Source organism: Grampus griseus (genome assembly GCF_964374135.1).
Source record: "Grampus griseus genome assembly, chromosome: 12".
In the NCBI taxonomy this organism is placed as follows: domain Eukaryota; kingdom Metazoa; phylum Chordata; class Mammalia; order Artiodactyla; family Delphinidae; genus Grampus; species Grampus griseus.
The window spans coordinates 23,142,166-23,429,456 of NC_139006.1; the positions used below are offsets into that span (position 1 = coordinate 23,142,166).

Consider the following 287,291-nt stretch of genomic DNA (forward strand, 5'->3'; position numbering starts at 1 on the left):
TTTGTTTTTTTTTCTCATATAGTCCTGTCCCCGGGCAAGCCTCATACTGAAGTTGAAACTGGGCAGCAGAAGTAGCAGTAGCAGTGGAAGCTGGGAAAGCACCTAAAACTCGGAGGGGAATCCTTTTGTCTGACCAAAAGAACTGTGGCTTGAAAGGTGTGTGTGCTGGGGAGGAATCCCCTTGCTTTTTTCTCTCTGTTCGTCCTGTCACCTGGTCCTAAAGCAGAACCGGTCACAGAATGTATGCAGGAGAGCAGGGAGACTAAAAGCCCTGATTTCTAGCTGGAGGACCAGGGAAAGGGTGGTCTTGAAAACTGGGATGTGTGGGAGAAACTGTGGAGAGGAGGAAGCTTGAGAAATGGATCCCATAGGCTCACGTGTATGGATCTGACCCTAAACATTACTCCAATGACTTTGAGAATGAAACTACTATGCAGACCACCCAGATTTCAGACTGGGACCTGGGTGGCACAAGCTTAGGGCAGATTTGACTTACGTTGCAAAAGTTTTGAAAACTGATAATTGAACTATGGCCCTGTTAAAAAAAACAAAATTCAACTGCGTAAATTTAAAAAATCTTATTGGCTTTATTCAGTGATTCATGAATTGAGAAGTATCCAATCTAGCAAACATAAAGAGCTCTGAGGAGCTGTACAAAGTGAAAGACTTTTATAGGCAAAAGGGAGCAGAAACAAGGAAGTTATTCTAGGCAGAAAATAGCATTGGTTATTGCAAGGTTACTTTCCTTTAGGGGATGGCAGGGGTCTATCAGGCAGATTACCTAACTAGTGCTGATCAGGTGATTCCTGTTTGACTGGTTTAATATTCCATTTCTGGGTTAGCTGAAACTAGTTAAGTCTCAGTTTGGTGATGTGGGGCTTAGCATAAGTGACTCCATTTGGGGCCTGTTGTCTTGTTTTTAACAGACCACAGGAGGCGGACCAGAGCTGATCCTAAATGGATCAAATGCCTCCTAAAACAAAGACTCAACATTTTCCATAGGATTTAACCAAGACCTAGAGTCTCACAATATAATATTCAAAATGCCCAGGATACAATCCAAAATTACTCTGCATACAAAGAACCAAGAAAGTCTAAACACTGAGATGACCCAAATGTTGGACTTATCAGAAAAAGACCTTAGAAATGAAAAGATAGAAAGTCTCAACAGAGAAATAGAAGATATAGAAAATAACCAAATTAAAAATTTTAAACTAAGAAAATACATTAATCAAAATTTGAAAATATATTGGATGGCCTTAGTAGCAGAATGGCAGAGGAAATTCAGCGAACTTGGAGTCAGATCCGTAGAAATTATCTGTAGTGAGCAGAACGTCCACCTCTGCCAAATGCCCTGTTCCCTGGAACATGTGACCGTTACTTTACATGATAAAAGAGAGTTTGCAGATGTAACTGAGGTTATGGACTTTAAAATCCGGACTATCTAGATTATTGGGTGGGCCTAGTCTAATCACATGAATCCTTAAAAGCAGAGATTTTTCTCTGGCTGGATTCGGAGGTGCAGCAGAAGGAAAAGTCAGAGGTATTCAAAGCTTGAGAGGGACTCAACCCACTTTTTTTGGAGGGGCCACATGGAAAGCATTAAAAGGAATGTGGGCAGAACAGAGCAGACCCCAGCTGATAGTTAGTAAGGAAGTGAGGTCTTTTTCAACTACAAGGAACTGAATTCAGTCAACGATCTCAATAAGCTTGGAAGCAGAATCTTCCCCAGAGCCTCCAGTAAAAAACACATGATTTCAGCCTTAGGAAGTGCCTTGATTTTGGCCTTGTGTGACCCTAAGCAGAAGACTCAGTCAAGCCCAGCCAGACTTCTGACCTATAGAAATTGTGAAGTAACAAATAGGTGCTGTTTTAAGCCACTAAGTTTGTGGTAATTTGTCATAGCAGCAAGAGAAAACTAATACATTTCCCAATATGAATAGCAGTGAGAAGTAGTAAGATATTAATTTAAGTGGATTATGAAAAGTTATATGTATATTATAATCTCTAGTGCAACCTCTAACAAAAACTATACAGAATTAAAGTGGAATACTTAAAAATATTAATAATTCAAAAGAAGGCAGGAAAAGGGAAATAAAGGAATGAAAAACAGAAAGGACCAATAGAAAACAATAAAATGGTAGACTTAAATCCAAATATCAATATTTTGGGCATAAACATACCAATTAAGAGACAAATTGGATGTATTAAAAAAGACCCAACTACATGCTGTCTACAGGAAACACACTTTAGGTTAAAAACAAATGGATAGGGCTTCCCTGGTGGCGCAGTGGTTGAGAGACCGCCTGCCGATGCAGGGGACACGGGTTCGTGTCCTGGTCCGGGAGGATCCCACATGCCGCGGAGCGGCTGGACCCGTGAGCCATGGCCGCTGAGCCTGCGCGTCCGGAGCCTGTGCTCCGCAACGGGAGAGGCCACAACGGTGAGAGGCCCGCGTACCGCAAAAAAAACCAAAAAAACAAACAAAAAAAATGGATATAAAAAGATGTATCACGCAAACACTACTTAAAACAAAGCTGGAGTGGTTATATTAATGTCAGACAAAATAGACTTCAAAAAATTAAGAAGGATAAAGAGACAGTGCATATTGATAAAAGGGTCAATTCACCATGAAGACATAACAATCCTAGGTATGTATGCACCTAAAAACAAAGCTTCAAAATACATGAAACAAAAATAATAGAATTGAAAGGAGATGTACACAAATCCACAATTTTCGTTGGATACTTCAACATTCCTCTCTTAGTAATCAATAGAACAAGGAAAAAGAAAACCAGGAAGAGTGTAAAAGAATTGAAACCACCATCAATCAACTGGTCCTAATTGACATTTATTGAACACTCTATCCAAAATAACCTTTTTTCCCCCAAGTGCATATGAAACATTCACCAAGACAGACCATATCCTACGTCATTAAGTAAACATTAACAAATTTAGAAGAAATGAAATCATATAACATATGTTCTCTGACCTTGATGGAATTAAACTAGAAACCAATAACAGAGAGATGGTTGTAAAATTTCCAAATACTTAGAAGTTAAACTACACATTTCTAAATAATACATGGATTAAGGAGGACATTACAAGGGAAATTAGAAAATGTTTTGAAATGGACAAAAATGAAAATGCAGTATATAAAAATTTGTGGGATGCAGGTCTCAAATCAATAATCTAAGTTTCCACCTTAGGAAATTAGAAAAAAGAGCAAAATAAACTCAAAGCAAGCAGAACTATGGAAATAATAAAGAGCAGAAATCAATGAAATAGAAAAGGGAAGAACAATAGAGAAAATTAAAGACACAAGGTAGGTAATTCTTTAAAAAGATTTTTTAAATTGATAAACCTCTAGCCAGACTAACAAAGAAATAGAGAAGACAAATAATCAGTGTGGAGAATGGAAATGTGATGTCCTATAGACCCTGAAGTTAATAAGGATATTAAGGGAATACTATAAACAATTCCACATGCATAAATTTGACAATTAGATGAAATGGACCTATTCCTCGAAAATCACAAACTACCAAAACTCACCAAAGATGAAATAGATAATTTGATTAATCCTTTAACTATGAATGGAATTGAATTCTTTGTTAAATCCTTCTGAAAAAGAAATCTCCAGGCCCAAATAGTTTCACTGCTGAAGTCCAGCAAACATTCAAAGAAGAAATAACACCAATTCACATATCTCTTCCAGAAAATAGAAGAGAGAATACTTTCCAACTCTTCCTTAACCTAATAAAGGGCAACTACAAAAAGGCCTATAGCTAACATCATAGTTAATGGTAAAAGACTGAACACCTTCTAAGATTAGATATAAGGTAAGACTTACTATAAAAGCTACAGTAATCAAGATAGTGTGGTATCGGTAAAGAGACAGACACGTATCAAACAGAATGAAGAGTATGCAAAGGCAGCTCAATGCACAAAGGACAGCCTTCAACAAATGGAGTTGAAACCATTAGACATCCACATGAAAAAATATGAACCTCAAACTAAACCTCACACCTTATACAAAAGGATCATGGAAATAAGTGAAAATTTTAAACTCTCAAACATTAGAGAAAATCTTTGTGATATTAGGTTAGGCAAAGTGTTCTCAGACGTGACACCAAAACAACAATCCATAAAAGGAAAAACTGGTAAGTAGCACTTCATCAAAATTTAAAACTTTTGCTCTGAAAAATACACTTTTAAGAGAAATGAAAAGACAAGCTAGACTGGGGAAAAATATTTACAAATCCATATCTAATAAAGGACTTGTATCCAGAATATACAAAGAATTCTCAATATTCAATAGTGAGAAAACAACTCAATTTAAAAACGGGTAAAAAAGTTGAATAGACACTTCACCAAAGAGGGAATGTGGAAGGCAATTAAACACACAAAAAGATGCTTAGGGCTTCCCTGGTGGCGCAGTGGTTGAGAGTCCACCTGCTGATGCAGGGGACACGGGTTCGTGCCCCGGTCCGGGAAGATCCCACATGTCGCGGAGCGGCTGGGCCCGTGAGCCATGGCCGCTGAGCCTGCGCGTCCGGAGCCTGTGCTCCGCAACGGGAGAGGCCACAACAGTGAGAGGGCCGCGTACCGCAAAAAAAAAAAAAAAAAAAAAAAAAAGATGCTTAACATCATTACAGAAATGCAAATTAAAACTGCAATAAGCTAATACCACACACCTATCAGAATGGCTGAAATAAAAAATATTGGCAGTTCCAAATACTGGCGAGAAATTGGATCTCTCATAGTGGAAGGCAAAATGGTATTGCCACTCTGGAAATCTGGTAGTTTCTAAAAGTTAAACATAACCTTTACCATACGACTGAGCAATCCCACTCATAAACTTATGTTCACATAAAAACCTATACACAAATATTTGTAGCAGTTTTATTCAAAATCGCCCAAAACTGGAAACAACCCAGATATCCTTCAACGGGTGAAGGTAAAACAAACTGTAGCGCATCCAACAATGGAATACCACTTAGCCATAAAAAGCAACGTGTGTGAATCTCAAAGACAGACAGAAAGTAGCCAGTCTCTAGATGTGACATCCTCTATGATTCTATGTATGTGGCAATGTGGAAAAGGCAAATCTATAGGGAATGGAGAAGAGATAGGTGTTTGCCAGAGGTTGGTGTGGGGCAAAGGTGTGACTGCCAAGGGGCAGCGTAAGGGAATTCTTTGGTTGATGGAACTGCCCTGTGTCCTGATTGTGGAGGTAGTTACACGAATGTGTTAAAACACAGAGAACTTTACACAGGAGAAAGTTAATTTTATGGTATGTTAATTAAAAATTTTTAAAAACTGAAAAAAAAGATATTCAAATAAATTTCTCTTTAAAAATGTTTTCAAAGAAATTTTCCACCTGGGTTTCTTCCTGATGGGTTTCTTCTGCTTTGGGGGGGGCTCTGCCATACCAGCCCTGGTGTTTGTGGTTCTGTTTATTCATCTGTAAAATGAGATCAGTCTTGAGTAGCGATTTTCCTTCTCCCCTGACCCTAAAATTACACCCCTGGGCAGGCCCTTTGTGGAAGTGAGGGTGGGGCAGGTTTGGAGAAAAGGAGCATTTGGCCTCCAGTGGGCTCTGACCCACGAGCAGTTGTGCTCTTGACTGGCCCATGTACTGTTTGTCTGAAAATCTCTAGATTAGAATAGCTGCTCTTGACCCAGATCCACACACACCTCGGGGGTTTGAACAATCCTGGATTTCAGGGCCTACTGGTAGGGCCCACTCATTTATCCCTTTGGCACATACCCCACTGGACCCCAGCGGTCAGCCAGACCAGGGCACTGGCTCTAATGATCAGCAATCTAAACAAGGCCCTTTGGGGGAAGCTGGAAGTGTGCTCCTTGTTCTAGGAGTCCCAGATTGCACATGGATTAAACATTGTGCTTAATCCAATGGGAAGTCTGAAAAGGCTTCGCGGTCTAGGCCTCCTTAAAGGCAGGGTCTGAAAGGACCGAAACCATTTTTCTCCCACACAGGATGACTTCTTGGAAGAGCACTTTCTAAGCAATAAAGGGCTGTGCGCAGGCGGGGAGCTGCTGTTGTGAAGACGACTTGCTGACCCGGGGCAGCAGGGCCAGAGTATCATTCGTGATGAGAGCTGCCAGTTACACCAAGCACCGAGCACCTACCATGTGCCAGGCACCGTGCTAAGGAAGCACTGAATCTTCACGACAACCTTGTGAGGAAAGGGCTGTCATCGCCTGGACGAGGAAACTGAGGCTCCAAGAGGCCCCACATCACACAGGCAGGAGGTGACAAGGCTGGGTTCCGGTCCACAGCTCCAGCCTTCTGAGCTGAGGCCTGTGAGAGAAACCTCTGAGCCTGATGTCAGGCCTGCTCTCCACACGTGCCCCGAGATGGAGACTAATACCACCTTTCATCAAAGGCTGGTAGGGGATCTTGCCACGTACAACAGCACTCAAAAAGAAATGTTTTTAAAGAAATTTTATACAATGGAATGCTTCCTTTGAAAACTATCTTATGCGTAAGTCCAATCTAGAAGACCAGGGTTGAAGGTGGAAGCAGGGTTGGCTTGGGGCCCCCAGGGCTCCTGGAGTACCACTTGAAGGCTACTCATCCAGTAGGTTGGCACTTACTGTGACAAGCATGGGAGGTGCCATGATGCTTAAGGCCGGCTTCGTGTTCAAAAGAATGAGGCGGGATTGTGGCAGACCCATTCCTGGGTTGGTTGGTCGTGGGGAGGGCTGCAGAATACCAAACTTGCCATATGCGCAGGGTGCTGGTCCATTTGGTTCACTCTTCCCTCTGGTCAGCAGCCATGAGCTGTCACTCACAGGGTAGGAAACTTATCTTCACCATCTTACATTTAATAAGCTGAATCTTTAAAGTTATGAATTATAAGATTAAGAGCTGCAGTACCCTTCCTTTTTACTTGCCCTTAAAAAAGGCATCATCTGGTTTTTCTGTATCAGTGAAAGTAGAATGTTTTAAGTACAGATCTTGGTGTAGGATAAATGGCAGATCTGTACCTCTGACCCTGGGGCAGGGGCTGGTGGAATGGCTCACAGTGGAATCATCAGACGGACCTCCTTCTCATAGATGTCGGGGATCACTCCCATGGGGGAGCTGACCATGTGCACAGTGTTCTTGCCAAACAGCTGGAACTCATAGTGGATGAGCTGCTCCCAAAAGCCATTGTTGGGCCGGATGATGGGCCGGCATGACTTGGTCCATGTGTGGGCATCCAGCAGAGACATGGTGTGGTATTTCATGAGATAGGCAAGGCAGAGGGCGGCCGAGCGGCTCACGCCGGCGGCACAGTGCAACAGGGTGCGGCCCTGCTTCACCTCCACGCTGTGGATGTGGTCTGCAATGGGGTCGAAGAAGTCACAGAGACGCGACATGGGTGAGTCAGCCACAGGCACCTGCACGTAGTGGATGTCCTCATATAAGGTGTTCACCACCTCCACTGAGACGTTGATGACTGTGGTGATGTGGTTGCTGGAGAGCAAGAGCTTGTTGTTGGCTGCTACCCCGTTGCTGATATACAGGCTGCTGGTGATCTTTGAGAGGCCGCTGACCGAGGGCTGCCGGAACTGAACCGGGAAGGCACACGGAGATGCTGTCATCGGGCTGGTGGGTCAGCGGCCAGTGAGACATAGATGCTGCATCTTCCTGCTAGTCTGTGTCCGTAGAAAACTGCAAGGAGGGAGAAGGGACAAATGAGGAGCCAAAGTTCTGTCCCCTCCCACTTAACATAATTCAGTGGCTGCCCACTGTCACGATGAGATGGAGCCCCTAAGCTTGGCTGTCAAGGCCATTTGTGGCCCAGCTCCTGCCCATCTCTTCAGCCTCCTGTTAACCTTTCCCGCGTTCTGAAGGGCCTTGGCTGGGCTGAGCCACTTACAGTTCCATATGGAGGGTGGTCCTCTCTGGCCCAGGGCCTTTCCTGCTCTCATCCTAGAACCCCCTTTCCTTACAAGCCTGTCAGGTCCTAATCTGTTCCATTCAGCAGAGGACTGTTGAGCATTGGGATCGTAGCCAAGGGTCACTTCCTCAGGGAAACCTTCCAGAACGACACCCCTCCCCCATATTTGATCAAGTCCCAGCTCCAGGCAGGCCCTATGTGCCCTGCTTCCTAACATTTCCTGAAGAAGTGCTTTTGCCATGATCTGTCTGTGAGTTCTCTTGAGATATCACTGTATCTATCTTCACGCCTACTATATCACCAGTGCCCAGTTGCGTGTCCCCACAAGTAGGTACTTAAAAATATTTGCTGAGTGAAGAAATGACTCCAACAACCACAACTCTGCCTCCTGAGAGGTTTTCTGGAAAAGATGAGGTCTCTGGCCATGTTTCTCTAGAACTTTGGGGAGGAGCTGGGTGGAGGTGAGGGTGGTTCTTAGGCTGCTGGAGAGGAAGGCCAAAGGCTGCATCGACATATCCTACCTGCCAGTACCCCAGAGTCCAATGCAATAGGCTCACCCCAGGTAGGGCAGATGGGGTTGGTTTGTTCTAGAAGTCTTGTGAGGGTAGGGGAAAAGACCCACCCCCAACTTCACCCAGTTGGAAGCCTAAATGCTAAGGAATGTTCCAGATCCTCATCATCTGAAAACCCAGAGAGAAGTGGACTGAGGGCCCCCAAAACTAGTACCTAGTGGGCAACAGGAATAGGGGAGACTGTTGTTCATCACAGGGACAAAAACTGTGCAGAGGAGATACTGCTCTGCAAGGTGAGGGTAGTAATGAGAGGAAAGTCATTTTCATGCTAGTCAAGAAATATTTATCAGGCACTGTAGTAGGTGCTGGGGATACTGAAATGTACAAGTCAGCCATGCCCCCCCCCTCAGAGCTCAAAGTCTAGTGGGAGAGACAGACATTAAATAGGCAATTATGGGTGCAACAGAGTTGGAAAATAGGGATAACAGTACCTACCTTATAAGAATCTTCTGAGGATTAAATGAGGTAGCCTGGGTAAAGTGTTTAACAACAGGGCCTGGCACATTTATCTACAAATGATAACTACTGTTGCTGTTGTTAGGGAAGTTAAAATGCAGGGCATTATGGGAATGAAGAATAATGGTATTTATTTCAGGCTGGGGCTACGGAGTTGCGAAGATCGCCTGAAGAAATGTCACAAAGATCTGAAGAACGTTTAGCGTGAGGGAGAGGGAGAGGGAGAAAGAGCGACTCGGCAGCATCTCAGTTTCACCATTTTATAGCGTACAAAGCCTTTGGTTCGATCTCCAAAACAGCATAACGAGCCGGTGTCTGGAGTTAATATCTCCATTTTACACACGGGGAAGGTGAGGCGGAGTGGGGAAAAGGACCTGTCTAGGGTCACAAAGCAAGGTTCAAAAGCCGGTCTTTCTGGTCCCATTATGTGTGGGAAAAGTGGGTAAAAACCGCGGAGTTTTCGTTAATACTGGGTTATAAACGTGGAACAAAGTCCAAGGGTTGACGGGAGAAAGGGGCCGCTTCCAGGGGTGAGTCAGGTAGGTTTCCTGGGGAGTTGGCGTTGGAATGGGCTTCTTCGCCCGCTCAGTGTCAAGACCTCGGTGTCTTACCTCTCTCTCGAGGGCGGGAGGGCAGGTTAGTTCAGGAAACAACCTTGGGCGAGGGTCCCCAGGTGAGAGAAGACCGGTCACGACCCAGGAGCCACAATCCCCGCCGGCCCGGTGCTCCAGTTTCCATAGCAGTGGTCCCTCGTCGCGGGGAGGAATGGGCCGTGCTGGGTCTCCGCAGAAACCCAGGCCTCGTCTCCCCGTCCCGGAGATGCCCCGCCCAGATTCACCCGGTTACCCGCCCTGCGATCACGCGGGGACTACAGCAGTCCCAGTCAAGAAGTAGGGTCCGCTCTGCGCGCTGCAACCGGCAGCATGTCCCCAGCCAGTTTCCATGGCAACGCTCCGGGCCGCACCACGGCAGCCGCCGAGGGACAATCCTGCCGCGTCCGCAGCCTTCGGGGCTTTGCTCACAAGGCCCGCCCCCACCCCCCCACCCCGGTCCCGCCTTCCTCTCGCGTCTCCCGGGCAACGCGCGGTGTTCAGCGCCTCGCGTCTGCACAGAGGTTCGCTCCGCGTCTACGCCCCTCACAGATCTTGGTTATCGACCGGGCTCCCGTTCCCGAGTCGCTCTCTAAGGTGGAAGGAGAGAATCCTGCAGTTAGCCAGCAGCCCAGGCCCTCCGTCACATGGAACCTAGGCTCGCCCATTGCTTGTGCGGTAGCCCCCCAGGCGACCACCAGTTCTGGCACCAGCCCGGCCTCGGCCTTCTTCCCGCAGAGCCGGAAGGCTCGGCAGCCGCCCCGACAGATCTGCTTCCTGCGGCCGCGGACCGCTCAGTCGCCGGTGCTCTTCAGGTGCGGCCCGGGGGCCCAGAGCGTTCGTCAGAGCCCGGGCCCCCGGGGGGAGCCGAACTCCCTCAGACCCCTGCTCCCTAAGCCGGCCGCGGGGACCTTGGCCCTGGCTCTTCAGAGCCTCGGGCCCCTCAGAGCCCAGCCCTTTCTTAGACCCCAGGAGAGTCTGAATTTCCCAGCCCAGCGCCTCGCCCGCCGTGGAGCCCGAACGCCCTCAGTCCAGACTCCAAGGGAGTCTGGAATTCCCACCTCCAACCCACATATCCTCCGAATCGCCGCGGACCCGGCTTTCTAGTGTCCCAGGTTTGACGTCGTGTATCCCGAGGGTCCCTAGCGCCCTCTGGGCCGAGCCTTGAACTTCATTAGAGCCTGATGAGGCGCAGGTCCCCTCAGGCCTGACACTCCCCTCCTCAGCCGCTACTTTCCGCAGTGGCCCAGGGAAAGCCCCCAGTTCCCTCAGCCGGGCCCCAAACCCCACAGACCCCAGTTTCTCCTCCCCTCCTCCATTTCACAGCCCCCTCACAGCATCCTCCAGGCTCCCACAGAGACCTTGCTTTGGAAAGCAATTTGGTTCAAAATGATCATTATTTATTACTTGAAAGGGAATATTTCCATAAAACTGCCTTTTCCCCCCTTCCCAGGAATTAATGGCAAATTTGGTGCACCACTGAGTGGGTGAAGACTGTTGCATATGTCTTTAAGTATTTTAGGTCTTTTTTGTTTGTTTTTCTAACGGAATTTGGGAGACTTTTGTGAGCATCTTGATCTCTAAACTAACCTTTTCCAACACCTCATGTCTTTGCTTTCAGAAAAAACGTAAATGGGAGATAAGGGGTGTTTGTTTCTACTAGTTTGTAAATGTAAAAACATTCATAAAACCACAGTTCCAAACTGGCTGAAAATGAATTAGGAAAAATTTTAATCCTTCGAAATGTTTTATCCTTAAAAATTGTCCTATCAAAATAATATACACTTATCATAGAAAAATCAGGCAAGCAAAATGAATGGCTAGAGACAATCACTATTACCATGTTGGTGTATATTGTTCCAGATCTATTCATATATATGTACTGCAACATGCTTACACATTTTTTTTGCGGGGGCTTGGGGGGGTATATGTCACAAAACAGTTTACTATTTTGTAATCTTTTTTCCCCCACCCAATACACTTTGGATGTCTGTTTTATTCACAACTGCATAATATTTTATTGTATGACCTAACCACAATTTATTCATTTGCTTCCCTATTGTATATATAGGTAGTTTCCAAATTTTAGAAAGAAAATATTATGAATAATTATTTTTAAGTGGGAAAAGATATGTAGTTGCAAAACCACTTCACAGTGTCACCAAATTATCAAAAAGTGAAAATTCAAGGCCTGGTATTATCCATTTTTGACCAATTCCTCATTTTGACCAAATTGTTATCTCTAGTTTGGCCTGGAGCACCTGGCTCCATTCCATCACACCCCATCCCATACCTCTCACCCTCCAGAGTCTCCTCAAGTCCTTGTCCACCCCAAACTTCCTTCACTTTTCCAGACTTTTCCCAAACCTTTTTCCCTTAGAATTCCCCCATCAACCAACCTAACCTCTGTCCAAACACTTTATTCTCTTTTTTCCTGTTTCCTCTGACCTCCGCCACCCAGATCCCCCTTATACCTAGGCTTGAGCAGTGCCCCCCCACCTCAACCCCCCTCAGATTCATCCCTCTGACTTTGCTTCTTTCATCTAAGATCCTCGCCTCCCATTTCAAACTGTGTTTTCTTAAGATGACTGCTCCTGTGAACAGTTCTGAATCCCTGTTGACACTTCTCTTGTGGATTACTTTGACCTTTCTGCATCCTTCTCAGGATGGTTTTCCCTCTCAGCATCCAAGAAACACCCATTTAGCGCACATTTCCTACAAGAAGAAACCTAGGCCTACTCCCTTGCTCCTCTGACAACTATGACAGGGTGGTGCCTCTCCCAAGAAACTTGGGGAAGCCTCAGCCACTACCCCAGGATCCCATCAGATCAGGTCCTGTCCTAGCCCTGGCCTAGCCATCAAGCCTGTACCACCTTGTCCTCCCTCTCCAGCTTAATGAATTCCAGTGAAGCAGCAGTGAAAAAATTTTTGCCCAAGAGCCACTTTTCTCGGGTGATTATTCGTGACAACCTCAGTGCACAACGAATCTATGAGATGGAGGTAAAGTTGTCACAAGCTTTTGCATTAGAGGGTGTTAGTGGCTTGATCCATGTTCATTTCACTCTCCCCAAAACCTTGTGGGGAGATCACAGATCTTAGAGGTGATAGGAAGCCATCGAAGTACTCTAATACAAGCCCGTTTTACAGAGGAGGCAGTTGAGACTCAGGGTTACTGATTTGCCCAAGGTGTCACAGCTGTTCCTGAGCTGAGGGAACCAAGGAGGACTCCATGTCTCTTGGCTCTGGTGGCATTTTTTTTCCTCAAAGTACATTAGCTTTCTGTTTAGGGACTCCCTGAATGGATTCCTACTATCTCCCATAAAAAGAAGTCTTGGCTCTTAGAGCTTGAAGTGGCATTGACAGCATTTGGTCATTTTTTTCCTTCAGGGATTATCCCCCACTTTCCACATGAGAACTGAGGCTCTTTTTTTTTGTTTATGGACAAGAAGGGTTTGACCTGCTTACCCAGAAGCCCTCGGAAGAAGAGGGGAACCGCAGCAGCATCATCCCACAGACCCTGATTAATTCATTAAATACATCTTTGGGGCCTGCTTGGGACAGGCACTGTTTTGGGCACTAGGAAGAGGCTAGTGAACATGATGGACTCTGAGAATGTACTCGTTTCTTCCAGCGGAGCAGGCAGCCCAGAGTTGAACCGCTGTCCCCTTCTTGACTCTGTTGAACCTCCCTCCATGTTCCAGGACCAAATCTGGATGGCGCATGGGATTCTGACATTGAAAACAGTGGGAAAGATGTAAGAGATAGTGTCAGATCCTCTTAAGGGTCACAGAGACCAAAAGAAGACTGGAGGCCTGGGTGTTTCTCCCTCTGCTAAATTTCCAGTGGCGTGGTGTAGTGGAAATAGGGTGGACTTGGACATGGGCAGGCCAGCTTTGTGTGAACTTGGGGAGTCACTTTTCCTCCAGGACTCTTTTCTCATTTGTAAAACAGGATCTATTGGGATCCTCTCAGTTGCAGGTGACACAAACTGAACTTGAACTCGTTCAAGCAAAATAGAGAATGATGAGTTTACATAATCAAGGGTAGATAGGGCAGGGTCACCAATGTTTGGGATGAGTGATGTCAGGGGCTCCAATGCCTTTGGATGTGTCTTTCACTCTCCCTATCAACTCCCCTTCTGCTTCTTTCTGCATGTTGGCATCGTTATCAGGCTGGCTGTCCCTGGGGAGCATGGCCACAGGAAACCCTGGCCTGTAGCCCAGAAAGGAAATGGAGTGCTTCCATTGTTGGTCAAGTTAGACAAATCCTGGAGAAGGACTCCAGTTGGCTCAAGTTGGGTCACGGGCCCATCCATGCCCCAGTTAACTGTGGTCAGGTAGTGTAGGCTACTCTGACTGGCCCAGGATGGGTTGGGGGCCAACCCCTATAACCAGTGGGTTTGGAGATATTGCACCTCTGGTAAGTGGGGTGAGGATCTGTGAGATATAACTGGAAACTCTCTTGAGTTGGCTTTATATGTGCCATCCTCCAGCCATCCAGAAGGTCTCCTTTTGAAGCCGTATTGAACCCTTACATGTTTTGGGTACACAATGTCCATTATGTATTATTACCCCATTTAATAGTTCAGCAAACCGAGGCTCAGAGATGGAGTAACTTCACTAAGGGGTATCGTGGACTTGCAAACCCAGGTCTGACTGACCATGGTGCAGGATGTTCTCCCTAAGGACAGGGACTGTCTTCTCTGTAGACCCAGTGACTTGCTGCAGGCCCAGCTTGTAGGAACTCAGTAGATTTGAGAGGCTTGAGTGGCAGCATGGGAGTCTTTCTCTCTCCCCCGCAAAGCGCTCCCAGCTTTGGCTAGCCACTGGCTTCTCAGGGCCTCCAGGAGGGCAGCTAAGATCTAGTGTCTTGGGAATCCTCTGAGCAACGCTCTGAGAACAGTGGATGATGGCCGGTATCCCTTTATCTATGGCCACAGTTCTCAACCAGGACGGCTTTGCTCCTCAGGGACTCTGGCGCTGTCTGGAGGCCTTTTTGGTAGCACAAGTGAGAGTGGGATGGTGCTACTGGCATTTAGTAGGTGGAGGCCAGGGATGCTAATGCTGCTAAATATCTTACAATGCACAGGCCAGCCCCCTGCCACAAAGAATTACCTGGCCCCATGTCAGTAGTACCAAGGTCAAGAGACCCTGATCCATAGTAAAAGTGCTATCACTCTGTGCCTTGCTTAGAAATATCTGGGCATGTGTCCCACCTTCCTGACTAATGTTGTAGTTGCTGTGAAGACCTGCAGCTGATTTTTCATAGTATCCTCTCCACAGCTAACTCATTGGAATAAGTAAATGAATAAGACAAAGGATATGCCTTCCCAAAGCTAGCAGTCTTCTTGGGGACAGGATAGAAATGGTAGAATAGAATAAATAATTAGAGTTCAGTGTGACATAGGGGGTGTCACCAACAATATGTGGGGGGCACCAAGTGAGTAATAGGGACTGGGTGATAGGAGTTAAGGAAGGGGGTTTACAAGATGCACCCTTTCTCCTCCTCCCCTCCTCTCTCTTTCTCACCACTCTTCAAATAGAGATGTTAGGTCAAAATCAGGCTCTGAGGCTGCAGACTGTCAGAAGGTACCATAGGAGTTACCTAGCTCAATGCCCTCACTTTAAAATAGGGAAACAGAGGCTCCCTGTGAGCCAAGTTATTGATGAAATATTGGGTCCAGCTGGCTCCTTTTCCACCCTCATATCAGGAGCACAGATGCCTCTCTTACTGTGAAGTAGCTTCTTCATCCTAAACTCACCTCTGTTTTTTGTAAGACAAGAGCCTCAGAGAAGACCAAGAACAAGATAGGCCACTTGTATGACCACCTGAAAAAAAAATTCATGACAGACCAGCTCAGAAAGCTGGGGCACTGGCGACGGGAATCCATGAACGTCCAGCAGTACCTGGATAGCATCCGAGTGTACAAGGAGCCTAACAAGAAAGACCAACCACCCTAGTCAAGGCAGAGTGATCTGCCCTGGGGCCACGACGACACTAGGCTGACAGGAGAAGAGCTGGAAGGGAGCCAGTCTACACCACTGTAGAACAACAATAAATGAGACTAGTGGACAGTGGAGCACAAAACCCCTCAGCAATTCTAATATTTCTTGCCCTGTCCCATCCCCTCTTTTCTGGTGAAGGTGATTCTGATAGTCCTGTAGCTGCCCAAGTGGAAACGGCTGAATCGAACCAGCTTCCAAGGTTAAGGTATGACCTTTGGTACCCACATGTCTGGTACAATGCCAGGCCAGGTGCACTGGGACAGTGGTACCTTGGATGGGAAGGGCTCGGTAATGCCACTGCCTGGCATTCCAGTGGTAAGGAGTCAGGGTGGGGCATCAGGCAGACCTGGGTTAAGGGCTATTTCTGCCATCCATCAGCTGTGTGACTTTGTAACCTCTCTGAGCCTCTGTTTCCTTATCCTAAAGAGTGGGGAAGTAGTGCGGGAACCTACCTCCAAGAACTGGCATGAGGATGTGGAGCGCCTGGCCCGGGGCCTGTCATTCTCAGTGGCTCTCATCACGATGCCTGCAGTTAGGTTCCAGCCTTGTCAGTCCCCACTTCCTGGCCTGCCTGCTGTCCCAGCTATGCCCCGACAGCCCACGACATGCCTTTACTTGCTCAGGCTCCTCATCTAGAATGCCTCTTCAGCCCCTCAGGGCTCTCAGGAAGCTCTGCATCCTTCAAGCCTTATCTCAATGCCATCCCCCCCACCCCACAAGCTTCTCTGACCGTCTTCTGCCTCCTGCCTGCCCCTCCCCCACCCTGCCCAAGCCACGTGGGTTCCCCTCCACTCTGAACTTGGCTTACCTGTGGTGGCTTCACTCTGCCTTCCATGGTAGATGTTGGATATTTGTCCCAGCCCTTGATTAGACTGTACAGTCTTTGACAGTGGGGGCCAAGGATCCCCCAAGATTTAGTTCAGGCCTCTTCCGTGCCATTTCCCCCACCCAGCCCCACCAGAAAAGGCTGCTCCTTCCTGTGCCAACACATCTGTCTGCACTGAGCATGCAGTTGGCCATTTCTTGTTGCTCCCTGTCTCCCTGACCACATTGTGAATGTCTCGATGGCTAGGATGCTGACTCGTTCATCTCTGCAACCACAATGCCCAGTAACATTGAGTAGTTACTCTATGTTTTTTGAATAAATGTTCATTCCTTTGTTTAATTACAGCTTCAGCACAGTGCACAGAGTAAGGGCCTGGTACATATTTTTTAAAGTTAACCAAGTCCTCTCACTTTACAGATGAGGAAACTGAGGCCCAGAGAGGTGACCTGACTTGCCTAAGGTCATGCAGCAAGTCAGTGGCAGAGAACTAGAAGCAGGTTTCCCGACTGCCGTGGAGTGGTCATTCTGCATCACCACAGTTGCTAGGTAAGGACCTCAGTCCTCTTGGTGGCTTTCAGAAGCCCTCTTCATTCGTCCTCATCCTCATCCAGGTGTGGGGAACCGGATGTCAATGATGCTTTTATTTTCCCTTTTTTTTTTTTGGTCCACTGCTTGGCATGTGGGATCTTATTAGTTCCCCAACCAGGGATCAAACCCACACCCCCCTGCACTGGAAGTGCCAGATTCTTAACCACTGGACCGCCAGGGAAGTCCCCTATTTTCTCTTTTAATGGTCTTCTTTTGAAAACATGATACTTTTCAGTGGGAGCCCAAATAGTCTTTTTCTAGGTTTTTGTCTGTTTTCTTGGCTAAACACAAACTGATTAGAATAATTGACTTTAAATATTTAAATTTTATTATACAAGCAATATGACCACATTTGCCCAAAACAAAAATTCTTCTATTAGATCAACCATTGCTAGCATTTTGATGTGTTTCTTATATTTTGTGTATTCGTTTCATTTCAACAACAGTCTTTTTCCTTGGCACTGTACCTAGAGAAGGGGAAAGGAAGGCTTTGGGGATCCTGGTGTCTTCAGAAGGCCCACAGAGCAGCCCCAGCCCCTCTTTTCTCCAGAATGTCCCCAGGAATTCTCCACCTACTAGATCTTCCCTAATGCAGCCTCTCTGAGACTCACCCCAGTCTAGCCTCTGGCCACATGCACCCTTCTTCCCTAGACGGCTGGCCTTGGCAGAGGGTCTTTGCATCCTCATGCTGTGGCCCAACGGACTGGGGGACCCCTGGGAGTGGGGCAGGTGGGGGAGTTGGCATGTCAACCTAATAAGTCACTTTATAAGCCACTAACTCATCTCAGACTGTGTGGACTTAGTCTTCCCACTTTTGCATGAAAAAACCAGAGGATGTTGTATTTAAGTAAGAAACAAGAAGTGATGAAATTCTGGAGAAGCCGCCTAATTGTTGAGAGAAAAAAAAAATAAAAGGGAAGGAAAATCAGTGAAGGAAGAATGGAGGAGTGTTGGATGGGAAGATATTATTTGAGAAATAGAATCCTGAAGCTAAGGAGGGCCTTAGGGATTCTTTAGTCCAGAGGACACACACACACACACACACACACACACACACACACACACACACACAAACAGAACTCTTAGTTCAAATGAAGTCTCACCTGGAAGCCCATTCCAGTAAAACCACTGACATATTCACATTTATTGAGCACTCATATTCCAGGCACAAGGCTCAGCTCTTTTCAGACATGAGTCATTGATTCCTCCCAACAACAAAGTAAGTAATTTTCTTAGCCCCGTTTTATAGATGAGAAACTGAGGCTCAGAGAGCAAGAATCCCACCTAAGATTGGGCAGCTAGTAAGTGACAAAGCCCACCCGAAGCCTGTCTCATCCAAAGACCATCTCCTAAGTGCCATGTGATAAGCTCCCAATCTCTATCACTCTAGTTGGAAGTGGAGGCTAGGGACCCTGAGCCCTCGGGAGCATGAGTTCACAGACGGTGATGTGGAGCCTCAGCTGTGTTGTCAGCTACCTGAGGTTAGGTGTTTCACAGAGAGCTGGACTAAACTCCAGGTCCCCCTTCTACCGGGTAGCTAAGGGGAACTTGTCACCCATTCTGGGATGGACAGACTGTTAGGGAGAGTTAGGCTGCGTTAGCTGTGGATGAGGCACATGCCCACCCAGGAAGTGGAAGAACAGAACACAGGAGTCCTGACCATTGCCCATTAGCTATGTAAAGATGTTTTCAGTTTTGTCCTCAGGAAACCTTTGTGGAATACCCTTTGTGTCTGAAGAACCGTGCTGATGGCAGGGGGCAGATGAATGATGTTCTTTTAATGGGATTGAGTGTTTTGGGTGTACCTTTAATTCTTGCTGCAGACACATTTCCTTCCCTCCTCCCCTTTCACCACATGCACGTCACTCCTTTAGGGTACTTGAAAAGCCTTCCCAGTTTAAAAATCTTGCTAGGTGCACAGTGGACCTAGTTCCTTCTCCAGAGTTCTCCATGACCTGGAACAAAGTGAGGGAACTTCTGTTTACCGAGTACCTGTTACACGCAAGGCATTTTATATCCTACCTCATTCAGTCCTCACAACTGTACTCTTCAGGTATCACACCCACTTTTAAGGTGAGGAACCCGAGGCACAGAGAGGCTAATGAACTTACTTGGAGTCGCTAGGTTTGAACCAGGGTGTGAGATGCATAAGGCGTACTCTTTCCACGCCACCCGGCTGCCCCAGTGATGCTCGGCTTCATTGCAAGCACCGCCCTCAGTTTCAGCCATTGTCGGCTGCAGGAACTGCTCTGTGAGGGATGCCCATTCATGGCCCTGGGCCCTGACTTTCCTCCTAGGCTACCACTCTTGGCCATGTGGTCAGTGACATGACAGGGAGGAATTCTTGGGTGAGGACTCGTTCCCCTCATGGCACGTCCCAGCTCCAGGCTGTCAGGCAGGGGCAGTGGCTTCAGATCCCAGCAGGTGGATGTGGAGCAGCCTACCAAGGGGCTAGGCAGCTAGAATTATAGGGGCAGTTAGTCAGGGAGCAGGGGAGGCAGTTGCAGCTAAGAGTGATCCCAAAGTTCTTACGTATCCACCCCATCCATCTATCCACATACCCATCCACCCATCCACTCACTTATCCATCTGTCCATGTGGCACTTCACCCCACAATCAGAACACAAAGGTGGAGAAACTGATTTTCTTGTTTGCTGTGACACCTCTCACTTCTCCCAATCATTGTGGGGAAATGGGGTGACCTGCCGACTGGGAGTGCCTCTGCCCTGATTCACTCCAACCTTGGGCAAGTCACATCTCCGCGCTGAGAGTTTGGGGAGCTGGAAAAACCTCAGAGCTACCTCACGCAGGCCCTTTCTCTTATTTCACCAACGGGTGACAGAGGCAGAGAGTGGGGAACTGTCTTGCCAAGGTCAGATAAGGAATTAGTGTTGGATTTGGGACTGGATGCCAGGGCGCTGCCACGCATTTGTAAAGTGGGAATGGGAATCCTGGCTCTCCTCACTTCCTGGGATTGTAGGGAGGACCCCACGAGATAAGTGGTGGCAAAGTGCTTTGAGAAGTGAGGTCACCAGGGCAGAAAGTCCCAGAGGTGCAACCAAGGCCCCAACTGCTGGGCCAGCACAGATCCCACAATGACCACAAGGGGTCGGCAGACGCACATGCACTCAGCTGGGATCTGCTGGAAGGCGCATACCTGTGAGCCAGGGCCTGGCAGGGAGACCAAATCATTTAATTCCTGGAGACCCCTAGCACAAACAAGAGGATGGATGCATCCCAGCCCAGCCCATTGTTGAATCGGGAAGTGTTATTCGGGTATTACAATTCAGAGCCTGGTCCAGCCGCTGACTCGGGAACTCTGCAGGGCTTTGAGGGCTCAGGGGGCTGGGCCAGGAGCAGGCCTTGACTGGGACCCCCTGTCTCCCCCAGTAACCTTTCTCTGGGCTTCAGCTCTCTAACCTGCAACTGTTCCAAGGAGGGTGGTGCTGGTGGCTGATGTCTGCACTTCCTTCTGTTCTCAAGCCTGGGATGTGGCACAGAGCTTTGCACACATAATGCTCCATAAATGTCTGCTGAGTAAATGGGAGCAACTCCTGCCCCGAGCAAAGCCAGAAAAATCCAGGTCAGCTTGTGGCCACAGATACAAATGTAGATGCTGGTTTTTGTCTCCTTTACCCAGGAAAAGAGATGCACAAACTAAGAGGGAGGCAGGGCAGCATGTAGCTAAGAGCACAAATTTGGAAGGAAGGCCTCAGTTCAAATCCCAGGTCAGCTGCTTTCCAGCTCTATGCCCCTTAGCAAGTGCCCTGTAAAATAAGCCGGTGTAGATTTCCTCTGCTGTTATGCAATTAGATCTGGCTTACCTCTTGTCCCTTTGCCGAATGAGAATATCTGGCTGGAAGCTCTGCGTAGGGCAGAATGAGACATAGCAGAGTCAGGAGGGCTGTGTTCTGTGGTGCCAACGTCCACTATGCAAGCCCTTGCTGACCTCAGGTGTTTCATTCAGTTTCTTTAGAGAAGAGACATGTTTTCTGCCTGGGAGAAATGTTACCTGCACTTTGCAAACTTCAGTGTAGAGAGGGGTAGGGCAGTGGGTTGGAGCAGTTATCCTCCCACCTCCCCCCCACCCCCTGCCCCCACCGTCCGTGCTCCAGGTTGTATGTGAGTCTGTTTATTATGCACTGAGCAGATATGAAAGGATATTGGAAAATATGTGTACGGCATACAAATAATACCCATGGGCTCACAAACCTGTTTGAGGAATAAAATCCCCCATTTTAGTTCCCTGTTCTCACTCCTACCCTCTGCCATAACCTGTTGACTTTGAGCCCAAAGCTTCCCTGGATTCTCTCAAGCCAGCTGGCTCCTACCTCCTCTTTAGCTGGCTTAGACAATGTTCTCAGCTGCTGCTTCCACCTGTTTTGCTCATAAGAGTTCTCATCCTCTTTCCATATTCTAAGCACTTGTTGAAATCTCTCATTCATCAGTGATCCGTCTTTCTTTCTTTCTTTTTTTGGCCATGCTGCACAGCGTGCGGGATCTTAGTTCCCCGATCAGGAATCAAACCCGTGCTCCCTGCAGTGGAAGCTCGGAGTCCTAACCACTGGGATGCCAGGGAATTCCCTCAGTGATCCATCTTTATTTAAAATTGAAACACTCCCAACATGGCCTTCCCAAGCCCTCTTAACTGTTCTCTTTTTCTCCATGGCATGTCACCTTCTAAATGATTTATTTGGTATATTTCTGTCTTTTCTTACTAGAATGTAAGCTCCAGGATGGCAGGAATTTTTGTCAGATTTCTTTCACTGCTCAATCATCAGGGCCTAGAAGAAGACTTGGCATATGATATGAATTCAATGAACATTTGTTAAATAAAGTCTTCTTTCTATTTCTATTGCTGTTGAATGCTTAGTACTTCTGGAATTTTTTATACTTTTGTTTCAGTGGGGTCTCTTTGGGTCTCAAGAAAGATGGAAGGCAAACATGGGTTCTTGTCAGATACCCTGAGCTAAAAGTCTCAGTGTCAGTGGTCCTTAATGTGGAGGGATCATGGACCCCTTTAAGATTATGATGAAACCTACCACAAATCGGCACTTACACTTAAAATTTACATATAATTTATGAAAACCATACACTTCATCTTAAGGACCTGTTCTCTTAGAACATTTCTGGAAAGATGTGTAGAAACTATCAACACACTAGCCCCAGAGAGGAGGAAGAGGGGAGCTCTTCTTTCATTATATATCCTGTATAGTTCAGTTCTATATAGTGCAAGCATTACAATTTCAAAGTTTTAGAAACCAGTTAAATATTTTAAAGAAACCTATGTTCTAACCCCTTGGAGTGATCACAAGCTCACATGTGTTCAGGGGCTAGGGAGGTCAGTGCACGTGGCTTTAGGACAATAGGCAGAGGTGGCTAAACAGAGCTTGCACACTCCACCCCAAGATGCTTAAATGCAAATGGCATGAAAAACATGGTGTTGATCAAACTTTTCTGGACTGTTTTTTTTTAATATATTTATTTATATTTATTTTTGCCTGCATTGGGTCTTCATTGCTGCCCGCGGGCTTTCTCTAGTTGCGGAGAGCGGGGGCTACTCTTTGTTGCGGTGCACGGGCTTCTTATTGAGGTGGCTTCTCTTGTTGCAGAGCACCGGCTCTAGGCGCGCGGGCTTCAGTAGTTGTGGCACAAAGGCTCCAGAGTAGTTGTGGCGCACAGGCTTAGTTGCTCTGCAACATGTGGGATCTTCCCACACCAGGGCTCTAACCCGTGTTCCCTGCATTGGCAGGCGGATTCTTAACCACTGCGCCACCAGGGAAGCCCGGGATAGATTCTTTAAAATCAGTGATGTTTAACCTTTCTGGGATCACAGACTCCTTTGGGAATCCCATGGAAACTAGGGACCTTCCCCCAGGAAAATGCACAGACAGGTAAAACTCCACAGGCTACTGCAGCATCTTCACAGACCGCCAGCTAAGGTTACCCAGGCATGTCCAGGAGCTCCAAGAACTTCGCTTTTGGATGCGTTCCTTGTACTAAAACGCTCGGCTTACTAAACTCTTTCTCTATTCCTTTAGAGAGCCTGAACTATGTTGCCACTTGCGGCGAAGTGCCCTGGCCAAAGCAGAGGCCAGCTGGCCCAGGTGGTGGGGCGGTGGCTTCGGGCCCCTGAGCCTGGTGGCAGCGGGAGGGACCCATAGACAGGTAATGGCTGCCATGGGGGGCGGTGGGCGTCCTCCTCAGCTTTTAGCGTCATCCGGCTGGGCCCCTGCGCTTCGGGCGCATGTTCTGGGTTTTGGGGAGCGAACCTGCCCGGGTCAGAGGCGGGGAGCTCCGGCGCGGGGCTCGCGAACAGAGCTGCGCTGGGAGCCGGCGGGCTCCGCATTCATCATTGTTCCCACAGCGCCTGGCACGGGTTGGGGCGCAGGCAGGGATGGTGGTTCAAAGCGCGCCGTCCCTTCCGCGTCGCCCGCTCGCCGAGCTCTCGCCCCACAAGCGTTTCCTGGGCGCCTTCCAAGGGCCAGCCCCGGAGCCGGGAGCTGGCGACGCAAGGGAGGGACGAGGGTCCAAGTCCAGCCCGCTGCACGCCTGGGTGCAGGACCATGCTGGCGAAGGCGGCGCGGGGCGCACTGGCAGCGGGGAGACCCGCGCGCGCCCCTGCCGCGCGCTCGTGACGGTGCCCCCGGCCCCGCCCCAGGCCTCCGCCTCTCGCTTCCCCCCTCCCCCCGGCTCGGCCGCGCTCCGGTCGACGGGCTCCATGGGGAAAGCGGCCGCTCTGTGCCGAGGCGGTGGCTGTGGCGGCCGGTCCCGCGGGCTCTCGTCGTTCTTCACGGTTGTCCCCTGCCTGTCCTGCCACACGGCGGCGCCGAGCATGAGCGCTTCCACGCCCGGCTCCGAGCCGGAGCCCAAGCCTCAGCACCAGGCGGTGCCCCAGCCCAAACGGGATCTGGTGTCAGAACAGGTGTCGGAGCCAGTTTCTGAGCCGGTGCCAGGATCGGAGCCTGAGTCCAGGAAGATGTCTGAGCCAAGGCCAGGGTTCAAACAGGAATTGGAACTGCTGCAGGGGTTGGGGACCGGATCAGTTCACCGGGAAGAGTTGGGCTCAAGCCTGGGGGCTGGGCCCTTCACCAAGGCCCCATCCGAGCAGGTGCTGGCGCTGGGGCCAGTAGTGGGGAGCGTGCCCTTGACCAAACTCGAGTCTGGGTTGTTGCCGGCATCAAAGGCTCCGCGACCAGGGCAGGTGAAGACACATCTTGGGGCTCCAGTGCCAGGGAGTGGCTCGCCCTCCGCTCTCCCGATGGTCTCACTTCCTCTGGACAGCTTCAAGGGCTGGCTTCTCAAGTGGACCAACTACCTGAAGGGCTACCAGCGCCGCTGGTTCGTGCTCAGCAACGGCCTCCTGTCTTACTACAGGTATGGAAGTGTCAGGGTGGGTTGGCTGAGCTTGGAGGGTGGTGATGCTGCAGCCATGGTGACAGAGGGCATCCAGAGTTGGAGGGCACTGCCACTGGCCTGGAGATGTTTGGGAACTCGCACTCCAGCAGGAGAAATAATGCCTCTGGCCAACCTTCAAGGGCTGGGGCCCTGACCTCAGGCAGGGGAGCCCCTGTGGACATGACCTCTGGCAAGCTTGGGTCTAGGGAGTGAGCAGTGACGTTGGAGCGAGGGAGTGATTTGGGACCTCGGGACCCCTCTGGTCCTGGTAGTTGTGGGACCTGGAGCAGCCAGCCAGAGTCAGCCCCCAAAGTCCTTGATTCAGGAGCTTTCTGGTTCAGGAGCTAAGATCACTGTATAAGGACTGAGGGGGACAGTAACCTTGTTCAGTCCTTGGGACGCACTCATGGGAAGGGCTCCTGCTCCCTCCTCAGTTGCTCAGACTATTTCCCACTTTTCCTGGTGCCTGCTGGTTGCTGGGCCTTGGCCTGGGGGCACAGCAGGCTCACAGACGCATCAGACATGGCTTCTGCCCTTCAGGAGCCCATCTTGGCATTCCGTGGAGAACCAGGAAGCATCCCACCGTGGCCTTTCTTATTCTAGAAGCAGTGTGGGATTCAACAGTGAAGTCCAGTGGTGTGATAGCTAACACTGTGTTCCATTGAAATGGATTGAAAGGGGGAAAGATCCTGAAGGCTGTCTAGGTATGTTTCCTGGGGATGGTTTAAACTTTGAGATCTCTGATCACTCTATACTATCAATTCTCAAACCTGAGTGAGCACTGGAATTCCCTGAAGGGCTTATTGAAACATCAAGTGCTCAGCCCCCCTGCTGAGTTTCTGCTGCAGTGGGTGTAGGAGGGGTCTGAGATTCAGCTTTTCTAACGAGTTCCCAGGTGATGCTGCTCTGGACCACAGTTTGAGAAGCACAGCTCCATTGTCATTGCAAACAGGAGGGCCCTGCCATTCTGTTTGCTGAAGCTCGGGTCACTTTGCTCACTTCACTCTGCTGGGCAGTATCTCTTCAGGTCAACCACCAGCGCATTTATATGGTCCTTCCTCACCTTTTTGGAGCACAGCTTCTAGAGGATAGTTGAATCTGTGATGCCACTGAGAATTTGGGAGCTCCACTGAACTTAAGTGATGGTTCCCACTCAAAGTGGGGATCACTGTCTTTAATTCCTGGCAGGGGAGAAAGCTGACCTGTGTTTCTATAAATTTATTTATTTTATTTTTGTGTTGGGTCTTCATTGCTGCGCGCAGGCTTTCCCTAGTTGCGGTGAGCGGGGGCAACTCTTTGTTGTAGTGTGCGGGTTTCTCACTGCGGTGGCTTCTCTTGTTTCGGAGCACAGACTCTAGGCGCGAGGACTTTAGTAGTTGCAGCACGAGGGCTCAGTAGTTGTGGCTCGCAGACTGTAGAGCACAGGCTCAGTAGTTGTGGCACACGGGCTTAGTTGCTCCGCGGCATGTGGGATCTTCCCGGACCAGGGCTCGAACCCGTGTCTGGTGGATTCCTAACCACTGCACCACCAGGGAAGCCCTGACCTGTGTTTCTAATGTGTTCATCTCATGTGGTGTCGTTGGTGCCCCACGACCCACTTGGCTGCAGCATACAGCTCACAGGACAGAGTGTTCTTAGAATTTGGCAACTGAGCAAAAAGAGATCCTTTTCCAAATGGTGTTTTTATCCCACTTCCCATACTCCGTCAGGTGTGTAAACATTTCACCAAGGCATACAATGATAGGGATCATCATCATGATTTGCTATAAATAAGTGTCACTCTGTCTCATAGGCAAGGGACATAACACATAGGGCATGTCGACTGTGGACCACACTCTCTGCTTTATGTTATGTTCATTTCATCCTTGAAATCACACCATGAGGTGGGTTCCAGGATTGTACAAATGAGGAGTTCTGAGCTTTGCCAGAAGGATGTGGCTTGTCCAAAGTCACTGGGCAGGGTAGGCAGTAGAGAGAGATTCTCACCTAGGCCCTTTGCACTCCAAAGTCTGTGCCTGTCCCAGATGTGTGTCCTAATGCCTGTTCATCCTTGAGTTCAGCATTTCTGAGTTATCTGCATTTTACCAGGTACTACTAGGGGTCAGTAGTTGAGGTCAAGGTAATGTTTATGAGTCTAGGGTCCCACAGTGGCAGGAAGGCCTAGTTCTAGTGGAAGTAAAATCTGACCTTATGTATTTTTGTTTTATTTTAATTGGAAGAGCAAAAAAGTCCCTCTTTTTTTCTTAAGATAACTATGTATAGACAGCTAGCTTTTCAAGATTATCTCAAAAGTACAGATTCTCTGGGTAATTAAGAAAAATTCTTCTTGCTTGCTGATAAGGTTGTGGGGACAAATACTGGTTTTGGGGGGAGAAGGGGCTGGGGACAAGTTTTCTTGTTGTGTGCTTTCACAGTCCAGCGCTATAGTTTCATTTGTGGACATTTCTAGATTCCAGGGTGGGCAGAATTGTTGCTCGACTCACTTGGGTAGGACGAATGATCCCTGACATTTGTACAGCCCTCTCCCTCCTTTAGCCCCACGTGAGGCCGGCCACGAAGATGTCTTCATTCCCATTTTAGAGGAAGGGAAACTGAGGCCGAAGGAGCAAACTTTAGTGGTGTATCCTGAGGCACCCAGCTTGCGGACTGGGCCTCCAGTGCCACAGGAGATGAGTCAGTCTCCAAGTGCAGAAAAAGCCCTTCCGAGGTGGAGCTGGAATCACCACGTCTCCCTGCACTCCAGTTCTGCCTTCTAGAAGACGGCTTTGGTCTGCTCTTCCTCAGGCCTCACAGCACTTCAGATGTTTGACACCACTCTCCTGTCCCTGCTTCTGGTCTGAATCCTGCCTTCCAGACCAGGCCTGGCTGTCCTGCCTGCTGGGCTCAAGGACTGAGCTCCCTTTGGGCCTGCCGCTCCCAGTCCTGACAGCGCAGGTTATCCTGGGTTCCATTTACACCCAGTGCCGGGCATGGGTCACCTCCTCCAACCTGCCCCAGACCCCCAGTTCTCAGTAGTTCTCCAAGTGTGTGTGCTTGGAATAGAGGCAAATTCAGGTGCTCAGAGCTGCAAACAGAATGAGAGAACTTTTATTCATGATCTCCTTTCCTTAGGGGTCAGGTAGAGTCAGCTTTAGTCCTGGGATGACAGCTGGGGAAGGAATCAGAGCTGCTTCTCTTGCTAGCTTCCCTTTTGGAAAGACCACTGTCTAATTTTTTTCTTTTAATTAAGCGAAGTCTGGTGTTTGGAGAAAATGCGGGCACGTGTCTTGTCCTCTCTCCCTGATCCCATCTTCCAGCCTTCCCCGCTCCTAGATAACCATCATCCCAAATCCTGGTCACTGTCCACTTTCTTTTCTTTTTATTTAGTTTTAGCTAACCTATATGCAATTTTTTAAAAAAAACACATTGTTCATTTCAACCATTTGAAACTTTATAAAAAAGCATATTGTACAGCATACGATTTGGGGGGACTAATTTTGACTGCTTTATAACAGCCCAGGACGTGAGCGCAGTTTTTACTTATTCATGCTCCTCTTGATGGGTCACTACAAAAATGCTTGTACACGTGCGGGCGTTCCTCTTGGGTGAAATCACTGGGTTGTGGAGAATGTGAAGGCCAAACTCTTTTCCAAGGCAGTTGTGTCAATTTATAGTCCCACTGGCAAGAAATAAAGAGATTTTTGTGGATCTCTATCCTTTGCAGAACTTGGTATTGTCAGCATTGATTTTGCCAATTAAATGGTTATTGCACTGTAGTCTTGAGCTGCATTTCAATCCCCATTATTTTTACTTTGATAGATAATCAGTGGGGGTTTGGATTAGAATTTCTCCATTAAGTATCGCTTCCTCGAGTGCTTCTGCCCTAGATTTTGCTGGAAAAGCTCATTCGATTGCTCAAGTTTATTCTAAGGGAGAAAGTACATAGTGCCAACAGCTGGGCTTAGTAAATTTATATTATCAAGAATAAAAAGATGCTCTTTGTAAATACTGTCACATATAGAAAGTATTTCTGGGAGGTATGGGTAATTGTTGGTAGGTTTTTACTTCTTTCCAACAATGTGCTAGGAATATAAATACAGGAGACGAGGTTCTTATTCCATTGCCTGGTACTCTTAATCCCATATCTATTTGAATATTTGAATACCAATAAGGGGAATATGGTTTTGCGGGAATATGGTCTTTTTTTTTTTTCTTTTTTGGTTGTTAGTTCCCATTTAAAAAATTTAATCCCCAGTTCTCATCTCCCAGGGAACATGGAAGAATTCATAAATGATGCAGAATTTTCAAAGGTATTAGCCCCAGCAAGTCCTTAAGGAAAGAGTGTTTCAAACATAAGTTTTATCCACATTAATGAGAAGATTGATTTGATGAAACTAAATTCTGTTTTGTTGTATACAAGTTGCCTGTTTGGCGACATTATAAATGACATCTATTTCCCAGGAAATGATTTCAAACAAAATATGAAACAAAAATGTTTTGTTTTAATTTATTATTGTTCAGACTGATATACGGGTAGGAATGGCAAAGCCAGTTAGCAAGGAAGGGCTCAAAGAAATTAGTCTGGGTCTGTAAGAAAGAAGGCTACAGTCAAGTGAAAGTAAGTTTTGAAAGTCCTCTGGCTGAGGAAGCCCACTGAACATATGGTGAGCTGGGCCCACTTTGGGGTGGTGGCCAAGACATCTTTGCCTCTAGAATGGATCAAGTACTCCTTCCTCCAGTGGGGCCAACTGTCAAAGGCAAACTCTCATGGAGACAGTATTTTTTTTTTAAATAAAGTTTTATTGGAACACAGTCATGCCCATTCATTTTGTCTGTGGCTGCTTTTTTTTTTTTTTGCCGCATGGCTTGTGGGATCTTAGTTCCCTGACCAGGTATCGAACCTGGACCCCCAGCAGTGAAAGCACAGTGTCTTAACCAGTGGACCACCAGGGAGTATTTTTAATATCAGTTTAGGTGATGCTTGAAGGATGGAGATGGAAAAGACTATCCAGTTGCAAAGTGTCCCTGAAAACATGAAGTTGAAGGTGCACATCTTCAGGTTAAGCCACTGGGGTTTCCACCTCAGAAGGCGGCCTTATTATATTGGATTCAGCTTTAATTTGAAACATCATCCAGTGTTTCATACTATGAGGCCAGATAGGAGGCTGAAAAGGAATGCCCAAGTTGATAATGTGTAAACATTGGTTTGAAGTCCGTTTCTTCAACGTTTAACACAAGGGTGTTGCAAAGAGCCTGTGAGTGGACTGGCAGAGTGTTTTGGAGAAGCACAGTGCATTCTTAGCAAGGTCTAGTGACATGAATTATGATTTCCTCCCACAACCCGCTCCTCTTCCTGACCTTCTTCTTTCTATGAATAGCTGAAAACCTCTGAGTCATGCTTGCTGCCTCCTACCTGCTTCACCCCACATCAGGTGGAACTGCTGAGCCCTGCCTGTCTCCTTCCTATCATCCATCCTTCCTCCCCATTCCTAGCGCCACATCCTGGCTCAGGTCTGCCTTCTGCTGAGCTGGTGCCCCAGCCTTCAGCTGTTGCCCTGGACAGGGTCCCCGGTGTGGTGCCACCTCCCGCCCTGAGGGCCCTGGATTTGCCTGTCTTCTCCAGGAATCTCTTTCAACAGTTCCATCCCCTGTGTTAGCAGTCCCCCACTTTGGGTTTTTCCCATTTGAAATATCTATAGTAGCCCCAGACTGACCTAAGGACCACATCTTCCTCCTTTGGGAGTTTACAGGGTTTGTGTATGGGCATCTCTGCAGACAGCTTTGTGCCAAAGGGGCACCGTGGCCAAGTTTGGTATCTTCTTCGTGTTCTACATGAAGTCTAGCACGGTGCTTTGCCACTGATATGCCCTCAGTAGCTTGGTTAGTCTGAATGGATGAGTGAGTGAATGAATGAGAATTGCTTGCAATTTTATGGGGTTTCAGAAAGCAAGTATGTTAGTGCCAAACTCGGACTTTTCTTAATTTGTTTTCAATTTTGAAAACTTGTTTGCTGAAATAAGATTGGGAAGATGAACTGGAGGTTGCCGGCTTAGCCAGGAGTGCTGGAAAAGTGATAGTTATGAAATGCAGATTATTTGGATATGTTATGTTGACAGATTTGAATGTGTTGAAATAGGCTCCTCCATGAACCAACAGCCTTGTATCTGTGGTCCTCATTTGTACTTCCATAGGGTTACAAGGGTTTGTGCATGTTGTCTCTGTGTTCCTAGGATGATTTGTCACTTCATAAAGTGTGGCAGTGACTGGATGAGTGGGGAGTAAAGATAAAGCTTTTAAAAGGGCTTTTCACAATCCCAGAGCTCTTTAAACTAGTTTCATGTGCACCCGACGGTTTGCTTTGCATGTGTTATATGTGCAGGACCCTGTGGGAAGCAGGCTGTGTGTCAGAGGTGAGGCCTCTGCCCTAAAATGTTAGATCTAACTGGATAACAGGCCCTCACAAACATGGGGTTCTCTGTGATGTCAGAGCGATTTCCAGTTCACGCTTGCGGTGAGGAGTGCAGCCTCTTCCTTATTGTCCTATTATATGGGGGAAGAAGTGGGAACTCGTGGGCAGCATCAACCTGCTGACTCAGCAGGTGCTAAGGTGCCCACCCACCTCACATTGGGGAGACTCCTTGCTGGAGTGCCATGTTGGGGTCTCCAAGACTAACCCAGATTCAATGACCCCCTGGGAGGACTCCCAGCACTCGGCTCGATGTGCGCTTGCAGCCTGCTTTATTACAGTGAAGGGAAGCAAAGCACAAGCAGAAAGGGAAGAGGGGCAATGGATGAAATCTGGGGAAGCGAGGCACAGGCTTCCAGGGCTCCTTTCCCAGTGGAGTCATGCAGGACATGCTAATTCCTCCAGCAGCTTGTTGTGACACATGTGTGAAAGGTTGCCAAGCAGGGATGTTTGGTAGAGACTCACACTCAGGGATTTTATTGGGGGTCTTGTCACGTGGGTACCCTCTGCCTGGCACGGTCCCAGAGTCCAGGCTCCCAGAAGGAAAGCAGGTGTGCAGCATGGACCATACATTGTTTGCACAAGCAGTTTGGGTGTAGTCAGTCGCGCTTACCAGTTAGGGGAACCCCGGGGTGTTGCAGGAGCTTGCCAAATCCAGACTCTTAGGGCCAGCTTTGGATGCAGGCCTTTCAAAGGATGAGCAATCTCCGGCTCACCTCCTTCCTCCCTGCAGACTTCAGTGACGTCAGTCAGGTCAGGGCGGGCACTCACTCTGGTTCAAGGAGAGCAAGTGCTTACACTTGGCTCTGAGTGGAGAGGGGCTTCTTGTTTCCTGCCAGGCTTGCAGGGCGTCTCACACAGCTCGTGGTCCACTGCTCTGTGTGCTGAGGGCCTTCTCTTTGGGGCCTCCGCCCACGTGGTTGGCCCTTGATTGCTTCTCAGGCACTTTTCTTACCTAGACCTCCCCTAAGGCCCTTTGGTGGCCCAGGTTTGCTAGTGACAAGGGTACACTCGCCACATGGACCTCCTTCCTCCGCAGGACCTTCCCTTTTGTGCCTTTGGTAGAGTGTCTGGTGTGAGTTTTTCAACTCCTGCTGACCCTTTTACCTTCTTCAGGGAGGGTCTGTTATTCTAAGATTGGGGCCGGCGAGCAGTCTAGCACATTGTGACAGCAAGCGTACAGCAGCTTTGGTTGTATCAGTCATTGAGGGCCAACAATGTACAAGGCAGCTTGGGAGACAAGCACATGTACTGTCATCAGCCCACTGGGTGGAGGAGGAGGAGGAGGAGGGAGGCCTGCATCCATCTTGGCCCGTCAGTAAGAGCCAGCGGGTTCAGGCGCAGTGCCGTGGGGCCTCCCAGGGGCTGGGTATTCAAGCCTGTGGCTTTTACACCTCCTGTAATCTTCTGGGATGCAGTTGGCAAATGATGTCAATAAAGAAAGACAGGCCTGTGAAAAGGATGTGAGGTTCCTTAAACCAAAATCAATATCTCCTTATCCCAGGGGGAAAGAGATACGGAGGAAATGGGCCTGTTTCCTGGAAGACTACTCTGGATACTGACACGTGGAGAGGAGGAGATGGTAGGAAACATCCCTGAACTAATTTGAAATTGGCAGCTTCATGTGTGGTGAGTCATGTGCCAGGTGTCACCCACAGATGTGGCTTTAGGAGGCTCATCACACACACGAAGCAAACTGTCAGTGAGTTTTAGGGTCATGCTGGGTGCTGTATGCTTTTCTTCTTTTACGAACAACTCTTCCCCACGTATGTTTCCGTTTTTAAGTGTTCTCGGAGTCCTGATCACTTAGCTTCACTCCTCTTAGCGCCTCGTCATGTGCTCAGCCACAGCTCTGCACCTCAAATGCTGATTTAACAATCTCGACTCACACCATTTGGTCTGCATTGCTGGGCCGTTGCCTAAACCAAGAAGAGGGCAGGTGGCATTGCTGTGCTTGCATCGGAACCTGCCAGATTGTGTGGTCCTTTGAAGCAGCAGTAGGTGCTGTCTTCCTAAAGTATAAATTATAGTTTGTGGCTTCCCTGGGCTCACCACTCACTGCCCTTCCCAGTCGGATCTCCCCACCCTCCTTCCTCTAGCCTTGACTCTTCTTCTGCCCAACTCGCCTTATTCCCCCTCTGCAAACCACATGCCTTTCACTCTCTCCTCCAGATCCCTGCACCTGCCACCCCCTGCAGCAAGGAGAACCCTCCTCATTGCTGCAGACATCCTAGCCGAGCAGTCTAATTCCAGGTCATCTCAGCCTAGACCTGCCTGGATTCCCCTGCCATGAGCTGGGCTGGAAGAACCATCCTTCCTCTGATGCCCCTTTGTGTGTTGTGTCATTTGGCCGTGTACCCCTGTTAGCTGGATGTTGGTCTGTCTCCTCCCCACCAGAGCATGGGGCTGTGTCTTCCCACTGTAGTGTCCCCTGAGGGGCTGGGCATAGCACCTTGTACTTGTAGATTCTCAAATTTCAGTGAGGTTTTTTTTTTTCCCCATGGAAGACACTTTGTAATTTTAATCTTTCTGCATGTTTTAAAGACCATGAACATGCAGCCTGGACTATAGCAGTAGCTCAGGGGGAGTCACTGAATTGCCAGGAAAATGGAGTGACCACGGTGGGCTACACATGGCCCAGCTTTTCAGCTCCTTTTCTGAGGCTTATCCTGATGTGATGACATTGAGAGCTCACTGTTTTCATTTACCTTTAAAACTCTGTGTTATAAAGAATTTAAAACATATATAAGAGTAGCCAATAGTATAATGAGCCCCCATGCACCCGTTATCCAGTTTCAACAGTTATTAACTTCCTGGCCAATCTTGCTTCATCTCAGTGCCCCCACCCCACACCATTTTGAAATGAACCACAAATATCACACATCACCTGTAAATATTTCAATATGTATCTCTAAAGGATGAGGATTTTAAAAAACACATCCACAACACCATTGTTACAACTAAAACAAATTAGCAATAATTCCTTGTTATCATCAAATATCCAGTTAGTGTTCAAAGTTTCAATGGTCTCAAATGTCATAAATTTTAAAAAAATGTTTTATTTTATATTGGAGTACAGTTGATTAACAATGTTATGTTAGTTTCAGGTGTACAGCAAAGTGATTCAGTTATACATATACAAGTATCTATTCTTTTTCAGATTCTTTTCCCATTTAGGTTATTACAGAATATTGAGCAGAGTTCCCTATGCTATACAGTAGGTCCTTGTTGGTTATCTATTTTAGATATAGCAGTGTGTACAGTACATGTCAATCTCAAACTCCCAATCTATCCCTCCCTCCACCATAAATGGTTTTTTGATACATTTGTTTGTATCAGGACCTAAATAAGGTCTACCTATCGAATGTCCCACAGTCTAGGTTTTGCTGATTGCATCCTCCTGGTGTAGGTTAACATGTTCCTGTGTCCTCTGTAGTTCCTTATTTTGGTAGATAGATCTAGAAACTTGATCAGGTGGTGATGTATTCTTCCATCAGGAGCTCATAATGTCTGGTGACTTCTAGGTCTATGACATTGGCAGGTGGTAACAATCAGTCTTAGATTAACCTAATTCTATCATTCTTCCTCATTTATTAGAAGGAATACTTCTATAAAGAGAAACTTACCCTCATCTACTACTCATTGGTCACTCAGGGATACAGTTCACACAGGAAAGGCAGGATAAATGCCATGTAGCCCTTAACGATGCTCATATCATCCTGCCTTAACTTTGCTTAGTGGAGGCATCTTCAGTTGGCTCTGGAGTCCTCTGGAAAGGACCCTGATGGTATTGATAGCTTCCCACGTCCCGCTTGAAAAGATGTTCTAGGCTCTTCTTGAACTTGTCTTGGCTCAGCCCTGGAGTCAGCCATTTCTGACTATACTCTGACTGGGAGGCTGCCTGGTGCTAGGATGAAGCATATGGAAACAGGAATTGGCCTTGACACCAGCCTACTTTGACTTGCAGGAATCTTTGAAAAGAAGGGAGACAGAGGTATGAAACCTCGCTGTTCTATTTGCCACATGTCCTCTTGAGCTGGGCAGAGGCTGTCCTATCTATATTTAAGGTCTTTGGTTCATCAAAGAAAAATTCAATGCATGAGATGAAAATGGTGATGGAGACCATACCCTGTATTTTTTCTCTGTTCTATCTCAGATTCTAATAATGACCACATTTGAACAGTGCTTAATGGTGTATAAGGTGCTTACACGTGTGTCATCCCACTTGATGACCACCCAGGGAGAAAGGTAGTTATTATGTCCTGATGACAATTGAGAAAGCCAGGGTTTGTCCCACTGCAGTGGCATCGCTTAGTGGGTGGCCTAGCTGAGATCTGAATCCAGCACTTTCTGGAGTTCCACACAACCGGAGCCTGTCCTCTTAGTGTCAGAAGCTCTGACTGTCTTCCCACCCAAACAGGCCATCCCTCCAGCTCTCCCTGGGGTAGATATGTCCCTGGTCCACTTGGAGACCTGTGAGTGGGCAGCCTCCCTCAAGAAGGGATGGTTGGGGGGCCTTTGCCCCCTCTTGATTCCCCACCTGTTACCTTCATTCAGGAGATACCCTGTCTGGCTCGCCTGTCTTCAGGATTGGGCCCTGCATGTGACCACACAGCAGGATTGCTGGCTCTGGAGGCCTCATGAGAAGCTAGTCTTATCCCATTGTGATCAGGTACTTGCTAAACAGTGAAACTGTTGGCAAGGACAGCTACCCCTGTGCACTAGGCTTATCCGTTATCTATTGCTGCATAACTTGGAGGCTTAAAACAACAACAATGGTTTTATCATCACTCACAGTTTCTCTCAGTTGGGAATTCAGAAAGGGCTTGGCTGTACAATTCTGGCTTGGGCCCTCTCATGGGGCTGCAGTCAGCTGGTGGCTGGGGTCGGAATGGCAGGTTCTGGAGCATCTGGAGACTGGCCGGGCTTCTCTCTCAATCCACAGAGTCTCAGGGCTTCTCCTTGTGCTCTGTCCACATGGCTGGTTTGGGCTTCCTTACTGCATGGTGACTTCAGAGCAGCCAGACTGCTTCCCTGGAGGCTGGCTTGCCTCAGAGGGAGTGTCCCAAGGAAACGGGGCAGACATGCACAGACCTGACCTTATCCAGAGACTACATTTTCAGCAGTACCGCTTTGATCACTGGACCCACAATTGAGGTCAAAGTGGCTTCCTAGTAATTTTTACCCTTCAAATCAATAACATGGGACATATTGAGCCCAGGAATTAAGTCTACAATTGTCTTGATTTCTTAGGCTTTTTGATTGCAAGTAGCAAAAGCTTTCCAGAGCAACTAGAGCGATGTGTGTGTGTGTCTAAAAAAGGCTTTCTTGTGAGACCACAGAATGGTTTTACAAAGCCTGCCTGGCAGTTTGCACACTTTTCTCACTTTCATCACTTCTGATGTCTGCTTTACTTCTTTTTTTTTTTTTTTTTTTTTTGCGGTACGCGGGCCTCTCACTGTTGTGGCCTCTCCCGTTGCGGAGCACAGGCTCCGGATGCGCAGGCTCCGGATGTGCAGGCTCAGCGGCCATGGCTCACGGGCCCAGCCGCTCTGCGGCATGTGGGATCTTCCCAGACCTGGGCACGAACCCGTGTCCCCTGCATCGGCAGGCGGACTCTCAACCGCTGTGCCACCAGGGAAGCCCTGCTTTACTTCTTATTTTCCTCCCTGTAGTCCAGTCTGTTTTGTTTTTTTGCTCCTTGGGCCATGTGGCAGAAGATGGCTGCTGCCTACAGCTCCTGAGTTCATGAGTTACAGGTATAACCATCAATACAGCAGAGGCTGTCAAACTACCTTAACCCGATTTCTATGAAGGAAAACTGGATTGGTTCCATTTTGGTCAAGTTTAACCAACTGGAGTCTGGGAACAGGTCTGGGTCAAAAATGACTGCTCAGGCCACCTGGGAGTGGGGCTGGGGCAAAGTTCCAAGTAGGTTTGTCAGATTTAGCAAATAAAAATATAGAATACCCAGTTAAATATGAATTTCAGATAAATATCAAATTTCAGAATAAATAAATAAAATTTCAGTATAGGTATATCCCATGCAATATTTGGGGTATACTAAAAATTATTTGTTGTTTATTTAAAATTCAATTTTAACTAGGCTTCCCATGGTTTTGTTTTTTTTTTAAATAAATTTATTTATTTTATTTATTTATTTTTGGCTGTGTTGGGTCTTCGTTGCTGGGCGTGGGCTTTCTCTAGTTGTGGCGAGCGGGGGCTACTCTGTTGCGGTGCACGGGCTTCTCATTGCGGTGGCTTCTCTTGTTGCGGAGCACAGGCTCTAGGCGCACGGGCTTCAGTAGTTGTGGCACGCAGGCTCTAGAGTGCAGGCTCAGTAGTTGTGGCGCACAGGTTTAGTTGCTCCGCGGCATGTGGGATCTTCCCAGAGCAGGACTCGAACCCGTGTCCCCTGCATTGGCAGGCGGATTCTTAACCACTGCGCCACCAAGGAAGCCCCTCCCATGTTTTTTTAATTGTACTATGTATTTTAGCTTAGGACTTTGTTTTTTTCATCCTGTATTTTATCTGGCAACCCTATTCTTTCTTTTTTTTTAAATTAATTTATTTATTTTTGGCTACGTTGGATCTTCGTTGCTCCGTGTGGGCTCTCTCTAGTTGCGGCGAGCGGGGGCTACTCTTCGTTGCAGTGTGCGGGTTTCTCAGTGCAGTGGCTTCTCTTGTTGCAGAGCATGGACTCTAGGCGCCTGGGCTTCAGTAGTTGTGGCGCACAGGCTTAGTTGCTCCGCGGCATGTGGGATCTTCATGGACGAGGGCTCGAACCGATGTCCCCTGCATTGGCAGGCGAGTTCTTACCCACAGCGCCACCAGGGAAGTCCCTGGCAACCCTATTCTAAGAAGAGGACAAGGGAAATGCCACATAGTGTCTGCTACAGCCCTTCCTTGCCTGTTCAGAAGCTGTCAACAGTGTAATCTTAAATATGTATCCTTAGAGGGCTTTATTTCTCATAATAACATTTGTCATATTTAATATGTGTCAGGCCCTGTGCAAAGCACTCTGTATGGATTATTTCATTTTATCCTTTGAACGAGCCTAGGGGTTGTTGGTTCTATTATTATTGTCCCTGTTTTACAGATGGAGAAATGGGTCTAGAGATGTTGAAAAGACTTGAAGATTTCACGACTAGTAAGTTGCATAGCCAGATTCAAGTCCAGGCCAGGCTAAGTCCAGAGCAATTGTTCTTAGTTACTTCACTGTCCTGATCCCCTTTTTCCCCAAAAGTTTTGAAAATAGATGTGTTTGAATTAGAGGTCCATGTAGTTTACCCTTTGTCTGTTCTAAGGATCCAGTTGTCTAGCTGCTGGATAGAAAGTGAGAGGAAACACATGAAAGTATCTACTAGGACTCCTCCTGGGTCCCAGGAGTTTTCTCAGTCCCAAATTGTCCAATTCTTAAGTATTAAAATATTTCCATCAGATCATGTATGGAACCACATCTTTCATAATCAGGGTCTAGCTATTGTTAGATTTGATAATCTATAGGCTGTAAAGACAGTGGGAAATCAAGCTCACCCCCAGCCCTGCTGCCTTTTTTGGTCATTAATTAGCAGTGTAATTTTTTAAATTATGGTAAAAACACATAACATAAAATTTACTATCTTCACCAATTTTAAGTATACAGTTCAATAGTGTTAAGTATATTCACATTGTTGTGAAACAGATCATCAGAGCTTTTTCATCTTGTAAAAATGAAACTCTTTACCTGTTAAACAACTCTCCTTTCCCCTTCTCCCCAGCCCCTGGTAACCACTATTCTACTTTCTGTTTCTATGAATTTGACTACTTTAGATTCCTCATAAAAGTGGAATAATCACAGTATTTGTCGTTTTGTGACTGGCTTAATTCACTTAGCATAATTTCCTCAAGGTTCATCTATGCTGTAGTATGTGACAGGATTTCCTTGCTTTTTAAGGCTGAATAATGTTCCGTTGTATGTATAGACCACATTTTGCTTATCCATTCATCTGTCAATGGACATTTGGGTTGCTTCTACCTCTTGGCTATTGTGAATGGAACATGGGTGTGTATCTCTTTGAGACCCTGCTTTCAAGTCTTTTGGATATATCCCCAGAAGTGGGATTGCTGGATCATATGGCAGTTCTATTTTTAATTTTTGAGGAACCTCCATACTGTTTTCCATCATGGTTGCACCATTTTACAGTCCTACCAACAATGCACAAAAGTTCCAGTGTCTTCATATCCTTGCCAACACTTTGTGTTTTCTTAATATTTATTTTATTTATTTATTTATTTATTTTATTTCTTGGCTGCATTGGGTCTTCATTGCGGTGCACGGGCTTTTCTCTAGTTGTGGCGTGCAGGCTCCAGAGCGCGTGGGCTGTCTCGTTGAGGCACTGGAGCTCAGTAGTTGGGGCATGTGGGCTTAATTGCCCCGTAGCATGTGGGATCTTAGTTCCCCAACCAAGGATCGAGCCCAGGTCCCCTGCATTAGAAGGCGGATTCTTTACCACTGGACTACCAGGGAAGTCCCTGTTTTTCGTTTTTGTTTGTTTGTTTGTTTTTTTAATAATGACCATCGTAATGGATGTGAAATGATATCTCCTTGTGGTTTTGATTTGCATTTCTATGATGATTAGTGATGTTGAGCGCATTTTCATGTGCTTGTTGGCCATTTGTATATTATCTTTGGAGAAATGTCTAGTCAAGTCATTTGTCCATTTTTTAATCTACTTGATTTTTTTGTTGTTGATTGTAGGAGTTCTCCATATATTCTCATTATTAATCCTTTATCAAATATATGATTTAGAAATATTTTTCTCTTATTCCATAGGTTGCCTTTATACTCTTTTGATTGTGTCATTTTATGTACAAACATTTAAAATTTGACGTAGTCCCAATTGCCAAGTCCAGGGTCATGAAGATTTTCCCCAGTTTTCTTCTAGGAGTTGTATACTTTTAGGTCTTAACATTGAGGTCTTTAATCTATTTTGAGTTAATTTTTGTATACAGTGTAAGTTAAGGGTCCGATTTCATTCATTTGCACGCAGATATCGAGTTTTCCCAGCACCATTTGTTGAAGAGAACTGTCCTTTCCCCATTGAGTGGTCTTGGCACCCCTCTCAAAGATCATTTGACCATATATGTGAAGGTGAAAACCAAACCCTTTTGAAAAACACGGACACTCATTGAATATGACAGCGTGTCATCTTCAAGGTCCAGCTACAACTCTGTCATCTGGGACCATGGGAAGTTAAATCTAAGAAGGCAGACCGCTAAGGCCCCTTCTCACATCTCTAGGCTTCTGTGACTAGCTACAGAGACCTCTACTCACAGAAAGAGTGTTTGCCATAGCCTAAGAGGAGGTGGGTGGAGATCAAGAGCAGACACTTAGGTTGCCAACAAGACTGCTGACAGCCCTCTGCGTTTCGACACTGGAGCCTCCTTTTCCACCTTCCCTTCATCTCATACCTGTACAACCCACCCACCCTCAGGACCAGCCTTATCTCTGCCTCTCCAGGATCATCTCACCTCTTCCTCCACGGTCACACTCTGATGACAGTGGGCTCTGTGACCATCCTGACAGGAGAGGGAGTTAGAACTGGGTCCTCAGCTCACTCTCCTCCTGGATCAGGCAGCTCCAAAACAAATCACCCCCAAACCCAGAGGGTTAAAGCAAAGGAGGATTTATTCTTGCTTGCATATCCGCAGGTGGCCGGGACAGCTCTGCCTCAGGCAGCGGCACCTGGGACCCTCTTCCACCTTGAACAAGTGGGCTGAGTGATATGTCATCTGTGGGCATGTGCAGCTGCTTGAGGGCAGGACCAGTAGATCATATTTCAGTTGTTTCCTCCTAGAAGGCCCACTGCATGTTAGATCAGTGTTCAGTAACTCTTAGCTGGCCACACACTGGACAGACCTGTCATTGGTACCTGGGAAGCTAGTGGTGGGAGAATGTCTAGGTAGGAATGGAACTTAAAGGTCATCTGGTCCAACCATCTGTCTGTTCATTGACTTCTTCCTATAGCATTTCTGGCCCCTCAGCAGGAGCCTTGGGCAAACCTCTCAGGTGACAGAGAATAAAGCTTTATCTCCAAGACAAAATGGTATTCCTGAGATAATTCTGAAAGTTAGAAAATTCTTCCTCTGTTGAGCTGAGATGGGTTTCCAGGCAGCATTTGTCCTGATTAGGGTGTTTTTCTGTCCTGCACAGCTGGACTTATCCCTTCCATGTGACCATACTTTTCATCTTCAGAGAGGCTGGCTCGGTGTCCCTGTGTATTATCTATTGCTGCATGACAAATCACCCAACATTTAGTGGCGTTAAGAATTCATGAGTGAGGGACTTCCCTGGTGGTCCAGTGGTTATGACTCCACGCTCCCAATGCAGGGGGCCCAGGTTCGTTCCCTGGTCAGGAAACTAGGTCCGCGTGCTGCAACTAAAGATCCCGCATGTTGCAACAAAGGTCCTGTGTGCCGCAACTAGACCCAGCACAGCCAAATAAATAAATAAATAAATATTAATTTAAAAAAAAAGAATTCTTGAGCAGGAGTTGGAGGGATTCTGGCTGGGGATGATTTCATGAGGGTGACACTCATCTGAAGGCTTGACTGGGCCTGGAGGCTCCACTTCTAAGGCAGCTCCCTCACTTGCCTGGCCAAGTGGTGCTGGCTGTTGACAGGAGGGCTCCGTTCCTAGCTCTGTGGACCAGTCCAAAGTGTCCTCACAATATGGCAGCTGGCTTTCCCCAGGGGGAGTGATCCAAGAGAGAGCACGCAGGAACCACAATGCCTTTTCTGACCTACCCTCGAAGTCACACTGTCATTTCCACTGTGTCCTCTTAGTTATACAAGTCAGCCCTGCCCGGTGGGGGAGGGAGGCTCCAAACCTTTGTGACCTTCACTTTCCTCATCTGTAAACGGACCTACTTGGCTGTCTGAAATAAACCGTGAAGAAGCATTTGGTAAACTCTTTCGTAAGTGAAGGGGATGTTCTGAATGTCAGGGTTTTTCTAACAGTGAATGCGTAACGAGTGAAAACCTCCTGTTGAACCCCACACTCCTGTTTAACCAGTCCAGTCAAGGAAAGCAGGGCTGGATTTGCCAGAGGATGAAGAAGACATACTTGAGGTCTCTTTCAGGGATAGTCACTCCGGGAACTATCTTTCTAGAGTTGAGGAACCGTGTCGGGGGGAGACCCCTCTCTGCTGACAGGGCCCTTCCCTTGTTCAGTCCAAATGTTGGAGGGGAGACAGAAGGCACACTCTTGCTGGATGCTGTGAGGGCCCAGGAGATAAGACTATGCCACAGAGGCCCCGACCTCATCTGTCTTGCTCACTGATCTGACTCCAAGGCCTGCCCTGCCACGTTGACTGAACGAAAGAATGAACGTGCCCCGCAGAGGTGATGGTTGTTTCAAACTCAGCCTCCGTTTGGGAGTCTATGACTGTGCTGTGGGGACTTTGGTTTTGCAGGCTGCTGTCACGGTTTGACAGGAGCTGAGCTGCTGTTTCTGCTTCCGTTGAAGCTTGGTGGGAGTCACTTTTACGTAAGATTATTTCATCTGATATTAACATCAGTGCTTATAATACCGGAGCCCATGAAGGGAAGTAGAATTCCTGAATAAATTATGTCTCACCATCAGCTCTGTAAACTCGTATAGTAATATGTGCATTTAAATTTGTAATTGTCCTTAGTGTGTTAAATTTTGACTTCAGTGTCTCCGTAATTGACCTCTAATCCCTGGCATTTCAGTCTTTCTTTTGTCTTGGTAACTGATTTTCTTTTTTAGAGCCTCCTTTGCTAGGTGTAACATTTTTAGGGGGTATGTTTTAGTGCTGCTGAACATTTAAGCTCACAGATCACTTGTAAAAGGAAGAATCTAGGTTGCTGGGACACCCTGTAGATTGTGGCTGCAGCTACAGAGATTGTGTGCTGATTTAAAAAAATCAAATCCGTTCAAGTATCCTGAATATGTAGGCGCAGGACTGTGCTCAAAATAGATCCCCCCCTGTGCCCTAGGGACCCGTCATCTCGTTTCTTGATTCCCGAGACACTCAGCACATAGCCTTGTGCGCTGGCTCACAGGGGCTCGTCACCAAAGTCCTTCATCACTGCTGTTGGCTGTCGCTGTACACAGGGAAGAATTTAAAATGCGATAGATTTTAAATGGATTTTATTTTTTACTGTGGAAAATTTCAAACGCATAAAAGTAGATGATGGCCCATCACCCAGTGTTAGCAAGTCTCACTGTAAGGTCAGTCTATTGCCTCCCCACCCTCAGTTAACTTGAAGTAAGTCGCAGACATCTTTTACTTAATTCTAAGAATTAAGTTAAAAAATAAGTTAGGGCTTCCCTGGTGGCGCAGTGGTTGAGAGTCTGCCTGCTGATGCAGGAGACATGGGTTCATGCCCCGGTCCGGGAGGATCCCACATGCCGCAGAGCGGCTGGGCCCGTGAGCCATGGCCGCTGAGCCTGCGCGTCCAGAGCCTGTTCTCTGCAACGAGAGAGGCCACAACGGTGAGAGGCCCATGTACTGCAAAAAAAAAAAAAAGTTAAAAAATAATTTTAATAATAATGAATATTTGTAAATATTTCATTATGTATCTCTTTAGAGATGAAAGTTTCTTAAATATTAACCTAAATGGCATTAAAATGCCTAAAAATTTAACAATAATTCCTTAATATTATCAAATATCCAGTCAATATTAAAATTTCTCCATTGAGTTCTCTTTAATAAAAAAAATTTTGTAGGCATTCAATAGATATTTATTGAATGAAAGTTTCTTTAAATTCTATAGTGCTTTACAATTTTCAAAATTTTTACATGCATGATTTCATATAATTCCGTAATAAAATTTCCCCATTAGTTTAAAATTTTTTTAGAGTTTCCAGAAATCAGGATCCAAATAGAGTCCATTCATTGCAATTGTTGATATTTCTCCTCAGTTTTTTTTTTTTTTTTTGGTACGCTGTAAACACTGATAAAAAGCTACCATCCAATCCGTGGACCCTGTTCATATTTTGCCAGTTGTCCCAATAACGTCCTCTCGAGGTAGAAGATCCACTCCAGGATCATAGATTGCATTTGGTTGTTGTGTCTTGTCACTTTAGTTTCAGTCTGGAACAGTCTTCCATTTTCCCTTGTCTTTCATGACCTAAACGTTTTTGATAAATTCAGGCCAGTTACTTTGTAGAATCTGCCTCAATTTGGGATTGCCTGGTGTTCCCTTATGTTTAGATTCAAGTCCTGCATTTGTGGCAGAAATACCACAGGATGCATACTCTGTCCTTCACAGTATGTGTCCTGATATGTGCATCATATCAGGAGGCACATGATGTTGATTTGTCCTACCACTAGTGATCATCATTTGGTTAAGATGGTGTTTGCCAGGTTTCGCCACTGTAAAGTTAATTACTAATTAATGACTAATTAGAAAGTATTTTTATGGGGAGACACCTTAAGGCTATGTAAAACCCTGTTCGTCAACAAATCTCCCCACTGATTTTTAAAAAAATATTTATTTATTTATTTGCTTGCACTGGGTCTTAGTTGTGGTAGGCAGGCTCCTTAGTTGTGGCATGCATGTGGGATCTAGTTCCCTGACCAGGGATCAAACCTGGGCCCCCTGCATTGGGAGCTCAGAGTCTTATCTACTGCACCACCAGGGAAGTCCCTTCCAACTGATTTTTACCACCCTTTGGTGATTCTTGCCTGAATCTATTATTACTTTGATGGTTGCCAATTGGTGATTTTCTAATAACATCATTCCTTCTATATTTATTAATAGGCATTGTATTATAAAGAAGAGCTTTTAATTTATCCATTTATTTATATCAGTGTGAACCCATGGATTTCTAGATTATCCAATGGGTTGTTATCTGTAATTATCATTTATTTTGACACTCAAATTGTCCTGGTTTTGGGTAAGAGGAGTCCTTTTAAACTGGCTCCTGTGTCCTTTTGACATTCCATATTTGAACCCTCCTTCCTTTTTTTGTACAACGGAATGATCCTGGTTCTTCTGTACTGGAATCTGCCATTTCTCCAATAAGCCCTGGTTCCTTTTAGTGGAAAATGGTATCTAGAAGCCAAACACTGAGTGCTAGGTGGGCTCATTGTCATTGGGACGTTATTGCTTCTAGGCTCTCTTTGTGGATAGAGGTAGTTTTTTCTTGCCTTTCTCTTCCATGTTTCCAACTTCAGACTCTGACAGTAAGAGATCTGGCTCCCATTATCCTCAATATATTTACTTATTTGCTCAGTCCCTTGTATGAAAACACCCTCCTGGTCACACTGGCCAAATCTCCTCTGTTCCTGTGCAACCAGTCGTGCTGGCTGAGTTATCTCGACGTTGGTATTGCTGATCTTGGTGGCGATCTTGGCCAAACCCCTCTGCCACAGGGCCTCGCTGCACTGTCTGAATCCCCACAGCTTAGTTTCTCCTGGGAAAGGGGAAGGGGCTCCCCAGTCTCTCTTGATTTATGGGTTCTTCTTCTCTCTTTCTCTTTTTCCCCTTGCAATTTATTTGTTGAAGAAACGGGGTCATTTGTTCTGTAGTTTCACACAAACTGGATTTTGCTGATTGCATCTCCATAATGTTATTTATCATACTCTTCTATCTTCTTTATTTCCTGTAAACTGATAGCTAGGGATTCCATCAGAGTAAGATTAAATTATACTGGCAGGATGGTTCATGGATATGTTGAAGAGGGGCATGTGTTGGCTGGTTCTTTCTTTCCCCCTTCCTTCCTTCCTTCCTTCCTTCCTTCCTTCCTTCCTTCCTTCCTTCCTTCCTTCCTTCCTTCCTTCTTTCCTTCCTTCCTTCCTTCCTTCCTTCCTTCCTTCCCCCCTCCCGCCTCCCTCCCTCCCTTCCTTCATTTCTTTCCCTCCCCTTCCCCCTCTCCCTCCTTCTCTCTCTGTCTCTTTCACACACACATATGAGCACAAATATCAGAGGCCATTGTTGACAATTTTCTAGACCCATTAGTTTATTACAGTTTGCAAAATGCTGATATTCTATTACTGCCTTTTTCAGTTATTAGAGGGAATAATTCTATAAAGAGAAACTTCCCCTCATCAACCATTAGGTTACCCAATGGTTTAGTTAATATGGAAATGGTAGGAAAATGCCCCATGCTTTCTTTTTTTTTTTCTTTGCGGTACACAGGCCTGTCACTGCTGTGGCCTCTCCCGTTGCGGAGCACAGGCTCCGGATGCACAGGCTCAGCGGCCATGGCTCACAGGCCCAGCTGCTCCGTGCCATGTGGGATCTTCCCGGACCGGGGCACGAACCCGTGTCCCCTGCATCGGCAGGCGGACTCTCAACCACTGCGCCACCAGGGAAGCCCCCCCATGCTTTCTTTTATTCACCAATTATCAAACAAATAAATGGGTCCCTAGCATCCCTCCAAGGTTACTGATGACTTACTTTTTCAGCTTTATTATGAACTCCTTGACTTGATGTCTTTTAATGTATTATAGCTGTTATTCTTGTTCTAATCTTTGAGAGATAATTCACATACCATGCAAATAATCCATTTAAAGTGTACAACTTAATGGTTTTTAATATATTCACAGATATGTACAACCATCACTAAAGTCAATTTTAGAACGTCTTCATCATCTTCAAAAGAAACCCCATACCCTTTAGCTACTACTCCCGTGCGCCCCCAGCCGTGTGTTCCCAGTCCTAAACAACCACTCCAATCCTTTCTGTCTCTCTGTATTTCCCTATTCTGGACATTAATATGGATGGAATTATACAATATTTGGAATTTTGTGCCTGGCTTCTTTCACTTAGCATAATGTTCAAGGTTCAACCATGTTGAACCCCATTGTATGAATCTTTTTTTGTCCATTCATTCATTGATGGTATTGTTTCTACCTTTTAGCTGTTATGCATAATGCTATTATAAATGTTTGTGTACAAGTTTTTGTGTGGGCATATGTTTTCACTTCTCTTGGGTGTATACCTCAGAGTGGAATTGTTGGGTCATGTGGTCACCCTATGTTTAATCATTCTTTAGTGTTTTTGAGTATGTCTCTTTGGATAACTTTTTTAGTGGTTCTTCTAAATATTACATTACATATACATGACTTATCACAGTCTGCTGATGTCATTTTACCAGTTTTAGTGAAGTATAGAAACCCTACCTCCTTGTAAGTTCCTTTACACTCCCCCATTTACAGCATAATTGTCTTAAATATTTCCTCTACACACATGTAGAACCACATCAGACAGTGTTTTAATTTTTGCTTCAGCCATTAAAACATTCATCCATTTTCTACTTGACAAGACCTTTTTAGTCTAAATTTGAGATCTAAAGCATTTGCGCAATATTCCGTGACAGGCTTTCCACTTAATAATCTGAAGAACCACCTTAGGTGTCACTGAGTAGTTCATGATATTCTGATACTTTGATGGAACCGCAAAAGGCGTCTAACGGATTTTCAGTCAGTGATGTTGATGGAGTGAGGTGGTGCTACTCCCATTACTCCACCTTTAGCATGTGAGGTTGGCAGAACTTCCGGTGTGGGCCGAGCCTGGATCATCTCCCTGGGTTTGTTCCTCTGCATGTAACACGCATGCATTAATTCACTCTGCCAGCCCAACATCTCTGAGCTCCCACCGTATGTCACGTGTGTGGGGACAAGACAGGCCAGGTCTGTGGCTCACGGAACTTATGTTCTAGCTTGTAAGCGGCAAATACAAACAATGACCGGGTAAAGCAGAACATTTTTTCTGGATGGAAGCCCCAGTTTTCTCCTTGAGAAGAGCCCTGTGCTGGTGGCAGAGAGACTGAGTTCTGGTGCTGGCTTTGTTGTTTACCAGCTCTATGGATGGGGGCACATGATTTACCTTTTTCTGGCCTCCTCTCTTTTCTTGGATATAAAATGAGGCTAATTTCCTCCTACAGGTGACTGCCATATAGAATATACTTGCTAAATATTTGCTGAACAAATCAATGTCTGCTTTGCCCACTTTCTGGACCCTTGCAAGGATCAGAAGACTCATGTTTGTGACAGACTCTTACAGAAAGTGAGGTACTATCTGGATATAAGTTGTCTTGATAAGTGTGCTGTCTTTTATAAATTACTGTCATCCTCCATTTGTGTAAAAATGTAGCCTCGTGAATTTCAGTAACTGGAGGATGGATCCTGAGTCTCCTTTTTAGTTTTTATTCTAAAAATTACACTAGAAATATCCTTCCTGTAGAACTTGTAGCAGCATTTATTTAACATTTCTCAAGGGAAACTCTAAATGGCGAAGAATGAGGCCAGAAGCAAAATGAAATGGGGTCAGGTCTCGTAGTGATAGTCTTATCTCTGGAAGCAAACACTGCACTGTAGATGCTTCTGTTTGATGGGCCACGTCTGACACTTGCCATGTCGAGCATTTTCTAAATAGAGCCACCAGCTTTGGTGACTTTTGAGAGCACACGTGAAGCCTGGCGGACAAGTCTGTGCGGCCCTGTGGGTAAGAGGCAGGGCTGTGGGTGGGTGGCCTCGCTCTAGTGGCGCGGTCCCCTTTGGGAGCTCCACTGAGCTGCCCACATCTCCGAGGTTCACCCTCTGCGTCTGGAACAGAGAGGTGACATTCCTGCCTTTCTTGTCACATCTTAAATGGCTAACCTGTGTGAGACACTTCTAAGGTAAACCCTCGGGATGGGGTAGTTAGAACAAACAGCTGAGCTTCATTACTTAGACCTGAAAGGGTCCTAACAGCATCCCCTTGGCCCAAGAGACAAAAGAACCGAACTCTGTTGTTTTCTCCTGCCCACATCTCTTACAACCTTCCTCACTGCCCTCCCCACCTTCCGACATCCCTTCTGTGGCTGCTGCTCACGTGTACCAGCAAGTTCTTAGTTGAGAATAACAGTAAACCAGCTCTGGATATGTTAAACCAAAAAAAAAAAAAAAAAGGTATTTACTGGAAGGATCTTCATTTGCTCACAGAATCCCTGGAAAGGCAGAACAGAGATCTCAGAGGAGAGGTGAGAAGAAGGCAGACTGGGCAGCCGGATCCAGGCTCAAAGTTGTGTCACAGAACCATCCCGGCAAGGACATTGCCACCGGGGCCCTGCTACCTCTACTGCCGCTGAGAAACAATTGTTGCTGCTGCCACCACTGCCAGCAAAGAATTCTCCCCATTCCTTTTCTTTTCTTTTGGCCACAAGACTTGCGGGATCTTAGTTCCCAGACCACAGACTGAACCCGGGCCTTCGGCAGTGAGAGCACGGAGTCCTAACCACTGGACTGCCAGGGAATTCCCCCCATTCCTGTACTTTTAAATGTAAACTTTTAATAAAGTACAATATACAGAGAGGAAAGTGGGCAAATCACAAAATGAACACACTGAATAAGCTCTGCCCCGCTGAAGAAATAAAACATGACCAGCCCTCCAGGAGTCCCCCCCATGTCCCCTTCCAGTCACTGCTCCCCCAAGGGTAACTGCTGTCTGGACTTTTCACCCCAGAGCTTTCTTTTGCCTGTTACTGTACTTTTTATCAGTGGAATCACACAATACGTCCTCTTGGTGTCTGACTTCTGCTCAACATTATGCTTGTGAGGTTATTGCAGGTTGTTATGTGCAGTTCTAATGCTTTTATTCTCATTGCTGTATAATAATACATCACCATTGGACAAACCACCAAACAAATATACCACCATTTGTTTATCCGGTCTAGTGTGGACAGATGTGTGTGTTGTTTTCAGTTCTCAGTTATTAGGAAGATGCTGTGGAAGTTCTGGAACATGTACACGTGTGCACATCCCGAGTGGGGAGCTCTGTAGGAGCAGAATTGCTGGATTGTGGGGCATGTGTATGTTTACTGATAACTGATGACATTGAGCACTGCTTTGTACGTTCGTGAGCCATTTGGATATCCTCTTTTGGGAAGTGCCTGCTTAAATCTTTTGCCCATTTTTAAATTGGGTTGCTGGCCTCTTTATTACTGATTTTAGGAGTTCTTTGTATTTTCTTGACACAGGTTCTTTGTTGGGTACATTTATTGCGAATAACTCTCCCAATCAGTGGCTTGCATTTTCCGAGTGTATGTTTTGCATCTCTAGATCCAGATTTTAAAACCTCTGCAAACACACAGGATTTGCCTGGTTGCTAGGGATCCCAGACAGCAAACATCACACCTTGTTTGCAGTCACAGGATGGCATTCCAAGATGATGTAGCCTCTGAGGAGGTGCCTGGGTCAGGACTCAGCCACGCACAGCAGACATGACTCTGGCTAGTGTGAGCAGAAGGCTGTGCGGCCAGGGGTGGGGTCATTTCCCACTCGCTGGAAGGGCTGGAGGAGCGGGCTGGAAGGAGTCAGGAGCAGTCTGGGCCCCCAGACTCTCACCACCTCTGCTGTGATGGGGTGAACCGCTGATACCACTGCAGGGAGCCCTGGAATCGGGGGCTGCCAGAGCACAAGCCCTCTGTCGCAGTTCCTGCCACCACGATGGGTGCCTTTCCTCTTGCTCACTTCCACATTTAGGTTTTGTGTGAATGCATGTCGTCGGTGGAAACTGATTCCTTGGAATCTTTGATGCAGGTTGTTTTTGGCTGTCTAGCCACTATGGTGTCGGAAGAGGGGAAACCTCCGAGCAGGACGGGCAGCTTTGGGGCAGGGCTGCTCCAGTAAGGAGAGGAGCCGTGCGGGTGCCGTGGTGCTGAGTATTCTAGGCGGGAACTGTGTGGAGGGCAAGGTGCAGCCCTGTGGTTGGTGTGCTCAGCTGATGAACAGGCTCAGCTGCATGTGAGGTTCCAGAAGGTCATTCCTCCACCCATCTGTTCAGCCATTGTGTTTAGGTCCTAGGCTGCTGTGATAAAGCACGAAAAAGTGGGTGGCTTAAAACAAAGGAAATGTATAGTCTCATACTTGTGGAGGCCAGAAGTCTAAAGTGAAGGTGTCAGCAGGGCTGTACTCTCTCTGAAGGCCCTGGAGGAGAGTCTCTCCCAGGCCTGCCTGGCCTCTGATGTTGGCTGGTGATCCTTGGCATTCCCTGGCTTGTAGATGCATCACTCCCATCTCTGCCTCCCTCCTGTTTCTGTGTCTGTTCCTCTTCTTATAAGGACACCAGTCTTATTGGACTACGGCCCACCCTAATGACCTCATCTTAACTTGATTATATCTTCAAAAACCATATTTCCAAATAAGGCCACATTCACAGGTGCTGGGGGTTAGGACTTCAATAAATCTCCCTGGGGGACACAATTTAGTTCACTTTTATGCCCATCATCAACCCAGGCCTTGGCTGGACCCTCTCCTTTGGCTGCTCCGGATCCCTGGGCTTTCCCAGAGCCACAGCCCCCATGCCGCTGCTCTGGGTTAGCCTGACCCTCCTCCTAGTCTGTGCTTGGGCAGAGTCCCTCACTGTTTGAGACACTGCTCCAGTGTACGCCTTGACCCCTCTAGAACAAGAAAGGGTCATTCTGTTTCCTGAGATCTAACCACCGGCAGCTTATCCTTTCATTTTGATTTTAAAGCCAACTTTTAACTGACAACCGATATGTATGTAGCATACTATATATTGTATGTGTGTAACAGACACATAGAAAAATAGGTAAATTACAAGAGTGTAACAATGAATTTTTATAAAGCGAACACCCCTTTGTTTTGAATTTATTTCCCTCTGCTTATTAAACAGTACCTTGCAATTTATGGGCCTGCCTCTTTCACAAAGTGGAATGTTCTCTGAGGCCAGAAAATGTGTCTTATTTACCTTTATATCTACCACCTCTCCAGTTTCTAGCACAATTCCTGTATATGGTAACCCATAGGAAGTACTTGCCAAATTATAATTTAGAAGATCAGAGAGGAATTTACCAAGTGAATCAGAGTCAGCTTGAGCAAGCATTGAACAGAAGTCTCATACAAGGCTGAGTGCTTTGCTCCAAATTAGTAGCCTTTGTCTTTCTATGTGTCTGAGTTAAAACTTGTTGCCTGTCAATTTTTTTTCTTGCCCGTGGACATTTTTTTGTGTGTGAGAAGGTCCTCCAGAACGCATAGCCCAAGGCAAGGATTAAAGAGTTGACACTTTCCATCGACAGATGAATGGATAAAGAAGATGTGGCACATATATACAATGAAATATTACTCAGCCATAAAAAGAAATGAAATTGAGTTATTTGTAGTGAGGTGGTTGGACCTAGAGTCTGTCATACAGAGTGAAGTAAGTCAGAAAGAGAAAAACAAATACCGTATGCTAACACATATATATGGAATCTAAAAAAAAAAAAAAGTGGTTCTGAAGAACCTAGGGGCAGGACAGGAATAAGGACGCAGATGTAGAGAATGGACTTGAGGACACGGGGAGGGGGAAGGGTAAGCTGGGACGAAGTGAGAGCGTGGCATGGACATATATACACTACCAAATGTAAAATAGATAGCTCGTGGGAAGCAGCCGCGTAGCATAGGGAGATCAGCTTGGTGCTTTGTGACCACCTAGAGGGGTGGGATAGGGAGGGTGTGAGGGAGACGAAAGAGGGAGGAGATATGGGGATATATGTATATGTATAGCGGATTCACTTTGTTATAAAGCAGAAACTAACACACCATTGTAAAGCAATTATACTCCAATAAAGATGTTAAAAAAAAAAGAGAGTTGACACTTTGAGAGATGCAGTCGAAGGGCAGTGAAGCAGAAATGGGGAGTGGGAAGATGGAAGTGACAATGATGCAGTGCGTTTCCTTTGCTGGATGTCGCTTCACAGCGAGCGGCAGAGACACAGTGGGCCTGGCGCACATACTCCTCCAGAAGACACACGAGGAGAAAACACACCACTCAGCAGTCCACAGAGGCGCAAGTGGAGGGAGGATGTATCTGCCCCATTCACTCCCATCTCCTGTTTCCCACTGTCATTTTATGAGAGTCCAGAAGTGGAGGGACAGTTGGGCAAGGAGGAGGCACCGACTGACAGAGAAGGTGGTCGAGGGAATCTGGGGAGGTGCACAAGGTTTGTATCCAGCACGCTCCACACCTTGCGCTACTCAGGTCCGCGCATGCCTTCATTGGTATCTGCTCTCCCACTGCAATGGGGGGACCACCACCCTCTGAGAGAACAAAGACACGTTGACCCGTTCCCTGGGAGAGGACATGGCGAGTCTAGTCAGCGACAGGGTCCCCTTCCTGGTGGCCAGCTGGGGTCGCCTGGAAGACTGAAGCAAGAAGGTTGTGAAACAGGCTCCTTCGGTGCTGCTGTGGCTGGTCCTGATGCTGTGATCGACATTCATCCTCTTCTTCCTCCACCACCCCTTCTGAACCCTCTTCACTCTCTGCTAGCACCATGCATATTTTCAACTGCACAGGGGGTTGGGTGCTTCTAACCCCTGACGTTGTTCAAGGGTCAACTGCATATCATCTTCCCTAAGGAATGTAAACAAAGCAGGAGAGAATCAGAAACAGTAGTTCAAATGAAAGATAAATGTCTTCCTGACTGTCAAGTCATCTGACTTTGGAACTGGTAGAAGAGTCAAGGAAGTAATAACAGATGATGAACAGCCAGGGAGTGTAAGTGAGCATTAAAGAGCAGCAGAAGTGCCAAATGAGCTCCGGCACTGGCAGGGTTATGTGCTGACCAGTTGCTCTTCCTTTTCCCACATCCTCTGTGGAAAGAGCTTTGGTACGTCGTGGGGGAGGGTGGGGGAAGAGTGGTGTCTGAATTTCCTTTGAGTGTCTAAAGGAGTGAGTTAAGTAGATCCAGTCATGATAGTTGGATCTCACTTTTCAGACACTGGTCACAGTTGGAAATGGCCCACACTTTAGTCACCTCCGCTTCCCCTTACCTTGGTACCATTAGCTCCATGACCTTGTAACCAGCCAAGGGTCAGTTCCTTGTCGCAAGGGGTACTGTGTCAGCCCAGCCATTGCCTTCATCTCCTGGGGCCAGAGGAGAATGGTGGCATCCTCTGCCACTCTCCCCACTGAGACCCGCCCCCCCAACAAGCCAAGCCCCTACCAGTCAATCCCGAGAGGCCTTATTTCCCATCTCCTGTGCCAGCTCCAAGCGTCTGAGATTCCAAGGATGTGCCTTGAGGCTTTTATTCAGTCTAGAACTATTGAGTTTGGGAGCCTCACCCCATCCCTTCTCTTGCATCCCACAGAAATCAGGGTGAAATGGCCCACACCTGCCGTGGCACCATCAACCTGTTCACTGCGCACTTTGACACGGAGGACTCTTGCGGTATCGTGCTGACCAGTGGGGGCAGGACCTACCACCTCAAGGCCGGTTCAGAGGTGGAGCGGCAGCAGTGGATCACCGCCCTGGAGCTGGCCAAGGCCAAGGCTGTCCGCTTGATGAGCAGCCAGTCAGGTAGCGAGTGCTTGGTGCAGCGGGAGTACGTGCAGGGTCGTGGGTCTGGAGAGAGTGGGAACTGAAAGTGTTTGGAGGCCAGTGGTGACCAGGCTAGTTCAGACCAACCTCGGAAGGTCAGGGTGCGTGTTTGCCCTTCCCACTCAGCTCCGTGCGTCCTCAAAAGTGGGATGTTAGGTGGTCAGGGTGGCTGGCAGTTCTCGGGATGGAAATGTTGAGGTGGGCAGGGCTGTGTGTGTCTTTCTTTGGACAAGTCTGGTTCCTGGGCTTCAGCAGAACTTTCGGTTGCTGCAGTGAGTCAGTTCCAGAAGCAGAGTCAAGGTGGGAGGCCAGGATGGTGCACTTGTGCCTCAGGCCAGACTTTTTTCGAGGTCCATTTGGAGATTGAAAACCATTTAGCCAGAGATGCTGTCTTTGCCAAGATGGAGGGTCAGCTCAGAAGTCCTGAGCAAGACATTTTATTTTTTACTTTAATACATTTTTAAAAATATGTATTGTCTTTATAAGATTCATAAACCAATGGTTTCAAAGCATATGCAGTGAAGTCTGCCCTTGACTCTTATCCCCAGCTACCCACCCTGTTCTCCCACCCAGGGGCAACCAGAGCTACCAGTATCTTATGTGATTACATGTGTATTCAAATAAGTACTTATAGGAAATTCAGTCCCCCACCTTACTTTTTTTCCATTTGGCAATAGTATATCTTGGAATTTTTTCCTATAAATACATAAAAAGCTTCCTCCTTGTTTTTACAACAGTACAGTACTTCATTGTACGAATGTACCCTAGTTTATGTAACCTATAGCCTGTTGATGAACATTTAGGTTGTTTCTTTAATTTGCTATGACCTGCCACGCTGCAGTGAGTAACCTTGCATTTCATTTCAGGTGTGTACAAGAATAAATGAAACATACGTCCCAGGAAGGGGGGTTGCTAGGTCGGTGGGACTGTGCATTTCTAATTCTGAGACACTGTCACTCTGCCTCCCACCTGGGTCGTACCAGTAGATGCCTGCGGCCCTGTGTAAGAATGCTGGCCTCCTTAGAGCCTTGCCCGCCCAGAGCAATAGCAGGTTTCTGATGGGTGAAAACTGGGTCCACACATACAGAGGGGAGGACTGGGAAGCTGTGATCCTTTTGAAGTTATAAGCACAAGGTGTGTGTTTATATAGACCTGTGTGGGTTTTTTTTTAATATAAATTAATTTATTTTACTTATTTATTTTAGGCTGTGTTAGGTCTTCATTGCGCGCGGGCTTTCTCTAGTTGCAGTGAGCGGGAGCTACTCTTTGTTACAGTGTGCGGGCTTCTCATTGTGGCGGTTTCTCTCGTTGTGGAGCACGGGCTCTAGGCGCGTGGTCTTCAGTAGTTGCGGCACACGGGATCAGTAGTTGTGGCACATGGGCTCTAGAGCACAGGCTCAGTAGTTGTGGCGCATGGGCTTAGTTGCTCCGCAGCATGTGGGATCTTCCCGGACCAGGGCTCGAACCCATATCCCCTGCATTGGCAGGTGGATTCTCAACCACTGTGCCACCAGGGAATCCTAGACCTGTGTGTTTTTTAAAGAGGCAGGGCCCCAGGTGAGAAGGAGTCACAGCCCCTGTTCTCCAGGATTGTCTCCAAGGCTGGTCCAGGAGATAGTGAGTCCTGTGGAAGGAACTCTAGCACAAAGCAGGTGGAGGGGCTAGTGACATCAGTCATTGTGCCCCATACTCAGTCTCCCTGCATTGGGGTCTCTCCCCCAGCACTAGCTTCTCAGTGCACATGGAAGGTCATTGACTATCAGTCTGACCTTCTCTTTTAGTCTCACCCATTTGGAGCATGGGTTCCTCCATGATGACTCTTTTTCTTGGGGTCAGCACTCTGTGGCTTGGGTGTGTCAGCAGTGATGCTGAGCTTGGCCAGGGGTCCCCAGGGTACCACTCCATTTCCCAGTGAAGGAGGGTGTTTGGGGGCATCTCAGGTATGGGCTGCATTGAGACCCCCAGCAGGACCTGTGGTCTCAGTTTGGATGCTTGTAGCAAATGATGTAGCTGGTGTTGTGGCTGGACTCGGGACAACCCCATTGGCCAAGTGCAGGGACATTGCTGGTTGTGGAAGAACTAGCTTCCTCTTAGTAGCTTCTAAGTAAAATCAATCAATCAATCAATCATTGCCTCATTTTTAGGAACTTCTTGAAAATAATGTAGCAGGTAGCACCTACTGGATTCATCATTCTGGAACAATTTTCCTGGGACAGCCAGCAGCAGGGGTTTCTTTTGCAGCTGGTACGGAAGTACTGTTAACTCAGCTGACAGTGCTAGGGATTGCTAGCCTGCACTTCCTCTAGGAGAGTCTGGGACCCCTGAGGGAGCAGCCTCAGGCACACATTCCTTCATTTCATGTCCTTTAGGCGTGGTCAGAGGCTAGAGATGCACCACATGTCTTGTGTTCCCAAGAGGTTAGCCGCCTGGGTAAGGTCACAGAACAGACATTCAGGTACAACTCAAAGTAACACATGCTACGTGTCAGTGAGACTTGGTAGGATTCCTCTCCTTTTGGTGTCATGAAGCACAAATAATTTCACTGAAGAGAAGACACAGATGGCAAATAAGCACATGAAAAGGTGTTCATTATCATTAGCTGTTAGAGAAATACAAATTAAGATCACTGTGAGATATCACTACACATTATTAGAACAGCTAAAATTAAAAATAGCGATAATACTAAATGCTGGTGAGGATCCATCATAAGTTACTGGTGGGAACGTAAAATGGTACAGCCACTCTGGAAAACATTTTGGCAGTTTCTTAAAAAACTAAACATACAATTACTATATGACCCAGGAACTACACCCTTGCATATTTATCCTAGAGAAATGGAAACTTATGTTCACACAAAAACCTGTACACAAATGTTCATAGCAGCATTATTTTTAATTAATTAATTAATTATTGTCTGTGTTGGGTCTTCGTTGCTGTGCTCAGGCTTTCTTTAGTTGCGGCGAGTGGGGGCTACTTTTCGTTGCGGTGCACAGACTTCTCATTGCGGTGGCTTCTCTTGTTGCAGAGCAAGGGCTCTAGGCCCTCGGGCTTCAGCAGTTGTGGCACGTGGGCTCAGTAGTTGTGGCACATAGGCTTAGTTGCTCCTTGGCATGTGGGATCTTCCTGGACCAGGGATTGAACCCATGTTCCCTGCATTGGCAGGCAGACTCTTAACCACTGTGCCACCAGGGAAGTCCCATAGCAGCATTATTTTTAATAGCAAAGTACTGGAAACTTCTCAGATGTCCTTCAGTGGATTGAACAAACCCTGGTACATCCATTGAATGGAACGCTATTCGGCAGTCACAATGAATGAACTATTGATGCGTACAATAACTTGGATGGATCTCAGAGGCATTATGCTGAGTGAAAGAAGCCATTCTCAAAAAGTTGTATGATTCCATTTATATGACACTCTGGAAAAGGCAGAAACTAGAGATGTAGAGCAGGTCAGTGGTTGCCAAGGGTGAGGGGTGAAGGGAGGGAGTGATACAAAGTTGTAGTATGAGGAAGTGTTTTGGGGGTGATGGAATTGTTCTGTGTCCTATGGTGAAGCTGTGTCATGAATCTATACATGCGTTAAAATGCATAGAACTGGCGAATTCCCTAGTGGTCCAGTGGTTTGGACTCGGCCTGCCCTGGCCTGAGTTCAGTCCCTGGTCGGAAAACTAAGATCCCACAAGACGAGGAAAAAAAAAAAAAAAAGTATAGAACTGTGCAGCAACAAAAGAATTGCTGTGTGTTCATTTGAAAGTAAAATGCAGTTTTGACTTCTGTCTCTTCTTGGTTCTCCCCGCCCTACAGACCTGTCCAGCTTTCCCTCTCCTCATTGGCACACCGTCTTGCTGTCAGGCTGGCTTGGAAGCTGAGCCTCCTGCTTGCAAACCCTCTTCGTTAGCACCCAGCCCCTTCCCACACCCTGCTTCCCCTTAGGTCTGCTTCCCCTTCAAGGAGAGGCCATTATGGAAACCCTCCCTGAGCTGGCCCCCTGCCTGGGCTAGATGCTTGCTCTCTGCCACCGGGCTCAGCCCCTCATGCGCATGCACAGTGGTGTGCTAGTTAGTGTGAGCATGAGTTCCTGGAGCCTCAGATTCCCTGTCCGTCAGTCCACCAGAGGCTTTGACTGTGTGCCTCCCAACGTCCTTCCAATTCAAAGATTTCTAAGTCAGTGGGAGCCACGTTTCCTGGGTTCAAACCATGGCTTAGTAACTGTGTGACCTTGGGTGAGGTGCTTGCTGTCTGTTGCCTCTTTCTCTCCTCTGTAAAGCAGGCTTAATCATAGAACCACCCCTTAGAGGTGCTGTGAGGACTATCTTAGACAGTGCATGAAACGAACTTAGCACATGACTTGTCAAATGCTCAAGAAAAGTCAGCAGTAGTTATTGATAATAGTCACCTTGGCAACTTTAAAATAATACAGGTTCCCAGGTCTCCCTGCAGGGATAAATCTGAATGAATGAGAGCATTGGGGATGGGGGGGCGGTGGGGAGCGGGGGGCGGGCACCTGCATTAAAAAAAAATCTTCCTGGATAGGATTGCCAGATTTAGTAAATAAAAGGTCAGGTCACCAACTTTCATTTGCACTTCAAACATACACAGATATTTTAGTGTAAATGTGTCCCATGCAATAGTTGGGACATACTTACACTGAAATTTGTTTATTGTAATTCAGTGTAAAGGGCGTCCTACATTTCATCTACCTGCATTTAGCCGTATCCTGGGGGACTTTGATGCTCAGCCCACTTGGGTGGGTGTGGTCCAAAGTGGAACTTCTGTCAGAAAATAGAGAGTATCCTTTCACTTGACACAGGGGGGAGCTAGAGGGTGGTTTGTTTGCTTTCCTTGCTCCTAAATCAGTGAGTAAGGAAGCACCAGAAGTTCGGCTGGCATGCAACCTACCTCTCAGAATCATTTTCATATCTTCAGGTCCGCCTCCCAGTGGGGGCTCCAGGAGGCTGTGAGCAGTGAACCCAGAGCCGGACACCTCTCTCTCTTGGGCCTTACCTCCAGGGGGGCTAATCCAGCTCCTCAGGGGCTCTCTCTCTCTCCTGCCCTGCTCCCCCAGGCTGACCTGCCCCCACCTTGAGGTCATAGCCCTATTCTGATATCACAGCCCAGCACTTGGAATTATCCCAGGCAGCCCAGATTCTGCCCTTAGGGCAACCAAGGCGGCGTTTGAGCAGGGGGTGAGGGGGCTGTTTGTGGCTGGTGGCCCTAGGGGCTGACCCTAAAGACCATCTGGGCACCCTGCCATCCTATTGCTTCAAGATGAAAATCCTCTAAAAGTTAGGACTTGGAAGGCTTTCCTGCTGTCCCTATTGGCCATGGTCCCCCAAGGTAGAAATAAGTCCCTGGGGAGTGATGGGGGGTAATCTAGCTCTGGATCAGCTCCTGGAAAACCTGCTGCCTTTGTGCCTCAGCAGGCAAGTGGCCTGGAGAAATGGTGGTCTTGCCTTGGTCCACTCAGCACTCTTCCCATTCGAAGGAATGGCTACCTAAACTGGGGGTTTCTGACTTGTTGGGGAGAACTGTTCCTTAGTGCTCAGAAAATCCCTGCAAGCACTGAGCCATGACTTCTCCCGTGGTCACCCCCAGAGGCTGGGTGGGGACAGGGGTGTGCTTGTCTCAGGACAAAGGGAAAACATAGCCACATTCAAGCTATTAACCCTTGGACCCCTTAGTCCCAAGGAGGAGGAACCCCATCCACTTAGCTGGTCAGAAGGTATAATGAGGTCTCTTGTAAGCTCATTAAGTTAGTAAAATATTGAGTGGCATGGATTAAACAACACACACACACATGCACACACAAACCCTGAAAAACTTCTCTCTAACTTTGGTGGGCACAAAGGCTGCTGGGGTGAGTGCATTAAAATTCTTAGGGGAGGACCACCAAGATTCTGATGAGATGATCAGATGGTGCCCATTAAAAATGGTCCCGGGCTTCCCTGGTGGCGCAGTGGTTGAGAGTCCGCCTGCCGATGCAGGGGACGTGGGTTCGTGCCCCGGTCTGGGAAGATCCCACATGCCGCGGAGCAGCTGGGCCCGTCAGCCATGGCTGCTGAGGCTGCGCGTCCGGAGCCTGTGCTCCGCAACAGGAGAGGCCACAACAGTGAGAGGCCCGCGTACCGCAAAAAAAAAAAAAAAAAAGGTCCCCATTTTTAATATGCATTTCATACAGCGCTCCTGCTGGCCCCCCATGGATCTCATTTTGAGAAACATGGTCTGCTCAGACTCCTGGATGGCTTGCTGCAGCTGCCTTGCTTCCCCCATTTCCAAATTCTGTGTTTTCCATGGAATGGGTTTAAAAAATTTTTTTTATTGAAATATAGTTGACATTTACAATGTTGTTTTAGTTGGAATGGGGGTTTAATTCTGTTTTACTACCATGTATTTTTTTGGCTGCTTTGGGTCTTCGTTGCTGCACGTGGGCTTTTTCTCTAGTTGCGGCAAGCGGGAGCTACTCTGTTACAATGTGTGAGCTTCTCATTGTGGTGGCTTCTCTTGTTGCGGAGCATGGGCTCTAGGCACGTAGGCTTCAGTAGTTGTGGCTCGCGGGGTCTAGAGCACAGGCTCAGTAGTTGTGGCACATGGGCTTAGTTGCTCCCCGGCATGTGGGATCTTCCCGGACCAGGGATCGAACCCGTGTCCCCTGCCTTGGCAGGCGGATTCTTAACCACTGTGCCACCAAGGAAGTCCCTACCACGTATATTTTTTTAAATTCACTGGAACCACAGAGACAAAAGGGATGGTGTGGGGCGTTCACCAGGTGCACTTCTATCTGAATTCTTGTCCCCTTTCTTCTAGGTATAGGTGCAGCCTTTTTCTCCACCTAAGAAGAGGGATTATGTCCGTATTGGGAGTGCTATACCCTTCACTCATCAGAGACTCTCTCTTCATCGTCCTCACCTTGACTGAGAGAGTGGGACAGTGGGTGTGAACTGTTGGTCATTGAAACTGATAGTGGTGAAGGGTGTTGCTGACCAGAGGGGTTGGCTTTTGTTTCTGTGGTGGCCCCGGGATGAACATTTAACGGTACCCCAGGAGGGGAGCCATTGCTCTTTGATGGGTCAGCAGCTCAAGGTGGGAATTCCCTGCTTGCTTTGGCTGTGAATTCGGGGCTCCAAGAGCATGAATGCCACACAGCCCTCTGAACAGATAAACAGATCTATGTCTAGTTTGGAGGAGAAGTCGGTTTCTGGTTTTGAGTCCTTTGGATTAGGCAGTGTCCAGCCTTCAGGTGTTCAGGCCTGGAGCCCTTTGTGATCTCAGCAGTTCCCTCCAAGCTTCTGGCCCAGGTGGGAGGCATGACGTGTCCTGGCCCTTGGTCCTTGGCTCTCAGGTTGCAGGACAGGGGGGTTGACCTCACCCTACCCCTCCAAAACATGGATGGGTCAGCCTCCCTTCCCCTCAGACTCTCCTCTGCCTTGACTCACACCTGGGCCACCTCATCCAGACCAAGGGAGGAATGAGGGGCAGTTAAGATTTCCCCTCAGCGATGCCAGGACAGGGAGCTGAGCTCACTCCATTCCACGTGCCCACCTTGGTGTTTGGAGAGAGAAAAACCCGTGCCCAATTTGAGAAATGAGGCCTTGAGGATTTTGTCAAAATAGAGGACCAGGCTCTGCATCCCGAGAGCTTGTTGCACGCAGGCCAGTGGCTTCTACTTTGCAGCTTCAGCAGTACCTTGTGTGGAGTTGTTGCTCACTAAATGTGTCAGTTGAAAGAGGTCCAGGTAGAATCCTCAGGTAGGACAGTTGGACTCAGGGATGCTACAGAACCCCAAGGATGGGATTTTTTAAAATCCTTTTGTTGTTATGGAAAATTTATGACATAAACAGAAGCGGACAGAAGTCTCAGGAGCCGGCACATACTTGTCACCAGCTATCAGCTCAGTCTTGTTTCTGTGCCTCTACCCTCTTCCCTAATCCTGTGTCATTTTGAATATTCGTCAATATTTCAGGATGCATCTTTAAAAGATAAGGATTCCTTTTTTAAACATTTAATATTTAGTTCAAGGTACTGTTATCACATCTGCAAAATTAACAGTGCAGTGGACTGAAGTTTGTTTAAAGGAAACTTTACTCTCCCTGGTGACTTCGAGGGTGTGAGGGAACTAGAAAAGGGGGTGCAGTGCCTGAGAAAGGGGGACACACATGTGCTTCCAGTAGAGAAGACTGGGCTTTATTCAGAGTCTGAAGGAACCCAGGGGAAAGTTAGCGTCCCTCAGCTGGGAGAGAATTTTGGCCCTTCCTGAAGAAGCGGGGCTTGGCACAGAGCAGGAGGTCCTGGAAGGCTGGAGACCTCTGATGGCTCGGCCTTGCCAGGGAGCCTGCAGGGTGGGGTGGGGGGGTATGAGTTGGAGTCAATTTTTAAGAGTCCACATTAGCAAAGGCAAGAGCCACCAGAAAGGAACTTAGCAAAAGGATGGTATTTTGTTGTGCAAGAGGTGTTGACAGTTTGGACTTAGATGTGATCCTGTGACCCATACAGATGGCAGAGGCTACCCCTGAGGGACTCGTGTAAATCGGTGCTAGTTGAAGAGGCTCAGGGTAACTGGGTCACCAGCGAGTTCAAATGTATGTGCACAGTTTGAGCAGACTGACGCTCAGTTCTCAGAGAAACTGAGTTGGATTTTTGCAGCGAGGGCAGTGTTTGTTCTGACCTCGCCTCTTCCCACAGGGCCCTCTGCCAGCCATTCCAGAGGTGGCCCCCCTATTTCAGTAGAAAAATAAGCATTCTGAAATGTTTGTATTGGAGGTGGTCTTCTTACGAGGATTAGTAGGTCAGAGTCATTTGACCAAAAAAGTAGACAAAAAAGTCACTTGTCTACATTTGGTACATTCTTACCATTAAGATGCTTTAAGCAAGAGGGAGGAGATATGGGGATATATGTATATGTATAGCTGATTCACTTTGTTATAAAGCAGAAACTAACATACCATTGTAAAGGAATTATACTCCAATAAAGATGTTAAAAAAAAAATGCTTTAAGCATCATTTTCCTGCCAGGGCAATTACCCTGCTTCCTTTGTAACTAACCTTTGTAACTATAGCACTTACCTTTGTAATTACCAGATTCAGAAGGCTTATGCTTTGTTGCCATTTAGATGTTAACATGCTCGAGGATCTGTGGGCATGAGTGCCAAGCCTCTGATGCAGGTGGGGCTGGCAGCTCATTGTGTCACTGGTTCCAAAATACAGCATGTGTCCTGAACCCAAGGTGAGCAGGGCTAGAATATCTTCCTGGGATCCTCCTGCACTTAACTTCGCCAGCTTGAACTTTGATTTGGAGGTAAACTTTGAAAGGTCAAGGCTAGGTATTCTGGGCTGTGGAACTGGAAGGTGGGGCTCTGTTCCCCTCCCCCCCACAACCCTGCCGCCCTGGGCAGTTGCTGAATCTCATTTGCATGATGGTGTGAAGGGGCGTGGCTTAGTAAAAGCAGTGCAAAATTTGGGATCCTGGCTTTGCTTTGAGTCATTGTGTAACTTTTTAAAACAATGTTTTTATTGAAGTATAGTTGATTTACAATGTTGTGTTAGTTTCAGGTGTACAGCAAACTGATGCAGTTATATATATGTATCTATCTATATATATCTGTATATATATAGACATATATGTTCTATTTCAGATTCTTTTCCAGTATATATTATTACAAGATATTGAATGTAGTTCCCTGTCCTGTACAGTAGGCCCTTATTATTTATCTATTTTATATATAGTAGTGTGTATCCGCTAATCCCAAACTCCTAATTTATCCCTCTCCCCCCCATTTGCCCTTTGGTAACCATAACATTGTTTTCTATGTCTGTTTCTGTTTTGTAAATAAATTCATTTATATCTTTTTTTTAGATTACACGAATAAGTGATATCATATGATATTTGCCTTTTTCCATCTGACTTACTTCACTTAGTATGATAATCTCTAGGTCCATGCATGTTGCTGCAAATGGCATTATTTTACTTCTTCATGGCTGAGTAATATTCCATTGCATATGTATTCCACATCTTCTTTATCCATTCCTCTGTCAGTGGACACTTAGATTGCTTCCATGTCTTGGCTATTGTAAATAGTGCTGCTGTGAACATTGGGGTGCATGCATCTTTTTGAATTAGAGTTTTTGTCTTTTCCATTGTGTGACTTCGGACGAGGCCCTCAACCGCTCTAAGCCTTAATTTTTTTGCTCCTCAAAGGGAGGAATAATGCCTATATCCTGAGATGGTGGTAAGGGTAAATAATAACAGCAACAACAACAATAATAAAAAAACCTCAGACCCTGTCCCCACCCCCCACCCACACCTGAAGGGACCAGGGCAGGGCTGGCTATCTGCTCCAAGCTGCCCTGGGAGAGGGACTGTGTGGCACAGCTGAGCAATACCAGTCGTTATTACCACCCACCAACCCTGGCTCTTCAGCTGGCTCCTTAGTCCAGTACTGGTCCGTGGCCTGTTAGGAACCGGGCAGTGAGCAGTGGGCGGGTGAGCGAGAGAAGCTTCATCTGTATTTATAGGGCTCCCCATCGCTCGCATTACTGCCTGAGCTCTGCCTCCTGTCAGATCAGCGGCGGCCTTAGATTCTAATAGGAGCACAAACCCTACTGTGAACTATGCATGCGGGGGATCTAGCTTGCGTGCTCCTTGTGAGAATCTAATGCCTGATGACCTGAGGTGGAGCTGAGGCGGTGATGCTAGCGCTGGGGAGTGGCTGCAGATACAGATTATCATTAGCAGAGAGGTTTCACTGCACAGAGACCATAATAAATCAACTGCTTGCAGACTCGTCTCAAAACCCTATCAGTGAGTGGCAAGTGAAAACAAGCTCAGGGCTCCTAGTGATTCTGCATTATGGTGAGTTGTATGATTATTTCATTATATATTACAATGTAATAATAATGGAAATAAAGTGCACAATAAATGTAATGCACTTGAATCATCCCCAAACCATCCCCCCACCCCCACCCCGGTCCGTGGAAATATTGTCTTCCGTGAAACCGGTCCCTGGTGCCAAAAAGGTTGGGGACTGCTGACTTAGTTGACAGTAGGTCTGCCTGCAGTGGTATCATGCCTGTGGGGATGTCTCCTCACTGCACTGGAAACGCCTTTATAGACAGGGACCTGTTTTCTAATTCTTTTCTTTTTTTCATGGTCTTCTATTCAGGGTCAGTTGGTGGCAGGGAACAAAAACCCACTCAGAGTGTCCTCAGTAAAAGTAGAGCTTATGCAGCACCCTACAGGGACTCTCCCATGTCCCCTCTGTTACCGTTCCTTCTATGGACTGGCTTCTTTGTTCCTCTATATCTTCATTCTCCCAGGGGCTCTGACCTGCCCTGGCTGGCTCGGCCTCGTGGCTGCTGTCTCTGTGCCCCAGATTCAAATTCTTGGGCAAGGGAACCCGGAGCGGCTTGGAGCAGGTCTCCAGCCCTGCTCACATCAGGTGCAGCTCGGGGTGGGGGTCATGGCCACACCTGAGGGGCGACCTGAACGTGTTTAATGAGGGAGTGTGAAATCCTGCCCACTCTTCTGGGTCTCCCTGAGATGTGACCTCTTCTCTGAGCACCTCTAACCTCCGTGGAGTGGTCCCTCACTGCCACCCACAGGAGTTGGCTCAGGAAAGAGAAGGTGAGGGCAAGCAGCAGCTGGATGGGCTGTTCGTGCTCCGCATGCTCTGTGGCTGCTCTCTCCTGTGCCCAGGCCAGGCCAGGGAACTGTGGAGAGCCAGGACCCAGCTCTGAGGGAGGCGAGGTGGGCAGGCTGGTGTAACAACCACAGATTGTGGAAGGGAATCCTTGGGGGATAAGACACGTCCCCTGGAGGCAGGGGCAGGAAGCACAGAAGCTTCAGAGGCCCCTCACAGGTAGGTGGGGTTGCCAGGGAGGCCCTGTGAGCATAGGAAGAGCTGGGCCCAATGGAGGCTGATGCCCCGTCCACACACTGGGCACAGAGCACCAGCGACGCAGGGCCTCGGTGTGATGCCTGCACCTGGGGCCAGGTGAGCTGCCACCCTGCTCAGGAGAGGGTGCCGGTGGGTGGGGCTCTGGGCTGGCCTCCTCCCACCGTGTCTGCCCCAGTAGCTTTCCTTGTCCTGTGTCTGCTGGTCTCTTTCAAATAGGTTCGTAGAGAAACCTGTACAAAAGGTTTGAAAACCATTGGTGCAGAGCTTTCACCTGAGATCGGGATTGGCTTTGAAATGGAGGCTGACCTGAGGGTGGCAAGGGCTCGGGCCAAGGCGAGGGTCAGGGCCTGGCCCTTTTTACCATCTCCCCCCTCCCCCACCCCCACCCCCAGACACACACACAAAAGGAAGCCAGTGGGGACAGCTCGCTGGAAGGCTTCCCAGACTCAACCTGAGTTTGCACTTGACCGTGTTTAGCTGGCATTGCTCTCCAGGGGCCACCACATCCTGGGTCCCTTCTCCTCCCACAGAAAGGACTGAGGCTGTGCCCGTGCACAGGCCCTCTGCGCCTGGAGGCAGAAGGAATATTCCATCCAGTCCCCACGTGTTTGGTGTGCACAGACCATACACTTGTGAGCCACCTCAGTCCAGGTGAGAGTGGGTTAGAGCAAAGCGGGGCCAGCGTGTAGCCATATGCCGAGAGAGCTGGACCCAATGCAGCCACCCAGGCAGGAGTCGGCCTTGGACACCTCCCTCTAGAGCAGGAGGAAATGTTTGTAATGGGTTGGTGCGGGACCAGGGCGGAGACTGCAAGCTGGGCTTCCAGTGGGCGAGTTCTGGTTTTAGATGAAAGTGGTGGGTTTTTCTCTCCCACTGGCACCCACCTTACATTTCTCTTTTCTCTGGAAGACAGTCGGAAACACTGGGTTGCTCGGAGATGAGGTAGCTTCTCTTGAGGAATGGAATTTCCATTTTAATGAGGCTCCTGAGTCAGGGCCTTCTGCCTGCCTGGGGCGAAGTGCCACTACTGTGAGCCCATCTTTCCTCATCTCCGTTAAAGCACGAGGAGTGGGGAGGTTGCACTGGCCCACGGGACGTCTTGTCACTGATGAGGCAGCTGTGTTCGCAGAGAACTCCTCTTCATAGACGTTTTGTGAGCGCAGCCAGAAGTGTCACCTTCAGGACTTGGCCACAGAAACCCTCGAGCCCAGACATCCCGGAGGCAGCCCTGCCGGCTCCGGGCACACCTGTGACTGGTTAGGCCTGGCTTTGAGGCCGTTGTGAGGTCTGGCTCTCCCTCTCTTCCGCTGAGTGACGTCCTCTCTGGACTCAGGTTCCTCTCTGCAGAGGGGAAACGACAAGAGCCCCTGGGCAGGTGGACAGTGGCATGAGCTCTGTGCACTGTGGGGTCTCTCACACTCGATGGCTGTTCTTATGTCATGAAGCCTTTTCTCCAGGACCCCCTCCTGACTCCCCACCCCAGGTCTGCTTCCCACCCGCCGTGGGTGCCCTCCTGGCCCCTGGTGCCTCTCTTTTGAGCATTCACCATCGTGTCGGTATTATTCATGGTGCTCTCATCTGTTTAACGTCTGACTTCCCTGGTCATCCCGCCGCCCAGGCCGGGCTCATCTCAGAGTAGGCACGCAGAACTGTTGGGTGGATGATGGAAGGGATGGAGGGAGGGAAGGAGGGAGAATGAGTGAGAGAATGAGTGTGAGGAGTGGGTGCCTGGTGCCTTGGCCAGGCCTGGTGGCTCCTTTGGTCCGTATGCTCTGGGTGCAGGTAAATTGTGGGGGTCCTCACAGAGCCAAGTTTGGAGAGCGTCCTTCCAAAGGGCATTACCAGGAGCGTGAGAGGTCAGGAGGGACTATGTGTGACTCCAGGCAGCTCAGCCGGAGACACCACCGCGGGAGCAGCTGTGTCCTTCGCAGTGGGCTGTCCAGCAGCAGTCACTGTAGTTATCCCTCCTCTGGCTGATGTTCACGTGATCTGAGTGGCGGCTGGAGACGTTTGGCTGTGTGTGATAATGCAGGGGTCTGAGTTGCACCTGTGCAAGATTATGTGTAGTGGTCTTCGTCTCTCGAGTGGAGGGCCAGCCCCAGGCCCCAGCGCCTGGGTCCTGACCCCCAACAAAGGGTGGCTCCTGGGAGAAGGAAGGGTCCCCTTGGGCTGGTCCTGCCTCGGCTGCTCAGATGTGTGGTGTAGGCAGGCCCCCGGCTTTCGCTTCCTCGTCTGTGAAGTAGGGACGGTCCCAGTCCTGGCCCAGGCGACTTCACAGGGTGGCTGAGAGAGGCCAGATGAACATGTGCAGGAGAAAGAGTTGCAGGAGTCATTGTTGGGGTTGTCATCATTGACAGGGGTGTCCAGGTGGGCCCTCCTCAGCTCCCCCATGGGGAGATGTACACTGCAGAGGGCGTTGCCACTGAGCAAGTACCCAGGTGTCAAGCTAGCCAGGTGGCTTTTGTTAGGAATCTGCCATTTTCCAGGACCATTCTGTGAGAATGCAGGAGGTAAAAAGGGTGTTCTTAAACATTTCTGCCTTTTAAGAAAAAAATCTTTATTGTTTTGTAAAAAGACTGAATGGAAAAAGAAAACTGCAAATCATACTGGAAAATGGACCAAAGGGAGAAAAATCTCAAATTTACTAACCTAGAAATGATCATTGTTAAACCTTTGCTGAACAGCATTCCAAACATTTCTTTATGCGTATATATGCATTTGGATCTAGATATGTAATTTCACACCACTGGGAAAAGTCCCAATATGCAGTTTTGTAACTGGCTCATTAAATTCAACATGTTGTGGGCATTCCATGCAATAAATATGCATCTGTGGCATCACTTTTTATTATGGAAACTTTCTAATGAGCTACATACATGTATATATAACATACTTGTACACATGTAGAGTCCCACGTTCTTATCACTTGCCTTTCAACAATTATCAATCTATGGCCAATCTTATTTCATCACACTCCGTCATCTGGTTCCCTCATTATTATTTTTTCATTGTGGTAAATACACATAACATAAATTCACCATTAGTGACATTTAGCACATTCATAATGTTGTGCAACCATCACCTCTATCTAGTTCTAGAACATTTTCATCACCCCAGAGGAAACCCCATGCCCATTAGCAGCCACTCCCTATTCCCCCCTTCCCTCTGCTCCTGGCGACCACTAATCTGCTTCCCTCTGCCGTTATTTTAAACCAAACCCCATCTGCAAACATTTTATGTGTGTCTCTAAAAAACAAGGACTCTTTTTAAAGCATCAATTTGAGACCACTATCACACCTGAAATAATAATTCTTTAATGTTATCACCTGTTTGAATATCTAATTATAATGTCATTTTTAATGGTGCATGATATTCCATCAAATGGATATAGCATAATTTAATGAAACATTTTTTAGCCATTCAGGTTGCTTGCAGTGTTTCCCTATTATCTAGAAAAGCACTGGACAAGCATTTCTGTGCTCATTTTTTCTTTCTTGTTCTTCTTCTCCTCTTCCCCCTTCTCCTCCTCCTCCTCCTTCCTCTTCTTCCTCTTTTTTTTTTTTTTGCCCTGGTGTGATTATTTCCTGACAGTAAATTCTTAGAGAAAGGATTACTGGGTCAAGTGCATGCTTTCCATTTTGATGCTGTTGGCGAGTTATAAAGGTTGTTCCAGTTAACGCTCCCTTAGCAGAAAATGCACGGCGTGGTTAAGGTACGCCCACAAATACTCTCCTGTGAGCCTTTGCCATAACTTATCCAGGAGTGCTGCTGCTCTTCCATTTGTGCAGAAATGCCCCCGTTGCATTGGGCTCAGGGTCTACCAGATGCGATCACAGCTCAAGGCCATCAACGGATAACCGAATGTGGGAGAAAAACGCCATGGCACCTACAGTGAGAGCCCACGTGGCCCTTCTGCTGAAGGAGGGCATGGAACTGTTGGGGAGAGTGATGACCGCAGCCTCATGAGCAGGAAGACAGAAGGCCCCGTCAGTGGAGGAGCCAGGCTGGTTCTCAGACACACTCATCAGTCTGGAAACTGGGGAAGCTGTGGGAGGAGATCCATACTGTCTTTTGGAGGGGAGGGAGGAAGAGGGAACCGGTGAGAAAAATCATCCGCCGCTCTTACTTAAACTTGACTTTCTATGCTATTAAAACATTACAGTGATAGCAAAGGCAATTTAAAAGAAGAAATGAAAACATTGCCATGATCCAGCCATTGCCATTCCTTCCCACTCACACCGCACACACCCACACACAGCGGAGAGCCCACCTTCCACTCGGCTTTACAGCATCAGTATTCTGGGCGAATGTTCTGCAGCCTCGCTTGTCATTTTTTATGCTTGGCTTCTGTTCTGTGGAGAGCCTGTGGCCCCAGTTTTCTTACCCTGTCGTCCTTTGGCTGGATGCTCAGGCAGCTTCCAGTTGTGGCCTGTTACAAATGTAACGCCCCATGGACCATGTCATGCATGTAGCTCCCTCTCTTCTCTAGTACCTTCCTAGGAAAAGTTGCATTGGGTAGGGGTGCGATGGTGTTGTGGCTCTTGATTCCACTCTCCTGTAGCCTCGTTGTTTCCAAGAAGGGGATGAGTGCCAGCCCCTCACCCGGAGGGCACATGATCATAAAGCATAAGTCAAGTAGCAGTAGCACAGCATGGGTATGATCTAGAAATAATTATTCATATACTGGGGGTGATCAAACTTTTTCATGGGGCGCATGATCATAGCCACTTGGTGGTTTGGCTTGTGGGTTCTTTGAGGGCCAACATGACCTTCTACTCACTCTCTGTGCCCGCCACCAGCACATCCCACAGACGTTTGACAGATGCTTCCAAAAGGTGGTCCCAGCCAGCTCTGCCACCTTCCTGCCTCAGCCGCCTGGGCCTCCCTGCGCTTCCAGGGCTGCACTTGCTGCTGTGGGAGCTGGACAGATGTGACTCCAAGTAACGGGAACGCACATACTGCCCTTTCCTAGGAGAGCTGCGGAAAGACAGGCAGCACTTTTTTTAAAAAAGTGTATCCAGTTTCCTTCCAGAATGAAGTAGTGATAGAGCCAAGGGGACAGAGGAGAGTTCAGTCTTGTGCTTGGGGGTTGGGGGCCCTAAGGCAGAAGGACCGTGGCCCCGTTGGTGGTCGGGTGCCCTGCCCTGGCCCCCCTGCGCAGTCCTGCCCCTTGCTGCTTATCCACCTCGCGTTCCCGCCCAGCTCCTCTGTTACACAGAAACCAGCTCATCCCCACGCTTCAGACGTGCCTCTTGCTCTTCAGTATCCCTTGGCTCATGATTTTTCCTCTTACATGTGTATTTCACGTGTGCCAGTCAGATTCTCGTTTAATATGAAGCAAAAACCCTTAATCTGTGTGCAGTCTATTTAAAACCAAATGAAGGTGCCTGAACTGAATGATGGCTCAGGCCGAGCACTCAGTCCTTATGGGCTCATGGCCACTCACGGTGAGAAGAAAGGTGCGGTTATTTAGTGTTATTTAAAAACTGTGAGTCGCCCAGTATCGTTTTTTCTGGATTCCAGTGCCAGTGCTTTGGCAGTAAACATGCCTCAATGATCCGTCTCCTCTCAGAAAATGGCCATGTGATTATCCATTAGCTGGGGACACATTCAGTCACCAGTGGGTGGCATAGCTGCTGAAACTCTCATCAGTGCGTTTTCCTCAGCTCAGCCCCTACCGCGTAACGACCCCATCAGTTGTGAGATGGGAACAAATGCCACATGGTTGTGACTGCCATTTTCCACATTCCGCTGCAGTGCACCCAGGCCACTAAAATACCGTTAAACCCTTTTAATTTAATCCCTTTTGTATTTATGGATCTAACTTCTGTCACATCACCACATTTCAAGCAACCCAAAAGTAAATGCCATGTACCAATTTTATTTTAACATTAAAAATGGATTTTTTTGGTCCCACTAATACATACACGTAGGAAAGGAGGAGTGAAAATAGTGCTAATAATGGAAAACAGTGCCCCACTCTCCCTCACCCCCCAGCCCCTGCCTTCCATGGTTCCTGTGTTTAGTTAATGCCGTGGTCCCTGCCACACACTGAGTCATTTGTCCTTGGGCTCAGACCCCAACTTGAGTTGTGGGTGTGGAGAGGCGGGTCCTGGGGGGGGGTCTCTCGGCCAGGGTACCCACCGTTCACCTCTCCACTGGAGCCTGCACTTCCCAGACACACGCTAACTCTTGGTTTCTTTGTGTAAGATGACTGATTGCAAGTGGGTTGAAGCATTCTGACCGGGCCCACTTGGAGGGAAGGAGACCCATTAACGAACATACCCCATTTCCTTTCCCCGCACCCAGATGCTGAGGGTGACCCTGGGCGGTCTGGGTCTGGTGCAGGCACGGCTAAGGCACCGGCTCAATGAGTCGTGAACAGTCCGCTGAGAGGAAGGCACGGACACAGGGGCAACCTCAGCGCCTTGCCTGAGATCACTGTTAGGAAGTGGTGACGCTTTGATCAACATCTGTCCGCTCAACTAGACTGTCGGCTCTGAGCAGAGTGCAGGGTCTGCAACACAGTAGGTGCTCAGGAAATGAATGAGTGAATGAATAGCGGTGCCGAAATTCAAATGTAGACTTTTGCAGCTTCAAAGCTGTGCCTTGCTGCATCCCCTGGATGAGAACACAGTGCAGAGCAAAAACAGGCAAGGATTGTTTTGTTTGTTATCTGGTGGGGGCATCCAGGAACAGGGAGCTTTGCTTAGTTAGAATCTGGCCCTGGAGCATGAAAGAGTTATTGCAGCTTCCCCAGAGCCCAGGCACGCACCTGCCTTCTTAGAACAGCCTCGGTTTTACTGCATTGAACCTCAGGGAGTGGGAAATAGAGCATGTGAGTGGGATTTTTATTGGCCGTAGTGCTGGTGTCTCTTTGCCTAAAAGCAGCTAAAGAAGATAATCTGCAATCACAAATTGAATTCTATCTAAAGAACACCTCTGCCTCACGCAACGGTCAGTCCTGGCTGGTTGGGTGGGGATTCCCTGGGGAACGTGAATGTTGGCCATGTGTGGCCATGACCAACGTGGCTGGTACACTGGCCTTGTGTGGGCTGACGGGGGAGTCAGGGTCTGCCCAGTTAGGGAAGGTGGGGCCCAGGGGACAGCTGGGCCTTCAGCAGTGGCATGTGGGAGGTCTGACCACATGGAGGTGACAGGTCTCGTGGCCTTGGTGGCTTGCAGTAGCTGCCCCAGCTGGAGGGTGTGGAGCACAGGGTTTCTCTATGGACAGCCTCTCTCTCTCTCTCTCTCTTTTTGTAATATTTATTTGTTTATTCATTCATTTATTTGGCTGCACCGCGTCTTAGTTGAGGCATGCTGGATCTTCGTTGCGGCGTGAGGGATATTTAGCTGCAGCATGCGAACTCTTAGTTGCGGCATGTGGGATCTAGCTCCCTGACCAGGGATCGAACCCGGGCCCTCTGCCTTAGGAGCGCAGGGTCTTAGCCACTAGACAACCAGGGAAGTCCCTCACTTTTTAAAAATTAGCTTTCCTTTTTAAAAATTGAGATATAATTAACATATAACATTGTGTAAATTTAAGGTGTACAGTGTGTTGATTTGACACATTCATTTATTTTATTTTTTTCTAGTTTTATTGAAATATCATTGACATACAGCATTGTATAAGTTTAAGGTATACAGCATCACGGTTTGACCAACAACCATTCTTTTTTGTCTTCAGTGTGTGTGTGTGTGTGTGTGTGTGTGTGTGTGTGTGTGTTTAAAACATTGTTACTGAGCATAATTGACATGCAGTAAACTGCCTATATTTAAAGTGTACAAATTGATAAGGGTTGGCATATGTATGTACCTGTGAAACCACCACCACAGTCAAGATTAGGGACAGTATCCATCATCCCCGTGCCTTTTTGTAAATCCTCTTGAGCTCTTCCCACTTCTACCTCCCCAGGCCACACTAACCTGCTTTCAGGCACAACAGAGTTTGCATTTTCTGGAATTGTATACAAGTGAACTTGTCCAGTATATTTCCTTTCCATTTGACTTCTTTCACCCAGTATAACTGTTTTGAAATCCCCTCATGCTGTGCACACATCACTAATTTTTTCCTTTCATGGTATTCTATCATGGGATGTGCCACAGTTTATCCGTTGCCTGTTGGTGGACAGTTGGGGTGTTGCTGGGTTTTGGCTATTGCAGATAGAGCTGCTATGAACATTTACATCCAAGCGTTTGCATGGACATGTGCTTTCTTTTCTCATGGATAAATAGCTAGGGGTGGAATGCCTGGGTCATAGGGTAAATGGATGTTTAACTTTTTTAATTAAAAAAATTTTTAATTTATTTTATTTTTTTGGCTGCGTCAGGTCTTAGTTGCGGCATGCAGGATTTTTCACTGTGGCACAGGCTTCTAGTTGTGGCATGCGGTTTTTTTTTCTCTCTCCAGTCATGGCACAAGGGCTCCAGGGTGCGTGGACTCTGTAGTTTGTGGCATGTGGGCTGTCTGGTTGAGGCACGCGGGCTCAGTAGTTACGGCAGACTTAGTTGCCCTGCGGCATGTGGGATCTTAGTTCCCTGACCAGGGATCAAGCCTGCATCCCTTGCACTGGAAGGTGGATTCTTTACCACTGGACCACCAGGGAAGTCCCAATGTTCACCTTTTTAAGCAACTACCAAATTGTCTTCTAAAGTGTTTGCACCATTTTATACCACCACAAGAAGTGTGAGAGAGTCCAGGCTTGGAGAGGCTGAGTCAGCCACCCAGGACAACCTGAGGAAGTGTTGAACACAGGTTTTCTTGGTGAACACACTCATTTTGCATTTTAAAAATGATTGCATGTTTTCTCAGGCATTACAGCATCTTATATGTCCTCTTTGCTTTAAAGAACAGGGGACCTGTGTACAGGTCGTATTCATCAGTACCCCTGGCATGGGGGGTGGACCACTGAAGGCAGCTCACTGTAGATAAAGGTTCTGCCTCTTTTCATTCCCTCGGGGCCTGAAATACCACATCTCAGTGGCAGGGAGGCTTGTTCAGAGATCATATTTCCATCTAAAGGTAAATGAATAACGCTGCAGTACTGCTAATACTGTAGCTCCCAAAATATGACTGATCATGTAAAATCTTTGCCTTTGGGAATGTTTGGAAAAGAATGCAATTTATGGAGATCCGTTACTTTTGGAAATATATAGAAAAACCGTGGCATCTTGATGCAAAATGTGCCTTTTCTCAACCTGGTGTTCCTTGCCAGCATCGCCCCTGGGGCCCAGAAGCTTCCCAGAGCCCTGCCTACTTGGGTCAACCAGGCAGTGATAGAATGGACAGCTCTGTCTGAGAAATGACCACCATAATCACTCAGGACTGCATTAATTGAAAGTGACCCTCAGAGTGTGAGATCTGCAGAATGACTATTTCCCCTCATCAAGCTGCCTCAGAAGCAGGGACAGCATTTTTAGAATTTGGGTCTGTGGTTGCTTATTTAAATGTTGTAGGTGAAAAGCCTTGGTTTTCATTCTAAAAACCGGAATGCTGTCTCCAGAAATAGATTTATGTACCTATGGGAATTCACTTAGTGATAAAGGTGCCATTTGAATCACTTGGGAAAGAAGGGACTGTTAGCAAGCGTATTTTAAATTATATCCTCTGGAATTTGTTTTTGTGCAAGGTGTGAGGTAGGCATCTAATTTTGTTTTCCAAAAGTATATCTAATGTTCTCAACAGAATTTATTCTGTTTCTGAACACTCTGGTCTCCACTGATCTCTTTGTCAATTCCTGCACCCGTATCCCACAGTTTACTCCCTGTAGCTTTATAGTCTAGTTTGACAGCTGATAGGATAAATCCTTCCTCGTTCTTTAATTTCAAAAATTTATTGGGATTTTCCCCTTCTATGTAAATTTTAGAATCAGCTTACTTTTTTTTTTTATGTTTTATTTATTTATTTTTGGCTGCGTTGGGTCTTCATTGCTGCATGCAGGCTTTCTCTAGTTGCGACGAGTGGGGGCTACTCTTCGTTGTGGTGCGCAGCCTTCTCATTGCGGTGGCTTCTCTTATTGCAGAGCACGGACTCTAGGCATGCGGCTCAGTAGCTGTGGCTCGCGGGCTCTAGAGCACAGTCTCAGTAGTTGTGACGCACGGGCTTAGTTGCTTCGCGGCATGTGGGATCTTCCCGGACCAGGGCTCGAACCTGTGTCCCCTGCCTTGGCGGGCAGATTCTTAACCACTGCGCCACCAGGGAAGTCCCTTTGAATAGTTTTAATCATAGATCTGGAGCAGCCAGTGACTTCCACATATTAGTGCTTAATATTTCTGAGTTAGAAAACTTGCTTTCATGCTAAATTTTATGGAGGTTATTATATTTTATTATACAATAAATCCTTACTGCACATCTCTCTGTGCCAGACAGTGTTAGGAGATAAAGATACAGTGGAGGGGCTTCCCTGGTGACACAGTGGTTAAAAATATGCCTGCCAACACAGGGGACACAGGTTCCAGCCCTGGTCTGGGAAGATCTCACATTCTGTGGAACAACTAAACCCGTGCATCACAACTACTGAGCCTGCGCTCTAGAGCCCATGAGCCACAACTACTGAGCCCGTGTGCCTAGAGCCCCTGCTCCACAACAAGAGAAGCCACCACAATGAGAAGGCTGTGCACTGCAATGAAGAGTAGCCCCCGCTCGGTGCAACGAAGACCCAACACAGCCAAAAGTATGTTTATTAAAAAAAACAAAAAAAGATTCAGTGGAAAACAAAATGAGTCTCTGCAGCCAGGGACATTACTGCCTGCTGGGGGGGAGGCAGACAGATCCACAGAAAATCATGGTGGATTGTGTCTGATGCTTCACCCTGGCAAAGGAAGCATGAGGAGGGGAACCTAACCCAGTCTGGATGGTCAGGGAAGGCTCCCTGGAGGAGGTGATACATAAGTTGAGACCCAAAGGACAAGGAGGAATTATCCTGGTGAAGGTGAGTGGAGTACAGTGAAAGTGAGGCCCAGAGGTGGAGGAGAGCATGGCCGTCCTGAGCTGCAGACAGTTCTCAGGTGGCAGGAGCAGGGAGGGGTGGTGGCGGGAAGGGACGTCCCAAGGTGAGACTGGAGAGACCAGCAGGGACCAGATCATGGATCGTGAAAGGCCTTCCCAGCCGGAATCCCCGCTGGGTCCCAAGGGCTGCCGACTGGGGTCTGGCACTCTCAGCTCTATTCCTCTGGCTGCAGGGTGGAGAATGTGTCAAAGTGACGCTGGACAGTGGCAGAGGGGCCAGCGGATCCAGGTGGCAGGTGGCGCTGGCCAGAGGTGGAGGCAGTGGGGAAGGAGAGGAGTACTGGGATATGAGAGAGCTTCAGGGGGCAGAGCCAGGCTCTGGGTCCTGTTTGTTCCTCATGGTGTCTGTAGTACCAGAACCCAACTGAGCTGGGTTCCCAGCCATGTCACATTCTAGCCACATGACCTGGGACAAATGATCTAACCCAACCCCCCTTCCCACTCAGCCCCATTCCTTTATTTGAAGAATCGGGCCGTTGTGAGGCTGTGTACAGTGTCAGCACCGTGTGTGGCCCGTGTGGCACCAATACAGGTGACAGTGGTGATGGTGATAGTGGGGACAGTTTGATCAGCCGCAAAGTGTCCTGCGGGTTAGGAAAAGGGAGCAAAAGGAGTGACGCCGGCCCCTTCGATCCTCTGTTTCCCCAGTGCCTCGTCAATCCCTCTGAAATCGCTGCTGAGGCACAAGGTGCAGAATCCCACCGAGTTCCCAGGGAGCCTTTTCCTCCAAGGACCACCTTCAGTAGGGAACCCCCAGCCCTCTGCAGCATGGTGAGCAGGTGGTGGATGGTGTGCTCAGAGCCGGGCCCTGGCCTCTAGGCCACATTCTGCCCCTTTCACTCGGGGGGCTCTCTGTCCGAAGGCTGAATGTGCTCTGGGGTGGCTGACAAACCAGCCAAGGCCTTTGGTATGATTGACTCTGACAGACTCAAAGGGGAGCATAAAATGATTTTGCTATGGCTCAGACTTACAGAGCTCCTGCAATTACACGTCCCCTTTCATGTAAAATTAGATTAGCACTGCAGCTCTAGTATAATGAGTCTCTAATGCCAGGGACCATGGTAATTAATAAATTGTAAATGTTGACTTTTGATTCAAGGCTTCTTGGCGGGTAATTAATTTTTAATAGCTTTGGATGAATCTACATGCAATATCATGAAAGGGCGAAAAAATGGCTTGGCATCAGCCCATTTACGGGTATGGAACTGTCTGCTGACCATCTCTGAGTCTGCGCCATAAAGGAAAAGTGAACGTGAAGGATGTGCTCCTGGTGTTGAGTGGTGACACATCAGCTTCTGATTGTTGTAGCCTCTTGAAAGAGCTGCATTGTTTTTAAACATGAAAGGAGGCTCTTGGAGGGTTTACTGTGCCATCTCTGAGATGCATCCTGGAGATTGCAGGGAGAGGTTCTGGAAGGAAGCCCAACCCTGACCAGAGGGGGAGGGCCTGAGTCTGGCAAGCAGGTGGGGACCACATCCTCTGCAGACACAAAAGCCTGGATTTCTGGGCAGTGAGGTTGGCCCTCTCCTAGAAATGATCTGGCCCATCCTCTTTCCAGATTGCACATCTTTCACTGTTTCCAGGGGCCAGTAGCTAACACAGGTGAAGGAGGTTTCCTTTCCATTGACCCTACCAACTCAGCTCAGATAATTGCAGAGAGAAAAAAGTCAGCCTACAGAGCACACAAAAGTCAGGAAAAAATGGTGAAAGAGCCCTGGGACAACCCAGTGCCTCTCTGGGGGATTCACCACATAGAACAGGCATTTGCTTCGGCTCCCGAGTCCATTGGAGACCCTCAGGGGAGAGAAATGGTGTGAGTGGAGGTGGTTTGGGTCCAGCCCTTCCGGGAGGCAGTCCCAAGGACCGGAAGGTGGGACAGACCTCAATTCTGGCCCCAAGAGCAGAGTGAAATTTTCTCTCCTTGAGATTCTTTCTCTGTAACAGCTTTGCCACCTCCTCAAGTGGAAACTGTGTTCCCATTTTAGAGTGTAGCTTAATTTGCTTTTGTGCCATGTTGTTTGGGGGTAGGAGGGATGTGAATCTCGGTGAGAACGTGTGTTTCTTGTGCACCTCTCCATACATGGCGACACTGGCTGTCATCTGAAAGAAACAGAGGTGGCGAGGGTGACTCTGTCTCACTGTTTCAGGTGATCGGGCCCCTGGGGTTGACAGACATGTAGTTTTGTTGTAGCCAATGTTGTTTTTGTCCATTGGCTGTGGGCTCCTTGGGCTGTAGGCAGAGGTTGGCTGGGTGACACACAGGGCTTGTTCTCAAGTTTCAGCCTCAGCCTGCAGGCATTCCTGGGTCAGGAAAGACTTTGGTTATGTAGCCCCACGTGACAGTGTGGTTGACCCCCCCCCCCTTTTTAGGGAGAGAGAAATAGAAGGGATAGAAAAGATTTGACAACTTGAAATGGTGTCACACGCTTTTTAGAGGTTTTGGCTGCTTGTCTAGTTTGCACACACACGTGATCCGTGTGGATGGATTTGGAGGGAGACAGGAAAGAACAAAGCCAGAGGCCCCCTTTTAGTCCTGAGAATTCAAGATCTCAGTTTGGGAGCTGGATTTGGAGTGTGTGTGTGTGTGTGTGTGTGTGTGTGTGTGTGTGTGTGTGTGTTTCCTTCAGTTTCCGCTGCTGCTTGTTCTCATAACCTGTGTGCCTATAGCTTTCAGGCAATATAAAATAGCAAGATTCCAGGCGAAATGCAAAAAGCAACCCTGAAGGGATGCAGCAAAGTGCATTTTTACCAAAGAGAGAGGGAGAGAATTGGGGGAAGACTTGATAGGTTAAATTTTTTTTGTTTTTGTTTTGTTTGAGATGTAGTAACTTTCTGAGAATCCACTGGCAAATGCGGTTAAGGGTCTTTTCAAGACCGATAAACTTTTGGATTAGCCATTTAAAAATCAGTTAAGGGTGTTTCTTCTGTTATCTCTGTGCTTGCCTCATTGCATCACATGGCTACCCTGAAACTAAAGGGAATAGGATCTAATAATTGGTTTTTAAATTCCATTGCTTGGAAGGACTTTGGCAGTCAAGGCCAGTATGATCCCTGTTCCAAATACTGCCCTTACCCGTGTTGCGAGAGCTTACACATATTTGGGGATTCTACATACAATCAGTCCTGTGTCTTTACGATATCTGTTCCACAGTCTTGTGAAATATGTTGTCAATTTCAATTCTACTTTGTGGATAGAGAAAAATGTATGGAATGGCAGAGGGTCTTAGCTAGCCCAGAGCAGCCAGACGGAGAAGGTCACAGTCATCTCCCAGGGCTGGTTGCAGGTCAGTGGGGATTTCAGGAGCCTTTGCAGTAAATGGTTCAATTCAGAACCCAGCTAGCCTCCTACTCTGTCCCCAAGTCAATGGGTATATAGATAGATATCACCAAAGTACAGCAAAAGAGTCAGAGGGCTGACGATTAAAAAAAATCCATAAGCATTTATCAAAACAGCAAGAAATTAAGTGTTTAAGAACCATGTACAGAAGCTTCAATCACCATGGTTTGCATGATAAGAAATAGTTTATGAATACAAGTAATTTTTTCATCCACCATCTGCAGTATCGTTTACTGAAGAAACTGAGGTTATAAACCTTCCTGCAGTTGCTTCCTGCAGACATCTACTTGCAAGCCCAAGGATAAAAAAGTTTGCATTTGTATTTTTTAATGAATAGTCTCTCTGGGATTTAATTAGTCATTGTGTCTATGCATGCATCATTCATAATCTGGGTTTGTCACTAGCACATGCAGTTAAAGTCAGATGAACAGAAATAGTATTTTCAAGCAAAATGTAAAATACTCTTTGGCCAATTATCATTGGTTGACAACATGTTTTATAGAGATAACAGTTGATTGGTAGCTGTTATAAGTTTTGGTTTGTCTTCTTGTCTGTTGGGGAGAAAACCAGTACATAAGCCTCAAGGATCTTCACGGCACTTTGAGGACCCAGAGTCTCTAATGCTCCCCAGCCCGCCTGACATCAGAGAGGCGCCCCGAGCTCGTGAGAATAACGTTAATAATCGCTGCCATGTTCGCCTGCTGTGTGCCTGGCATTTCTACATCCTTTATGTGTAATCCTCCAAGTAACTTGCCCACACTAGTTGGCACTGAGTTAGTATGTGGCAGAGCCTGGCTTTTGGACCCAGGTCTAGCTGACTGCAGGCTTTCTGCTCCATCCTGTCTACCATGTTGTCTGAAAGCTGAAGGTAAGAGTGATTGAGATTGTATTTCAGCTAAAAGGATGATTTAAAAAGTGATTAAAGTTGTACACCAGTATTCGCAGAAGCGTTATTCACAATCACCAAAAGGTGGAAGCAATCCTAGTGTCCATCAATGATGAGTGGAAAAACAAAATGTGATATAGTCACACAATGGAATATTATTCAGTCTTAAAAAGGAAGGAAATTCTTTTGGCTGAGCCACATGGCATGCAAGATCTTAGTTCCCCAACCAGGGATCAAACCCCTGCCCCCTGCATTGGGAGTGCAGTCTTTAACCACTGGACCACCAGGGAAGTCCCAAAAGGAAGGACACATGCTACAACACAGATGGTCCTTCTCTCTCATTTAAAAATTCTTAATCAAGCATTTTTTATGATTTCATTCTTTCCTCTCATTTGTACCTTTTTTCATTCTTTTAATAAAAGAGATTATAATATGAATCTTTGATGTATTATAGTCTACTTTAAATTAGTACATTTACCACTTCCCAAATAATTTAAGAACCTCACAAGTTAAATTCCATTTATCCACTCCCACGCTTCATATTATTGTTTTTTTCAATATACAGACATGTTTATTGACAAAGCAGTAATTCCTTTAAATAATTTGTCAACATAAATATGTCAAATGGGTTTTAAAATCATTTCTCTCTGTGTTCCCCAACAAGAATTACTCTACTGATATGAGCTATATATTGCTGTTCACTTACTGCTAAACCTAAACTAGTGAGATGATAATGGGTAACTGTTATACGGCACATGACAACTAATTTGAGTGGTAATAATGAATGTTTAATGATCCTCCTTTCGGGCATGAACATAGAACTTTTCATGTATACCTTACCAAAATTATAACCATTAACCTAAAAATTATAGTTGCAACTGAAATAGTAGCCAGGAATTATAGATTATAGCCAAGTCAGAATATTACATAAATATTCCATATGAACACAGATACAGGGGGCACATAGGAAGCACCAGCGTCCTGTTTTCATTCAATCCAAATCCTTGTTTTGAAATTTATGAAAGTTGTGATTAGTAGAGAAGGTATTTGAGTCCAGATATTAAAAGGCTCTTATTTCTATCAAATAAGTACAATAGTCAAGGTCATTTTCACTTTTCACTAGCTCACAATTTCTAAACAAAAATAGCATGTATATAAAAATGTGTCCCCTATATGGGTAATATTTTTAGAATACTCTATTTAGATCAAGGAAAGAGTGAACATAAAGTTTATCAGAATTGCAGAATTTTTATACCTTAAATTTCATTTTTTTATGTAGATGATTTTCCAATTGTGTCCCTCTATCAGGCTATAAATGTGACGTTGTGAAAAGGAAGAAAGAGATCTGAAAAATGAATAAAGTGTTTTAAAATGGTCTTTTTTCACTGACGGAAAATACTTTTGGTTACATTTCCAAGTTATATCATTCCTGATTTTCAATTAAGAGCCTAATTTCATATGCCTGCGATGTTGCAAAGAAACACCTCTGCCTCCTTTCAGGTTGGGTTTGCTTTCCTTGTTACAGGGCAATTGAAAACCAGTGCCACTGCAGTCACAAATATGCAATTTTACATCAAATCCCAGGGCTATTATTTTTTAATTGTTTTAAAAGACACATTGTGCTTATAAAATTCAAGAGAGAAAAAACCCTAATAACATAAAAAAGAGTAGCCAGTAAAATCTGCAGTTTTTCCCAGTTATGATCCTCTTTATCAGAAATTAATGTCCAGTTGAATGGTGCATCATACTGGCACCAGCTCATCAATATGATTCTGCCTCTTTAAAACTCCAGTTTACAGGCCAAGGTGGCATGTGTTGGGTCACATTCTCCAGCTGTGTACATACTCACTGAACACCTTTCTAAATGAGCAGACATTCTTGACTAAAGCTAAGGCAAGATCAAATGAGAAAAGGAATTCCAAACGTCCTTTGTAAACTATAAAGTGCTTCAGAAATATAAGATGGCAGAGTCCCTCCCATCAGGAAACTTGCACAAACCTCTTAGATAGCCTCATCCATCAGAGGGCAGACAGCAGAAGCAAGAACTACAATCCTGCAGCCTGTGGAACAAAAACCACACTCACAGAAAGATAGACAAGATGAAAAGGCAGAGGGCTATGTACCAGATAAAGGAACAAGATAAAGCCCCAGAAAAACAACTAAGTGAAGTGGAGATAGGCAACCTTCCAGAAAAAGAATTCAGAATAATGATAGTGAAGATGATCCAGGACCTCGGAAAAAGAATGGAAGCAAAGATCGAGAAGATGCAAGAAATGTTTAATAAAGACCTAGAAGAATTAAAGAACAAACAAACAGAGATGAACAATACAGTAACTGAAATGAAAAATACACTAGAAGGAATCAATAGCAGAATAACTGAGGCAGAAGAACGGATAAGTGACCTGGAAGACAGAATGGTGGAATTCACTGCTGCGGAACAGAATAAAGAAAAAAGAATGAAAAGAAATGAAGACATCCTAAGAGACCTCTGGGGCAACATTAAACGCAACAACATTTGCATTATAGGTGTCCCAGAAGGAGAAGAGAGAAACAAGAGAGGCTGCGATAGTGAAGAGGCCCGCGCACCGCGATGAAGAGTGGCCCCCGCTTGCTGCAACTAGAGAAAGCCCTCGCACAGAAACGAAGACCCAACACAGCCAAAAATAAATATAAAAATAAATAAATAAATAAAAGATTACTATTAGGGCTTCCCTGGTGGCGCAGTGGTTGAGAATCTTCCTGTTAATGCAGGGGACACGGGTTCGAGCCCTGGTGTGGGAGGATCCCACATGCCGCGGAGCAACTAGGCCCGTGAGCCACAACTACTGAGCCTGCGCGTCTGGAGCCTGTGCTCTGCCACAAGAAAGGCCGCGATAGTGAGAGACCCGCACACCGCAATGAAGAGTGGCCCCCGCTTGCCACAACTAGAGAAAGCCCTCGCACAGAAACGAAGATCCAACACAGCAAAAATAAATAAATAAAAATTAATAAACTCCTACCCCCAACATCTTCTAAAAAAAAATTACTATTAATAAAAAAAAATACCTTTGACTATACATGCAAGGATTTATTTCTGAAAAGCCATTGGGTTTCTAGTGCTAAAAATTGTTCTGTGGATTCTCTGGCAGCCTAGAGCCTCTTTCTCCCCTGCCTGCCATCCCAAGGTCATCTTGACAGGGTGTGGATTGGGGGTGAAGAGGGAGGTGGCGGCGGAGTCGGGGAGAGAGAGAGGGAAAATGTATATGTATTAGCTCAACTTCTAAAGCACATGTAAAATTATGCCATTCTTGGTATTACCTGTGATGGGTTTGCTCATTCAAGAACTATTGAGCACCTCTCAAGAGTATATGAACATTGTGCTAGAAACTGACAGGCTCCCAGAAGACAAAGACTCTTGTAGGCTGTCTGGAGAGGAAGGATACCTGGGCTTAGAGCAGGAGATGGCAGTGTAGGTGGTTGGAATGATTAAGTGTCTGGTATATGGTACTAGCAGGGAGTGCTCTGGGGGCTCAAGGAGGTGGAGGCAGAGGCCACGGTGCGGAGCCATGCCCCAGGACAGTAGGCTTCTGCTTTTCATGTGCCAGATCCAGCACTGGCCACTGAAGCACTTCTGGATTAAGGGCTCTGCAGCTGCAGTGGGTGGGCAGGGAACCTGGATTCCAGGTGAGGGATAGTGGAGCAGAGGCTCAGAGGTGACAAGGGATAGTCAAGGTCGTGAGGCAAAGACTTGAGATATCATGGCCAGAGCGCAGAGCTATCACTAGAGGGACCTGGGAGTTGAGATAAAGAGCGGGTATCTGCCTGGGACCTACAGGGTTAGGCTTGGAAGTTGAACCTTACTTGGTCAGAAGCAGGGCAGTGGCATTTCAGGTTCATAACAGGGGCAGTGACAGTCTGTACTGGGTGTCTTAGGAAGAGTCATGTGGCCAGAGAGGAGGCAGGGCCCAGGCAGGAGGCTGCTGTGGTGGACTGGGGACAGAGGAGGAGGGCTAGGTCCGGGTCCCCAGTAGTGTCAGAAGGAAAGAATGGGCCAAGGGCTGGAGGAGCTGGGGGCAGGCTGGTCGTGGGCGAGGAGGAGGGGATGCACCATGGAAGTTCTTGTGTTTTCAACACACAACAGAGGGAGCAGAGCACAGCTGGGCTGGGAGGGCAGAGGGTGGCTCTGGTTGGGATTTAATAGCAACATCAATAGTAACAGTGGCATTCCAGGCAGGTCAGGGGTGGTTTACTAGTCACAAGCAACAGTGGCAGTCATAGTTTGCCCACCAGGATGAGAGTGTGTAGTGAGAAGGTCAAAGAGCGAGGCCTGAGCCATGGGGCAGAGGGAGGAAGAAGATCTGGGGCAAAAGTATCTTCCTGCCTTTGTGGATGAGCATCAGTGGAATGTGTTCCAGTTTTGGGGCTTTTCCAGAACCTGAATAGAAAGTTAAAATCTTGCTGTATGGCTTGGATTGTTTCTGTTAGTTCCAAATCCTGAATCTTCTGGGATCTTCAGTATAAATAACTGTGAGCATGTCATGTCAGTAGAAATTCTGGCCCTTGTGCTAGTGTGCATGTGTGTGTGTGTGTGTGTGTGTAGAAATGGCCTTCCCTAGGTATCCTTCACTGGCCTCCCAGAAGGTGAGGATGCAGACATGCTGGTGATTGCTGAATGTGCCATAAGTTAGACAAAGGAATTAAATGGAAGGAATCATCTGTCACAAATTGCTCAAGAAATTCCATTCCAAACAAGGAAATGTACAAAGACTTGAGACTCTCCTCATAAGTGTCAGCATGTCCACTTGGTAAATATTGGGTGTTTGGAAGGCAGCTGGGCACCCCATCCCCCTCATCTGTTGCCTGTGACCATAGCAGCAGTAAGCCCACACAACCCGGTGCTCCTGGTGCCTGACCTGTTTCTTATCTTCGAATTCTGATGGTATGCTACCTTAAGAAAAAAACAAACAAAAAAAAGCTCTTGGAAGTAATTTTCAAAGGAGAACAAAAGATGTTAAGTTAAAAGACTGTAGAGGTGGTGGTTTTGCTTATTTTTTTAAGGCACCACATGTGGATTGTGATTCTTCTTCCTTGATGTGAAAACGGAAGGAGCCCCTCTCCGCCCTCCCCCGCCTTTCCTGAATGGCGATGTCCACTCCTGTTCCCACTGTGTCCTTTGTGAATGTGTCAGCTCCCTGCTGTCTGTGTAGCAGCCATGGTCCATGTATGTTTGAGCAAAGTCCCTCATGCCTGCTTGGACAGCATTTATTAACCTTGACTTGAACTCATTCCATTTGGTTTTCCCCCTTTAAACTGGGGTCTCAACCAAATAGTAAAAATGAAGCTGTCTTTGGACTTGAATTAATGCGACATAAAAAGTTGTTGTTCTAAAAAGAATTAAGGGGCTTCCCTGGTGGCACAGTGGTTAAGAATCTGCCTGCCAATGCAGGGGACACGGGTTTGAGCCCTGGTCCGGGAAGAGCCCACACGCCGCGGAGCAACTAAGCCCGTACGCCACAGCTACTGAGCCTGTGCTCTAGAACCTGTGAGCCACAACTACTGAGCCCGCATGCCACAACTACTGAAGCCCGCGCACCTAGAGCCTGTGCTCCGCAACGAGAGAAGCCACCACGATGAGAAGCCCGCCCACTGCAATGAAGAGTAGTCCCTGCTCACCGCAACTAGAGAAAGCCCGTGCGCAACAAAAGACCCAACACAGCCAAAATAAATAAATAATAAAATAAATAAATTTATATATATATATAAAAGAAACCCCTAGCAAAATAATAATAAAATAAAAACAGTTAAGGCAGGAGTTGCCAGTTTCATCCAGTGAAGAAAAGAGTCACCTCATCTTGGACTCCAGAAAGGCCTGAGGGAGGCCATGAAGTGAGCAGGGCCTGGGGTGACTGTCCAATCTCTGCTGTCCCCTCTGCTTGGCCAGACAGGCCCAGTTATCTCAGACTTGGAACCAGAAGGAACCCCACCCCACCCTCACGTCCCATAGGGAAGCTGAGGCTCACTGAGAGCAGAGGTGAGGGTGGCCACATGGTGGTGATGTTTCTGGTTTGCGGCAGAGGCAAAGTCAGAGCCAGGGCTCCCCCATCGAAGTCTGGGACTTTCCTGGCTGGGGGCGAGGAGCAGTGGGAGGGATTTGAACAGAAATGAAAAAACGTGGAAGCGGTTCTGTGTGATGTCACCAGACTCCAAGCAGCCCCATCTGTTGGTTGATTGACATTCTGGCACCAAGGATGTGGGAGAGGGAATTGGATTCCAGGTGGGATGGGACCCCAACAACCTTCCCTCCCCAGGTTCTGAAACAGGCTCTAATTGGTTAACTCCTTACAACCCCAGGGTATATGACAGTGGAGAAATGAGGGACTGAGCCAAGGCTCCCCCCCCCCCCCCATTCCCCCGGGCCAGGTGAAGGGCCAAGCTTCTTTGGCCTCGATCGGTCCCGGATAGCGCCCTCAGTGCCGGCTCGGGTTCCGGGCCATGTGCTCGCGCATTTTAAGAGGCTGAGCTGCGCTTTCCGCCCGCCCGCGTCCCGCCACGGAGAGCTAGCCTTTGTCTAGACTGCTGGGCTGGAGGAGAGCTAATCCCTGCTCGGGACGGGGCTGGAAGAGGCCGCGTCCAGTCCTCCGGGGACTGGCGGGTGGTCTTGGGGGGCGCCCTTCGCTCTTGGAGCGGGGCCTGGGGGGCAGAGGTGGCCTCCTAAGGTTGGTGGGGAGGAGGCTGGAGGAATGAGGACGCGCCGCGCCGCTCCCCTGCTGCGCTCAGGCTGACCGGCCGGCGGGCAGACCGGGGTCTCGGCTTGACTGCGCTCAGAGCGCGCGGGCTGGCCTCTGTCCGCGGTGCTGAAGAGGCGGCCGCGGCGGGGAGGCGGGCCCGGGGCCGCCGGGCAGCACACACCCAATCCGGGGACCGCCCTCCTTCTCCCGTGCTCGGCGCGGCGGTGGAAGCCGGCACTGCACCGAGATGGACTGAGAGCGCGGCAACGGAAAAGCGGCGGCGGCGGCAGCAGCTGCAAGAGCCCCCGCAGCCTCGGGGCCAGACCCACTTCCACACCCAGGAGCCCCTCCCTGGGGTGAGTTGGGGCAGACAGAGCAGGGATGGGGCGGATGGGTCCTGGGGGCATGGGAATTTCTTGGGCTTTAAAAATTTCCTTACCCACTGTAAATTTCTTCCAGCCCTGATCTTGAGTAGCCTACAGGGCTGAGGGCTCAGATCACTGCCCTGGTACTCCCCCAGTCCTGGGATAGAGGGCAGGGAGGTCTGCCCTCACAAGCCAGGGGACAAAGGGTTAATCCAGAAGTCTAAGGATAGTCACAAGGCATGTCCTCCTCCTAACCCTGGGTGCAGCTCACTGCATGGCACTGGGAAGGGCTGTTTGTCCAGGCTGTTGTCAGAGGAACAACACCTTCCCCTCTCTGTGCAGGGGGCTGGGTCTGGGCAGCCTGGCCACTGGAATTCAGCCCAGACAGAGGCCAGCCATCTTTTAGAAGAGAAGACAGGCTTGAGCCTTCACTGGGGCTACAAGTGAGAGGTAAAGTCCTTTCCCTGCCTTCCCCCAGTCTCCTTAGGCACCTGAGCTGCCATGGCCTGGGCTTCAGGGGCCAGTGTCACAGTGCACCAGGCTGTTGTGAGTGAACTGGACTCAGGCAGAGGCGCTCTGGAGTGGATACTGGGCAGCACTTCCTGCTAGAGTGTGTGTGTGTGTGTGTGTGTGTGTGTGTGTGTGTGTGTGTGTGTGTGTGTTTTCCCAGCACGCAAAGGGGATTTTAAACTCTGGTGGTGGCTGTCACAGGAAAAGCCCTTCTCCAGCCGGCCTGTGCCTCTGAGTAAGCAGTCTGAGGTCACGCTGGGCAACTTTCTAGTCAGAGGAGCCTTGGGCTTCCTCCGTCGCTAAAGCTGCCCACCTCCTGCCTCAGCCATCCGCTGAAGGGGGAGATGTGTTTAAACTTGATGGGTCACCTCTGCCTTCGATCCCACCAGCATTCGGTTCCCATCTCCATCACCTGGCAAGGTCAGACAGATAGACCTCTTGATTCCTAAAACCTGATGGGCGGGCTGTTGGGGGGCTTTATGGCCTCAACAAAGGACTTTTGGTGTGTTGGGGAGGTGAGGGGCTGGAAAGAAGGGGACCATGTAGCAGTCTAGTTGTGCTGGATTCCAAGCTGTGTGAGGTGCCTGTTCTAACCTGATGGATGTAAATGAAGCTTCTAAATCTCGACAGACTCATGCTGGAGGACTGAGGTCTGTGTTTTGTTCCGTCTGTCTAGCCTAAGCTGTGGGCATCAGAAATGACTCTAGTGGGCAGCTTCCTTGGATCATCGGGTGCCTGACGGTGCTAATGAAATGAAAGAGAGGTGGAAAAGATGTGTGAGATGATGTGCCGATTTTAGGGTCAGTGTGAGCTGCAGTGGTGCTGCAGTGCTGATGGAAATGCATGCCAAGGATGTGCTAGGATTACTTGCATACGGCAGACCACCCAAGTACCATTTGTCTCTGGCCAGTGTTCTGTAGAGAGGAAAGGTCATAAGGGGGAAAGTATGGTAACTGCACATCTGACATATACTCGACTTACATTATTCTTGATCGCTTTTTTCCACCCAGAAGCATTTTTGTTTTGGGTAGGTAGGTTTTTTCCTATCATGTAAACATTTTGTATTTTGGCCAGATGAATAAACCTTGATAGAGTGTAATTGTCTGGAAGGATGGCTGACTCATAACTGTACTTTGACATCCTTGTTGACATCCTTGTTTCATTAAAATATGAAGTCCAAAACATATAATGGCAGGCCAGCTACTGTTTTGGGAAAACAGTGTATTTGAGCTTTGCATGTTGTTTGTTTTGAAAATACAGTTATAGCCCCAAAGTTTTCCGTAACTAGATCAAGTTGGGGTATATGTATATTTTTAGCATGCTTCACACCTGTAATGCAATCAGGCTACCTATTTTTATTCATAGTCTGAACAACTTAAAACCTCTTCAATAATTAAGGTGGGCTCAAGTTCTCTGTAACTGAAGAAGATAACATTTGAGGGTTGACTGGATGATGCACAGTCCTAGATTCAGCTCACAGTCTCTGCTCAGAAGTCCTGCACTTGGTTGAACACGTGCAAGCCTGCATCTATGCACAATTGTAAAATGGGCATGAAAAGTAGGAACCGAACCTTTCTGACTGGATTTCTCAAGGCCAAGGCAGAAAGTAAAGATGTAGTGATGAATATTTAGCAATAGATCAAATTTTATTTTGATGAAGCAGTTGATCTCGGTTTCCAGGTAGAATGGTGTTAAGGATGGTGTAAGAGCTGTGCTGTGTAAAGAAGTGAAAAGAGGCCCAGCTTTGTAGATTGAGAGATCTGAGTTCAAATTCCCTTTTTCCCTCAACTGTATGCCATGATGTGGTCTCTCTGAGCCTCAGTTCTATCATTTGTGAAATAGAGAAAGTAACAGCTCCCTGGTATGTAAACTTAGCATGGGACTATAGGTGCTCCGTGTTATCCTGAATATCTCCTGCCATAGTCTGCCACCACCGGTTATTAGGAGAATGTGAGTGTGTTGAGACAAAATCTCCACACAGTGGTGTTCAGTCTCAAACCATGAGGGCCATGAAAGGACTCAGTAGTTTGCCTTGGGATAGGCTGGTCCTGCTGGAGGTGGTGTTCCCAAGGTGGGGACTGTCCCTGGGTCTGCTGTCATCCAGGGACATTGGCTGGGCAGTGGTGGAGCTTAGGCAAAAGGACTGTTCTCTCCTGGAGGAATGGAGCCTAAATGCCAAAGGCCGTGAGGGCTCTCTGTTCAGAGAAACCCCTTCCAGGAAAGGGTTTGTGGTTGCTGCTGTTCCCCCGAGGTTCTCTCTCTCTGAGACGCGGTTTTCCTCCAACAACGTGTGTCTTCTCCTCCTGCGTCTGTGCCCCAGGCCCCGTGGTTATAGCAGCTAATACTGGGTGGGAGCTCACTCCAGGCCAGGCTTTCCTGTCCGTCCTCCATCCTCATGACAGCCTGGTGAGATATGAACCATTACCACGCCTGTGATACAAATGAGGAAACCGAGGCCAGGAGAGGTTAGATCACAGGTGCCCAAGGTCTTACTGTGTGGCCCCTGTCTCTCCAGCAGGAGGAGAGGGCCATGGGGGAGCTGATGGCACAGAAAGGGGCAGTCACCCTGATCTCCAGGCTCACAATCCAGTGCTCCCTCCTCACACTGTGGCGACAGCACCCATTGCTGGGCAGCAGGAGGAGGAATGATGAGCAGGGGTTAGGGTCAGCCGGACAGAGTCCCAGTGGGGAGGGGTTAGTGTGCGAGACTTCCCTTCCAGGCCTGCCAGGTTGGCTCATCCTCACACGGGAGTGGGGCTTGGGATCTGGCAACAGGGACAGCAGCACCTCGGCTGTGAGCAGAGCTGGAAGGTGAAGGGTCCTTGGAAATCAACAAGGCTGAGGCCGACCTGTTAGGTTATGAAGAGCCTGAGGCCCTGAGAGGGAATGACTCATCCATGGGAAGGGGGGGTCTTTATTCCATTTCCCAGGGCAAGGGCCCCCCTAATGGACCGCTCCAGCACTGCCTCTCTGGGGAGCCTGGGATTTGCTGGTGGCTCTGTCAGAAAGGGCTTCCTAAGACCAGGGACCTCTACAATCCCAGAGATGACCCTGAGGTGGGCAGCTCCCTTGGCCCCTGGCTCCCCTGACTGGGAAGCAGCTCCATCTGGCCTCTGCTGGCACATGGGTGCATTTGCAGACTGCACTGATTTCCATTTCCTCGGGTGATGAGGTAATTTAAAGGTTATTCAGTTGAGTTTCTAGTTCCCTTGGCTTGAGGCCTTTCTCTAAAAACACCTGCTGCTAACAGCCTGGGCAACAGGCATCGATATAAAAAGACATGCTTGTCGCCCATAAACTTGAATTATTTAACAAAGTGCGTGGGTCTCTTATAGCTGCTTTGCACACATGCCCCGTCTCAGTGGTTTCTTAATGAGTGTACCTGTGAGCTTGCTTTTTTAATTGAACGGCTTCATGAGGATAAACCTATCGCAGCCCCTGCGAGCACGCTGCTCTTCCTAGGCTGCCATTTGCAGTCCCTGACCCCCAACCTCTTAAGTCTTCCACCTTGAACCTCAGCCCCCATGAGCTTCGACTCCTTCCTCTCCTTGCCGTCTCAGGCCGTCCTCTGTCTGTTCTCCTACCACACTTTCTCTGGATTCTGTCCCTTCCCTCCGGCCATGCTGCCACTCCTCTGATTCAGTTCCTCGTTATCCGCTGACTTTTTGCCAGGTCCTTTGACCAGCTGCCTCCCTGCTTCAGGCAGCCCCTTTTAGACTTGCCTCAGTGTGCTTCAGGCAGATTAACCTTTCAGGTTCTGCTCTTGTCACTGCTCTCCTGACAAACTTGCCCTGGCCACTTCCTGCCTCCGGCATGAGGGCAGATGCCTCAGCTCGGCCTCAGGCTGGCCCAGCTCCCTGCACTGCAAGTGCAGAGCCAAGGCCTCTTGTGCAGCCCGGCCCTCCTTCCTCTCCTGGGCAGTGCTCCTCCCAACGCCTGGACATGTCCCTTCCGTCTCCCACCTCTTCCAGGCCCAGCTTCAGAGCTGCCCTCCTCCAAGATGCCCTCCCGCCCAGACTTTTCCTCCCCTGCCTGGACCCAGAGCACACTGGCTCAGTCATCCATTTATAGGGGTCAGAAGTGCCTTGCCACAGGTGAGGTTCAGTGCTGGGCACCAGGAATGCCAAAGTGAGTGGGTTGTGGGTTGTATTGTGTCCCCCCGCCCCAAAAGATATGTTGAAGTCCTAACCCCCAATACCTGTGAATGTGACTTTATTTGGTAATAGGGTCTTTGCAGATGTCATCAAGATGAGGTCAAGAGGGTGGTCCCTAATCCAATGTGACTAGTGTCCTTACAAAAAGAGGAAAATATGGACACACACACACACACACAGAGAAGGTCATGTGAAGGCAGACACATGGGGAAAGGCCATGTAAAGATGGAGTTATGCTACCACAAGCCAAAGAATGCCCGAAGAGACAAGGGCTCCCAGAAGCCAGAAGAGAAAAGGAAGGAACCTTCCCTACAGCCTTCAGAGGGGCATGGCTCTACCAACACCTTGGTTGTGGACTTCTAGCCTCCAGAACTGTGAGACAATACATTTCTGTTGTTTGGAGCCTCCCAGGAGAAAAATAATACAGTGAGAACAAGCCCTTCCTGGCCCTAGAGGTGCTGACCATCTGCAGGGAGACAGACAAGATCCTTCTGAGTCAGTGTGATGAGTGCACAAGAGAGGTACATGGATGTGATGGGAACCCTGAGGAAGGGCCCTCCTCCAAGCAGCTTTCCATCTCCTCTCTGGGGTGACAGTAGTCAGTAAGGTTCCCTTAGGGGGGCCCACACCCCAGTGTCCAGAGGTGACAGGAGCCAACCAAGGTGGGGGACAGGCAGGGCATCCCGGGCCAGGCGAGCAAAAGCATGGGAGGGAAGAGCAGCTGGTGGAGCCGAGGAGTGGGAAGGAGGGGGTTGCTGAGGCCCACAAGGCTTCGCTCCTGGTGGGTTGTGGTTTGCCAAGGAGTTTGAACTTAAACTTGCTGCTGTGGGTATCAGGGAATCATGGAAAGGGAGCAGATAGTGTTTTCAGTAAAAGGTTTCATGGCGGCATGAAGGATGGATCAGAAGGGGTAAAAGAAAAAGCTGAGACCTTGGAAGTGAGCCAAGGCGTGGAGAAGAGCGTATGGATTTGCAAATTAAGCTGAATTTAACATCATCAGGACCTGGGGGCCCTTTGAATGTAGGGACTCAAGGAGAGGGAGAGACCCCAGGAGCTGACCCTCAGGTTTCCAGCCTGGTGCCTGAGGGCAGAAAAAAATGTCTGGAGAGGGAAAGGTTGTCATGAGGGAGCAGAGGAGAGATGCTGGGCTCAGCTGGGGACAGGTTGAGTGTGGGGGACATCCAGGTGGCCATGGAGGTCTGGAGCTTGGAGGGGAGGCCTATTCTGATGGTACAGATGGGGAAACATGAACAAGGAGATGGGACACGGCACCCTGGCCATGGACACCATCACCCAGGCCCCAGCATGGAGCGGGAAGAAGAAAGGGGTAATGACTGAATCCTGCCTGGGAGCTGGGACAGAGGAGGCTGGAGGATAACGGGTGTGTGGCAGCAGGACCAGGAAGCAGGGGGCAGTTGGTGTGACTGGGACCTGCCGCAGTAAGGGCCCCAGGAAGGCATCAGACAGAGCTGCTGTGTTCAGGGATGACTGTTCTGAGCAGCAGTGCATCCGTCACTTCTTGCCTTCCCTGCATCTTCTGTCTACACTGCCTACCACATCTCTCTCCCAGAGCAGGCCTGGTGGGGTAAGTGCAGGTGGGTGCCTGGATACCTACCTGGTGGCCTCTTCTGGGCCTCATCCCCGAGCCACAGCTAGTGTCTGTGGCAGCCTGGTAGCTGGGATGGGGGGGCGAGGCCTGCAGCCTGGCTGGATGCCCCCCACGCCTGGTTGCAGCTGTGTCCGTTCTTTGCAGGGCCCGTCACCATGGGCGGCTCTGCTCCTCCGCCTCATGGGGATTGTGCCACGGGTGCGGCAAATGCTCCAGCCCCTCTCTGATTGCTGCCTGCCAGGTTGGTCTGTGTGCACTGATGTGGTGGTTTCTCTGATGTGACTTCTGGGCCCTCCTGCCCCCAGACTCACTCCTTATGTACCTTCTTTGTGCCTGACCTTCCACCATTAGAGAGTCTTCTGTAGGGTCCCATAAGTTTCGACATGAGCAGGAGTTGATTCTGGTGTACTGTTTCCAATGGTAATTTGTTGAGAGATTAGGTTAGGAAACATAAAATTGTAAAACATTTAAATGATTCTAAAATATATGACAAAATGTAGTCGTCTTTCATCACCTCCCTCCATCTCACGCCCTGCTAGAGATACACACACCCATTTGTTAACAGTGGTTCTTTCCCAGATTTCCCCATGCATTTACAAAGCCATGTAAGTCCACAGGCACCCATGCATACATACTTACATGTATATGTGAGATCATTTCATGCATATTGATAAGCAGCTTGCTTTTCCCCTTACCAATATATTTTGGAGATCTTTACATGTCAGTACAAATAGGTGTATCTCATTTCTAAATTAACAGCATGGAATTCTGTAGTGTATCATAATTTGTTCAATCATTTTCCTCTTCATGGATAGTTCCTTTACCTTTTATTACTATTTCAGGGATGCTGTAGTGAACCTTTTTGTATATGCATCTTTGTGAATGTGTGTAAATTTTTCCAAAGCATAGATTCCTAGGCGTGGAATTGCTAAGTTACAAGGGCATGACCATGATACATATCAACAGACACTATCAAATTGTCAGCCCCCCAAAATGCATAGATTTACATCTCCCAACAGTGTGGGTTGTCAACAAAGGCTACCCCATCATTCTTTTTACTCTTTGTTACTCTGATGGGTGAATGAAAAGGCATTTGCTTGCTCTGTTTTGCATTTCCCTTATTACCAATGAGACTGAGTATACTTTTTTCTGTTTATTGACCAATCATATGCATTTTGTGACTTGTATATTCATATTCTTTGCCATTTTACTGTTTTGATGTGTGTATTTTTTTATGCTGATATGTAGGAGCTCATTTTAAGTTATGGTTATCTCTCCTTTGTTGATTATATATTTTGCAAGTATTTTCTCTTTGTTGCTTATCTGTGCCTATGGTGCTATGGAATTTCTAAACGTTTATGTTGTAACATCTGTTAATCAGAGGCTTGTTTTTTAGTAGTGGGGAAAAAGGAGCTTGGAGGTTTAAAATGTTGCATTCTTGACCCTTCTCTGGTCTGTGCTTGCTCTTTGACTTTGAACAAAACCCCTTAACTTCACTAAACTTCCATTTTGCCAGCTGTGTCCCAGTGCTGTCTGTCCTACCCGACCTCACCACAGCTGCCGTGAGGATCATGGGAGAAGCTGTCTTCAGGGCTTCACAGCCATTCTGAACTTCAGTTAAACCAATTCATTGATGGACACTGAGAGCCAATCTTCTGACACAGGCCTCATCTAGGTCAGAGGTTTTCAGGGTTCCAGGACCCTGCCTCTGACTTTTCCCAGGTGTTTTTTGAGTGCCTGCCCTACGTTGGTGATGTCACCCTCATGACTCTGCAGAGGGAAGTGTATTAGTTTGCTCAGGCTGCCATAACCAAATACCACAGACTAGGGGGCTTAAACCACAGAAATGAATTTTCTCACCATTCTGGAGGCCAGAGTCCAAGGTCAGAGTGTCAGCAGGATTGGTTTCATCCTGAGGCCTCTCTCCTTGGCTGTCTTCTCATTGTCTCCTCACATGGTCATCCCTTGATCTGTGTCCTAATCTCTTCTTCTTTTAAGGACACTGATCATATTGGATCAGGGCCCAATGTGTGAACTTTTTGTACCTTAATCACCTCTTTAAAGGCTCTGTCTCCAAACATACTGACATTCTGAGGTACTGAAGGTTTGAGCTTCAACGTATGAATCTGGGGGCACAATTCAGCCCATAACAGGAAGACAGCCCCATGTCTGGATGAGAATCGTGGAGGTGAGGCTCGGAGAGGCTCCTGTACTTGTTTCCAGTCACCCAGTGAGCCGGTTGCAGATCCAAACTCAGCCCCATGCATTAGACCCCTAAAGCCCACGCCTCCCCAGGCAGCTTGACTGATGTTAGGACTGTTTTGGCTTCCACTGCCTTGACTTCCTGCCCACTGGTCACTGGCCTGTGTCCCCGCCATCCTGTGGCCTCAAAACTCATGCTCCCTGGGCAGGGCACCTACTCCCAGCCAACTCTCCTGCACCGCCTTTTTCCCCTCAGGAAAGGGTTTCAAATAATAATTAAATTTTTTGAATATAGCTTGTTCACTTTTTGTTGTTGTTGTGGGAAAGATCACACAGTGAGATAAAGAGCATTTGGAATACAGGAAACTCCCCAGTAACCTCACACCCTCACAAAACTGTTTTTGATTTTTGCACTTTCCCTTCCCTTCCCGCCTCTGCACATACAATTGTATTTCACAGCTTTGGTATCACACTAAAGAGGGCCCTTCATGCTCTGCTCTTGTCACCCCACATTATCGCTAACAGTTTCCCTGTCTAAAACAATCACTTTAATGGCTGTGTAATATTCCATTGAGTTGAAGTACTCTAATGATTTCAGTCATCCTCCAATTGTTGAGCATCTGAGTTTCCCATTTGCACTATTATAGATAACAATGCAATGAATGTCTTTGAACTGAAAGCTTTTTGCTTCTCTTGAATTGTTTCCTGAGGGAAAATTCCCAGGAGTTGGATTACCGGGTTAAGGGCAGCAGTATCATCATGGTGCGTTGATGACCTAGAAGGTCTCTTTCTGCAAGGAGCCTACGATGCTCCATGCCACCAACAACGAGTGAGCATGCCAGCTTCACTGTACTCTCGCCGGCATTAGGTGTTAATTAAATTCATTTCTGACCATTTTAATATACTTAAAAGAGTACCTATCTCAAGGCGGCTTTAATTTGTACTCCTTAAATAACCAACAAAGAAGGAGGAACATTCTGCAATGGATTTGTATTTTCAATTCTTTTTGTTCACTTTCTTTTTCTTTTTTTTTTTTTAAAGGAATAATTGGAGACTAGACAAATGGATATTAATCCCTTGGGAATCCCAGCTCTTCTGTGGTTGTCTTGAGGGATTTGTTGGTAAAAGTAGTATTTAGACTTTGACAAGCAAAAGGCCTTTTGGTCAATAACGGACATAAGCAATGGAGTGGGGCCAGATGGGCCAGCCACTCCGGGGAGCAGAAGTGTCTGAGAAGAGGCCACGTCCTCAGAGCGACCTGTTGTGACCTGACCCTAATTCTCTGGCTGGTCCGAGGGCAGGCCACCCCTTCCTAGCACATGTGCAAGGATGCAGCATAGCCCCTCGCTTGCCCCAAGGCAAAGCCCGGCAGGCTCAGCTCCCAGAGAGGTGGCCCCCATCTCCTCGGCTGCCCCTCGCAGCAGAAGGCACATGTGGGCAGAGTCAGGCCAAGGCACTGTCCCTGGTGGAATCTGTCTCATCGTTACCTTCTTTCAAACTGACTTGAATGGTGCACTCTCCCCCATTCCCTTTTTCTGCTCTAAAATAATCAATGATAAATTGAAAATTTTTTTCCCCTCAGAAGTTTATTTTAATTGCTTAGCAACACATTATCATAAATTTCTCTCAAATTAATTCTTTGCCTTCATTGCAGGATCATTTATTAATGATGATGGCAGTCAGCATCTATGCATGGCTATTCTTAGAACACTGCTGTCTTAAAGGGCTTCATTCATAAGATATCCCCACAAGGAATGTGTGTGCTAGACAGACCCTTGGAGAACTTGATCCTCCAGACAACACAGAGAAGGTCAGCACCTCTCTTCTGGGGGCCTGAGCCCCTCATCAGTGGTGAGCCTGAGGCCCAGAGGGGGAACCAGAGGTCCACGTTGGTATAAAGCAGTGGCCAACTCATGTCAGGTCAGATTTTGCCCCTGCAGGACTCCCAAGCCTGTGCTCACCTCTGCGAGGTCCAGTCTAGGTCCAGACAAGGGCAGAGGTGCAGAGGGGATGGGACTGCATGGTGTTGTGCATTAGAAATGCCCTGTGTGGGGTCAGGGAGCGGGGTCAGCAGTGGAAGGCTTGGGAGGCAGAAGACAGTATGGGTGTGTAGATTGAGCCAAATAGGGCTCCTATGAGTGATAAAGTTGCTTTCATCGATTGATTCATTGATCAGTTGATTGATCTGTTTATTCCTGGGCTCACTCATTCAGTGCACATCTACTATGTGCTGAGCCCCGCTGGAGGCTGAGAATAGAAAAGACCACAGTCTCTGCCCTCAGGAGTTCACAGTCTGGTGTGGGAAATAGACAAACAAGAACCCACAGCAGAGCATGCTAGGTCCTGGGAAGGAAAGAAGCAGCCCTGGGCATTTTGGGAGCCCAGACTTGAGAAAATTCCCTGTGATCATATTATTTTAACGTTTCCATATATGCCTAGCTTTCACACAATTATAACTATATTGCATGGTTTGCCTTTTTCCTCTCAGCATTTTGTGTTTAAGCACAGTTTCTTATTTCTGCAAAGTCATCACATATATACTGTGTGGTTCCAAATGGTTCCATGATATTCCGTGAAGTTGATGAGTTAAGCATTCACCTGCCGTTAGGCTCCTCGGCTGCTTCTAGGGTTTTGCAACAAATGGCATTGGATGCAGAGCCTTGTTCTCCTTTCCCCTTGTTCACACTGGGTGGGAGGTGTAGACGTGCTTGTGGTTCTTATAGACCACGGCCACGTGCCCCTCCCCTCCAGTGCCTCACGCCAGTTTCTGGGCGCCTGTTCCTCTATTGCCTTCAGTACTGGGATGAGCAACAGTTGCACCCACCCACCAACACACACGGATACATGTGTATGGATTTTAGTTGAGTGTGTGTGCACCATATTATTGAGCAAAGGAGGAAACATGTCGGAACTTGAGTCTGATGAACAGTGTTCCAGTAGCAAGAGGAAGTGGGGAGGCTGGCTTCTAAGACTTGCCGCTGCCACCCGGGTGGGATGTGATGAGGTAAGTGGTCACCATCAATGTGAGAGCAAACCAAACACTTTATTTATTTACTTATTTTTTTAATATTTATTTATTTGGCTGCACCAGGTCTTAGTTGCAGCACGCAGGATCTTTGTTGCAGTATGCGGGATCTTTTAGTTGCAGCATGAGGGATCTAGTTCCCTGACCAGGGATAGAACCTGGGCCCCCTGCATTGGGAGCGTGGAGTTTTAACCACTGGATCACCAGGGAAGTCCCAAATCAAAGTCTTTAAAGTGACCAGATAAACTGGTCTTGATGTGGGGTCGGATAGAGCTTAGAGGGAAGGTTGCAGCTGCCTCCAAGGGTTGCCAGCACAGGGTATTTGGGGTGAGTGGACCTCAGGAAGGTCACAGAGTTAGTGGCTTGGTTTTAGAAGGTCACATTTGCGTGTTGGGGACCATACATCTGGAGCTGTTCAGGAGATGCCCTCAATGGGTGAAGTGCAGAGCTGGGGTTCAGCCTCACCTGCACGTGGTCAGGAGGGAAACTTGTCTGGGGCCCAGGGTGGCCAGCAGAATGGATGGAATTACCCACCGGTCATCGTTTGCTTGGTGTCTTGGCCTTCTCACTGCTGGGTCAACTAAGACTTTTCAGCTAATGTATTTCCTTCTTTAAGGACAAATTGGCACCCTCTGAGTACTTGTGAAGCTAGGCTGTAGATTTTTAAGTATTTCACATGAGCAGAATCTGGTCATTGTTTGATGTGACTTACAGTGTAAAAGAACTATGTAGAAAGGAGAAATAGTGCAGGTGTTTGCCTTGGTAGGAGTGCATGATTTTCTTCTGTATTTTCCTTTACTATTTTAGTTTCCTCCCCGGGTATGCTTTGTTCCCTATCTTCTCCTGTCGGCCAGACATGGCTTTAGGTGAGGGTGGGTGGACAAAGCAAACAGGGTCACTGACCCCAGTACTCACTCGCTGTGAAGGCAACGCGAGGTCCTCAGCCCCTCTGCCTCCCCTTTTCTCAGCTCTGAGACAGAGGGCATGGCTCTGCATTTGAAAGATTCTTCCAGCTTCCAGAGTCTGGTTCAATATCCTGGGTTTACTGCACATGCCCATCCTATAAAAGTCACCTGTATGTTCATGATGCTCCTGTCTCACCTCATCTTTCCTCATGAGGCCCCTGGGGACCAGGAGCAGCATTCTGCTTAAGGGACCCCGCAGAGCACAGTTCAGGGTGTGGCCTCCAAGGTCAGCCAGAACAGGTCGGCTCCAAGCATGTTGATCCTGCACAAGTCATGGTATGTCAGAGCCTTAGTTTCCGCATCTGTAAAAAGGGTGTTTGAGGAACCTATCCTTGGGGCCTAAATGCAGAAACTCAAGGAATGCAGGTAAAGCTGACAGCCCAGCGCTTGGCACTGGTCAGCACTCTGTCACAGGTGGCCATTTGCACCATTGTTATGCTCTTCATTTTGTAGCCCCAAAACCAAGGCCCAGAGTGGCTAAATGTCTTATCCTCCCCAGGCCAGTGAATCTGACACCATCGCTAAGGATTTATTCTTTAGGTGGAAGAAGTACCAGTTGCTTCAAAGGTCCAGAAGGGAAGTGTAATGACCCCGCACCACCTTCCCTGAGTCTATTGTATGTTATAACAGGAACTTTGTTGTATATTTGAAAACCTTTAAATTGGTGAAAATTGATTGATTTGGTTTCAGTAAATTACACTTGATAAATTCCATGGACTGAGCTCCCAAGAGGTGGCAGTGTTGAGGAGGGCTTGGTTGGGGGTGGGGGAAAATGGTTAGAAAGCAGTCCTAGGGCTTAGTCCAATGGGAGAAACAAGACGGTAGGGCACAGTGAGGTTGGGGCAGAGGCCAACGAGTGGGGCTGGTCGCAGCTTGGACTGCTTTACTGTGTGTTCAAGCCAAGATGTCAGTGTTGCCGGAGCAGAGGGAGGGAGGGGAACTGGATGGGCCTGCTTGGGGACTTGGAGACCTCTGAGGGGAAGAGTGACAGAGTCTGACATATATTGGAATAGGTGTTCTTGGGATGTTACGCTGAGCATAGACGGTGGAGGCCAGAGTGGAAGTGGGAGACCCTCTGGGAGGCTCTGGAAGAGTCCACAGGCAGGATGAGGGTAAGTTAGGCCCAGGTAGCAGCAGCGTGGTGGTGAGAAGGGACAGGATCCTGGCTGTAATCTAAGGGCAGAGTTGTGGGGATGTGCTGACCACGTGGAGGTGGGTCTAAGGTACAGAAGAGTCAAGGATGACTCCAGGGGGGTCTGTCCAGAGCAACTAGGAGGATGGTGCTGCCACTAGCTGAGGTGGGGAGATGGGGAAGGGTGGAGGCACAGGTCTAAGAGTGCCATGGGGAGCTCAGATTTGGACAATTAGGTTTATGATGCCCATCAGACATCGCATGGAGAGGTCCTGCAGGCAGCTGGACAGGCGAGTTGTGTTCAGACAGGTCTGGGTGGAGACATTTATTTGTCCCCAGATACCCACAGCCCTGTGGTAGTAGCGCCAAGGGGGCCGGGCTCCCTGGGGCCCCGCCTGTTGCGTTCCTCCCTGACACTAGACAGGTGGCTGCAGGTGGCGGGATACAGGTGCGCCAGCCTCCACAGCAGGTCTTAGAGGTGACCCCGATTTCCTGGAATCACCATCAGGCCCTGGGCGGGTCATCCCCATTTCCGACTTGCCCCTTGTCTCTCAAGGGCATCTTTACCTTTGAAATAAAGCAACGCCGAGCCCGCTGCTGCAGGGGGCGGCACCTTCGCTCGGGTGTTTGTATTAGAATATGACGTTTAAATGGGGGGCCTGCCCGGCGCCTAGGTCCTAGGTGTCCTGGGAAGGTCGCACGGGCGAACAGGCGGCGTGCGGGCGGAGACCGCGCTCCCGGGGAAGGAGAGGGGGCGGCCCTCGCACTGCTCGCGCTGTGTCCGGCTCCCGCGGCGCCTATGGGGTTAACGGGCTCAGCGGGCTCGTGCACCGGGCGGCGGTCGGGCGGCAGTGGTGCATTGTGGTAACGCGGAGCTCGGACCTGTGAGCGTCCGCCGCCTCCGCCGGGCGGCCCGCCGAGCTGTGCGCGCGTCCCTGCGAACTCCCAGGGCGCGGCGCCATGTAGCGCCCGGCTGCTCGGAGGCCGCCCTGCCGCGGGGATGAAGGGACGCGGCTGCTGGGAGACGGCCTCCGTGCGCTCCTTCTGCAGCTCCGGCTGCCTGAATAAATTTAAGAAGGGTTAGTGCTGCCCGGCTTCCGCCCGGAGGCCCGGCTCCCCGCTCACGCCCGCCAGGCGCCCGGCTTGCTGCATGATCAGTCCACGCGAGCCTCTGAAGTCACTCCCTCGCGGCGTGGGGAGCGCGGGGAACCCCAGTCCCCGTACGCCGCCGGCGTGAGCTCCGAACTCGCTTTACGCGCGGGGTATTTTGGAGACGGGACTTCGGCTAGAGACCTGTCCGTCTGATTAATCTCTGCAAAAACGAACCAAAATATAATCCAGAGCTTTCTGGAAAAAAGGGGGAAGTGGCGGCCTTGTTTAATCCTCCCACCTACCTCTCCTTCTCCAGGGTCGGCTTGGGGTCCGCATGCCCTGGCGCCTAGGCAGAATTGCTGCTTTGCCCGCAAGGGCTTCTTCCCTTCCAGGGGCCACCCTGGGTGTTGGCTATGCTCAGTGCATGACCCAACCCCCTCCCCTTTGCCCTCTGAGCAAGCTGCAACAGATGAGGCGAGTCACTGTAAGTGGCCGCCTAGGTTTGAGCAAGCACGAGCCCTGAAGCTGCTGCTCCCAGGGATGGTGGTCCTGAATGACAGCTCCAGGCTGTGCAGGCGCAACCGCCTGAGAGCCCTTTGTCAGCAGTGGGGGAAAAAATCTTAGCTGTCTTATAGGCTAAAGCCTTGCAAACTCGTTAAGCTCCTTTGTGCAGTTTCTGATGCTTGAACATCATTATTGGAGATTTTGTGTGAGTGAAACTTGCTGCGGTTTCCTTAATGAAAGTTTATGTTATAATTTGAAACTGGAGAAAAATTAGGATTTTTTGTGCCTGTAGACCTGAAAGACACAGATGGAGTTAATTTCACTTAACACCAATTTATTAGAAACTGGCTCCTTTTAGGAATTAACACCCTCTGATCTGTAATAAACCTTGTCATTAACTTTGCCTGCTGACTGGTCACACTAATGGCTTCCGAAGGCCCTGGCCCAGCACCGACTCCAAGCCTCAGTGCCTGAGCCACATTTAACATTGCAGGCTCACCTGAAAACAGCATCAAAGTCGTTGTACACGTTTTAAATTTATTTCATCGGGAACTGATACTACAGCTCTGTCCTAAGGATCCTTTAAAGAAACTTGCAAGTGAACTTTGTCCAAAATATGTCTTCTGGTTTTAGAAGATTGGTCTTAATTTCCAGTTTTTATTTTGGCTATAGTGTCATTTGTAATGCAATTATGTTCTTTATGCAAAGTTTAAATGATGTTCCTGTTATCAATTTGGATGGATTTATTCTGAGGGTGAATTTTGGAGTTAGGAAAAAAACAGAAAAAGTTAGGTGTTAAAATTGTATTTCGTCTACCGGCCTGCCTGATGGTCTTCTTGGTTGCTGTTCTCCAGAAGATTTGCTGCTAACAGGAGCACTGGGCCTGGTATCCACTTGCTTTTTGCTTGGTTGTAGGAGGGATGTTCATCTTTGTCTGGAAGCTCAGGTGACCAGAGCAGCTGTACTTCGAGAGTGGTGACAAGGTAGCCTCTTTGGTTGCCAGAGCCCTGCAGGCCAGGCCTTCCTACTCCTCCTGTCAGTGATTCACTCTGCACGGTGGGTCTGGGGAAGAGGAACTCAGCAGGTGGTGTGTCTGGTACAGTGCTTAGAACAGAGCCTGGAGCAGGACTCGCTGTGCTGGCCAGAGGAGGCCCAGGAGCCCACAGAGCACGCAAGAGCAGCCAGGACTCAGCTCAGCGTCAGAGGCCCCATGGGCAGACTGCAGAGTGTCTCCCTTGGGCACCCTGTATGAAGGTGGGCCTAGGAAGGCCAGAATGGAGTTTTCAGGAGAAACTGGATATCTCTCAGTTTTAAAATATTGGCCAAAAAACGTTTTTTACATACTCTTCAAAGCTAAGCGGTATTTCTGTAGGCAGGAAAATGCCTGTGAACCTTGCTGGCTAAAGAGAGAGGAGCAAGGAGGCAGAGATGGGGGCATTGGGAGGCCTGGTTAGCTGTCAGTCCTGGGAGGTGGGAGCCTCCTGGCCCCTCACACCGTGCGCATGGCAGACACAGGCAGAGGCCCCTCATCCCCAGCTTGCAGACAGGGTGAGACTGGTCTCGCGCCTCCTTTCAGACACATTGAAGGATACTGAAATGAGAGGTCACTCCAGACAAATTTCCGCTACAAAAGGGTTCCAGTGAAATTGCGTCCCTTCCCTGAGCCCATCTTTGTGCAAGTTGAAGGGGAACTGGGCTTGCTGCCTGCCCCGGGGGACTAGGGACTGAGGTCCAAGCAATGATCACTTCAGTGGCAGGACAGCATCTGGGCTTATGGAGGTTTTTCACATGGGTTGTTGTTCTAGGGGTCCCACAGTGTAGCCGGGGGGCCAGGGGACCTGGGTTATTGTCCTGACTCTGCTGCTGGGCTTTGTGACCACAGGGAAGTGCCTGCCCCTCTGTGAACCTCAGTTGTCCCCACCCCTGTCAATGACAGCAGGAGTGGGTTGACAAGGACCTGGGCGTGGGAGGAGGAGCCCGAGAGTCCATTGACAAGAGGCTGCTCGTCAGCAGGCAGTGTCGTGTTCAAACCCCACCGCTTGCCTGACCTTCAACTAGCTTCTGAGCTGTTTTGATCTCAATTTCTTCATCTAAAGGATGGCATTAAACTGACTTACCTGGCAAGGTGGCCGGGAGGTTGAAATGAGGTAATATGTGTCTATACCTACTAATCGGTCAGTCTGTCTATTTATCTGTGTCCCTCTCTCTGTGCTTCAAACAGAGCCAGGTGCCTCAAATGCGGAAATGCCCTTTCAGGATCTTTCGTAACATCTGAATTCAGCCCTTGGCGGCTTACTTCTTTGCCTTTGCGTGTGTACGTGTGTGTGTGCAGATGTGTGTAGGATTTCTGCATCTCTTCTGGTTGGAACGCAAAGCTCTGACATTGCAGAAAACAGGGACACCTCGCCCTGGCAAGGTAGACTTAGCAGAGGTCAGGGCCAGGTGGCCTTGTGCGGCCCTGCTCATGACACTGCTGAGGGGGCCCCACTTTCTCAATTGGGACCTCAGGGAGCCCCTGGGTGCCCACCAGCCAGCCTCCATCTTCTGATCGGCCACACTTTTTGCAGAAAGCTGAACTGAGCTTGGCAAAGACTGGCTGATGTGTCAGGGAAACAGGAAGGGATCACGGATGAGTGCCAGATACTATAGACAGAGAATCTGGACTCCCCAAGAACCTGGCTTGAGTGGAGGCTGCAGCAGGTGGGGCTGGGGGCTCAAGTTCTGGGGCAGAACCCGGTGATTGTAGAATGTGGTGATTTGGGGGGATTCCTTCTTGAAAGAGGCTAAATGCCAGGGGGAAGTTCCAAATGTGTGGTTGCTTTTGAGTCAGAGTGAAGAGCAGTAAACGGTAAGAGAAAACAGAAGCATTTGTCTTTTCTATTTAGCAGAAAATCTGGCCAGTCTTTCACTCTGTGCGAAGAAATGGCCCAGCAGCTGTGCAGGACCCACAGTGTCCACAGCCAGGCGACAGGAGTTGAGCCCGGAGGGGCCGGGCATGCTGGAACCCAGCCAGCGTCCTTCTGATCCCTCACACCCGTGCCCCCCCAGGAAGGGACAGACGGTGGGGGACAGCCCTGGCTGGCCAAACTCAGCACAGGAGGAGCCGGAATGCCGTGTAGAGGAGATCTGAGCATATTCACACAGGCTGAGGCACACAGGAGTCCTTGGGCTCTGAGGGAAGGTGCTGTTAGGGGCAGAGAGGTGGGCAGGGCACCCAGCACAGAAGGCCCTCTGTGGGCAGGTAGCTAAGGGGTGGGCTGCATGCAGGCTGGCCCCGGGTGGAGGGAGCATAAGTGTTTGATTCTCTCCTGTTTGGGGGAGAATCAAACACTTGTGCATGTGGGTGTCACTGTGTTGCGGGCGCAGGCCGACAGGTACAGAGGGTGGAGAGCTACTGGCAGGGGGAGGGGAGGAGAGGAGGGAAGGGTAGGGAAGGCTATGCCAGGCTGTGAGGGCTCTAGAGGAAAGAGGGCCACGATCTGGAGTGCCTCTGCCTTGGGGAGGCAGAGAGTAGGAGCTGGTCGTCCGCTTGCGGCCGTTCCCTTGGGTAGCAGGCTGCCAGCGAGGAGGACATTGGCAGCGTGGGGATGACAAGGCTGTGACAGGCCCCACGCTGCCCCGGCCAGCGTTCTGTTGCCATCGGTGGCCCCATGGAATCTGGGGGATGACGTTTTCTCTCCGGGGAGCTGGTTTGTTTGTCGTTCATGGGTGGGTGTACAGGGCTGTGATGGCCCACTTGGTGCCCATCTTTAGAAAAAGGCACCCTTTTTTCCTCAAGACCTTTTGCTTCTATGTATCCTGAGATATGTGGAAGAATCAGAATATGTTGTCATATTCTGATTTATCAGAGCAATACTCTTTTCTTTAATTTGCTGGATGTGTGTTATAATAAAAACAAATTCCCAGTGTCTGTGGTGAATGGTGCCTCCTAGAGTTGTGCAGTGCACAACCTGCTCAACCATATGCAACAGCTCTGTTTATATAAACATGTATTAGGAGCAATGTTTGGCTGGTTCTGAGGATAACACAGTGACCTTTGTCGCCAGGCGAAGAGAGAATGAATGGGCTGCCCGGGTGCCAGGCCAAGCCAGGTGACCCTGCATGAGGCCTGGAGGAGGCCAAAGTGAGAGCCAGACTCAGAGTGGCCCTCGGAAGCTGAGTGGGGAGCAAAATGGCGAGAGGGGCCTCCAAGCCACTGTGGAGAGAGGGGCAGCCTGAGACTGGCCGCACGGGGTCAGGCTTGAGCCCCAAGGCCCCTCCTGCCCAAGACTGAGAGGTCTGCTGTGGGTACATCGTCCTCTGACCTCATCCAGGAGCGTCCTAAATCTTGCAGCACTGCCCTCTGTGGACACGAGTCAGTCCCCCGACACCTGGTTTTCCTGTAAAGTGCCAGTCAGCTTAGACCGGCAGCTGCATCTGATCAAATAGATGAGCAGTATGAATAAAGATGAAGTTGTGGGCCTCGGGCTGCCAAAGATAAATTTCCTTTTTTGTCCTGTTTCCCTCTGACGTGTGTGTTGATTTATGCCTGACGCACATCTTCAGGAATAGTAGTTGCTTAGGCTAGGCGATGTGGCAAGGCCGGAGGATGGAACCCCACCTGGGCAGCCCTCTGCGTCCTGGCCTGGCGTGCCCTGCATCCTTGTGGCCATAGGTGGGAGCTGGTTAGAGGACAAATGTTTTTCCTCAGAGGGCAGAACTAACAGCCGGCCAAGTCCCCGGGTACATTCCTCCGCCTGGGATATTTTTACATTAGAAGCAGCACAGTTCCCATGGGGTGGGGTCCCTGGAGCTTGACTCTTAGCTTGTTAACCATCTGGCAGCTGCTTTGCTGCTTCATGAACTCCCCTCCCCAACCTCACCTCCCCCCGCCCCCAACACACACACACTTTATTCTTTGCCAAACTCTGAGTTTCATCTGGGCCTGTCCTCTGCATCCTGTACATTCAGTGTTTTTAAGGGTTATTTACCGTTAAGGCAGCAATTCCAGATGTTCAAGATCATGGTGTTTCCATAACTTCATTACCCCTCATGTCACTGTTTTTAGGTCTCTATTTTTAGTCAGTGTTTTTCCTTTATGTGAACATCCTTTTTACATCATTGAGATACAAAAACATCACTGTTGTCACATGGCTGTACATCATAAGCTCTTTCCCATGTTATCACAGACTTAATGTGTGTCCGCTGAATGGCTGTGGAAAGGCTTTTCCTTCTGTTAGACGTTTTGGTTCTTCCCAGATTGTAACCAGAGCCAAGCTGCCGCCTGAGAGTCTTGTGGCATGTGAACATTTTCTCTGCTGTTTCTTTCCGTACACACACCCAGGAGTGCGATCGCTGAGGCAAGGGGTGTGACTGCTTCCCTCTGGCACCCCATCACCCTCAGCCAAAATGTTCTGGTCCATGATGTTCTCAGGGCTGGGTGTAGAGATCTGCTTCTCTCCACCTCCCCTGCATTCGTATTTTTCTGATAGTATTTTTTGACCAGGCATAAAATTGTGCCTTGTTAGTCTTTTAATTTGCAATGGACTAACCGAAAAAGGATGAATTTTCCCCACAAGTTTGGTTATTATTTGTTTCTACCCCCCTGCGACTTGCCACCTGCATCTTCTCCTGCCCTTGTGTGGAAACCCAAAGGGAAGCATCGTAAATCTTGTTGATTTATGTCGGATATAAACCTGTCTGGCTGGAACCCAAGCCAGACAGGACTTCTTGGGACCCTTGCACTGCTCTGCTTTCTTTGGTGGGTGGGATTCAGAAAAATGGTCCCTGGAACTGTCATCCTCTAGCAGGCTCTGCTGTGTAACCAATGGGGCCCCTGTTCAAAAATTAAGTTTCAAGATGGAGACAGCTGAGCATTAAACCAAGGGAGGGGCCCTTCTGACTTGGGGCCTTATTGTGACTGCACAGGTCATATGCCTGTGACGGCTACCCTGCCCCATGCTCTGGAGTCATCTAGTTGGAAGTGGACAGAGTTTGGAAGTGGCTTGCTTGACTGAGCTGAATCCACCTGTTAGGTTTCCCAAGGGCCACTCCAGACGCAGATCCAGGTATGGGTGGGCTCCTGACATGGGGCCACTTGTGGCCACCTGCAGCCCCTGCTCCTGACCGACACTGGCCATGCACCCCTCCACCCCCTGGCCCCATTCTGGTCTAGTTAGCCCTGGAGTTAGTTGTCCTTTTCTCTGTGGTCATTTATTTTCTTTTCTTTTTAATTAATTAATTAGGCTGTGTTGGGTCTTCATTGCTGCGTGCGGGCTTTCTCTAGTTGTGGCAAGCGGGAGCTACTCTTTGTTGCAGCGCGTGGGCTTCTCATTGCGGCGGCTTCTCTTGTTGTGGGTTCGAATGGGCTCTAGGGCGCACAGGCTTCAGTAGTTGTGGTTCACGGGCTCTAGAGCGCAGGCTTGGTAGTTGTGGTGCATGGGCTTAGTTGCTCCACGGCGTGTGGGATCTTCCCGTGCCAGGGCTTGAACCTGGGTCCCCCGCATTGGCAGGCAGGTTCCCAACCACTGTGCCACCAGGAAAGGCCTCTGTGGTCATTTTTGTGCCGACTTTCACCTCACCCTGACCCCTGGCGGCTCTTTCTGGTGGAGAGCTGGCCCTTCTGCTCACCTTTGCCTGCTTTGGTCATCTCACTGCCCTGAATATTTAACAGTTCCTGCTGTTTTTCCAGCTAGAGCTTTCACTTCTGCCTTACCCACTTCTCTCTTACCTTACCTCCGAAGCCTTCTCCTTGCCATCCTGGGGCTAGGAGGAGCTGCTGCTTATATAGTGAGAAACTGGTAATCCCTGTGGCTGCAGATAACTGCTGATAATCAGTGAGGCTGGTTGCACTTGCTGTTAATTGGAAATGCCAGGCTGTCCCCCAGATCACAGTCCTCATGCTCCCTCCCAAAGAGCAGCAGTTCCTCGGTGGGTGTTAACTCTGCAGGGGACGCTGGGTCTCCATAGGAGGGGAAATGATCCTGTGGGTCATCTGGGAAGTGGCATTCCTTGGGCGACGGGCACCTGGGGCTGGCTGCCCAGCCGGCTGCAGCAGCAGAAGTATCACTCCAGGAGTTACTCCCCCATGAATTGCATAGAGTTTGGAGCTTTCTTAAATGACCCTTGGCTTGATTTAGCTCTTACTCTCGTGGGAAATGTGGCCTTATACTTGTGGGTTTTTTCCACATTTTTCAATGATTGAATCAGGAAGGTGTCGATGTGAGAGTTCTCACATTGAGCTGAGAAACATTCAGTTACCCACACAAAGGAAAATCATGTAGCCATAGAATCCCTGACTGTCACAGTTGGATGAGATTATTGCCATTTGGTGGTTAAAATAATTTTTGACCTTTTTCCCAGATTACAAAGATAATTCATCCTCATTGCAGAAAATTTAGTAAAGAAAAAGCATTTAGAATAAAATTAAAACTGCCTGTAATTCCATTGCATAAAAATAACCTCAAATGACAACCACGGTGCATTGAGAACCTGTGCCATATGCCCACGTGTCTGGGTGATCTTCTCTGTCAGTCTCTTTGGTCTCTTTCACCCAGAGCCCCAGGTGGCTTGAGATCCCCCCGCACCCCAGTTTTGCAAGTGTGAGAGCTGAGACCCAGAGACAGACAGAATTTGCCTGGTCACACAGCCTTAGTAAATACTCAAACCCAGTGCTAGTCTCACCACACACCCGCATCAGCATTTAATAGCATTTTGAAACCTGCTGAGAATTGGAAATGGCATCTCATTCTTTAATGGGCATATCTTTGATTTCTAAAGGGGTTGAATCTTTTTCATCAATTTATTAGCCTCTTGCAAGTCAATGCTTCTTTGTCATGCACTAGTTTTGTCTAGTGTTGCATCTGAACCACATTGATATGATTATTGTAGTTGGAAAGTATGTTTCCTGTGGTAGGTCAGTCTTCCCTTATCAGTGTTTCCCCCCACCAACACTTTATTATGAAAAATTGCAAACATAGAGGAAGGTTGAAAGAATTGTGTAGTCAATACCTATACTCCCACTACCTAGATTCTACCATTAACATTCTATTATATTTACTTTATCACCTATGTATCCTTCTGTCCATCCCTCTATCCATCAGCCCATCTTAATTTTTTAAATGCTTTTCAAAGTAAATTGCAGACATCAGTACTCTTTCCCCTCCCAAACACTTCAACATGTATATCATTAATCAGAGTTCAATATTTCATATCGTGGATTGCACTAATCATCGTTTGAGTTCTGATAAGTGTGTGCACGCACCTTTGCAACCCAGAAGCTGTCAAGATACAGGACATGTCCGTCACCCCAGGGTTTCCTCAGGCCCCTTCCCAGGCAGTCCACACCCCACTGCCAGAAGTACTGCTGTTCTGATTGATTTTACCACGGATTCATTTGGCCTGTCTTAGAACTTCACATAAATTGAATTATGCAATATGTACTCTTCTATGCAAGGCTTCTTTCACTCAGCTTAATGTTTGTGAGGTTCATCCATGTGCATCATAAGTTTGCTCTTTTTCATTGCTTAGTATATTTATTTTACTGTATGAATATACCATAGTTGATCCATACTCCCATTGATGGCCACTTGAGCTCTTTCCAGTTTGTGAGCTGTTACAAACATCTCTTAACACTAGAACTTGTCACCATCCCTCATGTGACACCAAGCTGTCCAGTTTAGACAGTCCCAGGAACAGCCTCATGCAGAGCCAGAGCACTCAGTGTGGTCCTCAGTTGTGGCACAAGGGGACTGAAAGGTTAAAGTGCCTCTCTTCTAACTTGTATTCCAGTGTTAGGGGTCTCTGTGGGTGTGATCATAAAACACTGAATTCCCTGAGAATAAGAATTAGGTCTGACTCACATCTACAGAATAATTGAAAAATATAGCAAAACATGAGGAAATAAAAAGGCATAAACCCACAAATATACATTTTGATGTACATTAAGTGTAAGTTTTTTGCAGATCTCTTATCATGTTGGGGAAATTCCCTTTTATTCCTAGTTTGCTGAGAAATTTTATGATGAATGGATGTTGAATTCTGTCAAATACTTTTCCTGCATCTGTTGAAATTATTATCACATGGATTTTTTTTCAGTCTGTTAATGTGATGAATTATATTGGTTTTTTATATTTTGGCCCTCCCCCCAGATTCTTCTGATTCAGTAGGTCCGGGGTAGGGCTTGAAGATTTGCATTTCTAACAAGTTCTCAGATGTTGTAGCATGTATCAGTACTTTATTCCTTTTTGTTGCCAAATAATAATTCCATTGCATGCATATATGGACATTTGGGTTATTTTCACTTTGGGGCCACTAGGAATAATGCTGCTGTGCTATGAACATTCATGTGCAAGTTTTTGTATGGACATATGTTTTCATTTTTCTTGGGTGTATACCCAGGATGGGATTGCTGGGTTATATAATAACTGCCAAACTGTTTTCTAAAGCAGCTGTATCATTTTTATTCCCATCAGTAGGAAGGTTCCAGTTTTTCTTCATCCTTACCAACATATTATTTTCTGCTTTTTTTTTTTTTTGGCTGCATTGGGTCTTAGTTGTGGCACACAGGATCTTTGTTGCAGTGCGCGGGCTTCTCTCTAATTGTGGCATGAGGGTTTTTCTCTCTCTAGTTGCAGCGTGCAGGCTCCAGAGCGTCTGGGCTCTGTAGTTTGTGGCACGTGGGCTCTCTAGTTGAGGCACAGTCTTAGTAGTTGTGGCGTGCGGGCTCAGTAGTTGTGGTGTGTGGGCCTAGTTGCCCTGCGGCATGTGGAATCTTGGTTCCTCAACCAGGGATCAAACCTGCGTCCTCTGCGTTGGAAGGTGGATTCTTTATCACTGGATCACCGGGGAAGTCCCTATTTTCTGCTTTTTTTTTTTTTAAGGACTAATTATACTAAGCATTTTTTCACGTGCTTATTGGCCATCTGTATATCTTCTTTGGAGGAATGTCTATTCAAATCCCATTTTTTAATTGGGTTGTCTTTCATTGATTGATATTTAAATGTTGAGCCAGCCTTGCATTTCTGGGATAAACTTCACTTACAAGATGTATTACCCTTTTTATGTACTGCTGGATTATATTAATACCTTTCTGAGGATTTTTATGTCTCTGTTCATGAAAGATATTGGTCTATAGTTTTTGTTGTTGTTTTGTTTTTTTGTAATGTCCTAGTCTGGTTCTGTTATCAAATAATACTGGCCTCATAAAATGAATTGGAAAGTATTCCCTCCTCTTTAATTTTCTGACAGAGTCTATGTAGGATCGGTATTGCTTCTTCTTTAAATGTTTGGTAGAATTTGTCAGCAGAGCTGCTTTTTTAAAAAAAATTTATTTATTTATTATTTTTGGCTGTGTTGGGTCTTCGTTTCTGTGCGAGGGCTTTCTCCACTTGCGGCGAGCGGGGGCCACTTTTCATCATGGTGCGCGGGCCTCTCACTGTCGCAGCTTCTTGGTTGCAGAGCATGGCTCCAGACGCGCAGGCTCAGTAGTTGTGGCTCACGGGCCCAGTTGCTCCGCGGCATGTGGGATCCTCCCAGACCAGGGCTCGAACCCGTGTCCCCTGCATCGGCAGGCAGACTCTAAACCACTGCGCCACCAGGGAAGCCCTGCTTTTTTTTTTTAATTGAAGTATAGCTGATTTACAATGTTGTATTAGTTTCTGGTGTACATCAAAGTGATTCAGTTATACACACACACACGTATATTCTTCTTCATTTTTCTTTTCCGTTATAGGTTATTACAAGATACTGAATACAGTTCCCTGCGCCATGCAGTAGGACCTTGTTGTTTATTTTATATATAGTAGTTTGTATCTGCTAATCCCAAACTGCTAATTTATCCTCCACCCCCCCCCCCACTTCCCCCTTTGGTAACCATAAGTTTGTTTTCTACATCTGTGAGTCTGTTTCTGTTTTGTGAATAAGTTCATTTGTATCATATTTTAGATTCCACATATAAGTGATATCATATGATAATTGTCTTTGTCTGACTTATTTCACTTAATATGATAATCTCTAAATCAATCCATATTGCTGCAAATGGCATTATTTCATTCATTTTTATGGCTGTATTTTATTTATTTATTTATTTTTCAGTACGCGGGCCTCTCACTGTTGTGGCCTCTCCCGTTGCGGAGCACAGGCTCCAGAAGCGCAGGCTCAGCGGCCATGGCTCACGGGCCCAGCCGCTCCACGGCATGTGGGATTTTCCCGGACCAGGGCACAAACCCGCGTCCCCTGCATCGGCAGGCGGACTCTCAACCACTGTGCCACCAGGGAAGCCCCTTATGGCTGTATTTTTATGGTAATATTCCATTGTATACATATACCACATCTTTATCGATTTATCTGTCAATGGACGTTTAGGTTGCTTCCATGTCTTGGCTGTTGTAAATGGTTGTCAGCAGAGCTTCTGAGCCCTAAGTTTTCTTCTTTGTGAGATTTTTAACTAAAAAAGTCAATTTTTTAATAGACCACTCAGGTTATTTTTTTTTATTTTTTATTTTTTGCGGTACACGGGCCTCTCACAGTTGCGGCCTCTCCCGTTGCGGAGCACAGGCTCCGGACGCGCAGGCTCAGTGGCCATGGCTCACGGGCCCAGCCGCTCCGCGGCATGTGGGATCCTCCCGGACCGGGTCACGAACCCGTGTCCTCTGCATCGGCAGGCAGACTCGCAACCACTGCGCCACCAGGGAAGCCCTCAGGTTATTTTTGTTCACTGAATGAGTTGGGGTAGTTTTGTATTTCAAGAATTTATTTCATCTAAGTTATCAAATTTGTGAGCACAAAGTTTTTAGTGATATTTTCTTATTATCCTTTAATGTCTGTAAGATCTGTAGTGATGTCCCCTCTTTCACTGATGTTATTGGCTATTGATCATATTGATATTTTCAAAGAATCAGATTTTGGTTTTATTGGTTTTATCTACTGTTTTTCTTATCTGCTCTTTAAAAACATATGTAATATAGATATCCTTCAAAAGGCAAATTGAATCATACTGTACATACTGTCGAACTTTTTCATTGACTTTTTCATTGACTATGTCTTAAATTTTTTTTCATATCACACAGAAGTCACATATCTGCGTGTCAGTAGGATACATTACTAGAACTGAATCAGTAGATGGTTATTCTTTTTTCTTTTAAAATCAACTTTATGTATAATTTTAATTTGATAAAATGAACTGATTTTAACTGTTCTGTGAGTTTTTACAAATGTATAGACCTGTATATCCACCAATCCAAATAAGATATAGAACATTTTTATCATCCCCAAAAGTTTCATCATGCCCCTTTTCAGTCAGTGCCCCCCATACCTAGCCCCAGACAACCACTGATCTCCTTTTGGCACTATAGTTTTAATTGTTCTAGAATTTCATATAATGGAATCAAACAGTAGTATGTGTGGCTTTTTCATTCAGTATAATGTTTCCAAGTTTCCTTCTTGTTGTGTGAATACATAATTTGTTCCTTTTTATTGCTGACTTTTTTCCATAGTGTGAATATGCCACAAGTATTCATTCACTTGTTAATGGACATTTGGGCTGTTTCCAATTTGGGGCTACTATGAGCTGTGAAGCTGCTGTGAACATTTAAAATTAATGTATTTTTGTGGCCATAAGTTTTTATTTCTCTTAGGTATACCTAGAAGTGGAATTGTAGGTCGTGTCGTGTTGTAAGTGTATGTTTATCTTTATAAGAAACTGCCAAACGGTTTTCCAGAGTGGCTTTACCATACTACATCCCACCAGCAATGTCTGAGAGTTTGTTGCCCCACATCCTGTCAACCCTTGCTATTGTTAGCCTTTTAAAATTCCCCTATTCTTCTGGGCATGTAATAGTATCTCATTGTAGTTTTAATTTATACTTTTCTAATTACTAATGATGTTGAGCATCTTTTCATGTACTTATTAGCCATTTGTATATATTCTTTTGTAAAGTGCCTTTTCAAATCCTTTTCCTATTTGGTGTAGGGGTAGGAGGTGTATTGTTTACCTTATTAATGAGTTTCAAGTGTTCTTTATATATTCTGAATACAAGTTCTTTTTCAAGAATATGTATTGAGAAAAAATTCTCCTAATCTGTGGTTTACCTTTTCATTTTTTTCGATTAATTTATTTTATTTTATTTTATTTTTTTGGCTGTGTTGGGTCTTTGTTTCTGTGTGAGGGCTTTCTCTAGTTGTGGCAAGCGGGGGTCGCTCTTCATCACGATGCACGGGCCTCTCACTATCGCGGCCTTTTGTTGCGGAGCACAGGCTCCAGATGTGCAGGCTCAGTAGTTGTGGCTCACGGGCCTAGTAGCTCCGTGGCATGTGGGATCTTCCCAGACCAGGGCTCGAACCCGTGTCCCCTGCATTGGCAGGCAGATTCTCAACCACTGCGCCACCAGGGAAGCCCTACCTTTTCATTTTTAATGGCATCTTTTTAAGAGCATATAATTTTAATTTCGATTAGATCTCTTATTAAGTTCTTCTATGATTAGTGTTTTCTATGTTCTAAGACATTTTTGGCCACCTTAGGATAGTGCTGATTTCTTCTAGATGTTTTATAGTTTTAGCTTTTACATTTAGATTTAAGATCCATTTTCAGTTAATTTTGTGTATGGTGTGAGGTAGTTGTCAAGGTTTTTTTTTTCTCCATGTGGATATTCAGTTGTTTAAGCACCATTTTCTTAAAAAAATAAAGTTTTTCCCTTATTGACTTACCTTGACACCTTTGTTGAAAATCAGTTGATCATACATGTCAGGTCTGTTTCTGAATTCTCTATTATGTTTCATTATAAATCTATACTTATGCCAACACTATACTGTCTTGATTATTATAGCTGTATGGTAGATCATGATAACAGGTTGTATAAGTCCTCCAGCTTTATTATTCTTTTCCAGAACTGTTTGGCTTGCTTTTCCATATAAAATTTAGAACTGGTTTGTCAGTTCCTACAAAAATGTCTGCTGGGATATTGGCAGGATTGCATTGAATCTATAGATCAATTTGTGGAGAATTGATAGCTTAACAGTACTGAAGTTTCCAATCCATGAATATGGTTATTTATTTTTGTTTAATTTTTCTTAGCTATGTGTTTTCATGCACATATTTTACTAAATTTACCTGACAGTATTTACTGGTTTTGATGCTATTTTAAATGGTATTACTTTAAAAAATTTTTATTTTCTAGTTGTTCATTGCTAATATTACAGAAATACAGTTGATTGTTGTATACAACCTTTTATCTTGATATATTCACTTGCTAGTTCTAGTGGCTTTTCTTTAGATTCCTTAGGATTTTCTGTATTTGCTATCATGTTGTCTATAAATAAAGGCTTTTTCCTTCTTCCTTTTAACTTGTGTGCTTTTGATTTCTTTTTCTTGGCTTGTTGCACTGGCTAGGACCTCCAGTATAATAATGAATAGAAGTGGTGAGAGCAGACATGCCTTCCTCCTGATATTAGGGCAAAAAGTTCAACTTTTCATTGTTAAGTATGAAGATAGCTGTAGGATTTTTTTTTGGCTGCGTTGGGTCTTTGTTGCTGTGCACAGGCTTTCTCTAGTTGCAGCGAGCAGGGGCTACTCTTTGTTGCGGTGTGTGGGCTTCTCATTGCGGTGGCTTCTCTTGTTGTGGAGCATGGGCTCTAGGTGCGCGGGCTGCAGTAGTTGCAGCACGCAGGGTCAGTAGTTGCAGTATGTGGGCCCTAGAGTGCGTGGGCTTCAATAGTTGTGGCATGCAGACTCTAGAGTGCAGGCTCAGTAGTTGTGGTGCATAGGCTTAGTTGCTCTGCAGAATGTGGGATCTTCCCGGACCAGGGATCGAACCTGTGTCCCCTGCATTGGCAGGCAGATTCTTAGCCACTGAGCTATCAGGGAAGTCTCTAGGATTTTTATAGATGCGTTTTATAATAACGAGAAAGGTCCTTTTCTTCCACGTTTTCTGAGTTTTTATCTTGAATGGGTTTTGAGTTTTGTCAAATGCTTTTTCAGTACTTATTGAGTTGATTATGTTTTTTCTTTATACTGTTAATATGAATTGTATTAATTTCAAATGTTAAACCTTGTATTCCTGAGATAAACCCCATTTGTTCATGATGTATTATCCTTTTTAGCTGAATTTTATTGGCTAATAGTTTTTCAAGGCATTTTGCATCTATATTTATGAGTGATCTTGGACTATAGTTTTGTTTTCTTGTAATGTCTTTGCCTGCTTTTGTTATCAGTGTAATACTGGTACGTCTTATGATGAGATAATACTGCCTCATAAGATGATTGTGAATTGTTTCCCCTTCTTCTATTTTTTGACAAAGTTTGTATAACAATTGTGTTATTTCTTCCCTAAATATTTGGTAGAATTCACCAGTGCAGACATTTTTACCTGACCATCTTCTTTGAGGAAAAGGTCTTTAATTTTAAATTCACTTTCATTATAAAGCACTTTTTTTTTTCTTGTGTAATTTTTGGTAATTTGTTCTTTCAAGGAGTGTTCCAGTTCATCAAAGGTGTCAAACTTATTGGCATAACATTGTACATAATATTTTTTAAATATCCCTTTAATGTCTGGGGCTTCCCTGGTGGCGCAGTGGTTGAGAGTCCTCCTGCCAATGCAGGCGACACGGGTTCGTGCCCCAGTCCTGGAAGATCCCACATGCCGCGGAGCGGCTGGGCCTGTGAGCCATGGCCACTGAGCCTGCGCGTCCGGAGCCTGTGTTCCGCAACGGGAGAGGCCACGACAGTGAGAGGCCCACGTACCACAAAATAAATAAATAAATAAATAAATAAATAAATAAATAAATATCCCTTTAATGTCAATAGAGCTGTATGATGTTCCTTTCATTCCTATTATTGGTAATTTGTATTTTCTTTATTTCTTGATTATTCTAGCTAGAGGCTTATCAATTTCATTGATCTTTTCAAAGAAAATCTTTTCAAAGCTTTTAGTTTAATTTTCCCATTGTTACTCTTCTCTATTTCATTGGTTTTTGCTCTTTTTTTAAACCATTTTATTCCTTCTACTCACTTAGATTATAATTTGCTCTTCTTTTTCTATTTTCTTAATGTGGAAGCTTAGATCACTCATTTTAAACCTCTCTTCTTTTTCATAATAAGCTTTAAAGCTATGCATTTCCCTCCAAGCACTGCTTTAGCTGCATCATATAAATTTTTGATATGTTGTATCATTCATTTTAAAATATTTTCTAATTTTCCTTGTGATTTTTATTTGACCCATTAGTTATTTTAAAGTGTGTTAAATTTTCATGTATTTGGGTGTTTTCCAGGTACCTTTTTGTTATTGCTTTCTAATTTAATTCTGTAGTAGCCAGAGAACATATGCTTTATCATTTTAAATTTGAGTCTTGTTTTATGGCATAGCATTGCCGTGTCTTGGTGAATACTTCATGTACTGTTTTAAAGAATGCGTATTCTACCATTGTAGGATGTGGTGTTCTGTAAATGTCATTTAGGTCAAGTTGATTGATAAAGGGTACTTGAAGATTCACATGTTCTAAATCTTTGTTTTGTCTCTACCTTCTAGCAATTGCTAAGAGAGTAGTATTGAATCTCTAACTATAATTGTAGATTCCATTTCTGGCTTTGCTTCATATACTTTCAAGCTCTCTCATGAGGTACATGCACAATCAGGGTTTGTATCTTCTTAATGAATTGACTTCTTTTGTTGTTATGAAATTTCCCTCTTTATCTCTGTCCTCAAGCCTCTTTTCAGATGTTATTAAGGCCATACAGTTTTCTTGTAATTGCTGTTTGCCTGGTGTTTCTTTTTCTAGTATCTTACTTTTAGCCCATCAATGTCTTTACATTTAAAGTGCGTTTCTTATAGAAAGCATATGGTTGTTTATTTTATCTATGGTTTTATATTGAAAGGGGTTTTATATAGATAGCATATAATGAGTCTTGCTTTTTTATCCAGTCTGATAAAGCCTCTGACTTTTAGAGTGTTAAGACCGTTTTAATTTAATGTAGTTATTGGTATGGTTGGGCTTAAATCTACTATTTTGCTGTTTGTTTGGTCTCATCTATTTTGTTCTTTTTTTCTCTTTCCCTGCCATCTGTGGTATTTTTTTTTTTTTTTTTTTTTTTTTTTTTTTTGCGGTACATGGGCCTCTCACTGTTGTGGCCTCTCCCGTTGCGGGGCACAGGCTCTGAACGCGCAGGCTCAGCAGCCATGGCTCACGGGCCCAGCCGCTCTGCGGCATGTGGGATCTTCCCGGACTGGGGCACGAACCTGCGTCCCATGCATCGGCAGGCGGACTCTCAACGACTACGCCACCAGGGAAGCCCCTGTGGTATTATTTTTAGTATTCATTTTTTTCCTTTTATTAGCTCACAACTGTACATCTGTCTTCTCAGTGGCCACTCTAGGGTTTACATTATGCACATTTAACTTATCACAGTCTTCCTTCAAATCATATACCATTTCAGCTATAAGTAAGAGCCTTGCAACAATATATTTACTTCTATGGCCCCCCCCCTTTCTGCTGTGTCCCATTTTACTTTTGAAGATACACTTTTTTTACTTGCTCTATACAGTTACCTTTAAATGAAATTTTAAAATGAGAAAACCAGCATCTTTTATGTTCACTCACATACTTATTTTTTCTGTTACCAAACCGAACTTGGGTCCACTCACCCACCACACAGCAAAGCCAATCTACTGACACTGGTTTGTGGTGAAGGAAAGTTTGGTGCTTATTTGCAGGGCACCAAGCAAGGAGAACAGTGGCTTATGCTCAAAGACCCAAACAAGAGACAGATGGCTTTCAGGGAATGGTTTTAATTTAAAGGCAACGTTTGGGGTGAGGGCTGCAGGGTGCATGACCTTCTTCAGATTGGTTGGTGGTGAAGTAACAAGGTGATGTTTCCAGAATCTTAATCATCAACCTCCTGGTTCCAACCATTCTGGGGTCTGCATCCTTGTGTTCAGCATATAGCTACCATCCTCCACCTGGGTGAGGGTCACCATCCTGCAGAACTCAAAGATATGTGTCAGATTGTTATGTATATCCCTTGAGGAGGAACTAGGACTCTGTTTTTTTTTTTCTTTTTCCTTAAATTTATTTTTATATTTGGCTGCATTTGGGTCTTTGTTGCTGCATGCAGGCTTTCTCTAGTTGCAGTGAGTGGGGGCCACTCCTCACTGTGGTGCTCGGGTTTCTCATTGCGGTGGCTTCTCTTATTGCGGAGCATGGGCTCTAGGCGCACAGGCTTCAGTAGTTGTTGCACGTGGGCTCAGTAGTTGTGGCTCACGGGCTCTAAAGCGCAGGCTCAGTAGTTGTGGTGCATGGGCTTAGTTGCTCCACGGCGTGTGGGATCTTCCCGGACCAGGGCTCGAACCCATGTCCCCTGCATTGGCAGGCAGATTCTTAACCACTGCACCACCAGGGAAGTCCCAGGGCTCTGTTTATGCTGAATATTGTCATTACTTTTCTTGCTTAACTGCTTTTCCTTTGTTTTTACATTCCCCCACCTCCCTAACTAGTAAACGCTTGTGCCTGCTCTTTGGAACTTAAGGAAGTTCTGGGGAACGAAAGCCTTTTTCCTACAAACAAGACTTGGAGGGGCTTTTGTACCTGGAAGTCCCCGCAGGGTCCTGCCTGGTGTCATTTCTAGCCCTCTTCACTCCTTTGTCTGGATCTGAGTTTCCATTTGGTATCATTTCCTCTCAGCTTGAAGAACTTCCTTTAACATTTATTGTAGGTCAGGGAGCCACAAATTCTCTCAGGTTTTATTTGTCTGAACATATCTTTACTTCATCTTTATTTTTGGAGGACATTTTTATGAACTATAAAATTCTAGGTTTTTTTATTTCTCTCTCAGCTCTGTAAGGAAGCTGTTCCTTCTTTGTCTTCTGGCTCATGTGCCCACTGCCCTGGCACATCCCCGTTCATGGCCCCAGCATCCAAATCCCAGAATCAAGCTGCCCATCAGATGACCAGGGGCAGCACCTCGCCTCACAGATCCCCAGCACCCCTGGCACTTAAGGAGGCCAGAAGTGGAGCCCACAGCACAGGGGTGTGGTGACCCGAGTTGGGGCTGCCCGGCAGAGTACTTCGTGAACTGCGGAGTGACTTTGTGTGGCCAGCAAGCAGTGACCCTCTGTTGTTGCCTGAGTCTCTGCCTCAGGCTCACCTGCTCCAGAAAAGGGGTCTTTTGTAGGACACAGCCATTCCATGGCCCCAAGTCCTCCGGCCCTAAACGGCCTGAATATTCCTCAGCTCAGCACAGCCCAAAGGCCTCACGGCCCCCCACTACCTGTTCCATCAGTCCCTCCCCCTTCCAGCCAGGGTGGGCCTAGGACAAGGACACCAGAAAGTTGTCAGCCACAGTGACCTATTTAAGGGGAGCCCCGCCAGGCCAACGTGGAGCCAATCGGAAATGGGTCTCGGGTGGAAACTTGGCCCAAAGATGTTGGATCTCTGCAGACCGTCTGGTTGTAATTCAAGCCCGCCTGGCTGTGGGGTTTCAGACTGTGCAGGACTGTGTTCTGATGCCCTTGCAGACTGCGTGGTACCTTTGGGTGGGTCCAGGTTTCTCCCTCAGCCCCGTGGCCTAAGTGAGAAGCCCCTGGGCTCTGCAGTTGAGGGGAAGGTCTCAGCCAGGCTCTGGGGACCTTGCGTTGCCCGGGCTGTGAGGAGCCTCCCTGCAGGCTCAGGGAGCAGCTGCTGAGCAGGGGTCCCTAGGACTCAGGTAGAGAGCCCGCCGGCACAGCCCCAGGTGGGCAGGTGGCCCTCCTCTAGGGCTTTGCTCTGAGACAAGGTTCTTCCTTCCCTGCTCCCTCACCCTCTTCCCTTGTCTCTGCTGGATTTTCCCTCGCCTGGCCTCACAGTGGCTGTCACTTCCACCATCTCACCCTCCCCACAGTTCCCTGTGGCAGTATTTCCTGCTCCTAGTCACAAAGACTTGGCAGTTGGAAACAGCTCCCTTCTATTTTTAGGGACAATCACTTGCAGTTTCTTTGCAAACACCATCACACGTTGGAATTTCTAATTTCCATTTCTTTTAGAAAACAGAAAACCAATTTCTTGATTTACAGTAAGCAGTGTATCAGCCAAGAGCCTGAGAATGATGCTTGCTGGCCCGGAAGAAAATAGTTCTCCCCTGACAGAGGCTGGGCAAGCAGATGGTCAGAGCCAGGGGCCGTTGGGGAGGCGGGGGCCATGGCTTCATTCCTGCCCTCGGGAGCAAACGGCCAGCAAATCCCACCTCGTCTGTCTTTGGCCAAGCTCCTCGCAAGCAGGTTCCTCCCGAATGTGAATTTTTCTGGGGCCTCACTATTTTCAGATTGATTTTCCTCCTTAGCAATCACTGCTCAAGTAGCTTTTCCCCCTGAGCCAAGCCTTGGAAGCCACCTGCCCACAGTGGTGTCTGCACGGTCCTGCTGGTAGGGCCCCTCGGAGCTGTGAGGGGTGGCTGCCCTCCTTGTCCAGCAGGTGCGGGAACAGGGCTGGGGAGGCGATGGTGGACCTGGGCAGGGGCACAGCTGACTAATGGAGGAACAAGCCGTGCAGAGGGCAGGGGCACTGGTGACCGACGCTCTCGAACCTTTTCCACTTCAGGCCTTTCCTCAGCCCTGTTTCCTTCCCCCGCCTCTGGGTCTGAGCCTCGCTTCTGACTCCCAGATCTGGGCTCTGCCTGCCTGGCTGGGATGCAGTTACTCTCACAATTAGCATTCTGCTCCATCTCACGGTGGCAGGGCCTCCATGGATCCTGGCCTCTGGCCTGGCTCCCAGGGCTTCTTCATAAATGACCAGTTCTGCTGAATCATCACATCCGGGGTGGGGTTGGGGTAGCTTGCTTCGTCACAGGGTTGTTTCTTTCTCCTCCCCATCCCAGAGCACAACTAGCAGAGAAGCCCCCAGGCCCAGGGTCAAATGCACGTACGCATTAAATTCTGCATTAACCATAGCTGGTGGACCTTCTCCGCAGAGCAGTGTGTAGAGGCCCTTCCTTTCAGGAGCAAACACTGGGGCCCAGAGAAGGGAGAGACCTGCTCAAAATCACACAGTCTGTTGGTGGCCGAACCAACACTTAAGCTGAGGACCTGCCCACCCACCAGCCTCCCTAGCGACCTGGGAACATAGGAAACACAAAACAGAAGGCTAGACTGGGAATTGGAAAGCGTTGATGTCTTCCGGGTACAGGAATGCCTTCTTCGGCCGCACTGACCCTCATCCCCAGCCTTCCCCTGTCAGTTCTGGGTCGGGGCTCCCAAGGATGTGGGTCATGAAGAGGACTGTCCACTGCCCTCCGTGTCCTCCAGGAGGAATGTTCAGATGCCTGTGAACACAGGGCCTGTGCCAGGCTCCTAGCTGCATGGACAGTGACCCAGAACGAGGAGAGGAACAAAAGGGCCTTTGGAGGAGCCAGACGGCCTCCAAAAATGTCCCTACCTCCTGCCCCTTTCTCTCGGCCTCACTCTGAGCCGGGTCACTTTAAACACATTCTGCCAAGTGTACTCTTCTGGTGTTGCCATCAGAGACTGGCGGCCTTCCCTTCAGGTGACCCTTCAGGTGGCTGCCTCTGCCCACCTGGACCTCAGACTGGCAGGGAGCAGGCAGTCATGGTAACCTGGCTCCAGGTGTGCCTGGATCGCAGGGCACACGCCTTTCAAGTGACGAGAGTTCCCATCCACCCTCCTGGCCCCTGAGAGTTCCCTTGCTTGGGTGTTCTTGGTCGCCGGCAGTCATGGAATTGGAACAAGGGACAGTCCCCATTATGGGTAGCATGTGGGAGCGGGCGGGAAGAGATGCCACTGGCATCAGACAGGTTGATGAGGTTATCTTGAGGAGGATTGCTGGTGATTGTTTCTTTGCTACTTTATGCTTTTCTCTACAGGGCTTTTTGACTTTTCTACCTTCAGTGTGGCTCTTTTTTATAGCCAGGTAATAATGGCTGATGTTCGTGGCCTCACTGTGGCAGACACTGTGTTAAGCACATTACAGGCATTGACCCATTTTACAGATGAGGAACTGAAGGTAAAGAAGTTAAGTAGCTGCAAGGTCTCAGGGGTGATAAATAGCAAACTGGGACTTGCAGGTCTGCTTGACTCCTAAAGGGGAGAGCGTCTTACATGGGCATTTAAATGAAAGGGGTGGCTCTGTTCCCTTTCTGTTTAAGACACAACTTGGCCTGTCCACCCTGCATGGAGCAGACTATGAGATTCTACCACCCAGGCAGGGCCTGTGGGTCTCCTCCTCACCCTCCCCACAGAGCTTGGCCCAGGGCCAGGCCCCCACTCACCACCCACAGCAAGAAGCAGCGGGAGGGCACTCTGAGGTCTGCAGGGCGAGAAAGAGGAACTTTGCAGGGACTGGGCAGCCAAAGGGGGTGGGTCATACGGTGAGTGGGTTGTGATTGCTGCCTTCTCTCAAGAGCCAGGAGAAAACCCTGAACCCATCACCGCTCACCTGCACACTGCCCTGGGGTTCACAAAACGCTTCCCACCATCGTCCCTTGTGGCATCCGTTCATTCAACAGGTTTCTGTTTGGCACCTCCTGCATGCAGGCCCAGGAGGTGGAGATCAGCCAGGCAGATGCAGCCCCTGCCCCTCCAGGGCCCGTCGGGCTCCTAGGTGGCGGGACCCCTCTCCCAGCCCTGCCCCACCCCACCCCGCCTCCTCCCCGACCCAGTCACTCTCTGTCATTGACGCCTAGAGGTGGCCACACATGGAAAGCTTGTTAGCGTGATTACGTGGGCGTCCGATGATTTCCAAGGATAAGCAGCTGTGGCTGTCTTCGAGCCAGGAAAATGTAATCTGGCAGTTTCCAGCGAGTGGCTCAACTATGCTGGCGCCGCTGGGGGTGGATCAGTGGGTTCTCGTGTGGGTCGGCAGACCTCGCTTCAGTTCAGTCCCACTTGCTTTGGCTGTGAGACAGGTGTTTGTGCTGAGCAAGATTAAACACTCCCACAGGTGGGGCTCCTTGTTGTTCATTAAATGATCCTTCTCATTGGTCAGGGATCTCTGGACCCACAACGGGAAGCGGAGGGGGTGGGCGCCCTTCTCTGGTGGGGAGAAGTGTGAGGTGGGCTCAGTGGCCTCCGGGGAGCTGTGCTCACGGTTGGGCCAAGGGCAGTGCTTCCCCCTTGCCTACGAGGGCAGAAAGAAGCCGTTCCATGGTGTTCCCGCCACGGCCCCAGCAGCCAGTGCCATGGGGAGGCCACGGCTCGTAACCTGATGGGATCTGGGGCAGCTGCTAACAAGTAACGCCGTCGTGAAGAAACAGGACCAGAGGTGAGACAGCAACACCCAAACTGAAATTGTGTTCTGTGGACAAAGGCTGGATTTCAACATGGAAACAAGGGCGTTGTTTAATTTCCTAAGCTGGCAAGCCAAGAGAACTTTTTTCCTTTTCTTTGGTTACCCAGAAGGCAGTGTAGGGCCCCGGAGAGAGGGAGCCCCAGGAGCCAGATGCCTGGAGGCCACGTGAGCCCCTCGGCCTTGGTTCCTCAGTCTGCAGAGCTGGGAGGCAGCACCTGGAGGTGGGGTGCAGGGTGTGGAGGACAGATATGGAGCGCTGAGGAAACATGTGGCTGAAGCCTCGGATTATGAGGTGTTAAAGCTTGGTGAGGCCTTGCCAGCATCTAACCCAGCAGTTCTCACCCGGCTGCGGTGTGAAATCTCCTAGAGGAACTTTTAAAAAATACTGATGCCCTTCCCGCCACCAAGGCACCAGGTGGTCCCCCTGACCTGGAGGCTGGGCCTGCAGGGGGCTTTCTGTGAGCCAGGAGTGAGCAGACAGGTGGGATGGAGTTTAGAGGCTTGCAGTGGAGGCTGGGGGAGCATGGCAGCCCCCTGAGGAGGCTCACTGTTGTCTAGGTGAGGCGGGTGCCTCGGGGAGGATCCACCGTGCTGAGACGCAGGTGGGTTCCTGTCTCGACATCAGCAGGTCGGAGGAAGAGGAGCGTCCGTGCTCCAGCTGCCTCTCTCGTGCCCCTTAAACAAGGGCTCAGGTGAGAGCAGCGGCGCCTCGCCCCCAGTCAGCTGGTACCGGCAGGGGGTGGGCTGCAGCGTCTCCGCCCAAACCCAGCTGGCGTGGGGTCCAGCCCTCACGCACCTGCCTCAGGTTGGCTGAGGGGCAGCCCACCTCTGCACCTTGGGACCTTGGGGCAAGACTCAAACCAGGACGGGGCAGATGAGTGAGTCTGGAGGCGGGGGGATGCGTAGGACGCCAGCTCCCTGCAGTGCTGGATCTGGGACGGCACCCCATTCCTTTAGGAGACCCCGTGGAAACCCTGGTTAGGGTGGAAGCTCTGGGTGGGCTGGGCGCTCTGCGGGCTGGAGGGGGCTGTGGGTGGCAGGTTGGCTTCAGCATCTCAGAAGATGCCATAATTGGAGCCTGCGCCTCTATTTTTAGGCTCCATCTCTGCACCAGTGTTTATTTCCCTGGAGTTGGGCCCTGCTCCCAGAGCCGTCCATCATCCTGAGGATGCTGTGTGGCCCCAGGTCACAGCCCTCTGCTGAGGAGGAAGGCACCTGGTTCTGCGGGCGTCCTAGCCGTCGTTTGCATACACTTATTTTTCACCCATCATGTGGCTCGTGGCTCTGACCCTGCGCCCTAGCCCCTTCCAGTGAGAGGAAAGGGGGTTTGTTTCTTTGCTCTCTGAGGTTTTCGCCCAGCCTTCCGCTGCTTTCTGGCCTCTACAGCCAGCCCAGGGGTCCCTGGGGGTGTTTTTCCCTGAGAAGATCAGAGATTCAGTCACCACAGATACTGGCCTACAGATTCGTGTTTGTGGGATGAGGTTCCTGCCTCTGCATCCCCTGTGGACTGGAAGCAAAGCCCGACTTTTGTGTCAGCCCAGGGCACCCATCCCTGGGGCCCCACCTCAGCCTTGTTGATAGCTGTCCAGGTTGGTGTGCCACCCCTGCACCCCTCTCCAGTGGAAGCTGCTGGAGAGCCTGAATGTGGTCTCACCCGGTTCCTGGTGCCCTCAAAACACCCCATGCTGATCGCCAGAGAGAGAGGAGAGGCGATGGGCCACAGAGGGCCCACAAAGGTCATATGATGCCGGTGCTCTGGCTTGTGTTTTCCATCTGCCTACCAGGGTTTCACGATTTATTATTTATTATTATCTGATTTTTCCATCAGATTAGATTCCTCCATGCCTTCCGGTATCCTCAAGGCCAAGCTTCTCAGAGCTTTCAGTCACCTGCCTCCTTGGCTGGGAAGGACGTCATTCATCCTATTTTTGGAAGTTTTTTTTTTAAATCACTGGTTCCTTTTTCTGCAGAACCCCCTGCAGGACTAGTGTCCCACAGAATGTACTTTGGGAAAGACAGATCTGCTTTCCTTCTGGATTTCCCAGTCAGGAAGGACTGGCAGTACCTTGGTGGGGGGGCACTCCCGTTCCCAGGGGCCCCCAGTGGCTCCCTGTCTCGTCTGACCTGGTTCCCGTGCTTCACTCTCCAGCGCTGAGGCCTCCGACCTGCCTCAGGGACTGCACTTCAGGGGTGCTCCTCCTCAGGGCTCTGGCCCCGTGCTCCTGGACCTCATCCCCCTGGAGCAGCACCTCCTCCTGTGTCACCCCTTGCAGGGTGTGCCTGTAAGGCAGTCACCTCCTCCCAAGGCCTCTTGGGACCCCACCCCGGGGCTCCAGTCTGAGCCCTTCTCTGTCAAGACTAGGAGACCTCTCAGCCTCCCTCTCCCCATTGCCTGAGTGGGGCCCTCCTCCAGGGCAAAGGACCACAGGAGCAGCGTCACCCCAGGCAGGGCTCACCTCCCCACTCGCCCAGTCCAGGCCAGGTGGTCACTGGCCAGTACAGGCTTCATCTCGGGCTGGGTGGAGTGAGCTGCTGCAGTCTCTCAGCCTCAGGGCCATGGGAGTGGCAGGGGCCATCAGACTCTTTGTAAAGACCACTCTGCCAATCCCAGCTCCACCACTCAGGAGCCTTGGGTCTTGGGCACAGTCCATAACTCTCCACGCCACCCATTCCTCTCCTGGGTGTGGTTCATGCAGCAAACTGTGTCATAACATGGCGAAGTCATGACCCAAGGAAGCACAGGATAGGCTGTCACTGAGCAACAGGGCTGTAGGGTCTCAGAGCCACCAAAGTCACTTGACCTCGTGGACCTGCCTCAAGGCCTGTTTCTGTTGTCAGCATCCAGCTGATTGGATTCTGCAATTGAATTTGGGCAGCTTAACAAACCTCCCGAAATCTAAATAACAGTCAGCAAACCTGCTGTAATTGAATTTTTGAGATGCTAACACTGCAAATTGGAAGTGGCTGTTTTCTGCCGAGAGTGCAGGGCCCCACGGTTCTCACTTGAAACCAACGCCCGCTGGCTGTGCTTGTCTTCTCAGAGGCCCTGCGGTGGGGGTCTCTGCACAGCCAGACTGCAGGAAAGCGGGAGGCACTCCCTGCTCAAAGTTCTTAGTGTTCAGGCGAGATGAAAGCCCCCCATGGGGTCCTGGGGGCCCCAGGGAGGTGTGGCCACTCAGGGTCCCAGACCATGGCTGGAAGGCTGCAGGGCTCGGGGGTTAGGCCTTGTCCCCTCCCTGTCCTGCGGAGAGGGAGGGGAGCAGCGCCTGTCCCCATTAATCCATTTACCATGCTGCTGGGTCAGGGAGCACTGCTGGGTCAGGGCATGATGTCAGCATCGTCAGCTGCCGTTCTAAGTTGGGTCTCAGGCTACGGGCACAGCGGGGCCCACGCTGCACTGATGCAGGCTCCCTGCCATGGTGGAGCAGGGAGCAGGGATCCTTCCCCACCCTCCCTGTGCCCTCTCTTCTGTGGAGTGGCAGGGGGCTGGGACGGGGCCAGCCTGGGGTGAGCAGGCACTCAGCATGTGTCCTGTCCCCCCGCCCCTTCCCCACACCAGCTAGTGGCACTCCTTGGCTGTCTGCTGGCCTCCACCTGCCTTGCGCCACCCACCCATGGATGGCTGTGGGTCCCCTTTTGTGGCTGCCTCCTCCCGTGACTCCTGGCCAATGGGACAAGGCTTCTCTCTTATTCCCCTGACCCCCTCTGGGCCCTGCCCGGTCAGTGGCCTAGTGCCTGGCTAGCAAGTTTTGTACCTTGTCATCCAAGAAGCCATCACCTTCTTTTTACATTTTTGAATGTTACTCCCATCAGCCAGAGGCAGGTCCAGGGGCAAGTGCTGGGGAGCCCGAGGGCTCAGGGCAGTGCTCAGGTGAAACGATGGGTACTGGGCCTTGGGGAGCAGCCATCTTTTTTTAAAAAATAAATTTATTTTATTTATTTATTATTTTTGGTGGTGTTGGGTCTTCGTTGCTGCGTGTGAGTGGGGGCTACTACTCATTGTGGTGCGCGGGCTTCTCATTGCAGTGGTTTCTCTTGTTGCGGAGCACAGGCTCTAGGTGCGCGGGCTTCAGTAGTTGTGGCGTGTGGGCTTAGTTACTCTGCGGCATGTGGGATCTTCCTGGATCAGGGCTCGAACCCGTGTCCCCTGCATTGGCAGGCGGATTCTTAACCACTGGGCCACCAGGGAAGCCCCGGGAGCAGCCATCTGCAGACGGAGGAGAGGAGGAAAGAAATTTGGAGAGTGGCAAGGAGGTGGGAAAGCCACGGGGTCTCCCTGGCACTAGATGGGCTGAAGAGCCAAGAGGAAGCAAGGGCATGGAGCACAGGCAGAGCATGGCCTGGCTGGGCGAGGGCGGGGGTCCCTGGCTTCCTGGCACCTAGAGGTGGATGAGCCATCTGAATGTCCCTCCTTGTTCAGAACCCTGCTGGTGTCCCTGAACTTGTCTCCTCACCTCCATAGGCCTGTCCCCTTCCGCTGCAGTCCTGTCCCTCTGCCAGGACCCATCTAAGCACCACCTCCCCCCAAACCTTGTCCTGCCCAGCGCTGGGTGGAGGTGCAGAGGGAGGTGTGAGTGCTGGGCTTCCCCAGCCTTCACCTCACCTGTCCTGAGGCCCCTCCTCAGCCAGTGCTGCTGTCACTCATCTCCAGCCACAGTGTGTGAGGGGAGGGGGGCCCTGGTCATCCTGTGCCTTGACCCCGAGGAGCTTGTGGGCAGGCGAGGGCAAAGCCAGATTCCCCAGAGAAACAAGCAAGAGACAATGCAAAATGGGGCAGCCACAGGGCCCCTGGCTCCCATGTCCCCACCATGTCACCTCCCCCACCTTCCAGACCAATCTGTGCAGCCTTTTGGTTACTTGGTTTCAAAAAGCTGCCTCCCCACCCAGAAACTTGATCCATTTTCCTCAAAGATGGGGGGAAAAAAGCTCCACTTCTAAAAATAGCCCACCTGGCTCTGCTCTGCTGGCTGTTTCCATGGCAACCCACTCCTTCCCAGGAGTTCCAGGTGAAAGAGGGTCCCAGCCCTGGTGCAGGTGCCCAGTGGCTCCTCAGCTGCAGCCGGCTACTGAAGGGTTCAAGGAGACCCCCAAGCGGGGGTGGGGGCACAGCAGAAACACCGGGGCTCCCTCTGGCTCCAAGCCTCTATGATTTGAAGTAAACTCAAGACTGGTTATGTGCAAAAAGTGAGCTGTGCTGATGAGGGTGACAGGGATATTGGTGGGTGGGGGGCCAGGAAGTCCCAGCTCTGCCCTGGCTGCACACTGGGGACTTAAATCCTTTTCCAGAGGAGGTATGAATATCCCCAGAGTATGGACAAGCACCCTTAGCCAAGGCCACGTGGGGTTGAAGCAGGACTGCCTGGCCCAGAACCGGGCTCCTCCGCTGTCCCAGGCCACCTCCCTGAGCAGTCAGGGAGGCATGTGTGCCAGGCTTGAGGGGAGAACAGAGAGACCTGTGAGGTCTCTGTGCCCAGGTGGGAGTCTCAGTGCTTATCTAGGGAGCATCCAGGGACCACCCCTCAGGGCAGTAAGTCAGAGTACTGATCAGCTTCTGGTGTTGCTGGCAGTCCTTGGCTTGCAGATGCTTCACTCCAGTCTCTGTGTCATCACGAGTGTTTCTGTGTCTTTGCTTCTCTTCCTGTAAGGAGGTCAGTCATATTAGATTAAGGACCCGCCCTATTCCAATATGACTCATCTTAACTAATTATACCTGCATCAGCCCAAATAAGGTCACATTCTGAAGTTCCAGGAAGGGCATGATTTTGGGGGGACACTAGCCAACCCAGGATAAGGGTTGGAAACTCATGCACTTGGGAAGCTTGCCATGGATGGGAGGCCACTGCCGTACTCTGCTGGCCTGGCCGGGATGGACAGAGAAGTTGTGACTGCTGCCTTGTAAACACGTTGGTAACCCGAGTTTTATGGATTTATTCTCATCTAACAAAAAGGAGAATTCATTCTTGCATTTAGCTGGTGAAAATCAGTGGGTATTTCAGGAGTCGGTGCTTTTCTAGAAATGGTCGTGTCTGAGAACAGGCTTGAGCCCTTTATTCCACGGTCATTTGCTGCATGTGATCCCGCCATCCCCAGAGCTGCCTGCACCTTACCTTGAACCCCGCCCCTGGCTTGGAGACTGGGTTGATTGTTCTTTACATGTTCCACAGTCTGGAGCTGCTGTTTGCTTTTGTCACTTTAGCCAGGGAGGCTCGGGGTGCCACTGGCTGAGGAATGTCAGGCCTGAGTTCCCCAGGAAGTCTTTCTCATTAGAAGGTGCAGGCTCGTTGGTGCAGAGTTGCCTGGGGAAGAAGAGCAGAGTCACCTTCCCCATCTGCCAGGCCCGCTTCCTGGTCTCAGAAGCCACAGTCTTTGCAGCTGGTGGAGCAACTCACTGGGCTCCTGCTGAGTCGCTTTTCTGTGAAGGTTTGATCTGAACGTTAGAAGCACACCCAGAGCAGCAGCGCAAGACAGGCAGGCAGAGCAAGGCCTGGGGAAGCAGGGGTTCAGCACGATGGCCCTGGCAGCTGGGGCCGGGAGGATGGGAGGGCAGAAGCCCCTGCCGCCTGCCCCCTGCCTGGGCCTCCCCTTTGCCCCCTCCAGCTCTCCAGTCCTTCTTCCAGTTTGGCTCCCTGGGGTCACTGTCCTTGGAGGCTGGCCATGCAGGGATGTGGGCTTCTGTTCTCTGGCTGCTGGTGGTCTTGGCCAGATGCTTCCTGCCCTGAACCTCAGCCCTCCCGCTGAGATGAGGGTGTGGGTGGCAGGGTCTGCAGTCCCGCCACCACCCCCAGTACAGACATTCTGGCTCTGTCCTCTTCCTGGTGAGGCTAACAGTCTCGGGAGGGGTGGGGGAGGAGGGTGAGATGATGTAGGCTAGCAGGGAGAGGGCAGGGTGAGATGCCCCTGTTAGTGACCCCCTCAGTGTGGCCTGTGCTGAGAGACCAGGGGAGGGACCCCAGCCCCACCACTTACTCTCTGTAGGACCCGTCCTGCTCTGATCCTCTGCTTTCTCACCTGTAAAATGAGGGTGCTAAGGGTGCAAAGATTAAGTGAGTTATTTGTCCAGTGCTTTAAGAAGTGCCGGCACCTTGTGTATGCCCTGGCCACTACTGCCACTGTCCATTGCTGCCACCGTCCATTGCTGTGGCTGTTTGCTGCCGGATGCCGCCTTCCCACCCAGCCCTTCACGGCTGAGCAGTAGGAAGCTGCCTCTTCCAGAGCTTGCTTCCCAAGCTGCTGAGACTGGGCTGGGTCTGAGTGCAACTCACGCAGCATTTCCTGGGGCTCACCAGCTGGTGCAGAGCCAGCCAGAGGCCAGCATGAGTGGAGCAAGGCAACTGACCGCAGGGAGCTCGGTGGGGGTGGGTGAGGGGCCCTGCAGGCCAGCGTGTCCCGGGGAGAGCGGGAGAGACGGGCCTTGTGCTCAGGGGTTGAGATTCGGCGTGGAGGATGGCAAACGATCTTCACCAGGCAGAGGGCAGGTGCCATGTGCACTTTGGGCTCCCCTAACCGGCCCCTTGCTCACACCTACTGCCCGGTGAAGGGGATCTCCTGTCCAGTCCTGCCTCCTCCACCCTCGGCCCTGTGCTGGCACCTCCCCACTGCGCAGGGACCGCAGGCTCCTCATGTCAGCGGCTGGGGCAGACGTGTGAGCGCCCCCGCCTGGGGAGGTGCCCCGGAGCTCAAGCCTCTGCTCTCCGACCACCTGATTTTTCCTACACCAGGGGCAGCCTGGAAGCTCCTCCGCATAGCTGCTCTGTGCTGAGTTCTGGCCTTCACATGAGCTTTGAGGCAGGCCAGGGCTCCACCGTGGGTGGATGTGTGGCTTCGATGTGGTCCTAGATTCCAGTTGCTACTATTCTTGTATTTATATAGTTGCAGAATTCCTGTAGGATTTTTAAGTCCATGGATAGTTCAGTGTCTGCTGTGTTATTGAGATGTGGATTGTTACTTTGTTCCTCTCAGATGCTCACTGTGCCTGAGTTTTATTCCCAGTGGGAGTGGGGACAGTGAAGATGTGTGGGGTCAGAAAAGCCTGAGAACCCCCAAGGCCACAAGCTTGAGAACCACAGCCTAAGCGACTTTGCACGTATGAGTGTTTTCCTTCCTTGGACGACATGCACCACCAGCAGAGCTCCCGTCCGGGGGGCAGGTGGGGGTGTGGGGGGGGGCAGTGGAAGCCGAGGAGCCCTTTTCATGGCTCTAGATGGGTAACTGCCAGTTCATCCTTCAGAAAGCACAAGATGAGTTAATGCCATCTATTCTTTTTGCTACTTTGAGGAACGTCACATTGAGTGGTTTCATTTGCATCTCTGATGTTGAGCTTCATCTGTGTGTCCCACATGGATTTACTCCTTGCAAAGACCCCTGACCCTGAACTGAGACCTGGGACTCAGCCTGGCCACAGTTCACCATTTGGGGGCCAGGGTCCCCTTCATTGTTCAGCTTTGCCCTTCAGTCTGTCACCAGCCTCCTCTCATCCATGGACCTCTGCTCAAATGCCCACATACTCCGTTTTGCCAAGGGATGAAGGCCCAGGCTCCTTAGCTGTGCCCTCTCCAGCTAGCTCCTCTGTGCTACTACTCACATCCTTCTCCAGACCCTGCCCTTCTGTGTGTGACCTGCCGCTTCCATGCAGGCCTCCTGGGATGCACCCAAGATCATTCATCCAGTCACTCCTCCTCTCGCCCCTCCCCCCCATTCTGATCTCACTGTCCCTCTGAGAGGTACTTTGCCTGCGCATCCCCATAGAACAGACTTTGCTGGTCAGGTGTCTTCCCATCCCTCCCCTAGCAACACAGCCAGCAACTTGGGAGCAGAACAAGCACTTTCCTGTGTCCCTGGCAGCTGGACCTGAACTTGGACCCTAAGAGCTGCTTGCTAAGGTGCGATTACCCACCCTCTGCCCGTCCCGCAGGAAGATGCTCCGAGTTAGGTTGGTCAGTTCTTTCTCAGAGCACAGGGGATCACTTTCAGGCTGACCCACAGTCAGCATGCCCCCGTGTGCCCCTCCCAGTGCCCAGCAGCAGCTGTGCTGACTGGTTGGTGGCCATTCTGGTTGTTTGACACGTTGAACCTGGAAAGTGAGAGGAGGTTGCGTTGTAACTAAGAGCCTAGGCTCTGAAGCCGGACAGGCCTGGAGGCTCCAGAATTTCCCCGCCTGTGGCCCTGGGCAATTTCAAAGCACCTGTCTGCCCCCTCAAACCTACCTCACTGGGTCATCAACGTGCATTAACCAAGGCAGCGCCCTGCCCAGTGCCTGGCACCCAGGAAGGCAAGATACGCGTCAGCCATTGGAGCCTTTCTCAGGTGATCCAGAGAGAGGAAACAATTCCGTGCAGATCCCCCTGGGTTCAGATCCAGCACTGCCCCCTTGATAACAGGCCCTAAACCGGTGGCTTGGTGTCTCAGAAGCTGCGTTTTCACGCCTGCACTGCTGGTCACTGAGGTTCGGCGTTCACACTGGTCAAGCGAGTGGCCCAGGGCCTGGCCCGGCACGTGTGGTCTCCAGACACTGGGTCATTTCGGGGCTGCAGTTGGGCTGGATGGGGTGGGCAAGCCCTGCCCCCAGCCTGGATGCTGCCCACTGCCACCTCCTCGCTCCAGGCACCCCTCCGAGGCTGGCCAGGCCCTGCCTCCAGCTCAGGGCGTGTGCGGAGCAGTGTCTCAGCTGTGGCCACCCCCATGCACCCTGTCTGCCATGGGAGGAAATCTGTTCTCTCACAATGCGTCCTTTTTTCAAAAATTTCTATCTTGGGTTACAGATTTCCTTCACCAAAAAAAAAAAAAGTTGTTAATTATTTCTAAATCAAGGCATCTCAGACACCGCTCAGCAATTACAGCCTCTGGTACTCACAGGCCAGTGTCGAAGTAGCAGCAGGGCCCAGGCCAGCTCCCCACACCACCCCACTCGCCGCAGAGCACCCCGGAGGCTCCCATAGCCCCACGCCCCTTTGGACACAAGCTGGGCTGGCAGTGGGCCAGGCTCCAAGGTACCTCAGACTCCCAGGAAGGGGTGCCGAGGGCACCTGGGGTCGAGTAAGCAGGGAGGGGGTGGGGCGTGAGCACCTGCCTGGCTCCTCATGGAGGCCCCCAGGCGTGAAGAGGGTGGCTCTGGAGGCAGACACACTAGCCAGGGGGCCTGGGCCAGGGCTTCACCTACCTGAGCTTCATCACCTGTCTGTCCCCTGGGAGTGGTACAGTCCCTACCCTGACAAGGCCATTGAGAGGCCACAGCCAGTGTCTCCACACAAGAGACGCCCATAGGTGAGCATGGCCTTGCTCCTCAGGAGAGACCTGCGGGAGGGGGTCACCGGTCGCAGCGGGGAGGGAGCTGTGACTGTGGCCTGGGGGGTCTTCAGGCCGGCTCTGAAGATGGGGCGGCATTGGGCTGGGCAGGGGTGAGACCTCTGAGGAGCTGGGGGTGGTGAGGAGGTTCCAGGCAGTGGGAACACAGTGGGGTTACAGTGGGGACACAGAGGGAAAGGCCCAAAGCATGAGCACTCATTGTTTGCAGGGACCGGGGGTGGGCGGACAGCGGAGAGCAAGGTCAGGTTGGCGGGGGAGGCATGGGTCAGCCCGGGCTGGGCCTGTGACGTGGCGACAGTGCCCGGGCTTCATTCAGGGTCTGCGGGGTCTGGGATGGGAGCCGCTTCCACACAGCCATCTCCACCTCTTCACTCGGACAGCCCACCCCTGCCTGCACATCAGCTTGGGGGGTGCTGGTGCCCCCTGCAAAGCACAGCCCAGGCCCTGTCATTCAAGCTGGTCCCCTCTTCCATCCCCCGCACTGACTCCAGAGGGGCTGTGCAGACACCTCGCCCTGGCCAGGAGCCGGCACCTCCCGGGCCTCTGGGTGTGTGTTGCTCCGTAAGAACCATGGCGACCCCGCGTGTCTCCACAGATGACTCTGGGGACGACGAGGACGAGACTGCCTCCCCAGCTGATAAGAGCGAGCTACACGACACCATCAAGAAGCTCTCCCTGAAGCTGGACGACCTCAGCACATGCAATGAGCTCGTGGCCAAGCACGGCGTGGCACTGCAGCGCTCCCTGAGCGAGCTGGACGGCCTCAGGATCCCCTGTGAGAGTGGCGAGAAGCTGAAGGCGGTCAGCGAGCGGGCCACCCTTTTCCGCATCACTTCAAATGCTATGATCAATGTGAGTGCCGCCGGCCCGGCCCAGGGCCCCAAGGGGGAGGTGGCTCCCCAGTCCCCCAGTGGGTGGCCAGGGTGAGGGACAGGCCAGGGCTCCCTCTTGCTCTCGTCATCCTCCGTGTCATCTCATCCACGCGTCGTCACGGGGTGAGGACACTGCTTTTCATTGTTGGGTGGAGCTTGGAGTTGGGTGTGAGATCCGGCTAAGCCCGCAGGTGCTTCAGGCCTGGGTGAGGAAGGGAGCGCCCAACCTAAGCAGCCGGCTCAGCACACACAGTAGGGACGCGGCTGCCGCATTTTTCAGCAACAGCTGCTGCTGCTCTTTCCCCCAGTACGTGGCCCAGATGCAGCAGGATTGGGACCTGTAACCATGGGGGGCTTGCATGTGTGGTGGGGGTCCCTCAGTCAGAAGAGCTTTCGAGTTGAGGCCACCACAGCCGTGCCAACCTGATAGTAAGTAGCTGAACGAGGACCCATGTCTGTGGACTGAGGGGTTCAGCCCCAGGAGTTCCCCCTTTCCACGGGTTCTGGGAGCCACACAGCTGTGACCGCGAACCGGGAGGGTCTCTCCGTGGTGGCAGAGAGTTCAAGGCTGAACCGAGCTTCTGGGTCCTTCCTCTTTCTGCCTGATGAGTGTTCCCCAGAGGTGCATGTGCTCCCTCTGGACACAGGTCTGATGTGTCAGAGGAAGCCACAGCCTCCTCCCAAGGACAGCCCCCAGGATGAGCACATCCCAGCTAGGATGGCACCGTGGGAGCTGGGGGCCAGAGCACAGAGGTGTGGGGAGATGGAGGCCGCCTCAGAGGAGGTGGGTCCAGAGAACGCGGTTCAGGCAGGCTGGCCGCAGAGACAGTGGGCAGTACCAGTGCCCAGGTGAGCCCCAGCTGGGGGATTCAGCCTCCAAAGCAGGGGGTCAGAGCAGAGACTAGGCTCTCTGTCCAACACCAGGAAACCTGAGGGCAGGGTGGGAAGGTGGAGGCTGGAGCCCACTGCAGGCCAAGACCCTGTACCCTCTTCCCAGACTCCAGGGAAACACGCACAGGTGCCCGCAGGTGTGGACTTTGTCCATGGCGTTCAGGGGTGCAGTGGCGCCCACGTGCAGAGAGGCTGCTGGACTGCAGCTCTGTGGCCGCCCTGCTGTTTGGCCCTGTCACTGGTCTTCTCTCTCCTTTTCCCGTGTCCACCCTCTGGCCTCCTTACAGCCCCCAGACTCTAGGGGCCTCTGTCACTGTCCTTCTTCCGGTGACAGGCACCGATATCGAGCATTTAAGGCATAATGATGCATTTGTGCTTCCCCGCGGTTTCCCTGGCATGGCCTCCCCACATGCGGAGACTAAAGCCGCATCGTCTTGAGTAAGTGGTTTTGGTTTTTCCCAGATACTGCGCTGCTCAGCTGGCGTCTCTAGCGAAAGTATTTTATCAGGCATCAGAGGCTCATCTGTGTTTACGAAGCCATAAAAACAGCTCGCTACCTAAGTGCGTAATGAATTGTTTGATGGGAAGCTCAGGCCCCTGGGGATGATTAGCAAGCCTGTTAGCAGTTCTGGCACCTGGAGTGCTGGACCCAAGTGACGAGCCTGCACCCTGGGCTGGGATCTGCGCCCCCTGCAAACATGAACCTGACGTGAGGGCCTCTCCCATCCACCTCCACTGTGGGGGCACAGAAGTGAGGTGCTGGGAGCCCAGCCTAGTGCAGAGTCCTGCATTTATTCCAGGGACCCTTCCTGACAGCTGCTTCTCACCTGGCAAGAGCCGGCTCAGTTCTGGGAGGCTGTCAGACCCTGAACGCCCAAACCCCCGCTGTGTGCAGAGGGGCCACCTAGGCAAAGCGTCCCCACTCCTGGCCAGGCTTTGGCCTCCACCCCTGTTACTAGGAGGGGTTTGGACCAGGGAGCTGTAACTAAGGCATCCATGTGGCTCCCACCCCCGAGCCCCGAGGGGAGCCCACTCCCATCCAGGACCCCTTACCCCTCCCCACAGCTTCATTAGTACCGCTAATATCCACGTGGAGACAGAGGCACAGAGAACTCCCTGAGCTGCCCAGGGTCACCAGCTGCTAAGTGGCCAAACTGGACGCAAACCCAAGTCTGTGTAGCGCGCTGCGGGAGTCACGGCCCTCATGACTGTGAGGGTGAGACCCTCAAGGGCTGCAGAGGCCCCCTTCCACTCTGAGGTCAGCACATGGAGGGTGGCCTCGCATCCACCTGGGGCAAACCCCCATTCTCAGGGACCTGAGTCCCTGGTGTGCCTTTTACCTTTAGGCTGCAGCCCTACCAGGGTCTTTCCTGGGAAGGTGGGGACCCAGGATGGGTGGAAGCCACCCCCAGCTGTCCCCAGAAGGCACAAATCCTCATCCCTCAGATCCGCCCAGATCTCAGTGTAAGAAGAGGAAGCTGCTTCCCCCACACTGGCTTCCTACTGCCTCTCCACCATCCCCTCCCTGCCCCCTGCCCTGACTGACGGGAGCCCCTACTGGGGAACTCAGAGAATCTCTCCTCCCACCAGCCGCACAGCCAGGGCAGCCCCCTCCTGTGGATGGTGAATGGCTCTGGGTTTTCCACCTCGTGGGCTCCGATTAAGCCTGGGTCATGGAAATGGAGCAGAAAATGGGGGACGGCAGGCCACACAAAGCCCGCAGGCAAACACGAGGACCAGGCAGACCCGTCCGGCCCCTGAGGATCCAGGGGTCCCAGGGATGGTCCAGGGATCTTCCTTGTGATGCTGAGTCTCACGTGGGCTCAGCAGTACAGCCTTTGGGAGGAGTAGCTAAGCAGGGCAGCAGCTCACACACCCACTGGTGAAGGCCAAGTGTGTAGAGGGCCATGGAAGGGCTGGGGAGTGACCCTCAGTGGCAGGGCGGGGCCTGCAGAGGGAGAGGTAGTGGCCACAGAGTGGGGCCGGAAAGGGTCAGGAGGATTTCTCCCAGGCAGGGAAGGAAAACACTAGCTGTGGACACTTGCTGTGCGCAGGGGGTGCCGAGCTTTTTACACATGGTTCCCTGTAAGCGTTGTGCTGGGACGGCACCCACGCCATCAGGCTCTAAAGCTCCCCCACCCTTTTACCCTTCCTGGGCCTCTGCGGACAGTTCCCCAGTTGTGGTGGCCCCTTGGGCAGGACCTGGTCTTTGGGCGAAGCTCGCTGGCTGTGTGGATGACGGCCTTACCACCCGCTGCCCTGGAAATGAGAGCAGACACATCTCCTTCCCACCTGGGAGGAACAGGTGTGGGGTTCACATGACCCCTGACTGTCCCCGGGGGCCCAGCAGCCCCTCCCAGCCTCCTCTCCCACCTGTTCCCCGTCTGCCTCCCGTCCCCTGCCAGAGTTGGCCACTCACCTAACCTGAGGAGGCCACAGCCTCTCAGACCCTCCCCACCTATCGCCCCTCAGATGTACATTACCTCTCCTGGGAAGCCCACCCGCAAGCCCACGGCTACTCCCAGGGCCCATCTCACAGTCCACCTGGCTGGGTCGGCCCTGGGTGCCAGGGGCTGGTGGGGCCCTGGCCAGCAGGGAGCCAGGACAGGAGAGAGAATCAACTACCCATGGTCACGTCGCCTGCAAGGCATTCTGCATGCACCATCTCCCCCCGACCCACTCAGCCGCTTATAGTGGGGAAACTGAGGCAGCTGCTAAGGATAGGAGCCCAGGTCTTCAGGCTCCAGAGCCTTGCGCCTCATAGGAGGGAAATAAACCCATCCCTCCCTTGAGCGGGGGAAGGAGGGTCAGGAACCCCTCCTCTGCCCACCTTTAACCCACTCCCAGCTCCGCATCCCCGCCCCACTCTGCTGACTGTCGCCCTGTCTGCAGGTCCACAAGTCTCGTGGGCTTTTCTTTCTTTCTTTCTTTTTTAAATAACTTATTTAATTGAAGTATAGTTGACTTACAACGTGGTGTTAATTTCTGCTGTACAGCAGAGTGACTCAGTTATACACATGTATACATTCCTTTTTATATTCTTTTCCATTATGGTTTATCCCAGGATGTTGAGTATAGTTCCCTGTGCTATACAGTAGGACCTTGTTGTTTCATGGGCTTTTCTACCGCAGCAGTGTGCAGACAGGACACGGTCTCCCTGGTGATGCTGGGAGCCCTGGAGCTTCCATGCCTGGCACAGTGTCCAGCATATGGGAGCCTCAGTGAATAAGAGAGAGGAGTTGGTTGTGAAAGAACGTGGGAGCGACTGAGTGAATTGCTTAGTGTCTGGCAAAATTCCCTAGTGGGTGATTTTGTGAGTCTGATCAACGGCAGTGCGGCGGGTCCATGCTTGGATCACCGTCTGGGTAACTGCGTTTGATGCCATTTAGAAGGAACTTCACAGCGCAGTGATCAGCCGTGGTTCAGAGACTGAGCCTCGAAGCACTGCACGTGTGCAGGGCTCCCCCGGCCCTGGTGTGGGGACCGCAAGCGGCACCTCCCTCCCCAAGAAGCAGGATGCATGCGGTGTTACAGCATTGGCTCCATCACGAGGTTTGAGGTAGAGAATGGCAGAATTAATACATGTTACCAGCTCAGGCTTTGGGTATTTGTTTCCATAAAGTGAAAAGAACAAACCCCCATTTTCTTCTTTTTTCCCGCAAGTTTGTCTTTGTGGGAAAGCAGAGCGCTTGGAGGCAGGCCTCTGGGATGGTGGCAGTGTGATAGCAGGCGCCCGCCCCAGTTTCCTCCCGTTACTTTGCTTCTCACAACGGCCACGTGAGGTTGGTGTCATTACAGCTTCCTTGTCATCGCTGTCGTTTGTATTATTCACGTGCCACCCCCGAGGCCCAGAGCGGTCATTTTGCCCAAGGGTGGCAGGCCCGGCGGCTACATGAGCACAGAGGGTCACAGCCATTGGTCCTGGGCCATCCCCATTGCTGGCTGTGGGGCTCTGTGCAGAAGGCCAGGGCTGTGTTACCTGTCACTAGGCCCAGCACACCTGGGCTCCCCTGTGGGTTGGCCTTGGGCCCCTGCCCTGGGCAGAAGAGCCCCACAGTGGTGCCACGGTCATTCTGGAGCGAGCCTGCCCTGGGCTGGTAGGGTGCACGCTCCCCTCCCTGTGGGGGAAATAGGGTCTGTCCACCTGCCAGGCGGTGGAGCCTGGCAGGGAGAGAGCCGCTTCTGTGACTCTCAGGCAGGCCCGGAGGCAGCCACAGTACCAGCGTGAAGGCGCTGAGCCCCTCCGTCAGCTGGCAGCCTCGGGGCTTGCTCCCCACTTCTGCTTCTGCAGGCCCCCTCCTGACATGGCCCCTACACCTGAGTTGTGAGAGGCCCCTCAGAGTTGGGGGGCCCTTAACCTCAGGAATAGGTTTTGGGCAGCCAGTGGGCAAGCAGAGCTGGATGGTAGGCGAGCCCCACAAAAGACCAAAGACAGTCGAGGTGCAGAAAGCCAGGGGGTGTGTGCTGGCCAACAGAGGGTGGTGCCCACCAGGCCCCCCTCCAAGGGCCCAGTGGGATGGACCCGGCATGCTTTTACCAAGGAAGGTAGTGGCCCACGAGGGACACACCCTGGTGCCCGCAATAGAGCTGGCCGGGTGGGATGGGGCGCAGATCCTGAGGGCAGGGGCATGGGGAAGTGGCGGAGGACGCATGCCCAGGACAGCTGGGCCTGGAGGGAGGGGGCTTCAGCTCCAGTTGGAGGAGCTGTGAGAGCATGATGAGGGGGGAGCAGAGGCACTGGGGGCTGGGGGAGGCGGCCGGTGGGAGTGGGAACAGGGGCGCAGGTGAGGATATGTGGGGGAGGCGGGGGGTACATAGACGCAGAGGCAGCAACTCAGGGCACTTGGCCAGGACCTTGGATTTGTGGCATCATAGAAACGGACCAGATCAGAAGGGGCTGTTTACCGCTGGAAATGCTCTGAGGCTTCACTGAGCCCTGTTTGGAGATCATGAGGGGCTCCTCGCACCCACCCAAGCAGAGTGGTGGTGAGAGGCCCCAGAGCCGCCCTCCTCGTCCTTCCGGGGCCCGTGGGCAGGTTGCTGTCCAGCTGACCTCTGTTCTGCCCCTGACAGCTTGCTCACTTCAGGCTTGGGGAGATGAGTAAAAATAGATTCCAGGACGGTCTAAAATCAGTTGGCAAACTGGCAGCCAGATGGTGCTGGTTCCTGTGCACGAGGGGTAAACTATTTTGAATGTGGAAAGGGCTATTTTAAAGTTTGAACTGAAGTGAGAAGCTGACTCCCCAGTGCTGTGAGTGAGTCACATTAAGAAGAAGCCGTGACCATCCCCTCCGTGTCCGAGAGGGGCCGGCCCCTGTATGCGGGGCAACCCGAGCCGAGGGCCACGTGAGAAGGGGGCCCAGCCCTGGGAGCTGCCCAGCCTCCAGGGGCCGGGAGGGTGGTGGATACGGAGCATGGCGGCGTGGCTGAGACTGAGCCAGATGGACCCCCGGGAGAGCCTGGCACCCCCATCGCAGCTCCTGGGGGACCCGCTCTTGGTCTTGGAGCATGAGATGGCTGTGTTTCATCCAGCATGGCTGCCTCCAAGCCAGACAGTCCCAGCCTGAATCTCAGCCCTTTCCCACCGTCGGGAGGTAATGTGCTGAGGCCAGCCTGTTGCTCCTCAGTGGGAGGGGAAGGAGAGACTGTGTTGACCCTGATGTGTCCCTAGTGTGAGCTGCTGGCCATGCAGAGGGGCTCAGGGAACCCGTGATTCTGCACGTTTTTCTTCTGTTCGCCACCTTTATTATTACTACAGACCATTGAGAGGTGGGTCCTAGTGACCTGGCCATGTGAGGATCGATGTGGTCGGGTAGATGGTGGGGCAGCCTCGGCCCTGGCCACCCACTGACCTGGCAGCCCTGCGCCTGAGAGCCACGGCAGGCCAGTCATGTGGCTGTCAGCCCCAGGGCAGGTCCTGGCTGGCTGCAGGTGGAAACGTGGCCCTTTCTCCCTTCCTCCCTGCAAGCAGGGTTATCAGAACCTGCTGTGTGCAGACAGCTGGGGACAGTCACCGAGCTGGCCCTGTCGGCCCAGGGCACCCGCCCAGCCTGGAACCACCAGGCATTTGGCCCTTGTCCCCACCTCCTCTGTGGCTCCGAGGGCTGCCCACCCGACATCCAGCGACTCTCCGGCACCCTCCTCATGGCCCGGCTAGGACGGCAGTGACCGTGCAGGAGACTGATGGTTTCCACGTGGCCACTGAAGGCTGGGCCCGAGCGGGGTCCCGGCTCTGCAGACTCTCCTAGAGCTTGAGAGGCTCCTCAGGCCATACACAGGGTGGGCAGGAGACCCAGGCCACTGCCCACATGCCCTGCTCGCCCGCCCGCATTTGAGGAGCAGCGAGGTTGTGGTCGGGATTAGGATTAGGAACAGCAAAAGCGATTAGCGTTCGTCCTCCTTCCTCCCGGGCACAGCTGGGCAAGGTTTCCGGCTCAGACACTCTGCATCTGTCCTGTGCGACACCTGTCGGGGTGACTGGTAGCCACTCCCATTGGGCCCCGACACGCTTCCCCGGGCAGACAGCCCTCATAGCCCCCTTCACGGGCCCGGCTTCTGGGAAGGGAGAGTCCCCGGTGGGTGCCTCCGTGCAGGGGCATGGGGGAGGTGCCGCCATTTCCTTTCTGGGCTTTTGGTTCTCACTCTGCTTTGGGCGTGTCAACAGGCCCCCTGCCTTCCCCACAGAGGTAGAATCGCATTGCCCACAGGACCCTGCACCTCTTCATCTCAGGGACACTCTCGACAGCCATTGGGGTGGGAGGAAGGGGCAGGCCTGGGAGACTGGAACCCAGTTGCCGTCCAGAGGACGATCACCCAGTGGGTCACAGAATCGGGGACTCTGCAGGAGTCCTGGGGTTCAGCCCTCTGTTCACGAGAATACTGAGGTCCAGGAGGTTATGGGCCTGCCCCAGAGTAGGCAGTGAGGTGATGCCGTGAGGGGCCTGGATGCTGGCCCAGTGTGTCTGAGTCGGGGGCTTTGGGGTGGCCTGTGGCTCTGCTCCTGGTCAGGGCGGCGCGTGAGCTCTGAGAGTTGTGGCGGGGCCTCAGGGAAAGTGTGACCGTGTTCAGGGCCAGGGTCAGCCAGGCCCTTCCTGGGCCCCTGGGAGCCACCCCCAGTGACCCGCCCATCGCCGGGCCCCAGGCCTAATCCAGCTTAGCGAGCACACAGCGCACAGCCCAGCTCAGCATTCCAGGGCGGCGGGGCCAGACCGGCACCTGCCTCTGTTCGCGGCTGGCTGGGATGGGGCCTGGAGAAGGTCGGCAGCATCAGAGGAAACCGGCGCAGTTGGGGATGGACACCAGGTAGGCACCTCAGGGCAGAGGGGGCAGGCGGGCTCTCCACAGCCTGCAGGGTGACCAGAGCAGCTCATCAGCTGCAGATGACCCCCGCACCCCGGAGTCAGTGGAAAAGGCCCTGGTCCAGCCACATGAGCCCCTCGATATTGGGGTACAGCAGCCTCCGCCGTGCCCCCCTCTTCAGGCAACTCTGACACGCTCTAATCTTCATCGCCCAGCCCAGCTGCATGTGGCCCCGATGTGGCCCCCGCTGTCCTGGGGATTTGACTTCCTGCCCCTCTGCTGCTCCATATCAGCCTGTCCTGCAGGGACAGCAAGGTGGAGGGCACCCAGGTTATCAGCTGGCAGCCCTGGCTGTGTGGGCAACAGCTTCTGCTGCAGGGACCAGGCATGGCTGGATCCTGTTGCTTGAACAGGGTTATTCCCCAACATCCTTGTTAGCGAGCATCTCCAGGAGCCCAGCCCCACTCCGGGAAGGCCCTGGGACCCCACATCGCCTCAAGGGGCATCCGGATGGGGGGTAAGGATCCAGCTTGACAAAATAAACAGTGACAGTGCTGGTTCCACGCCCTGGGAGACTTGGACCCTGGCCCTACACGCATGGCCTGTGGCCTTGATCAAGTCCCTTGGTCTCCCTGAGCCTCCATGTCTTCCTCGGTCACGCTGTTAAAGCAGCCACCTCAGTGCTTGTGAGAGTGCGCCTCCCCTCCTGGCACCGGCACCGACAGCCCTGACCCACAGGGGATGGTGGGTCTGAGGGAGGTGGGGCCAGAGAAGGGGAGGAAGGCACGTGGTCACACAGGAGGGAGAGCGTGGGGCAGGACGGGGCCCCAGGAGCTGAGTGTGGAGAGGGTCTGGGACCAGGTCTGTGAGAGGCTGTCAGCTGTCTCAGAAAATGAAACCAACACTGTTTTCCCTTCCATATCATTCCTATAGTGTTGAGAGCGTCACGAACATCAAGGGCAGGAGGAAGGGAGCCTAATTCATCTTTGCAGCACAATCATCTTTCCCTCTTTGCTTTTTAAAATTTAATTTTATTTTTTATTGAAGTTGATTTACAATGTTGTGTTAGTTTCAGGTGTACAGCAAAGTGATTCAGTTATTTATTCTTCAGATTCTTTTTCCTTATAGGTTATTACAAGATACTGAGTATAGTTCCCTGTGCTATACAGGGAACTATAAACTTGTTATCTTTCCTTCTTTGCTTTTGCTGCTAGGAAGGTCAGAGGCCATGTAGAGCTCTCTGACATGAGTTTGTAGAATTATTTACCATGACATTTGGCTATTTTATACTGTTATTTGTGGCTCTTTTATAAGCCTTGTTTTATTTTTTTTATATAAATTAATGTATTTATTTTTGGCTGCATTGGTCTTTGTTGCTGAGTGTGGGCTTTCTCTAGTTGCGGCGAGCGGGGGCTACTCTTCATTGCAGTGCGCGGGCTTCTCATTGCGGTGGCTTTTCTTGTTGCAGAGCATGGGGCTCTAAGGCACGCGGGCTTCAGTAGTTGCGACTCATGGGCTGTAGAGCGCAGGCTCAGTAGTTGTGGCGTACGGGTTTAGTTTTTCCACAGAATGTGAGATCTTCCCAGACCAGGGATTGAACCTGTGTCCCCTGCATTGACAGGCGGATTCTTAACCACTGTGCCAACAAGGAAACCCAATAAGCCTTGTTTTAAATGCTGTGAATTATATGAAAGGAAAGTGTCCATCTGTGTTAAAACTCAGCGAGATGACTGCAGGAGCTGTAGAGGGTTGGTGGGGAGTGACAGCGGCAGGTACGACGGAGCAGCGCTAAGGAAAGGCGAGGGCAGAGTCCAGAGGCTCTTGTGCAGCTGCCAAGCTAGTCTGATGGGGCAGGCAACCTGCCACCAGGCAGGGCACCCACAGACCCTAAGAACCAGAAAACGTGAAGCACCCATCGTGTGTCTCACCTGTAACAAGGCTCCATGCATGACACAGCCCGGGCCCCTGCACCTTCTCCCCAAGACAGCCAGGCAAGGGGACCGTGCCTCATGTGGCCTGGGGTCCTGTCCTGTTCGCCCATTGTTGACCTGGGCAGCCCCTCCTCCCTGGGCCTCAGTCTCAGGGGGACAGGAGGATCCAGCAAGGGGCTTCCCTGAAGCGGTGGACCCGGCGCTGCCCAGGTAGACAAGGGCACCCCCACACACACCCGCCAGAGCCAGTCCTCTGGGATGTGTTTCTGACAGCACCGCACACCTGGCTCGGTGGTCTGAGAGCTGCTGGGGCAGCGGCAGAGTGACGGCGCCCCTGCAGTTAGGACTCCTTCCTTGGTCAGCAAATGGGTGGCTGGAGCCCAGACTAACCTGACTAGGCACTGGGGCCGAGCTTAGGGTCAAGGGAAGCAAGGATGAAGTGGACACAGGCCACTCAGGAGCCCACCTTGGGGGTCCCCAAATTGCATGGTAGTCACTGACTGCAGCTCTGCACCAGTGGGCAAGCATTATAGATCCAGAATAGCCCCAGACCTGCAACAGCCCTGGATGCAGCGTCTCTCACCTCCAGAGCCTGCTAAGTGCATAAGGAGATTTCTTTCCTTCCCCACTAAAGTCTCTCCCTCCCCCTAACCTGTGCCAGGACACCTGTCAGCACAAATCCCTGCCCCTTCTGGAGAAGCGGGTTACAGTGGCATGTGGCTGGGCAGGGACCAGACCTGCAAGGGAGGGCGGGAGGCCCTTGAAGTGCTCCCTCCCCAGAGCCTTGCTGGGGAGCTGCTGGGAACTAAGCCTCAGTTTCCTCATCTGTCAAATAGGGACAATCCCCCTCCTCCCACCTCAAGGATTTTGCTGAGTGAGCTGAGATGGGGCGGGGGGGCTGCAAATGCAGGGTCTGTGGGGCTTTACCATTGTGGCTTATGGACAGGACATGGGCTCAGTGGGGCTGAGTGACCCATGTGGGAACTGGGCCTTCCCAGTCCTGATCATGCGACCTTTTCCACTACACTTTGCTGGTTGCCTTGGGCCTCCGTTTCCACATCTTCAGAAAGGTGGGGTGGCGAGCCCCTGCCCTGCCCACTCTGCATGGTACTAGGGGTGAGATGAGATGGGATGACAGAGGGAAGGTGCCCGGGGAGGGCTTGTTAAGGAGTGACGTGCGGGGCCAGATGAGTGGCCAGCCTTCTGGAGCCCCACGCTGGGGCCCTTTCCACCAGCCAGGCCGCCACTGGGGCTTGGCTCCTTATGGGGCTGGAGAGCCAGCCGAGCCCAGGCAGGGTGAAGGCATGTGCTCGGGCGCCAGCCGTGATGAAGGGGGTGTCCATTGAGTGCCCCTTGGCCCTGAGCTCTGCGTCACCTCCCTGGCTCCTCCTGACAGCCCTTCAGGTAGTGCTGTGCGGTCCCTGTCACAGAGAAGAGGCACCGTGCCTCTCTCCCTCCAGGAATCAAGTCTCTAACCCTCAGCATCAGACCTCATGTGATGTGCGTGGAGCCCAGTGGCCGGTGGTAAGGGGGTGGTGGGGAGTGGCAGCCTGAGATCACTGATGCAGGTTGGGCCGGGAACCATGTCCCTTCCGACCACGTTAGAGGAGTCCAGGAAGGGCAAGTCCAGTGGTGCCCGGCTGGGACCTTGCTGCCCTCCAGGGACAGCTGAAGCCCAAACCCTCTTCTCTACTGTGATGACAGGGGCAAAACAACCATCCCGTTTCCTAAGAGTGTGCTAGAACCACTTATGGACCCGGGAAGCTGAAAAGAATCTGGATGTCATAGTAGGCCACAAGTTTGAAGGGGGAACCTTAAAAGCAGAGTTTATGTGATACAGACTTTGAGGTAACTTGGTAGAAAGTTCGACAAGACCCTTTAGCTCTGAGCCAGGCGGTGTAGCAGAAAGGTGGCTTTCCTTCCTTCTGTGCCAAAGCCAGGGTCTGGCCTGAGCTGCTGTGTTGGTTCCAGTGGGGACAGGGGTTATGACAAACCTAGGCCCAGACCACAGTGAGGATGCAGCAGCTGAGAGCTGGGGCCCCTGCCACCAGGAACATGCAGCACCCCAGCTGATAACTGGCGAGGCAGCATGACCAGCAACACCGGGTTTAGTGCTCTCGAATGGCATCTTGACTGTGGGGCACCGACCAGGGCAGATGCCAGGCTGGTTCAGAGAAAGCCAGGGTCCCCATGACCCCACGGAAGCCACAGGGGGCAGCAAAGATGTTTCTGACCCACCTGCGATGGGAGGGGGAGGGGCCACGGCACCCCCGGGCATTCCTCTCTGCCCTGCCTGGCTCACAGGCCACGCCCCCTCGCAGGCCTGCAGGGACTTCCTGGAACTAGCGGAGACGCACAGCCGGAAATGGCAGCGGGCTCTGCAGTATGAGCAGGAGCAGCGCGTCCATCTGGAGGAGACCATCGAGCAGCTGGCCAAGCAGCACAACAGCCTCGAGCGCGCTTTCCGCAGTACCCCCGGCCGGGCCACCAACCCCACCAAGAGCTTCAGCGAGGGTGAGTGGGCGTCAGTCCATCCATCCAGTCCACCGTCAGTGTCCCCTTTGCCAGCTGGCTCAGCTTACACAGCCCCCCCAGGTTACATACCCCTCAACGCACCTACGTCTGGGCCCGCTTGGCCGGCTCTGGTGCCTGTGTGCCTCTGTATCCCCCACGCCCTCACAGTGGGCACAGTCTCCCCGTGTCTAGTCTCCCAATCTCCAGAGAAGAGCTCAGTGAGTCCAACTGTCCCCTCTGTGGCAGGGCTGCCCGGGTGCCAGGTGGCTGCCCACCTAACCTGGGGCTCAGGGTCACGGGTGCCCTGGGAAGGGGGTCCATCAGAAAGGGAAGCTGGGCCACAGAGAGACATGTTTAGAGATCAGGGAAAGCTTCCGGAAGGAGGGAGGCTCTGAGCAAGAGGGTGAAAGTGCGTTCCAGGAAAGGGAGCGCGGGCACCACAGCGGGGTGACAGAGGTGGGGAGGGGCCGTGGGCTCTAGACCTCCCTGGGCAGGCGCGACTGTTGAAGTCACAAACTGAGGCAGTGGCTCTGTGTGTCTCTAGGAAGCCTCTTAACCACCAAAGGCGAGGACAGTGAGGAAGATGAAGATACCGAGTACTTCGACGCCATGGAAGACTCCACATCCTTCATCACAGTGATCACTGAGCCCAAGGAGGACAGGTGGGCTCGGGGCTGGGCGGCCACCTGGAAGGAACCTCTCCCGGGTCAGCCGTGCCGGCCTGTTCTCGTGCTCCACCCGTTCTTCGCACTTGGGGTTTTCTTTAAGTCTTGCTCCAGACGGTATTTTTGCTTAGATTGGTTCTGTTCTTCCTTAAATCAAAAATACCCAAATAGAGTTTGTATTGGGATTTCATTTTAAATGGACAACAGGTCATTGGCTGCATCCAGTTCCTGCCCCAGAGCCGCACAAGTTCCCAGCCACTCCACCACTGTGTCAGCATTCCAGAGCAGACTGGAGACACAGAAAGCCTCTTTTATTTTCTATTTCAAAGTCTTTGTTTCATTTTTCATAAAAGCTTGCTCTTTCAGGATCTTTCTAAATACACATTAATAGTAAATGAGACAGTTACTAGCACTGAAAGCCACATTGCCACACTCCCTGGGACCCTCGGGAAGCACCTGTGCTTGTGGACCGAGCTGGCAGGACACATGTGGAGGGAAGCACGTGAGATGGGGTGGGCGGCAGGGCTGTGGTCAGGGGAGCATGCGGGGCTTGAGCACAGATTTTAATATGGTTCGGGGCTCAGTCCTCACCAGGGTTGCTCATTCTTGTCGGGTTGCCTTAGGTCCTGACCCTAGAAGGGTTGGTGTATATGGCAGTGTTTGGGGACATAAAAGTGGCCGATGAGCCCCACAGGGGAAAGAACTGACTGCAGCCTGTGCTGCCCACTGACACCCTCATAACAAGGTGTGTCAGGACCATGTGCTCCTCTGCTCGCCCTCAGGAACTGCATACTTCTCAGCGGCCTCACTCATACATGTATGCTGTGGCCTGCCCACCCCATGCTGCCTTCCCTGACCCCCCCTGAAGCCCAGCCTGGCCGGGAGGAGGCCGGTGAAAACCTGTGCCTGCTCCTTTTTTGCCTCTGTGGACCAGCGTGTTTCACCACTTCCCTGTCCTGGTTTCTTCCAGGGAAAAGGCATGGTTTGGATTCCTCTTACCCCTCAGGGAGTTTCTGGTCCTATCAGTGGTATATTTCCATTTCCCAATCATATTTTTTATACATATATTTATTTATTTTATTTATTTATTATCATCATCATTTTTGGTTGCATTGCGTCAAGCGGGGGCTACTCTTTTTTTTTTTTTCTGGTACGCGGGCCTCTCACTGTTGTGGCGTCTCCTGTTGCGGTGCACAGGCTCCAGACGTGCAGGCTCAGCGGCCATGGCTCACGGGCCTAGCCGCTCCGCGGCATGTGGGATCTTCCCGGACCAGGGCACGAACCCGTGTCCCCTGCATCGGCAGGCGGACTCTCAACCACTGCGCCACCAGGGAAGCCTGGGGCTACTCTTTGTTGCGGAGCACAGGCTTCTCATAGCGGTGGCTTCTCGTTGCGGAGCACGGGCTCTAGGCATGCGGGCTTCAGTAGTTGTGGTGCATGGGCTTAGCTGCTCCGTGGCATGTGGGATCTTCCTGGACTAGGGATCGAACCCGTGTCCCCCGCACTTGCAGGCGGATTCTTAACCACTGTGCCACCAGGAAAGTCCCCCAATAATATTTTTAAAAATTTTTTAATTGAAGTATAGTTGACTTACAATGTTGTGTTAGTTTCTGGTGTACAGCAAAGTGATTCAGTTTTACATACATATATATATATATATATACACACACATGGCCAAAAAGTTCGTTCAGGTTTTTCTGTAACATCTTTTTGGCCAACCCAATACATATATTCTTTTCCATTATGGTTTACTACAGGATATTGAATATAGTTCCCTGTGCGATACAATAGGACCTTGTTATCTGTTTTATATATAGTAGTTTATATCTGCTAATCCAAAACTGCTAATTTATCCCTCTTCCCCCTTTCATAACCATAAGTTTGTCTTTTGTGTCTGTGAGTCTGTTTCATAAACAAGTTCATTTGTGTCATATTTTAGATTCCACATATAAGTGATATCATATGATACTTGTCTTTCTCTGACTTACTTCACTTAGTATGATAATCTCTAGGTCCATCCACGTTGCTGCAAATGGCAATATTTCATTCTTTTTCATGGCTGAGTAATATTCCATTGTATATATGTACCACATCTTCTTTATCCATTCCTCTGTCAGTGGACACTTAGGTTGCTTCCATGTCTTGGCTATTGTAAATAGTGCTGCTGTGAATGCTGCATTTCCCAATAATATTTAAAAATCGCTTATATTGCTCTCAAAATTAGCACAGCTTAGCTGTTCTGAAATTCCATTATCACCTGGTAGTGGCACCCTTTGGGCTCTGAGGCCAGGGGGGTCCTGCTCAGGTTCCCTCTGGCTCCCTGTCCACTCCCCTATACCTGGAGCCCCCAGGGCCTGGGCTTGCCTCCCGCATGCCCCGCCCTGGCCTCCTTCCATACCTCAGCAACAGCCCAGGCCCCTCTGCTCTCACCCAACCAGCAAGCAGGTGACCCTGTGCTCAGTACTCTTCATTGGCTCCCCTGGCTCCTGGCACAGCCCCCAGTGCTCACGCAGCCCCCCAACTCGTGCTGCAGCTGCACTGGGCAGTGGGCAGATACTCTGCCAGGTGCCCCCTTGTCTGCAGTGCCTTCCCCCTCTCCCCAGGGACCTGGGTGGGTTCTTCCCATCCAAGGCCCTAACTGCCTAGTGCCTGTCCCCTGACCAGGCTGGCCCAGGTCACCCCTCCTGGGAGCTCCCTCAGAGCCTGGGCCCCTCAGCCAGAATGCCCCCTGCTGCTCTGGCCACCATCTCACCACAAGTATTCCTAGGCACAGAGATCCATCCGACCCACTTCCTTCCCTTCCTGAACCCAAGTCGAATGTGGTAATCAGACCAGCACAGTGAGGACACAATGGGGTTTGTCCATGCCAGAGGGGACCCACGGGGCTCCCGGGGGCTCTCCCAGAGGTGCCCATCCCTTGGCTTCTCTGGGTCTTGGTCAGCCAGTCCCCAGGAGGGGCCTGTGTGCAGGGACCCCTGGTGAGAACTTGGCTGGGCGGCTGCTGCCACAGGGCACCAGTGGGTGGGAACCCCTCCAAACTGCTGCCCCAGGTCCCTCAGCCCCACCTGAGTCCTGAACTGGAGACGCTCCCCTTGGAGATGCAAGCTGCCCCTCGGACCTCACTGAGGGGACTGGATAGAAGGGGGCTGGGTCCCCAGGAGGCCTCAGAATTTGTAAATAACTTGCCTTCCCTTTTGTGTTTCCTGCAGAAAAGCCGAGGGTGGGACTACAGGCTCCGTGGAATGGACCTCAGACAATGTGAGTGAGGTGGGACCCCGAAGGGGGGGTGAAGTGGGGAGGCCAGCACTTTGAACTCGGGGTCCCCAGGGGCGGGCCCTGTGCCTGGTGCCTTCATCTGAGCTCAGGCAGAGCCTTCCCCTCCCGCCAGCAACGTCCCAGCGCGGGCCTGGTCCTCAGACCGCCCTGGGCCAGAAGCGAGGGCGAGGCCTGGGGGCCGAGGCGACCAGGCCTCTGCTGACGGGCGCACTCTGCTTCTCTGGTAGGTGCTAGACAGCACCTCACTTGTGCGCCAGGGCCCCCCCAAAGTCAAGAGGCGTGTCCGCATCCCTGACAAGCCCAACTACAGTCTTAATCTTTGGAGCATCATGAAGAACTGCATCGGCCGGGAGCTCTCCAAGATCCCCATGCCGGTAGGGGCCGGGCAGAGCGGCCAGGGGGGCCCTGGGGGCTGTTTTCTTGTGCATGGATGGGAAGTAATGGCCTTTGGAAGTATACGCAGCCCTGGGTGTCATTTTCTTAATGACACTTGAGGAGCATATAACGTGTTATTGAATCGTGTTCTATCCGCACTGCTGAAATTCCCCCAGGGCAGAGGTCTCACGCTTGGAGGTAAGGAGCCAGGAAGGGGCTCTGCATTGATCAGACAGGGGGCCCTCAAAGTGCCTCCCACCCTGGCAGATGGGGAGTGGTAACATTGGGCTGTGTATGGGGCCGGGTGAACCCTCCTCCTCCATGCTGGGCTGCCCCTGGTCCCCACCCCAGCGAGGTCACCAGCAGGCAAAGGGCAGGGCTGGCGCTCTCGTGCTGCTAGATCACAGTGGCATCTCCATGGAGCGGGAGCTGGGGCTGCTCCAGGCCAGACTTGGTTTCCCTCTGTGACCCAGGACAGAAGACTTGCATAATAGCTCAGAATACAAGGTAGACCCACTTCATCCATTCATTCACCTATTCATTCATTCACTCACTCATTCACTGATTTCTATGATTCACTGCCCTGGCATTTACATCCTAGGAGGGGAGACTGACAGTAAATGTAACAGAATTCTGCCAGATGCAGCAGGTCAGAACGTGGTGAGGGCTATGGAGAAAACAGGCAGGAGGGGCGGGGAGGCAGGCCAGTGAGTGGGGCTGTGGCTTTAGACAGGTCCTCAGATGAGCCTCTCTGTGAAGGTGGTCTGAGCAGTGATGTCCCTGAACATCTGAGAAAAGCAAGGCTGCTGTGCCGACAACCGCAGGTCTGTGCTGGGAGCAGTGGACGGTCTGTGCAGACCCCCGACCTGACACCCCGCCCGCAGGTCAACTTTAACGAGCCCCTGTCCATGCTCCAGCGGCTGACGGAGGACCTGGAGTACCACCACCTGCTGGACAAGGCCGTGCACTGCACCAGCTCCGTGGAGCAGATGTGCCTGGTGGCGGCCTTCTCCGTGTCCTCCTACTCCACCACCGTGCACCGCATCGCCAAGCCCTTCAACCCCATGCTGGGTGAGACCTTCGAGCTGGACCGTCTCGATGACATGGGCCTGCGCTCCCTCTGCGAGCAGGTGAGGCCCGCGCACGCTTCAGCCAGGCCTGGGGGTCAGAGCCAGACAAACGGGACACGGCCTCTGACCGAAGGGGCCATCAAGCCAAGGTCCGGTCAGGTAGCTGGGCCTCATGCGGCGGGGACAGGTCAGGGGCGCCCCACGGAGCAGGCCTCCTGGGGACAGTGTGGGCCACGTGGGAGGAGAACTGGGTGAGGACAGTCAGGTCTGGTGGGGGAGGGGAGGACGCCTCTCTCGGCCAGAAGGCATGGAGCAGTGGGGGAGGGGTGTTTGCTGGACACCATCAGGGATTCGGGTGGGCTAGAGCGTGGGGTCACCACTGAGCTGAAAGGGAGCAGCCCGCGCCCCACGGGGCCGCAGTCAGTGATGGTGGAGGCCGTGAGTGTGAGGGGCCAGAGTTCAGCTCTCCTCCATCCTCTCCATCGCTTCTACAGGCCTTCCCTGCAGGTACTGGTCTCCCCAAGGCGTGGAACCAAAACTGGGCCCCTCGGGCACCTCAGCCCAGCTCTGGTATCCTTGTCTGAAGGGGGTCGATTCTGTTGGTGCTTCACTGAGTGCCAGGAGGACCCAGGCAGGGGCTACATGAAGGCGCCCAGGATAGATTCGGGTCGGGCTGCCGCTGAGTATCTACCATGTGCCAGCCGCTGCTGTGGGCCCAGGGGTTGAGCTCAGAAAGCAGACAGTTTGCAATCCAGTGGCTGGTTTTAAAGGTGTGCTCTGCCTGCTGGGCAGGCCTGTAGGAGGCCAGACCAGGGGAGGTAGGAGGTTGAGCACAGGCACCTTTAAAAAGCAGAGCTAGGGATTTGCCTGGGGAAGGCGGCAAGGATGACCCAGGGTTCCTGGCCTGAACTACTACTGAGTACATTTCTTCGTTGAACATTGCTGATCAAGTAACCCCCTCAGGAGTTGAGGGTGCAGCCAGCTGGGAAGTGGCCTGTTCTCGTGGGCCGGGGGGTGGGGAGCAGGTACTGTGGATGTGGATGGTTCTGACTCTTTTAGGAAGGCCCGGGAGCGGTTTGGCAACAGAGTGAGGGAGAGAGAAGGAGCCGAGGTCAGAGAGAAGGAGGCAGGTGGCAGAAGGCTCTTCTCTGTGTGGGAAGAGTCACGGGAGGGCAGAGGAGGCAGCTTTATGAGGAACCGCCCCCGTCACTGGCTGCTGTGGGGAGAGTGCAGCGCAGGGATAAGGGTGGAGCAGGGAGGCTGGGGAGGCTGGAGGCGGCGTAGGGGAAGGGCAGATTCTGGATGCTGTTTTGAAGAAAGAACAGCCAGGATTTGCTAAGGATTTAGATGGGGAACATGAGAAAGTGGGGCCAGCCATGACTCTAGAGCATTTGGTGTGAGCAGCTGGACCGACTGGATCGTCTGCCCGAGAAGGTGGTGCTGACACTGAGCTCCAGGGCCAGGTCTCTGGGGTCACGTCCCTGAATTTGCTGATGGGTGGGCTTCAGTGGGGGCCCTGGCCACAGGCATCGGGCAGGCTCGGGGACGGCTCACTCATCACCCAGTTGCTGGCAGGTTTGGCCGGTGCCTCTGAGACGTAGGAAGGATGAGGGTGCCTCCTATGGGGACTGTCGGGAGCTCTGGGCCGTCTGCACGGAGGGGTGCAGGGAGGCTGGAGCCCACGGCTGCAGTTCCGGGGCGAGGCTGCGAGACGGGAGGCTGGGAGAGGCTTTGCCCTAACCCTGTGACCAACGGAGCCACAGAAATGAGGAGGGACAGATGAGGAAAAGTTGATGGCAGTGTCCTGGTGGTGAGACTGTGGTCAGGGTGCCCAGTGCTGGAGAGGACGGGGCGGAGGCACCGGGTGGGCAGAGCAGGCTGCACCGCCATCCAGGCTGGGACGGGACACCAGCTGGACTCCAGCTCTGGAGCCGGGCTGGCCGGGAGGCTTCCCATCCTGGGCCTCCTCAGTGCAATACAGCACAACAGATGCAGCCCCTGCAGGCGATGGGCAGGTTAACTAGAAAGTAGGCCCGAAGCCCCTGGTAGAGCCTAACGCCCTCACTTTATTCACCCTCAGCACAGCTTGTCACAATGTCATCACCCTCATTCCACAGCCCAAGTCAGGCGTGAAAACGCCCCGGCCACTGGCTCAGGCCCACAGTAGTTGGGGTGCCCCAGCCCTGCACCCGTCCAGTGCCACCCAGGCTGCTCCCCTGGGCATTCCCGTGCTTTCCCACTGGAGCACTGTCCTTTCTGGGGGGCCTAGGCCCTGCCGTGTGTCCTGATTCCCAGGGCCACAGAGCCATTCATACTGGGCACGGGGCAGGCTGTCCCCCGGCCGGTTGGGGGCAGGCCCAGGCCACGTCCAGCAGACGCTCACGGCCTGTGGGTCTGGTCTCAGGTGAGCCACCACCCGCCATCGGCCGCACACTATGTGTTCTCCAAACACGGCTGGAGCCTCTGGCAGGAGATCACCATCTCCAGCAAGTTCCGGGGGAAATACCTCTCCATCATGCCGCTAGGTGAGCGGGGGCAGAAGGACACTCTGGATGAGGGGGAGGGTTTGCCAACCCAGAAGCCAGCTTGGTGCCTCCAGGGGTGACGTCAGTCCCCCTGCAGACTTCCTGGATGCCCCCCTGACCTGTACCCTATCCCCAGTCTGCACAAATACTGCTTCTGGTTCTCAGGACCCTGGGACCTCGGGAGGGTGGGTCAGGCTGGCTGGGACCCAGCACGGCAGGCCATGACCTCTGACCCTATATCTGGCCTCCAGGTGCCATCCACTTAGAATTCCAGGCCAGCGGGAATCACTACGTGTGGAGGAAAAGCACCTCGACTGTGCATAACATCATCGTGGGCAAGCTCTGGATCGACCAGGTCAGGGGATGCTCTCGGGGAGGAGCCGTGTGGCCCAGGGATCGGCCGCTGACCACTCCCCTCCCTTACCAGACAGGGGACGTCGAGATTGTGAACCACAAGACAAAGGACCGGTGCCAGCTAAAGTTTTTACCCTACAGCTATTTCTCCAAAGAGGTGGCCCGGAAGGTAAGCAAGGCCACCTCTCGGAGCCTGTCAGGGGGGAAACCCCGGAGAGGGGCGTGTGCCTACGCTGGCCCTGCCAATGTCCCCAGGTGACAGGAGTGGTGAGTGACAGCCAGGGCAAGGCCCACTACGTGCTGTCAGGCTCGTGGGATGAACAGATGGAGTGCGCCAAGATCGTGCAAAGCAGCCCCAGCAGCCCCAGCTTGGACGGGAAGCAGAAAACGGTGTACCAGACACTACCGGCCAAGCTGATGTGGAAGAAGTACCCGCTGCCGTGAGTGGGGCTGCGGGGCGAAGAACAGGCAGGGAGCGGGGAGGGGACAAGCCAGACAGGAAGCGAGCGGCGGGCACGGGAGGGTTCAGGCCACGCCTGAGGGGAGCCAGACACCCGACTGTAAATAAGCGTTGACACCATCAGGTGGCAGCACGTCCTGTGCAGAGACTTTAAACAGGCTGATTGATGGGACAAGTCCGCATAGTCCAAGGAATGAAAACCAAACATGAAAATAAGTGCAGGAAACTATAAAAAGTGGCACAGCTGATTCCAAAGAGAATGAAACAGAAATTCTACAAAGGAAACATAAAGTAACTGAAATTGAGAACTCCATGGGAAGGTTTAATAGAGAGAACCCATTGACTGAATATAGGTCAGAAGAAATAATCAAAATCTTCAGATAAACAGACAAAACCTGGAAAAGCCAAGCACCTAGAGAGAGAAGGCTGGCCACCTGGTGACCCAGAGTGAGTCCCTGGAGCAGCCCCACAGGCATCCCCGGAGCCTGGGAGGGTGCAGCGTCAGGACGTGTAGGGCACGTTGAGTTTGAGAGCAGGGTCCAGCAGGCTTCTGGTCAGAGTCCAGAAGCAAGAGACCATCTCAGGAGTCTTATCTGAGGAGAAAACAGCAGAGATTTTCCACATCTAAATCTATACAGTGAAACTGTTGAAACTAGATCAGAGAAAATATTAAGCAGCCAGATTTTTAAAAAGATGTACTTTCTGAGGAACGGCAGACTGACAACCTTCTCCTCATCAGCAATAACGGGAGCTTGAAGACAGATGAAATCTTACACATGCAGAAAGACTCACTGACAGGTGAGAATTAATTACACACCCAGCAAGAACATCTTTACAGAGTAAAGTTGAAATAGACATTTTCAAGCCACTCATTTTGCCACCAGCAGACCAGCACTAAGGATAGAGCTCCCAGATAGAAGAACCAAGATGTGTGAAATGAGGAACAAAACCTATGTGAACAGTGAGTAAATAAGAACAATAATGTCTTGTGGGGTTTAAAATCTAAACATTAAGTGCAACTGCACAATCAGGTAAGTCAGAAAACTGGAAACTTTTCAAAGGCCCTTGTGCTACCCAAGAGGAGGGTCAAGATGCACACTAATTTCTGACTATGTGAACTGTGCATATTGTAATTCCTAGAGTAGCTACTAAATTAATATGTTTAATTGGAATCCCAGAAGGAAAGGAAAGGAAAGAAAGAAAAATAGAAAAGAGAGAGAAATAGTTAAAGAAATGATGGAAATAAATTTCCTCAAACAAACAGATGAAAGACCTTGGGTTGAAAGGGCCCGTTGGAGTTCCAGAGACAGGAAACAAAGAAAAACTTCTGCCTAGACCACAATATACTGAAAATTAAGGACACCAAGGAGAAAATTCTAATAGCTTCCAGAGAGAAAAGATTTCAGTAGAGAATGAAGAATCAGATGGACATCAGATTTTTGGAATAATATTTTCAAAGTAATGAAGAAAATGAAATTAGAAGGTAAAAGTTTCAGTCCAGGGCTTCCCTGGTGGCGCAGTGGTTAAGAATCCGCCTGCCAAAGCAGAGGACATGGGTTCTAACCCTGGTCCGGGAAGATCCCACATGCCGCGGAGCAACTAAGCCCGAGCGCCACAACTACTGAGCCTGCGCTCTAGAGCCCGCGAGCCACAACTACTGAGCACACGTGCCACAACTACTGAAGCCCGCGCGCCTAGAGCCTGTGCTCTGCAACAGGAGAAGCCACCGCAATGAGAAGCCCATGCACCGCAACGAAGAGTAGCCCCCGCTCGCCCCAACTAGAGAAAGCCCGCGTGCAGCAACGAAGGCCCAACACAGCCAAAAATAAATTAAAAAAAAAAAAAGTTTCTGTCCAGCTGAGCTATCGTTCAAATATGAGGCTGTGATAAAAAAACAAAATGTTCTCAGGTGAACAGCCTCAGAAGGTTTGCCACACAAAAACCCACAATGAAAACAGTAGTCTAAAAGGGGGAGGGAAAGAATCCAGAAGGTGCTACAGTAGTTATATGAAATAAAAGGTTGTGTGTGGGAGGGATTTTCAAAATAATTACTAAGACCAAAGAAAAGCAGAAAATGTTCCCACAACAGTCCAGAATTAAAAGTGTAGATGATGTTAACACAATGGAGTCTAGGGAGACAGAGGACACCAAGGGATGTGAAGGTAGAGACCAACAGAAGATTTTTAAATCAGTAAAAAATATTAAAAAGACAAATAAAAACAGCAAGTTAACACAGTAGAAATAAGTCCAGGCATAATAACATAAATAGATGAAACTCACTAGTTAAAAAAGCAAAATATTGGGTTGGCCCAAAAGTTTGTTCGGGTTTTCCCTACCATTTATGGAAAAACCTGAACGATCTTTTTGGCCAACCCAATACTAACTGACTGGATTTTTAAAAATCCAGATGCATGCACCTTCTAAGAAAGATCCAAAGCGTAATGATGGGCAAAGGTTGAAAGTAAAAGATAGACATATCATGAAAATACTAACCAAAAAGCTATAACAGCTATATTAATATAAGGTAAAAACAGACTTTAGGACAAAAGCATTATTAGGGATGGAAGAGTTGCTACATGATAAAACGTTGAGTTCTTCGAGAAGATATGAACCGTATGCATGACACAGACATTATGCATGTAGTGAAAGAGCCTCAAAAATACACAAAGCACACATATTGAGAGTAAAGGAAGAAATGGATAAATCCATCACCACACTGGAAGACAGAGATTTCAACACACCCTTCTCACTTGTTGAGAGTCAAATGGGGAAAAGCAACCCAGCAAGATGGAGAGCAAAAAAACACAGGATATACATATACTTATGGTTGCAACAGAGAACAGGCTTTTTCTCAAGTATACGTGGAATTTATGCAAAAATCAATCGTGTACTAAACCCTAAAGAAAGCCTCAACAAATGTACAGAGGGTAGTACACAGACCACAGCCTACGATAAGACAAATTAGAAGTTATGAACAAGATGTCAAAAAGTCCCCACATATTTGGGAAAAAATTTAAGTTGCTAAATAATTCATGGACAAAATAATAAGTTAGAATGGAAATTTTAAAATGCCTAGAACTGAATGAGAAGAAAAAGATATCAAAACTGGCTGGATATACCAAAGGCAAAGCTTCAAAGGAAATGTATTGCCTTAAATAGGTATATAAGCTTATTAAAGCTTTTTCATTCTAAGAAATTAGAGAAAGTGCAACATACAAACTGAAAGAAAGAAGAAAATATACCTTAAAAATAAAAGCAGAGGGACTTTCCTAGTGGCGCAGTGGTTAAGAATCCACTGCCAATGCAGGGGACACGGGTTCGAGCCCTGGTCCGGGAAGATCCCACATGCCGCCAAGCAACTAAGCCCATGCGCCACAACTACTGAGCCTGTGCTCTAGAGCCCGTGAGCCACAACTACTGAAGCCCATGCGCCTAGAGGCCGTGCTCCGCAAGAGAAGCCACTGCAATGAGAAGCCCATGCACTGCAACGAAGAGTAGCCCCCGCTCGCCACATCTAGAGAAAGCCCGTGCACAGCAACGAAGACCCAACACAGCCAAAAATAAATAAAATAAATTTATTTTAAAAAAAAAACAAGTTTAAAAAGAAGTTGATCTTTGAGGGAAAAAAACGAACAGAAAACTACTGGCAAGACTGATCAAGAGAGAATATAGAAATAAATATTATTAATGTTTTCATTATGTTTATTATATTTAAAGTATAAGATTATTAAAATTCTCATTGGAAGGACAAATTTTTAGAAAAATATAACTTACAAGAACTGAGTCTAGAAGAAAAAAAAAAAAGCATGACTAATCCTATAATTAAAGATACTGAAGCAGTAGTTTAAAAATTTCCACAGGGAAAACACAAAGCCCAGGTAGTTTTATAGGTGAATTCTACCAAGTTGTCAAGAAACATATACCTCAATTTTATAGAAAATCTACCAGACCATAGAAAAAGAAATACTTTCCTTTCTTATACTGTGAGGCCAGTATAAGATACCTAATACCAAACCAGGCTAAAAGAGTAGTAGGAAAATAAAAGTTCTACCCTCTTTCACTCATGGATAAGCACAATTCCAAAACAAGACATCAGAAAATCCAACAGTATATGAAAAAGATAACATTCTTAAGTCATGTTGAGTTTATCCTGGGTACGCAAGGATGAGTCTGTACTAGAAAATCCATAAATTTGTTACATTAACAGATCTGAACAAAAGGCATCTTAGGTGCCTCAATATAAGATTAATATGCAAAAGTCAGTTGCATTTCTATACACTAAAAGAAAACAACTAGAAAATACAGTTTAAGAGAAGACACCAATTATCATATCAGAGAATATCAAGGACCTTGTAACAAATCTTATAATATATACAAGACCTCTATAGAGAAAATTATAAAACTTTGCTGAGATATCAAGGAAGAGCTAAATGAATGGAGAAAGATACCACGTTCGTGGGTAGAAAGACTAAGTACTATTAATATGTCATGATCTAAAGAGTCGGTAAACCAAACAAAATCCCAATAGTGATTTTCATGGAACTTGATATTATGATTTCTTAATTTATATTGAAGAATAAAGGGCCAGGATATTTCTAAAAAACAGAGGACTTGCCCTATTAGATACTTATTTTGAAGCTATAGTGAAATAGAATAGTAAGCCTGGAAACTATGCCCTGGATGTGTATATATCTTTGGTATATAACAAAGGTCCCGTATCATAGCACGTGGAAAGATGGCACCATCCACTAAAAGGATCTCGGGAAAATGGTTATCCATATAGAAAAACATTAAGTGAATCGTTCCCTTACATTATTATAACAAAAATCAACTCCAAATAAAGGTCTTACAGTAAGTATTAAGTTTGACTTACTGTTAAACAGTAAGTTAAACTCTAAGTAGAGGGACTTCCCTGGTGGCGCAATGGTTAAGAATCCGCTTGCCAGCACAGGGGACAGGGGTTCAATCCTTGGTCTGGGAAGATCCCACATGCTGCAGAGCAACTAAGACACAACTACTGAGCCTGTGCTCTAGAGCCCACGAGCCACAACTACTGAGCCCATGTGCCACAACTACTGAAGCCTGTGCGCCTAGAGCCCGTGCTCCACAACGAGAGAAGCCACCACAATGAGAAGCCCGTGCACCGCAATGAAGAGTAGCCCCCACTTGCCGCTACTAGAGAAAGCCCACACGCAGCAACAAAGACCCAATGCAGCCAATAAATAAATAAATAATGTTCCTTTAAAAAATAAATAAAAAATAAATTCTAGTCTTTCTGTATCCACATACTATTAAAAAGAAACAAAAAACCTCTAAGTAGAAAATATAGATGAGTATCATCTATAACTTACGGAAATATATCTTAAATAAGACAAAAACACTGATGTATTCAATTATATTAAAATGCTTCTGTTCATTAAAAGAAATTTTTCTGGGGCTTCCCTCGTGGCTCAGTGGTTAAGAATCCACCTGCCAATGCAGGGAACATGGCTTCAATCCCTGGTTCGGGAAGATCCCACATGCTGCAGAGCAACTAAGCCCGTGCGCCACAACTACTGAGCCCACGTGCCACACTACTGAAGCCCGAGCGCCTAAAGCCCATGCTATGCAACAAGAGAAGCCACCGCAATGAGCAGAATGAGAAGCCCACGCACTGCAACAAACAGTAGCCCCTGCTCGCTGCAACTAGATAAAGCCCGTGCACAGCAACGAAGACCCAATGCAGCCAAAAACAGATAAATAAATAGGAACAAAAAGAATAACAGACCTTCTAATGAATAAATAAAGCAAAAACAATCCAATGGGAAAGTGCAAGTCATGAACAAGAATTTCACACAAGAAGAAACATGGCCAATCACCATACGAAAATGATAACATCATTGGTAATCAGGGAAATGCAAATCAGAACCACAATAAGATGCAGTTTTACCTTCATTTGATTTGAAAAAATGAACAGTCTGGTAATATCAAGTGTTGAAGAAGATATGGATCCACAGTATCCCTTATACATCACTGGTGGGAACGTGAGCTGGTATGACCATGCTGGAAAGCAGTGTGGCCTTACCTTCTAAAGAAGAACATCACAGACTCTGCAGCCCAGTAATCCCACTTCTAGGTGTATACTCAAGAGAAACTCCTATAAATGTACAACAGGAAACATGAATAAGATTACTCAAAGCAAAACTTGAAAACAACTCAAACTTATTGGATGAAATAATTAGTATATTCACACAGAGCAATATTTACAGTAGTTGAAACAAATGAACCACAGCAACATACAATACAGATAAATCTTAGTAATATAATATTAAGTTTAAAAAAAGCAAGTCCGAGAAGGTTACATATTCTTTTTATACAGTTAAAAACAAGTATCTAAAATATATGTATATGAATACACACACAGACATACACACACACTTAAGACTACTTAAAGATGCAATAAAATTATATTAAAAGGAAAGCAAAGGACTGATGAACCCAGGAGTCCTGCCAGTGGCTACCTGAGAGGAGGATGGATTGGTGAGTTTTCCTTATGGTCAGATGTAGGTTTTGTCAGGATTCTACCTTTGGTTTAGGTGGCAAGGTCGCATTAATACAAGCAGGCCGGGGCTTCCCTCGTGTCGCAGTGGTTAAGAATCCACCTGACAATGCAGGGGACATGGGTTCGAGCCCTGGCCCAGGAAGATCCCACATGCCGCTGAGCAACTAAGCCCATGCGCCACAACTACTGAGCCTGTGCTCTAGAGCCTGCGAGCCACAACTACTGAAGCCTGTGTGCCACAACTAGTGAAGCCCACATGCCTAGAGCCAGTGCTCCGCAACAAGAGAAGCCACCACAATGAGAAGCCCATGCACGGCAACGAAGAGTAGCCCCCGCTCCCCGCAACTAAAGAAAGCCTTGCGTAGCAACAAAGGCCCAATGCAGCCCAAAATAATTAATTAATTAATTGATTGAAAAAAAATACAAGCAGGCCATGTAAGGACCAACATACCAAGTATTATGACTAATTCAAAACTTTCACAGTATCAAAGCAGTATAAAAAGAAAAAAACGAAATAAGATAGATTTAAATCCAACATATTAGTAATTACATTAACTTCCCATAAGCTTTCAGACAAATTTTTAAAAATCAAACTTTATGTGGTTTACAAAAAATACATCTAAATAAAATAAAGACTGGAATAAAAGGATGGAAAAAGATATGTATACATAGAAATACTAACCAAAAAAAAGCTGCCTTCAGCTATAGTAATATCACAAAACAGACATCAAAACAAAAGGTCAAAGAGGGACAAAATGATAAAGGTTCAATTTGCCAGGAAGATTTTAAATTTGAATATACCCTGTACCTAATAACAGCCCCAAAATGTATACAGCAAAAGTTGATAGAAATATAAGGAAAAATGGACTAGTTTACAACCAAAGTGGGAGATTTTAACATACTTCTTTTAGTAATGGATAGCAGAAGAAAATGTCTGGAGGACAAGTTTGAACAATAGAACCTTCAGGACAGCTGTAGAACATTGCACTCAACAACTGTGGAAAATGCAATCTCTTTGATTACATGTGGAACGTTTGCAAAAACTGACCATATACTGGGTCATAAAACAAATTTCAAAGAGATGAAATTATACGAAGTATACTGTCTGACTCCAAAGTGAGTGTGCTAGAAACAAAGATGACTAGAAAAATTACCATATATTTATAAACTTAAGAAATGTACTTCCAACTAATCCATAGGACAAAGAAAGTATAATGAAAATTAGAAAGTATAACTGCATGATAATGAAAATAATACATAACAAAAATGGTAGAATGCAGCTAAAGCAGTAATTGGAGTGAAATGTGTAGCCTTGAAATGCACATATTAGAAAAGAAGAGACATGGGAAAATATTGAGCTAAGCATCCATCCCAGGAAGTTAGAAAAGGAGCAGCAAAAGAAATCCCAACAAAGTAGAAGGAAGACTATACAAGCAAAATCAGTAAAGCAGAAGAACCTAAAATAGGATCAACAAAGTTTCATCTTCCACCAATGAAGAAAACGGACAAACCTCTGACATGACTGGGTAGAGAGAAGGTGCACAGCATCAACATTACAGACGCGAAAGAAGACACTGCTGTCACACACATTAAACGAATAATAATGAGGACATTATGAAACACTTCAGGCTGATAAATATGAAAAATTGGACAAGGTGGGCAAGTTCCCAGAGAGGTATAATGTGGCAAAACATGCAGGTCGGTGGAGCCTGCAAGGTGCAGGGAGGAAAGGGCGAGGTGGACACAAGGCCAGGTTTGGGGGGTTCAGGGGGTGGACATGCAGGAGGGGAAGCAGAGAGGGGGCCGAGTGTGTCCCGGCAGCTCACCCCATGGGGCCCCGCAGGGACAACGCAGAGAACATGTACTACTTCTCGGAGCTGGCCCTGACCCTCAACGAGCACGAGGAGGGCGTGGCGCCCACCGACAGCCGCTTGCGGCCCGACCAGCGGCTGATGGAGAAGGGACACTGGGATGAGGCCAACACGGAGAAGCAGCGGCTGGAGGAGAAGCAGCGCGTGAATCGGCGCCGGAGGCTGGAGGCCTGCTCGCGGGGCTGCGGTGCAGAGGAAGGTGAGGCCAGTGGGGAGGGGGGCCCCCGGGAGTGAGGCCAGCGGGAGAGGGCATGGGGGTCTCCCAGGAACTGGGAGGAGATGAGGGGACTGGAAGAAGCTGAGGGGGAGAGAGGGGATTCCCTGGGGGCAGGGAGGGGTGCTGGAGAAGGGGGCACCCCAGGACCAAGGAGGAGGGCCAGCAGGAGAGGGGACAGGGAGTGGTTTTCTGGGGCGCTGGGAGGAGGCAGGCTGCCCGCCCGCCTGCCCACTGTGCCGCCCAGCAGAGAAGGAGGCCGAAGTGTACGTGCCGCTGTGGTTTGAGAAGAGGCTGGACCCGGTGACTGGGGAGACGGCCTGCGTGTACAAGGGTGGCTACTGGGAGGCCAAGGAGAAGCAGGACTGGCACATGTGCCCCAACATCTTCTGAGCACCACCCCCCTCCTGCAAATACAGGCGGCTGCACAGCCTGGTCCACCTTCTATTTAATGCACTCAATTTAGTACTCAACTGACCTCCCCACCTTTTCCTTCTTATGTTTTTTAATAACACTTTTTTGGGGCTCCCACCTTGGAAGGAGGAAGTGCTGACCCGGGTTCTTTCCAGCCCCCAGGTGCCCCGGGTCTCCTGTGACCCTTCATCATGGACTTGAGCCCCATCAGGCCCCCCAGCTCCAGTTTCCACACCTCAGGCAGGCTGGCCCGGGCCCTTGGCTGCTCCAGTCACCAGCCCCCCAGGGAGCCACTTTTGACCTTTTTAGAAAAAAAAAGATCTCCATTTCTTTCCAGCCAAGGTATTTAGTAAATATTTTTAGTACAGCACTTGGTGGACAACTTTCTAAGTGTGCTTTCTTGCCACAGAAGTGTCCTGGCAAGAGCCCCTTCTTTTTAAGACATTGGGAAGCCAGATGGACCCCTTTGAGTCGGGAGCATTTTGTAGCTCAAACAGCAAGGCCATGTGTATGTGAGCTGCCCACCCCCCAGGAGCCCAGGACCCCCCAGAGAAGGGAACCAAGGGCCGCCGGGCCCAGGAGAGCACAAGTCAGTTGTCTCTGGAGCCAGAGCCCCACGCATGGTGGGGAAAGGGGCACTGAGGGACCGCCATGTGGATTTGAGGGCAACAGCCCCTGCCTAGCCCTGGCCATGCTGGGGCTGCTCCCCAGCCCCACAGAGGCCGGGCCTGCAGGCGCTCCTGCCACAGAACCCAGCCCCAAATCAGCAATAAGAACCAACCCTCGGCTCAGCCTGGGTTGGTATCCTGGGCACCAGAGAACCCAGAGTCCCGTCTCTGGGGTGTCCCATCTCAGCACCCCTGAACTCTTTATTTGCCATATATATATATATATATATATATATATATATATGATATATGATATATAAATATATATAAAATAGCTATTTTGCTTAAATTTTTATGATATGTAGAAGTGAAAAAATGATGACGACAGGGTGCTCCTGTCTGAGTTTGGCCCTCCTGTCAGCTGTGCCCTGCCCTCTCCTCAGATTCCCTTCCAGTGGCTTCTGCCAACTGTGGGGGGGGGGGGGCCTGGGCCACTGTGGCCACTGTCCCAGCCCCTCAGAACTCCTACTCAACCTTTCACACTTCAATTTGGTCCTGAAAGTTCATCACAGGGTTTTACTTTCTACTCCAGGACTGGTTTTGTTTTTATAAAAAAAAAAAAAAAAAAGTGAAAACACCAACGTGTGAAATGCCTTAGGGTGCCCACTGGAGGGCGGGTGGGCAGGCACGCAGGCAGCCCCATGAGGCCTGCGGCAGAGCTGTTCAATGTTCCTTTTCTCAGCACTGTGAGTGAGCACCTTCTGACCAGTAATAAAAAATCTTGGAGTTTTCCACGGCCCCATTCCTGAGTCTGTGACTGGGTGGAGCAGGGCTGACACGGGAGAGCAGGCGACAGCCCGCAGGTGGCATGGGAGAGGGGTGTGGGGCGCTATTCTGCTCAGCGCCAGAAGCAGGCAGTGGGAGGTTGGTCTGGATGGGGAGGGGCGGGGATGGAAGACCTGGTGGGACAGGGTCTGGGCCAGGAAAGCTGCAGAGGGCTGAGGTGGCACCTACTGGAGGGTCACAGTTTGGCCTGAGGCCAGGCCAAGGCCCTCACCACTCTCCACAGGGAACCCTGGCCCTGGTGAGGTCTAGGGTTGCTCAGTGACCATGACCTGACCTCAAGCAACTTGGATCACTAGCTCCCGGGACCCGAGCAAGGGTGGCTGGTCTGGCCCAGTGGGTCCTCCTCCCACTGCCAGCACTTCCAGGTGACAGGATGGAGTGGGGCAGGGCACCACAGGGGCATCAGAGCCAGGCTCTAGCCACCTGTCCCAACACCCCAATGCTGTGGGATCCAAGGCTGGTACCGTACAACTCCTTCCAAGGCCTTAACTTTCCCATCTGTGGGGAGGCAGGCACTGGTGAGTCCCTGCCGAGGTGCTGGAGGGACAGCCCTCACTGGAGAGAAGGGTGTGGGGTGAGGCAACCCCAGGATAGCCCTGACCCAGGAGGCAGTGGAGGATCTGCCAGGGGAGGGAATGGAATATAAGAATAGAATTTTCATATATCCAAATATGACAACAGCAAATAGAATCCAGCCACATACAAAAAACTGATACCCCAAATTGGTAAACATATGCCCAAGCTGGTTTTACACAGTAATGCAAGAATGGGTCAAAATCGGGAAGCTTTTAGTTGTAAATCATTCATTGTACCAACTAGTTCAAGAGGGACTTCTTCTGGATGGTAGACTAAATGCCTGGATTATCCTTCTTTGTGGAAAACTAGACATGTTGGATAAAATTTTAAAACACCTTAAATGCATCCATGAGCTGTAATGGATATAAGGAATCCTCAGGCCAAAAATTAAGTGGATGTGGAAACCTGGGGAGATAAGAGCTCTGAAGTCTGCTTCTCACTGGCATTTACTGAGCCCACTGAGCCTAAGTTTTCACTGCCTCAAATGACCTGCCTGATATAGGGCATCCAGTTTGAGATAATCTCCCTCAAGCTGGGCCCCCAAAGAGCTATACCTTCAATATACCTTCAATATAATGGTGAATCAAGAATAATACAAGGAAAATTGCTTGTCTTAAAGGTTAGTCATAAGCAGAGCAGAAAAAAAAAAAAAATCCCCTAAGAATTTGTAATCAGGAGCAGACCCTCACTTGGCTTCACAGCCCAAATACATGCTATCAGGATGATCCAATAAAACCTCTAGTAGAGAATACAGCACGGTCCCAAATTGGCAATGTCCCCCGTCACATGAGAGAAACAAATCCTCTCTAGAGGTTCTCCCCTTCATTCCAGACCTTATGGAACCCCAGATGTGAAGATGAAAGGAAAACGAGCAGCTCACAGTATAACATCTCCAAACACACAAGGAAATACAACATACACTGGCATAAGCAATGGCCGACAGAAATAACAGCAGAATCAGACATAACAAAACTACTCAATATAGTAAAATTAACAGACACATATAAAATAAGCATGTTTAATATATCTCTAGGAACAGAAAGGTGGCTTGAAAATGAGTAAAAAGCATTCAAAAATACTAAAGAACTTGCAGAAATTGAAAAAAATCACTAAAAACAATGAATAATTTTATAGCAGATTACACATGAAGAGAGTATTGGTGACATGGAAGTGAGATCTGTGGAAATTATCCAGAAAGCAACACAGACACACAAAGAGGTGAAAAGTGTAAAAATGAAATTAAGAGACATGGAGGATAAAGTGAGAAGATCCCACATGTGTCCAATCAAAATGGAACAGAAGCAATCTTTTAAGAGTTAATGACTAAAAAATTAACTTTTGACAAGAAACACCAATATACAGAGTCAATTCCAACAAATCCTTGTCAGGGTAAATAAAAAGACATCCACAGCTAAATACAATATAGTGAAATTGCAAGACCTTTAAAACAACAAAATTTTAAAAGGAGCCAAACTTGGGTGGGGGATACCTTGAAAGAGCATTGATTAGAGAGTTCACTGTCTTCTGACCACCAAAGAAAGTCAGAAGACAATGAAGTGATATCTCCAAAGTAGAAGAGAAAATGTTAGTATTCCTAGTGAAAATATCTTTCAGGAACCAAAGGAAAATACGACATTAACAAAATGTCTTATTAAAACAATACTGGGACTTCCCTGGTGGTCCAGTGGCTAAGACTCCATGCTCCCAATGCAGTGGGCCTGGGTTTGATCCCTGGGCAGGGAAGTAGATCCCACATGCATGCCGCAACTAAGAGTCCACAGGCTGCAACTAAGAGACCACATGCCGCAACTAAGAGGCCGCCTGCCACAACCAAAAGATCCCACATGCCGCAACGAAGATCCTACACACAGCAACGCAGATCCCACGTGCCGCAACTAAGACCTGGCACAGCCAAACAAATAAATATTTAAAAAAATTAAATGGCTTATGGAGTTAGACTTTGATAAGTATTGGACTGGTCATTCGGATTTTCCCACATCTTACTGAAAAACCCAAACGAACTTTTTGGCCAACCCAATATTATGTAAAACATATAGAGGAATAGGAATACTAAATTTCAAAAACTGAGGAAAAACACCGTATGTGGGAGAGAAATTTTCAGTCAATCTAAAAGAAAGCAGGAAAGGAGAGGAAAAAGGAATGCAGATAAGCTGGAATAAAAATTTAAAAATAAGAAGATGGAAATAAGTTAACCAATATATCAATAATTACACAAAATTTAAACAAATGCTTTGGGTAAGAACAAAAAATATCAAATAAAAACAAAATCCCACTATATGCTAGTTACAAGAAAACACCTAAAACATAAGTACACAGACAAGACAGACTTTGAGACAAAAAATATCACCAGATGTCAACTTTCAGAAAATAAAAAAAGCAATCACTTCTTGGCCTTTTGGCTATGATCAAGGGTAGAAAATTTAAAAAGCCACTTTATAATGATAAAAAGTAAAATTCATAGAGTTCTAAAACTCACAGGCACCTAGTAATATCTCAAAATAAAGTAAAATGGACACAATCAGAAGGAGAAATAGATAAATCCACAATCATAATGGAAGATTTTAACATCTCTCTCCCAGTAATGAGAGCTCAGACAGACCAAAAATATCAGCAAGGGTTCAAACAACACAATTAACATCTGGTAACAGGCACATACAGGGAATTACACATAACTGCAAAATACATATTTTTGAAATGCACACAGAACATTTATGAATATTAGCCACATACTTGGGCCAGTTGTCAAGCCTCAGCAAATTTCAAAGGACTGGCATACAGACCACATTCTCAGATCACAATGAAAGTTCAAAATCAATAACGAAAAGATAATTAGAAAAAGCAACCACGTTTGAACATTAAGAAATATGCTTTTAGGGCTTCCCTGGTGGCACAGTGGTTGAGAGTCCGCCTACCAATGCAGGGGACATGGGTTCGTGCCCTGGTCCAGGTGGATCCCACATGCCACGGAGCAGCTGGGCCTGTGAGCCATAGCTGCTGAGCCTGCACGTCCGGAGCCTCTGCTCTGCAGCAGGAGAGGCCACAATGGTGAGAGGCCCGCGTAACGCAAAAAAAAAAAAAAGATATATGCTTTTAAAATAACTCATGGATCAAAGAAGAAATCAAAAATCAGAAAATACAATTAAAAATTAAAATATTATATACCTAAACTTATAGGACATAGATAAAGCTGTACTTAGAAGGAAATTTATAGCCTAAAAGCTCATGTTGTAAAAGAATAAAGGCTAAATAATGAGCTAAACATCCAATTTGAGTAGGAAAATGAACATTAGGATAAACCCAAAGGACACATAAGGAAATGAAGATCAGAAATTAATGAAAGAGAAAACAAACATAATAGAAAGGACCAAGAAAGCTGAGGTTGATTCTTGGAAAAACTAAAACTGACAAACTTTAATGATAAGGAAAATGGAAGGAGGAAATGGATGAACACAAAAAATATTTGGAATGAAAAGAGGACATAGAGATGCTACAGATATTTTAAGGGTATTGTGAATAACTCTGTAACAACATCTTTGAAAACTGAGATAAAATTCTAGAAAAATAAAACTTAAAACTGACTCAAAAATTAGAAAAACCTGAATAGTATTATAACCTTTTAAAAATTCAGTCAGTTAAAAAATCTCCCCACACATATACACACAAAACTCCAGACACAACTGACCAAGGACTAACCAACCTTACAGAAACTATCACAAGAGGGATACTCCCCAACTCATTTCTTGAGGCTAGTATAACCTGGTCACCAAAACCTAACAAGGACAGTATAAGAAAGGAAAATCACAAACTAGTGTCACTCACATGCTGGTACAATTCAAAACAAAATATTAACGAATTAGCAATATAGAAAAATTATAATCACTCCAGAAGTGCAAGGTTTAGCCTATGAAAAACTAACCAATGTAATTCACCATGTTAACAAATTAAAGGAGAACACTGAATGGTCATCTCAATGGATGCAGGAAACACTTGAGAAAAAATTCAACATGCATCAATGATATTTAAAAGGAAAAAAATGCTTAAAAATAGGAATAGAAAGAAACTTCCTTAATCTGATGAATGATATCTACCAAAGGGGAAAAAAGCTTTCTCTGTGAGATAGAGAACAAAAGATACCCATTTTTACCCTTTACATTCAACACTGTATTGGCAGTCCTAGCCAATGCAACAAGGCAAGAAAAATACATGAGGTATGAGAACTGGCAAAATTATCATTGCTCCCAGATGATGTATCATAGAAAATCCAAAAGAATCTAAAGATAAAATAGAATCATCAATATATAAAAATCAATTACATTTTTATTTACTAGCAACAAACTGTGAGGAAATAAAGTTTTAAAAACTATTATTTACAGTAGCATCAAAAATCATCAGATACCTAGGATATACCATAGGTACATACATAGTAACAAAGGACATACAAGACTTCTGAAGGGAAAATCACAATACTTTCTTGAAAGACACTAAAGAAAGATCTAAATTAATGGAGAGTTATACCATCTTCATGGTTTGGAAGGCTTATAAAGATATCAATTCTTCTCAAACTGATGACATACAATCAATTCCAATGAAACCCCTATAGCTTTTCTCATGGAGCTTGATAAAATGATTCTAAAATTTATATGGAAATGCAAAGGACCAAGAATAGTCAAGACACTCTTGAAGCAGAAAAAGTGGCAAGACCAGCTCTATTAGATATCAAAACTTATTGTAAAACTATAATAAATAAATCAGTGTGGTATTGGCATAGAGAAACAACAAATGTAACTGAATAAAAATTCAGAAACAGATTCATACATATATGAACATTCGATATACAAGAGAGGTTGCACTGTAGATTAATGAGAAAGGTAAGACTTTTCAATAAGGGGTGTAAGGACAATCAGGAAGGAACTGGAGCTCTACCTCATACCATACACAAAAGGCAATTTCAGGTGGATTAAAGGTCTATATGTGAAAGACAAAACTATAAACACTTTAGAAGACAATACAAAACAGTATCGTCATGACCTCAGGATAGGGAAGGATTTCTTAAATAAGTTACAAAAAATGCAAACAGTAAAAGACTGATAAATTAGTCTATATTAAAATTAAGAGGGACTTCCCTGGTGGCACAGTGGATAAGATTCTGTGCTCCGGGGGCCCATGTTCGATCCCTGCTCGGGGAACTAGATCCCACATGCATGCTGAACCTAAGAGTTTGCATGCCACAACTAAGGAGCCAGTGAGCCTCAACTAAGGAGCCCATGTGTCACAACTAAGGAGCCCACATGCTACAGCTAAGGAGCCTACAAGCTGCAACTAATGAACCCACGTGCCACAACTAAGGAGCCCGCCTGCCACAACTAAGGAGCTCACCTGCCACAACTAAGAGACCTCATTCAAGAAAATTTAAAAAAAAAATTAAGAACGTCTCATCAAAGGACTATAAAAAGAGAGTTAAAAAAAAGTATGCCAAAGAGTGGAAGATTTTTACAACACAGATAACTTACAAGGATCTTGTATCTAGAATATACAAAAATACAAATCAATAAAAAGACGAGTAGAAAAATGGGAAAAAGTATTGAACAAACACTCTATCAAAGAAGAAATTCAAACAGTCAATAGACATGAAAAGATGCTCAACCACATTAGACATCAGGTTAATGCAAATTAAACCATAATGAGATAACACTACACACCCTTCAGACTGGCAAAAAACAAATCAAGTCTAGCAATATCAAGTGTAGGTGAGGAAGTAGAGGAATGAAGCACTTAGTGCCAATGGGCATGTAAATTGATACAACTGCTTCTGAAAAGAATTTGGCATTATCTAGTAAAGTTGAAATGGGCATGGCCTATGATGCAGCAAGTCTCCAAGGATTATGCATGTAACAGGAGACATAAACATGAATGTCCACAGATGTACTGTAATAGCAAAAAGCTAGAAACAACCCAAATGCCAGTCATAGAGACATGGATTTTTAAAACTGTGGTATGTTCCATTGTAGGTGTAATTTGTTTTTATTACTGTATAATATTCAGCACTACGATACACTAGTGAAGATGAATAAATTACAGCTACACTCAACAACATGAGTAAATTTCTGGAACATAATATTGAAAAGAAAACAAATTGCAGAATAGTAAATAAAATGTTATGTCCGGGACTTCCTGGTGGCAGAGTGGTAACGAATCCGCCTGCCAATGCAGGCGACACGGGTTGGAGCCCTGGTCCGGGAAGATTCCACATGCCACAGAGCAACTAAGCCCGTGCGCCACAACTTCCGAACCTGTGCTCTAGAGCTCGCGAACCACAACTACTGAGCCCCTGCGTGCCACAACTATTGAAGCCTGCGTGCCTAGAGCCTGTGCTCCACAACAAAGACAAGCCATCGCCATGAGAAGCCCACTCACCGCAACTAGAGAAAGCCCGCGTGCAACAACAAAGACGCAACGCAGCCAAAACTAAATAAATAATGTATTTTTTAAAAAAAGTTATGTCCATTTAAGTTCAAAAACAGGGCTTCCCTGGTGGCGCAGTGGTTGAGAGTCCGCCTGCTGATGCAGGGGACACGGGTTCGTGCCCCAGTCCAGAAAGATCCCACATGCCGCGGAGCGGCTGGGCCCGTGAGCCATGGCCACTGAGCCTGCGTGTACGGAGCCTGTGCTCCGCGACGGGAGAGGCCACAGCAGTGAGAGGCCCGCGTGCTGGGGAAAAAAAAAAAAACAGGCAAAACAAAGCAATTATTTAGAAATACAAACCAACATGGTAGAAGTATAAGAAGAGCAAAGAAAAGATAAACACAGAATTCGGGTTTGTGGTTACCGCTGAGCAAGGAAGAAAGGGGAAAGGACCCAGGAGGGGCACACAGGGATTATAAACTAATAATAATGTGTTTTCTTAAACCAGGTGATGGATGTACACTGCATATTTTTCTTACCATATATATATATATATTTTTTTTTTTTTTTTTTTTTTTTTTGCGGTACGCAGGCCTCTCACTGCTGTGGCCTCTCCCGTTGCGGAGCACAGGCTCCGGACGCGCAGGCTCAGCGGCCATGGCTCACGGGTCCAGCCGATCCAGCTCCGCGTCATGTGGGATCTTCCCGGACCGGGGCACGAACCCGTGTCCCCTGCATCAGCAGGTGGACTCTCAACCACTGCGCCACCAGGGGAGCCCCCTTATAAATATTTTATACAGTATTCTTTTGTAGCTGCTCAATGCCTAATAAGAATAATCGCTAAAACAGTAGCTTAAAGGAGAAAAACCCCATATGATTTTATCAATAGATGCTGAAAGGCATTTGACAATGGGAGATGGGGATGGGGGCCTCACAACCCACATTTCATTCTGTGTAACTGGTGCCCCCTGGTGCTCAACTCAGACAAGACTGGCAGCCACGGCTTCATCCCAGAAGCCCCAAGTTTAAAAAACAAGACAACAGCATCAACAAAAACAGAAAAAACTCTTTCCACACTTTAAAGACCAGTCACCAAAACCAACAGACAATATTCTGCTCAACCCTAACATGTGGATTTCCATCCTCATCAGAAAAAAGACCTGGATAATTAATTACTCAACACTGTTTCAGAGGTTCGGCAATTAAAACTAGCATACTGGCAAATTTGCACATTTTATCTAAAAATACAAGTTTATTTTGAAAACTACCAGAGTTTATAAGATAGAAAATAAATTATATTAAACAATTTGCTTTTCTATATATTAATAATCAGGAATAGAGATGGGGGGAAAATTCCATTCACAATAGTGACAAATAACATAAAACAGGAATAAAATGAGAAAGTTACATAACCCATATGAAGAAATAAAATCTTATTGGAAGATCTAAAAGGAGTCAAACAAATGGAAAACCATTTTGTATCGTCTAGGGAGATTTAAAATCATAAAAATGTCAACTCTCCCATAACTTACATCTAAATTTAATGCAATTATAATTTAAATCCCAATGGAACTTGTTGTGGAGGCGGGCAGGGACGGGAGAGAATTGGATTACGTGATTTTAAATTTCATGAGAGAAGAAATTCTAAGAATAGCCTGGAAAACTATTTTAATAAGAAAAACAGCTAGGGAGATTGATCCATCTAGATGCTAATGACGCCCCCAAAGTAGTTTCAGCTAGGACCTCACCCCTCGCGTCGGAATCGCCTGTCCAGCTGGTAACAGACTGTCTCCCTTGACATATGTAAGGGTCATCTCAAGCCCAACAGGTCCAAAACCAAATAGAATGAATATAAATAATGACCTAGGTGGTTCGTTTAAGAAACGGAGGTGGCATAAGTGAATTTCCATCTGGAAAAACCAAAACCAAAGTCTGACTCCTGCCTAACCGCAGATACTAAAATATTTCCCACAGGGAGTGGAGGTTGACACAAAAAACTTTAATACAGTGCAACAAAATGCAAGAGAATGTTTGCAAGTGAGTAGAGGGGGAAGGACTTTCTTAAACATGATAGGAAACCCCAAAACCTTTCAAGAAACACCATAAACCAGGCCAAGGACAGACAAACCAGCAGAAAAGCAAGTTGTGAGCCGAGGTCGTGAAACGCAAGAGGCCTCAGGTCCCGAGAGTCAGAGGTCTGGACCTTCAGGGGAAATTACCTGGAAAGGGTATTTCAAAATGTAAATCATGCAGCTTCGGGCTTCCCTGGTGGCGCAGTGGTTGAGAGTCCGCCTGCCGATGCAGGGGATACGGGTTTGTGCCCCGGTCCGGGAGGATCCCACATGCCGCGGAGCGGCTGGGCCCGTGAGCCATGGCCGCTGAGCCTGCGCTTCTGGAGCCTGTGCTCCGCAACGCGAGAGGCCACAGCTGTGAGAGGCCCGCGTACCGCAAAAAAAAACAAAAAACAAAAAAACACATGCAGCTTCCTTCCCAGGTCCTCTATCTCGCAGACATAAAAGCACCACACCATCAAGGACATCTATACCAAAAAGTCTCCTGTAGTGACCACAAAAAGTTGGAAAACTACCGGGTAAAAGGTTTCACCTGTGCCCGGGCTTAATACGCAGACTCCAGCGGAAAAAATTCCCCACTTCTCTGCTTGGGGTCTGAGCCGGACACTGGATCCCCTAGGCCTTCCCTCCGCTGGCCCTAGGATGTGGGACCCTCGAGGCCTCCGTCCCCAAGCGGGGCCCCGGGCGGGCCTTGTACAGCCGGGTTTGCTCACAACTCCCTACCCTCACGCCGTCTGAGGCTCGGACGCCCGCCCACCCGGGCTCGGGCACGTTGGCAGGCTCGTGACGTTCCCAGGCGCATGCGCTGGGCGCAGAACACGTGCCAGGCCGCTGCACCGCGCAGGCGCCATTGAGCGCCTGCCTTGAGGGTGTGGAGGAGGGTGGGAGGGGTGCTCTCCGCCTCCCGCAACCGTTGGCGACCTGGGAGAAGGCAGGCGCCCGGATGGGACTGAGCGTTGGACACCCCCAGAGCCTCCGGAGAGAGAGGGCCGAGGGCCGGGTCCTGGACGTGTCCTCTGGGCCAGGTGAGAGTTTGCAGCCAGTCCCCGGGCTTGTGCTGTGTTATGGTAGCTGATGATTTAGCGTAAGGAACTCAAAACTCTTCCTTCTGACAATTAGGGGTTCTCGCATCGCAGCGCCCCCAAACCCGGCTAGTGCCAGACTGGCTTAAATGGTGGGGAACTGGGTAGGGGAGTGAGAACCCAGAGCTTAAACAGAGTAAGAAGTGGGGAAGAAAGGACCGTAAATTCAAAGTTGTGGGTTAGAGCTGCCCACAGCTTCCCGAGAACTGCAGTTGCTCGGGCAGGAAGTGGCCCCAGAGAGTCCCGTGGAAGCATCTCAGCAGAGTCCAGAGGGGACAAGAAAGGAGGGATGTGTCTGTCAGACCCTTCCCCTGTCCCTGGTCCAGGTTGGCCTCAGTGGCATGGGCTCCCCTATCTCCAGGCCCTGGCTGGAAGCTGAGAAAGCCCGAGCCCCAAAAAGTAGCAGGGGCAACCTGCTTTGCGGACCGAAGATGGCTGGATGGAAGACCCGCCCTCCTCACCTCGGAGGCCAAAAGGCCATAGGGTAACACCCCACAAGGGCCAATGAGTAGGTCGTGGAAGGCCTACAGGCAGCAGGTGGGGCCAGTGAATCTTGTAAGCAAAGATAAGGGGTCAGGGCAGCAAGGGCTTTGGGGCCCCATTCCAACCGTCTATATGGGCCTCTGGATAAATTTCTGGTGGAGAACTACAACTTAGTAAGCCAGAAAACCTCTACTGTCATCCAGCGCCTTTATTTTAGAGGAAGAAAAGGGGACCCAGGATGGGCAGTGATTTGTCTGAAGCCTTGTGAGCTGAAAAAAGGAAATTTATGCAGGATCCACCAGGGGTCCTAGTTGGGCCTGGCACATTCCAAGTTACTGCCATGAAAACTGCCAGACTGAAAAACAGGCTTGGCAACATTTGGGCTCATTCCTGAGTGGGATTGTCCCTCGCCAGGCCCTTCCTCTGTCCAGTCTGTGTCTTGCTCACTATGGAGAGGGTGCCCCCAGCAGTGCTGAGGACAGTTGGAGGCCTCAAACATGGCAGCAGAGAATGCATGTTCTTTTGTAGCTCTGCCTCCCGTGGCCAAGCTGGCTGTCCACCTTCTCAGGAACCAAGAGCAATGTGGCCATTCCAAAGGAAGCCTCAGAGGTTCCATCTCCAGCAAAGGGCAGAATCCTCCAGTGGAATTTTGAGGATGTTTCAGGCATCTAGGCAACTGCCAGCGGGTCCCTTACAGCCTGGCCCAGATGCAGGACAGCCTTACATCGGGGACGAGTAGCCAGTGGAGGCACGGCCCGCTCAGACCAAATCTTGTGTTCTGTGTAAAAGGGAAAGAAGTTTGAGCTCTATCAGTCTTAACACAGATTGGTCTGTAGAGCTGTGAGTGCTTGCCCAGTGCTGCTTGAACCACGGGTCTAAAAGACAGTCATGTCTTTCAAGGGGAACTAGACCCAACAAGAGGAGCCAAAAAGCAGTGCCACTCACAGGAGGAAGCAGAGAAGTTTCTCTCAGCCTATTAACCTATGCCTTCCTTTGGTAAACAATGTCAAACCCTTGTCCTGACCTAGTAATACAATATTGATGTGGGGTTTGTAATGCTAAATCCATGGGACACTTAGGGGCTGAGGGGTGATATAAGGTGAACATTTCCCTGAGGACTTGCCCCTTGTTTTTCATCTGATTTACAAAGTCCCTACCCCAAGACTCAGAACTACAGCTGTGTCCCAGAGAGAAACACAACCGGCCAACAAAGATGTTCAATCTCACGTAAATTAATTCAAACCAACTCAAAAATCCATCACTTTTCACCTTTCAGATTAGTAAACAGTTCAGATGGAAGAGACTACAGCCAGGCAAGTGGGGGTGGGGGGCAAGGAATATACTGTTGGTGGGAGTTGAAATTGGGAAGTCTTTTCTGGAATGTATCTTAGAATTTTTAATGCATCCACCATCTAACAGCCGTTTCTCTCTTTGGATCTTAACCCTGTATAAACCCAGATCTGAGTTAACGATTAAGTACACATGTATACCCACACACACTCATCACAGCACTTTTCATAAACATTAAAAACCAAAATCTCTATAAATGGGACCACTAAATGACAGTACATCCAAGACGATGAAATGCTATGTGGTTGTTCAGGAGAATAAAGTAGATCCATGTGAGCGCTTCAGAAACAAGTCCCAAGATTTACTAAGTGAGAAACAGGCAGAAACAGACAGTAGATGTGTAGTGTGCTCAGGAGGGATACTCCTTCCAGGGAAAGTGAGCATTGGGGGGTGGGGGGGTGGGGAGGAGGGAGCCTTGCTTTTCATGGTCCAGCCTTTCGTACTGTTTGAATTTTTACCATATGCATGTATCACTTGGAGAAAAAAAACAAAACACGAAAGTCCCCATCCCTCCCACTCCTTAAAAACAAGGGTCGCTGCACTCATTCACCTTCTTGCCGCCTTGAACTCAGGACCTTCCTGCCACAGCCCCACCAGACCATCTTCTCCCAAGTTTTAGACAATTTCAAGCAGGTTAGTTATCCAGGACAAGGAAGGGGGAGGAACCCCTGCATCTTATCTTCCCACCCAGAATGGAAGGAGCTCTGCCTGGAAGCAGGCTTGCATTCAGCACAGCTGTGGTTGGATTTAAACAGCAAAGTGGGAACGCCCAGAAGTTGAAGCTAAAATGTTTAAGAAATTCAGTATTTCAGTTTCTATGGGTGTCCAGGAGAGTGAAGACATAAGACAAGGTGGTGGAGATGAGGAAGAATCTGAAGACAGTTTAAAGCCACAGTGGTGGAAAGAATGAAGAGGAGGAAGGTGCTGGATTTTACTAAGAGAAGAAAACAGACAGTTCAGGAGTCTCACCAGTGAAAGTTTATAGTATTGCATTTCGATTACAGGTATGTAAATAAAAAACTTGAGTATTACCCTCTAGTAAAAATGCAGAACCAGCTTGCACTTAGATTAAAACAGCAGGTTTGGGGACAAAAATGGACCATATGCTGCCTGTGATGAAAAGAGCGAGCTGGACAGGAGAGGAACCACCAGCTCAAGAAGCCCTAAGACTCTTCGCGAATCTTCAGAGGAAGAGGTCAGGGCCTCTCTGAGTGGTATTTCCCCCAAAGAGCCCTTGCCCAGGGATGTGGTTTGGAGAAGTCCCAAACCCACAAGTCACAGGTGCTTCTGGCCACGTGCACAAGTGGGTAAAGACCTCCGATTCCCATGGGGCCTGCCTCCCTCGCCAGCACTTCCCAGGCTACTGGAGTCTTCACAGGGCAGCATGTGGCCACTGCTGACCAGAGGTGGGTAGATGCTGGAAACACACCGAGAGGTCTGAATTGCAGACCAGTGGCACAAGACCATAGTTCTTGTGCCTTCAGAAAACCCAGTCCCCAAATAAAGGGGGATGAAGAGAGTTGGGAGAAATCAAACCAGAATTTTTCCAATGGCCATTAAAGAGAAAATTCAGCAACTCTTGCCTTTGTCTTTGACCCTGAGAAGTTGAGGGACACAGCTGTATGAGGCTGTGACCAGGCGGGAAGGAAGACATGGTGTGCTTCCTGCAGAGCCACCTCTGGAGTCCCTGTGGCTCAGTGACCCCCTCCTCCCATCTGCCCCAAAGCAGGGACCTTGACTGGGCCTGGTGGGGCCAGACAGGGGGGACGCAGTAAGAGAAAAAGCAGCGCCAGGCTCTCCAGATGGCCGGGACCATTGAGGAAGGTGTGCTCCCTAGGACCCTGCCACACCCACAGACGAGGCCGCCACCAACCAGCACAGGGGCTCCTTCACACACATGGTCCTTTCGTAAAAGGAATCCTTTGGAATTCAAACATTCAGTGTGTTACCCGGGTCAGCAGTCTGACCAGAGTCGGATCTGTCCACTCAAGTTTTTGAGGCAGGAAACCTCATTGTCCACTGTTAGTTCTCCAGCAGGGAGAACTTAGGTGGTGGATGGGGACGTTGAACAGGAGGATCTTTCTTCCCCAAGCTGTCTGGACGGTGCCACAGCCAAGACGGACCACTTGGGCCACCACTCACATCCCCAACCTGAAGGAGCAGCCACGAGACAGGGAGCTGCTCAGCGCTGAGCCTCCTCCTGACCATGGCCCTGTGGGGATCCCCTGGATTGGAGATCCTGGGGGAGCACCAGCCTGGGGGGCCCTGCCCCTCCCCCAGTCTTGCCCCTGGAGCCTCCCCAACTTCCAAACAGCACTGGATTCACCACATCTTGAGGAGCCAGGAGCCAAGAGAAGCAGCTCAGACTTGGCATCCTGCTTCTGTTCTCTGCCCAAGAGTCACCAAAAAAAATGTATGGTCTCACAGCAGGCACAGCATCTTGTTTCTTTTAAAAAATAAATATTTATAAACGTAGGGAGGAAGATTCAAAGAATCAGAGTCTCTTTCCCTCCAAAAGCACAAATATCCCATGTGAGTCAAACCAAGGTAAGTCCATCAACCCATAAATGAAACTCCACCCCCAGGAGCTCTGCCTTGAGGGGCAGGGGAGCTGATCTCTGGCTCCAGGCCTCTTAGTCCCCCTTGGTGATCAGGTCCTCGATGTAGGCATCCAGCTCGTCATCTGTGTTAATGTCTATATCCTGGAACAGAGCAGTGCAGGGTCAGCCGGGGGCCACAAGGTGGTGGGGGGCCCGCCTCCCCATCCTTTTTGCAGCCCGTGCCCCTTCCTCTCGCCCCTCCACCCTGGCTGTCAGGCCTTGTCCCTTCTTATCATCCGCCCACTCCCTCCTCTGTGCACAGATGACGCCCAGATTTCTTGCTCCTACCCTGCCTCTACCCCAAGTTCCCGGCTTGCCTTAGCCATGCTGCAGGCTTCTCAGACTCAAAACATCCAACAGCTCAACGGCACCACCCACCCCGAGTTGCTCCATCTTGGTACAGGCCACCACCGCCTCCCCTCCACCCAGGGGCTCAGACAAACCACAACCATCACCCTTGTTTCCTCCCCTTCCCTCAAGACGTTACAACAAATCTGCCCACTTCTCTCCCTCCTCACTGTCACCATCCAAGGTTCAGGCTGCCAGAATCTCTCACCCAGACAACTGTGGGAAGCTCCTCACTGGAGTCCCGGATTCTAACCTCCGCCCCCTCCAGGCCCTCCTACAACCAACCAGAGTAAATGTCTTAGATTGCAAACGTCTTAGTGCCACACCCTCCAGAGACTTCCCACCTGGTACAGGGCCCTGCTTCTTCTATCGCCCACATCTCCCTGCCTTGGGCCTCAGGCCCTGCTCTTCCCTCTCCCCAGAGCTCTCACATCCCACTCCTGTGTGACTGGTTCTGCCCTCAGCTCAAGTACCTCCTCAGAGAGGCTTCCCCTGCACACCCTAGTAAAGCGGCATCCCTGTTTTCTGTCTCTCTCATATTTACTTCACAGCACTTCCCGCCAACAGTAGTTCTGTCTCCTCCACTTGTTGGGCTATGAGAGCAGGACCCCTATCTTGCCTGTCTGCTTCACCAAAGGTCCCCAGGACAGGCACAGAGCAGTTGTCCTCAATGTTTACTGCCTGGATAAAGGGCTGAGACCCTACAGGGCGCTCCTGCTTCTGGGCTACCTAATCCCATCTGGGCGTCATCTGGAAAATTGAGAATGTTTTTCTGTTTTATGACTTGGAGGGTTCTCAAACCAGGTTGTATATCAGAATGTCTAAACAAGGGCAAAAGTCTGATACCGTGGGTCTGGCTGGGATGAGGCCCAGGCAGCCGCACCACCTCCAGCCCTCCTGGTCAGGATGCTGTGCAGCCAGGGTTGGAACCACAGATTCCTGTGAGTGGGGAGAAGGGAGCAGGAGGTGCCCAAGCCCCCACCCCGAGACACCAGGTGGTCCGCTACAATGAGAGGGCTGCCTGGCTCACCTCCTGCACCTTTTGCAGGAGCGCCACGATGTTGGTCCTCAGCTTCTGCAGCTTCTCCTCTGTCTCGCGGAGCTTTCTCTCGGAGGTACGCAGGCTCTCCTCGGAGGCCTTGGCCCGCGAGTCGGCGCGGCTCTGGTAGGAATGGCACAGGTTCTGGAGCCCCACTTCATACTGCTTGAAGTACTCTTTCTGTTGGGAGAGGAGCTGGTGGGTGAGTGCATGAGCTCACGAGGGTCCCCAGTGCCCTTCTAGATGGGCACTGGTGTCCCCAACTGGCTCAGCACAAGGAAGCTCAGTCTGAAGGGATGCCGGACCCAGAAGCAAGTGATCTCTCTAGCTCCAGAGAAGAAAGACCTCGACGTCCACCTCACAGGGCTGCCACGAGGACGAAGACAGGATCACACATGAAGCACATACCAAAGTGCTCTGGCAGACTGCCAGCCGTGAGTAAATGTGAGGGATGATTCTCACCATTCACCTTTCTAAGTGCACAACAGCACTTTGAGCAAACCACTTCCAAGTCACAACCAACAATGTCAAGATCAAAAGTTCTCTTCCACAAGTATTTTATCAAGCACCTATCAACAACAGATTCCTCCAGGTTTGTGTAGTATGTTTATACAGCATCAGAGCTTTTCACCATCTTCCCTGAGTACCTGAAACTTCCCGGGGGTGGGGCAGTAATGTTAACTAGCACTTTCTCTAGACATGGGGCTTTATCAAACTTTTAGAAAGTAGCAGAACACTTGTTTCAAATGAAAGTTACATGGAATCTCAGTATAAAAAACAATCTGGGTAATAACTCTTTATGTTTAATTTCAAAGTTATAACATTATGATTTACTCATAAATCACCAACGTGAATGATGAGGCCATGCTGATGAACACAAACCCATGACCAGCAGGTCCTGGCTAACAACTGCAGTCTCGCCAACTCTAGCATTTATTTACTTCTGTGAAGATGTATGAACTACCTAGCACTGAACAGCTAAAAACTGCTGTTTTTAAAACGTGTTAGAACTATTTAATTGTTTACAATCTAGAATACTATCCCAGTAAATCAAGATGGCAACAGAAACTTCAAATTCTGCACAAAAAATAATTATCACTTGGCACCGCAAAAATAAATGTTCAAGCAGGTGCCAAAAGTATTAAAATGTAATACACAATGTCTTAAGCCTAACTATGATTTGTATTCATTTTAATTTTTTTTCCACTTTTAGGCCATTAAAGATTCACAGGCAGTTACGTTACTTTTAAAGTGTATATATATATATATATATATATATATATATTTTTTTTTTAATCTAGTATTTGCAGGACCCCTGACGGTCTGGAACTCCTAGTCCAGCATGATGAGCAAAAGGACGGTCATTTACAAACTGACAAGGATACAATGAACATTAGACTCTTGTTGTGTCCCGAACGTTAAAAAAAATTAAAGTTTGAGTTATTTTAGGCATTTCACTTAGGTGGCTATTAAAATGATGCATTAGTGGTACACCTCCCTTTACAGGCATAAGCCAACAGACTATTTTAGGCTCAGATGCTCCTACTGACTGTGCTTTGGTCTGAGCGGTCAGGGCCACTGCAAAGATCCCACTGCACCCAGGCTTTACTCTGACTTTGGCAACAACTTTAAGCCAAAAGCAACAAACATACCAGGCCGATCAGCTGTTTGTTCCTGGGATCTGCAGAGGATGCCTGCAGCCTGAACAAGGGTAAGCGCGGAGGTGTAGCAGCTTTCTGTGAAGCCACCATGAGTTCTGCACCTTCTAGCTTCCCCAGAGTGCAGTGCCCCCTCATCTCGCAGGGGAGCAAGACCCTTGGCCTAACAAGTTGTTCTGGGTTCAAATCTGGGCTCTATTAAGACAGACTGTTCACCTCTCTGCCCCTGGGTTTCTTCAGCTCCTAGCCTCATTTCCCTTTTTTAAAGTAGAATGGAGACAAAACTCCATGTTTTCCTCTCTGGCAAACTTTATCAAGCATACAACTGCCCACGAGGGCCTGCCATCTTAAACATATTAATCCTGCAGTTTCAATTCCAGTTGTCCTCTCCAGAAACTCCTCCCTAGAAAACTTAAGCTATTCCTACAGCAGAAACATCCTCTTGATGTGGATGACTCCCAATCCCCATCTCCAGCCCTGCCCTTCCCGCCCCTCCCAAGTGCCAGCCCCAATCTCCAGTGTCCTATCCACTGGACATCACCAGAAATGAAGTGCTGGTACTTCCAGCCCAAGTCAAATCACAACTCGTCTTCCTCACCCTCACCCTGCTTCTCTCCCAGTTAACAGCTTTGTCATCAACCTCCAATTCCCACAGGCCTGAGAGACAGGGAAGCACGTGACCTCTGCCTCCTCACCATCACCTGCCTTCAGTCAAAGAAGGACCCCTGACACGGCCCCTTCACCTGTCAGAGCTCCCATCCCCCCTCCCTGACCTATTACCATTAGACCAGCTTCCCTGTCCCTGTGTCTCCCATCCACCCTCCTTCCCAGAACCAGAGTTACCCTCTTAGGGGCAGGGTCAACAGACTACTCACTGCCTGTGACCAAATCAGCCTGCCACCTGTTTTTGTAAACAAAGCATTACTAGACCTCAGCCACGTCCATTCCTTTGCATATGGTCTTATGGCAGCTTCCACACTGTAACGGCAGAGCTGAATAGTTGCCACAGAGACCTTACAGCCCATAAAGCTGAAAATACTTGCTAACTGGCCTCTACAGAATAAGCCTCTTGACCCCTGCCCCAGACATGGTTCAAGTCGACAATTCCATCCGCTCAAACCTTTAGCTGGGCCTCCATTTCATACAAAGTTTAACCCACTGCACCTCAGGGGGGTGCCCCCGATGCCTCCTATCCTGGCTCTGAGGGCCCTTCTCCCTGAGTGCTCACCACAGAGACCACTGCCCTGGCCCCCACCTGCCCTTGCATCCCTGAGCCTTTGTTCACAACAGTCCCTCTGCCTCAAACACTTCCCGTCACTTCTACAAACACTCGCCCAAACCCACATTTTCTTTAGCCCTGGTCACTCTCTCCCCCTCCCAGAGGCTGCCCCAGCCCTCCCACCCACCTTGCAGAGCACTTACTGCTCTCAGCCTCATGTCTAGGTACCTGCTAAAAATTCAGTCTCTACTGACTCTTAAGCCACTTGGAGGCTCCAGCACTGAGGCACTGCATCTGCATTTGCTAAATAAGATCCCACGCTCATCTCCACACACCACGAGCTTCCCTATACCTCGGAGCTTCCCTATACCTCCGAGAGTCACGTTTCCGGCACTTTGAACCTAAGCTCTTTACTGTTTCCTGCCTTGACAGAGGAAAAGGGACATACTCCACACAAGTCACACCGGGCCTGTCCCTAAGCGAGGATTCCACTCCACCCCAGCATCTCACCAGCTGCACACCAGTCTTCCGGCTGAGCAGCTTCTTTTTCCACAATGTAAAGTCCCCTCTTCCCTTCCCTCAGCAGATGAAAGGGAAGCTGGCCAAGCGGGGAAGGGCGCACACAGCTGAGAGCTGACAATCACAACAAGCACCAAGGGGGGCGTGCAGAGTCAAAAACCAAAGGCTGGGCAGACTCACCAGAGGAAACGATATTAGCTCATCTGAATTCATAGCACTCAGCTCCTTCTTAGAGATGGGGAAACTCGGAGGCAGGAAGTACCGTAAACAATTCCTAAACAAGAAAGAAGGTGGAGACTGGAAATCAGAATGGCACAGAGCTAGTGGAGAACCAGCGCTGACCCCGGAGCAGGACGACAACGCACCGAAGGATCTGGACGAGGAGGTCAATGGTCTCGTGGTTGGTGCTCGGGGCGGTGGTGTCGGGCTCAATGCGAATGCAGTCTGAGGTGGAGGGTTCTGCCATGGCTACAGCCTGCTGAGCCACTGCCGCCTCCTCCTCCTCCTCCCCGCCCTCCTGCTGCGTGTCCGGGCTCTGATACTCCGGGGAAGGGGGCTTCATCAACCGCACATCCTCACTGCCTTTCTCCACCCTAGGGAGGACCCAGTGTTTGTGTCACGTGTCCCAGGCTCCCAGGATGGGCTGCCTGCCCCTGCCCAACTCTGTCAACCCAGCCTCCTAGAAGGGGCATTACCAGCGGTCTCTTGGTGTCGTGTCCGTGGGCACATAGTCAAACTTCACCTTCCACCGCACCACGTTCTTGCCCAACTCCACGGCTGTGACACGGCCTGTGTACCACTCCCTGTTCACACGCACCTCCACGTGCAGCCCTTTATCTGAGAGTGCAGATGGAGTTAGAAAACTAGACTAGAGCCCCCAACCCAGCCAGGGCCACCTTGAGAAAGGTCATCCCAGGTTCACAGGGACAAGAACCCCTAGGAGCTTGACGCCACTATGCCAGGGACATGGAGCCCAGCCACTCTGGTCTCCTTCCCCAACTGTCATGAGAGTGCCGCAGAGCAGCATGGTAACTGCCAGCAGTGAACACCAAGGAACTGATACTAAAAATAAACACGAGGGCGTGCTAGCCTCAGCATTCTTCTCAGAATTAGACTTGAAACCACTGTTGCTTGAGAGCCAGGAGCCAGGAAAGCCTCCATGGGCCTTCGGAATACGGTGCTGCTGGCAAGGGGCCCCCTTCCCACTTCCCCACAGGCTCTGGGCACCTCCCTAAACTCACCTTTCTGAGCGCTCTTGAGGTCAGCTGGGTCCTCTTCCCCAGCACTGTCTGAGAGCTGCAAGAACAGAGTCTGTGAGAGGCACCGCCAGTGCCCCTAAAGAACAGACTGTCCACCCAGGGTCATAAGCCATCACCTCATGTCGTCTTGTGCGGCTGTTTAAATCCCCAGGCCTCACTGAGAGCCACTCTCTCAACCATTATCTCAGTACGTACACACCTGCCTCCAAAAACGTCAGAAAACAAGAGAGCAGGCATAGGGGCAGAATGTCACAGACACGGAAGTACATCTGTGTCGGTGTCACCTCAAGCCTGTGAGTAGAGCCACAAGCCAGTCTCACTCAAGATCCTACCAGGTACCGTGTTTCTAGTCGTCTGTGTGACTGAGTGTCCTTCAGAGATGGACTAGGCTTCTGAAAGGCTCGTGTCACAGACTGCAGGTGGCGGGTGGAGACCCTGGGGAGGGAGAATGCTGAGAACCTACCTCATTCAAGTCCTTTTTTTCCTCCTTCACGGCAAACTTGCCCCGCTTGGACCTCTCTTTCCTCCTCTCAGCCTCTTCCTCGGCTTCTTCCTCATCAGAGACCCCAAGACTCCGCTTCCGACCAGGAGTGGCCTACAGCAAGAGGAGCGGGAACATGAGGGACCCTGGCAGACCCTCAGGTGCTGGAAGATCCCATCTGGCCTAAAGGAGCCATTCAGAAAGGGGTCTGTGGGTCTCAGTCCCCGCCAGGGCTGGGCTCCCAACGGTACTAGGGACACAGCAACCCCCGGCCTCTACGCCCACGAGGACCTTTGCTCAGAGCTGTCACAGGGGAGCCTCTCAGTTCATTCCCCACTGAACCACGCCAACCACTGCTGCAGCCCACCAAGGCTGTCACCAGATTGCAACCTCTGCCCACCGCGTGAGAAGCCAGTGAAGGCGACTCAAGTCTGTGGAGGACCAAACCTTGGTGGGGGCACCAAAGAGCTCCCTGGACACGGAACCAGCAAGCTCTGTGCCCCCCATGAGTGCCTTCAGCTATCAGACTCCTCCTCTGCAGGGGCAGCACGGAAGGCTGATCTCCACTGAGGCTTCTCCACCCCCCACTGCCCCCCATGCAGTCAACGCTGCCCCCTCCATTCCTATACCACTGTGGGCAGGGCTGGAGAAGGAGGAGCATCTCACCAGGGAGAGTTTACTGGGCGGCTCCGGCTTCTTGACCACTGGAGTCTTGATGGCTCGGGGGGCAGGGACCTCCCGAGGGCTCTTGGAGTTGGGCAGCAGAGATGGTGATGGTGGCTGCACGGGAGGGGCGGGCCGGGATGCAGTCTTGACTGGAGTGTTGGCAGGCTTTCGGGGCACCTCAGGAGGCTGGAGCAGCCTGGAAGTACTGGCCTCCTCCCGTGCTGTCGAGGCAGGAGGCTTTGGGACACTGCTAATAATAGGAGCCTTTCGGGGCTGGCTGGCTGGTCTGGGAGCCTGCAGGGAAGGGGGTCTGCTCGGGGCATTCCTGATCACAGCAGGTAAAGGAGGTGACCGAGGACGCTGAGGTCTACGTGCAGGTTCCTGAAAGAGGCCCAGAGAGAGTGACAACATGGATCCCAGCATGAGACACCTGAGGAAAAGCCCTGCCCCTATCCCTGGGCTTTACCTCAGTGGAAGGTCTGGTGGTCACTTCCAAGGGCAATTTCTTCAGGTCAGCTTGGGAGCGGATGGGTGTGGTTTTCTGCAGGGTAAACATGATGAGGAGGTCGTTTGCGTATCTGGTACATTCAAGCAAACTCTTTTTGGAGCCCCACAGTCTGGAACAGTGGGCAAATAAAAAAGAACCCCTGGGCCACAGTCCTACTATTACAAGCCTCCCATTCTCACTGAGAAGACAAAAATTCACAAACACTAAACTACCAGCAAATTACAGGATTCTATATGATTAACCTAGCAATTGAGAGACTGGGGAAAAGTGTCAGTAGACTAAATTCCTATAAAACAAGCCAAAAAGGTTGGAGATCCCTAAAGGCCAAAGCTGGAAAGGACAGGTGGGAATTGGCAGACAGGGAGGCATGCATACAATGAGAGCATCTGCCTGTGCAGAAGTCAGAAAGGGAAAGGCTTTTGTAATAAATACGATAAACGGTTGATACCACACATATATCTAAAAAAACCTGACTAGTCAATTAAGAAAAAAATTTAAAACAACAGTAATATAAGAGAACAATAAGCAGTTCTAAAAGAAACACACGAAAAAGTTGTTCAATTTTAGAAATATGAAATTCAAATTTAAGATGTGTATCTTTGCTTATCAAATTTGCAAAAACATTTAAAAATAAATGTACTGCTAGTAAAAAACAAAACATAATACATCTTCTGGAGAATAATTTGGAAATAGTTATTTAAAGAAAACATAGAATTTTAAAAATCCTTTTACTCTTTCAAATTCACTTCTGGAAAACTAGCCCAAGAAAATAGTTATGCACTAATAAAAAAAAGTATGTGTGTGTGATATGACACAAGTAAGTCATGATCTCTATTTCTAATAAAAAATATATGTATTTATGTGTATGTAGAGGTCATAAAAAGTTGGAAGGATGTGCAGTTAATGGTGGTTACCTCTAAGACAGGATATGTACTTTCTGGAGTTTCAAAACATTCTAAATGAATCGGACCTCTTTGTAATATATAAACAAAATTTTTTTTTTTAAAGAATGATCAAGGCATACTGGAGAACCAGTGTGCCTGGAGGTTGGGGTTGGGAAGCTTGGGCAGCACTCATGGGTGACAGAAGGATGAAACTGAGCCTGAGGGAACAGAGGAGACACTGAGGGGTCCTGCCCATGACCCACACACCTGCAGGGCCTCCAGCTTCTCTTGCTGCTGGCGAATTTTCTCTGTCAGTTGCTTCTGCTTCTCTTCCTGTGTCTTCAGATCCTTTCTGAACGTCCCCAGGGGAACCTTCTGCTTCTGTTCAGAAGCCTCACACCTGTAGAGAGAAAGTGCTAGGAAGGGTGTGGCAAGATAGCTCCAGGTAGGGCAGGGTCCTTCCTCCTCAGCCAACCCATGCTCCCTCTCACCAGAGCAACCTCAGACTTCCCAAATGCACAGAATTAATACTCATTGCAGGATACACTTCTATTATTTCCAGGCATTTATTATACACAGCAAGACAGAGATGTAAGGATATGAGCACTGACCTCAAGAAGCATAGTGGAAGAGTGGAAAAAGCACAGGGGGAGGTGGGGACGCCCACAAACTCCTTGTTAGAAAAAGTGCTCACCGGTCCTGCTCAGGATCAGGGTTCATGGAGCAAACCCAAGTGTCAGGGTAATCTTTTTCCACAGAACTCAGCTGGAAGGGGAGGGTCCGCCACTTCAGACACAAATCTGTGATACAGAACATACCCCCAACAAAACATCAGCCATGCCCACCAACAATAACCAGGCTCCTCCCAGCCAGGCCCAAGGCAGAGATGCCCCCGACTTTCTATGCAAAGATCCTCAGTCTGGCTCCAACTCTGCCTTCCTTACAGAACAGTCACTCTTCTCAGGGACAGTGATTCCAGCAACGATGGAAACTTTATACCACGGACCCTCAGCGGCCCCAACCCCTCTCCCTCCTCCAGCAAAATCCTGACTCAGTCATCACTCACACTTCTACCGATGTGGTACCAAACCTTGTGAGACCCGGCAGGGTAGATGACCTCCTGCCTCATTTAGAAGGAACAGGTGGGCACAGCACAGCCCCAAGACTGAGCTCCCAGGGCCATCACCAAACAGACTCATATCCCTAGTGGGACATACGTCCCTGAATGTCAGTGCATTCAGGAGGCCAGCACGGTGACTATGATGGAAAGGAGTCAGGAGGAGGTGCCGACCCCCAACTCACCACACTGGATGGTGGTTGGGATTTCCATAGCTCTCCGCCGTTTGTAACGCAGCTCACTGGATGGAGGCTGGTTCCAGTTGGCAGAGAGGTAGCCGAACTCATCCCAGAACTTGATGATTCCCCGCTGGGCTGGAAGACAAGCACCCACACATCGCGTGAGGAGTCAGCCCCCTGAGGCAGCGAGAGGATCTCAAGGCTGGAGGTGAAGCGAAAGGGCATTACCAATGGCGATGTCCTTCCAGTACTGCGCCAGGTGCTCCCCCATCGCCCGCAGCAGGTGCCGGTACTCCTTGGCATCAGCAAAGTCCTGCTTGTTGTGTGTAGGCTCCAGGACCAGGTAGGGCACATCTACAACCCCAACGACCCCGCCACATGCCCTGCAGGAGGAGGTAGACACGGCTCTGTCACCCCACTGACCAAACCTCTCCCGCCAACCATCCTGGGCTGAAGCTCTCCTCAGGCAGCACTCACATGCCCCCTTCCAGCTGTGGGCCCACTTTCTCATACATCTTGATCAGGCGGCTACAGTTGTAGATGAACATGCCGTCCAGGTCCCGGTGTTCGATGTTGACCCCAAAAACAAAGTTCAGTTCCTTGGGTTCTTTAAGCGCTCTGAGAAGACAAAAGATAAATTCAAACAGATCAACCCATTAACACACAAATACCATGGTGTTTAAGATGTATTAAGCTTAAGCTGAAACTTGAGACACTTAAGTTTTGCCTTTGCATTCAATATGCAACCTGTAGACTTGACAAGGATACTCACTGTGCAGTCACTCTAAGCTCCCTAATTAAAAGCATATGACTTTAGCTTTTGGTATCAAACGGGGATGTATTTAGTATGAATGGGATTCTGTGAAGCTGTTGCAAATCTCTGCTAAGATGCTTATTTAGTAGAATAAACACAAGGTCATCTGCATAACCATTCCACTAATGTGACAGTAATTAATTTTAAAAAGACAAAAATTCACAAGAACAATAAACATGTGAGAGAAGAAATGATCATGGGATAAATGTCAACAAAATCGTGGAAACTGAAAAGCAGATAGATGATCAGTGGACAGACTCACGGGGCAGATACCCGAAACCTAGGCCTGTGGTGAGGAGGCCAAGAAGTAAGCAAGGACTCAGGCCCAGAGCCTGCAGAGGCTCCAGACATGGTAGGGGACATGGAGATCATGTAATGAGCCAGGACAAATGCCCAGTCTAGATTAAAAGGAACAAACTCAATCTATAGCATTATTAAGAGTACATATCACCAGGTGGGAGAAGTATAAGGGAGTTTACAGCTGTATTTCTTAAATAGTCTGTATTTTACAAGTTGTATACTACAAGCATTTTATACATCCTTTAAATGAAAAGAAAAAAAAGGAAAAAGGAAAGGAAGAGGGAAAGGATGGGCAAGGTGGGGAGAGAATGGAGGAGAGAGAAAAGGGGAGAAAGGAAGGGAGGGAGCGGGGAGGGAAGGTGAGAGCGCTGCCAGTGAGGACAGGTTGGTGTTCAACTCAAGGTGCTGGCTCTGCCCACCTTGTCCTGGCTCAGGGGAGAACTGAGCTGGGTAACCTCTCCTGTGGTGGGCATGTGACAAACGTCTGGGAATCACAACATTAATTTGGCTTTCTCAAAGCAATCTGCATGTGACAGAATAGCAACCTTGTGGGGTGGAGAGGGATTCCTCAAGCTCTTTCTTTGTCAATAATCCATACAAAAGCTACATAATTTTAAAAGACCCAAGGCCAGCTGGGCACTCACCGCTGCTTGGCCTCCTTGATCCGCTTCTTGACATCAGCTTCTCTGCGAAGGGTAATGGCCGTGTTCTGGACCTGTCGCAACATCACCTAGAAACACACGCCAGCACCAAGTAAGGAGAGGAAGTGCTATGGGCCACAGCTGGTAATATCATTAACAACACATCTGAAACTTCTCACTTTAAATCACATGGACGCAAAAACAGACCTAGAAATTTACTTCCTTTCCACAGAAAAGGGCCCTAGCTAGGGACAAACACAAAAGCTGTGCTTCACTTGACCAGACTTGCTGACACAGAGGAGGAAACACCCCCAACTGAAACAACAGTCTGAAGAGGTGTGTGTGTCGCAGGGGAGGGGTGGAGAACTGCTGACCCTTACTGCTGTGTGTGACCTGAGGGAAGTGACCCTCTTCCATTTCTTTCTATAAACTGAGGATACTAACAGTGTCCACCTCACATGGTTGCCAAGATCCTGCCATACAGTGTGTTCAATAGTGACTATGGAAACATCATCACATCCCATTTTGCAGCTCTAGGGCAAGGGGTTCATGACTGGCGGTAGACAGAGCCAGGCGAGCTCTGGGATCCTAAGGGCAGCAATGCTGGAGAAGAGCTGCTGGGTCTGGGGCCTCACCCTGGAGTCCCGTGTCAGGTCTCCGCCCAGGCGCACTTCTAATGTCCGAGCTTTGCTCTCCGCCTCCCTTGCCTTCTCTTCAGCTGAAACCCAGAAGAAACCATGATAAGAATTCAAAAGGTCAAAACTCTTAGCTATCCCTCCTGGACCCCATAGTGCAGTCCCTGCCGTATGAGACATTCGTACACTGTCAGGGAACAGGTGAGCTGGGAGAGCAGCCTCCTTGCTTGGAAAGTCAAGGAGGCCCCAAGGAAAAAAGACACCTTTTCCAACTTTACAAATGAATCAGAACAGGTCAAGCACTGCCCAAGGCAACCAGAGTTAAACCCTCAGCAGGAGCTGGAAGTTACCAACAGTCCTCAGCCAACCACTCTCCTTGAGCAGCCAAGAAGCTTTGTCAGCAAGAGAGACCTTGAGATTTTTGCCCTGGAGTCAAGAAAACCAATTTCACAAGTATTTGTGCCAGAGGACAGTGTGGGACTCTTCACTCTGGGCAGGCAAGCTTTAGATAACAGCCTGTAAATGGCTGAAGGAGTAGCCTGGAAAGAAAAATTGCTGAGGGAGAGGTGGGAGAGAAACTGGACCAGTGGTTCAGGAAAGCCCACCCCTGGGTGTTGCATGGAGCTTTTGCCTGGATCCTGCTTTTGCCGCAAGCAACATCCCCCAGACGACCCTCCTGCCCAGGGGGTCATTACCAATCCGTGCCACGTGCTCAGCTTTCTTCACCTCCTGCTCCGCGCGAGTCTTGAACCGGCTTGACGTGTACTTGTACATCCTGGGGGGGCGGGGGGCGAGTAACCAGAGGGCCTGAGCATCAGAGGTGCAGGGCAGCAACTATCTTGGCCCTCCGATGAGTCAAAGCCAAGCTTATTTTAGCAAAAAGACTCAATTCCCTACTCCACTTGCCCCCTGCCATCCTGCTCCATCTTTGAAAAGCAACCTCACTACTCTCCGAGTGTGTCATTAATCCCACAGTAGAAACCAACCTCAGCAACGAGCAGGGCCTCTGCTTCCCTGTGTACTGTCTAAAGGGCCATTGGCCCTGCAACCAGAGGCTCAGACAGCTCACCGTGTCAGGCTGAGCACCCTCCACCTCACAGAAGGCACACTCAACAAACCTCACCAGCCACCTCTGCCCCTCCCTCAGGACCCAGTAGTTTGTCTGCAGTTAATCAAGCAGCTTAAAGACCCAAACGCAGTCAACACTGTCAGAGCCGCTGATCCACCATCACTTCAAAGATGCCCCAGAGACACATGGCCAGGCCCCATTCTTGGCCCAAAGGAAACAGCAAGCCAGGGTGGGCAGGCCCCTACCTGGGCTTGTAGAGGCAGCAGGAAAGCCTCTTGGTCTGCACCTTGTGCCCGTGGATGAAGATCCGCATCCGGGGATCAATGTAGAGCACAGCAGCATAGGCGCGGAAGGAGCGGCGCTCTGGCTTCCTGGAGGCAGCAGAATGGAGGGTGCTGTCACCCTCCCACCACCAGCCCAACCGAAGGCCTGGGTGGACAGCCTCTCTGCAGGCTCTCCACCTTTCCACCTCCCATCTCGGCTTCTCTTGCTGCCCTGAGGGGTGCTTCCTCTGTGTGGGCACCACATCCCACCTCCTCTCACGTCCCTGGCACAGACACCTAAACTGGCCCCACCATCCCAGCACGGACCTGGCAATTCCTCTCCCCTCTCTAGGCCTTGGTCTCTTTCTCATTCAAGTTAAGGAGCTGGGGCAAGGATGTGGATTAGTTGAGGACCTGCTGTCCTTCTATTCATCCCTTCTGCCTTGTGGCAGGAAGACATTGAGTTCTCAGCTTTACCAACTCTAAAACTGGGGAATTCAGGGAACAAGCTCACCCCTCTCAACCTCAAGTCACCTCCCTTTTCCTCCCTACCCAGCCACACTCACGTGCCCTCCGGAGAAGTCTCTGCCATCTGGATATCTCTTGGATTTGAGATTATGTCCAGCTCTGGCTCTCCGTTATCCATGAGTTTGAGATTGAAGATGATCACCAGCGTTCCTAGGGAATAGAAATCCTGTTGTTCTACCAGGCACCCCCAGCCAATCCCCATACTGCTCCTGGCTCTGGAGCTCCCTGATGCTAGAGGCCGCAGGCCTACTTACCACTGTCCCCAGGAATCTTCATGAACTGAGTCATCACTTCCTCTTCATTGCGGAAGGGAGAATACTTATAGATGAGTTCCGTCTCGATGGCAAACTTCTCCACGTTGTCTGTAACAGGTTCCCGGGTCCGAGCATTCCAGGTGGGCAATGGGACTATCACCTTTGGAGGAAGCACAAGCAAATGCTTGAAGGAAGCCCCAGAACAGCCTTCCCCCCGCAAATGTGCATCCATCTTTTCCCTCCCCACAGCAGCTCCACACTGCCCCAAGGGGAGGCCCAAGCCCCCCAGCCTGGCACCAGTGGCTCTAGCTTCTGCCCCTTCCCAAGACTCTGCCTCACACTGCTAGGTCCTCTGGGGTATGCTGCCTTATGGCCTGGGGGTCTTTGCATGAGCAGTTCCCTGCTTGGGATATCCCTGGTCATTTTCCCTATCTGGTAATAAGTTATTATTTCCACTAAGCAAAACATATTTGTGATGACCTAGTGAATCTAAAGACACACACAAACATAACTTATAACTCAGCAATTCTACTCCCAGGTATATATCCTAGGAGAAATAAAATCTAAAAACAAAACGCTATAGTATGAGTCCATTTATATAAAATTCATAAATAAGCAAAAAATAAACTATTATTCAAGAATGCATACACAGGTGACAAAATTATAAAGAAAAACAAGGAAATGACTGATCATCACCAAGGCAGTTCCTTAAGAGGTGCGATAAGGAATATGATTGGTGAGGGACACATGGGGACTTCTAGCATCAGTCTACGGTGGTGGCTACGTGGGTATTTGCTTTATAATTACTCTCAACTGTACGTAGGTTATTTTTTTTAATTTTATTGAAGTCTAGTTGATTTACAATGTTGTGTTAATTTCTGCTGTACAGCAAAGTGATTCAGTTATACATATATATATACATAGATTTTAATACACTCTTCCATATGTGTAAAATTTAATCTTACATCTACGTAATCTTCTAGAAAATCCTACCCTTGTCAATTATACCTCAATAAAGCTGGGAGAAAAATCCTACTCATTCTTCAAAAACCCTACTAAAACGCCACTTCCCCGGAGACATCAACATGCATCTCTCCCCCACGCCCCCACCCCTCTCCCAGGTGCCGGGGAGCCCTGTAGCCTGGGATTCCCTCTGCAGAGCAAACCACTCCAGGCACCTCAGAGGTTCAAAATGGCTGGCTGGCCCACCCTGCAGAAAAGGGGATTCTGTATTTTAACAAGCTCTGTGGTGATAAACTGTTAAGAGTTCTGAGGCACTTTACTGGTTTCTAAGAAGCTACAGTATTCAGCCCTGGGGCTGGTCTGGACACATTCCCACCCAGCTAAAAGTGATCTTATTTTGAAATCTTGGCTGAGTTCACACTAGAGTACAATCCAAAACAGTGACCTTCTAGCTCCAAGTAAGGAAAAAATTTCAACCTAGCTTTTTCACCGGGGGAATTGAATTCCATGTGTGTTCTGAGAATTGGTACCTCCTTTACACCTCCCAATCTTCACAGCAGTCCCAGGTGACAACGGCATTACTTTAACCTCTGGGCACTCACCTCATTTGACACCCACCCACCATTGGAATATTCCTCCTTTACTTTCAGGGTCACCACTCACCTGGCTTTCCTCCTACCCCTCTGGCCGCTCCTGCCTCCTTTGCTGCTTTCCCCTTCTCCTTGGCCTTTACATGTGGGTGGGCATGCCTAAGACCCCAGGCCCTCTTCTCCAACACGCTCTTTTAGGTGAGCCCATTCACTACGAAGATTCCTTGGAGTCTAAGCCTCCCCCGAGCTCCAGACCCAGACTTAACTTCGCGTGTCCAGGACAAAACGTACACGCTTCCCCTCCAAACTGCCCCTCTTCCATCCTTCCCCAGCTCCAGACAGCCCACCCCCAAGTACCACACCAGGACCTCAGCCATCTACAACCCCCCCTTCCCATTTCCCCTTTCCAACTGATTAAACACCAAATCTGCGGCCACTCCTATTTCTCTCACCTCCCTGCTGGAGTCCTGTAGACAGCCAGGGCCTCTGACACCAACACCCCAATCTTTCCAATCCAGGCACCACACAATAACCAAACTGATCATTTCAAAGAGGATCTAATACATTGCTTAGATTCCCTTTCCTGGATGCTTTTAATAAAGTCCCACACACTCCCCAAGGCCCAGAGGTCAGGCCCGACCTACCCTCTCTGCTCTCCAGAGGCCACCACCTCTCGTCAGGTGGCCCCTCTGCCCTTCCCACAGCCCCCACCAGCTCTCAGGCCAGGAACAGACCGTTTCTATTGACGCGCAGCCCCTGCTCGCACCACCCTCAGTCCACCAGGAAGCAGTCCTGAAAAGCCCAGCTGGGGCCAAATCCTCCTGCCCCACCTTTCCCGGGAGTGCTTGCCAGCTGCAGCACTTCTCTCACTCACCAAAAAGGCAAACAAACCCAGTGGCTCACGAAGTAAAGACGGCAGAAAAAGAGCCTTTCGTTCCCAGCATGAACTGATTTGCTATGATTTAGGCTCACATCTAAACAAGGCCAGTACCAATTTACTCACAGCCAACCAACACAGATGAGTTAGACTGACACTGACCGCATTTCACCTGTTTAAGTGACAGGAGTGGATTTCTCTCTGCAGACCCTCTTGGCCCCCTCTCAAGCTCTGGCCTCCATTTCTCACACAGGAAAGGAGTTAAGAGTCCAGTCTGAGGCTAGGCAGGCCAAGGCCTTCCCTGATCCTCCCATGAGCGGGCGTAGACCTCACCAAACCAGCTCTGCAGATATGAGACACCAGGCCCAAAGAGAATCAGCTGTGCATGTGTTTAACTTACACAGTTAATTACCAAAAGGTTTCAAAATCAGAATATTCTAGAGTCATTAGGCCTTCCTTCCAGCATAACAATAATCAGCTGAGGATGTGTGTCAGCTGCCACTTACTGAAAAACTTAAATGACTTTCCATGTGTTCACCTGCTTCACTACCTGTCCAGGCCCTGCAGGTATCAGACTTGTTTGTAGCTTCTGATATAAATGGTTAGAGTAACACATTTCCTCAAAAGGAAAATGCACTCACAGCACATTCCACAAAATCACCATCATATGGGAAAGACAGTGCTGTTCCTATTATTATCACCAGCTGTGGTCTCCACCCATAGTCAGGGAAGCCCCAAATACTCCCCCTGATAAAACAGCTCTCCCCAGTGACAACCCCTACCCCAGGACTGAATTCAAGCTGCAGATCTACGAGACCTACAAATCCAACTCTTGGTTCCTGACACTTGAAGGCCTCATTCTCAGAACCGGGACATCTCTTCTCTGAAGCTGTGAGATTTTACTTCCTCTCCCATTAAGACACCTGCCTTGGGCTTCCCTGGTGGCGTGGTGGTTGGGAGTCCGCCTGCCGATGCAGGGGACGTGGGTTCGTGCCCCGGTCTGGGAGGATCCCGCGTGCCGCGGAGCGCCTGGACCCATGGGCCATGGCCGCTGGGCCTGCGCGTCCGGAGCCTGTGCTCTACGGTGGGAGAGGCCACGTCAGTGAGAAGCCCGCGTACAGAAAAAAAAAAAAAAAAGACACCTGCCTTAACCCCTCAACCAGTTCATCCAACCAACCAGCTAATCCCCTAACAGGGGATGTGGCTGCAATCCTGCAACGCCAATAAGCCCAGCATGCAAATGACCTATGAAAACAGCCTGGGCAGAACTAGGAAGTAGAATGGTGACTGGGAGAACGAGGATGGGACCTACTTCATCAATGCCTTCCTCCTCGTGAAAGGTACGCGACAGGAAGAGACAGGTCATGGTCTCTTCCTTCTTGGTGAAGAGGATAAAATCCTTCCCAATGCGCATTGAGCCCCTGAAAGGGAAGCAGAAATGGGTTATTCTCCTAGGGATTCAAAAGCTCATCTGAAGAAGGAGCAAATCCCCCCTCTGGACGTGATGAGACTGCCTTTGGAGGGCTCCCCTAAAGGCCTCCCTGGGACCCAGGACCCTGAGCTGAGCTCCACAGCACTCGCTCCCTCTCCTCCCCGCCCCCCACCTCCCGACACTCCTCCTCCTGCTCTTCCGTGGGCCTCAGTTTCTCCTCATCACCTTCTCAACCACATTTTCCCAGCATGCAGGGTTCTCTCACCACCAAGCATCAGCCCCAGGGGAGTCTCACCCCAGCTTGTCGCTGCCTGTGCTCTGGTTTCTTCCCAGCCACACAGGGCTGCTGTGGCCTAACTGTGAGCCACCAGGTTTCACTCCAGTAACACCTCCAACACACACATCATCTTCCACACTGAGCACATCCAGGTCTCACCCTGTCCTTCCTTCACTGACACAAACTCCCCTCCCATCCACTCATCAAACGGCAGCACCATCAAGGGAAGAGCCCACTGCCTATGCTCACAAGTCCTCAAAAAACCAGGATGGCCCCAAGGCTCAGCCAAACACAGGGCTAACCAAAGTATCACTGCTGAACACAGTTCCAAGGAGGCCTACAATTGGCTCATGTCCTGTAACCACAACCATCTTGTGTCTTGAATTGTTTTGTCACCTCATTAAGCCACAGGTCCCTGCTTTAGGAAGCAAATGGTTTCTGAAAAATGTGCCTCCAGGCTGACTTCCACAAGGCAAAAGTCTGAACGGAATCAACTGCTCCTTCCTCTATTTGGCTGAGTTAATCCTTCTGAGGAGCAGGCAAGGACAGGCCTTTCCGGGAAACACTGAACAGGGCAAAAGTGTGAAGCACCAGTGGGAACAGGACCCACTGATCTGTCTTCTGAGCAGCTTCTGGCTTTATGGCTATTACCTCATTAGTCCTCCTAATACCCCAGGGAGGTGACAGCGGCGGGAAGCCTTATTACTCCCTTCTATGTAAATACAAATACAAACTGGGCCAGTGTGCCAAGTATGCAAATGAACGCCATGCCCCATTTCCCCGAATGTTCAGGAAAACTCCAGGACATTATCCAGAGATGCCCGGTGGCTGCCAAGTTGTTTTTCTCCTCCTCCAGTTCCCGAGGTGCTGGCAATGCTCCCTCCCCAGACAATCTCACAGTCCTCCTCCTGCCTCCCTGAAACTTACCGGTGGCAAAACGAGGCAAATTAGCTTACCTTCTGCCAAAGCTTGCTCTTACCCTAATTTTGCAAAACCTCTCACTTTGTGCCTCTTCCCTGTCTTTGATCCTGACCTTGGAGGGTAAATAGCAACAACCCAGAAACGCCACTTCTCTGCTGGCTTCTCTGCTTCACAGCCCTATTCTCACCACAAATCACTTCCTCCTGAAACTCTTTCAACTTCTACACTGGTTTCAAAATGAATTCACTCTGAACACTAGAGGGCTCCTTCTCAATGGCGCCTTCTCAAAAGTCGTTCTACCAGAATATGCTGATGGCAACACTCTCAACTTCGGTATGCTTTCCTTCCTGGTCTTCTAAGCACTTCCAGAATCACATTTCATTTGCTCCTGAAGCTTCCTCAGTAAGGAAGAATGTCAGCATTTAGAAGCCCATTTTCTACAGTAGGAAACAGATACTCAGAAAAGGTGAAATGGCTTGTCTGAAGTCACAGAGCTGATAAAACCAGGAAGGGGTTTTATCTATAATCCAGAAGGGAAGTCAGGGTTTCTTACATCTGACTCTAGGAGAACTCAGTTGTTGGAAACTTAGATCACCACACCAGAATCACCTGGGCCCTACCCCAGGCCCACCAAATCAGGCCCAAAATCTACCATGGAAAGATCAAAGGAGAGATGAAGTAAGAAGGGAGAAACTAGGCTAGGGCTCTCACAGTAATGATAGATTCTTAACCTACTCATATGTGTTATAATCTCAATTTACAAAGGAGGAGGCTGAGGCTCACAGAAGCAATTAAGCGGCTGATGTCAGATTTGAACTTTGGTTTGACTGAAGTGAGATGGACAGCAGCTCCGGCCTTGCAGTCAGAAAGACGTGGTGCATATCTCAGCTCTACACTTGAGCATTTTCACACCTTTGGGCAAGTCACATCACTCCTATAAACCTCAATTTTCTCATCTGAAGATGAGAATCATAGTACATATACCTCACAGGGCTATGGTGAGGATTAAACGAAATCATCCAAGTAAAGTTTTTAGCACAGTGCCCAGCACATGGTAAGTGCTTGTTATTGAGAGACAAGTGGGAGATCCAGGTACCAGGTCCTTGCCATCATGGGAAGCACTCTCTCTCTTCCCCATATATCCAAGCTGGTTGCATGGAGGGACAACTGATGCTGCTGCCCAACCAAACACCACCCTCAAATAAAACAACACATTTCCATAGCAAGACTAGAAACATGACTCAGAATTCCATTTGCAGAAACTCCAATCCCACTAAATCTTATTCCATCCAAAGGTATGTACAACTGGAAGTGAGCATTTCAGAAATAGAAATCTTTCTCTTGGGGCTTCACTCAAAACCAGAACACCACATTCCAAATGCCAAACAAGTGGGAACCAAGGGCTGAGAAAGAAGTCTCAAGGGATGGGGAGACATTAGGTAGGTCCCTGCTACAGGGCCTGGCAGGACATGTGAGTAGCAACCAGGTCCTTTGGTGGTGTTGTGGGGGGGTGTTTTGGGTCTCTCACTAACTCACCCTGGATCCCCAGTGCCTGGCACAAAGTGTGACAGGTGCTCAGGGGACACACGGCACCACGGAGTGACCCCCTCACCATCTCATAAGCAACCCAAGCCCACAAAACAGCCACTTGCATCTTCAACCACAAGGTAAAAATAAGAATTTTCAGTAGGAGGAGAGGTGCTGTTCCAGAGCACAGTGCCAAGAGAAACCTACAGCTTCTCCCACCTCAATGATTTTGGATGTTCATACTCTTTGATCTGTGACGTAGGCTGGACATCAGCTGCTAAGTCCCCAAACCACAACTCCTTCCCGACTCTCCTCCTGTTCCAGAATTACAGTGATGGACGGACAAGGACGAGGAACATTTTCATTGGACAGAAGCAGGAGGGCATTGCTCGATTTTGTTTTGAGTCCTGGGACAGGCTTCTAGTATACTTACGATTTTAACCCATTCCCGTACTGCCCAATCTGGGTGGACTCAGGCGTTCGCTTGGCTGACTTCCCAAACTGGATCACGCTAGCAGCATCACCTGAAGTGGCGGACACAAGACAAAGTGAAAAGTTTGCTTTTCTTTCCCAGACTCTCAAAAATCAAAGGTCTGAGCCTTGTTAAATCCAAGCAGGGTTGTCTGTCTACTGAAAACCTCTGTCCAAGGAAATTCACAACCATGAGGCAAATGGAGGAAACCTCTGACTGGCCTGTCAGTACTGCCATCACTGGGCCCTTGTTCTGTTACCAGAACGTGGTAATAAGGCTGGGGGAGGCCACCACAGTTCCAGCTCCAGGATGTTACACAAGCTGATAAATACAATGTCAAGAGACAGGTAATCTGACGGACTTCAGGCTGCCATTCAGATCCTATCTCCCATGCTAGAATAAAACCCAGCAAATCTGTGAGTGGAATTAAGCCTGAGATGTTGCAAGAGACCTCCCTCTCCCTTCTAGTCACAAGAGTGAGGCAGAAAAACAAGTTAACACAATAAGCATTTTGTAAAAATGGTTACTTCCTCCCCAAAAGAAGCAATCAGCCCAACACTTACTTGGATCCATTCCTGCTCCATCATCCAAAAAACAAAGCATAAATCCTCCGCGAAGGTCCTCTCGCCTTTCTGTAAAAGAAGGAGCTGCCATTACTGGGCAGTTACCCACCAGAGGGCGGCAACCTGTTTGTGATCGGAAGGTGGATCAATGTGAAGCTTAGTCCAAAAAGGCCTTCTCCTGCTAACAGTCCTAGCTAGTGTGAGTTAAATGTCAGGGCCCTTGATGGTAGGAATTTCCATCAAAGGCTCTCCAATGCATTCTAGTCCACGACAAAGCATAAGAGAATGTATAAGGAAGGGACAGAGAATACCTAGTCCAGCATCTAGCCACAGCCAGGGCCACTGAACATGCACGGATTTCATACACACCTCAACCATCCTTCTGCCTCTCTGCACCTGGATTTTTTCCACCTCTGCCTTCTGCTGTGGACACTAAAGTACTCCAACTACGACATGCTGTACCTTATCAACAGTGCTCAAATTCAACAGGGCACCTCGTTTGTGGGTTAAGTTCGGGGTAGCCTTCAGATAAAGTGATGGAGCCAGACGTGCTATGGACACAGTGGTAGCAGCTGCTATCTAGAAGGTGAATTACTAAGTCAGTATGTGATTAGCCCCAGGCCAACCATAGTTTCTGGGCCATCAGTATTCATCATCACATCCCCTCCTTGCCATGGGTCCTTCAAATAGCTCCCCATCCCAGAAGTGAGATGGCACAGAGTATAGTGAGAGCTGCCTGGTTTCCAACTGGACCTGCTCGACTGGAGAGAGGAACAGTCCTTCGACAATAAGAGACAGAGCAGCTGTGGCAGGGCATCCTGACCGACAGGAAGGAAATGTATGAGACTAAGGCTGCCATTCCAGTGGCTAGAAGAACCCCTTCCTTCAGCAGCTGTCTCTACAGCAGCAAGTGGTCACTCAGAGCAGTCTGGGTCCAAGCACATCAGAGACACTGGAGAAGAGATTCCCAAACAGGGAAGGGAACCACACTAGAGTTTCCAAGGTGCCTTTTGACCCCAGTGATGAGGACTAGGCAGGCAAAGGAGGAACGGCACAGGCCTTGGAATCAGGAGAGCATTTGTACTAAAAAGGAAGAAGGTCAGTTTAAGGTACTACAGGGATAAGCCCAAGGCTGCCTTGGAGTCTATTCCCTAATTGAGGACATTTTTGTCTCCCCCAAGCTGCAGTTCACCAACTTCACCCAACTATCTAAGCAGTGGAACCTCAGTTTAAAATGCTCTTTGTCCTCCCCTCAAGTTAAATACTCAAGTAAGTCATAACCACCTCTGTTAAATGGACTAGTTAATGTAATTTAAAATGCTATTTCAGAAGTACTATAAGCCACAGAGATTTTCAAGTATCATTCGATGTTCAGGAAGCTGAACTTTGCTGAAACATTAATCACAGGTGCTTCCTGAAAGTTCGAGAATAAGGACCTTCTTGGAAGTACTACTGGTAGATAAGAAAATTTTTCCTGTGGCAGTGCCTTTTATCAGTCTGGAGAACCCAAATGAGATCTAGTAAGCAGAAGCAAGGGCAAAAAAGGTGCAAAAATTTCTCAAAGTTTCCTTCTGGAGGAAGCAAAGTGTCATATGGAGACTCAAACTGGGTCAGGAACAGAGCGTGGTAAAGAAAGTGTTCTAAATCTAGCCAAGAGCCATTTGCTGTATGCTTTAGCCATAAAATGTACACGAAGACTCTGCTTTGGGATCTAGAAATTGGTTCAAGCCAAGTGTATCTGAAAAACCTCCAAGGATTGATTACTGGCATTTCTTGAACACTACCTAGGAATTACTTCTAGGTCCTTATGTTTGGTAGAACAGGACTCACGGGCCGTTTTCTTTTTTTTTTTTAATTTTGATGCTTTTTAAAAAAAATTTATTCATGTCTGGCTGCGTTGGGTCTTCATTGCTGCGCGCGGGCTTTCTCTAGTTGCAGCAAGCGGGGGTTACTCTTCGCTGCCGTGCGCAGGCTTCTCATTGCAGTGGCTTCTCTTATTGTGGAGCATGAGCTCAAGGCGCACAGGCTTCAGTAGTTGTGGCACACAGGCTCGGTAATTGTGGCTCGCGGGCTCTAGAGCACAGGCTCAGTAGTTGTGGCGCACGGGCTTAGTTGCTCCACACACAGCATGTGGGATCTTCCCGGACCAGAGCTTGAACCCGTGTGCCCTGCACTTGCAGGCGGATTCTTAACCACTGCGCCACCAGGGAAGTCCACACAGGCTGTTTTAACACACAATCATCACTTAACAGTGGGTCTGAGATCCCTTTCTTGCCCAAGGACTTCATTTTAAAGCTTTTTCATATGTTTATGAGAGTGAGAAACCCACCTATGGAGGGTCCTCCTGGCCACACAGTGACCAACAGTAAGTAAGCAGCTAGCAGTGTTCAGGTCCACAGTCACGTGTGGCACTGCCTCAGGGCCAAAAGAGACTAGGTGACACAGCAGTAACTCCTTCAACTTTGTAAGGAGGCAGTATGGCATCTTCACTTGGCTAAAATGCTTATCCCTATCACTCAGTTATTCAATGTGCCTGGCTCTGTGATGAAGATAATAGCCGAGAATAATGCGGATGTGATCACTGCCTTCAGGGAGCTTACAATTCATAGGATAGCTACTCCCTGTAGCAGATCAGTAAGCAGGAGGGTTTAAGCAGAAGGAGACTGAGAAGAGTGTCAGCTAGAGCAAAGGCAGTGTGCATAAGGATCACCTGAAGAGCCTGTTAAAATACAGATTCGGGGCTCCACCCTGCAGAGTCTAGTAGTGTGGGTCGGAGGTGGTACCTGAGAATTTGCATTTCTAACAAGCTCCCAGGTGATGCCAATACTGTCCACCACTGGTCCACTCTTTGAGAAGCAGAGAGCTAGAGCTAGCAAGAACTAGAAGGCCTCTCTGCTCGAACCTATCTCCCCAGACATTCCAGCAGTTAGAGATACATTCCTAGCACATTCTATTCACTTTAGTCAGTCAATTGAGTGCTATCTAAAGCCTCTAAGCAAAGGATTTTTATGAAGATGGGGGAGTTCTGGACAGAAGGGAGTCTAGGCAGCTGGAGGTTGTCTGCTCCCCGTCCCAACATACATCTCAGAAGCAAGACAAGGAGGGCAAAGCCAAACTACCTTCTTTGCAGTTGTGCTTCAGGCCCTGGTAGCAGCTATGTACAATCACAGACCCAGTGTGGAAGGCTGCACATCTAAGTTTCCCCCAACATGACCAAGTCTGGCCTCTCCAAGTTAGCCCAACGTTCCTCCATCCAACTCCCATTGGGGAGAACAGGAAAAAGAAAGAAGCTGGAAAGGAGATGTGAAATGGAGCTATAAGTCAAAAGTCAGAGGCGACAAAATGATGTTGTCCTCAGCGGAGGCTGTAACAGAACAACACTCAAGTTCCTCGTACTTTGCAATGTGTTTGAGCAGTATTTGTTTCAGCTACATTTGCTCTAATTTTCCATTTACTAACCATTGACCTGGCATCACAAAAGGGATCTTTCTTTGAGGCATGGCAGTCCCTATCCAAGGAAGTCCAGAAGATCAATAAAAATACACTCTACTTCTGACAGGCACGTTATGGTCTGGCCCCACCTAACAGGAATGCTTTGGGTACGGGAGTCTGATTCCTTTCTCACCCTTCTTTAAATTACAATGTGAATGTGTGGCGAATTCAAACCACATCTGATGTTGGGGGAGATTTCCGAGTTCAGTTATCAATCTAGTTTCAGAATGGGAGACAGGAAGATACTTTCCCCAATATAGTAAGAACAAAAACTTTATATTACTAATTCTATTATTCTACTTGTAAAATGAGGTTGCTTTTATTCCTCCTGTTGAATGTGTTAATACGGCACTGAAGTAGAAAAGTGTGAAGTTAGGGGCACCTCAGTCAAGATTCCCAATCTCAAGGTACTTGAGAGTAAATCAAGTCTTTCTCCAAAATGCTATAGTGCTTAGCGCTTCTATCACACCATTTAATCTTTAACTACCTTGACAGTTCCCTCAAGATCAAGTTATTGTTCTCTAATCATCTGTAGAGTGCTGTCTCTCCAATTAGTGACTAAGCTGTCTAATGAGAATTTAGCAAAGGCCCCATCTCATGCTCTCTCGACTCCTCCCAAAACACAACAGCAGTAACACTGAGCACAGAATGAATGCACACTGGGCCCTTTTCATTTAAAGTGAAATCCAACTGTTTGTTCTGCTGCATTCTAAGGGTAAAGCACTAAATTTCCTTGCTGAAATTCACCCACCAAAGGTAGTAAGAAGGAGCAGGGATGATCTCTTTTAAAAAGCTTCTTCCAGTAATTCCCTGGAGGTCCAGTGGTTAGGCGCTCTCACTGCTGGGGCCTCGGATTCAATCCCTGATCTGGGGACTAAACTCCCATAGGCTGCGTGGCGCAGCCAAAATAAAAAAAAAGCTTCTTCCAAATAGATTTGGCTATGATGATTTGTCCCTTCAACATCACTTGGAGTGGAGACCCATTCTGTGCTTTGCCATCTGTGCAATGATTAAAACAGCCACCATTTCTTTCAGAGGTAGCGGTTACTACTCCTCACTAAAGCACACTAAGATGTAAGACATACTGTGGCTTGGGAATGATGCCTCCATCTGGCCTGAGGGTTTAGTAACCATCTTCTAACATTCTGCTGCTATGCCCCCTTTTCTTGTTATTTTCTTCTAAAAATAAAAGTAGTCTTATTTTCACCACCTTGGCAGAGGCTTCTGAACAGAAGGCTTTAGAATTTAAGCAGTATAGCTGACTTTTAGCTGTTCTGAATATTTTCTTTGCTCCAAAGAAAGGAATAAGAAATTCGTATCTAGGGAGATTCTTTATAATTATATGGCATTGGAAATTCTAAGAATTACTTCCTATTGTGTGATTATCCCCATTTATCAAACAGGTCTGTGAAGAAAAAGAGGGATTATTTGATAACCATATATTCCCATAAAAACACTCAAGTTTTCTCAAAAGCTAGACAATGCTACCCAAATTGGATTTAAAAGCCATCTTCCTCTGTTCCACTTCCAGATTTTTAGCATTCAAACGACCAAAAAATGTGCTGGTGCAAACACTGAACAGGCAAAAAGCAAGCTATTTATCAAATAATAAATAAATAAATAAATAATAATGACTAAGATTTCTTCCACTGTTGTACCCACTCCATAAAAAAAAAAAAAAGGATCTTGCTGCCAAAGAGCAGAGCCAATTAGGCAAAATAGTAGATGCTGTCAATATCTTTAAATTCGAAGCAAAGCAGCCCTTCTTCCTACATAACTTCTCTGCCTGAGAACATCTCTGCAGACCTCAGTGTCAACCTGGTTACACAACTGTTTTATACAACTGACACCAGCAACTCTCCAAGTTGGGACTTGTCCTCACCAAGGCTGCAGAGGGAGAAGATGGCCTTCAACAAGATCTCTCTTTGGCTGCAGGAACCACAAACCTGGTCACCTGCTAACTCCAATCAGGACAATCAGTGGTACTTGGTCATTTCACTCCCCATCACCCCCATAAATCTCCTAGCGGATTTATTTAAATAGATCTATAGATCTGGGCACCCTGTGTTAGTTCCTTTACACCAATATTCTTGATTTCTATTACATGCCTGACGAGGGCTGCCCTGTTTCTCCCTAAGACCTGTAGTAATCAGGCTGTCTACCCACGCTCCAAAAACCAGTTTTTTCCCACTCATTTCTTCTTAGGCACAGCAATAAATGCTTTCGGGAACTGGGCATTAGAAGAAAGGACTGATGTCTGTCTTACCTGCATAAATATCGATTCTGGTGGCATCAGCATCTCTGCAAAGTTAAAAGAAAAAAAAATCAAGATTCAAATGAGAATATGAAAATATCAACCATCAAGATGCACAATATTTTGAGGGGGATATGTACTATTTTGAATCTATCTTCAGGAAGTCATAAAGAAATTCTATATACATTAAAGATATACTTTTACATTTGGTAACACAATTTTCCTTACATGTCTATGAAACACTTCTGGAGCTCCAAATTATTTAAAATAATCACAGGATACACAGGACCTAGATACACTTTTTTAATAAAAATTTCACAGTGAAACATCTAAAAAGAACATTTTTTAGATGTTTAAAAACATCTAAAAAATGTTTTATCCTTTTTTAGAGGATAAAAAAGAACATTTCTTTTACACACTAGGAAATGACTCCAATCACTCATTTGATTGCAATCATAAACAATGTTCCAATAACTTGTCCATTTTTTCTTCTCACCAAGATTTGAGAAAAAAGAAAACAACAACTTGCCACAAAGCCTAAGAAAAATCAGGTCTCATGGTATACACACTATAGTCAGCAGACTGATTCATAAGCCCATAATCTGATCCTCCCTAAACTTGAAAGGAAGTTGGGACAGTCCATTAGACTCCAGCCATCAGCTGAAATAAAAGTTCAGTTATCAATGAAGTCTTCCATAAAGGCTTGAAAGTAATCTAGTCCAGTTCTGCCAACTGTAGACAAGGAAAATGAGGCACAGAGTTTCATTGGTTTTAAATGTGAAAAATCCACTCAAATCCATACAACTCTACATGTGCCTATTCTCAAAGACATAAAAACATTTTCAAAAATAAAAAAGATTGGCAAAATGTGTGCATGAGCAGGAACATACATTCCCAGACAATCTCCAGTTCACCGTATGATATACAAAACAGCAGTCTGACAAAACACATTACAGTCTCACTAAACTAACAAGTGGGAAATTCAAACACAGTTCCATTAAGCTACAACATTTTTAAATTGAATATAAAAATTATAAGTCAACCAGGATTGAAACAATTGAAAACACTGAAAATGGGAGCTTTCTAGTTAAACAACTTGTTAACCAGCACACTTCCATAAGCAGTCCAGTGAATAATAACAATAAAAGTAATAATAGTATAGGTTTATAGCATGGACATAGGTAGACATAATTATTATTATGTCATTAACTGGAGATCTGTTTAGAAAGTACTCCTGTCAACTCTTATCCTCTTCTTCCTTCATTAGTCATCAACACTTGGTCAATAAACGCCGTGTCTGAATTTTATGTTTGCATTCAGAAACAAGACTGAGATAATATTTTAGTGATATAATTATAAAAAGACTTCTGATTTGGACTTTGCTATTTATCTCTGAACCAACCCAAACTTTTCAGTCTTGCTCAGTAACATTTATAGGCTTCTTAAATAAAAGTGCTTAGCGCTTCTAAGCACAATTGCTAACAATGGAAGATGCTTTGATCAACCTGAGTCATCTGACAATAAAATACAGTCACTCCTCCGTATCTGCAGGGGATTGGTTCCAGGACCACCCAGGAATACCAAAATCTGCAGATGCTCAACTCCCTTATATAAAATAGTATAGTACTTGCATATAACCTATGCACATCCTCACGTCTACTTAAAATCATCTCTAGCTACTTATGATAACTAATACAATGTAAATGCTATGTAAATAGTTGCCAGCATGCAACAAATTCAAGTTTTACTTTTTTGGAACTTTCTGGAACTTTCAAATACTTTCGATCATGGTTCATTGAATCACAGATGCAGAACTTGCAGATACAGAGGGCTGATTATACATTTTGGGAAGACACAGAACTCTGACATAATTTTAAAGACATTAGATAGTGTACTGTCCTGGTAGCACAAATTAAAACAGAGCTTGTCTGTCCTAGTAATTAGCTAACTAAATTTTTATCTTAATTCCCTGTTTTTCACTACAATTATCTTGCTCTAATACACAAGGGAAGGTAGCTTTGGAGGTCATAAATTCACTATTTTTAGGCTGGAGCACAGCAATGAATGAATTAAGGTATCAACTAATGTGCTATTAAAAATACTTTTTGGGTAAGAGGCTTCTTAGGAATGAGTCGCATTTGCAACAGAATTGCCCTTCTCCCAAGTCTTCAGAGAGCAAAGGTCACACGACCCAAAAAGTTTTCACGCAGAGACTGTATGCTTGAAGACTACATACCTTGCATTATCAACTAGTTCAGCAAGAGCACCAAACAAGAATTCATGAGTGGTTCTGAAATGATAAATATTGAGAGTCAGGAAAAGAATTATGGAATTAAACTATGATTCCTAATAAAAAGTCAAGGTTATAAAATAAAGTTTTTGGGAAAAAAAAACCTAAAATTGTCATTTGCATCATCAATTTACATTACTGAAGTTTAAATTTCCCCACAATTCAAGTCTTTCCAGAGCTCACTAGTAGTCCTCTAGTGTTAACCTGTCAAGTCCTGCTATCTACTCAAAAATGTTTATTCTTACTATTTTGAGTAGAGGAACCCACTCTAAAACATTCAAAGATTCCTATGTGTACTACTTCTAAAATAGTGTTTTTCACTATTCGTATTCTACCCTGAAAAATGCCTATATTTCATTTTTCATTGCCTTAACCAGCTGTCAGTTTCTGCATATCTCTTAAGAATTCTCAAAGGACAAATTGCTAGCATTCAGCTTTACCAATACCTTTGTGTGATGTACTGGTGAAAACCCATTCAGTTTTGTGCAATTTATAAGCAAAAATACTCCATTTGAAAGTGGGGAGAAAGAAAATAATCCATTTCTTGACATTCCCTGATTTTGGCCAAAAACAAAACTTTCTCCACATTAAAGAAAGGAATCCAAGACACTCTTAAACAATTCCTCCTTATCCTAAGAGGATAAGGGCTTGGTGTGGCCTCCTAGGGCCCTTGTTCAAGTTAGCCCTTTCAAGGAGGGTAGCCAATGGTCACCTCCTCCTCTAGGAGGCTGCTCAAAATGTGAGTGGGATAAGTTCACAATTACCATGTTATTCAGAACTCAATAAAGATGATGTTTATGTGTAAGATGTCTCCTTACATTTCTTCCTCCATTTATACCTTCTTTAATTTGTGCTGTTTCCCATAATAGTCCTCGTTAGATATAAAAGTAGATGTGTCTACCTAGAACCACCTAGAAACTCTGACATATTTCTTCTTTGGCCACACCTTGTGGCATGTGGGACCCTAGTTCCTTGACCAGGGATGGAACCTGTGCCCCCTGCAGTGGAAGTACGGAGACTTAACAACTGGACCTCCAGGGGAGTCCTGAAACTCTGACTTTTGATTAAAGAAAATATAAAAGCATTAACCCACATATTACCATCATCAATTTTTCAAAAATAACCATGTTATTCCAGTTGATTTTTTTGTATGTAAAGTTTCAGCCAATAGATAAAGTGAAAATTTCTAAAAATTGAGAATGAAATATATCAATACTAAATAAGCAGTGTCTAGGATCTATGAGCACTTACTATATTGTTCAAAACAAATTGTAAAACGCTTGTTTATAAAATAAATACCCAAATTTCAAGTGTCCAGGAACACTGGTTTTTCCTCAAATAAATCTTCAAATTTTTACAAATGCAAATTTTTAATTAAAACTACCAGTTCTTGGAATTTTAGGAAGAACTTTTCCCCATGAGATCAGTGAATATATCTGCTGCTGATCCAAAGGCAGTACCATGATGTATTAACAAAATGTAGAAAATTTATCTCCAAGTCCCCTAACAGAGCTCAAATTCTTCTGACTAAAATCCAATTCTTAATTATTTTACATGAAAAACCCCCCCCACAATTTTGCAAGGAAAAACACCTGCAAGAAACATCCATATCTTTATTTATTTTAAAAATGTGTCTCCAAGGGCTTCTCTGGTGGCACAGTGGTTAAGAATCCACCTGTCAGAACACTCTATGACATAAATCACAGCAAGATCCTTTTTGACCCACTTCCTACAGAAATGGAAATAAAAACAAAAATAAACAAATGGGACCTAATGAAACTCAAAAGCTTTTGCACAGCAAAGGAAACCATAAACAAGACAAAAAGACAACCCTCAGAATGGGAGAAAATATTTGCAAATGGAGCCACTGACAAAGGATTAATCTCCAAAATTTACAAGCAGCTCATGCAGCTCAGTATCAAAAAAACAAACAACCCAATCCAAAACTGGGCAGAAGACCTACATAGACATTTCTCCAAAGAAGATATACAGATTGCCAACAAACACATGAAAGGATGCTCAACATCATTAATCATTAGAGAAATGCAAATCAAAATTACAATGAGGTATCACCTCACACCAGTGAGAATGGCCATCAACCAAAAATCTACAAACAATAAATGCTGGAGAGGGTGTGGAGAAAAGGGAACCCTCTTGCACTGTTGGTGGGAATGTAAATTGATACAGCCACTATGGAGAACAGTATGGAGGTTCCTTAAAAACTAAAAATAGCACTACCATACAACCCAGCAATCCGACTACTGGGCATATACCCTGAGAAAACCATAATTCAAAAGGAGTCATGTACCACAATGTTCACTGCAGCTCTATTTAAAACAGCCAGGACATGGAAGCAACCTAAGTGTCCATCGACAGATGAATGGATAAAGAAGATGTGGCACATATATATGGTGGAATATTACTCAGCCATTAAAAGAAATGAAACTGAGTTATTTGTAGTGAGGTGGATGCACCTGAAGTCTGTCATACAGAGTGAAGTCAGTTAGAAAGAGAAAAACAAATACCGTATGCTAACACATATATATGGAATCTAAAAAAAAAAAAAAAAAAAAGGTCATGAAGAACCTAGGGGCAGGACAGGAATAAAGACACAGACCTACTAGGGAATGGACTTGAGAACACGGGGAGGGGGAAGGGTAAGCTGGGACAAACTGAGGGAGTGGCATAGACATATATGCACTACCAAATGTAAAACCAATAGCTGGTGGGAAGCAGCTGCATAGCACAGGGAGATCAGCTCGGTGCTTTGTGACCACCTAGAGGGGTGGGATAGGGAGGGTGGGAGGGAGGGAGACGCAAGAGGGAAGAGATATGGGGATATATGTATATGTATAGCTGATTCACTCTGTTATACAGCAGAAACTAACACACCACTGTAAAGCAATTATACTCCAATAAAGATGCTAAAAAATAAATAAATTTTAAAATAATTTTTAAAATATTAAAAAAAAAACAGAATCCACCTGCCAATGCAGGGGACACGGTTTCAAGCCCTGGTCCAGGAAGATGCCACATGTCACGGAGCAAATAAGCCCATGCGCCACAACTACTGAGCCTGCACTCTAGAGCCTACAAGCCACAACTACTGAAACCCACGTGCCTAGAATCCTTGCTCCACAACAAGAGAAGCCACTGCAATGAGAAACCCGCGCACCACAACCAGGAGTAACCACAGCTCGCCACTAGAGAAAGCCTGTAGGCAGCAATGAAGACCCAACACAGCCAAAAATAAATTAATTAATTTAAATAAATAAATAAAAGACAAACTCATTAAAAAAAAATTTGTCTCTAAAATCATCACCTTAAATTCTTCAAATTATCAATGGAAGAAACAAAAAAATATTCTGATTACTTCAACTAATTAAATAGGGAAAATAAGCTGGAAAATTAAAGTGATTTGATGATGGTAATATAAGTTAAAAGTAAATCTTTGTTTTCAAGCTTTCAACCAATCATTTTCCTGTCTGACTAAGCAATGACTAAGAAACTTATAAAGTGAATTAGTTTTCTATACTCTAAATTTTCTTTTTAATTTTTTTTTTTTTTTTTTTGCGGTACGCGGGCCTCTCACTGTTGTGGCCTCTCCCGCTGCGGAGCACAGGCTCCAGACGCGCAGGCTCAGCGGCCATGGCTCACGGGCCCAGCCTCTCTGCCGCATGTGGGATCTTCCCGGACCAGGGCACGAACCCGTGTCCCCTGCATTGGCAGGTGGACTCAACCACTGCGCCACCAGGGAAGCCCCCTAAATTTTCTTTTTAATTTTGAAGGCTAAAATGTAAAGTAACAAATTCTACTGCAATATTTCTCATTTCAAAAAGAATTTGTACTTGAAGTCAAGGAATATCAGAAATATAGCTCCTGGAAAAAAAACAAGAGTACAATCTTAGTAAGAATGAGACTACAATTTGTATGTAGAAATCTTTGGGATTATCTGGCCTTTGGTAGTGACAATGGTGAATATCAATAATCTGGAAAACTAATTCTGATACCTTTGCCATCAGGGCAAAGAAATCAAAAACAGAAACAGCAATTGCTTCTCACCAATACATATTTCTGATTGTTTCACATGAAAATTAAAGACATTTAGAATTCAATAATATCTCAAAAGGGCAAGCACAAAGAGCACTTCTGGCTAAGTTTTTAGTGCTTTCTACACAATGCTTAGAAAAGTGTCTTGTACATTTAGAATCTAAAGAAAACATTCCAAATGTCTTCGTTGTTCCGCACAGTATCAATGCTGTTCCACAATACATATTTCAGATAAGTTAACAGATACTTTAAAATGTAGCTAAGGGGTGCTTTTGTGATGTGTGCTGACACATCATAAAAGGAGCCTTTTGTGACAACTGTTGGTAAGGTCAGAGACAACACTCGGATTCTTCTCCAAACCTCCAAGTGAATAACTGATCCTACTAACAAATGCTAAAGCCAAAGTTCTAAGTATCTCTTAAATTCATAAGAACCAAAAACGTACCAACTGTGTAAGCTCTCCCCTTTTTTTCAAATAACATTCAAAGAGGTGTACTCATTGCTAGCTGGCAGTTGAGATAGAGATATCTGTATAAGTATCAAAGGAAATTATTTTCTTCACAGACCTAAAGATTCTTTGCATGTGATCCAAGAAAGATCAACCATCTGGAAAAAGACAAAGATTTTTAACAACCTCTTTCACTTTCAACTGATTGTGGCTTTTATACCATTTGTGCTACGATCAAAATAACTTTGCAGCTCAGCATTTCCAGTGACAAATTCAAGTGTAAATCTACTCATTATGTAAGGAAAATGGTCTATTTATATTCAGCCTGAATTTAAAGCCATAGATTATCCATAACCCCATCACACAGTGATAGCTTCTGCTGAATTCTTGGATATGCTGTTAAGAGTTAATTGCCTTAACTGCTAGAAAATAAAGATAAAAATTCTAGAGCAACCATTTTACAGTCTAATGGCTTTAACATAGTCAGAGTGTGAACCCACATTTCAACAGGATTATAAATTATAAGATATATGGTCTCTAGAGATGAAAGGTTCCTTTACATTCACTTCACATACCAAGAAAGCAACCCAAAAATATATGGCCAAGATAATAAGTTATTAAATGTGCAGACACGAAGAGACATAGAAAACAGGCATCTTATACTTAAGCACCCTGCTCTATCAGAGCACTTAGCAATACTGCATACAGAGTGATTTAAGATACGCCCCTTATGCCAAAGGAACATCACTACCATCGCCACATCTGGTATCTGGCCCTTGACTACTCATGAACATTTTAGTAGCAGTCACAAAATCCATCACCAAAGAGCAGTAACAGCATAAAACTACATTTAGTAGTTCACTGACTGAAGTTAATTCTAACTTCAATCATTTCATATGAGCAACATGCAATATTAAAGCAAATTAGCCTCAGACCTTCATGTTAGAATTTCCCAGGCCTGCTTCAAACCTTAATGCTGATATAATCAAGAGAATAACCATCAACAGTTACTGTAGACCTAACACAAAAAAAATTTTTTAATTTAAGGCAGGGGTTTATCATCTCCAACAGATGCTCCAGAATTTACTAAAAATTAATCTGCCTAATGACTACCACCAAACAGCAAGTAGCTACCACACTGACCAACTTTTGGTTTATATGAGGTAATATTATAAATAAAACAAATAACTGTCACCATTTATTCAATATTTACTGTGAACCATATGGGAACTAATTACCTTATAAACATTATTTTACATAATTCTCATAAACATTGTCAGATTAGCCCCATTTTGTACATGAAGAAACTGAGGCTCAGATAAGTTGACCTACCCAAGGGCACAGCCAGGAAGCAGTCAAACATAAGTTTGGCTGGCTCCCAAGCCCATGCTCTTTTTACTGCACCACACTGATTTCTATCCTGGACTCTGCTAAATGGGAGATAAAGGGTCACTTTTTTCACAATTCAATATGGCAATATTGTAGATGTCAGACACCCTAAAATGGTCTTGTTTTTTTTTTTTTTAATTAGAATAAAGCAGAAGGCAAGTCCTCCCTTCTCCAAAGGTAACACTGCATCATTTAACCCAGAGGAGATATATCTACCTTCATTACGATTAACAAGTCACATTTTATGAAAATTAAAAATCTGTTTCCTCTAGAAATGAACTTCCAGTCAAGTCACAATAAAGAAAGGTCCTGAAATTGGCTACAAACCAAAAACTTATCTAGGTGTTCGGGGGTTCATATTTTCTTCTGGCAGGACTGGACACATTCAGAAGTAAACAACTTCTAAGGTGTGATCCAGGTAATAAATTCCAGAGCTTCCAAAATGATACATCCAACCCTCAAAATGCTTATGCAAGCAAGTGGTTCCAATTCAACACGATAAGTCAAATTCCCAGAAAATTCTCCAATTTCAAACAAGTGACTCAACTGAGGTTCAATTCTTTGCCTTTGCTCTGTTCTATTAACTATAAAATAGCAAAAGAAATACAGAGAAATATCCCAGAATCCTCAAATAAAAGGTTCGAGATAAACTAAAATTGAAGACTTTTAAAGTGGTAAGTAAACCCTCTGCTGTATAGACAAGGAAACAAAGTAAAACTGACTACGGTAGGAGGTCTTGCCTAATGGTTAAAAGCACTAACCATGTGGCCAGATAAATCTTACCGCCTTCAATCTTGGTGCCTTACATCTGCCACTTAGCAGCTGTGTAACCTTTCGCATGTAACTTAATCTCTTTGAGCCTCAGTCTCCTCAAATGCAAAATAGGAATAACCCTTATTCCAGTAGGGCTGCTATAAAGATTACTTTAGACCATGTTTAAAAGTGACTGGCATGAAGCAATTAACTGTTGTTACTATCATTTTATCATCAAATAAAGTCTTTGGGGAAGCTGGAACAACCTAGTTTCTGAACTCTCGTTATGGTCTTCCAAGAATATCAGTGTTTTGGCCCCTCATTCCAAAATTCACAACTGAATTTAACAAACACAAGCATCTGTGAACATCTAAGTGGCCTTCCACTACTTGTTCTTAACGTGGCAGTTCAAATACACAAAAGGATACTAAAGGATACTGCCCTTGGCTATACTATGAGCTAGATGGGTATAACCTTTGATCAGAGACCTTATCTAGCTGGATTTCAGATTCATTATCCACAGCTTGAGAATTCACCTAGGTGACTCTGCAATACCTACTTAAACACTCTAGTTCAGTAAGAATCTTCCTAAACAAAACAAAACCAGGGTCTCATTTGGCAACTCGCTTCACTACTCAGAAAATTTTGATTTCCTCTATAGGAAAAACAGCAAACAAAAAAATTACAGACGTCCTTTCCAACAGTGATGGCCTCCCCGCAAGATCATGCCTCTCACAAAGGATCTCCTTCATCCCTCTCCAGAAAAGAGGAAACACAAGACGAAGCACCTGGTGCAGAGCCTCAATTCCTATGTCATGGACGTGAAATGCCCAGGATGCTATAAAATCACCATCTTTAGCCATGCACAAACAGTAGTTTTGTGTGTCGGCTACTCTACTGTCCTCTGTCAGCCTACAGGAGGAAAAGCAAGGCTTACGGAAGAATGCTCCTTCAGACGGAAGCGGCACTAAAAGCCCCCAGAATCAAGATGAATGGGAAACCATCCCAATAAACATATTTTGGATTAAAAAAAAAAATTACAGACGTTATCACAAATATGTGGTTCTTTCCCGTAAAAGGCTAAGTTACTGTACTATTACTAGATAACTGAAGTCTATGTTCTCAACCCTGAAGGTGGTTCTTCTGAACTCTGGGCCATTCATTTAGCTGCTCGCCACCTCTCCAGGTACCAAAATGAGAAAATACTTACCTTCATCTCAAAAGTGCCAAATGAATGTACTAAAGGACTAAATAGTTATACCCCCCACTGCATCACTTCCAAAAGAGTGGGCATAAGGATTAACCCTAAAACATTCCAGACCAATGTGGAGTGATGGTAATCTCCTCACAAACTCAAGAACTATGAACACAGTATGTGTCCAATGATTTGCATACATTTGGGGGAAAGGCTATTTAAATCACGGGTTTAACCAAGTGATCACTTCCTGCTTAGCATAAAAAACTACAGTGGATGAGGATAAATTTCCCAGAAAAATAAAACCAACTGTTTTCTGGGGAAAAAATTTCTTCTCACAAGTTGCCATTTAAACGTCTTCATTCCTTTTTTTTTTCTTTTTTCCTTCTTAGAAAGAAAAGACTTGTTAGAAGCCAACTGTTTTGGCTGTTGTCACCAAAGAGAAGAAGGAGTTGATACTAGAATAGTCCAACTTTTGGCGATCCAAAGAACAGTACTTGTTGGATTCCTATCGAACACTTGAATGAAACAACTCAATATACTGACTTCAAGGAGCTAGCTTGCATTTGATCAAATAAATTTTGATCCAATAAAGGAAGATCATATTCTTCTGGATTAGCAACAAACATTTCACTGATCTCAGTTCTTCCATAAAGAGTTCAAGACTCATCCAATGACACATCCCAAAAAGTAAAAATGCAAAATTTTCTGGGAAAAGGATTTCCATATTAATATCAAGCAACGAGTTATCAGTGATCTCAGTGGCACCTATAGGATACTTACGAATTTGTGTGTAGATAGTCAAACGTTAGCTGAGCTCGATTCAGACTGCTGTAATTTGTGAAAGCCATGAGTGCAATGAGGTCTCCAGTTCTTTACCCACTAACTGGGAACTATAAGCTTACAATGGAACAGATTTTTCAGGATTCCTTCCAGTAAAGGTTTGGTAAATCTGTGCTCCTTAGTTAAACAAGGTTACCTAGTATTTAACCAAGATATATTCAAAAAGATGTCTAAAACAAAAATCGATTTCTCCTTTACATATTTTTTAATCTTCTCAATGACTATGATGTAATATCTTGGAACTACGTCATAAACGTGTAGTCTTAAGGAGCTTCAGCGTTAATTTGCGACAGTTCACGGAGTGGAATGTGGTTGGTCCTTGCGTAGATGATACTGGAGTTGGTGTTTCAATTACTGCTCCATCTTCATGTTCTTCGAGCCTTTTTTGTTGTTGTTCCTCTAAATTTCCTGTGAGGAAATTTACCAATCCGGAAATTTAGCAACTTCAGTCATAAAACTGGACAACCACCCATGTCTTCGCCATCAATGATCCCAGGATCCTTAAATTAGCCCCAGACTGGTGACCACGATGTTGATGAAGTGCATATGGCGTTAGTTCCGGCTTCACCACCTCCTAACTGAAAGATCTCCTAAGCGCTGAAGACCGATTTCTGTTTTCAAAGCCCGGACCAAACCTAGCTTGCTGTGTGCCCCAATTTCGTCAGGGTAGTGGGTCAAATTACCTCACAATGACCCACTAAGTAGCCACAGAATTGACCCGCCCAAATTAACTCAGGCGGGCCGCGCCCCTCCCCCACTTCCCTCAGACACCGGCCTCAGCCTCTAAGGCCCTGACTGGGCCTCGGTCCCGTGGTCTCCTCCTCACGGAGGAGTTAGTCCCAGCTTTCAAGGCCCGGATCGAGGACAGTGGCGAGCGCACCACCCGACCGGGCGTTGCCCGGCGCTCACAGCTGCCTTTGTCCCTCCCCACGGAATTGGAACCCAACAACCGCAGCGCGCTCTTGGAACCATGTGCTGCCGCCGCCTCCGCCTCCGCCGCTGCCGCCGCCGCCGCGAAACCAGCCGCCCGCGCGCCGCTTTGGATGAGATGGTGATTGGACTCAGCACCACAAACTTCGGCGTTTAGGGCTGCTCCGCCGCCGCTGCCGCTGCCGCCTCTGCCACCTCAGCCACCGCTTTGTCTCCGCCAGTGCACACAACCCGGGCCGCCTCGCGCACTCCCCGACGCCCCAAGCCCCCGAGGCCTCCGCGGCGCACTCGGCCAATCACAGAGCCGCCCCTCCTCCCGCCCCCGCCCTGATGCGAAGCCTCCTGATTGGTGGGTAGCGTGTCTCCACGTGACCGGATTTTGTTAGCCGGGCACTCCCCTGTCACGTGAGTGCGCGCGCCTCTCTTCCTGCTTTCTTGACCCTCTCCGCCATTTAAAGAAACAGTACCGGGGGCGGGCCGAGCGACGCAGCCGGGACGGCAGCTGCGGCGCGGACCGGAGGAGCCATCTTGTCTCGTCGCCGGGGAGTCAGGCCCCTAACTCGAAGAAGCCCTGGCGCGCCCTCCCCCCCTTCCCGGTCTGGTAGGGCGAAGGAGCGGGCGCGCGGTCGATCGAGCGATCGGTTGGCGGCTCTTTCTCCTGCTCTGGCATCCAGCTCTTGGGGCGCAGGCCCGGCCGCCGCGGCGCGCGCCCGGTGGCCGTTGGCGCTCGCGCCGCGTCTTTCTTCTTGTACGCAGAACTCGGGCGGCGGCCTATGCGTTTGCGATTCGACGAGGAGTCGTCCGGGTGGTCGGCGGTGGCGGGCAGCTGCTCCGCCCCGCTCCCGGGGAGGCGGCGGGATTTGGCGCGGCCGGGGAAGCTGGGGTGGCCGGGGCCGGCCTGGAGGCCTGGCGCCACCCTTCGGGGCCTGCAAGGACCCAGTTGGGCGGGCAGGAGGGGGCCGGGGGATGGTTGGTGGTGGGCTTCCTACTTTGCCTTTTTCTCCTTATGCCGCCTTAGTGAGGGGCGGGAGCTCTGGCGGCAGCTCCGGGGTGGAGAGACAAGCTCCGGAGTCGGAAGAGCTGGGTTTGCTTCCGGGCCTAGCCACCAGCTGGCCGAGTGACCTTAGGCAAGTCACTTGGTAATTTGTCTGCGCCTCAGTTTCCTCCTCTATCAACGTTTGTGGGGTTGAAAGCGCTTTGTAAACTATAAAGCGTCGGTGAATGTAAGGGATGATTATTGTTCGTAATGGTTGGCTTTTTTGTTTGTTTGTTTTGAGTTGTAAGAAAACTTAGCAATTGTCCAATCCTTGGATTTTGAACCTGGGAACCTTGGATTGGAGTTGGATATTCCCAAATTCCCTGAAATCGTGTGCAAAAATTAGTGGGAATATGTATTTTAGGGGAATGAGGATCCATCGGCAGCAAGTTTTCAGAGGGGGCTGTGACCCAGAAGAGTTAAGAACCACAATTCACTTGCCACAAGGAGGAAACTGAGGCCTAGATGTCATTCGGGACCCGTCACAACCAATTTGAAGCCCCTGTTGAATCCCTGGGATATGTGAGCTGTTCTATGCATAGTGGGTATTCGGGGTTAGAACACTCCACTGCTTGGCTTCTATTCTGAGTCTTTTCACCATGGGTTGCCTGAAAGGTGGCTGACGCATATGGTACAGTGGCACCCAATATAAAGCAGCTAAAAGTAGGAGTGGATGTGTTCTCTAGTATCAAGAAGCCTGTTTAATCTTTGGCCCAACAACTTTTTATTTTCTGGTGCCTGACTACCTTTCTGTTTCATTGACCATTTTCCATGACCATGGCTGCCATCCGTTACTTGCTCCTATTTTATATTCTTAGTTTGTGTGGTTGGTAGTGAGCAGGCTTATTTTTAAATGGTGCTGCCAAGTCCAGCTAATTAATGGTGCAGGTGGATTTTTAGCAAGCTGGCTGACTGGAACAAACTGAACCAGGCATGGAATTCCTGAAGATGTTTGGGGGTTTGTCTTTATTAATTGAAGGTTAACATTCTCTGAAAAGTTTTGTTAGAACGTCTGCTGAACCTCAAAATCAGTAGATTGCAAGTGTTTCAAACCTACCTTTCCCCCCTGCTTCCGGCCTGCTTTGTATTCTCTTTGCTTGCAAGTGTGTTACTAAGATGGCCAAAATGCCAGTTTTTGCTTCTTTGTTAATTGTCAGCTGCTTTTATCAAATTCCAGGCCATTATCCAGCAAACACTATAGAAATGTTTGAACACTTGGATTTCAAACATTTTCAATTTGTGGAGTGGTGCTTACCAGTGGTACAGTTCTAAGCAAGCAAACACAAACCCACTTAAGTGTTTTGTTTGTTAGGTGTTAGCCGGTTCTGCTATTTAATACAAACATCTGGGAAAAAAATCAATTGACTATTACCTTTACCTAGAGGGCAGAGACAAAGGATCTCAATTCCAGAGGAGTGACTGTTTTGGAGAAAGATGTGTTGGTCTTTTAGCTCTTTTGTAATTAAATCTGGATGTACCTCAAAAGAATCTTAAGACTGTGGTGATAAGATGCTTTCCTCAGGAGAAAGGAGGAAAAAAACAACTGGAACTCAAAGCTTGAAATTCTGTGACAAAACATGAGCTGTCCAGGATAGGAGGTTGAAAGTGTTTCACTACAGCGTTCTGCTCTCGCTGGAACAGATGTCCTTCGGTGTAGTCACGGCGTGGACTCCAGATTTCCAGATTTTCAAGAACTGGATCTGGGACCTGGAAGAGATTATCAAGATGTGACAGGAACTTGGGAGCTGGATTTTTTTATTTTTGAATTTGGGGACTGTTTTCCTCGCTTAGAGAAAAGAGACAATGACTGAGCAAACACTGCCACCAGCGCTATTACTGGGAATTCGGAGACCTGAATTTTCGCCACACTCTCAGTGCAAACTCTGGCGATGCTCCACCCACAGTGAACTACGGTACTTGCCATTTTCCAAAATGCCTTATTCTTTACCATCTCTGCACTTTTTGTTTGTGCTCTCTTCTCTACCCTGGAATGCCTTCCTCCGCTTCTTCACCTATCAAAACTGCCATTTATTCAGTATCCAACTCAGATGCTCTTTCCTTCATGAATTTCCTAACTTTAGGCAGAAATGATCTTTTTTAAGTTTTATAATGTGCTGTTATATATCTTTTATCTATATTTGTATACAAGTAGCTTATAAAGTCCTTCCTTGCATGCATTAGCTCTCTCCAGATAGCAAGCCCCGTGAAAGCAAGGGCTTTGTCTTGGGAATCTTTGCCCAGACATTACCACATATGATGAAGCATTAGTAAAAAGAAGGAATTTAGAGAACAGGCGATCTCAGAATAAGCACTCAATAAATGTTTGCTTAGTTGCTGTGTGATAACCTAATTACTCCTGATTAGGGAAAAAGTCACTAGTTTTGGGCCATGTCTCTTCCTTTATTTCATACTTTATTATTTTTTAATTCTAACTTTAAAAAGACTTAGGGAGGGGCTTCCCTGGTGGCGCGGTGGTTGGGAGTCCGCCTGCCAATGCAGGGGACACGGGTTCGTGCCCCAGTCCAGGAAGATCCCACATGCCACGGAGCAGCTGGGCCTGTGAGCCATGGCCGCTGAGCCTGCATGTCCAGAGCCTGTGCTTCGCAATGGGAGAGGCCACAACAGTGAGAGGCCCGCGTACCGCAAAAAAAAAAAAAAAAAAAGACTTAGGGAGCCCTCAAATATAAAGAGAAACTGCTCTGCTGCATAGGGTATTACAGAGGGGTGCAAGGGCCAGGGCCTTATTCCCTGCGTACCTTATTCTCTTGCACTCAAGATGGAATCTTATGAAAATGTAATTAAGGATAGCTTTTACAAATACAAGACCATAAGACAATTTGTGAAAGGCATTGGAAAGGAAGAACAACAGTATCTCCTTTGCTTTGCTTTGGTGTTGGTATATAAAATTAAATCCAGTTCTCATACCACCTTTGGAGCCACTTCTTTCTCCACCAACCACTGCCCAGCAACCTGAATACAATCAAATTACTACCCCAAAGTATGAGACTTGGGGCAGTTCCTATTTGCTGCTTCCCAAGACAGTTTGTCCTCAAGAGTCAGGAAACAGTCTTTACCAGAGAACTCTTTCTGTTCTTATCATCACTGATCGTTAATCATAAGGCTTTTTTCCCCCATTTATCATCTGTCAGCTTCTAAGCCATGCTTGTCAAGAATTAGTATCCGTCAAGCAGCTGATGTGCTGACAGCAGCCCCACCCCAGTGTTAGAGTCCTTTCTTTGTAATTCCAAGCATTTGTTATCTTATATGTTTTGTCCCTCTCCCCTCCAGTCCTGTGCCTCCTGGTTGCCGAGTGTTCACCTGGACCGTCTGACCACCTTTGTGCTATTCCATCAGCCTACAGATCTGGTACCTGGATTTTTGCCCATGGTGATTCTACCACCTTACTACTGAAGAAGACATCATTCCAGTGGACCACTGTGACCCAGGAGGCATCCAGCAAATCATCATGATGTGGCCTTCACCTCCACTCCTGTCCTGTTCTACCAAGATTCAACACAGCCCTTTGTAGTGAAGTCAAACTCCTCAAGCCAAATAGCTGAAGCTATTTTATCACAACAAAGGCTGTTTGTTCCATGAGTGTGCATTTCGTTTCTTCAGTTAAAGCCTTCAGAGACACATAATAAATTTGGACCAGGGGATTTTTAGTTATCAGCACTGTCTGAAGAATGGCAACATCTTTTTGAGAACCACATTGGACCATGCCCCACTATCTTAAATGATTGAAATTCAGGAAGTATCTAATCTGGACCCCATTCTTTTTCCATGTCAAATCTGTAGTAACCTACTGAATGAGCAAGCAGATATTCTGACCCATTGGGATTAAAACAAAGGCACAGTGAACTCACAGCATCTTCTTTGGGATTACTCAGGAACCAGAACTTTTCACACAAATGTAAGAAATTCTACCAAGGAATCCCTTTACCTAACAGCATCTCACAAAGCTCCAATCAGATTCCAGAAAAGGCCTCTTGATACATCCAGGTAGAACCTATATGGTAATCCCTTATGTTTATATAGCACTTTACAGTTTCAAAGCACTTTTACATGCATTAATCTCAATTATCAAATAACACAAATTATAATCCCTTTTTGCAAATGAGGAAATGGAAATTTAAAAGGTTATCCAAGGTGACACAGCTACAAAGTGGTAGAGGCCAGGCCTTCTGACTCCTAGTCCAGTTCTCTCCTTGGAATTAACTTAGCCTCTGTTTTACCCAGTGTTAAAATAACTGGAGAGTGGGAACCCCAGAAAAGTTTCCAACTTCCTGATCTGGTGCCCACAATCAGTCAGGATGTCATATATGTAATCTTGTGATAGCTGTACCTAGACCAGAATTCCAATACAGCATCTCTGACGTTTAGGAGTAGACTGTTTCCATGGTGGTAGATTGTCCAGTCAACAAAGAAAATGTTTATTTGACAGCAAGATTACCCATTATGAAACACAGAGGTGCTTTTGGATCTTTCATCCATCTTCATGGCCTTCCCAAAGATGGCCTAGTTGATTGGAGATCCCTGTTTATATCATGTCTTTTTTTTTTTTTTTAATTCTTACTAATACTCCTGGACACCAAGATCTACCTGTGGTCCTCTATCCCCAAACTAATATTTACATAGAATGAGCCATCAATTTTTTTAGAACAGTACTGTTCATATATATGTGTGTGTGTATGTATATATTTGATATACACATATAATATATATCATAGAGCTTCTGTAGTCCAGTAAGGTGGTAAAATACTGTAAATGTGTCCCCTTCCCTGATTCATAATGCAGTGTAGTGTATTAAAGGATCTCAGAAGGCTTGCTGTAAAGAGCCTCATTTAGCTGTTTGGTCCAGTGTGTCCTAAGTTTAATCAAGCACAGAAAGTTATTTTTGCAGCATTCCTTTTAGTGGAATGGGAAAACTGCTCTAAAGCAGTATAGCCAGTGCTTCCTGACTGCCAACAGATTACCCTGGAGACCCAGGAATAAACAGCATCTTTGAAACCCCCCCCTTTTTATGCCTTGTCAATAACTACTTGAATTAGTATGTCTTCCTCATCTGAGAGCCCCACATCTTGACAGTTACCTTTATTTTCTGTCAAAGAAACCTCTAGAAGATTTGTGGGGATACATGGGATGGGGATGAGGGAGTTAATTCTGCCACAAAATTAGATGAATTCCATGACATTCAGCAATATACTTTTCTGTCCTTAGAATTGTGCTGTAAATCTAGTTTAAGGGAATTGCATCTCAGGTGGGTGAGGAGACTGGGAAGGGAAGGGAGGAGGAGAATAGAGAAAAGGGGGAGGAGGGGTGAGAAGGAGATATTTTCTTAGGATTTGAGTGTGGCCCACTGAGATCTTATTAATACTTGAAGAGAAGTCATCCAGCCAGGGAATTTTTGAAATAATATTAACAAAGAAATGAATGCATTTTGCAGCTGTATGCTGACTGCAAAACCCCCAGCACTATTGTCACTTAAAACCAATAGCCTTGTTCTCTGATAGTCACTTACAAGCCCAATTTCAGGCAATCTGAATTTGTAGCAGACTTGAATGTTAACTTCATTTTGTAATGTGGCCCACATTAGGGAAAGAATAAATAGGAAAACACCTTGGCTTACCACAGGCTTTGCTCACACAGTTTCTGGTTTCTGTGACCTATTTTTTGTATTTCAGCATTTTGTGAACAACTTATTCTTAGATCATTGGTTTTCCAAAGGCTTTGTGGCCATGAAGCCCTTTGAATGAAAACTTTATGGAAGCCCAGAGTAAAAGTGAAGCTGCTCTGGAGGAAGCAGAAGTGGGGGCCCTGAAACCTGCCACAAGCATCTTACTTTACCACCATGGTGACACCTAAGGAGACTTCTTTACAACAACTAGAATTCTTCAGAACACAGTTTGAAAACCACTGCCCTAGACAACAGTATGTTCAACCTGAATGGCATTCTGTTCTGTACCTCTACCCAACACCATCCATGTTCAGTTGATGCTGAACACTCTTAGGAATACTACCGTGGGCAAACTCAGAAAAGTACAAGAAGATGGGCATATCTTTGCCCCCCAGAGTAGTCATATGGGCCGAAAGTGGTATCAAATGGACCTAGAGTAATAGCCCTCTACCTACAGATGGACTTCCAGTGATTCCTGGATTTGATATAGCCAGAGAGCAATTCATACATACTCTACACTGACAAACCCCCTTACCCAGCTTCTTTCACAAACACCAGATGCTCTAGTGGTACTTGAAATACATGACCTTGAAGTCATGTGCCAGGTATTGAAGCTGATGCTGAAGTTGATGTCTCATTGAGGCCATATTAGAGCAACTGTACATTGGACCGCCCATCCTCAGCCATGGTACTCTACTTCATGTGCAAGGGATAACTATAAACTGAAAGCAGAATTCAAAGACTGGCAACATTACCTAAAAGGGTACCTGGTTATTATTCATCTTCTCAGACTATGTCACTATCACTCAGCCAGTGGCAGTTACACTACTTCTTGGTTTTTATTCAGTTTAACTGCTCTTTCCAGGATAAATGAGCTAATAACCTTTGAAAAATCGCTAAAACAATTCCTCAGTCACTGGCACATCTGCCTAGCCTCCAAAATTAAGAATGCTCAGCTCTAACTACATGTAATATCTGATCCACAAGGGACAATCTCTGAACATCCTTTCTCATCTGTGTGATTTAAAATGTGACCATTTCGAAAATTTTCTTCCAGCCAAGAGAGATTTTAAGATGGGTGTTTTGATGTCTGGTACCATCAGCTGTTGATGTTAATGATGTGCGGAGGTAGGCCTTTTGACCAGGCCATGATAGCTTACTTGGTGGGCATCTCAAATTGCATATCATCTACCTTTTGCTGGAAATGTAGACTGACTTGAAATCTCCAAAGCCTGCAGCTAAAGATTTTATCAATAGACTCAAGAGCTTCCTGCTGCTTCTTCCTAATGTCACAAGACCACAGTCCCCTGTCCTTGTGGATGTTTTCATGGAATTTCATCTGTCTCAGTACTATTGTTTTACACTGAATCAGAGTGGCTGACTTCATTCCTTGTCATGAAATACTCTCAGGTATTAAGACAACTTACCTGTTCAGGAGGGATTTGATTCATGAACTCCTCCCAGACCAGATCATGTAGAACAAGTAGACTTTGATTTGTGCCATGAGAAAAGTCTCATTTCTTCAGAGTCAACTTAAGGGCCCGCTGTCCTCAGCTACTTTAACGAATGCACTGGTTAAATGTTGGAAATGTTTCTTTATATCTTTTGTCTCTTATCCTCTAGACTAATTGTGATTATGAGTCAGTCTACAAATCATCAAACAAGGCCTAAGTCTGGTTACTCTATACTGCTCACCCTCAACAAATAAAATCTGATGACGGGCCTGCTTGTATATACAACTGTTATCTGTAAAGAAGAAATTATCTACAAGCTTAGATTTTCTATTGCCTTCAAAATGTCAGCTCGATTTTCTTTTTCTCCTGTACTTGACCGAAAAAGACATTGATCTACACTGGCAGTCATTCCCTTTAATCCTGTCAAAATGAGGGACTAAAGGTAAAGATGATCATCTGTTCAAGAGTCTGATGTACACTGTGTATAAGAATTGATGGTGGAAAAAGCGTAAAACTCAAACCTAGTATCTTACTATCTCCATGCCTCAGATCTCATCTTTCAGCAGTACCATTCAACCAGTCTGAGGCCTTGACTTGTTGATAAGATGATTCTCAGAGATGGGCTGAGTTACAGAAGATGGAGACTTGATTACCAAAGAAAGTAGGGCCAACCTTGATGAACCTGGCTCTCCCAACCCTATCACTCCCAGATGTAGCATAGACTCCTAAACAGAACCTCAAGTCTGGATTAAGGAGATAGCCTTCTGAGCTGAAAGTTCTTGGGCAGATGAGCAGGAAAATGAAAGTTGCTGTACCTGACTGGCCCTTTAAGATCAGAAAATTGTATCCAGAATAAATGCTGTGGATTAACCCTGGAATACTCAGGGTTAAAACTAATGTACAGAGTTTTGATATTAAACTGCCTGTTCTTCTAGATCATAGCCTGGCTATTGATATGGCTGGCCCTGCTGAAAGTACCTTACTTGCCTATTTACCTGACACAGCCCTTGCCTGCTTTTTTGACATATTGCTGCAATCAGACTGGCTGTCCTTGAGAAGACTATAGCTGATCTCGGTCTACCTTATACCCAGTTCCACCAAGAGGTTTTGAACAGAAGCAGCCTGCACCTCACCCACCAGGACTTAATGTTCACAACAGGAAGGACCATGCTGTATACTCTTTGACCAGCAGCTTTTTTTTTTTTTTTAACTGCAGAGTCAGCCTCTATGCCTATATATATTAGCTCATTTTCAGCACTTGGGACCCTTTCTACCAGATCTGAAAGAGCAGAGCAGATTGAAGTCACTGTCCATTGCTCTGTTCTACGGTAATACAGAGATGAATCTGATTTGCCGGTACTCACAGAAATGTACCAGTTCAACCTGGCAAAAGACTTAAAGGAACATAAGAACACTTTTCCACTGAGCTTAAAATTTACCACTGACTTGATGAGCGTCACAGAACTATTTGCCAGTGGGAGGCTGGTTGTCCTGCTTCATGTCAGCAAGACAGTTGGGCTCTCAAACTCACGACCACTGAGTTTACTTACATTGAAACTCTATTGTATCATCCAGAGTGTGCTATTGGACATGATTATTCCATTCAAATGGATTACAAGCCTCCTGAGTAGAAGACAAACTTACTCCTCATGATTTTTAGAAGACAAACTTACTCCTCATGATTTTTTCCAGAATACATTTATTGTCAAGGAAGGAACAATGCCAGCTGTTACCATACAATTTTATGAGCAGAGATTAAACTTTTTCAGTATCTGGTCTTACTATTGACATCAGTTGTTTTTGATTGACCAGCATCAATTCCATCCCTTTGCAACAACTCCCTGATGTTTCTTGGAACCTCCTCTCCTTCTTTTCAGTCCATGTGGTTCAATCTGACCTAATCTTAGGTTTCATGGGTGGACATGTAATTCAGACCTGATCAATCAGCACAGTCCATCTCCTTGGCCATAGTGATTGGTTCAGGAATGGTCGTTTGATTCAAGCTGGTCCAGTGATACCCAACCCTAAGAGTTTAGTGAACTGTGGAGGAGAAGCTCAGAAGCTCTACTGAGGTTGCTTAGCTCTGTAGGATGAAAAGCTCAGACCAACAGGGCCCACCATATCAAATGAGCCAGTCAAAGAATGAAGCCAGTACAGAGGAAAGCAGAGCCAAATGTTGGAGAGACTTGAGTCCTGATGACAATGTTTGTGCCCCTGGATCCAACTGTGCCTGAAGCAAGTATATCCCCTGGACTTTTCAGTTATGTGAACCAATAAATGCCCTTCTTTGCTTAAGTTACTTTGAGTTGGGTTTCTATTACTTGAAATTGAGTCCTAATATTACTACTATCTACCAATAGCAAAACTTGACAGATCCAAATGCTAAACTACAGGTCAAGGCCACACTGAAATTATTTTCCAATCCAGAATATAAAATGGAACAGGAACTGACAATGTTTAGGTTATTACAGAAGCATAAAAATTAATTACATGGTAGAAAAATATACAAAGAAAAACTATCAGCAAGGAATTGATTACATAATACATGGTTCAGCCATATAAGAAAATCTACATGTCTGTTAAAATAAATAAAATACATTTATTGTGTATGGGCATGGAAAAATGGCCATGATTTACTAAGTGAAACAAACCATTGCTAGAAAAATGTGTACTATGAACTCATTTTAAAATTTATGTGTTTATGTTCATAATGCATAGAAAAATCTATTAATGGCTTTCTTTAAACAGTGTAGATTACATGAGACTTTATACATTTCTGTATTTGAATATTTTACACTACTCACATTAAACTTTATTTTAAACTTTATTTTAAAATAAAGAGTTTTAAAAATTAAATTTAGTGCTTACTGTTTGACCTTGGCAAGTTACTCAACACTGAGCCTGTTTTGTTAAATAATTTTAAAGACCTGCCTTTATATTTGTGAATATTTAGATAAATATATTCATCCAGTACTCAAACTGATAGACTGTTGCATCTTTCAGAGCTCAGTAATTTTTCCTTAATTTTTAATGTCTGAGCATATTTGGCTTATGAACTTTTTAGTTTCAGTGTTCATGAAAGATTTTTCCAGTTCTCAACCAACATTAATCTCTTTAAGACCTCTACTGCAGGTTCACACTAGGCAGAGAGAAGGAAAAAGTCTCATTTTCTTTGAAATCTTTGAGTATTCTGATCTCGCTGCAGTCAAGGTCAATAGTGGCCTTTTATTGTTAAGTCCATTACATAAACATCATATCTGAACTTTCAGCAGCACAAACAACTGCCACCAGCATCTTGGCACACTCTTCAAGTGTAATTTTCTTCCTACCTTCCTGGCTGTTGCTCCATTGTAGGTTTAGTTCTTCTCATTTAAATATTGGCATAGCAGACATCCATTGATTTTTGTCTCCCCCCCAAAATCATTTCCCCATTTTTTTAGTGATAGATCTCCACTTTTCCTTTGGAATGCTACTCCTTCCCATTCTGTGGGAATACCATAAATGACAGTATTCTTGCATCATGCTCCCTGGCTGACAGGTTGGATTGTGTGATCCAAGCTTGTACAGTCTAAATTCCCCTCCCACCAGGACTTTGAGTCTTGAGAGAGGTGACACAAAATTATAGGAGCTGAGTCCTTCTGATGGTAGTGTCCCAAGGAAACCATATAAGAGTTCATGCAATGACATCCCCAAAGGTGCCCTAGTTTCTGTTGTCAAGGCCTAGTTATCCAGATTTTCCTTTGTTTCTCAGACCACCATATATCTTCGTTGTGTTCCCTTTTTATTTGTCAGCCAAAGTGGGTTTCTCTTGCTTGCAACCAAATGACTGGTTTCTGTTGCTTTAACAGTTAAATAGTAGGCGTCAAACCCTCAGGAACATGGGGGATCTGGAATTGATTACTGCACTGAGACTGAAAGGCAGCAGGAACACTTCCTCTGTGTGGGGGTAGGAGGACAATGAGCAATTTGCAATGGCAAAACAGCTAGTAAAGATGCTCCCCCTTGTCATTTGGAATCATGTACCTATTGAGGCAACATTTGGATAACCAGTTAGCTGTTGACAATAGGACAATTTGAAGTGGATAAGGAAGGCCAAGACCATTGAGTTAGGAATGTATAATTGTAAATTATTGCAATAGAACTTGGAGATTGATTCCACAAGTTGCAGAATTATGATGCTGATTGAATTTGCTGCATTGGTAAGATCTTTTGTGAAAATTAAGGCAATCAGAAAAGAGACTGACTTATGGAGCACTCATATCTGGGAAGATTCAAAAGACTTGGAAAATTTCAACCCCCAAATACTTTAGGAATAAAAGTTTGGGTGTTCCCATTAGTCAAATACCTTTGGCTAAAGAAGACATATAGTGTATAGTGAAGGAGAAAGAGATAAGCACAGTCGGCTCTCCATAACCACAGGTTCTGCACCTGGATTCAACCAACGTGGATCAAAATCCATAGCTGAATCTGGGGATGTGGAACCCACAGATAGAGGGGGCCAACTGTGGTATGCCATTTTATATAAGGGACTTAAGCATCCTCAGATTTCGGTGTCCACTGGGGTCCTAAAACCAGTCCCCCATGCATACCAAGGGACAACTACCAGCTCCAGCCCTGTGACTTGGGGAAATAAGATCTATATAGCCTCTACCCATATTTCCTAGCTTACCTTTTTATGCCTCTCCTTTCTCTCCATTTCAGTACTTTACCGCTCATATTTCCTGGCTGAAGTTTGAGCATGATCCAAGTTAGCCCAGTCAGACTTCCCCTCCATTGGAACTGAGCTATTCTGCTGGCAGTGTCCCCAGACTAATATATATGGGTGTGTTGGTAAATCCAACAGTAAATCCATAAGTTGTAGATTGTCAAGACAGGGGGCTAAGATCTAGAGAAGAATGACTATCACCCAGAAATCTAGACTTGACACTGGAAATTATTTTAGGTTATCTCCCCTGGGGAGAAGATGAATTCATTTTCTACAGTATGTTGAATGGAGTCATTTATAAAATTGTTCTTAAAGAATGCATGTACTGGGCAGCCAAGGGATAGAACAGCAGACAGCTGCATTTACCTACTCTATTTTTCCCCCTTTTTTGAGAGTAGCACCTCACCTTTCCTTCAGAAAGCTAGCCCTCTCCCATGCTGCCAGAAGGTAATACATAAGAGGCGTGTAAGTTCCTGTTACTGAGATTTCCTCAGTTGCCCAGGTTCCTGATTTTCTTGAATGTTAAGCTTCTCTAATTTTTGTGAACTTCCTCATATCCTTCCAATAAATTACTTACGGCTGCACAAGGTATCCCCTGTACAACCATATGCAGAGGCCCAGTAGCCAGAGTTGATTTTTTTTTGCTTACAGTCAGAGCACCCCAACTGAATCAGTATCCCTCCTATGTCTTAGGCCTTCTTGCCCTATAGATGCTCTGAAAAATCTCATCCAGTTCCATGGCTTTGTGGTTTCCAACTGTATGTTGATAACTTCCAGATTCCTATCTTAAGCCCAGGCATATATCCTGAGCTCCAGATCTGAATGACCACCTGTTATCTGGATATTCCCCCACTTAATTAACACAGATAACTTACACTAACCCCACCATTTTCCCCTCAAAATCTGCTCTTCTTCCACTGTTTCCTTTTCTTGATAAATGGCACTATCCTCCACCCTGTTTCTCAAACCAGAACATGGGCGTTATTCTTGACATTTCCCTCTCTTCTTTCTCACCCCAGACATCTCTATTAGTCATTAAATTCTCTTGGTGTGTCATGTAAATATACCCCAAAACCATCTCCATTTCTGTCACCCTTGTCCAAGGGAACAGTATCTGTTGCTAGGACTTGTGTGATGCCCGTCATACTTCAGTCCATTCTTTGCAGAGCTGATTGTGTCACTCCTCTGTCTAAAATCTTTTAATTGTTCCCCCCATTATTTCAGAATAAAATCTAAACTTTTATTATAAAACTTTATCCTTGTTTACAAGGCTCTTCATTATCTTACTCAACTTTGTTACTTTGTTATCTTTCACCATGTCAAACAGTAATAGCCAATTTTGTATGTTGGAGTTTCCTGTAATATTTCATGTGAAAAAAGAAGGGGAAGAGTCCATTAAGAGAAAAAAAAAATCCATTAATATTTAGAACTACCCAATTACTTACTGCTATAAATACTATATTTTCTTCCAAATTTCTCTTTTCATGAAGTTTCTAAATTAAATCTGACGTGTAACTACTACATAAATAGAGCTCCAGTAAGGTCCATGGAGAACAATCAAATCCCTACCTCACATCATACACACACACACACACACACACACACACACACACACACACACACACACACACAAAATACCAGAAGAACTACAAATTTAAATGTTAAAATGAAATACTTGAAGAATTTTTAGGAGACTATTTTTATAATATTGTGATGGGAGATCATAAGCAAAACAGGAAACCTATAAACTCTAAAGGAAATTACAGACATATTTGACTACATAAACAGAAATTTTGGGAAAACAAATCTTGTATCTATAAAAGACGCATGATAGATGGAGGAAATATTTCCAACATAAGTGACAGATTGAGATTAATATGGCTAATATACAAAGAGTTCCCACAAACTGATCACTACAAAACAATCACACCAGTAGAGAACACCCAATAGGTAAGAAATCTAAAAGATCAACAGTAATAGTCACTAACCATTTATTTAGTACTTGATATGTGCTGGATAGAGTTTCGGGTACTTTACAAGTATTATGTCTTTTAATCCTCACAACTTACCCTATGAAATAGATAATATCCCTGTTTTTCAGCTAAGGAAACGGGCTCAGAGGAATGAAGTAACTTGCCCAAGTCATACAATAGGTGGTCACACATCTTGAGCCAGGACACAAACTCAGATGGAATGACTCCAGAGTCTTTAAACCATTATGCTTTTCTGCTTTTCAATAAGCATATGAAAGAAGATCATGTGTACATGTGGTCAGTAAGATGTAAATCAAAGCAACAAGATACCATTGGTCAACTATCAATCAGACAGCAATGACGTATCAGAAGAGTAATGACCTTTGGTACTGGCAAGAATTAGGGTAAATGAAAACTTTCATACATTGTGGGTGGGAAAGTGGATTGTTCCAATCTTTTTTAGAAGGTAATCTGGCCATATTGATTACAAATTTTAAATGTACCTTTTAACCCAACAGTCCTACTTCAAAGACCCCATCTCAAAGAACTAAGAGCACTGAGATATAAGGACATCAGTACAAGAGGTTTACTGCAACATGGCCTGTGGTCACAGAAAAATGGAAATGACTTGCGAGCCCATCAAAGGGAATGGCCAAATAATTTATATAACAGCTATACTCTGGAGCATTGTGCAGCTGTTAACAAGAATGAGTCAGATCTCTAGCTCTTAACCCTTGGCATGTCCATGATGTATTTCTTAAGCAAAAAGAAAAATTTTCAGAGTAATGTATATCATGAGAACCCATTTTTGTGAAAACAAACAAAACATACAAATGTGTCTAAATGATCATGAAAGAAAGATAGAAGGCATGCAGCAGGCTGTTATGGTTTAAAATGAGGAGTTTGGAGAAAGTACTTTATACATATTGACACTGTTTCACTACTTACGGGAAACACATGCTTTTTTTTTTAAGAGAAAGCATACTCATTTCTAAGAAAAATAATTTATAATTTGAAGAAGAAGCAATTAAATTGCAACTGGATGTTTTCAAATTAGAATATGCTAATAGAGTGATGATAAAAAAGAGGGCAACAAAGATTAGCAGTTGCTTACATCTTACATATTTAGGGTTGCCTTTGAAAGATGCTTGGGTTCCAGGTAACTGGTCTTCAACCATTAGTTAGGCCAGTCTGTAGCCTAGAAGGGGCTGTCTGTTAGGGTGCCCTTCTGACAAAGACCTGTGGTCTCCCTGTATCTGTTCTTCCCAGAATAAACACATTTCCTAGCCTCCCTTGCAGATAGGTATAACCTGCTGACTAAATTTTTGCCTGTGGGGCATGAGCAACTTATGGGATTGTCCTTGAAAGAGTGTGTGCCCATCTCCTCCTCCTTCCATTTTGCTGGCTAGAATGTGGGCTTGATGGCTGGAACTTGAACACATCACTTGGACTGTGAAGGAGAAGGAGCTATGTGTGAATGGTGATAGAGCTACAAGTGAGAAGGAGCCTGGGTACGTGATAAACATGGAGCCACCATACCAGGCCTGACCTGTTTACCGCTGGGCTTGATTTACAGGATAAATAAACTTCTATCCTCTTTATATAATTGGAATTTAAGGTTTTCTGTTCCTTGCAATTGAACCTGTTTGCCCACAAATAGTTTGATGGAAGTATTTCTTAGAAACATGTAATTCCATTTGTTCTAATTTTATACTACTGAAGCAACCTGCCCCTAGCTGGACTTACTGACAAGAGGGCAGTTCCCTAGGTGGGTGTCCAGTTGGGTCATGAACCAGGCATATATTTCCCATCATAAATTAATAAGTTAGCCCCTTGCTTTATTAGCTAAGTGCCCCTTCTTTATGTTCCCAGAACCCCCCACTGCTGCTTTTGTCTCCCCAGTATCCATCCCCACTTTTTTGATAACTGCACATCAATTGCCCTCTGGGTTTTCAGCCCTCTTCCACTTCCTGTCCATATGCTAACTACCCGTGGCTCCAGGGTGAGCACATAACCCAGATTGACCTACCAGAGCCCTGTAGCCCCTTGGCCAAGGTATTTGGAAAGGAATGAGTATATGATCCAAGCCAAACCAATCTTATACAAACAGCTATTTTTGAGAGGTTGGTGGGCGAAGGGTGTTTAAACAACAGAGAAAGGCATTTCCTTCTGTTTTTAATCCTCTGAATTTAGATCTGTAAGGTTGCAAGCCTGGCACTGTTGGTAACCGTCTTGTCACCACAGGATTGCCCATCTGAGAATGGAACCTACACAGGGAACTAAGAAAGAGAATCTCAAAGACATTTTTGTCTGCTGGATCCAGCCGTGCCTGAAGCAAAACTAACCCTGAACATTTTTGCAAGCCAATAAATCCACTTTCTGCCTCTTCAGTTTGAGTTGTCATCTCTTCACGAAGTGGACAGAGTCCTGACTAAACCATTCCAATTCAACTTATTGCCACCACCTGACACATAGTAAGTGTTTAGGAAACATGAGATTATTTTGTAGGAGGCAGGCTAGAACCTGTTAACTCCAATAGACTGAGCTACAGAAGTTTCTGCATTGGCAAAGCTGAGGACTCTGGCAAGTTACTTAACCTCTCTGAGCCTGCTTCTTTATTCATAAAAAGAGGAGTAGCAACAGTCCCTAACTCAAAGATGGTGAGGATTAGGAGAGATGATGCACACATAGTGCCGAGCACGGTGCCTGGTACCTAGTAAGTTCTCAGTAAATGTTAATAATAATGTTATTAAGGCAACAATTCCCTGGAAGCCTTCTCGGCTCAGCCAGACAGCCATTCTCTTGCCATCCTTTTAATCTCAACTTGCCAGTGTCCATGAAACACACACACGCTATTATTCAGTCTCTTTTATAAGGAAAATCAATTCCTTATTTGTCCCATCACCCTTGGGAGTGCTGGTGGCAGCAAAACATGTCACATTCCTCTCGTGGACTGAGGTCCTTGGACACCACCTGTGCCAATTGGCCTGTTAGCAAATGCGGTAGGAAGCCTGGATTAAAGAGGTCCAATTCCCGTTAATAGAAATATGTCCTTCATCTGTATCAGGGAAGACAGCCAGTCTGGAGCCTGAGCACGTTCCAGAGGGTTGATCAGATCAAGGCCCAGGACTCCCCACTGTTCCTTGTGTTAAAATATATATATATATATATATATATAGGTTTAATATACAGAGTTAAGAACCCTGGTCATTCACATAAACAAAAATAAAAGATATTTTTCCGCTCAAGTCTAATTCTGAATATCCCAGAAGACCTTATGGCTTTATCCCAGGTTGCCATCCTGAACTGCCTTCAAGTCTTAGGGAAAGTAGCTGACCTCAGACCTAGTTGTTAGGTCTGAGAAATGGGCCAAAGCCAACTGCATCAAGTGGCAAGTGCTGAGGGCCTTGGGGAGCCCTGGGCTCATCCTTGTCACTTGCTGAAGCAACAGCAGCGGAACAGAAACACACCAGTCATGTGTGCTTGACTCAATGCCTGGCCTCTTTGGACAGGAGCTCTGACTTCTCAAGTTTGGAAAATGCCTGGGAGACTGTTTAGAGTTGGGGAGAAGACAGCCCAGAGAAAGTATTCAAGTCCAGATGCTGTTTTAGGTGGTCTAGGTCTTCAGAGACATACACAGATCAGGGCTTCAAAGGCTTCAGAGTTGAGGTGGGGATAGGATGGGGGGGAGGGAAGGAGGAACATGATGACCAGTGAGCCCAGACTTTGCTCCAATCACAAAGATTTGCTGACATGCTCAAAAGACGGTGACAACAGTCCTCAAAACAGCGTTCAACTTGCGTCCTATCTTCAGGACACATCATTTGTAGTGCACTATGAATTAACATTTTAAGATAAACACTCTGCTTCTCTCATGACCAGCACAATTATACTGCAGTATATTCTGTGAATTTTACAATTTACGCTGCAAATGTACAGCGTGATCATTTGCATTATACCACAAGTTTTGAAGATTACATGACAAAGCAAGCATGAAATCAGAGTAGTCCAGGGCCACATACACACACACACCACTGCTGAGATGAGACAGCCCAGAGAGCCAGCCTCAGAGGGGGGGGCCTAGCTGGGGTCTCCAAGGAAGACGGGAGAGGATCAGACCTCCTCAAGGATCGTACAGAGGAACTGCGTAGTTACAGTTTCTTTCCATCACTTCCTGGCCCAAAACAAGCCCTTCAACCACTTTGGGTTGTTTCATTATCTCTAACGATGGGAAAACTTGCAATAATCAAAAATGACTGTGGAAAAGTTTCAAGAAACCTCAAGTCTATAATAATAGGCATCCTTGGCTTTAGCCGAAAAGCAAATCGATACCAAGTTGTTCTTAGCACTTTGCCAAATAGAATGCACTTTCCTTGTGCCTGGGGCACCCAAAACAGGAACAAGGGCTCAGGCTATGTTTATGACTCTTTGCCTGGATACCTCTCCCAGTTCCCTCTTTTTAGGCAAAGAGCCCTGCTCTAATAGCATTCTGTCCCCCAGAGCCTGGCCTCGCCTGCGTGGACCTGTTTTATAACTAGATACCCTTGGCTTCGCTTTCTGTACTTGTCCTTGGGCCTAACAGCCTAAGAAGGAGAAGCAGAACTTGCTCATTCCCCTCCTTCCTTGCTTCTCCCCCAGTATCTTGCTTCTCTTATTCCATGCTGTCTTCTACTTAGAAAATTCGAGTCAAGCCTCCCTGTGCCTTACACATGGGCCTTACAGAAAAGCACATGCTATTACACAGCTGCAGGTGCCAGGTCTATACAAAGGGGATCCTCAACACTCTCCCCAGCTCTGGCGCCTTCCCCTTTTTCTAATCCTCAAGTGTCCACCTTCTCCTACCCCTGCCTTCTGAAATTTCGTATAGAGGAAGGCACTCAAGATACATCAAGACTCGTACAAGATAAAGAGCTATAAGAAATTTAGAAACTTCACATGCAGATGGCTCCTAAGAACTTAAGTCAAGATGTAGTATGATGGGACCAGCTACATAATTGTGAGGCCCAGTGCAAAATGAAAATGCAGGGGCCTTTTTCAAAAAGTATGAAGAATTTCAAAATGGTGACACCAGAGCATTAAACCAAATGCGAGGCCCTCCTGAGCATGGGGCTCTTCAAAGTATGGGGCCCTTGTGACTGCACAGGCCATATACCCAGGAATCTGGCCCTGGTAGTATATTTCGCTCAAATACCCTTTGGTGCACAGACTAAAACACGTCCCTGCCACCTAGTCTGCCAGCATTTGGTATCATCATTACAATACAGGGTAATAACTAACATTTACCAGGGCTAGGAATGGAGCTAAGCCCTCTGCCTTTATTATATCAGTTAATATTCAGAGTACTCCAGTCACCACAGAGGAGGAAAGCCAGGGTCCCTCCGTTTGTAGAGAGCAAAGCCTCATCCTCCAAACCACAGATCTCTCAGCCTAGAAAATAATAGGACCCATGATGGTGGATAAGTAAGAACAAAGGCATTATAGGCATTCAAACTAGGAGATTTTGACATAATAGAAAAATAACTTTTGGTTAGTAAACGCTTAGTATGTACCAGGCATGGGGCTCTGCAATTTACATGCATCCTCTCATTTGACACATTTCTGGTGTGAATTTTATTTCATAGACCTAGTGCAAGAAGTTTCCCATACTTTATTTCTAAAGGTCACTTAATACTGTCCTGAGTCAACTTGCCCACACACAGCCCTACTCCCTAGCCAAGCACTCTTTGTGATGCCAGAAAACTGCGGCCCCTGCGTGGCAGTCACCACATAGAGGCTGCTCTACCTGCGCGTGCACAGCATGGCCGAAGACTGCTTTTCCTTCTGGTGTCCAGTAACACTGGCCCTTATCTGCATCCCCCAGCTGACCTCAGATCTACACCTGGAGCCTCACCTTCTTCAGGCCCCCATGGTATATTTCAGCATCCTCCAGAAGGAGCCATAAGGAGAAGCAAGACCCAGGTCACCTCCATGTTTGAACAGCCCCCAAACTCTGTACCCCTACTGATTTCAAACTTTTCCATGGCCTAGGGGAATGGGGAGAGGGACATGAGGCAATTCCAGGCCTCTTTTGCTGGGGCTGGACTGGAAAGAGGAGCTGCTAATACCAGAGGGTGTTTTTGTTTGTTGGTTTGGTTTCTGGTTTTGGGGTTTTGGAATTTTGTTTTTGTTTTTAATTTAATTTATTTATTTTTTATAAGCAGGTTCTTACTAGTTATCTATTTTATACATATTAGTGTATGTATGTCAATCCCACTCTCCCAATTCATCCCACCTTTGTTTTTGTTTTTGCTGTGCTATGCGGCTTACAGGATCTTAGTTCCCCAACCAGGCATCGAACCCAGGCCCACAGCAGTGAAAGTGCCGGATCCTAACCACTGGACCACAAGGGAATTCCCCAGAAGGTGTTTTTTATTTTCTTTTAATAACTTGTCATGTTTCAGCAGATGAAGAAACGTTAGCTGGAAGGAGAAGTGCCTGATCTAAGGTCCTATAGCTAGGAAGTGGCAGGGCTGGAATTTGAAGCTGTTGGACTCTACCCCTCAAACACAGAAGACCTGCTCCAACACTGGAATCACCTTGGGAGGACTATTGGAACTTCTCAGGCCCCACACTGGCCTACAGATTGATGATCTCTGGGGAAAATCTGCATTTAAAAAAAAATATCCCACATGTTACCTGGAAGCTTCTGGAATTTCTGTGTGGAATTTCTGTTTGGAATTCCAGCCATCCTCACAATGTTAAGTGTGGCAGACAGACTCTAAGGTGCCCCCACCATGATCAGTGCCCCCCGCATTCACACTTGTCCAAGTCAGCTCAGGCTGCCATAACAGAATGCCACAGACTGGATGGCTCAAACAACAAAAATGTATTCTCTCAAAATTTTGGAGGCTAGGACTTCCCTGGTGGTGCAGTGGTTGAGAATCTGCCTGCCAATGCAGGGGACAAAGGTTCAATCCCCGGTCCAGGAAGATCCCACATGCCACAGAGCAGCTAAGCCCATGTGCCACAACTACTGAGCCTGTGCTCTAGAGCCTGCGAGCCACAACTACTGAGCCCGCGTGCCACAACTACTGAAGCCTGCGCGCCTAGAGCCCATGCTCCGCAACAAGAGAAGCCACCACAATGAGAAGCCCGCGCACCGCAACGAAGAGTAGCCCTCGCACCGCAACGAAGAGTAGCCCTCGCTCGCCGCAACTGGAGAAAGTCCGCGCACAGCAACGAAGACCCAACGCAGCCAAAAATAAATAAATAACTTAAAAAACAAAAAAGAAAAGTAATAGATGTTCATTGTAAAAATTTTGGAGGCACACCAAAAAAAATAAAAATTACCAGGAATAATCTCCTCACACCCCCTCAGATAACCACAGATAACACATTGGCACATTGGCAAACAGCCTTCCCCAACATGATTTTATGCAGAGAAGCTGAATAAAGTTACAAACAGAGAAAGCTCTGTACGCTCTGGACAGACTGTTTTGTAACTTGCCCTTTCCACAGTGTCAGACCATATTTGAAGCATCAGAGGGCTGAATTTGTTCCTGGCATTTTGGGATGTTGCCAGATACCAATTTTAATGACCTCAGGTTTTTCCCAGGCTGGGTTTTGGCAAAGGAGACTCATAAAGGAAACTGAGGCCAGGCAGGGAATGACACCCTCGAGGCCAGAGAGCCTGTTGTCACCCAGAAATTTCTGCCCCTCCAAACTCCTCATAACGTTGTAGTTGAGCTGCTGTATCCCCAAAGCTGTTACTTTTGGGATTATTGTCAGAGTTCAGTTCATGTAAGCCACAGCCTCACCCCTAATGAGAGGGGCTTAGAATAGGGTGAACCCAGTACCCCTCTGCCTGAGACCTGGCCAGCCCACAACCCATGGAGCCTGATTCTCCCCGGGCCCCCACAGCAGCTGAAACTCGATTCCTGGAGCACCATTCTAGAACTTTTAGGGTTTGACCTTCTTTTAAATGTGAGTGGGAAGGTAGTAAGTGAGGAGATGGGAAAAGGAAGGCAGGAATCATTCATTCATTCACTCATTCAGCAAACTTTATCAAGCCTCTAGAAGTCCAGGCCCCGTTGGAGGGTACTGGAGCTATGGAGATAAGTACAACAGGGTCTCAACCCTAAACAATACTTCTGTATTTGAATGTGATACAATGAACAGGTGTTACTTTTGCAATGAAAAAAATAATGTTCAGTGAAGATTTTTTTTAAAGAATGTCTGAGTTATTTTAACATTTATAAACCGTGTGCCTGTTCCATTCGTCAACAATAAATGTGGAGAAAAGGGAACCCTCCTACACTGTTGATTGGAATGTAAATCGGTACAGCCACTATGGAAAACAGTATGGAGGTTCCTTAAAAAACTAAAATTAGAGCTACCATATGATCCAGCAATCTCACTCCTGGGCTTATATCCCGAGAAAACCATAATTCGAAAAGATACATACACCCCAATGTTCATTGCAGCACTATTTACAATAGCCAAGACATGGAAGCAACCTAAATGTCCATCCACAGAGGAATGGATAAAGAAGATGTGGTACATATATACAATGGAATATTACTCAGCCATAAAAAAGAACGAAACAATGCCATTTGCAGCAACATGGATGGACCTAGAGATTATAAGTCAAACAGAGAAAGACAAATATCATACGATATCACTTATATGTGGAATCTAAAAAAAATCCAATGCAAATGAACTTATTTCCAAAACAGAAACAGACTCACAGACATAGAAAACAAACTTACGGTTACCAAAAGGGAAAGGGTGGGTGGGAGGGATAAATTAGGAGTACAGCATTAACAGATACAAACTACTATACATTAAACAGATAAGCAACAAGGATTTTCTGTATAGCACAGGAAACTATTTTCAATATTTTGTAATAACCTATAGTGGAAAATAATCTGAATATATATATATATATATATATATAAAAGAATCATTTTGCTCCATATTTAAAACTAACACAATATTGTAAATCATCTATATTTCAATTTTTAAAAAAAAGATGGAAGCCACAGCGCCTTTTATGACCTAGTTCAAAGTCATACACTATTACTTCTGCTTTATTCTATTCATTACAAGCAGGTCACTGAGTCCAGCCCACACTCAGGGGAAGGGGAATTAAACTCTATCTCTTGAAGAGAGGAGGATCAAAGAATTTGTGGACACTTTTTTTTTCAAAAGCACCATCACAGCAACATATTCCAGTTCACATTGGGCATCAGACCCCCTTTCCAGTGCTCTGCTCTCTTGGAACCAGTACAAGCTCCCCATCTTGTCTCATAACGAGAAGTGTAGCTGATTTCCTTTTTCTCCTGGTCTGTCCCACACACTCTTATCCCTTTTTTCTACCCATGAGAGCTTATCATTATATTTTTCCCATCCCTCACAGTCCCCTTCCTTAAATGAATTCTAGTGTCAGTTGTTAAAATAATGAAATTTCTGTTTTTTACATGAAGCTTTTTTAAATTTATTTATTTATTTATTTATGGTTGTGTTGGGTCTTCATTGCTGCACACGGGCTTTCTCTAGTTGTGGCAAGTGGGGTTGTTGTGGTATGAGGGCTTCTCATTGCAGTGACTTCTCTTGTTTCAGAGCACAGGCTCTAGGTGCGTGGGCTTCAGTAGTTGTGGCACGCGACCTCAGTAATTGTGGTTCCCAGGCTCTAGAGCATAGGCTCAGTAGTTGTGGCTCACAGGCTTATTTGCCCTGTGGCATGTGGGATCTTCCCGGACCAGAGCTCGAACCTGTGTCGCCTGCATTGGCGGGTGGATTCTGAACCACTGCACCACTAGGGAAGTCCCTACATGAAGCTTTGTATGGAGAAAATTATTTCGAATGAAAAGTCCATATCCAGCTATATGAAGAAAAGCAGGGACTCAAACTTTCTCTTGTGCACCCTCTCTGCAAAAAATGACTTGAGGATGTACTCCAACAAACTGATAAGGGAGTCCAGGAAAAAGACTTGGGAAACAAGAAACAGTGGAGGGCTTCCCTGGTGGTGCAGTGGTTAAGAATCCGCCTACCAATGCAGGGGACACGGGTTCAAGCCCTGGTCCTGGAAGATCCCACGTGCCGCAGAGTGACTAGGCCGTGCACCACAACTACTGATCCTGCACTCTGGAGCCCACGGGCCACAACTACTGAGGCCCACACGCCCAGAGCCCGTGCTCCACAACAAGAGAAGCCATCGCAATGAGAAGCCCACGCACAGCAACGAAGAGTAGCCCCCGCTCGCCAGAACTAGAGAAAGCCCATGTGCAGCAATGAAGACCCAACTCAAGGAAGGGAGGAAGGGAAGAAGAGAGGGAGGGAGGAAGGGAGGAAGAGAGGGAGGGAGGAAGGGAGGAAAGAAAGAAAGAGTGGAAATAAAAGAGAGAGAAGTTTTGAAAGAATCCCAATCTGACAGCTATGAAGACGACCTAAAATACAATGTGTCAAAACTAGAATTGGAAGTTAGAGGTCTCTGGGACAAAAACTTCAAGAATAAAAATAGATGTCATTGTGCAAATTGAATATGTGAAAATCTAGACATTCTTAAAGATGAAGTGAAGACAAGAGACTCTGACTACCAAAAGGGAATTAGAAACTTGGTGGGGGGACGGGTATAAGCCTTGCTAGAAATTCACAATCAAACTAAAATGAACATGATTTGGGACAACTGATAGTGAGTTATCAGTAACCAGCGAAACAAAGACGACCAAATAACAGTCATAAACAAAGCTGAATTTATTGCCTTCCTGGCAAGAGAGTCATGTCACTCAAACGCAAGTTCCACAGGGCTCTCTGAGCAAAAATTAAAGTAAATTAATAAGGGGGGGCGGGGCAGGAGAGGAAGTGCACCAAATAAGGCAAGATTCTGAATATGGTCTCTAGATGGCTCACAGAGCAGACTGTAAAGTCATTTTTGCAAGTGCTCACCTCTAAGTTCTATATCACTGACACTAGGAACCCAGTTTGGAAAAAAAAATTGAGGGAAGAGTACGATTAATATTCTGAATTCATGATTAATTTTGTTGGGCTTAGAATAGATAGCAGGTGTAACTGTTTTCCTAAGATGTCTTTTTTTCTTTTTCCTACAAGCAATTTGTCACTTTTATTGAATATTTTCTTGGCAATCAGACTTTCTCAATTACTGTCTTCTAGAGGGTTCAGGTTCTAAATTTTGTTCCTTTCAATAAAAATTTTTAATTGTATTGTGTGTTTATTATCTATTTAGCCATCATAGTTGTTTTCTGATTTTTATTCCACAAGTGACAAAGTTTTATTACATGGAAATTTAAAGTTATACCTACCAAGATAAAGTTTAACCCAATACACAATGTTCCCATTCTCTTACTATTTCACAGTCTCTTGTTAAATATAGAGGAACTGGGGGCAGGGAGTGAAGGAAGACTTTGGTGTACTTCAATTCTTTTTATTTTATTTAATTCTAGTAAAATAAAATAAAATATTTTGAAAAACTGAGACTCAGTATCTCATGGTGATGAATTAAGGATGATTTTTAAATTTTCACCTTTATGCATATGCTTTTCTGTAAGTTTCTTTAAAAATTTAACCACGCATATGCATTTTTTAAATAAATAAATGTATTTATATATTTATCTTTGGCTGCATTAGGTCTTCCTTGCTGTGTGCAGGCTTTCTCTAGTTGCTACGAGTGGGGGCTACTGTTCATTGCAGTGCACAGGCTTCTCCTTGCGGTGGCTTCTCTTGTTGTGGAGCACAGGCTCTAGGCACATGGGCTTCAGTAGCTGTGGCACATAGGCTCAGTAGTTGTGGCTCGTGGGCTCAGTAGGTGTGGCTTATGGGCTCTAGAGCGCAGGCTCAGTAGTTGTGGCGCACGGGATTAGTTGCTCCGTGGCATGCAGGATCTTCCCGGACCAGAGCTCAAACCCGTGTCCCCTGCATTGACAGGCGGATTCTTAACCACTGCACCACCGGGGAAACCCCTGCATTATTTTTAAACCATAAAAAGTTATTTTATAAAAGAAAGCCAAATATATATGTAAAAGGATATTTATGACATTGTTCATTATAAGAAACAATGACAAACAACTAAAATGTCTGTCAACAAGGGAATGGAGTAAATGATGATACCCCCATAAACAATGATGGAGCTATTAAAAAGATTAAGGTAGAGTTATGTGAAGGGACTAGGAAAAATATTAAGGAAAGCAAGTGGCAGAAAAATATGTTCTCGGGGACTTCCCTGGTGGTCCAGTGGTAAAGAATACACCTTACAGTGCAGGGGGCGCAGGTTCAGTCCATGGTCAGGGAACTAAGATGCCACGTACCACAACTACGGAGCTCGTCCACCTCAACTAGAGCCCACGTGCGCTGGAGCGTGTGTGCCACAACTAGAGAGAGAAAACCCACACGCCGCAACTAGAGAGAAGCCCGCGTGCGGCAACAAAAGATCCCGCATGCCTCAGTGAAAGTCCTGCATGCCACAACTAAGACCCAACACAGCCAAAAATAAATTAAATAAATAATAAATCTTTAAAAAAGAAAAAGAGAAAAATATGGTCTCATTTTTGTGTGTGGGGGTAGGGGGGAAGAGTTTAAATTACCCAAATATAATTCGAAGGGTTTGGAGATAAAAAGAGAGAGAAAGAGTGACATAGAGATAGAGATACATGTGTATGTGTGTATACGAATATGTATATATTTCAACTTGACCCCTAAATGCAAACTGATTCTCAACTGAAAAACAGGGATCTGTTACCTGATGTGAGAAAACTAGGTGGACTTACTAAAGGAAGTACTGAATATGTGAAGACCACATATACTGATGATAATAAAATTGTACATTATGAGCTGACTTTAGAAACCATCACCTCACACCCCTTAAGACATTACTTCACTATTTGTGGACCAGAGATTCTAAGAGGATGAAAGTGTCACCAGCAAAGCCCAGGGGAAAATTCCCAGGGAAATAAAAACAGAATCTGGGTAATAAAATAAAGTCTAACCTTTTTTTCCTTTTTTTTTTCCTTTGTGCTTAGTCTAGTTTCACTCGCTCCTAGAGGGCGCGTGCAGAGGACCCGCACCGGGTGCTTCAGAACAGAGCTCCCGGTGCGAAATGGCTGCGCCAAAACCTCAGCTCAGCAGAAGCGCTGCAAACACCATACAATTCAAGATGGCGGCGGCGGGCCATGGGCAGAGATGCTGCCCCCGGCCCTGCGGTCTGGAGCCCTGAGCAGCACAGCTGTGCGCGACCCATAAGAACTCCGCCCTCCCCCCCACACACACACCCAGGAACCCTATAAAGCAGCCCCACCCACAGCCTGAGAAGGAAGGGGAGTGTGTACTCTAGAGCCCCAGCTCACAACTCTCCATTCTCTGATTAAAGAATAAAGCTTTTCTTTGCTTCCGAACAGAATTCCGTCTCATTCTATTGGATCCAACCACAAGGGCAGAAGGACCTTGCTGGAGACTGACTCAGGAGGGTCAGTAATAAAAGCCCATCAGTTAACAGATGGTGGGGGACAGGCTATTACTTTTAATGCTTTCCCACATAGTTTTATATTGTTTGAATTTGTTAAGTTTATAAATAATTTATAATTTTTTTAATTATAAAGATTTATGTCTTTATATGATGCATATTATCTTTCTATATATAGTCACATAACACTTTTTTTTATTTTTTATTTTTTTGTTTGTGCCACGCAGCTTGCAAGATCTTACTTCCCTGACCAGGGATTGAAACTGGGACCACTGCGGTGAAAGCACAGACGCCTAACCACTGGACTGCCAGGGAACTCCCACATAATAATATATATATATTTTTTTTCTACTTTTAAAATTGGTTTATTTAGTCCATATGCATTTAATGTAATTTTTAAAACATCTTTATTGGAGTATAATTGCTTTACAATGGTGTGTTAGTTTCTGCTATATAACAAATTGAATGAGCTATACACATACATACATCCCCATATCTCCTCACTTTTGTGTCTCCCTCCCACCCTCCCTATCCCACCCCTCTAGGTGGACACAAAGCACCGAGCTGATCTCCCTGTGCTATGTGGCTGCTTCCCACTAGCTATCTATTTTACATTTGGTAGTGTATATATATCCATGCCACTCTCTCACTTCATCTCAGCTTACCCTTCCCCCTCCCCATGTCAAGTCCATTCTCTATGTCTGCATCTTTATTCCTGTCCTGCTCCTAGGTTCTTTAGAACCATTTTTTGTTTAGATTCCATATATATGTGTTAGAATACGGTATTTGTTTTTCTCTTTCTAACTTACTTCACTCTGTATGACAGCCTCTAGGTCCATCCACCTCACTACAAATAACTCAATTTCGTTTCTTTTATGGCTGAGTAATATTCCATTGTATATATGTGCCACATCTTCTTTATCCATTCATCTGTCGATGGACACTTAGGTTGCTTCCATGTCCTGGCTATTGTAAATAGAGCTGCAATGAACATTGTGGTACATGACTCTTTCTGAATTATGGTTTTCTCAGGGTATATGCCCAGTAGTGGGATTGCTGGGTCATATGGGAGTTCTATTTTTAGTTTTTTAAGGAAACTCCATACTGTTCTCCATAGTGGCTGTATCAATTTACATTCCCACCAACAGAGCAAGAGGGTTCCTTTTTCTCCACACCCTCTCCAGCATTGATTGTTTGTAGATTTTTTTAAATAAATTTATTTATTTATTTTTGGCTGCATTGGGTCCTCGTTGCTGCGGACGGACTTATCATTGCAGTGGCTTCTCTTGTTGCGGAGCACGGGCTCCAGGCACGTGGGCCTCAGCAGTTGTGGCATGCAGGCTCAGTAGTTGTGGCGCATGGGCTTAGTTGCTCCATGGCATGTGGGATCCTCCTGGAGCAGGGATCAAACCTATGTCCCCTGCATTGGCAGGCAGACCCCTAACCACTGCACCACCAGGGAAACCCTGTTTGTAGATTTTTTGATGATGGCCATTCTGGCCTGTGTGAGGTGATACTTCATTGTAGTTTTGATTTGCATTTCTCTAATGATTAGTGATGTTGAGCATCCTTTCATGTGTTTGTTGGCAATCCGTGTATCTCCTCTGGAGAAATGCCTATTTAGGTCCTCTACCTATTTTTGGATTGGGTTTTTTGTTTTTTTGATATTGAGCTGCATGAGCTGCTTGTATATTTTGGAGGTTAATCCTCTGTCATTGCTTTGTTTGCAAATATTTTCTCCCATTCTGAGGGTTGTCTTTTCATTTTGTTTGTGGTTTCCTTTGCTGTGCAAAAGCTTTTAAGTTTCATTAGGTCCCATTTGTTTATTTTTGTTTTTATTTCCATTTCTCTAGGAGGTGGGTCAAAAAGGATCTTGCTGTGATTTATGTCATGGAGTGTTCTGCCTATGTTTTCCTCTAAGAGTTTGATAGTGTCTGGCCTTACATTTAGGGCTTTAATCTATTTTGAGTTTATTTTTGTGTATGGTATTAGGGAGTGTTCTAATTTCATTCTTTTACATGTAGCTGTCCAGTTTTCCCAGCACCACCTATTGAAGAGGCTGTCTTTTCTCCATTGTATATTCTTGCCTCCTTTATCAAAGATAAGGTGACCATATGTGTGTGGGTTTATCTTTGGGCTTTCTATCCTGTTCCACTGATCTATATTTCTATTTTTCTGCCAGTGTCATACTGTCTTGTTATTGTAGCTTTGTAGTATAGTCTGAAGTCAGGGAGTCTGAATCCTCCAACTCCGTTTTTCTTTCTCAAGATTTCTTTGGCTATTTGGGGTCTTTTGTGTTTCCATACAAATTGTGAAATTTTTTGTTCTAGTTCTGTGAAAAATGCCATTGATAGTTTGATAGGGATTGCATTGAATCTGTAGATTGCTTTGGGTAATATAGTCGTTTTCACAATGTTGATTCTTCCAATCCAAGAACATGGTATATCTCTCCATGTGTTTGAATCATCTTTAATTTCTTTCATCAGTGTGTTATAGTTTTCTGCATACAGGTCTTTTGTCTCCTTAGGTAGGTTTATTCCTGGTTTTTTATTCTTTTTGTTGCAATGGTAAATGGGAGTGTTTCCTTAATTTCTCTTTCAGATTTTTCATCATTAGTGTATAGGAATACAAGAGATTTCCGTGCATTAATTTTGTATCCTGCTGCTTTACCAAATTCATTGATTAGCTCTAGTAATTTTCTGGTAGCATCCTTAGGATTCTCTATGTATAGTATCATGTCACCTGCAAACAGTGACAGTTTTACTTCTTCTTTTCCAATTTGGATTCCTTTTATTTCTCTTTCTTCTCTGATTGCTGTCGCTAAAACTTCCAAAACTCTGTTGAATATCAGCAATTGATATGATTTCAATTTTCTTAAATTTACCAAGGCTTGATTTGTGACTCAAGATATGATCTATCCTGGAGAATATTCCATTAGCACTTGAGAAGAAAGTGTAATCTGCTGTTTTTGGATGGAATATCCTATAAATATCAGTTAAGTCCATCTTAATTGATGAACATATCATCAACATATGATGATGAACATATCGTCAACATATGATGAACATATCATGTTCAACATGATTGTTGAACATATCATTTAAAGTTTGTGTTTCCTTACTTATTTTCATTTTGGATAATCGGTCCACTGGTGAAAGTAGGGGTGTTAAAGTCCCCTACTATTATTGTGTTATTGTCGATTTCCCCTTTTATGGCTGTTAGCATTTGCCTTATGTATTGAGGTGCTCCTGAGTTGGGTGCATAAATATTTACAATTGTTATATCTTCTTCTTGGATTGATCCCTTGATCATTATGTAGTGTCCTTCTTTGTCTCTTGTAATAGTCTTTATTTTAAAATCTATTTTGTTTGATATGAGAATTGCTACTCCAGGTTTCTTTTGATTTCCATTTGCATGGAATATCTTTTTCCTTCCCCTCATGTACAGTCTGTATGTGCCCCTAGGTCTGAAGTGGGTCTCTTGTAGATAGCATATGTACAGGTCTTGTTTTTGTATCCATTCAGCCAGTCTATGTCTTTGGGTTGGAGCATTTAATCCATTTACATTTAAGGTAGCTATTGATATGTATGTTTCTATTACCATTTTCTTAATTGTTTTGGGTTTGTTATTGTGTTTCCTGCCTAGAGAAGTTCCTACAGCATTTGTTGTAGAGCTGGTTTGGTGGTGCTGAATTCTCTTAGCTTTTGCTTGTCTGTAAAGGTTTTAATTTCTCTGTCGAATCTGAATGAGATCCTTGCTGGGTAGAGTAATCTTGGTTGCAGGTTTTTCCCTTTCATCACCTTAAATACGTCCTGCTACTCCCTTCTGGCTTGCAGAGTTTCTGCTGAAAGATCAACTGTTAACCTTATGGGGATTCCCTTGTATGTTAACTGTGCTTCTCCCTTGCTTCTTTTAATATTTTTTCTTTGTATTTAATTTTTGATAGTTTGATTAATATGTGTCTTGGCATGTTTCTCCTTGGATTTATCCTGGATGGGACTCTCTGCGCTTCCTGGACTTGATTCACTATTTCCTTACCCATGGAAGTTTTCAACTATAATCTCTTCACATATTTTCTCAGTCCCTTTTTTTTTCCTCTTCTTCTTCTGGGGCCCCTATAATTCGAATGTTGGTGCGTTTAATGTTGTCCCAAATGTCTCTGAGATTGTCCTCAATTCCTTTCATTCTTTTTTCTTTATTCTGCTCTGCAGTAGTTATTTCCACTGTTTTATCTTCCAGGTCACTTATCCGTTCTTCTGCCTCAGGTATTCTGCTATTGATTCCTTCTAGAGAATTTTTAATTTCATTTATTGTGTTGTTCATCATTGTTTGTCTACTCTTTAGTTCTTCTAGGTCCTTGTTAAACGTTTCTTGTATTTTCTCCATTCTATTTCCAAGATTTTGGATCATCTTTACTATCATTACTCTGAATTCTTTTTCAGGTAGACTGCCTATTTCCTCTTCATTTGTTTGGTCTGGTGGGTTTTTACTTTGCTCCTTCATCTGCTGCGTATTTCTCTGTCTTCTCATTTTGCTTAACTTACTGTGTTTGGGGTCTCCCTTTCGCAGGCTGCATGTTCGTAGTTCCCGTTGTTTTTGGTGTCTGATCCCAGTGAGTAAGGTTGGTTCAGTGGGTTGTTTAGGCTTCCTGGTGGAGGGGACTGGTGCCTGTGTTCTGGTGGGTGAGTCTGGATCTTGTCTTTCTGGCAGGCAGGACCACGTCCGGTGGTGTGTTTTGGGGTGTATGTGAACTTATTATGATTTTAGGCAGCCTCTCTGCTAATGGGTGGGATTGTGTTCCTGTCTTGCTAGTTGTTTGGCATAGGGTGTTCAGCACTGTAGCTTGCTGGTCGTTGAGTGGAGTTGGGTCTTAGCATTGAGATGGAGATCTCTGGGAGTGCTTTTGCCATTTGATACTACGTGGGGCCAGGAGGTCTCTGGTGGACCAATGTCCTGAACTCAGCTCTCCCACCTCAGAGGCTCAGGCCAGACACCTGGCCAGAGCACCAAGACCCTCCCGGTCAGCCACAAGACTCAGAAGAAAAGGGAGAAAGAAAAAGAAAGAAAGAAAAAAAACATAAATAAAATAAAATAAAGTTATTAAAATAGAAAAAAAAATTAAAAATAAAAAAGTAATAAAAAAAGAAAGAGAAAGAAAGAAGAGAGCAACCAAACCAAAAAAAAATCCACCAATGACAACAAGCGCTAAAAACTATACTAAAAAAAACCCAGGGCTTCCCTGGTGGCGCAGTGGTTGAGCGTCTGCCTACCAATGCAGGGGACACGGGTTCGTGCCCCGGTCCGGGAAGATCCCACGTGCCGTGGAGTGGGTGGGCCCATGAGCCATGGCCGCTGAGCCTGTGCGTCCGGAGCCTGTGCTCCGCAACAGGAGAGGCCACAGCAGTGAGAGAACAGCATACCGCAAAAAAAACAAAAAAAAACAAAAAAAAAAAACAAAAAACGGACAGTCAGAACCCTAGGACAAATGGCAAAAATAAAGCTATACAGACAAAATCACACAAAGAAGCATACACATACACACTCACAAAAAGAGAAAAAGGAAAAAATATATATATTTTAAAAAAAGGAAGAGAGCAACCAAATCAATAAACAAGTCTACCAATGATAGTAAGCTCTAAATTCTGAACTAAGATGAACATAAAACCAGAAACAAATTAGATGCAGAAAGCAAACCCCAAGTCTAAAGTTGCTCCTAAAGTCCAGTGCCTCAATTTTGGGATGATTTGTTGTCTATTCAGGTATTCCACAGATGCAGGGTACATCAAGTTGATTGTGGAGATTTAATCCACTACTCCTGAGTCTGCTGGGAGAGATTTCCTTTTCTCTTCTTTGTTCACACAGCTCCTGGGGTTCAGCTTTGGATTTGGCCCCACCTCTGAGTGTAGGTCACCTGAGGGCATCTTTTGGGAAGTCTGAGGTCTTCTGCCAGCTTTCAGTAGGTGTTCTGTAGGAGTTGTTCCACATGTAGATGTAGTTTTGTTGTATTTGTGGGGAGGAAATTGATCTCCACGTCTTACTTCACCATCTTGAAGGCGCCCCATGTATTCAAACAAAACAGGCTGTACAGTGCTGCATGCAGAGATTCACAATAGATTGTATAAAATGGTGCCAGCTCAGGATGACTCAGCAGTGGGAAAGGGCTGCCAGACTCACAGGGGTAGGAGATAAGAAATAGTTAAGTGGCTGACTGCTGCATCTTCTCCTCTGCAGAAAGCCCTCATTTTTCAACACTTTAAAGGATTTGCCTCAACTAAAGAGACCTGCATTGCCCAAGGTACAGTCGCCCCTCCGTATCCACAGGGGATTGGTTGCAGGACTCCCACCCCAGCCCATACTAGAATCCACGGATACCAAGTCCAGGGACGTTCCATAACCCTTTTTTTTTTTTTTTTGCGGTACGCGGGCCTCTCACTGTTGTGGCCTCTCCCGTTGCGGAGCACAGGCTCCGGACGCGCAGGCTCAGCGGCCATGGCTTGCTCACGGGCCCAGCCGCTCCGCGGCATATGGGATCTTCCCGGACCGGGGCACAAACCCATGTCCGCTGCATCGGCAGGCAGACTCTCAACCACTGCGCCACCAGGGAAGCCCCATAACACTATTTTTAATGGCTGCATAAAGTTGGACAATTAAGTCTTTTCTATTTTTTTATAATTATAAACATTCTTGTACATTAACCCTTGTTCATTTTTCCATTTGATTCTTCTATGAATTCATCCTAAGGGAAAGAAAGAGGGGAGAGAGGTATGCATTGTTTAATAATATATTTTTTAATTAATTAATTTACTTATTTATTTGGTTGCACTGTGTCTTTTTTTGTGGCAGGCAGTCTCCTTAGTTGTGGCATGCGAACTCTTAGTTTCGGCATGCATGTGGGATCTTGTTCCCAGACCAGGGATCAAACCCCAGCCCCCTGCACTGGGAGCACAGAGTCTTATCCACTGAGCCACCAGGGAAGTCCCTGTTTGATAATATTTTTGTGAGGATAAAGTAAAATAATATTCGAAAAGAACCTCACTTCTGTAATTCTTCTTTTTGCCACTGGGCTCACAGCCAGGTCTGAAGAACGCTGAGGGTTCAAAAGACATATCAGTTGCCACAGCCTGGACTGGCTCCTGAATGGGGCATGAACCCTGACCCTAAGCCTGACCTCAGGGCACTCACAGTCTTGAGGGGAAAACAGACACAAATAATTACAAAAAAATACAACTCACAAGAGAAGCACAGTGTCAGAGGTGGTATGTAACACTTCTCAAACTTCAACTTGCACATGAATCACCTGTGCGTCTTTTAAAATGCAGATCTGGATTCAGAAGGTCTGAAATAGAACTCGATACTGCATTCCTACCAGTTCCCAGGTGATGTCCAAAGAGTGGTCCTTCACAGACCACATTTTTAGTAGCAAGAGCATAAAGAGAAGATAAGCAAAGCCTTCCAGATTTCCGAGCAGAGTTTTGAAAGATAATTATGAATTTCCCAGGCAGTTAATGAGAGGAAGGGTATACCTTGGCAGAGACAACAGTTTATGTAAAGGTGCAGAGGCATGAAATAGCATGGTCTGTCTGAAGCACCAAGTTCAAAGTGTGGGGGGCAGATGAGGAAGATCCCCCCACTAAGGAGCAGCAATGGTGATGGAACCAAGGAGGAAGAGATTCCGCAGGGTGAATCCACAGGCTGGATAACTGACCAGAAAAGGGGGGAAGCAGAGGAGGGTATGCATGGCAAGGGGAAGGGTGCCCCCTCCAAAGGAGTGAATAAAGATCCTAGCGTAGGTTTGAGGGAGAAAGTAATGTGTTCAGTTTGAGGTTCAAGGAGTTGGAAGTGGAGGAGTACGGAGTATTGGAACATTAGTGGAGCCCTCTGGGGAAAGATTGGAGCAGGAACGGGCAAGTGGTCAATGTGTTGGGCAGTCAAGACCATGGTCTGGGAATGGAGAAGGAGTCTCCAAGCCAGAAGCATAGTCTCTCTTCAAACCTCAGAACCACCACTATAAAGCTGCAAACCTGTGAATGATGTTTTTCATCTACATTTGAGAATGTTGATCATTAGAGGCAAAAACAGGATCCCAAGGCCCTCCTAAATTATCAATAACATCATACACAAAAACCTGTATGGAAATGTTTATAGCAGCTTTATTCATAATTACCCCAAACTGAAAGCAACCAAGATGTCCTTCAATAGATGAATGGGGCTTCTCTGGTGGCGCAGTGGTTGAGAGTCCGCCTGCCGATGCAGCGGACACGGGTTTGTGCCCCGGTCCGGGAAGATCCCACATGCCGCGGAGTGGCTGGGCCCGTGAGCCATGGCCGCTGAGCCTGCGCGTCCGGAGCCTGTGCTCCACAGAGGGAGAGGCCACAACAGTGAGAGGCCCGCGCACCGCAAAAAAAAAAAAAACCAATATATATATATGAATGGTAAGCAAACCACGATACACCCATCCAATCAACAGACTATTATACAGCAATATAAAGAAATGAACTATCAAGCTATGAAAAGACTTGAAAGAACTTTAAATGCATAATGCAAAGTGAAAGAAGCCTGTATGAAAAGGCTATGCATTATATGGTTCCAAATGGAAAAGACATAACTATAGAGACAGTAAAATAATCAGTGGATGCCAGGTGTGATATCATGATTTATAATAAGAATATTATATTTGGTCTTCATCTCTGTTCTGGCACAAAGCTCCTAAAACCCTTGGAATTTCCTGTGATAAGAGCAATAAAGGTGTGTTTTGTTATGTTAATGAGGTGATTTCGAGGCCGCTGGATAACCTTAGGATGGGGGCTGGTTGCCAAGCGAATGAGCCAGCCATGTGATTAGAGGGTTGGAACTTTTAGTCCCTCCCACCCCCACCTCCTCTGGGAGGGAAGAGGAGCTGGAGATTTGTGTTCAAACGCCAATGGCCACTGATTTAATCTATCACACCTGTGTAATGAAGCCTCCATAAAACCCCAAAAGGACAGGAGAGCTTCCTTACTGATGAACACACGGAAATTTGGAGAGAGCGGCACACCCAGAGGGCATGGACGCTCTGGGCCTCTTCCCACATACTTTGCTCTATGAATCTCTCCCATCTGGCTGTTCCTGAGTTATATCCTTTTATAATAAACCAGTAGTCTAGTAAGTAAAACATTTCTCTGAGTTCTGTGAGCTGCTCTAGCAAATTAATTGAAATCAAGGATGGGGTCATGGGAACCTCTGATCTATAGCCAGTTCATCAGAAGCACAGAAGAAAACCTAGATTTGAAATTGGTGTATAAGGGTGTGGGGGGCAGTCTTGTAGGACTGAGCCCTTAACCTATGGGCTCTGACGCTATCTCCAGGTAGTTAGTGTCAGAATTGAGTTAATTGCTTGGCAGTGTTGGAAAAAGCACACACACATCAGACCAGGGGTTCAGGGAGAGGGATGAATAATGAAGCAGAGAGGATTTTAAGGCAATAAAATTCTGTATGATACTGTAATGCTAGACACACTTCATTATTGCATTTCTCAAAACTCATAGAACTGTACAGGGGAGGGTGGGGAAAAAATACTGTACAGCACAGAGAGAAACCTAACACATGCAAATGAGAAAAATAATAATTTAGGAGGTTGGGACATCCTAGGAAGGAATAAGGCTGTGATAAGAGAATTTAACTATATGAATGTATGAATATATGAAACAACTTCACTGAAGGGAATGGAGGTGCTAATCTAAGCAAATCTTTGCACTAAGTGGGGTCTATGAGATTAAAGGCAAAAGGAACTGCACACAAACACTGTACTCTAGTTGATAATGTTGTTTCCTATGTGGTTACAAGTTAACAACTCTGATACTGCTATATGTGGATTAACCAAAACTTCAGAAATGGAGGCCTGATTGAAATTAAAAGGTTTGTTAGGACTGCAGCCTGAGAGACACAGGTTGAAGAAGCACTTGAACTGTGTTGCACTGAACTACAAAATGTTATATAAAGGCAGAAACCTCAAGGTTACATTTAGTTGCATGAGTTGTTTATCAAGAATTATAATTGAAGCTGGCAAGAAGTAAAGGTGCTTCTTAGGTAAGGATTGGTTGGGGTCCAAACTGGTTGCATAGTTACAAGGGGAGACCTTGAGGCCATAAGGTTGCAGCTGGCAGGCGTTCTGAATAAGCCTGGTGGTATCCTTGTGTCTGGTACAATTCAAAGAAAGTTTTTCTCGGTGATACAGAGAAGTGTCTGAGACCAGATCCTTAGTGACTGCCTGACTCCATTTTTGTACACCTGAACTGTGATCACTCCATTATAATTTCAATTTGTCATCACATGTATACTGGAATGGAACAATTAAGTAAATGGATGTCAGCAGGAGTCAGTTTTCTCACTGTTGGAACAGTTACAGATAAGCAAGAGAAAGAAGCTAGAAGGATCCACAAGGTAATGGATTAGAACTGGGTACATCAGCATGAGTTCATGTTCAGCTTAATATAGATATAGATGGTTACATATACACAAATTTATATATATATACAAATTTTAATATGTATGTGTTATATAAAATATGTATGTGTATGTTTAATATATATATACATATAGTTATATATATGGAAAACACATTTTTTTTGCTCTGTCTGCTGAGAGAGCCTAAAAGAAATGACACCCCAGAAGCCATAAGAATGCCTAATGCCCAGATTTTGGTCTCTGACGCTATTCCCCAAGAAAAGGAACCAAAGCTCCCTAGAGAAATGGCTGGTTCTAGGACTGCAGCAGGAAATATACAAGATGAGCCTGGAGCATCTTGTAGGGCCAGAGAGTAAGGAAGTGCTCAAAAAATAATAACAACAACAATAATAATAAGACTGTCATAGGAACCAACTGAAATAGCTTCTAATAGCCAAAGCTGAAACAATTTAAGCAAAAAGTTAAAGTAGCATTGGATATTGACTCAAAGTAAAAAAATAAATATCCGTTAGTTCATAATAATAAAAATCATTGAATAAATTAATGAAGGGCAGAGAAGAGACAAATGTCTCATGCTGGATGGAGTGGACTGAAGAGCGTGCCCCCAAAACTCGGGTCCACCGGAAACTCTGAAGGTGACTTTATTCAAAAATAGGGTCTTTGCGGGCTTCCCTGGTGGCGCGGTGGTTGAGAGTCCGTCTGCCGATGCAGGGGACGTGGGTTCGTGCCCCGGTCCGGGAAGATCCCACATGCCGCGGAGCGGCTGGGCCCGTGAGCCATGGCCGCTGAGCCTGTGCGTCCGGAGCCTGTGCTCCGCAACGGGAGAGGCCACAACAGTGAGAGGCCCGCGTACCACAAAACAACAACAACAAAAAAGTAGGGTCTTTGCAAATGTAACTAGTTAAGGACCTCAAGATATTGTACTGGGGTGGAGGTGGTGGGGGTGGGATGAATTGGGAGATTGGGATTGACATATATACACTAATATGTATAAAATAGATAACTAACAAGAACCTGCTGCATAAAATAAATAAATAAATAAAATTAAAAGAAAAAAAAGATATCATACTGGATTCAGACTGAGCCCTTAATCCAATGATTGGTGTCCTTATAAGAAGGACATACAGATACACAGAGAAGAAGGCCAGGTGAAGGTGGAGGCAGAGATTAGAGTCATCCTGCCCCAAGCCAAGTAATGCTTGTGGCCACAAGAAGCAGGAAGAGGCAAGGAACACTTCTTCCCCAGACCCCTCAGAGGGAATATGGCCCTGCTGACACCTTGACTTCAGGCTTCTAGCCTCCAGAGCTCTGAGAGAATAAATGTCTGTTGTTTTAAGCCATCTAGTCCATGGTAATTTATTACGGCATCTTTAGGAATCTAATACACAAAAGAATTCCAAATAATTCATGTATAGATACTCTACCCTCAAGGAGGGGGAGCATAACTCTCTCCTTATTAGGCATAGGCTGTACATAGCGACTTCCTTCCAAAACGTACATTATGGAAAGGAGAACAAAGAGTAACTTGACAGGGGAAAAACCTAGAAAACACTACGTCAGCCGGGTGATCAAGGCCAACATCAACAGTCATCAATCACGTTGATAGCGTGTCTGCTTGATATGATGTAATGGAAATGGAGAGCTCTGTGGTCTCCTTCCCCATAACTTGGTCTTATGAGAAAAACATTGGACAAATCCAATAGTGGAGCAGCCTACAAAGTATTTGACCACTTCTTCTCAAATATATCAAGGTTGGGGATTCCCTGGCAGTCCAGTGGTTAGGACTCTGCGTTCTCACTGCCGACGGCCTGGGTTCAATCCCTGGTCAGGGAAGTAAGATCCCACAAGCTGCACGGAGCAACAAAAAAATAATAATAAAGAAAGAGAGAGAGAGAAAGGAAGGAAGGGAGGAAGGGAGGGAGGAAGGAAGGAAGGAAGGAAGGAAGGAGAAAGAAAGGAAGGAAGAAAGAAAGAAATTCTTGCACCTAGCAACAGTATTTTAAAATAACAATAATGATAGCTTGCATCTACTAGCTCCTAGTTGTATTACAGTAACCAGGCTTAGCATTTGACATATTCTGTCCCATTTAATCCTTTAATGGCCCCATGAATTAAGAACTGATACCCATGAAGAAACCAAGGCTCTCAGAGAGTTTGAGTATCTAGCCCAAAGTTAAATACTGTTTAACTTGAGAGCTGAGTTTTGAATCCAGGTCTGTCTAATTGCAGGGTCCACTCTTTTGAGCAGTTGATAGAGACCTTTCAAAACAACTCATGGTTTATGGAGGAAGAGAGAGAGAACACATGCAAACTCTTTGCTTCAGTTTCCTCATGTGTAAAAAAAAAAAAAATTCCTCGTAAACAATAGCTACCTCATGATGACTAAGTGAAATACAGCCTATAAAATGCCTTCATAGTGTTTGACATATACTAGGCACTTAAGAAACCCATATTCTCAGTGTTATTTGAGGATCAGATCCAAACAGCACACACACACACACACACACACACACACACACACACGTACACTGTTGCCATGTTCTTGCTTCAAAAAGTCACACAAGTATTTAAGATTTTTGAATTAGTTACAAAAATATCAAATTCATAAGATGGCACAGAAAAATGTGGATTCCCAGTTTCTTTTGACAAATCAGAAGCCCTGGCATCCCCGGGTGCATATTCCACAGTGCCACAATCACAGGAGCTTTAGACAGAGCGTGTGCATTCTGTAGGCATGTGCCACAATCTCCACCACTCCCCAGTGTCCCCTAACCTGGAGGCCACTGAGTTGACCTGCAATATTTTTTTTAACATTTTATTATGAAAAATTTCAACCATACAGAAAAGTAGAAGTGATAGTGTAATGAACCCTGTATTCATTTCTTAGGGCTGCCATAACAAATTACCACAGATTGGATGGTTTAAAACAGAAATTTATTCTCTCAGTGTTCTCCCCAGCTTTACTGAGGTATTTATACCATAAAATTCATCAATGATAAACATATAGTGATTCAATGATTCTTAGTAACTTTATAGAGTTATGCAACCACCACCACAATTATTTCAGAATATTGCCATTGGGACTTCCCTGGAGGCACAGTAGTTAAGAATCCGCCTGCCAATGCAGGGGACTCAAGTCTGATGCCTGGTCAGGGAAGATCCCACATACCGCGGAGCAACTAAGCCCACGTGCCACAACTACTGAGCCCGCGCGCCACAACGAAGAGTAGCCCCCACTCGCCGCAACTAGAGAAAGCCCACACGCAGCAACTCAGACCCAACACAGCCAAAAGTAAATAAATAAATTTATTTAAAAAAAAAAAAAAGAATATTGCCATTACCCTACCAAGTTCACCTGTGATCATCCACAGTCATCTCAACTCCCAACCTCAGCTGTGGGCAAACATTGACCTGCTTTCTGTTTCTATAAATATACCTTTTCAGGGCATTCTGTATAAGTGGAATCATACAATATGTGACCATTTATGTCTGACTACTTTCACTTGCATGATGTTTTTGAGGTTTATCCATGTTGTATCAGTACTTCATTACTTTTTTTTTTTTTTTTTTTGCGGTACGCGGGCCTCTCACTGTTGTGGCCTCTCCCGTTGCAGAGCACAGGCTCTGGACGCGCAGGCTCAGCGGCCATGGCTCACGGGCCCAGCCGCTCCGCCGCATGTGGGATCCTCCCGGACCGGGGCATGAACCTGTGTCCCCTGCATCGGCAGGCAGACTCCCAACCACTGCGCCACCAGGGAAGCCCCTTCATTACTTTTTAAATTGCTGAATAATATTCTACTATTACCATAGTCTGTTTATGCATTCACCAATTGATGGACATTTGGATTGTTCACAGTTTGGGGCTATTAGGTATAATGCTGTTATGAACATTCATGTACAAGTTTTTATGTGGACATATGTTTTCATTTCTGTTGGGTAGATACCTAGGAGTGTAATTGCTGGGTATGTGGTAATTCTGTGTTTAGTGTCTACTGTTTTCCAAAGGGGCACATTCTTTTACATTCCCATCAGCAGTGTATAAGGGTTCTGATTTCCTCACATCCTCACCAACACTTGTTTTTATTTGACTTTTTTTTTTTTTTTTGCCACGCCACACAACTTGAAGGATCTTAGTTCCCTGACCAGGGAATGAACCCAGGACTACGGCAGTGAAAGCGCTGAGTCTTAACCACTGGACCGCCAGGGAATTCCCATATAGTTGTAGTTCTTAAATTTATATCTGTGATCCATTTTCAGTTTATTTTTCTGTATTGTGTGAGGTAGGACATAAATTCATCCTTTTGTATATTGATATCCAATTGTCCCAGAACTATTTGTTGAAAAAACTACCTTTTCCTTATCAAATTGCCTTGATACTTTGTTGAAAATCAATTGACCATAAATGTAAGGGTCTATTTCTGGACTCTTGATTCTGTTCCATTGATCTATGTTCAGCCTTTTGCCAGTTAAGTTTGAACTTAGGAAGTACAAGTCCTCCAACTGTTCTTCATTTTACAAATTCTTTTGACTATTTTATGTCCTTGCATTTCCAAATGAACTTTAGGATCATGTTAAATGATCCTGTTAGCATGCTAAATCCTGTTAGTATTTTGTAGAGATTATATGGAATCTAGAGACCAATTTGGGAACAATTGTCATCTTTTTTTTTTTTTTTTTTTTCCCGGTACGCAGGCCTCTCACTGTTGTGCCTCTCCCGTTGTGTAGCACAGGCTCCGGACACACAGGCTCAGCGGCCATGGCTCATGGGCCCAGCCGCTCCATGGCATGTGGGATCCTCCTGGACCGGGGCACGAACCCGTGTCCCCTGCATTGGCAGGCGGACTCTCAACCACTGTGCCACCAGGGAAGCCCAACTGTCATCTTAATATTGAGTCCATGAACATGAATCTCTCTCCATATATTTAGATATTCTTAAATTCCTCTCATCAATGTTTTATAGTTTTCTGTGTACAAGTCTTGCACTCCTTTTGATAGATTTACTCCTGAGTATTTTTTTTTAATGCTACAGTGAATGGAGTTAGTTTCCAGGTTTCTTTTTGCTGTTGTTGTTTGTTGCTAGTGTGGAGAAGTACAATGGATTTTTTTCATTATATTGACCTTGCATCCTGTGACTTTACTGAACTTATTTATCAGTTCTAGCAGTTTTTGTTCATGGTAGGAGGGGAGGTCTTTAGGATTTTCTACATACATGATCATGTTATCTGTAAATAAAGACAGTTTTACCTCTTTTCTTCCCAAATAGGTGCCTTTATTTTCATTTTTATCTTGTTGTCTGTCCAGAACCTATAGTACAATGTTGAATACAAGTGGCATAAGTGGACAGCCTTGGCTTGTTTTTGATCTTAGTTCCCCGACCAGGGATCGAACACGCCCCTCAGCAGTGAAAGCTCAGAGTCCTAACCACTGGACCACCAGGGAATTCCCTAAATAGTATACAGTTGGATCATAATTTTTTAACCATTCTGCCAATCTTCTGTCTTTTATTTGGTATATTTACGCCATTTACATTTAAAGTAACTGTTGATATGTTAAGACTTAAGTCTGCCATTTGACTATGTATTTCTATCTTTTCCTTCTATTTCTCATCCTCTGTTGCTTTTTATTGCTTTCATGTGGATTACCTAAGCATTTAGGTAATATTTTTAGAATTCCAATTTGATTTATTTGTAATATTTTTGAGTATATTGCTTTGTATAGTAAATGTACGTGTAAATATATATATTTACATTTATATACACATGTATGTATAAATATATAGGTTTTTTTTCTAGTACTTTTTCTAGGTATTACTGTGTAATCATGTAATTCATCACAGCCCACTGATGTCGACATTTACCACATTGAGTGAAATGTAGAAACCACACTTTCCATTTAGAGCCCTTTACCCTCCCACTTTTTCAATCTAATTGTCTTAAGTGTTTCTTCTACATACATTGTCCACCTGTGTGGCAGAACCACACTGACTCCATTTTGTCAGCTCCACCTTAGACCCACATTTTGTCAGCTCACCTTTCCGTGTGACTGAGATTTAGCCTAACTCACCAAGGAATGTGCCCAAACCAGAAGAGTTCCCCATCAACTTTTACCCTTGCTTTCATCTGACATGAAACTTGGAAGAATGCCTTTCGTTGACACAGATGGTTAATGGTCATGAGCCCCTCGAGGGTAGGAAAAACCCCTCGGTTCCCATTGGTGTGGAGGTGCTTCTCCCTAGTAGTCATATTCTATTTTTAGCTTTAGCCCCTTCAAATTCCCCTGTACCCCTTCAGTGGCATGCAATACAGCTTCAAATGCCTCTGGATCATCCATTTGCCCAATCCTTCCTGCCTCTGTGCAAGTTACCCACAATAAACTTCATAACTGCACTTTATGCAGTTGTCCGCTCTATTTTTCGGTCTCAAAGTTCCTTCTCAGTTTGGAGGATATTATTCAATATCTCTGCCTCCCAATACCACCACATCAGATGGTATTATAAATTTTTTTCAATCATAAAATATGATTTAAAATCATGAGGTGAAGGATAGGTTACTTCTATTTTTACCCATTCCACTTTTCTTTCATTTCTAAAGGCTTCAGCCTTCTTCTGTGATTATTTTCTTTCTGATGAGAGAACGTTCTTTAGCCATTCTTTTTTGTTTTGTTTTGTTTTTTTTTGCGGTACGTGGGCCTCTCACTGTTGTGGCCTCTCCCGTTGCGGAGCACAGGCTCTGGATGCGCAGGCCCAGTGGCCATGGCTCACGGGCCCAGCCGCTCCGCGGCACGTGGGATCTTCCCGGACCGGGGCACGAACCCGTGTCCCCTGCATCGGCAGGCGGACTCTCAACCACTGCGCCACCAGGGAAGCCCTCTTTAGCCATTCTTTAGTAGCAAGTCTACTAGCAAGAAATTCTCTTAGTTTCCATTCATCTGAGAATGTCTTTATTTTTCCCTTCACTCCTGAAAGATAGTTTCACTGGGTACCATTCATTTTCTTGCAGCACTAGAAAAATGTTGCGCCACTTCCTGCCTGCCTCCATGGTTTCAGATGAGACATCTGCTGTGATCCAAGGTAGTATTCCTTTATAAGTATGTGTCATTTCTCTCTGCTGCTTTTATTTACTTTTTTTACAAGTTTTCTTTTTTGAATTAATTTAATTTTGGCTGCATTGGGTCTTCGTTGCTGCGCACAGGCTTTCTCTAGTTGTGGCGAGCAGGGGCTACTCTTCGTTTTGGTGCATGGGCTTCTCATTGCGGTGGCTTCTCTTGTTGCAGAGCACGGGCTCTAGGGCGCATGGGCTCAGTAGTTGTGGGGCGTGGGCTCTAGAGCGCAGGCTTGGTAGTTGTGGCGCAGGGGCTTAGTTGCTCCGTGGCATGTGAGATCTTTCCGGACCAGGGCTCGAACCCATGTCCCTTGCATTGGCAGGCAGATTCTTAACCACTGTGCCAACAGTGAAATCCCTCTGCTGCCTTTAATATATTTTTTCTTTGTCTTTGGTTTTTACAAATTTAAATATGATGTATCTTGCTGTGGCTCTCTTCAAATTTATCCTATTTGGGATTAACTTGGCTTCTTGTATCCATATTTTTATGTCTTTCACCAAATTTGGGACATCTCCAAATTTTATTTCTTTGAACACTTTTTTAGTCCCACACTCTTCCTCCTCTACTTCTGGAACTCCAGTGATACGAAGGTGAGATCCTTTGTTATTGTCCCACAGATCTGTGAGGTTCTATTCATTTTTTTTCAGTCTTTTTTTTTTTAAGAGCAGTTTTAGCTTCAAAGCCAAACCGAGATGAAGGAACAGAGATTTCCCATATACTCCATGCCCCTACACGTGCATAGCCTCCCCCATTATCAACATTCCCCACAGAATGGTACATTTGTTACAACAAATGAATCTACTTTGACACATCACAATCACCCAAAGTACATAGTCACTCTTTGTTTTGTACATTCCATGGGTTTGGACAAGTGTATAATGACATATATCCAAACTATAGTAACATACGGAGTATTTTCACTGCTCTAAAAATCCTTTGTGCTCTGCTTATTCATCCCTCCCATCCTCTAACTCCTCATAACCACTGATATTTTTACTGTCTCCATAGTTTTGCCTTTTCCAGAATGTCATATAGTTGGAATCATACAGTATATAGCTTTTTCAGATTGGCCTCTTTCACTTAATGTTATGCATTTAAGTTCCCTCCATGTCTTTTCCTGGCTTGACAGCTCATTTCTTTTTAGCAGTGCATAATATTCCATTGTCTGGATGTACCATATTTATTTATCCATTCTCTATAAAAGGACATCTTGGTCATTTCCAAGTTTTGGCAATTATGTATAAATCGCTATAAAAATCTTTGTATAGGTTTTTGTGTGGACATAACTTATCTCCTTTAGGTAAATACCTAGTAGTGTGAATGCTGGATTGTATAGTAAGAGTATGTTTAGTTTTGTAAGAAACTGCCAAACTGTCTTCCAAAGGGGCTGCACCATTTTGCATTCCCACTAGCAATGAATGAGGGTTCCTGTTGCTTCACATCCAGCATTTGGTGTTGTCCATGTTCTGGATTTTGGACGTTCTAATAGGTGTGTAGTGGTATCTAACTGTTGTTTTAATATGCATTATATGTAGACATATGTTGTAGAGCATCATTTCATATGCTTATTTGCCATCTTTATATCTTCTTTGGTGAGGTGTCTGTTAAAATCTTTGGCCTATTTTTTTAACCAGGTTTTTTTTGGTGGTTGTTGTTGTTTTTTTTTTTTTTTTTTGGCTGCAGCCTGTGTCATCTTAGTTCCCTGACCAGGGATCGAACCTGGGCCCCCTGCAGTGGAAGAGCAGAGTCCTAACTACTGGACCACCAGAGAATTCCCAATCAGATTGTTTTCTTATTTTTGAGCTTTAAGTGTTCTTTGTATGTATTGGATAAGAGTCATTTATCAGATATGTCTTTTGCATATATTTCAGTCTTGTTTCTCTCTGTTGTGCAGATTGAGGAAATTCTATAGACACATCTTTAATTCACTAATTCTATTCTCTGTCATCTCCACTCCACTGAGTCCATCGAGCAAGGTTTTTATTTTGATTACTGTATTTTTCAGTTCTATAAATGCTATTTGGTTCTTTTTATAATTTCTATTTCTCTGTTAAGATTTTCTATTTTTAAATTTGTCTCCAGAATATTTGTTATTATTGTTGAAGCATTTTTATGATGGCTGCTTCAAAGTCCTTGTCAAATAATTCCAGCATCTACTCCATCTTGATATTAGCATCTGTTGATTTTCTTTCCTTATTCAAATTGTAATTTTCCTAGTTCTTGGTATAATTGATAACTTTTTTATTACATCCTAGACATTTTGGTTATTATGTTAGGAGATTCTTGTGCCTATTCAAATCCTGTATTTTAGAAATTACCCTTTTTCACTGTAGGTTCTGGACTATTTCTGTAGTCCTGTGTTCCAATGACAGCTTAATTTTTCTGAGCCCTTGCAATGTTATTATTATCTGCTTCATTCTTCTTGTGATGCTGAGCCTCCTGCTCAATTCCTTTTGGTGCCATATGTGGGGGAAGAAGTGCTATTCTGGGTCACCTGCTGTCACTGAGGACCTTCTGGCAGAGATGGGGGTGGGCAGAAGCTGCTGGGCCTAGGTATCCCTATGCCACAGGGATAGAGAGCAGGGAAACACAAGATTCTGCTGCTGTTGCTGCTGCTGCTGTCACTATGATGGATGGGACCACCCATTAGTGCCCTGGTTGTGGAATGAAAGCTATGGTAGCCTGGGGCTTTGCTGCTGCTACTGCTGCTGGCAAATCAGGCTGCCCATAGACCCCAGTTGTGGAGTGGATTTAACTCACTTTTTCAAAACTCAAACACATCTACTATCAATTTAAATTCATCCTAGGAACTCCCTGGCAGTCCAGTGGTTAGGACTCTGCACTTTCACTGCCAAGGGCTCGGGTTCAATCCCTGGTCAGGAGCTAAGATCCTGCAAGCCGCGTGATGCGGCCAAAAAATAATAATAATAATAATAAACTCATCTTAAGAACCAATGGCCATGATGAAATCATGAGTTTCGAGGGCCAGTTTTAAATTTTCCTCTAGGACACATGTAATGATTGACAGGAAAAAAATGTTTAGCCTTGTGCCACCTGAAATCATTTCATGGACACCTAAGGCCGCTTTGGGGAATCATCCCTTCAGCACACTGACACACTTAGCCTCTGTTTGCCCTGCCTAAATGCGTGAGTAGAATTACTCGCCCAAATAGCCTGAGGCTATTTTGTGCTCAGAATACCCTAGAATGGGTCTTCGATGTTGTCACCTCACCCTATCACAGGCCAAAACCATGATCAGGTTGAAATTCTGAAGACAGCCTTGGTACATGTCAGGGCAGTGTGTGGAAGCTGCACGCCTCACGTGGAGCGCAGGCAAATGCTGCTATGCTCACACGTGTACCCGCTTACGTGCTGAACGCCTGCATGATTGCCTGCTTGCATGCTTGCTTATTTACAGACTTTCTGCCCATACAATTACATGCTTACTCCCTGACCTAGTTACTCAGTTACAGACTTATACACTTACCTGCTTACGTGTTTACCTCCTTACATGCTGCATGCGTACCTCCTTGCACACGTATATTTTACATGCTTACACTCTCAGGTGCTAACACAGTTACACGCTTACTTGCTCATCTGCTTACGCGCCCTTTTACCCGCTTAACCCCTTTACACAATTACACACTTACCATTTACACACTCTGACACAATTACATGCTTATGAACCACTTACACAGCTCCAGCTCCAGACCTGGTGGGGTCCCAGCTGCAAAGACACCCTGCTAACAAGGAAAGGGAGTTGGATTTCAGGGAAGGAAGGCTCTTAGTCATGCTCGCAGCAGTCAGGCCTGCTCTCGTCCCTGGCGCCCGCCTCATACCAGCCTGCTCTTGCAAAGCTCCTGTCCACACCTCCAACAGCTGCCAACATATTTCCTGCGGCCTGAACATTTTTGCGTGTGTCAAGTTGGAAGGAAAACAAGCAGCATTCAGGGCACTTGTGCGTTCCCAGCCTTACACGTAGTGCCTTGTGTATAATCTCCTCCTCAGCCTTTTGGCTCCTGGCCTGCTCGACTTCATGCAGCTCCGTCTGGTGTGAGTCAGAGCTGATTTTCAAATCAGTAGACGCTAACTTCACAGATGGCATGTAAGATATCTCCTCCAGGGAAGAACAGCCTGAGTGTGGCTGGTGGAAGGGATAGAGCACTGGACTAGGAGGGCTGGATAGGCCTGAATTCAGCGTCCAGATGGGCCTCTTCTGAGCTGTGTGACCTTGGGGGAGTCACTTATCCGCTCTAAGTTTCTGTTTCCTCATACGAGAGAAGCGGGTAACTGGGGGCGTTAGAAAAGCAGAAACTGGATCCTTCTGCCTTTCTCTTCTCTTCCCTTGGTCCTGGTACACAATAGACCAGTGAATGCTTTCCACCTGGAATAAGACTTCTCAAGACATTCATACTCCACTGAGCACTAGAAAAGTGGCACAAAAGCCACGGAGCACCGTTCTCAAAGTGGGGTTCCCCCCACCTGCATCAGAATCATTACAATGCTGGTTGAATACAGATTCCTGGGCCCCAGCACCTCTGGGCATAGGACCCAGGAGTCAGCAATTTGACAACTTGCATAGAAAGAATCACTTGCATAAGGTGCAGAAAACAATTTCCACCATTCCTTTTCTACACATAATAGGTTCTTATTAATCCTTCAAGTGAGCTCCGAAGTCACCTCCACCACGAAGCCTTCCTAGACTCACCCCAGTTAAAATTAATTGCCTCATCCTCTGTGGGCTCACAAGTAAACTACCTTATTCACATTTGTGTCCCCAGCACCAGCCCAGGAGCACATAGCAGATGCTCATATTTAAAAATAAAATCTAACATCCCTCCCTGGCCTGAGAGGCTCTCAGTACTCTGATCTTCCCCATTTCTACCTGCCTTCCGCACCCCACTCAGCTCACCTCTCCCTCCTCTGCCCCTCAACCTCGATGCTCCTGCCACACTGGCCTTCGTTCTGTTCCGTAAGCCAAGTTCCATCCATCCTCTCATCCTTTGCTCTTGCTGTTCCTCTGACCGAACCACTATTCCTTCAGATCTTTGCGTGACTGGCTCCTTCCCACTGGACGTCAGGTTCCAGATCAAATATCACCTTCTCAGAGACACTGTCTCTGCTCACCCAACCTGAAGAAGTGCCCCAGTAACACCTGTCTCATCACCTCATTTTAGTTTTATCATACATTGATCATTCTATGATAGTTTTTTTTTTTCTTTTCTTTTCTTTTTCTTGGCCGCACCACGCGGCTTGTGGAATTTTAGTTCCCCAACCAGGGATTGAACCCAGGCCACGACAGTGAAAGCACCAAGTCCTAACCACTGGACCGCCTGGGAATTCCCAATAATTTCTTTTTTAAAAAAATACGTTTGGGGACTTCCCCAGCGGTCCAGTGGTTAAGACTCCACGCTTCCAATGCAGGGGGCTTGGGTTCAATTCCTGGTCGGGGAACTAAGATCCCACATGCCAACGTCTGGAGACATCTTGGGCTGTCACAGCTGGGCAGGTAGGTGCTCCTGGCATCTAGTGAGTAGGTGCCAGGAATGCTGCTAAACATTCGACAATGCACAGGAAAAAACAAAGAATGATGCAGCCCCTAATGTCAGTAGATCCTTGGAGGAGAAGCCCTCTCAAACTCATCTCTGATGTCCCAGTGCCTGGACCAGTGCCTGGCAGATCTTACGCAGCTCAAACATTTTTGCAGTGTGAACGAATAAAATGTTTAAATTAAATGTTGGATTTAATTTTAAAGCCTAAAATTTCCCTAGAGAGCCATTAAACCACAGGTTTTCACACTGCTTCTGGAAGCCTCAGGCTACGGGGCAGAGTTTCGGGAATTCTGTACGCAATGAAGAGTTTTCAGCTCAACCCTGAAGATGTAAATTTCCTGGTCTGTTTTATATATTGGGGTCCCAATTGTCTGACAAGTTCTACCACTTTAAAAAATGGGGAAACCACTGCTCCAAACCAGTCCCTTCATTTCACCCAGCTGCAAGCCAGGACCCAGAGAAGCTGGGGGCCCCTCAATATTATTCCACAGAAAGCCAGGTCTGAGTCTCCTGAGTTCCCCGGCTGGCCTTGGTCACAGAACTGGTCACAGTGCTGTGATTTGTGAAAGACACAATTTAGGAGCAAGACAATGTTATGTAACAGTTAGGAGCACCAGAGCCGTATCAGGTGGGTTTTCATCCTGCCTCAGCCTCCAGTCAGCTGTGTAGTCTTGGAAAAGCCACTTAACCTCTCTGAGCTTTCATTTCCCCTGAGGATCTGTAAAAATGGAGACATTAATATTACCTACTGTATAGGGTTGTGATGCAGATTAAAAGAGTTAAAATGTGAAAAACGTTTAGAACAGTGTCTGGCACAGAGTAACTGCTGTTACTATGCTGTAGAGTAGGTGACCACTCATCCCGGTTTGCCTGGGACAATCTTGGTTTTAGTACCGAAAGTCCTGTGTCTCAAGAAACCTCTCGAGACTTCCCTGGCGGTCCAGTGGTTAAGACTCCGCACTTCCACCGCAACAGGGGCAGGTTCGATCCCTGGTCAGGGGAATAAGATCCCACATGCTGCATGGCGCGGCCAAAAAAATAAAAAAGAAATTAAAAAAGAAACCCCTCAGTCTGAGCAAAGCAGAACACTTGGTTCTCCCAATTGTATGTGTATGTTTGATTTTTAAAAAACCATCTGCAGTACTGTTCAGTAACTGTATTAATGTTCAGTTTGACTTCATTACTAAGTACTTTTTTACTTAGCATGTTACATATACTGAGCATTAGGGAAGGGTTACTGATGAATTGATTACACAGATGGGATAGCACGGGACATCTTTAGTCTACTTTTTTTTTCTAGCGTGTTCCTCTCACTGGATACAGTAGTACATTAGTGGCTTTTTTGGCATTGATTTATGGGAGTGATATTTCTTGAGTAGTATTTTTTTTTACATTTTAATATTATTCCCCTTTTCCCCCAAGTTTTATTGAGATATGTTGACATACAGCACTGTATAATTTTACAGCATAATGATTCGACTTTATCTGCTTTCTAATAATGAAGTAAATGAAGCTATTGTTCATTTTCTATCAATTCATGAAACGAGGCCCACAGCACCTCTACTTGGAAAACACTTTTGTAGCAGTTGGTTTGTTACTGGATCTCCTCAAACAAAAGAACTCTGTTTATTTTTTCAAAAAGTCTATATTCCAACAGTTCACCACTTCAGACTAAATATTCCCCAGTCACACAGAATCTTTGAACTGGAAAGTTTGAAAGGAAATCTTTAGTACAACTGTGCCATTTCCCAGATGGGAAAACTGAATCCAGAGAAGCCCACTCCCTCCCATGAAATCACATGCTAGTAAAGGATGACCCTGGGGCTCGGGCCCAAGATTCTAACTCCTGGGTCAGGGCACTCCCAGAGGTTCTCAAACTGGGTTCCACACACAGAGGCAAGTTTCAGAGAGAAGTGGGAGGCTAGGAAGTAAGAGGGAAGCCATGTCACCGTGCAAACTCCACCCCTCCTTCTATCCCAGCAGATCTACTTTAACCATTTGGACATTGAACTTCAGTTTAAGTACCCTCTGCAAAAGAGTTCACGCTGAAAAATTCTTTTTTGAAAGCCGCTCTGTTATATCATAAGATTGACATATTTTCTTCCCTGGAAAATTTGCTCCCATGGAGACAAGTTAACTATTTATTTGACATTTTTTCCCCTTTCTAATAGATTTTCTGTGGTTGGAAAAACAGATGCATGGGTCCTTTAAAAGGCAGCAGTTAAAATGAAAGGCACATTCGCTCGCAGGAATGGGCTGGGTGAATCAGGACACTGGTAACAATCGACCCAAATGTATAATCTCATGCCCATCACTTAGAAAAATGTCACTTAGGAAAATGCTGCCATTTGGGGCCACTTGACAGTGAGAGCTCAGGAGGGCCCCAAGGTGGACGGTCTCCAGGAAGCAAGAAGGAGGGGGCAAATGGCAGTGAGACCATCTAGAACCCAGGGCCAGGGTGTTGGACACAGGCAGAGGGAGATGCTGGCAAGTTATGCCTCTTCCTACCCCTTCAATATGATTTTAAGCTGAAACAGACAAACCTGGCTTTGGAGCCAGGAAAACATCCTGGATTGACCCCCAAACGGGAGAAAGACAAGAAATGGCAAAGCAAAGTGTGCGGCCTTTGTCCATGACGACCCTGGGCTCTCCCTTGAGTGGGTCAAGGCTAAAAGGAAGGTGAGGAGATTTAGGTGATTGCCCATAACAGAGAAGTGAAAGTTCAGGCTTGATACTCAACAGGCCCGGGTTTGAATCCCAGCTCAGACACTCACCAGCTGTGCAACCTCGGGAGAGTTGCGTCACCTCTCCGAGCATCCTTTCCTCGTTGGTAAAATGTAACGGTACCTACCTTACAAGGCCAGTAAAGGATGAGAAAAGAGGAGGGCTCTGCTCCTTACAAGGCTCTCATGCCAGTACCAAGGAAGTAGTTGCAGCTACTGTTTATTAAGTACCTATTAAGTGCCCATCTGTGGGTGCCAGAGCCCGAGCTCCTCACCACTGGACTATGTGGCCTCTGTCTACCGGGGATTCTCCCCAATGCTGGAGGAGTTCAGAGTAGGGTTGTCACCATTGTAATTTGGCGCCAAAATAGTCTTGAGTGAGAGAACATCCTGGGAGACTCAGAGTTCATCAGTCTTTGCCATGAATGATTGTGTTTGGCCAGCCCTCCCTATATAGTAGGGGGTCAAAAAATATTTGTTGAATGAGTGACTCATTGATGGAAGAAATTAATGAAATACCAAATGTTGATAAATGTCTCCTTCTGGATGGAGGGAGATAAAAAACAAAACAAAACTCAGGAGGTCATAACATAATGTTGAATGAAATAAGCCAGATACAAGAGAATGTTCTGTGTGATGACATGTGTATAAAGTTCTAGAACAGGCAAGATAAATCTATGGTGACAGGAGCTGGAATAATGGTTCCCTGGGGGCTGGAGGAAACAAAGCTATTCCCTGTCTCCTCTATATCTGTTCCCCTCTCCCTTGCAGCTAGTGTAGCTACTTGATAAAGTTCTGGCCAATGAGACATAAGTGGAACTGTCAGGTGACAGCTGGCGAAACCTTTAAGGACCGGTTCATACTCTTTGCCCTCTTGCCCCCTCTTCCTCCATGCTCCTTTCTGAATACAGATGTAATGGCTGGATCTCTGGCTGTCCTGTTGTATTATGAGGATTAGAGCCACATACTAAGATTGGAAGAGCTGAGAACTAGATCCCTAACTACTCCATGGAGCTGTCACACCAGTCCTAGACTGCTCACCTGCTAACCTCTAGACGTGAGAGAAATGATTCTTGGGTAAGCCACTCTTATTTTGGGGTTTTCTGTCACATGAAGTTTAACCTATTCTCCCTGCCCAACAGCCCTATGAGGTTAGTACTGTTACTGTTGTGCAGAGGAGGACATTGAGTTACAGATCACATCCTTGCCCAAGGTCACATGGCTGGAAGAGGGACAACCAACCTTTGAGGGTTGTTGAGGGCGTTCCTTCTCTGGAGGCTACTGGGCACACATCACAGTCCTCCAATGCCCAGTTCCTGGGGTCCCAGGGAGAACAACCCATGACCACAGGATCAAGAGAGTCATAATCATAAACCCAAAACTTGAGCCCCACCCACTTGATGTCTCTGACACCCCACTGACTATGGGACACGGAGTTACATCCCCATTTTACAGCTGAGAGAACTGAGGCTGTGGGCACTGAATTTACTCTCTCAGCATCATGGAGCTAGGAAATGGCAGAGCTGGAGTTTGAACCAAGGGTCCCTACCAGCAAAAGCCACGTTCTTAACCCCTCAGCCACACTGCTGTCTCAGAAGCCATACAGCCCAGTCCCCCATCAGATTTTGAGAGCTCCTTTATAGCCCCTGCCACATGGCTGGCCAGCCTCCATTTGCATACGTCCAGCGACTGAGAGCTCTTTACCTACAGCCCTGCAAAAGAGAAGCTTGGGAGGAAGGGTTCTAGTCCCTATATGAGCCTCTACTTCCTCCTGTCTGGACTTGGCCATCCTGTGACTGCCCTGTCCTGGGGACTTTTCTCCAGAAGCCACCTTTTTCCTCCTTGTCTAGTCCCTCAAGCTCAATGGGTGGGGTGCAGGTGGGCGTGATATCTTCACTGTGGATTCTCTCTCTCTTTCATCATTTCCTGTTCATTTGAAGAGAAGACAACAGTTCAACAAATGTAAACTGTACATACTCTGTGACCCAGCTCTCTCTCTCCCTGCACATGTGCCCAAAGATGGATGTGTGAAACAGCTCAGAGCAACGAGGTTTGTGAGAGTGAAACCTTGGAAACAACCTAAGTGTCCACGGATGGGGGACTGGTTATGACATCAGAGTGTTTCCAGCCAATGGAGGATGCCACAGCAGTATAAAAGGTCCATCCAAGAGAGTCCATCCAAGAGAAATGAGAACACACACCCACACAAAGACTTAGGTGCGAACATTTATAGCAATATTATTCCTAATAGCTCCAGACTGAAAACATTCCAAGTGTCCATCAACTGGTAAGCAATTAGCAAAATGTAGTATATCTATAAAATGGAAGAGTAGCCAAAAAAAAAAAAAAAAAGATGATACACTCTATAGCATGGGTAAACCTCTAAATAGTTATGCTAATAAAAGTAGTCAGAGGCAAAAGACAATGTATTGTTTGATTCCATTTACATGAAATGTCTGGAAAAGGCAAACCTACAGAAAGATCAGTGGGCATCTGTGGCCAGGGGTGAGAGCAGGGGTTGACTCAAAATGAGCATAAGGGCACTTGTTGGGGGACTGGAAATGCTCTAAAACTGGATTGTGATGATGGATGCACAGCTCCATAAATTTACTAAAAATCTTTGAGCTCTACATTCACAACAGGTGAATTTTATAGTATGTAAGTCATACCTCATTCAAACTTTTTTAAGGAAGAGGCTGATATGGAAAAAGGGATAAGACATTAAGTGAAAAAAGAAAGATGTTGAACAAAAAATACAACTCCCATTTATGTAAAAAATAAATTGAATAAAACCCCTCCCATATGAACATGAATGCATGTATAAATAAATGCAGAGAATCATGTCTTGAAAGCTCCACTTCACACTTCTGGCAATCATTATTTCTGAGAAGGGGAGTAGGAATGGGGGCTGGGGAGGGCTACTTTTATTTTTCCATGAAAGTATATTCCTTGGGTAATTTTTTTAATTAAAAAAAGTCAAACAGAAAAAAGAAAGAAAAGAAGCAATGCAGGGAATTTTCTGGTGGTCCAGTCGTTAGGGCTCTGCACTTTCACTGCAGGGGGCATGGGTTCAATCCCTGGTCAGGAAACTAAGATCCTGCATGACACATGGCATGGCCAAAAAAAAAAAAAAAAAGAAAAAGAAAAGCAATGCAAAGGAGAGAGGCTAGAGGCTGCATGCAGTCCATCCTCTAGCACCTCCTTTTACGATTATTGGGGTCATGGGTTTAGGGAATTGGCACTTGTAAGCAGTAAGTTGGATGTGTCTAGACTTAGTAAGGGTTTAAGGAATGATCTAGTCCAGTTCCTTTGCTCTGTAGGTAGAGAAACTGAGGCCCAGGGAGGGTCTGGGACCTATCCAACACCAGAGCTCATTGAGCCTGGGCCCGGGCTGAAGTCCAGGCCTCGGACGAAGCTCCCAGCTCTGCCCCCGCACTGCACTCTGCACAAATTGTTTTGTGTCTCCGGGAAGGGGGAGTTTATAAATTTGGCCACATTTTGGAACAACAGAGCCATAAATGGACATGCCCGCGGGAGGCTGGGAGGTACCTGACCTTTGAGGCTTGGAGCGGGGAGGGGAAGGGAGCACAGGGCGGGTAGACCAAGCCACGGCCCAGATTCTCGCATTCAGGGGAAAGTAAAACTGGAGAAAAGAGCTTGTCCAGAGGAGGCTGCAGATAAAGTGAGTAAATGTGGAGGGCCAGACGGACCTGGTTCAAAATGCCCCCTTTGCCACTGTCTGGCTGGGTGACCTTGGGCAAATGCCTTTACCTCTCTGAGCCTCACTAGTCACCAAACCCCGTGAATGATGAGAACATGTGAAAAGGTTGGGAAAATGCGAATGACCAGGCCCCAACTCTGACTTACAGAGAATCAGACACTTCCAGGATGGAGCCCTGGCAACTGTATTTTCTAGAAGCATCCTGTGGGGGAGGGGGGGTCTGCATTGCTAGAAAACTAGAGTTCAGGAGCCAAGGACATCCAGGCTCTCGAAACAGCCTTCTCAAAATGATTATTTTTATTAGACTCTGTTGCCTATGGCTGAAAAGCCAGACCACTCAACACGGCATTCAAGGCCTCCAGGGCCACAGAACAGCTTCGTCTCTCACGTCAGCCAGGCACATCCATCTCTTTATTGCTTAAACAAGGTGGAGTGTCCCCCCACCCTGCTGCCCCAGACAAAAATCAGGTCCCTGCCTTCCCTGAACATCCAAAGTGGGAATAAATTAAACTCCACACTTCACGGTTCTCTTCCTTTTCCAAACACATTCACTTTCAACTTCCAAACTTCTGCACTTCCTTTCAGTTGAACAACCTCCCCCACCCCACCTGCCTTTCCTTTTGATGGAAAGCCCACCTCAAATCCCCTCTTCTGTGAAGCTTTCTTAGGTCTCTGCACACCCCAGACTGAATCACTATTCACTCAGGGCTGTCCCCTCCAAATGAACCAATGAATGAATGAGCGGAATTCCTGATTGATTTGCCTCCCGCCCTGGCACACAATTTGTAGCCAATAATGTTGGTTGAAATACAATAAAATCTGGATTCTCTCAGCCAACTCTGATCTGAATGCAACAACCACTGAAAAACATTCAGTCTGTCAATAAACATTTGTTGAGTGCCTACTATGCGCCTGGCACATGTAAAGAAACCAGAGCATTCCAGATGGGGTTCAGTGCTATGAGAGATTACTGTTGAGAGGTGCTATTTCACAGTGTCCAGGAAGGCCCTTGGAGGAGGTGGCATTAGAGGTGACACCTGAAGAATGAGACAGGGCCAGCCTGCAGAGCGCCAGAATTGCTGAGCTGATTTGAGTTTGAGAAGAGCTCTCTGGATTCTAGGTGGTGAGTGGAGATGGGGTGGGGGACAGTGGCCAGAGCCACGTGACGTGATTAACAGCGGTGTGGAGAGGTGGGTCGCAGCCACATGAAGACAGATGTCACAGGGGGCCTGCTGCTTGGGTGGGATGGCTGACCTTCCAAGCCTTAGATTCTTTGATTCTGAGTCTTGTTTATGTTTTAAACACAAACGCACACTCACATACAGAAATAAAGAAAACAAAACCCCTCAGAGCCTCAGAAGTTGGCTAAAGCCCATAGGATTGTTTGTTCGTTTTCTTAAAAATATATTTTCCCACTGAATCTTCAGTTTTGTGTTTCCAGCAGCTGGCATGTCCCCAAAGGGACAAGTTAGCTGGGACAAGCGGGCTTCCGTCCCTCTGTCATTGTCCTCTGGATCACAGCTTGTGGCTGCTAAGAGGGTCATTTCCTGCGGCCTCAGCAGGGCCAGGAGGGCGAGGTGCGGGGGCCAGGCCTTCCCACGGATGCAGCTGGGTCGGCTGCATTTCCCGAGAGGACACTGCTCTAGGGTAGAGGGTGGGGCAGGCAAAAGGCAGCCCCTGAGGTCAAGCAAGCAGCTCTGGCCCCACAGTTCATTATTAAGTCAGTTACTCAAGGTTTAACAAGACAATGCGGTGAGGTTCCCAGGCTAGCCCATAAGAGCCTGAAGCATTGATATTGGAGTCATCTTGGAATGATGAGGAATCCAGCTCAGGTGAGGGCCTGGGCCACCTGATTTCAAGACTCACCATGGGACTTCCCTGGTGGTCCAGAGGTTGAGACTCCACAGGGGTCTTAATGCAGGGGGCCTGGGTTCAATCCCTGGTAAGGGAACTAGATCCCGCATGCCACAACTAAGACCTGACGCAGCCAAATAAATAAATATTAAAAAAAAAAAAAAAAAGACTCACCAAAGGCAGGCCATGTGACCCAGAAACGATTCTCTGAGGTGACAGAAAAGCCCTTCTACCACTGCAGACCCAGCAGGGGGCCCTGACTCTGGGACAGGGAACTCCAGACACGGGGCTCTCTGAACCCCATGACTATCCAAGCTACACATACACCCAGATTCTGAGGTTCTAGATTCAGCCCCTCCTGGACAACCTGTTTTTTTAAACTGATGCTCTACCCCCAGGGAGAGTGGGGAGGCTGCCAATGCTGTGTCCAGGCCATACCCACCAAATTCCTCCCACAAACCCGTGAATCTTGTATCAGGATCATGCACCTTCCTCTCATGCCACTCTCCCTTGCTCATTACCTCCAGTCACCCTAGCTCACTTTGGGTTCCTTCTTCCCGCCTCAGGGCCTTTGCCCATGCTCTGTCCTCTGCCTGGATCAGGCAAAGTGCTCAAGGAACCTTAACCGTTTCCTTCTTAGAGCTAACTAACAATAGTGATTTGTGTAGTAATTTGTGAGATGTCATCTTCCTTCCAAGACCATTGAAGACAGCCCACCACCTCTGTCACGCGGTCTCCAAGGTCACCATGAAAAGGAAAGCGAAAAGAGAACCTAGGTTTCTGCGGCCTAAGCCTATAAGAGATGCACGTCCCTTCTACTCACATTTCATTGGCTGGAATCAGTCACATGACCCCTTCTAACTGCAAGGGAGGCTGGGAGATGTGGTCTAGCTGAGTGTCCAAGAGGAAGACATGGATGTTTGTGCAGGCCATATGACTGTATCACAGTGGGCAACATGGTTCCCCAACATGAGAAGATAGTGGTGATGGGGGCCTGGAGAGGCAAAAGCCCCCACTATTGCACTGTATAAACCCTCCACATCCTCACACGGGAGGAGGAGGCAGGTCTCCTGGGCCTGTGACTGCCTTTTCCTGTAAATGTAAAACCAATTCGTGGTCAGCCCCTGGAGCAGACACTGCCCATATCCCCCTGACAACTGCCACGACTCCCCAAAGGCTGCTTACATTGTTCTGGCCTCAGGAGCACTCTTGGGTCTGCACGCAGGCAAGCCGGAAGTGCCGAGAGTTGGCGCCCAGCCCCCACCTCCACACCATCCCCTGCCCCAGCCCCTGCCCCACCCCAGCCCTCAACCAACAAAGGATGACTATCCCAGATCCCTTGCCCCTTGGTTGGGATGAGTGAGGCCTACTCTACCCTGTCTCTGAGAGTTCCTTAGCAGGGTTGAGCTCTGGTTTCCCACCACGGTAACTGCCTTGATAATGCTTCCTTTACTGGAGGCCTTCCCTTCCCTCCCCTACAGGAATGCCCTGGGATCACCTCCAAATTAGATTATTTGCACTTAAATACTTGTTTTAGAGTCTGCTTCTGGGAGGACTCAAACCAAGGTTGCTCCCAAGGGCAGGGACAATGACCCATGCTCTTCTCCCTACCATGTCCAGCCTTGTGCTTCACGGGTGCAGGGTCATCCTTTTTTTCTTTGATTACTTTTAGAAACATGCAAAACACATGTCAATGTGTTGGTCCTCTTGGCCAGGGCTGCTGCAGGCTCGCGAAAGTGTAGCCTTCACGCACTTGAAAATAAGCCTCAGAGGATTTATCTCCTCATCCTGTTTCTTTCCCACACACAGGAAATCCTGAGCGGGCAGAACTTCCTGACCCTGGGGGAGCTCGCGGCACTGGGTCAAGGCTCTGCTCCCCATGGGAGGAAATGTTTGAGTGGTTTGATGGAATCGGCGTTGCCTTCCTCACTGCCTGGAGAAAGGGAAAGTACAGAGTCCTGGGTTCTAGTCCTCACTCTGCCACTAGCTGGGTCACTCTGAGCTGTTCCTTCCCCTCCCCTGGGCCTTAGATTCTATGAAGTCTGGAGGTAGAATAATCATGCTTCAGGATATCTTAGAGCTGCTGCATTCTGCGTCTCCTCAGAACTCAGATCCAGGCCTGGCACATTATTTCACTTCTGAAAACTTTTAAGGGGTTCAGGAGGTCAAAGCAGACAAGTATTTTGGAAACCAGTATTAGCAACAATGAAGAAGAGTTAGAGTGACTTGTCCTGTAGATGGAATTTTCCATGAGAAATAATTTTAAATATATATTTTCTTAATAAATTGACACTCCACTAGACAATTTTCTCTTTTCCTTTTTCCAGGCTTGCTCCAATCCCTACATTGTAGCCCAAGTTACCTGGCCAGTTGGATCATGTTGCTCTTCCGCTTGAAACACATCTGTGCATACCTGGTGCCTAGCAGGGCCTCTGACGGTGCTTTGCATGTAGCAGATGACTGATTATGGAATTGAATTTGATTTCCAAGCTATGGCCTGGGAAGATGCCCAGAAAAGCTTGTTAGGAGGAATTCCCTGGTGGTCCAGTGGTTAAGACTCTGTGTTTTTCCACTGCAGGGGGTGCAGATTTGATCCCTGGTCAGGGAACTAAGATAACATCCCACATGCAGCGTGGTGCGGCCAAAAAAAAAAAAAGAAAAAAGAGAAGCTTGTTATAATTGTACGTAAAGTAAGAGTAAAAAGGCTATGAGTTAAGGCCAGGAAAGCTTACCTAAGAGTAAGGTGCTTGGTATGGATGTTGTGGTGCTGCTTTTGTCCTTTTAGCTCAGTTGTCCTTTTAGCTTCATTTCAGATTCTAGATAAGTGAAGTCATTGCATAGAGTTACTCCAGTTAAGTGAGACGCTATTGTGTATGCTGATTCTATCAGTTAGGGATGCATTAAGCTGCAAGTTGCATGGCACAGTGGCTCAAACCACAAAGATATTTATTGTTTACTTGTCTACAAATCTGGATGCAGGAGACCACAGAGTTGTTCCACCAGCTTAATGATGTCATAAAAGACCCAGGTTCCTCCTATTTTTTCATTCCTTCATCCTTATATTTCAGCACCTCTTGGTCCCAGGATGGCTTTCACTTCTGTAACTTACATCATCCTTGTAACAATTCCCATGAGCTCTTCTCTCCTTTCTGATCCTTTTATCAGGAAAGCTTCATTAGCCAGAACTAGGTCACATGACCATCTCTATCAGTTATCCATTGCTGTAAAACAAATTACCCAAAACCTAGCTGCTGCAATAAACATCTACTATCTCTAGAATTTTCTGTGAGTCAAGTACCCAGGAATGGCTTAGTTAGGTGGTTCTAGATCAGGATCTCTCAGGATTGATCTGTGCCTGACTCAATTTATAAAGGTGACTGTGTGACAACATGGGGAAGTCAATGCCATTGAAAGAAAAGTTTAATGTTACTTACAGTTCCCCTAGAAACAGGAGGCATACTGTGCCATGCAGGGCCACAGGGGAAAGCACCAGTGTCAGTCAGGAGGCAGAAAGGAAAGACAGAAGTCCAAGAGCACAGCCTTTATTGGGGTTTCTGCTGAAGGGGCAAGGCAGGGCAGGGTAAACAGCTTATAGCT

At 47.3% G+C, this 287,291-nt stretch overlaps 6 protein-coding genes across 10 annotated transcripts; 4 read left to right on the forward strand and 2 right to left on the reverse strand.

Moving 5' to 3' along the window:
• Window positions 1-7,047: 7,047 nt before the first annotated feature.
• DUSP18 (dual specificity phosphatase 18) lies at window positions 7,048-7,614 on the reverse strand (the record flags this gene model as incomplete). 2 transcript variants are annotated; one of them, XM_082667251.1, is made up of 2 exons in its annotated part: window positions 7,151-7,339; window positions 7,450-7,614. In XM_082667251.1, the coding sequence occupies 2 exons, from the start codon at window positions 7,612-7,614 to the stop codon at window positions 7,151-7,153; spliced, it is 354 nt and encodes a 117-aa protein (XP_082523377.1). The 2 variants fall into 2 exon arrangements, with proteins under 2 accessions (XP_082523376.1, XP_082523377.1); XM_082667250.1 differs by having other exon boundaries at window positions 7,048-7,614.
• Window positions 7,615-9,864: 2,250 nt separating this feature from the next.
• On the forward strand, window positions 9,865-15,491 carry LOC309831003 (uncharacterized protein C5orf52; the record flags this gene model as incomplete). Its single annotated transcript, XM_082667931.1, has 3 exons — window positions 9,865-10,346; window positions 12,423-12,531; window positions 15,309-15,491. The coding sequence occupies 3 exons, from the start codon at window positions 9,865-9,867 to the stop codon at window positions 15,489-15,491; spliced, it is 774 nt and encodes a 257-aa protein (XP_082524057.1).
• An 8,153-nt stretch (window positions 15,492-23,644) lies between these two features.
• Window positions 23,645-169,170, forward strand: OSBP2 (oxysterol binding protein 2). The gene is made up of 14 exons (XM_082667206.1): window positions 23,645-24,327; window positions 53,884-54,092; window positions 137,639-137,895; window positions 150,358-150,550; window positions 151,095-151,212; window positions 154,425-154,473; window positions 154,719-154,865; window positions 155,751-155,996; window positions 158,341-158,461; window positions 158,713-158,816; window positions 158,889-158,984; window positions 159,071-159,255; window positions 167,660-167,886; window positions 168,149-169,170. The coding sequence occupies exons 1-14, from the start codon at window positions 23,672-23,674 to the stop codon at window positions 168,292-168,294; spliced, it is 2,754 nt and encodes a 917-aa protein (XP_082523332.1). The 5' UTR covers window positions 23,645-23,671; the 3' UTR covers window positions 168,295-169,170.
• Window positions 169,171-180,730: 11,560 nt separating this feature from the next.
• On the reverse strand, window positions 180,731-224,251 carry MORC2 (MORC family CW-type zinc finger 2). 4 transcript variants are annotated; one of them, XM_082667335.1, is made up of 27 exons: window positions 223,013-224,251; window positions 214,341-214,394; window positions 212,117-212,151; window positions 206,359-206,427; window positions 205,757-205,847; window positions 202,479-202,587; window positions 198,737-198,896; window positions 198,521-198,632; window positions 197,937-198,062; window positions 197,318-197,397; window positions 196,623-196,705; window positions 195,991-196,076; window positions 194,710-194,850; window positions 194,461-194,615; window positions 194,239-194,367; window positions 193,631-193,736; window positions 193,204-193,336; window positions 192,011-192,085; window positions 191,545-191,925; window positions 190,861-190,992; window positions 190,380-190,434; window positions 189,834-189,975; window positions 189,504-189,731; window positions 189,319-189,412; window positions 185,734-185,922; window positions 185,550-185,642; window positions 182,824-184,457 (listed from the first exon to the last, which is right to left on the reverse strand). In XM_082667335.1, the coding sequence occupies exons 1-27, from the start codon at window positions 223,078-223,080 to the stop codon at window positions 184,389-184,391; spliced, it is 3,195 nt and encodes a 1,064-aa protein (XP_082523461.1). In that variant the 5' UTR covers window positions 223,081-224,251; the 3' UTR covers window positions 182,824-184,388. The 4 variants fall into 4 exon arrangements, with proteins under 4 accessions (XP_082523462.1, XP_082523461.1, XP_082523464.1 ...); XM_082667336.1 differs by lacking the exons at window positions 182,824-184,457; window positions 185,550-185,642 and adding an exon at window positions 180,731-181,183 and having other exon boundaries at window positions 185,743-185,922; XM_082667338.1 differs by lacking the exon at window positions 185,550-185,642 and having other exon boundaries at window positions 185,743-185,922.
• Window positions 221,760-222,005, forward strand: LOC309830676 (small ribosomal subunit protein eS27-like; the record flags this gene model as incomplete). Its single annotated transcript, XM_082667339.1, has 1 exon — window positions 221,760-222,005. One exon carries the CDS (start codon window positions 221,760-221,762, stop codon window positions 222,003-222,005), a length of 246 nt encoding a protein of 81 aa, XP_082523465.1.
• On the forward strand, window positions 223,602-234,468 carry TUG1 (taurine up-regulated 1; the record flags this gene model as incomplete). Its single annotated transcript, XM_082667932.1, has 6 exons — window positions 223,602-223,623; window positions 223,853-224,123; window positions 224,224-224,351; window positions 224,569-226,951; window positions 228,327-229,040; window positions 230,723-234,468. The coding sequence occupies 4 exons, from the start codon at window positions 223,602-223,604 to the stop codon at window positions 225,018-225,020; spliced, it is 873 nt and encodes a 290-aa protein (XP_082524058.1). The 3' UTR covers window positions 225,021-226,951; window positions 228,327-229,040; window positions 230,723-234,468.
• Between the last annotated feature and the right edge of the window lie 52,823 nt (window positions 234,469-287,291).

What these genes read in the sequence shown, in the direction of transcription:
- OSBP2 (XM_082667206.1), top strand. Translation starts at nt 23,672, where the DNA reads ATGGGGAAAGCGGCCGCTCTGTGCCGAGGCGGTGGCTGTGGCGGCCGG. An exon ending in GGCCTCCTGTCTTACTACAG is followed by an intron (nt 24,328 to 53,883) that starts GTATGGAAGTGT and finishes TGCATCCCACAG; the next exon opens with AAATCAGGGTGAAATGGCCC. An exon ending in ACTGAGCCCAAGGAGGACAG is followed by an intron (nt 151,213 to 154,424) that starts GTGGGCTCGGGG and finishes TGTTTCCTGCAG; the next exon opens with AAAAGCCGAGGGTGGGACTA.
- MORC2 (XM_082667335.1), bottom strand. Translation starts at nt 223,080, where the DNA reads ATGGCTTTCACAAATTACAGCAGTCTGAATCGAGCTCAGCTAACGTTT. An exon ending in AGGAGGAAGGCATTGATGAA is followed by an intron (nt 198,897 to 202,478) that starts GTAGGTCCCATC and finishes CTTCCTCCAAAG; the next exon opens with GTGATAGTCCCATTGCCCAC. An exon ending in TGAGCACGTGGCACGGATTG is followed by an intron (nt 196,706 to 197,317) that starts GTAATGACCCCC and finishes TCTGGGTTTCAG; the next exon opens with CTGAAGAGAAGGCAAGGGAG.